The sequence below is a fragment of the Micropterus salmoides genome, unplaced genomic scaffold (genome assembly GCF_014851395.1).
Source record: "Micropterus salmoides isolate LMB-PRFRI ecotype aquatic unplaced genomic scaffold, ASM1485139v1 Ms_hic_scaffold_1, whole genome shotgun sequence".
Lineage (NCBI taxonomy): Eukaryota > Metazoa > Chordata > Actinopteri > Centrarchiformes > Centrarchidae > Micropterus > Micropterus salmoides.
The window spans coordinates 6,275,760-6,564,117 of record NW_024040040.1 but is presented as its reverse complement, the minus strand read 5'-3'; the positions used below and the strand labels follow the sequence as shown (position 1 = coordinate 6,564,117).

Sequence of the window (288,358 nt, the reverse complement as noted above, 5' to 3'; positions counted from 1 at the left end):
ATTGAAGAAAGCAAAGAAGACAGAGGTGAAAGACACGGGAGGTTAAACAGGGGAACAGCCTCAACTGACATTTAAACCCTGTGAGTCATTTCTACAAAAACAAAGAAGAACTTTTATTCAAGTTTTAATCAAATCAAACCGCATCACTTATCTTTCTGACTTCATGGGTTCAAGGGTCAACTCTTAGAGTGTGAATAACTCGTTAAAGCATCATAACCAATAAATAAATAATACAGACTATTTAGTGAAGTCTTTGCAGACTTATTTCCCACCAGGGAGAATGAGACACATCCAGGGTTTGATGCTCACATGTCGATTAGATCACTCACCTTGTAACATTTGATTGGTTTCTCTTCTTTTCTTTTTCTAAATTTGTCACCAAAAGCTGCAGGTTTCAACTCAATTCATTGCACTTTTTATATAGAGAGGGTTTAGACTATACTTATCTCCAGAGACCCAACATTTCAAGGCTTATGATTAAACAACTGGTGTTAATGATCATGAAACACACTCACTGACTGAAACAGATACAGCTGTGTTGGAGGAATACAACTGGGTGAAGAACAGTCAAGCTCAGCTAACAAGGTGAAGCAGCTGACGATAGTTTCCTGTCAGAAGTCATACACCACAGCAACAAGACACAAAGTAGTTATACTGCATCAGCAACGTCTCTCCCAGATAGACATTTCAAAGCAGAGGGTTTTCAAGATGTACAGTCCAAGATCTTTTGAAGAAGCACAAGGAAACGGGCAACGTTGAGGACCGTAGACGCAGCGGTCGGCAAAATAAACTTACTGCAGCAAATGAAAGAAACATCGTGCTTACTTTCCTTCACTATCGGAAGATGTCCAGCAACGCCATCAGCTCAGAGATGCAGAAAACAGTGGGACCCTGTTACACCCAACTACTGTCTGGAGGAGTCTGGTCAGAAGTGGCCTTCATTGAAGACTTGCAGCCAAAAAAACAGAACTCTTACTTTAAAACGAGGCCACACGACACAAATACCCATTAAAACACAGGAGCTGGGTTGCAGAAAATTTCCTTCAAAAACTATGTTCATGTGTACCTTGAATAAATTATGCTGTTTTGAAGGCAGAGGTCACTCCAAATTTTGATTTGAGTGAGATTTTAATCCTGTTTAGTCACTTTGTATTTTGTTATTCGATAAATTAAATCAGTAACATGTCCATTTTTGAAAGCATTCTTACTTTACAGAATTGTTTCAACAACTGGCTAAAACGTTCGGACCGTACCGTCTGTTTACAGAAACAGGGAAGAAAGTGAGCCTTTCTGTACATCGGCGTGGACTGTAACGTGGAACTGAGTGATTTTAACCCACATGATTTTAAGAACACGTGCTTTTTCTGTGCTGGGAAGAACAGGGAGAACAACCTGCTAAACAGCTCTGATGTCTGTGAAAGTCTCTGTCTACATTTCTCTGACTATCCCCAGCTCCATCTTCTCATCCAAATATGGTCACTTCTGGTTGCAGAAGAACAAGATCGCGACGGCCAAAATGTCAAACTCGAGGTTTCAAAATGGTAGTTCACAAGCAAATGGCGATGTCACGGTGGCTACGTCCACTTCTTTTATACAGTCAGTGATAACAAGTCATCCAACAAACTGGGGTTTAAATAATATGGAAACTTAAACGTTTACTTAACCAAACACCAGAGACAATTTTGCTGAATTTAGGATGTTAGAAGATGTTTGTTTATCCATCCTCTTTAACAATTTGTGTCAGTCTTTGAGAAATCCCCACTCAAAAAAACATTTAAATACTAAAAACATTTAGTTGAACAATGATAGCTTGGTCGTGTGGACTAGGTTACATTTGAAAAGGGCTTCTCAAAGTTTTTGTTTGCACTGTTGTAACTTAATACCAGTAATTTACTGAATTCTTTTGTGAAAAATCACTGAAGAAAGTGCAGTTACCTAATTACCGCTTAAGGCCACAACAAGCCAGTTTGGGGAGTCAAAACCTTTTTGAGAATATGTAGAATTTATGTCAGTCTTCACGGGCGTGAACGAGTATGACCTGCATTAAATAGGACAGAGAGGGACACACAGAAGGCACATCTACCCGAGAGAGCTTCATCACCGACCTCCGTCTTCAGAGCTTCATCTCCCTGCTGCCCCAACCCAACCTTCAGAAGGTAAGACCTGCTTTACGCTTTTACTCTCTCTGCCTGTACTTACAAGGTGACTTTAGATCTTTAAAATAATTCTCGTTCAATAAAGATGCATCATGGCAACTCAGGATGTAGGCAAGATAAAGGAAAGAGGACAAGTTAAATTAGAAAATACACTTTAATGTATCACATCTGGTATTTTCTTCTAACCCGTCACAACATACCTTTTTGATCAGTTCAGAATTTTAAGATCATTTCAATCACTTTAAACCCTCCACAGCTTATTTCTGATCTTTTTATTCCTTATTCTGCACCAGAAGTTTCACAGACAAACCGTCAGTGTCTGATCAACTAGGTTTGTTCCACATTTTCACACACTTTCTTTAAAAACCTACATACCTGTAAACTCATTATTATTACAGCGGTTTCAAGTTCTTCCAATTAATTTTGTTTCAGTTCTCTGAATTTGATGATTCAATCTCGTAAATATTTTATGGTGGAACTGAAGTTCCTCACAACATCAGTCACTTTTCCTCACTGCCTTTTAAGTTTGACTCACTCAGATTTAAGTGTGAACAAAATGTAAACATGTTGATTATAATAATTTGTTCACGTCAAATTAAATACCACAAGTGCTATTTCTACTGATAATAACGAGTTATGACTACTACTACAGCGTGGGCCTCTAAAAGAGTTCATATGCAGAATTTTGCAGTCGCGCTAAATCTCTGAATAACTTACAACTCAATCAGTGAGGGATCATTTAAGGGATTTTAGACACTGTAAATTGCTTTTTTTAAATAACCAAAGGCAGCAAGTAAGGATTAGTATTCATGATTTATTAATCAAATCATGAATACTATCCCTTATGCAGTATGTGTTTTTATGGTGTGTAATTTAAGGGTACTGACTTTACTAAGTGTCTTTCAGCTCTCACAGTTTACTGCTGAGGCTCAATCATGGTGAAGCCAGGCCCTCTTCTCCTCCTGCTGGCAGGTGAGCAGAGTGCTTTAGAAGATAACCCTTGTTATCAACATGTAGTCTTTATTGTACACATTTCTTTCCCAAAAGCAATTGTCTATCTTTCCCAAAAGCAATTGTCTATATTGTACAGCCATCCATTGCAAACTTTACCTAAGTTATACATTTTTTAAACTCAAATATTTTGAAATCAAAATAAATGAATAAGCGTACCTTTTAATGAACATAAAGTAAAGTTGGGGATATTTTGTTTCGTACACTGGAGAGATGTGTTCATGATTTATGACTATGAATAAAATAAAATGTTATTTTTTTGTATCTGTATTATTTTTCTCTCTTTTACACCCAGAATGCATTGCATTGATACATTTAGAGCTAGAGGTGTGAACAAAGTTGGTCTTCACAGATTGATGTAAGATGTCTCTCGTTTCTCTTTCCTTCAAATTCCCCCTGTAGTCGCTGCCAGCCAGGTCGACCTTCTGCATGCTCAAACTATTATTAATGGGGTTGGACAGGCGGACATCAGCTCGTGTCCCATCACTTTTTATGGACAGAAATTCTCAACAATTGATGTGAGTAAAATTAAGCCATGTTTGAGAAAAGGCTTGTCTTTCCCTCTGCTGTTACAGTCTGACTGCTGATACATCTAATACAGACTGTAGCGACAAACTATCCAATATTGTGACCCCCAGGTTTTATAGCTCATGTACAGTATTATTCAAGAGATTTACCCTGTAAATTTTTTTTTGCATGTTATGTGGCACTTACCATGTGGTAAATCCAAAAATTAATTCTTAAGTTATTATTTTTAATCGTTAAGTGTAACTTAAATCATTAGCAGTAGCAACAACTTGTCAGTTGTTCATTTCAACATACATAACAATAAATGAAAGATGAATACAGATGCTTGGGGTTTTATTTGCGAAAGCTCCTCTGGAACTCTGTCATGAACTCATAACAAATATCTAAGCTAACTCAAACAATGTGTCTGTCTTCACCTGTGATCAATATCAAATTACACAGTTTGTTTCTAAGAAATCATCAGGGAACTAGTACATAAGGAAATGAGACCACAGTAAAAGCAAACTCTTAAGAGCCTAAATCCAGTATTTAAAATTGCAATTATTATAAACATAGTTTTGTGTTCCAGAGCATATTTGGATTGTATCCTATAGTGGTAATAATCTCTGACCTATCAGATGTTAGAAAACCCAATCTTGCCTACAATATTTTTACTCTTAACTTCCATTTCTTCTGCTTATAAATATACTACTATGTTTCCTGGTTTAGGTAGCAGCGCTTGCTGGACTAAAAGGTTTTGATGTCAATATTGACTTAACTAATTTTATAATTCATGTACGGTGTCTCTCTTTGTGTTTGCAGGTGTCGTTCAAACATTCGTCAGCTGTAATTTGTTTCAAACCTAACTTGAATGATACCGCAAAAGAATGTGTTGTAATAGAAGATCGAGGGGATGCAGACCGAATGGTGGTGACAATTACTGCCGGATCTTTCTCTCATCCTAATCTGCCAACCATCACAACCACTTCAACCTGCAATATTGAAGTTGTGGTGGCTGATAAAACATCAACCATGCTTGTGAGTCATAATCAGTTACAGCCTTTCGTACAAAATTAGTATTTCTAAGACACCATGTGGAAATGGGAGCTAAAATATTTTGTATCTTGTCTATTCTTTCAGTTGAGTGCTGGTATCTACAATTTTGGCGCACAAACAGCTCTGGAAATAACAGCCTCATCTTCATATGCTCCAGCTACAGTTGTAAGTATATGTAAGATGGAAACATTCAGTTATCTTAAAAATGAGCCCAGAAGGCCGTTTAATAAGAATCCTCAGAGACTCGAGCTGCAGCAGGACAATTTTCCTCATCTAATAAAAGATGGTCTTCAAACAAATCTTAAACATTGTCTGATTGTTCTGATGTTTTGATGTGTTGGTTGTGTTTTTTTTTAACAACATTTGAAATGGATTAAAAAGTATTTTATGATGAACGTTGTTGGATTCTGGAAATGCCTCCAGAACAGCAGCACATTTGACCTTGTGGGTTATCAAACATTGCAGGGTAACAAAATGCTTGCATCTGTGACTTCAATCTAATTTAAATATAAGAGATGGACAAAACGAGGCATCCTGTGATTAGCAATTTAGAAAAATTTAGTTTGGAACAGGTGCTCATTGCTAATAAAGCAGTGATGTAATGCAGTGACATATGGATTTTGAATTAACAGTGACAACATTAAAGGTCAGCTTTCATTTTTAGGGAACTAATGTCCATATGAGAAAAACAGTGAGAGAATTGTGAACCAAAATATATTTTAAATTTATGCAATCTGGGGGTCTCTTTTTTGTTACTTTGTCAAAAGAGACTCTGCAGCTCTACAGGGATTTTTGGCAGCAGCAGGTTTAGATAAACTCTCCTTACAATACCCGCCCTGCACCAAACAGCTGACAGTCACAGTTATTAACTAACAGGTGCTGGTAAAGACCAAAACAGAGTAAAATGAGAGTAAATATTAGACTTGGACATGACCAGGGTAGATGTTTGTAAGCTCTTTCTGCCAAAAAGTTTGGTTAAGCATAATTATTTTTAATTAAAAAAAACAATTATACACACACACATGCATGAACCGGCTGCCTTCTGGTCATGTGTTCGCTGATTCATCTGAAGCTCACCTCAGCTCTGCTCTCACTGTCCTGAATTGTCCTAAAATTGGAGAAAGATATTCTTTATAAACAAAAAGTGGTTATTAAAGTCCTACCTGTTTACCTAGTATTAAAGTATTAACCTTGATTTTCTTCCTTTTCTAGAACGTGACTGCAGAGGTCGGTAGCAAAACTCTGCGTTCATGGTCGTTTTCTAAGTCTGAAGCCGTCCAGAGAGTTGCCGTCGACCTGAGCGGATGCAGACAATCAGGTTGGCAACGAAGGGAAAGAGGTTCTTCAGGGATCCTCAAAGCAAAATAGTTTTGTTTTAATTTTAATTTTGTACACTTGTTGGTAAAAGGTTAATATTAAACAATTTCATAAACCTCCTATCACCTCCCAGGGGCCCCTCTTCTAGCCGATTCAGAGATGGTGGTGGATCCAAAAAGCTGCTTGAAAGTAGTCTGTAGTGCATCTGCAGTGCTCACTCTTGGCAGTTCATGTGGACCCCCTGGACATTTGCCTGGGCGACAACATGTAAATATGTTTTAGCTTTTTATTTGGAATAAAGTTTGAGTAAATGTTTGACTGAAAACCACTTGTATTTAGACACAAGTCGCCTGTGAACGTGATACAAAGCAAAGACCATTTAAACAAAGACAATTAAATATTGTGGGTTTTTTATCGATAAATCACCTTTCACCCAGTGTCAGCTGGGATTGGCTCCTGTGCGCAGGATAAGCGGTTGATAATGGTAAAAGTTTATGTGAAGTTGTGTTGAGTTTTTCTTAAATCTAAAGTAACTGGGTGATTTTTAAGATTATTTTAATGGTTCTACAATACGGTTAGGTTTGTCATAATATAATGGCACTGCCCACTTCTATGCACCCAAACAGACTGTTATTATTATGGATTTAATTTACATTAAGAGATGCAGATAATCCTTTTGCACTATTGTCCGCACTGTGAATTATTAAAGTCATCAAAGGGGTGCTACATATCCTACATATACCATAATGCAACCCAATGGTGCCCCAGTTTAAACTCAGGGTGTCTGAAAATATTTATAATCGTAGACTTATTTCTCATCTAATTATATTTTAGACTTTTGAAGCTCCAGGATTAAGGATTAATTTTCCTCTAATTGACATCTTTTCCCTTTCCGTCTCCATCAGATGCTCACCCCCTCTCGTGTGCACTGTGACTGGCCACACTCTCATAGATTTCTTTGGCAGAGAGCTTTCTGTCCCTGATCGGTGTGTATACAGTCTGATGAAGTCTACAGGAGGCTCGGGTTTTGAACTATTGGCAAGTTTCCGGGAGCGACGCCGTGTAGATGTGCCGTTTTTGGACTACTTGATCCTATCACTGACAGAGCCAAGTGCAAAGATCTATCTGGAACAAGGTGGAAGAGTTTGGGTAAGCTGCCACAATCCATCTAAAAGCAAGTAACAGCATATTTATGGGGCTGTTTTAAAAAATCTCTTTTTGTCTGATCAATCCCTGATGATCATTACATGCCAAGAGTTTCTTTGTGTTGATATTTAAATGCACTTTCTTCCCCATTCTGATGCTCAGTTTGAACTTCAGCAAATTGTCTTGACTACTTCTACATGCCAAATGTACTGAGTTGCTGCCATGTGATTGGCTGATTAGCTATTTGTGTTAGCAAGCAATTAACCAGTTGTACCTAATTGTGTGGCCGGTGAGTGTATAATGCTACATGACAAATAAAGGCTTGACATAGACCCAGTGACTGGTGATCAGTATTGGCCGATACTGCTACCAGCAATGGTGTTCAGCCCAAAAAAACCTGATCAGAGATCCTCTGCTTCTAATCCTTTTTTTCTGAACCGCACTAATAAAATATTTAGGTTACAGCCATGAACCTTACAGTGTAGCGTTCAACAACTCAACAAGTGTTACTGTGAAAAAGCACACATGCAAAGCACTTGTTCAGATGTCTTGTTGATGTTTCAACCAGACTTTCCTTCACTTTGTCTCTCTGCTGTGATGTAGGTTAATGACCAAGTACTAACGCTCAATGCCACGGTTCAGACGGTTCACGGTGTGCAGCTCTCAAAGGACCAGACTGGAGTTACTGCCTATTTAACTTCCGCCAAGGCCACAATCATTTTTGATGGCGACTCTGCATATGTGACAGGTACAGGAAACTAAATCCTATCTGAACAAAAAGAGAGAGACAACATGTTTGTGTCCTTCCATGGGCTTACTGCTGTTTGTCTTTGTCTCCTGACATTGACCAGGACATATTGAGAACGTAGAGGGCTTGTGTGGCAGCAGCGCCGATCCAACCACGACCACCACCACGAGCGCAGAGAAGTCCTCTTCTCACAGTGCAGCCAAGTACAACTTAGTCACAACCAAATGAATGCACTGACTGATATTACCTGTATCTTATTGATGTCTGGTTCTCAAACTGAATGTTCTGTACTGTGTGTTCCCTCCCAGCTGTGACAGTATGTACAGCGAGCCAGCTGACAGTTCGATCAACTGCAACGCATCAACTGAATAGTAAGATCTGACCCATCAAAATACATCATTCTGGAAGACAAACACACATAATACTTTAGAAAACTGATCATTTACTCTCATTCTTTCTCTCTGCGTGGCTGAACAGCTGTAATCTCCTGAGCCAGGCACCCTTCACTGCTTGCCACAGCCACATTGCCCCGGGGCCCTTCATTAAAGCCTGCACAGAAACTTTGTGCAAATACCCATCGGTGGACGGCATCAACTGCCAGTTTTTGGAGGCGTACGCCACGTCCTGCGAGCTGAAAAGCAACGTCGTGCTCGGGGACTGGTGGTCAAAGGCCAGCTGCTGTAAGAACTCCGTTTCACTTCTATGTTTCACGCGATGAGATGGGACGAGACACGTTGAAGTTAAAATGTTATTTGCATGCCCTTCATCTAACTATTTGACAGTGAACCTCATGTCTGTGTGTCTGTCTGCAGCTGCAGCTCCTAACCCCTGTCGGGACCTGTACTGCAGTAATAATGAGTTCTGCGGTGAGACGTCCGGTGACACCAGCTGCGTCTGTCGGTCCATTTTTGCCTCCAAGTACAAAGCAACAAACAGTTTGGGTAAGTGCATCAAATGTGGCCTGAAAAAACATTGTTAAAGGTCTTAATGTTTCTTTAGAATGAGAGTTGGTCCTGACATCCTTTAGAACAAATCAGGAAGCAACTATTTAAATGTCTTTACTCCCTCCTGACCACCGCTACTGAATAGGGTTTCATTTTATTAAATTTTAAAGAAAACCACCAACCAGAGTTTATTGCTGCATTTATCCTATTATGAGAAGATAAACAGTTCTGTTATCAAGCTATCCAAGCAAGGTTAAAATCACAACATCAAAGACGTTTTGCCTTATCGAAGAGGCTTCTTCAGTTCTGACTCACTGGCACTGGTTATTTTAAGCCAAACCAGGACCTTTTCCTAACCAAGTAGTTTTGTTGCCTGAGCCTAACCAAATTCAGAAGTTTCACCAGTTTTAGATGAAGTTTATCCTGACGTCACATACTTTTTGTCGCTGACTTGACCACGGAGCCCTACATGTCAAAAAACAACACTAAAAAGGTACCAAGGGTGTTGAAAAGCGTCGCCAAAGGGTTCTTGTCCAAGTGTCCAGATGTGAAGAGGTGGGAGTGAGAATGTGTTGGTGAAGTCATGATGATCGATACGCTTGTTTCTTTAGTGCTCCAGCAGCCACAGGTCAAGACTCAGCAGTTTACTTACATCTGACATCAGACACAGTTCTGTGTCTGTCAGACGGTCTAAAGGGGGCACTATTATATCAACAGAGCAACAGCATAATGCACAGCAGAGAATGGGGAAGGTAGATTTTGTCAAAACAGAGTTTATTCTTATTAGATTGCGACTTTATTTCCGTAATATTACGGTGTTTGTTCTGGAAATTTCAGATAAATGTCCAGGAGTTTGTAACTGAATTAAAATGAATTCATTCATTATTGAGGTGAAAAAGTGCCACCTGAATTTTTTGTTTCCCTTTTTCTTAATAAATTGGTGCAGAAAAGATTCACCAGAACGTAGGAAGTTAACTGTATAAAGTTCAACTTTTTCAGGAGGAGGCCCCCCTAGACCTCTCAATTAATGTTATTATTGTTAATATTATTAATACTAGTACCTATGTATTTATATGCCCTAAAATATTTAACAAATCTAATGTAGCTTAATAAAAAGTGAAAAAAGAGGGAAATGAAAAGTGCAAAACACAAGGTTATGAGCAACGGCAATAATAATAATAACGACAAGAGTCACAACAGCCTAACAGGAACACTAACAAACCAAGTAGCATCAGTAATCTTGACACCACAGAGGTTAAAAAGCTGAGAGACACTTACCAGTAAGTCAAAACTGAAGAAGTCTCTTGCATTAGAGGCAAAACTTCGAGTATTTTCAACCAAGTGTAGTTGCCCCTGATTTCAAAATTCTTATACATATATATATAATAAAATCCCCCTCTCACCCCTTTGCAGGCTGGTATGTGTCATCCTCAAGCTTGGTCCTCTACCCGAGGCCTTGCAGTTTGATATATTATATGTACACATTATAGCTACTGTGGGATTTTAACTTAGTTTGTCTTCAGGTGATCCGACTGTCTGCACGCAGAACTCTGCCAGTCTCACTCTGGCAGGATGTCTGCTGCAGGAAAAAGGCATCGACTACACCGCCTTACACCTCAAGGACATGAGCTGCACAGGTCACATGGACAGCAAGACCCACATGGTGACTTTCAGCTTCGACGGCACCAACCCCTGCGGGGTGGATGTTGTGGTGGGTGCTCTAATTTCTTTGCTTTCTAAAAGTACTCCCAGTAGACTCACGGCAAAATAATGACATATTTTGGCATTTTCAGGACCTGGTATTCTTTCTATGACTATCTAGGATAATTTCAAAGCTGCATTACAGGATTTGTTTGACACTTGGAGGCAGCAAATCAAGATGAAAACACATCATCTGACTAATGATCACTTAATAAATGTTTTGTTGTGATTGTGTAGCAACCAGTCGCCTGTTTACACCTCCAGCAGAGAGCTGAACAAGTTTCATCCACCGTCTTTGCCTCTTTGTGATTGACGTAATGAGGGCATGTTCTGATAGAAAGATCCGTGTAAATTAAAAGCTGGTTAATAAAGACTTGATTTTACTTTTAGGTCAGGATTATTAATGAGAATACTTAAAAATAATTGACACCTCAATGACAAAAAGTATCGCCACCCATTTTGTTGAACTCATCAGTTTTCTGTTATCTGTGTTCCTGTCACACTCTAGACGAACGGCAGCCAAGTCATCTACAAGAACACCATCACGACGAGCAACACCTCCGTGGACACCGTCATCACACGCGACAGACAAGTGGTGATCGACTTCTCCTGCTTCTACACCCAGCCAGATCTGAAGAATGTGGCCTTCTTGATCAAGGACGGGTGTGTACCAGCTTCACCTGGTTGTTGTTGTGCTGACTGCCGCTTGTTGAAGCTGATCTGAAGTGTGTGTGTCTGTGCTCTCCAGCTCGGTGGTGCAGCAGATTGTATCTGGAGCTTGGAATTACACTCTGATGATGAACACCTACACCGACGCCGGCCTCACACAGCTTGTCGGGCCGACCACTAAGATCGGGTTGAACCAGAAGATCTGGGTGGCGCTGAAGACAGAGGGGCTGGACGACAACATGGTCGCAGTGGTGACCGACTCCTGCTGGGCGACCAGCGAGTCATCCCCTGATAGTGTGCCAAGATACGAGCTCATCACTAAGGGGTGAGAAAAAACTCTGAGGCTGTCAGTGGCTGTAAGAATCAGACTTTCCTGCCGATGAAACTGATGTCGTCTGTTTTCATGTTTCTGATCAGATGCAAAAACTCTGACAAGACCGTGAACATAAACGGAAACGGGGTGGGAACGTCCAACGCCTTCTCTTTCAACATGTTCAAGTTCGCCGGGAAAAGTAGTGAAATCTACCTGCACTGCAAACTGCAGCTGTGCGTCACACAGAGCAAATCCTGTGTCCCGGTAAGCAGAGCTGGAGGAAATCCTCCTTTACTTATGTAGAAGTAGTAATACAACACTGTCCAAATACTCTATTAAAAGTCCTGCATAAATACTTTATACAAGAAGCTAAATATTCCCTCCACAAATATCAGCATTAGTGTTGACCTTCACAGGCCGACACGGTCTGACGCCTAAAACCTAACCATCTTTTTTTCTTAACAGAACTGCAGTGGAGGTGGATACAGGAAGCGCAGATCCTTGATGCCTAAATATGCAAATGAAACCCCGGCTGTCATCACTATGGCCTGGAGTAATTAGGTAAAGACAGTCCTTTTTTATTAATTACAATGTTACTAATATATTTTATAGAGAAATGTTGGATGGAAAACATCATAGGCCTAGGCCTACTGTTTGATTTAGTTTTTGATCTAAAGATATCCAGTTTGTCCTCTGGGGGGCGCTAGAGTAAAATCCAAAAGGTTCACCCTCTCAGTAGCAGGAATGTGATCAGGACATTTGATGGCAGTCAGACAATAAGATTCTGATATTTTCTGTACATCAGATACCAAATATACATCACGACTAAACTTGATTTTGTCTTGTCCTCTTCACAGGTGATTCCTGATTTAAGCTGCGTCCCAACAAGGAGCCTGAAATCACCCTGGTCTTGAATTTGAGTTTTGAAAGATTTAACAGTGATGTTGTGACACACCTGAGATGCTCATTTAATCCAAAGATTCATGCAAATTACTGAGATTTTAAATGTACTTTTTGGTGAAATACTAGATGTGAAGTGATGTGTGCAGTGAAGAAAAACTAATTCAATATATAACAAATAATAAATAAATAATTTCTTCTTTATTGTAGTAGCTACATACTGAATACAAAAACAATTTCTGTGTTTTAGTGACATGAAGTTAAAACAAGTTTATAGCTGAAAGAAGCTTTGCAGCAAGATGGTTTTAAAGATCAAGTGGAAGGAAAATACTGATGTTAACATGAATGGAAATGGTTCGTAGATTGAAGTTTGTATAAATGAAGATTGTCCGTTAAAACTGTGACTGTAATCACATGCTGTTGTACCATTATTATGTCATTATTACTACATGAGAGCTCACAAAAAAATAAAAAATAAAGGGAGTGGTTTAAAACAAAAATTAGTTGCATTATTTATTCATCTCTTTTATTCTTTGCAGCAAAACCTTTTTGCTTGGCAGGTAGGCTTTATTTCTTGCCTTTCAACTTTTTTCATGAAAACAAGCTCATTTTTTAAAATATCATTTATCTTTACTTGTAAAACATTGAAACCGTCCACCACTGTTTACAGGTTAGACACGTTATCCAGATAAATTAACCAAACCCATCCTGCTGAATTGTCAGTGACTGCTGACTTGCCTTTGAATGCTTTATTTCTTTAAAATATGTAAATGCCTAAAAAGTCTCAATATCATATTGATACCCCTTACAGAAAAACCACATGATTTGCCCATGTTTTCCACATGTAACAAACATGTTACTACATATTTGTTACATGTGGAAAATGTTTCCACATGTTGTAATATGGAATAACATGTGGATCACACGTGGAAAACATGTTACCACAACATGTAACAAATACTGGCACATTTTCAAAGTTTCAGCATTACAATTTCAACAACTGATCTAATTTGAGTACTGACGACACAAGGGTATGACAATCTTTGATAAATGATAAATACATATGGAATCTGTTTAAAGGCAATACATACGCGCACCACAAAGGTGTGTATAGGCTTTTTCCATTCCATAGGTTTTTAAAAGTCTCTTATTTTGAGAGAATGTGCTAGTGAAGCCGGACTAGCAAAGTATGAAGAAATGACACCAGATGCAGAGTCTTTAAAGCAATGCAGTGTGTATTGAAAAAGAATTACTCACAGGATTGCAACATCACATATTATGGCACAAACTAATATTAGCTCAAGAAACAATCCTCTATTACACAATTCCATAAGAAGTTCAGTAGACTCCCATAATGGCATATGTGCCATAAAGTGATCAAATAGCATAATAAAACAATTAAAAGTAAACATTTTGCCACCCATATTCAGGAAACGTGTTAAATCAAATACTTCATTTAAACAAGATGGGCACATGGTCCTGAAGCAGTGGATCTGAAAATAATAATTACCAAATTGCATGGATCAACTTAGACATCACTCAACAACATGTGCACAAAGGTTCATAAAAGCTTGCCTATAGTAGTTGCAAAAAAGTGTAAATAATTTAAAATAGCAGTACAATATACATTGAAAGTCATGTTGGTTGGACTCTAGGCTAGGGAGACAAGAATTTTCAGTCTGTGGCACACGTTTCACAAACACAATGAAAAAACACCAAACTATTTGAATCACTAAAATGAATGTGTTACATTTGGCTTGTGCCATGTGGGGCACTTTGTAACCTGCTCTGTAATCTGAGTAACCCGCTCAGACTTTAATCTCGCTCTAAATTGTTAGGCATTAAGGGAAATTAAACAACGATTATCTTTTCTATATACTACACATTTTTCAGACAGTTGGCAGATGTCTAGAGCAATCAAATCACTAAATTCAAATGGTATTGACATCGCATGCTTGATCTGGCACCTAGATTCACCATAGCAGCCTTGAAGAAACAATCTAGGTTTTGTCACACACTTTCTGGCTAGACATAATGCATGTTCACAGCCAGCGTGACTCCTAACATTGGCAAAAGACACTATCTGGCAAACACTGCCATCAGATATCCTAACCAGAGTGTTATCCCTCTTAAGTTTTCAACCAGGAAACCAAGAAACATGCAAAATCACATGTCCATGTTGTCACATGTGATCACATGTGAAATTAATGTGGTTTTTCTGTAAGGGACTGCTTAAAACTATCATTATAAAACAAAACAAATAACATTCATTGAATGTTTAGACTATCATATTTAATAAATAATAATAATCCCATCACAAGGGATCCGTTTTAATCAGGTTAAATTTAATGAATGCAATATTGATCATAAAATCTTGCTACCTCTTTAAATCCCCACTCTATTAAAAAAAAATCCTCCTGACAGCCAATCATAAAGTCCCGAGGCCCAGGGACAGACTCATATCTGACAGCGTCACCGCACTGACCCCTTCTTCTCTCCAGGATGCTCCTCTTTCTCTGCCTGACCGTCTTCTTCTCTGCGAGCTTTTCCATGGAGATGAACCAGACCTCCAAGCTGCTGGCGGAGAGCGGAGAGCAGTGCTCGGCCTGTGACTTCCGGGAGCACAGCAAGCAGATGAGGCTCCACAGCATCAAGTCGCAGATCCTCAGCATCCTGCGGCTGGAACAGGCTCCCAACATCAGCCGGGATATGATCCGCCAGCTGCTCCCCAAAGCGCCTCCTCTGACGCAGCTCCTGGACCAGTACGACCCGCGGGTGGAGGAGGAGGACCACGCCACCACGGAGACCATCATCACCATGGCCACCAAGCGTAACAAAACCAAACCAAAAATGATTTACATGTTCTTTCTTCTTTTCTTGTTTTGCACCTTTCTGAACGCCGTGCGTAAAAGAAGAAGCGCATGATCCGTGCGTAAATCCTACATGCGTAAAATTTCTTACCAAGCCGCGCAGGGGGAAAAATGAGACGGTAGACCATCTAGACATGTATAATTATTTATATCCCGCTGAACAAAGAATGATAATTACTTTTCAAAGTGTAACGTTGGGCTTCTTTATTTTAGAAAGACGTTTGTAGGCTACTTAAAATCCAGCAAGTAGTTTTTGGAAATATATAAATATATTATTAAAATAGTTAAATCAAATATTTTCACTAGGGTTAAGTAATAACAAGTGCTGAATTTTCATGCCAGTAGCTGGAGAAGAATGATAGATATATATTATCCAGCGACCTTTAAAAAGTGTGTAAAATCTTTGTAAACCTAAATTTAAATCACAGAAGTTGTACCAAGTGAAGATATCTGTTGTGTAGTTGAGTGAAAAATAAATGTGTTTCTTTACAGCAAAGTTTTTACACGTAGCTACAATGTTGGTAATGTGAAACAATAAAGAAGAAGTCATATTATCCTGTTAATATTAAAACAGAACAGCTTTTCACGACAAAACATAGGTGTTTGACTAAGCACATGTGCCCAAAATGCATCAGAACACCCTGAAAGTATCTAAATATTAAAATGCAGAGTGTTTTACGAGAAAACTATACGTTAAAACCAGTAAAACAAGAGTCAAAGCAGTGATTGTTGCTACTCATGACAGTACTCAGTGCAAGATGTTTCTTTGAACTTCACTTACGCTGGTATAAACATAAATATACTCTCGTCTACATTTTGGAACAGTTAAATAACTATAGTCTGGGTTTTAATGTTAGTTTGAATCCAAAAATGTTCCTGAAGCTGCACACAAACACTTCTAACTGACATGGCAACCTGACATTTACATTTTGAGTTATTATCTCTGCAATGTTGATATTTTGGGTGGTAAAAAATGCTCATAGAATTATTTGGCCCTCTGCTTTCCATGTGTTCAGTTGTGTGCAGTTTGGGGACTGATGGTGGCGCTAGAGCAAAGGTCATGGGGTCACTAAGAACATTGGGATTCAATCTTCTGGCGCTAATGCTCCCCACAAATTTGAAGGAAATCAGGCCATCACTTTCAAGCTATAATGGAAATGAGGCTCAACAACACACACACACACACACACACACACACACACACTCCCAACTTGTCACATTTGGACGCTTAGTCACTTTTTAACGCCCTGGGTACCCCGTAGTTTTTTGACATTTTGTACTCCGCAGTCAAGTTATAGCAACAATAAACATGCAACGTTCGGGTAGACTTTCAAAATAAAACTTCCACTTGTTGTAAAACATTGTGAAACGTCGCAATTTGGTTAGGTTTAGGCACCAAAGGTACTTGGTTAGGTTTAGGAAAACATCATGGTTTGTTTTAAAATAGCGTTACTTACATCACTTAAGTAACCTTAGGTTAAGTTAACTTACGCAACTTACGTAAGGAATAAAAACAATGTTGACTTCTTGTTTCACACGGGAAACCTCTCCTGGGTGAAAGTCCGGTTTCCGGCCCACCGCCTCCTTATTTGGACTTTTCTGTTAAATATCTTAGCGTTCAAAAATAACACTACAGGGCTTCCACCAGCGCGTTAAACCATGATGTTGAGGGGGTTCCCAGGGCGTTACAAACTGACTCCAAATGGTCTTGACCACGTGACGACTTGGGAGTGAGAACGTGTTGTGATCAAAGGTAGATTTTGTCCCGATGGTATTGGTAGAGGAAAGGTCAGGGGGGTCACCAAAACAATTAGGGTTCATCCAATATTTACTGCACATTTCATGCTAATCTGTTCAGTAGTTATATTCATATTTTATTTTATTCATATGTTCATGTTTTGCTCTTGACTTGTGTTTGACAAACATAACAGTCCAAATCTGTTTGGATGAAACGAGATAATTTAACATTTTAATGATTTCTTGCAGTTAATCCGATCGCCCTGGACGAGTTGGCCTCCTGTTGTCTGTTCAGCCTCAGTCCGAAGATCCAGCCCAAAAACATCCTGCGCGCTCAGCTGTGGGTTCACCTGCGGCCGGCCGACATGGTCACCACCGTCTTCCTGCAGATTTCCCGCCTCAAACCAGGGAAGGAGGGGAACAGCACCCGAGTCAGAGTCCGCTCCCTGAAGATCGACGCCGAAGCCGGGACTGGTTCCTGGCAGAGCATTGACATCAAGTCTCTGCTGCAGGCCTGGTTGCATCAACCGGAGACCAACTACGGGATCGAGATCAACGCCTACGACTCCAATGGAAACGATTTGGCCGTCACCTCAACAGAGCCTGGAGAGGAAGGACTGGTGAGTGCAATCAAAATATTAACATCTCAACTTCAAAAGCACATTGACTCTGGACTGAACTGGCATACTCTACTCATTTATTGTACTTGGTTAACTCCAAATTATTTAAGACTGCAATTGGATTTTCACTCTCTTTCCAGCAACCATTCATCGAAGTGAAGATCCTCGACAGCACCAAGAGATCACGCCGTGACTCAGGCCTTAACTGCGACGAGGAGTCTGCAGAGACCCGCTGCTGCCGCTACCCTCTCACCGTCGACTTCGAGGAGTTCGGCTGGGACTGGATCATCGCGCCCAAACGCTACCGGGCCAACTACTGCTCGGGGGAGTGCGAGTTCATGCACCTGCAGCAGTACCCGCACGCACACCTGGTGAACAAGGCCAACCCGCGGGGGACTGCGGGGCCCTGCTGCACGCCCACTAAGATGTCACCCATCAACATGCTCTACTTCAACCGCAAGGAGCAGATCATCTACGGAAAGATCCCGTCCATGGTGGTCGACCACTGCGGCTGCTCCTGAGGAAACCCAGGCATCTGCGGGGCATAGGCTGGCATAGGCAACCGTTTGATAATTTGTTAAATATCTGAACCTAAAACAGAAGTTACTGAAAAGAAGCATAACATCCCATCTACGAAAGAGATGCAAGGAGTGTTTTCAAGGCCAGGACTCCGAAAGTTGTTAGTTTTGGTAATAAAGTATAAAAAAACAACAGAAATTACTCTAAACGACCAACTAAAGGCCAAAAAAGCACAAATAAGATCACAGAAATTCTTAAACAATCTAAATTTTTTAAATAATATTTAAGTCACAGTGAAGTTAAAGCATATCTGCTAGTTTATGGTACAAATTTCAGTAATCTGGAAAGGAAGGAAATTGAATATTATCAAACCTTAACATAAAATACTATCATATGACACACGACTAAGACTCAGTAACTTGTATGGATAGATAGATTGACTCCTGCTGCGTCTTGTCCTCCTGTCTTATGAAAACGTGTCCTGATTTCAGCCTTGACCAGAACAAACTCTGCTGGGCGTCTTCCACGTGCGACTTTATTTGGAAAAACATGAACCTTGTGACTCCGAGCTGACAGATCGCCCTTCCCTGTCCCGGAGCTTGTTTGCAAACTCCTCGCTGTGATCTGCTCTCGAGAGCATCGCAGTGGGAAAAACACTTTTTTTTTTAAAAGGACGTTGTTGCAGATTGTATTCTGTCAGTTGTGTGTTCTTTGTGGTGGATTGTGTGGGATATTGTAAAAAAGTCAATCTGCAGTGTTTTAACTCTGTGATGGCTGCCCCGTGTTCCCTCATAGCATCATGACTTCATGTAGTCAGTTGTTGGAGCCAGAAAATGCTAATGTGAGTGAATAGACGCAGCTGAGTTGACAACCAGCTACCAGCTTAAAGTGACCTTTCAATGAAGGCAAATCTATCCTTGCTGGTTTTTAACATTTTCCTTCTTTCTTTCCTTCAGAAGTGCTTTGTTGGGGGGTGTTGCGCTAAATTCTGGTGCAAGACATTAAATGTTAAAGCTACTAGAGGTGATAAATAAAAGTTTTCACAGCCACAGGAAAGCTTTTTATCCTCTTATGGACACAATAGTTGTCCTGCTTTTCCTGTTATAGTCAGAGCGAAGTAGCATCGGATGAACATTAGAAGGACTGCAGCTGATGGCTCTTCACATGGTCAAGATCCCTTGGCGTTGCCTTTCAATGCCCTGGGTACCCGTTTTGCATCGTTTCTGCACGTGTAGGGAAATGTGCGCAAGGTAGTTGTTAACGTTGTGAAACGTTGCAATTTAGTTCAGTTTAGACACCAAAACAACTTGGTCGTAACTAAAAAGAATCAGTGTTAACTTTTTGTTCTACACGGTAAACAAAACCCTGGCCCAACCTCCACCTTCTGGACTTTTCTGTTATTTATATACTAGCTAATTTTAGCGTTCAGCAATGACGCTGAAGGGGTCGCCAATAAGATCTTGACCATGCGTCCATAAGTTGCTTCAACCAACACTTTCTTTAGCCTTCAGCTGTGGTGTGTGGTGGTAAACCAGTCCTGCTGGTTTATAGATGGTACAACAGCTAAGATGCATTGCAGTTAGGAAGTAATAGTAAATTGGTTTGCGTGGCTCCATACCAACACTAGACCTCTGAACTCAGACTGCTCTATGCCCTAACCTTACTTCTATAGAGCAGAAACCTCCAGAGGATCAGAACCAGCCTTTCGAGGGAAGTTATGGAAGTTTTGGATCAGTCAGCCATTAACAGTGTGAGGGCAGGAACTCTCAGAGGGAGGTTTGGTCTTGATTTGAAGCCGAGTGCAGATGTTGACTGTTGCTGTGCTTCACGGGGGTTTCTGACCCAAAAGTCTTTGTTCTGCTGTTTGAGCAGAACGACCACGAGTGACACAGTTTAATGTTTGTGATTCTGCAGTAAACAAAATGTCCATCCAAGTTACTTGGTGCACATTGGTTTGCTTTCCTGCAGTTTAACCCTGTTTTTAACACCTCAACAACAGTGACAGTTTTCTTTTAGATAAACAAAGATTTGCATGGCAAGAAAGAATTATTCCACTTTGTGAGATTTTAATCTCAATAAAATAGTTTGGAGGGTAAAGTCCTTAAAGAAAGCCGTTGGATTTTAATGGATATTTGTTGTACATTGCATTTCTTGCAACTAAGACTGAAGCAGAATGTTTGCTAAGTTTCTTGCTGTTGAGTGCTATCTCTAGACAAACAAGAATGATTGTTAGAGATAGAAAAAAATGTTCACCTACAATGTACTGTATGTATATATGTATAACATCAGGCCGTGTTGCTGCATTTGTGGTCAGTTGAAGTTCTGAACGTGAAGCGACGAGACGGTGCATTGAGGGACACCCCGACAACGGAAAACGTTGCTGTTTTGTGTTTGCTGAGGAGCTTTGCACCGACGAGCTTCTGTGCATGATGATCAGAAAATCTAACCCTGAAGACAATCACTAAGAGACAGCTCTGAGATTTTTTCCGATGCATCTTTGTTTAGGTTCAGTTCTTGCTTTTACCTGCATTACCGTGTGACTACAATGTCACATTATCACGAATAAAGGTCGTCCCGTAGGTGTCACGTTGTTCACTGTGATCGCTAACATATTTCACGGATGTTTCAAGTTTCTGCTTGTTGATTTTCTCACAAAATATTGCGGAAATCGCCTAAAACAAGTGATTGTATGCGTTGAAAAATAGTCAACAGTACTTTAACGCCATGTGCTTATAAAGAGTTAGCAATTTTAAACACAAGGGTGGTCCTTTAAAGCTGATTTTTTTCTCCTTGGTGATCTGCTGTCAGTGCTGTGTGAAATCTGCTTCCCACAGGAGTTGTAGGGAGTCATCACTAAAAGTTTGTGGGTGATGAAATGCTTCACGTGTATGTAATTTCTTTCTGCCACAAGATGGCGCCAATGTTCAGTTTCCAAATTGATGTAGCAAGAACGCGACGTTTAAAATAGTGTAAAAATGTCAGATCATATTTAAAAACGTCAGAGTTAATGCCACCTTTGTGCTTTAGATATCTGTCAAAAGACGTTTTACTGGTGGTTTGTGCACAATCATAAATGCACTATAAATACTATAATACTACAAAGAGTACAATTACTCGAGAAATATGTGAGGAAAGGGTAAAAACAACGCAGCTGCGTATGACTGAATATTTTTTATACCTATCTGACTGACTACCAGTATTATATAATAAAATAATAAATAAATGTCCACTTGTGATTGAACATCACAAGCGTGAGAAGTCTTGCTTACTTACTTTTTGAAAAAATGATATTATATATTATATTTTATTTGGTATAATATCTCCACAGCCATGCATACATCATGAATTATGTTTTAGTTTCAGAGTTGTAGGTGTTAAGGATCACTTTCTCTTTCTCTGAAAACACGTGGTGTACTGGAAGCTCTTCTGCTTATTGTCTGTCCTCCCCTCGAAAACTCGACATTATTTAGCTTTAAATCATTTCAAACCTTTTTTTACATATAGTTTGACACGTTTACAGTCTAAGAAAAAAAAATGGTGTGTTTAGTATTAATCTTGAGCTCACACTACCAAATTTTAATAAAATACACACTGTTTATAAATGTTATTATGGGTAATCTGACTACGTGACAGAACAGCCGTTTTCAATCGTTGTGATTGGCTGTTATTATCAAAGAGGCGGGCTTATCTCCCGAATCCTAAGCGGTGATTGGCTGACTTTGTTTCCGTACTGTAAGAAACAGTGCACTAGCAGTACAAGGCTGACTTGCACACTGGTTGCACAATTTTGGAAATAAAAACACATTTGTCTCTGTAGTTGTACACGTGCACTCAAAATAAAAGGTAAGTTTATTACTTACTTATTCGCGCAGTAAACATATGTAGCCCAAGTCTGCAGTCTGTAGTCTGCTTATGTTTATTCCGTAACGTGTTTATTTAACAGAAGATAATGTTGTGCTTACCTCAGTAACATTAACGTTTGGCTTTGCTAACGTTGGACGAAACGCGCTAAAGGTCGGTTATAGTCGTTAGCTTCCACTTGTATGTTCGCTATACCGAGCTGCAGTTATTTCTATCAATATTCAACTTTTTATAAGGTCTTACGGACTCTCATCAACGCCCACAGCTTGAACTGCAGCTGGCAACCTGACCAAAACGACCTTATTTCATTTAATATGTTACACCAGGTGAATTATATGTACGCCGAATTCACCAGTGGAAAATAAACATTTAGGTAAAGTGTTTTTTGTTTGGTCTGTGACGCCTTTGTTTATGGCGTTATAGAAGAAATTCTTAAAAAGTCACATCTCTGAACGGAATTTGGTTCGCGAAAACCAGCGAGGCTAGGCGAGACCAGGTAAGGTTTCTGTTAGTTGTTAGCGCCTAACCTGTCCCAAACGTCGTAATTTCATTTAATATGTTACACCAGGTGAACTAAAAGTAGGCCGTATTCACTAGTGAAAAATAAAGAGTTAAATAAAGTTATAAGTGTTCAGTCTGTGACGCCGGTGTTTATGGCGTTTTAGAAGAAATCCCTAAAAAGTCACATTTTTGAATGGAATTTGGTGTGCGAAAATTAGCAAGGCTAAGCGAGTCTAGGTGACATTTCTGTTGTGGGATATCTTTAGACTGATGCTGGAGGCAGAGTGACACCAGTAGGGAAAATGAAACCTATGAGGACTTCTCCTCCCACATTCACCTTTTGCCAGTTTATAATGACGACAATAATAATAATAATGTTAAGTTTGAGTAAAATGAAATAAGGTTTTGATACAACAATAAATAACCTCAATTTGTTTCTCCTTTAGCTGAACGACCACTTTTTTTTTAATTAACCAGTTGCTTTTAATCTGTGTAAATATCTTATTAAATGAAAGAATGAGTCAACTCTACATCTTCCTTAAATATAATTTGTCTTCCCTTTTCTTGGATTTCCCATCAAAAGGGCACACAATGTTTAACACACAACTCTAAAGTCTCAGATGTTGGACTTTCCTAAAACTTTTTTAACTTATAAATTTATATCTAAACCTGAATTAACCCCCATCCTCGAGGATTAAAGACCTCTTGGGTTTTTAGTTTATAATGTAACTGTCTGAAACATTAAGTTAGTTATTAGCTGCCAACCTGTCCCAGATGTTGTCATTTCATATATTACACCAGGTGAATTACACGTAGGCCGAATTCACCAGTGTTAAATAAACATTTAAATAAATTGTCATGTGTTTAGTCTGAGACGCAAGACGCTTACAGAAGAAGTTCTTAAAAAAGTCAAATTTTTGAATGGAATTTGGTTTGTAGAAAGTAGCAAGGCCGAGTGAGTCCAGGTGAGATTTCTGTTGTGGGATATCTTTAGACTGATGCTGGAGAGAGAGTGACACTAGTGGGGAAAATGAAACCTATGAGCACTTCTCCTCCCACATTCACCTTTTGTCGGTTTATAATGAAAACAATAAAGTTTGAGTTATATGAAATAAGGTTTGATGCAACCTTCATTTTTTTTCTCATTTAGCTGAAGGAGCGTGTTTAATAAACCAGCTGCTTGTAATCTGTGTAAATGAAAGAATGAGTCAACTCCACATCTTCCCTAAATATAATTTGACTTCCCTTTTTTTGGACTTTCTTAAAACTTTCTTAAAACTTTTTTTTATCTAAACCTGAATTAACCCCCATCCTCACAGATTAAAGAGCTCTTGGGTTGAAAATGTTACTAAAGTATGTAAGAATAATCAGGAAAATGTACTGAAAGTATTAAAAGTAAATATCCCATGTGACTGTTATACTATTATATATTAGAGTTTTATTATTCCTGCATTAATGTAAAAGCAGGATTTTACTTTTGTAGGTGTTTTTTACACCTTCACAATGCTTTCCGTTGTCTAACCAACAGGACAAAGCTCAAGATTATTAAAAATAAATTTAAGTAATTCAAAGGAAAAGCAGCAAATCTTCACATTTGTGAAGGTGGAACCATGAAATGAGAAATATCTTAAACGATCAATGTTGTTGCCAGTTAATTTCAATGTAAATCAAATAATCACGTCAGCTGTAGTTACATAACATGCTGGCTAGTAGAATTTATAATGAAACATAATATCTGATAAACTCTTGTTTGTGTTTTAAAAAGCTTAATTTGTAAAGTAACTGAAGCTGACAGATAAATGTAGGGAAACAAAAATGACAATATCTCCCTCTGAGATGTTGTGGAGAAAATATTCAAGTAAAGTACAAGTACCTCAAACTTGTACAGTACTTGAGTAAATGTACTTAATCACTGTCCACCACTGCAAACGGGGTAAATCAGAGAAGGAAAACATAATGCAGTAGGAAGTTATGACACCAGAATTTCGAAATACAGTAATGTTTATAATTGTGTTAAACTGCAGCAACAGTAGTTCTGCAGTAGATGTTGTAATTTCAGTAAGGAGTTGAAGTTATTATGTCTTATAAATGATTTAAATTGTTTTGGAAAAGAGGGGTCACAGATATTTTGGCGTCAGCATATGTACTGTATGTCGGCTGATATGTAACATGCTGTAAAGAAATTCCAAAAGACCCGTGTTTCTTCACCATAGAGCCGTGAAACACTTCATGTTCAAGCGATCCTCGTTTAATGCTTTAGTTTTTACCTGAACAAACCTAAAAGTTTTTACCCTGAACCCTCATGAAGCTACTCTTGTTCACCAGAAGATGGCTCAGTGGTGCCAGCTCCAGATGCTGGACTGCAAGTACCTGGAGCAGGTGGACCAGCTGTACGACGACTCGTTCCCCATGGACATCCGACAGTACCTGAGCAGGTGGATCGAGAGCATTGACTGGTAAGAAGACAAGCAGCCGCCCTGCCAGGACACTCTTTATCTTTTTAAAAATAGATGTTTATTACACTTTCAAAAGTGCTTTATGGAAAGACCGCTCGAAGCAATTAAATAATCTGCAGATTAATCAATATTTCAAAGTACTTTTATGAAGAAAACAAAAGTTAAAATAAACATTGTCATTGAATGAAATGAGTATAAAAGTGTATTGTTCTGCAACTTTTTCATTATTGATTAATCTCCCTAATACTTTTTCTGATTAATTGAATCTATGCAAGCGATTAAATGTCAGAAAATGGTAAATAAAATACACATTACAATCTGTCAGATGTCTTTTTAAATGTCTTGTTTTGTCCAAACAACAGTTTAACATATTTAGGATATTTAATTTACTTTGATAGAAACCAGAAAAAAAGCAGCAAAGCCTTCCATTTAAAATTATTATCACAGCTTTTGGTGTTCTTGCTTGAAAAATGACGACAAGTGAATAAATAATTATCAGAATAGTTTTAATGTCAAATTTCAGGTCTTCACTGGGGATGTGCTTTTCATAACGTTTGTTTAGCAAGTATAGCAAACTAGTGATGAATCAGTATTTATTGAAATATATACTTGAAAGTAATTTAAATGGCTTCTGAAGTCGTATCAAAAACACAAAAAGTAATAATTAAATTAAGACCGTAACAGTGTCTGCTTTTAGAACCTGGATTTCATTGAGTGAAGTTATCTACGGCTGCAACTAACAATTATTTTCATTGTCGATCAGTTGTTGGTCAGAAAATGGTGAAAAATGTTGATCAGTGTTTCCCAAAGCTGAAGAAGACGTCCTAAAATGTCTTGTTTTGTCTAGCGTGTGATATATTGTTAGTAGAAGTTAAGTTATAGCGCTGAACAGTTAATCGGTTAGTTAAAAATGAATCTGACATTTTTGATAAACAATAGATCTATAATTGAATAAAAAAATCATTTGTTGTTGCAGCTTCTCCAACATGAGGATCTGCAAGTTTTCTGTGTTTTATATCACTGATAACATAATACTTTTTTTTGGATAATCAATAGTGATACTGTCTCTGCCTCCTCAGGGACACTGTGGCGGTTCAGGACTCTCTGGCCACCGTTCGGTTCCACGACCTCCTGGCTCAGCTGGACGACCAACACAGCCGCTTCGCCCTGGAGAACAACTTCCTGCTGCAGCACAACATCCGCAAGATCAAGAGGAACCTGCAGGTCGGACGCTCCGAAACCCAGCTGGACCAGAGACTTTTAGATAACTTTTGATAATTTATCATTTTGCTGATAGATTTTAAATGACGGGCGATTGTCTATCTCCAGGATCGGTTCCAGGAAGATCCGGTCCACATGGCCATGATCATCTCCAGGAACCTGAAGGAGGAGCAGAGGATCCTGGCCACTGCGAAAAGTGTAGAGGTAAAACCTGCAGCAGCTTTTTATCTTTTTAAAACATGTCTGATGTTTTCATTATTTTAAAAGGGAAATATTTTATTTTTTTATTATCACAGAAACAATGTTTCCTAACTGCAATGTACCATAAAACTTCACTGAACTCACCCTGCCTGTACTGCATATGGGACAAGCCTTTAATTCTTTTCCTTCTTTGCTTAAAATGAACTATAACTATTGAACTGGGGTGAATCTGACTGTGTGCAGCATGTCCATATTGTTTAAACCTTTTTATATTTGTATGTGCGATCTAAGCAGCTTAGAACCAGCTAAAGCGGGCGACTCTGCGGGCTTTAAGAAGTTTTATACATCTAAAGAACATCTATAAAAACCAGTGAAAGGGACTCGTGTCTAATTTGGGACTTTAATAAATAAAGTTTTATGGTATCTTGGATAGGAATTTAACTATTACAGAAGAATTACTCAATAACTTCATAAGGTGGGACGTGACAGACCCTGTCCTAAATTAAAATAACCGCAACAATAAAAACAGCAAAATATTATGATTGAATGGCTTCTCAAACTACACGATGGCGCTTTAAATTTCCCAGAATATGTATTAATGGGTACATATTTACATCAACATGCTACGTCCTTGTAAATCTTTATCCTGGGCTGATAATTTGGAAGAAATCTTCCCAAAAACACTACTACTGTTTCTACAGTAGCCCTAAAGGAGAAGAAGATGTAGTAGTAGTTGTCTGGTTTATTAGAAGAAAAGATCAGAAATTTGGACAAATGGAGATCAGTTTGTGCTGCAGTTTCAGGACCGCAAGTGTGCGCGCCTAAACTTAAGTTATTGATTATATGCACGTCGACCGGTTGACCCTACAACTGCGCACTGCGGCCTCATGGCCGACGTGCTAGTAGACAGGTTTAACCTCCTTCGTGTTGCTGTGCACTACCACCACCGCTCCACTAGAAGGCGCTGTCGCAAAAGAACTGCGGCCCCAGGATTGCGGGGGTCCTGAAACTGCAGCCTCGCGTGCTGCAGCTAGATAATATTCCAAATGGAGGCCCATACGTATGGTCACCGAAGCTTCTACGCGCTAGGAAAGGGAGGGTTGAGCGGTGAGTGAGCCGTTAGTCGCGATTTGCTACTCTCACCACTAGATGCCACTAAAACCTACACACCGAACCTGTAAATTGCTGCACTTTCTGTTACTGTAGCATATTAATGAATTATCTAGAGAGACTTAATCAGTGCACAACAGGGGCTCTTTTTTTATTTTTATCTTAGTTTTACCAGGCAAGTTAATTAAATTCTTATTTACAATCATGGCCTGCCAGGAGACAAAGCTTGTCTTGTTTCTGTACTGTGAGAAATCCTAAACTGACCATCAGGTTCCTGTACTGAGGCCCCTGGTGAGCAGAACATACAGACAAGGATGGATGTTTCCAATAATAAACGCATGTTAAATCGATGCCCATCGCAGCTAATTGCCCCAGAGTAAAACCTGTTCTTCCTACTAGAACATTAGAGCTAACCGTCCTGTCTGCAGCAGGAGGGCGAGGGGGTGGTGTCGGCCATGGTGGTGGAGAAACAGAAGCTGGACAACAAGGTGAAGGAGATGAAGGACAGAGTCCAGGTGAGACCATGAGGAGTAAGAACTCATCTGCTTTAACTGTCTGTACGGAAGCGTTTGTGATGTGAAGCTCAGATTTTAGTTTCCAGTTTTGATCTTCCTCAGTTGGCGGATCTGAACATCAAGAACCTCGAAGATCTGCAGGACGAGTACGTCTTTAAAATCAACACGCTGAAAAACAGAGGTGAGGAGAAGCGTCTTCTTCTGCAGTAATGGTAAAAAAAAAAAAAAAAGACGGTTTGTGAAGTTTATTTACGTCTCTGTAGAGAACGAGATGAACGGCATGACGCCGAAGGAGCTGGAGAAGGAGAAGATGACGGTCGGGAGGATGGGCTTTGAGCTGAAAGCCAAACGGCAGGTGAGCAGACGTGATGGTTCGATCGCCTGCGGTCGCTCTGCGCCTCGCCGCGTGTTGACGTGTCCGCTCTGTTTGTCAGGACGTGGTGACCCAGCTGACCGACCTCCTGAACGTCACTCAGGCGCTGCTGTCGGACCTGATCGCCGAGGAGCTGCCGGAGTGGAAGCAGCGGCAGCAGATCGCCTGCATCGGCGGGCCGCCCAACGCCTGCGTGGACCAGCTGCAGAACTGGTGAGGCCGCCTGCGTCCACAAACAAACAACGGAAAAATAAACACCTGGACCTCCTGTGTTCATGTCCAACTCTCCCCCCTCCTCATCCTCCCCTCTCTTCCTTCTACCTTCCTCATTCACCTCCTCTTCCTCCATCCTCCACCTCCCTCTACTCCTCTGTCCTCATCAATCTCATCTTCGTCCTCCTCCCACCTCTTCCTCCTTCCTTTTATTCTCCATCCTGTCCTCCTCGATCCTCTCTCCTCTTCATCTTTTTCATCCACCTCCCTCTTCATCCCTCCTCTCCCCTTCCTGTCTCTCTCTTCCTCTTTCTCCTCTCCCCTCCTCCTCATCCTCACCACCCTCCTCCTTTCTCACTTCTCATTCACCTCCTCCACCTCTTCCTCCTTCCTCTTCTTCCCAATCCTCTGCCCTCATCCCTTCTCTCTCCTCTTCATCTTCTTCATCCACCATCCTCTTCTCCCTCTTCCTGTCTCCTCATCTACCTCCTCTTCCTCTTCATCCTCCTCCTCTTCCTCCTGCAGGTTCACAGCAGTAGCAGAGAGTCTCCAGCAGGTCCGTCAGCACCTGAAGAAGCTGCAGGAGTTGGAGCAGAAGTTCACCTACGACAGCGACCCCATCACACAGAAAAAAACTATCCTGGAGGCCCGAGCTCTGGAGCTCCTCAAGAACCTCCTCACCAAGTAAGGAACACAAGTTACCGATCACCTTATTATTGATTATCAGCGAGGAATCTCATCCTCTTGGTTATTTTATCGATTGTAGTCTTGGACTTTAAATGCACCAGTAATGGACTGTGTGTGTGTGTGTGTGTGTGTGTGTGTGTGTGTAGCTCGCTGGTTGTAGAGAGGCAGCCCTGCATGCCCACCCACCCACAGAGACCCCTGGTGCTGAAAACAGGCGTCCAGTTCACTGTAAAACTCCGGTAAGAAAGTTACTAGTTTTATCTGATCTGTGGAGGAAATGAAGCTTCCTGCTGAATCACGGCTTCTGTTATTGATTACACGAGTGTTTTTTTTTTGTTTTTTTTCTGTGAGAATGACCCAAATAAGACGTCAAGAACCAAGTGCAAAAAAAATATAAACGCAGAAAACGTGTCACAAAAGTAAAGAAACGAAAGTGCGGAGACAAAATCATATAAGGTAGAAACAAGGCTGTAAGTCTTGTCATACTGTTTCTTTAAAAAAAACTGCTCTGCAGATCTTTATCAACTCCATCCTGTTTATCTTTTTTTCTTTTCATATTCAGGTTCCTGGTGAAGCTGCAGGAGTTTAACTACCAGCTCAAAGTCAAAGCTGTGTTTGATAAGTAAGTTTGCAGTCAGAAGTTCATTCGCCTGCTAGAAACTGTTCATTCCTGCATCTGTTTGAACACGTTGTTAAATAAATCTCTTAACTTCTTCTTTTCCTCAGAGATGTTACAGAGAAGAAAGGGTATGTCTCACAGCCATTTACGCACATTTGATTATATATTTATTCAAATACGTCTCTTTTAAAGTAAATCTACTGCAGATACTGACATAATAATAATAATAATAATAATAATAATGATGTTATTATGTCAGTATTTTCAACCCTATTTTGCCACGTATTTGTGTCTATGTGACTAGTTGGGACAAACATTTTTAAACTGGTCCAGTATTGAGCGAGCGTGCTGCAACGTAATCCTTCCGTCCTGTCAAAGTACGTCCACCAAAGTGCTTGTTTTGGCCGCTGACCGGCTCCGATAGTATTACAAAGCTGACAACATTATGGAAATTATACCTACAGAGAGAGAGAGACGTTTTTCCAAAGAGTAAGATCTTTTTTGTTTAACCAGAAACAGTGGCTGTTTTGCTCTCATCAAAGCCACCAGACTCCCTTGACAATAATGGTAATTTTGCCTCTCTGCTGCCTCGATCGGTTAGTGTGAGTAATTGTGTTACTTTGGTGTTTTTAACACATTAAAACACCAAATTCACACAACAACAGGAACAAACAAACAAAAAAGTCACACAATAAGACAAATAAACTACCTGATCGAGGCAGCAATAGACCAGCAACTCCCGTGTTCCGCGAGGCTGTTTTTATCAATGGAGTCTGGTGGTGGCGCATTCGCTTGATATTGGAACAATTTCAAAATATTGTTTTCCCAATTAGTCACATGCGAAACATAGGAAAAGAAAGTCCACATTGAAAAATACCCAAGTTACCCTTTAAGTAAACAGGAATTTGGTCAATTTCATGCTCTGGAAAATATTTTAATGTTGAATAACTTATTGTTAACCTTATAATTTAACTTATTGAAACTGTGTCTAATGTCAGATTTCGGAAGTTCAACGTTTTGGGAACAAACACCAAAGTTATGAACATGGAGGAGTCAAACGGCAGCCTGGCAGCCGAGTTCAGACATTTGGTAAGACGATTTTGTTTGAACATAAAAAACCACTATATTATTTATTGGAGGTTTCTTCTTCTATTCCTCAATAAAATAAGGCAATTTTGATGGTGTAAATGTTTTTTGATTATTTAGATTCAGATTAGAAAACTTTAAAGTGTTAAACGTAGAATCTTTAAAATGGTATTTGTTATAACGCATTGTGCATATGTATCATTTAGCTGAACTTTAGTGTAAAAGTTTCTCTAACTTTTTCTTCGCGCAGCAACTGAAAGAGCAGAAAGTTGCCGGCAACCGAACAAACGAGGTAAGAGCCTGATGATATTAACAGAAATACTTACATACGATATATTTATCCCGTTATCCAAAGTAACAAGAGGATAAAGTCTTGAAGTTGTTGTAGACACGCTGAGGCAGGGGTCTGGTCCGTCCGTGTGGAATATTAAACAGCGGCATGGCAGTGCTGTTTATTCAGATGTTTGCCGCTTCGGCCGGCAGTAGACGCCACAAGGGAAAGTCTAAGAGAACAATAGTGGAGAGTTTGGGCCTTCTGAAAAGTGGAAATGGTCATAAAAGGTTGGGAGTCACTGGTTTCATCTCTAACAGTGTGTTTGTATCTTATAAAGCTGTTGTGTGGGTTTTTTTGTTGTTTTTTTTTTATGTAAAATCTTCATCTGCAAAGTTATTAGTAACTAAAGCTGTCAGAAAAATGTAGGGGAGTAATGAGTACAATATAATATCATAGCAAAAAAAGTGGTATGAGTACCTCATAACTGTACTCAAGCTTTTGAGTCATTTCTTTGTTCCTCTGGTGAAAAGGCAAAAAATTCTTTAATGAATAAATGTTGAAGAATTATCCACTTAAATACAACTTCTTTTTTTTATTTTATGCAGGTTGACTCATTTATCTTTTTATTCATAATGACACGTTTTTAAATATTTAGTTCATGGTGAGTGATGGCTGCGATTTAACCATTTTCAGAAGAGCTACTAATTTTGCGCATACAAAACTCTTAGGCTGTATATAAACAAATAAAACATCTATATTACATTGCAGTAGTCTAAAGATGGGATTCAATCTGAGTATATTTGTGATTATGTGATCTGAACAGCATTACTGTTTCCCCCAGCTTGACTGCGACTCTGCAGAATAAAACATTAGAACCAATTACAATCGGATCAGGAATACTGTATTGATCCCCGGGAGGAAATCCTTTTGTTAACATCGCAAGAAACAGAAATAATAGTAGAAAATATAATGAAATGTACAAATAAAATCTAAATCTAAAGTAGTGTTTCACAGTATAGAGTAACCGTTAAAACAGATAATATTGCACAACATGTTAAACAACACAGGTACTTTATTTTTTAAGCATTAATCATTGATGGTTTACTTGTTTCCTAGAGAGTGTTGTGGTTGTTTTGTGTAGTTTCATTGTTTGTTTTGTAGTTTCTGTGTGAGCTGAGTGTGTGTTTGTTCAGGGTCCTCTGATCGTCACCGAGGAGCTCCACTCGCTCAGCTTCGAGTCCGAGCTGCAGCTCAACCAGTCGGGACTCAACATCAAACTGGAGGTGAGACCGGACGACTGCTGCAGGAGACCGAAATGAAAGAGTGGCTTGTTGACATGTATTTACTCATGATTGATTACTCTCTGTTGTTGTTGTTGTTGTTGTTGTTGTTGCGGATGCAGGCCATGTCTCTGCCTGTCGTCGTCATCTCTAACGTCTGTCAGCTGCCTAGCGGCTGGGCCTCCATCCTCTGGTACAACATGCTCACCACCGAGCCCAAGGTGAAGAGACACAAACACACACAGAAAAAGATGCACTGATTTAGAGCCTGACCAACATATCGACAGACACAATATGTCAATATGTCACAGGCTGCATTTCAAGGAAATTTAACATTATTCTTCTTAACTAAAATGAACTGACAGAACAATTTCTCATCTGGCCACCACATGTTATCACACACATTTTATTTACCGCACATAAGAATGAATGCAATTATAGTTTTAATTTTAGATCGTAGCTCCTGTGACCAGCTCGGGGAGTCCGTTTTCAAATGGTTAAAATAGAGAAACATAAAAACGGGAATATATTTTTTTATTCACAGAACTTTGATAAGAAAGAAATGAAGGTATCGTTGCCACAAATATTTGTTTGTGTTATGTTTTTATGAAATGTACATTCTCATAACTTGGTGTTGGGTTTAAAGGTCAGGTATGTTTGACCATCATGAGATTGTTGTTAATTTAAGTTTCCTCTCCTCGTCCTCAGAATCTGAAGTTCTTCCTCACCCCTCCGCCGGCAAAGTGGTCTCAGCTGTCCGAGGTTCTCAGCTGGCAGTTCTCCTCCGTCACCAAGCGAGGCCTGAACCAGGAGCAGCTCAACATGCTGGCTGACAAACTGCTCGGTACAACACAAAACCACACACGTCATGAGAACTCGCTCACGCATGAATTAAATGTAATGTAAAACCTGAATTTTTTTTTTTTCTGTAGGAGCCAAAGCCATGAGGAACCCAGAGGGACAAATCCCCTGGACCAAGTTCTGCAAGGTGAGCCGCAGTCAGACTCTGAGACAGGCTTGTCTGGTTTTTAATTAAAAATATAGTAGTTATTCTTCTACATGGGCTTATTTTGTTGTTATATAAAAGTAAAACGTACTGTCCTGTCCTTATGTCTTGTTTATGAAGTGCATATTGGATCTTTACTTCTCGATCTAAGGGGATTCTTTTGCCTAGCATTTGTCACCTTTTAATAAAAAGCGGCCGGCAAAAAGAGAAGTTTTCTGCCTTGATATAAAAGAAGAGAGTTTCAGCCAAGGGTGCAGCGGGTCAGTAAAACTCACGGTTCGGATTAAACCGTGGTTTTGAGTCACAGATCGGATCGTATTTCGTGAAAATTAGGGTTAAATCAACTTTAAAAGGTGCTACTTTGCCTCTGATGTCGCCGCCTCTCTAGCCGTGTTTCCATCGTACTGTCAAGTGAGTTTTAAGCAAACTTTTGAAATGTCACTAAAATGAGAATTAGGCACGTTTCCATCAACTGGTTAGGAGCGAATAAACCAGGCTACGCAAAACGTGGTTAAGTCAGAAGTTGACGTTACGCACGGCTCTAATAAACTAGAAACGGGACCAATCACATGGACCTGAGAAAAATGGAGAGAGGTCTTCAAGTATGTGTTTCACCTGGGCAAGTTGCTACCAGCCATGTCTCGTTATGGGAATATCAGGAAAGACGCCGACAGCAGAACATGCTGATCAGCCTCTGGGGACAGAAAGACCTGAGAGGTCTAGATGGTTCATAATGAAGCAGAAGATCAGAGATGTATTTTATCCGTAAAACCATTCAGTGCTTTATAAACCAGCAGCAGTACTTTAAAATCAGACGGACAGGAAGCCAGTGTAAAGACTCTGTGAGAACAGTCGTGGAGTCGAAACCTTTTATTTTGTCCTTCAGCAGAGTGCCAACGAGAAAGCGTTTCCCTTCTGGCTGTGGATTGAAGGAATCCTGGATGTGATTAAAAGACACCTGCTTTCCCTCTGGAACGACGGGTGAGTGCTGTTGTGATCGCGCCTCAACATCCACAGGGTCGAATTGTAAAACTTTCTGACGGTGTGTGTGTACGTATTATTTTTTTTTCTGTGCAGCTCCATCATGGGCTTCATCAGTAAGGAGAGGGAGAAGGCTCTGCTGAGTGACAAGTGTCCCGGGACCTTCCTGCTCAGGTTCAGTGAGAGCAGCAGAGAGGGAGCCATCACCTTCACCTGGGTCGAGCACGACGTCCACGGTGAGCAAAGGGCAGACGTGGAGGAAGGATCAGTTCTGTGTTTTTAAACTTGAGCCATATATTCACATATTTCGGTGTCAAAATGACTAGCGGGTAGAAACAGCTTTGGTATCCGTGCAGTCGTCGTCCTTTTTGCCACCGACAAGCTCAGACCGTTACACCAGGAGTCTGACAACATCTTGGGAAGGATTGTTGCAGGAAGACGAGGGTGGGAACGTGAGCCAGAGTTGGAGAGAGGAGTTTGTTGTGTTGGAATAACGAAAAAATAGTCTTGCTTGCGGCTCCTCTACACACAACAATCGTTTCCTGGAACAACTCACGTGATTTCAGAGCGAGAATTCAGTTTCTGATTAAAACAAAGGGTGTATCTGCCAAATATTAGACTGAAATGCGTGTGTGTTACGTCCCAGCTCACTAGGGGTAACGGACGTACGCTTAAACCAGTAGGAGTGGGAATCACCAGAGGCCCCATGATACGATATTATCACCATACGTATGTCACGATAAGATATTATTGCGATTTTTAAACATATTGCAATTTATTGCAATATTCTATCTTTTTCCCAACTTCAAATTGTGTCCCCAAAGGAAAATTCTTTTTCTAGTGGACTGAAAAAGCTATTTTATTAGTGCCAAAAAACAAACTTCTCATGTACAATTTATATAATAAAAGATCGATACTTGACGTTCGTGTGACAATACGATATTGCCTTGCAAAATATATATATAAAAATTTTTTTTTTCCCCCACCCCTATAAACCAGTAGTTTTTGGTATGGTGGAAGTTATTTATTCACAAGAGAATCGTTACAAGGTTTAAACAACAAAAGTTGGGCAAGTAGGTGCTGCAAAAACATAAACACAAGATAACAAAAAGAGATCCCTTCAAAACGGGGATTACTAATTAATGCAAAACCATTCTAATGGGGATTTAAAATTATTATTAAATTAAAGCATTAATAAAGAAAGTATCCTGACCAGGGAGAGCACAGCAGGCTCTCTCTAACAGGCAACATGAGGGGTTTTAAAACAGCAGGCCCCAAACACAGCTCGCGGATTGGTGGACGGCTTTAGCGCTGCTCCAATCAAGATCTTGGATGTAGGCGGGAGCAGACGTGTCTTCACAGACACCAGCCAATCCTGTGTTACCTGTGTAATAACCAAGAACCAGAGCTGCATAATGCTAAACTATTACCTGTTATTACTTTGGTATTACTTAATCTTTATTATTGAACTATTACTGAGCTGTAACGTAAAGTACTACCTCGTCTTTTTCTCCCGAGACGTCTCGTTTTGTCCGGCCAGCAATGCAAAACCCAAATATATGCGGTTTCCTTTTTTATTTGTGATAAAGAAAAGCATCAAATCCTCACGGTTGAAGCGGGAAGCAGCAAAGATTTTGCTTTTTAGCTTAAAAAATGATTAAAATCATTATTTAATTATCAAAAAAGTTGCTATAGAAGTGGTCAGAAGTCAGCACTTATCACAGGCTACGATTAGACTGCAGGTTAACAGATGTTTTTGGGAAACATGAGGTGGAAATCCACTCCGGCAGCCCCGTGATGGATGATAATTGAGTTTTTCTAATTGTTTCTAACTTCTCTCTTTATGAACCCAGACAAGCCGCTGTACCACTCTGTGGAGCCGTACACGAAGAAGGAGCTGTCCGCCGTCTCTCTGCCCGACATCATCCGCACCTACAAGGTGATGGCCGCCGAGAACATCCCCGAGAACCCGCTCCGCTTCCTCTACCCCGACATCCCCAAAGACAAGGCCTTCGGGAAGTACTACCCCAAACCCTCGGAGAGTAAGTCGCCAAACTCCAGTTGTAGCCCTAACAAAAGTGCGGTAATATTGAGGTACTTTACTTATGAAGTACTTCATTTTTCTGCTACTTTGTACTTCTACTCCAGGTTGTACGTCACTATTATTATTTATCTGACACTTGAAGCTGCTTACTGAAGATTTTTACATTCAAAACACATGATCAGTTTATAAAATATGATGCTTTATTCGGTGTGTAAAATCTGCTTGTTGAGTATTTTTTTATATTTTAATCAATCTAAAAATGTTCAGACTTTTTTCATGCACATTAACTCATTTGAAGAAACTGAAATTTTCGAAAACTTCATTCATTTCAAGAGCATTTTAAAACAAATTGATTTTAATTTAAAAACAAAAACATACCTACTGCAACGACAATGATGTACAATAAAACATAAAGCATTCATTCTTTTACTTTTGATGCTTGAAGTACATTTTCCTTACAATACTTCAGCTGACATATACTTTTACTTGTATATTTATTGCGTGGTATTACTACTTAGTAAGGTATCTGAACTGCCCAGCTCATTACAATTTAATTTACTGTCTTATTTAATTTACCGCAAACACATTTTAACGTGTGTTTCACTGACTTCCAGCGTCAGAGCCGATGGACGTGGAGAACCCAGAGACGACCGGCTACATGAAGACGGAGCTCATATCGGTGTCAGAAGTGTAAGCAGAGAAAGCGTCGGTCATCATAAGTGATGTGACATATTGACCAAAGTTAATGTTCTTCTGTCCTGCTGGTCCAGACCTCCGTCCAGACTGCAGGACAACATCCTGCCGATGTCTCCTGACGACTACAAGGCTTTGTCGCAGTACGTCAGTCCCAGAGACATCGATGCTGTGGTGAGTAATAAATACTTTAACTTCCTCCCCTAATTTAGACACAGCCAGCAAAGCATGAGTGGCTTTACCTCCGTTAAAATCTTCTCTAACTGAGCTTCCGTGTTTATGGTAACAAATATTTTATACAAGTTCCCAAATATAAATACCAGCGGCGTCGGGAGTTTTTCTTAGTACTTCAAACATTTAGGCTCCTAAAGAGACTGTTTTCTAAGTCAGAAAGACGGTTTACTGGTAGAAAATAGTGGTCGATATTTGTCACTGGCCAATGCTGATATTTAGAGAGCAGGATATATAATGCAGGGATCCAAACAAAGGAAAGTCGCGTATAATCCCATTATTCCTGCAGAGTATTCTCTACAGCAGGAGTCGGCAATATACAAAGATGAAGACATCCAGGGCGCCAGCGTTCATCATTTATTTTTAATTTATGCACTCATAGTAAGTCCGATTTTTAATTGAAGTTTGATTCTTAATAATAAGACAATAATTAGGACTTTCAAACGATTAAAAATTAATCTAATTAATTAAAAGTTGTGTAACTTGTTTGTAGTTTTGTAATTATTAATAGAGTGAATCGAAATGAATCACATGTATCGTTATTTGCCGTGATAATTAAAAATACTCTAATTCAAATAGATTTTGGTAGATGAGTGCATCAATGATAATAAACTCAAACTTATGTAGCTAAATATCTTTATTTCCCATGCGCTCATAACCTTTTTTCTTTTTTCACTGTTCATATGCATGTAACAATGCATAAATAAAAATAAATAAAAACAGTTTTTATTAAAAATACTAATAGCGTTTTTGTGGTATTGAAGACCTTCAAGAAACTTTAGGCACTGAACAAGAGCGGGTCAAGCCTGGTTAAAACTTCTAAAGTCACGGTATACTGTTAACTCCCAACATGTCATGTGTACAGTCAGTCAGAAGGCTAAAATAGTTACAAAAGCCTCTTTTACCAACATTTTTTTCATCATATTTTCTGTCTCTGTTGCACTTTTCATACAAAAACCGTATGTTCAAACGAATTTCAAAATTGAATGTTTTAGTTTGGGCCGGTCTTACAGACACACAGACCAAGATACATACAGACACAGACTCAAACAGAAGTACTCCTATACACCAGTCGCTGATGTTGCAGCTGCGCTTGTCTCCGTCTTTCCCGCGTTGGATCCCTGTTACCTAAAAAAGTTACCTAGAAAAAATGAGTTCCCGCATGTTTTCAGAGTTGTGGTATCTGCTTGGTGCCGAAGTACTGGTCCTCCTTGAACTGGTATATGTGCTTCTAATGATTCCTTTCAAATATAAACTTGGCTCATGAAGGCAGGTGTGGGGGATCATTACCAGAAGGTCTGTACCAAAGCAACATCCCAGCATTTATTCTTTTTTATTATAAGAATGTGTCCAAAACCCGTTTCCCCAGACCGTAGCCTTTCTCTCTGACTGTCGGGACTAATAAAATGACTCTTGCTGCAGAACATTTCTTTTTTCTTTCTCCTGTTTCTGCCCGTGATCTGACTGGTTCGGATTTTATTTCAAGAAAATTGTAAACGTAAAAGGTTTTATTTGAGGCGTCTGGTGTCTGTCTGTCCAGCTGTAACTGTCGCTGTGTGTCTGTCTCTGTGTTTTTCTTCCTCCTCCTCTTTTCAGACCAACGATCTGATTCCTGGATTTGAGGAGTTTGAAGTTCAGGTAGATGCAGCTTAAATCTGTTGCTCTACAACAAAGACTGGACCACATCTCTTCATCTGCTTCAATGCACTTGCAATTTTTTGTATAAAAACGCATAAACCCAGAGCTCCGCTAACGTCACAGCAACACCACCCTTTGAAGCACGTACAAAATTACATAACATTAATAAAAGCTGCAAAGATAAGTCGATTAAACAGTTTTGGAATCATTGTAGTAATTTTTCTAGTAAAATTGGCAAACATCTGCTGGTTAAATAAGCAAAAATGTAATGTTTTTTCTTTGATTAATAAGATGCATTCAAAACCCAATATTTAGTTTACAATCATAAAACTAAATATTGGGTTTTGAATGCATCCTATAGACCCTTTTATTGGCAAAATAATAAACAATCATTAGTTGCAGCCCTGATATTAATCAATAATATTCATCCTGCATTTAATTTGTTGCAGACTCTGTTAACTGGATTGTGACGCAGCTGCATGTGTTTGACGTAAAGTCACTTTTGATTACTAAACAATGTAGTTCGTCCTTTACTTGAAAGCTGAAGTTCTCAGCACAAGTCGCTTACCTTTTGTATGTTCTCCACCCCCCCCCCCCTTTAAAAAAAACAGACACTTATTGAACAAGAATAACTGAAAAAGGTTTTCTTCTTCTCTTCCCAGATGAACGAGTATGCGGACGAAAACTGAGGAGTTTCTTCACTTCATCCATGTATTCACACTGCTCTTTCTTTGTTTCTTTAGAGGTCATAGGATCTCGGTTGATCATGCAATATGCTCTTGGTCATGTTGTGGGCCTTGAAAGTCTCCTTTTAACTTTGGATACAGATCAGTAAAGTAAGCAGTCACCTTGCAGGAACAACGGAGAAAGCAAAGCACCGTTTGGACTGCGTGAACATTACAGGGGGAGGTGGGGAATCATTCATTGTATATTTAAAAAGACAAAAGCCTCCACAGTGTGGCGCCGTAGAGTTGAAGGGGAGGCTAAGATACTGTATTTCAGATGTCACACTCCTTCTCAAGAGTACTAACTCGCTGGAAACTGAACACACAAACACGTTAATATCACTCAGTGTGACATAAACTCACACAGGATGTCATTATCTCCGATGTCCATCGTGAATACACGTCAACAAATCTGCTCAGAAATCAGAGGAAAAATACACGTCAGAACCTGAGAATCATCAGGTTTTTAAGTTTTTCTTCAGTACCAAAGTAATCTAGTCGTAGTTTACTGTACATCCAAGTGTCCTCTGCAAACAGGAGCTGCTTATGGCTAATTCAGCAAACTTTTAATGGTGCCGGTTTGCGTCACTTAGGTAAGCAAAGTTTATTTCTTGAGCGCACTTAAACACAGAGTTGCACCAAAGAGCCCAGAGAAACAGCAGGTAATGTTTTCTGGGGTTGGCGCTCCACACACATGGTTAAAATCTCCCCACCTCCCCTGAAGAAGTAAATCCAGTCCGACTGGGGCTTAAATCACGTTTCAACATCATCTGTCACTTTGATGTACGTCTGTCTCTTTTAATAAAATGTGAACTTTAAACTCCCCAGTAACTGTAAAACAGTGCAGTTTGAAGAATGTGATTCTGTATGTTTGTTAAAAGTTTGTTTCTGGGAAATTGTAGACATCTTCCTGTAGCAATCTGCCTGAGCTTTTTATTTAAGTTAGTGTATCTGCGTTTTTCATAAAGGTGATGTAACAGTGGGACAGCTGAGGCAATCAAACAACTTAAAGAGTTTTGTTTATTTCTGAAGAAACTTTCTGATGCTTATAAATCATGTAGAAATAAAAGTCCTTTTACTGGAGATCATCCCATGAAAGTCGGCTGTTTTTTCTAGTATCAAAAACTATTCACCATAAATGTTGTACGGATATAAAGTTCAGCCATCAGAATAATAATTAAAGTATTATGAGTGTAAAATTGTGGGTTTGAGTCTGACTTTTGTGTGTTTTTGTTGTATGAAAAGATACAATCAGCTGCAGCTCATTAAGACAACAGCTGGTTCAAACCTCAGTCTGTTTTATTCCTTTAAAAAAAAAAAAACATCACAGGATGCAGAGAAACCATCAGGATGAAGTTGTGCTAAGATGGTGAACATGACACCACAGTCAGCATTTAAGCATCATCGCTGCGATCACGTTAGCATCATGACTTTAGCGGTTAGCTCACAAGTTGTGGGTTCAAGGCTCGAGCACTCTTTATGTTTTAACAACTAACATCCCGGTTGAAGTATTGGACAAATTACAACAGGGTTGTATAACAAGATGCAGTTTCTAGTTCCATTTATGCTACAAAGCAAACGATACATGCAGAAATAAAACTATTTTGCATGGTGCAGTGCTGAAGATGAATTTAGGAGATGGGTACCAACGACCTTCTGATTTCCAGTCAGGGTGCTTTCAGTTGCTCCTCTGTAAAACTTAACGAGACAAGACTCAATGAAGTCTCTGAAGACCAACAGCTCAGACAGACTGTAAGATTGAGGGTTCGATCCTCAGTTAGTCTTTATGTGGTCGAAACAACATGTTTGTGCAGGTGAAGCAGGTGCACGACTGACCAGAAGAAGTTTAGGGTTCAATTCTCACTCTTGTTAATATGAATGACTTTTGAAGTCGGATGTCCAAAGGCTGAAGTCAACGGTTCAGAAATGTTTCAGATTAAGTAGCTCAGTGAGAACTAGTTTGAAGTTTTGAGGTTGTGGGTTCGATCCTTGGATAACATTACTGATTTTGAGGGCCAACACCCAGATGAAAGAGTGAAAAGCTTAAATAATGATCCCAGTGGCTCAGCGTGTTAGAAGCCTTTTCAGGTATTTTGAGTCTCCAGGTTCGATTCTCACTCTCAGCGATGACTTTAGAAGTTGGCGCTCTAAAAGAAAGGGAAAAGCTCTAAGAAAGAAAAGGTATGTGTTTCAGATCAAGTAGCTCAGTGTGTTGAAAGACTGATCAGAAGTTCTGATGGTTGTTGGTTCAAGTCTTATATTACCTTATGAAAGACTACAAAGCTTAAATAACGTTAAGTTCAGTATCTCTGACCCAGTGCCTCAGGGTGTTCGATGCCTTAACAGGTGTTTTGCGATATGTGGGTTCAATCCTCTCGCATATCATGACTTTAAGAGTAAGATGTCCAAAAAGAAGAAGTGAAAAGCTCTAAGAAAGACAGACAGAGTGTCTCAGATCAAATAGCTCAGTGTGTTAGAAGTCTGGTCAGAAGCTCTGAGGTTCTGGGTTTGATCCTTGTAAGTGTCAGTGAATTTTGAAGGAAAACACCCAAAGTGAGAAGATAAAAGTTCCCGGAGAAAAGGTTAAAAGGCGAAGGGAATCAGTGGCGCGGTGGGGTTTGATGGCGACTGCAAGGCACCAACGGTGCAGCGGTGGTTTGAATCCTGCCCGTTGCTGGTACCTGGAGCTGATCCTGCGGGAGAGGGAGGGGGCCGTGTCCCCTCCCGGTGTTTCAGAGAGCTAGAAGCCGGGGGTTATGGAACAGAAAACAAAGGCTGCCTGAAATTTTACTTCATGTTGCTGATAGCAATATTTAGTGATTTAGACATTCATGTCCAGAGAGAAGAAACAAGCTCAAGACTGTAAACAATAAAACATTTAAATTAACAAACACTACTTGACTTTAATACCTTTTATTAAATGTTTGATCTGTGAATAAATATCTGAACTGCTGCGACACTCAGGAACTGAAGCAGCATACAAACACATGAAGAAGAAAAAGAACGACACCAAAACACGTTACATTCAGAATACTTCAGTCACAGCTGCAAACAGAGACCACTTCATATCACAGGCGGGTCGGGATCACTTCGTCCTCATGTTGCTTCTTAAAATATTGCAGTTTTTAGGTACAGTTTTGTGCTTCTTTTCAGTCACCTTCACATTAAAAAAGCGATCTCAAACAAACTGCATGAACTGATCCCAACCTGAGGGATACAAACCTCTCTCAGGGCACTGAATTTCAACTAAATTTGGATTGTGGATTGTTAATATCGCAGACATGTTGATTGCACTGGTTTCAGTTTGTCTGTACGGAAAACAACATCTGGAATAGATCTGCATAAACGAAACAAAGAACAATCCGCTGGCATTAGAAAAGCTCCTTCTGTTGTGGACTGGACCTTCCTGAGTGTTTACATACAAACCATCATCATTCATGTGATACAATACAGTCAACGCACTCCCCGCAAAAATCTTTAGATTGACAGCAATGAAAATGAACAGGGGTGTTACAGCATGACGTTGTGCACTCAAAATAAATATATTTTAGTTTCTTAAAGTGGCAGAAGTCGGATTTTTTGTGTAGTTATCCAAGGGAGGTTAAAATCAAGGGCAACTGGACTTGGTTAAAGAGACTCCCTTCCCCTGTTTAGTGATGGTTTCTCTATTCGGATGTAAAAGGCCTCTTTCACTAGGGTCACTATTTCCATGACAACAATATTTTGGACATGCAGGACAGATGGGTTGAAAGAGGACATTTACACCATAAAAGAGAAACCATCACTAAACAGGGGAGGAGGGTGTGAGACACCACTTATACATTTAGAAAGGCTGTGTCAAGCTTAATCAGTTGTTTTAATGTTACTATTGGACTTAATTTAGATGTTTTATTGGAGCTACATGGATGTTTAAACATCTACGGCTGTATCATTCAATCAAATAGAAATATTCTAAAAAAACAAACCATAAAAGTATAAAACAAACTTCTATTCTAATCTTTTGTTGGATGTTTACAGTAATTCACTGCTGGCAGTGTCATACATGATATCTTTCAACAGTCAGGAGACAACAAACAACCTGAACTTTGGCCTTTTGACTTGCTTACATTATTTCCTTATGTTATGACAAAAAAACAAAAAAACAAAAAAAATAATGCAGAGTGAAAAATAAAAGTCCAGTTTTTGGGGGGTAAAAAAAAAAAAAGGAAAAACTGTAGTTACATAGCAGCAAAACAAAAAGCTTTTAACTTATAAAGGCTGAATATTGAAGTTTAAATAAACAAGCATGTAAATAATAATTAAAATGTCAGATTTAAAATTGAAACATTGACCGTGTGTTTGTGAAACCTACCTCACACGCCTCGTGCTGATCAAACTACAAATATACACCTGTACGTATTTACACACACACACACACACACACACACACACACCATGTTGTGATGAAGATGCGAGACTCCAGATTACATTTGCTACCTTCTGTTACAGCTTTTCAGAATAAAAATAGTTGAAAGTAAATAACAGGGTCCATCGACTCACCAAATAAAGTCAAAATACAGAAGGAGAAATCAAATAAAAATATTTCCCCCCCAGTCACAGTACACACAGTATTACAATACAACAACGTCTAATAACACGAGCTTTTACACTGGAGGGATGGTGGGGGGCTGTTTAGTTTCATCTAAGGTTTTTTTTCCCCCTCCACGGTACGGTTTATTGTCTGGGTTGATTTAATGTTCTTAACTGTTTCTATGTGTGGATGTTTCTCCCCTCCGAGAATCCTGTCCAGCTTGATTTGAGTGATTTCTTACACAAAAACCGTTCCCTTCAGGCGTTTTCCTGTCAGAGCATCCCGTCCAGGTTCTTCTCTGCGCTCTGCTTGTCGGTGGTGGTGGGTTCCTGAGGGCTGTACTGGGTGTGGTAGTCGCGGAGGATGGTGACCACGTCGTGGTGGCCGAAGTGAACCGCTTCGTCCATGGGTGTGTTCCCCCACCTGCAGCAGAGGGAGCAGTCAGAAGAGTGCTGGCAGCCATGTTGGAGGTCCGCTACGTTAAACTATTCATATAAGTTAATAAAATTGGTATAACTGTAAGTAAAGATCATTTTTATCATAAATTAATCTGGCAAGTACTTTTTTTTTGTTTAAATTAACACCTTTAGTCTATAAAATGATGTTCCCGCTTCCTACAGAGGGAGGTGATGCTTTGTTTTGTCTGACCAGCAGCCAAAAACACAAAGATATTTAATTTACAATGATATAAAACAGAACAGCAACAAATATTAAACATCTAAGAGGCTGAAACCAAAGAATGTTTGACATTTTGTTTGATAAATGACTTTAACAAGTAACTGATTATTAAAATAATCAGAATTAGAATTACTTATGTCGCCAGCAACTAACTGACCTTTTGTTTTTAACAATATACTGAGGTCAGCTGTCTTCCTGCTTAAGCGTCACTCAGATAAGTTTGGTGGTGGCTGAATTTTACCTGTCTTTGGGAACTGGGTTGACTTTACAGGCCTCCAGCAGGAAGCGAACCACCTCAGCGTGTCCTGAAAAACACAGACACACACGCACGAACATCAGCTCCACACACTCACTGATCAACACTGACGACTTATCAATAAATTGACAATGACCTCCTCGGCGTTTTACCTTCAGCCGCGGCGACATGCAGGGCCGTCCTGGAGTCGTAGTCCCTCTGCTCCATGTCCATGGAGGACAACGCAAACCTAGACAAACAAGCGACAAACGTTGATTCAAGAAAATTAATATTAGAGCGACAACAAAAAAATGCTTCCTAAAAATCACACAGATGGAAGAAACTGAAGTCCTTTTTACTTTTGCCACTTTTTAAATCTAAATATTTTACTCTTGAAGAAAGAAAACCACACGGAGTAAAGAGTCGTGTTACCTCCTCAGCGCCGAGACGTCTCCAGTGTAAGCAGCAAACAGCAGATTGATCACTGACTTCACCTGAAACACGGAGAAGAAGACAGCTGACAGCAAACTGGAAGCCATAACAAATTCTCCTCTTATTTGACGTTCATTAGTCGCTCATGCAACAAGAGTCAAGTGCAAATCTGACATTTTAGGAATGAGGGAATAAAAATGTTCATTCATTCATTCAACGCTGGCGATTCAGTTATTTTCCACCAGATGGCGCTTACAATTAAAATCCTTCACACAAGGTCAAACAGCATCCAGCACACAGCGGGAGGATGTGACGCAGACGGTCTGAAAAATGTTTCACTGCCTGGCAATTTAGACTAAAAATAAACCTCAACAAGAGGAGAATAAGAGTGTAACCAGTCGCATGGTTAGAGGATGGGGGGAGTTTGAAGGAGGATGGATAGAAGCTGACGAAGGAGCGTTTTGCTGGGACTCACCCTCTGGTCTCCTCCCTCCCGGCGAGGATCCAGTTTCTTAGCAAAGTGTCTCAGGTTATCGTAGTTGTGAAAGTTACAGAGGGACACCAGGTCCTGAAAGGCAAGAAGAACCTGCTTATTTACACAAATACACTCTGTCCACGCGGGACAGACGAGCTTTAGAGGGCTGTAATGCTCAGTTTGTCGACATATTCACGGGAATGAAGCCTTTTTAACACCATTTCCACCAAACATCAGGTCTCGACCGCAGCTCAAGTAGATAAAAGTGTCTGTTTTTTTTGGCCTCAGCATCTGGACGTGAAAGTTGTGCCTGTGATGTAACACAGAGCATCTGTCCAGACACTCATGTGGGGTGAATAGTCTTCCATCAAAGTACTACCAGGCTTTTGTAGTGTACCTTTTTATGGTTTTTAGATAATATTCTGTAAATTCTTCAAATATAAACCCTAACGACTAGTTAAAATAAATTAAAACAGAACAGAACAAGCATTTGTCAGTAATTGTACAATGTAAATAGTCCAAAATAAAATTACAACTAAAACAATTAGTGAACTTATGCAACTATTTTGATTAAGATTAATTATCCACGTTGGTTTTAAATAGTAGAAATACCCAATGTTTTCTGGTTCCCAGTCTCAAATATAAATACTCGCTAGTCGTCTTGGACTTCTATGATGAGTGGAACATCTTTGGGCTTTAGACTAGAAGGTGATTTGGGAGTGGATTTTCCCACTCCAACAAAAATACTTAATACCGTCTCATCCCCGAGAAAATAAATGAAAGAAAATCAGAAAATAGGGTTTATTCATATTAAAACTGCCTTTTTCTACCTAAAAACTGATCTATGATTCCCGTCCTGCCTGTCCCGTACCAGTCCTGTGATGAACAGTGAAAACAACGTCCTGTCCCACAGGAAAATACTACTTCTGCTACAAAATAAGACCCCTGGAGACGCCACCTTGGGCTCTGGGGAACCAGTTGGAAGTTAAATTCTGCGGTTACCGTGCAGAACTGGATGCCTCTGACGCTGTTGCCCAGCTTGTCGAGCGGAGGAGACCAACACATGATGCCCATCACGTTTGGAACAACCAGCAGGATCCCGCCAGCGACACCGGATTTAGCCGGCAGCCCGACCTGAAACAGAAAGACGAGGACGTGTTATCAGAACTCCCACATGCTTATTGGTCAAGAGGAGCGTGGTAGGTGTTTGATGAAGGAGACACTGACGTGGAAAGCGAACTGTCCGGAGAAGTCGTACATGCCGCAGGAGTGCATCAGACTCAGCGTGTTTCGCACCGCCTCGGGGCTCAGCACTCGCTCTCCCGTGATCGGGCAGAAGCCGCCGTTGGCCAGCGTAGCCGCCATGACGCTGGCGCTCTCACAGGTCACCTCGATGGAGCACAACTGATGGAGAATACATAAATATTTTAAATGCTACAAGAGGCTGTTCTTGTTTAACACGCTACTGCGGCTTTAGCTTCTTCTTGCTACTTTTTAATAGTTATTTTACAGAAAAAGGTGTGTTTTGCATTTACCTGAAAATAGAAGTCGAGGATGGAGGTCATGTCTGTCCCCTCTGGAAAACACTGAAGGAAGAACAACATTGTCAACCTGTCTGAATCCTGTGGAATCACTGCTTTACAAGGCAAAATTACAGAGCAGAGCAGTTAGCGGCTACAGTTAGAAAACAAAAGGAATGTCAAATAGAGCCCACGGAAGCATATTAACTTCAAAAACTTGAAATAAATGTATGTAAAGTGAACAATTTTAAAGGTTTGTCTTGATTATTTTTACTTTATCAGTTTATAAAAGTGCAGTTGTCCAAAAATTACCATTAAGTGATTTATGCACCTTGTGAGTTTAGAGAAAAAAGAAATCTAACAAAGTCTGTTTCAGAGAAATAAAACCAGCTGCTGCACCGTGAGGAGGTTTCTCTCAGCTGTAGAAGACCTTTGACCTCACCTTCTTCTCCTTCAGGTAGTAGCCGATGGCAAAGTTTCTGTCTCCAGACTCTCGCTCCGACTGGAAACTGGGACACAGAGAGAGAGAGAGAGAGAGGGAGGAGGTTTGTTTGTCTTTAAACACCACGACTCAGCTCATGTTATATAAAACTCAAACTTTCCAACTGGAACAGTTTTCGTGACCTCAAATTCAACTCGGTGATGCAGGACTGTCCTTCACATCTCTGAGACTTCAGCTTTAAATATTCACTGCTTATACTAAAATCAATAAAACATCTGTGTTTTTGATCTGTAGTGTTCAGCATATTCCTGTAGCTGTACTCACGTGGCGTTGCTGAAGCCAACGTACTCGTTTCCTGCCAGTTTGTTCATGAAGTTCATGACCTGCAGAGCAGAGCAGCAGATTTCGAGTAAAGGATCCACCAATAAACCAAATTATACTTTACACATAATGCATCCCATTAAGGAAGCAACCATTTTCCAATTTTAATGGAATTTAAACCCATTTTCGAATTAATTGCCAACTTTTTAAAATAAATTAAAGCAAAAACACCCCAAATAAACAGTATATATGGTTTCTCAGATGTGAATATTTGCCGGTTTTCTTGACATGAAACTGAAGATCTTAAGGTTTTGGGCAGCTGGACAGTATTATTCACTTTATCTCACATTTTATAGACCAAATGAGAAACCGATTTATCAAGAAATAATTGGTAAATTCATCCATAATGAAAATAATTACTAATTGCAACTTGGCACAAAGTTACAAAACTTCACTTTGGAAACTTAATTTCCAAAAATAACACGTTAACATTAAGAGAGAGACACTCACAACAACACACTAATACTCACATAATCAAATTTTTCAGCGTTGCTTGCCCCTTGCTGAAACACAAACAGAACAATCAGAATATTAAAAACAGCTTCTCTGCATTTTAAATCGAACATCAAACTGACACCGACACTAAAAGTTACCCATGTCAAGACAGTAGCACTGTTATGTATGATCCATTTCTCTATGGTTTAAGTTTACATCACTACTGGTTTTAAAATTAAAAAGTTGAGCTCATCCGTTATGTGACCAATCAAACCAATCAATGAATTAAGATTAGAGGTGGGCGACTAGCTGGAGATGGAGGAGATGAAAGAAAACAGTTAATCCATTCAGGGTTTCTGGTTTTGTAAAAGAACAGAAAAAAAGAGAAATGTGTTTATTTTGAATTAAACTTGTTTTATCAAGGTAAAGTAACTACAGTTGAGTTAGGTGGAGGTGTAACTATCGATTGGCATACAGTGAGTCTACAGGTGTGTTTATTGTCTGAAGCCGTGGCTGGTGAGTTAGTTTACTTCCCTTTAAAGGTGCATTTACACTGCGAGCCACATGACAAACAAGTCACAGGACTTCTTAAAAAAGGGGCACTCCACCAAATTTCACACGCCAAAGTCAATCTACTCGTCATGTTGAGACTACTCAGCCTGGGGAAACATCTGTATGGGCGCTTCTCAAGTCTCTTAATTGCGTCCGTGCTTCCCTCACTTGCTTCTTTTCCTGTAACTAAGCCAGGAGAGAAGGAACGAGGAAAAGACGTTTTTAGAGACATGCGATGTCTGTTTCTGATGACGGCGGCAGCTGATGACAGCTGGATCAGCTGTCGGTCGGCTCTAACAGCTGGAGAGACTTTTGATGGAGTTTCTGCACACATGTGCACTGTGTTGGTACTAATAAAGTCTGACAGTTCTCAGTGCAGAGCAGCATGATTCCCTGTTACCTGCACATGAAAAACTATAGCTTATGGTAAGGTATGTCCTGCTCAGAGGCACAGGATCATTTCTACTGGCACAACACTCACATTATCTGCATTTATATTTATTGATTCTGATTGAATAACCCAGAATATCATCACGGTGTCTTGGGATTTATTGGCCTAAATGTTTCAGGGAAAATGAAACGATGTAACTTGTATCAAAGTTGACGCTCAGTTTTTGGCTTTCCGTTTATTTCCTATTTCCTGATATCCATTAACACTACTGCATAGGCCTACATTTTATTTGCAAGTCACATCCGTCTTCCCCGATCATCGCTGCGTTCAATACAGCGTTTTCTTTTTAGCGCAGCAGCTTTCATCAGCTGATTTTACTCGTGGAGCTTTGGTTGTTCAGACCTACAATGAACACAAGACAGTGAATCACAGAACAACTCAAATATAGTTTGCTGTTTGTTGCACTATAGAACATTTTTTAGAGCTTCGCACATATTAAGGATTAAAAGTCAAAATATTTCGATTTCTGTTGCTTCAACTTCGGCAATAATTTTTTGTGTCGTCTTGGGATTCCCACAAATATAGTGAAGTACCGCACTAAATCACTGGATTGTCTCTTTAAATCAATAATTAGGTTTGTGCTCGTTATCAAAAACTAAGAGTCTACAGCTGTGCTATGCCAGCTGCTGTGTGAGACGCTACTGAGGCGCTAACATGCTGATGGAAATGTCCTTAGAAACTTTGACCTGATGATGGCGCTAAAGTTAGGCCAATTCATCCTGAGGGGAACATAAATGGCTGAACCAAATATCATCCGGTAGCTGTTGAGATTGGAGCTGCATTTTGTTTTGTCAACTATTAATTTACTATTTTGATAATCGATTAATCGCTTTGAGTGCTTTTTTAAAGAAAAAAAACTTCCTAATTCTCTGATTCCAGCTTCTTAAATGTGAATATTTTCTGGTTTCTTTGCTCCTTTATGACAGTAAACTGAATATCTTTTGGGTTGTGGACAAAACAAGACATTTGAGGACGCTTTAGGAAACAGTGTTTGACATTTAGACCAATTTTCTGACATTTCATAGACAAACAATTGTTTAATTAAACAGATTAATTGACAATAAAAATCATTAAGAGGATCGACCGTCCAAGTATACAGACGTATGCAAATATTATCCCCTCTATTAAAGATAGGTGATAAGACTGAAATCAAAATTGTTATATTAGAATATTTTCTAGATAGATATGGCAGATTACAAATAAAATGATATATTTTTAATGCAACAAATAACAGCGTGCTCCTCCTGCTACAGATTTGATTGGACAAGGATCTTCAGATGTATTAGACTAAAACTCAATGTTTGAAATAATAAATTTAGAGATAAACATTATAGGACTTTGCTGCTAATTGTAGGAGTTAATTATGGCCACTCATCATGCCATGTAGCTTGCAGTGTAAACACACATGGGTTGGGTTGGGTTGGGTTTTATCACTACTGTGGCCGAGGGACAAAACTGATGTTCTGGCTTAAGTTGTCTGTACTGACTGCTAAAGACTGGATATAAACAAAAAACAAAGAGGTCCTTTTTTAAGTAAGAATGGAGCATGTGGTTGAGTTGTGCCAGAGCTGTTTATAATCCAGACGTATAAACAGTTTTGGAGAATGCAGGTGAATAAAACTATAAAAGCAACATTTAAAACATTCATTAAAAACAGCCATGTGAAGGCTAAAAGCTCGTCACAAATCCAGACAAAAGAGGGGAGAAAATAATTAAAAAGGAAAAATTACCAACGTCATTGACCTGTTGCAGTGGTCATAATATCCCAAAGATCCTACTGCTGTAAAATATGCAACAACACATAAAACCACACAACGAGCCTTGAAAAGGTACATTGCAAATGAGTGTATTTGAAGTGTAGATCTAGATTCAGAGAGAGGAGGGGGAGAGGGGGGCATGCACAGAACCTGGTTTTATTATTCGGGTCAATGGATATGATAAAATCCAACCTTCAGCTACAGACACGTCAACTGTGAAAACAACGGTTTCATTTCATACGGGAATGATCGACAGAAGATTCAAGAATTCTCTGCTACACTTTCATATTGCTGATAAAACTTCAAAATCCCTAAAGAAACATTTTCTAATCTTGAGTGTTCAAATGTATTTTCCATTCCCATTTGATGTGAACACAACAGAAGACACAGCCGGGGTCATGTAAAATAAAAGAAAAAACAACAGCAACACGATTCTGTGGTGTTTTTGTGCGTTTTAAGCCCTTTTAATTAAATCCTTTAGAGTTTCTTGCTACAAGCTAACATGTGCTGTTTGGTTTTACTCTTGAAATCCATCAGGCCAGTGAAGAATAGAGTAACTAGCTGACAGAGAAACAGCTTTATTGTGAGGTAACATTTCTATCCTGACAGTTTGTCTTGAGAATGTGGGTGACGACGTTTGTTTAGCGGCATTTTTGAAGCTCTTGTGCTACGCGTTTCTGGTACGTCATGTAGTTATGTTGAGTGTAGGGGAGACCGGGGGCAATTGTAACATTGTTTACATTTTCCTTAATAACTCACAGACTACTTGAGATACACTAGTCTTCTTTTGATACAAGAAACGAAAAAATATACGTGCACTAATTAATGATACAATTGGTATACTTTCACTTAGAAGAACAAGACTAAAATATTTAATTAAATGCAAGAAGTCAGAGTGCTGGGGGCAATTGTAACACAGCAAAATATGTCATATTAACCTCAAAGTCATTACTGCTAATGTTACTGAAGAGTTTTTTTATATGGTTCAAATTATTTTAGATGTCAGGCATCTTCTGCTAAATTCTCTATTCTAATTTCATAACATTGCTTTTCACGAGTGAACTAGTCATTCTCTTTGGTTTTGCTGGGTCTTCCACCCTACAGACAGGCTGACAATGAAAGGAACTTCACTTTTGCAGACTTAGGCGTATATAACATTCACACTTTCTGTTAAACAGACATAAATTGGCATTTAAAATGTTAATTGATGATTTTGTTTATACTAGAACAAATCAATTTCTTTTAATACACCCTTTTTGTGTAGTAAATGTTCACTTTCTAACAAAAGTATGTCAAAACAGACAAACAACATTGCTGCTTACATTGGGCCATGTGGCTTGGAACATAAAATCTTGTATGCCCGCTAGCCACAACTATATTAGCACAGTTTGTTAGTGTTAATCAATAACCTATGTTAGTTTAAATTTGCAGTCGTCTAAACTTTAGACACCAGAAGAGAAATACTGTACATCCAAAAAGCTACTTTCATTCCTCAAAATCAGTATTTAAGGTGAAATGATCCTGCTCCTTTTCCGCAGGCAGAGAGAGAATCCTATGGAGCGTGTGCAGATTAAGGGTCATCACTCTAGCTTGTTCCTTAAATTGTTACAACTGCCCCCGGTTTCCTGCGACACGCCCGCTGAAAGTATTTACACTTTGAGCAGCCACATGAAAAAGCTGCCCCTGTTCATCATCATCATTGGCAGCTCTAGTTTAAGATTTCTTCCCACTCTGAGCAACGTATGTATGTAAGATCACTACATGGAAACAATCAGGACTGGATGGGAATACAAGGCAACTTTGTTGTGTGTGTGAAGGGACACTACAGTATGGCCAATGCTTTAAATAATGCTTAAAAGAACCCAAACATTTCCAGAGACTGTTTCTATTTGACTTGTGAGCTCCCTGAAGAGAGGCAAGAAGTATCTGATGTTCTCCTCAATGAAAATAGCACTGCCTTTGGCATTCAGGTGACTGCAGCAGCTAGATTAATAGCACAAGGGAGGGTCACAAGTGTGACAGTGTAATTAAACCGCTCGTCATGATCCTCACTGGCCTATCGAGGTGGGACAGTTTCAGTTTCTTAATCTTAAATCAGCAGGTGGGGCTCTTGTGTCTGTCTGGAGGTCAGAGGAGGATATTTAATGAAACGTTCAGGAGGTTTCTCTGACTGAAGCTGGTAATGTGGTGGAGCTGACCTGGCCGCCCCCATCTCCGCCCACACTGTAAACTGTGTGTATGTGTGTGTGCGCAGGATATCTGATGCTGCTTTCAACCAAATCCCCTTTCAGCGTGATTATCTATAACCTTAATCTCCCTGTATACAGTAATCTGCCGCAAACAAGTTCTCCAGGCGATTATAATTTGTACAGTTAGAAATTCTGAATTCAGTTGTCAAAGGACATCTGTGAAGCATCTGCATTTTAAAATATAAAAAATGACAAATATGAGGCTTATAACTTAAATCACCTAGTTAAATTTATTCGTTTGTATTTGAGCTGATCAGATGTATGTACGTGCAATTTACCTTAATGAGGGAGGTACAGACGATAGCGCCAGCATTAACCATGGGGTTGTGTGGTTTATCTGTAGGAGAGAAAATAAAGGTTTGGATCAGCAACGTACACAAAATAAATGTTAACAAACTGGATAACCAGCAACCTGGAAAAATAAATTATATCAGTTTATTTTTTGAAAAAAGTCTATAGTACAAACTAAAAAAACGTCAAAACACATCTGAATAATCTGAGTGATCAACATGACGAGGTAACTACACAATATCATAACACACACTCACACCAACTAACATGCAGTAATACACCACTTCCCCTCTGTGTTTTAATCTTCTTATGCAACAAGCCAGGACATTGTTTTAAAAAAAAAAAAACTAACATCTAAAAATAAACAGCTGGAATATTTTGGTTGCCAGCGAGTCCTTTGCTTTGTTAGAAAACAACAGAGGAAACCGGAAACTTTCTCACACCAGAGTCTATCTACATTTTCCAGCACAAAACAGTATTTTTTCTGATGATTCATTTCTGGTGATTCTCCAGGATTTAAATGAGTTTTGCAAAACAGCGGCCTACATTTTGTTAGACTTAGATTAATGAAACATTTAGTTAAATTTACAGAAAGACTTTGTGTTTATGGTTAAATATTGAAAAGTCAGCATGTATAAACAGCAGATATGTTTGCTTTGCTATGTTAATGTGTTGTGATAAGCTAGTTTGAATGGAGGCTGCAGACAAAAAAAAACAACAACTATATTTATATAGATTTATGTTTACTGTTGTTGCGCAGCTCGTCACCAAAACAAAAACAAAACCTCGTTTGTGTCTCAGAAACAAAGCTATTTTTGACCAAATCTAGACAGAGTAGAGTTAGATGAGTTAGGGTTTGTTTAAATGGACCATCCATGAGTGTGATAATGTTAGTGGGGGTGAAACACTAAATGGCTGGAGCGCTCTTTTAAAGCCCGAAACGAAAACGGACTGGTGGTGTATTTTGTTCCCTTTAAATATCTGGGCTAACTAAGATCCCGCTGTCATCACTATAGCATGCGCAGTGCTTACAATCTCAATTAGACCTGACCCATCCTTGAAAACTTTTAGGCAAAGATTTATACTGATAAGAATTACTTTGGTGGTTTTTATTTATTTAAATGCCTTTTCAGGAATCTCCTACTATGGAACAGAAATGTAGACTTTGTGATAAATATCGTCATATCAGTTGACACCAAAAAAAGAGATCCCGTTCATAGTTTGCCATACATACACAATAAATCTCTAGTGCTCCTGCCTCCTCTCCTCAGTACATTTCAGACCTGTGGGAAACTGGATGTCTTTGGCTGAACAGACAGAGTCTTATTGTCTCTGCTGCTCAGCTCTGGCTGGTTTTATAGAGCCACATGCCAGCAGCTGGTTGCATTTCCAGGTTAAGTCTATTTTACACACTGGCCACTCTGTTTTTATTCTGCTGTGGTGCTGTAACCTCTCATTAACAATTTATTACAGTTCCATGGCAACAAGGCGGTGAGATGGCCCCTCTTACGGTGAGTGCAGGAGCCTGGAGTTCACAGCTGGCTGAACAAACACAGAGGGTGAGTGGATGGTATATTTCAGATATGGACTCATTGTTTCCTCACCCTCCTCGTTCAGGAAGAGCTTGTTGAATCGCAGACCGCTGGGCTCTTTGCCGATGAAGCGGTGCACGTACTCGGTGCCGTGGTCGTGAACGGCGATGGCGTACTTCAGCGGCTTAACGCAGGACTGCAGACAGAAAGGAACCTTGGTGTCGCCAACAGTGTGCCTGAGGAAGTGACGCGCAGATATTTGTTTACACACGTGCCTTTGCAGAAGGTTTACATTTTTCGTACGCAACTATACTCGCAACTCGCTGAACATGCAAAAAACAACAGCTTTAATAACAATTCAGTTGTACCTCTGTCCATCGACGGTGCACAGGGCGACGGCCCACAGGTCCGGGCTGAAGCGAGCCAGCTGAGGAATGTAGTCTGCCACCTACAGCATCAAATAACACACATTGTTCCAGTCAGAAATATCTCACGTTTATATGACAGACGATGCACAACTAGTTCCAAATACTGCCAGTGAATGTAAATTTAACACAAGCAGACTGTAGCAGCAGAGGTCTCTGTTTATCATTTTATCTTTGCAACAACCTGGCCAGCAGCCCTCACTCACCTGCCCTCCGGACATGTTTTTGGCGTTCTCATAGAGCTCGTCGATGTGTGCGGAGAAGGACTGGAAGTCTGGGATGACAAACTTCTTCCTGAAGGCCTGGGTGAGCAGGACAATGTTGCTCTGGACACATCTAAGACAGGAGAGAAGACAAGAGTTCAGGCCTCCAGTTAGTCTACAGCCACGACTCAGGGGAGCAGTCTCTGCTGGTGTTTGTGCTAACATGCTTATCAGATATCAGATGAATGTTTCCTGAAGAAACAAGCACAACATGAACCCTTAAACTTTGACCTGAAGACAGAAAAGCTGATGTAAGCCGGGCAAGTGTAAGACTTGTTAGCTGGAGCGTGTTTTCTGATCAATAGTGGGAAAAGTTAACTCATCCATTGTCTTCGGTCTTCCTGGTTATTATGAAGAGGGTCTTAACCACAATTCTTCATTTCTATGGACAGGTGATTAATAATTCACTTGTTTGATGGTTAAATGCCTGATAAATCTGATAGTTCAGTGTCATAAATATCTCTTTTCTAAATGACTCAGCTTGATGGGAGGATTTCTGCACCTTTGATTAACCAAACTGAGACCTGAATTCTCCTCAGTCTGGTCAGGGGTTTCCAGATGTTGTCCTGATCCTTTTTAATTGAGAGATTTAGGACTACAGAGAGTAAACACATGACTCTACGTAGTAAGGCGGTGAGGTGGAAGCTCTGGTAGCAGGGAGATTTGTGGCTCAGCTATCTCAATGCATCAAACCCTGTCTAATCCCTGTAGCATTGGATTCCTGCAGAGAAAACACACGCTGCACTCTACCACCTGCTCACGTGCTTCCCCCTGTGAGGTTGAGCTCTATAAATAAGCCCGGGGAGCGGAAGTGATGGATGCCAGCCAGGCGCGGCTGTGCCGGGGCCTGTTCGGTGAGGATTCAGCTCCCTGGTGAGCCGTCATATGTCCCGACACGCAACGCGCAGCTACCCAAGCTGTCACCCAATATCGTCTCAGCATCGTTTCTTCTAGGGAGGGGGGGGTTCCAGTTGTGGTTTTACAGCTACTTCTGGGGCTATTTGATTATTGTATAAATAAACAATGTGCTGCTTGTCTTAGTGTCATAAAAATGTACATTTCATTTAGTTATGGTGACTTTTTTTTTTTTTTTTTTACGTCTGTGTTTAAAATAACTAAAGTAACTCTGCTGATTTTACACATCAAAGTCTGTTGAAATGTCTTGAGGAGCTGATTGCACACGCTTTAAAGCCTTTAGTGTCTCCGGAGAGAGCTGTGTGAAGTCTGATAAATGTCCTCAAGTGACGTCACCTGAGTCAGCGTCCACTAACAGTATGAAAATGAAAACGACTCATCTTAGAATATCTTTAACAGATTTAATGGTTTAAAATAATTAGCAGGTTTTAAGACGGTGCAGTAAAGTCAGTCCTACCTCATGTGTCCTTCACAAACTAACATGTTTCTGTTAGATAACGTCTTGTTGTTATCTATAATTTAAAAAAAATAGGGCTTGAATAACTATAAATGTTTCCGTTTTGATGTTGACGCTGTTGTGTTTTCATATGTGAAAGAGCTTCTTGGTGTTTTATTAAAGTTAAGCTGGTGACATTTTACTGTTATTCAAGCCCTATTTTTTACTCCAGTTGCTGTGCTCTGGACGAAAACCTCAACAAGAAGCCGATGACGCGCAAACTGATGAGCTATTAATAATTAATGACATGCAGTGACCTTTTTTTGCTGCAAGGAGGTGCAGAGGACTCTGACCAGCATTAATAATTCTTATGATAGACTGACGAAAGACTCCTCTGTGGGAGTGGTGATGCCACGGTGGATAAGACACATCCCTTTGGTGTAGGAGATCTTGGTTTGATTCCCACTGCAACACATCCACCATTGGGGCCCTGACCAAGACACTTAACCCCTAGTTGTTCCAGAGGCGTGCAACCTCTGACATGTATAGCAATTTCAAGTCTTTTTGAACAAAAGTTAACTAATGAAGCTGTAATGTAATGATGTTGCTGATAATAAAAGGTGGGACAGCAAACAGGATATTCCATTATATAATATACCACATTTAAGATAAAACATTAAGAGAAGTTTTGATTTGAGTTTCCAAGAGTCTAATTTTAGCTTTACAAAAACTGTTTCTATCAATCGCAGTAAGTCAAAAATATGTATTGAATCTGCTGCAGATGTTAGAACAATCTTCTCTCTCCTCTGGCACATTTGCATTGTTCGTTATATTGAAAAAGACAAAATTCAGAAAGGTCTATTTCCAAAGCAATACAGAATGGTTTCTCTGAAAGACAGCTGGGTTGCAAATTAAGGGGAAAGTAAAATTTTAAGACTCCCAACAAGGAAAAGTTTCTGTTATCTGTCTATGGTGTTTGTTGTGCAACAAGCTAAATGGTGAATTAAAGCATCCAAACATATTTTGTTTAAAAAAAATGTACAAAGACATTATATTCAAGAGGTAAAGAGATGATGTAGGGTTCTAATAATCACCTGGGGTTTTATTTTTATTATTATCATTTGAATAGGTATTTAAATACAGATTATCATTTTGTAGATTTGTTATTTTGTAGCTGTATTATAGTGAATTATGGCATTTAGGGTATAAAGGGGTACGAGTAGATTTTAGGTTTTACTTCTTCCTACTCCTTTTGTACATTTTCTTTCCTTGTGTCTTTTACTTCAGTTAAGTTTTTGTTTGTTTTATGTTCAAAATAAAAACACCAATCAATCAATCAATCTATATTGTGAAAAAGAAAAACCTACTTTTTGAAGAGGTGTCGGTCTAGTGCGCCGTCAGAGGTCGTCTTCACGGTCACCTTCAGCATCTCCATACATTCTTTCAGCCGGGGGTCTCCTGTGCGAAGCCCTGTGGCTTTAAGAGCCTGTACAGAGAGAAGGGGACAGCAAATCAATAAAGCTACGAGCCGTAAACAGACTCCTGAAGAGTCAACAAATGCTGCTCAAGATTCAGCCAGGGAGAGATCTACAAGGAGGGATGCTGATTCACTGCCTACCTGCAGTTAAATCATCTACAACACTCACATTTGTCTATAAATCCTACAGTACAGGAAACTAATCATTTCAAACATAAATCCTCAGTGATCGTTCCTATTCTGAGGACTCACTGTGGTGAATTTGTGAGCGGGGATTTTTTCCTGGCCCTCTGCGATGGTGTAGAAGAGCAGGTCCTCCAGACTGGGCAGGATGCCCGCCTTTCTTCTCCTGCAGGAAAGAAAAAGAAAAACACGCAGGCAGAAAAGTGAGAAAGGTAACTCCACAGTGAGACCGGCTGTGGTGGGAACATGGAGGGGAACTGCAGCAGAGGGAGGAGAGAAAAGCTTTTTGACTGCAAGGAGAAGCAGTGAGTAATAACTGTGATACTGCACTGGAAAACACTTACACTGACCTTACAGCAGTAATATAACCTGTGGAAAAGACTTGTACCGTTTGTCCTTTCCATAAGCTAATATGCTGCCATAAGGCCACTGTAATGTTAACTGTTAATTGTCTGCTTTGCTAGAACACCAGCCAGAAATATGTTTAAAAAAGCCGACTAATATGTGAACTAACCGAACTACTCGCTACTTAGTTTTTAGACCCAGAATGACACCATGATTGTGAATTTTACATTTATTTATGCAGTTTTAGTTGGGGTAAATCCTTGGGACAGAAAGAAACTGACGCCGCCTTACAGTGAGGTGTCGGTGCAGTTCAGCAGAATAAAAGCACAATCTGTGATTTGTGATGACTGGGCCTTAACTGCAGCAGCTGTGATGTGGAAGCTCGCCAGAGCTCTTGGCAAATGTTGTTCAGTAGCTGGAAGCAGGCTGAGAAACGACCACCAGCCTCCCACTGAAGCAGTGAATAAGTTCACAGCGTCACCGGAGGCCTAATTATTTCTTCCAGAGCTGAAAGAGCGGGGAAAGCTGAACTACAAGCATCTCCACTCTCACTTGTCATGGCAGCCATTGACATTTGTTCTCTGCATAGCTTAGTTACAAGCACCACAACGTTCACAGGGAAGATTTTTAAACGTCTCAGCAGTGACACTCGACCCTGCACTTCTATAACGATATTTGTTTCATTTTGATTTGTGGTTAGCGGTATTTTCTAGCTAGCCATATCAGAACAAGCATAAAGGTTGGCTAATGCTGTTTTATTTTTTCAACATAGGTGTCACTCTGTCACTACAATAACTAAGTTCTGGTACAAATACAGAAGCTTTTTCACTATCTCAGTTTAGGGAATATAAATATGTTTTATCCCTTTTTACCATTTAACAAAGTATGCCAAAACTGCTGAAGTTTTCAGTATTAAATAAAAAATAAATAAATAATACCTTTGTTAACATGCGAAAGCCTCTTATTATGCACACTGGGCACTCTGCATGTGATTGTCATAATGTATTTAGGTTTCTATCAAGCAGCGAGCTGAACTGCTGCTTGCTAACTTTAATAATAAAACTCATATTTAAGCCATTCTTTTCCTACATTTCCTGCACCACTGAATGTGTTTATTATCCCCATTCTTTGTGCTGCTATAATCCTGTAACTTTTGTTCCCAATAACGATCACTGAATTGAATCCATTTTATTTTCAAAGTGTCTGATGAGTTTTATTGTCTCGGCCTGGCTGGTATTCTAAGCAGCGCTTCCACACCAATTCGTATCTGGGAGGAAAGTTAGTAGCGTGTCAGGAGGCAGACGGGACAACCGGCTCACAGCAGGCTCTCTGCTATGATTCATATCAACACCAAATTGGATTTGTGCAAAGCTCTGGGTGCCCAGGCGCACTCTGTCCTGCAATGCATTGTGGGACACTGGCCTGTATGCTAGGAGAGGATGTCTGAAGGTAAAGCTTAAGTTGGCAGGTGGCTCCTCGCAGCAGCAGCAGCCAGCCTGATATAAAGCTGACCCTTGGAGAGCAGAAATCTTACAGTTCGTCATCTCAGACTCAGCATTAACAGAGTTTCCTCTGGATTTATTCAGCGGCAGTGAGCTATCAGGAAACTGACATGACAACTGTAAAGAGCCGTATTAGCTATTTGACAAGGTTTTATACAAATTAGATTAATGTCAACAAAGCAACAGTAAATCTGGTCACTTTGTGATGCTTCAGTGCTAAATGATATGGGAGCATGCAGAACAGCAGTCAGCTGATTTTCCTTTCTCGTGTTCAAAGCAAGATATGCTTATTTGTATAATTTTCTAAATGTCAACAAATCCCACAAAAACACCATCTCTCAATAATGTCCTGTCTTGCACAGGACGGAACTTCCTGTCTGTGGCTCTCAGCTTGAAGCCCATTGGTTCCTGCTGTAGACATAAATCTTTAAAACACATCACAGTGTCAGTAATTTCCTAAAACAGCTTCTAGCGAACGTTATTTAAACAAAAAGGAAATGGAGAATTTGATGGGGACTATTTTCAGCGGCGGATGAATCCACATGTGGTGCAGGAGTGAGTGTTTGGGGCAGCAGGAACGTGAGTGTGGGCGTCAGAATAAACTACAGTGTCACCCAGTGCAACAGTGAGGCTCACTGATGAGTTTTAACTGATAATGGAGCTGTTAGTACAATCAGTTCATTGATAGTTTTGGTCTTTTTATGGGAACTGCTGACAGTAAGAAAAATATCTGAGTTTCTCCTTTAGTAAACAAGAACTTGGTTAAAACTAACTACTTTGGAGGAATCAACCATTTTTCTGGACCACGCTGCTGCAGAACAATACAGAGGAAAGCCTGGGACCAAGTCTTTGACCCGTCACTCATACATCATTATCTATACTGGCAGTTCCACTCACAGTCAGAAAAATGCAATTCCAGCCAAAGGTGCAACAACAACAGGAAACAAAATAAATTCTTGGCGGACCGAAACAGCCAATGTCTCGCCACCTTCACGCTGTTACTTTACTACTGAAACCATGTGGTGTTTTGGATGCCTTTTTAAGGATTAAATACTGTAAATCAGCTGTGCTAACTTTTATATCTTCTCATACATTTCTTAAACAAATATTCTGACTTCAAAGGTCATGACATGAGCTTTCTCCAAGTAACAATCTGAATTCCCAACTTTCCAACTCATGATTCTCGCTCTGGACAATGTTGTTGCATCCTTTCAGAAGCTGCCACTTTTTCATCGATTGTTGGTGTGATCTGAACTCATTAACGAAGGCCGATGATGCCTGCTGGTGAGGAGGGAATACACATCAGAGAGAGAGAGAGAGAGAATATGGAGGAAGGAGGGATGGAGGAGAGGTAGAAGGAAGGGGATTCAAGCGCAGCCACTGGGTGGGAAAGTGAGGTCATTTCAAGGTAAAAGCGGCTGTCGGCTTTCCGCAGAAAACCTCTACTTCTACTGGAAAACTAAAATAAAAAAACAAGCATACTTACAAATGCAAAGCAAGCAGATCAACAACAGGGAGAGAGGGAATAATATTGAATTAGTGACAGTGAAAATCACATTTATAGCACAGAATGAACACATCAGCAGCTCATCGCAACATGTAATACTGATAAGCAAACGCATACTGATTTTACTGTGACAAAAACATTTTATGTACACACAAGTTTAAAGGCTGGGTTTAAATATACACACAAATATGAATACTTGCATATTTCATTGCCGCAAGACAACCAGAAATGAATGAATGGAAAGCATTCAAACTGTAAATGTCTTGTAAATCAAATTATTTAAATCAATCAAAGAATCATAATATTTACCTGTCACACTGAATCAGAAATAATGGAGGGTTATCAAACAGTGTAACGCAACAATAAGCAACACTGGCACGTTACGTAGGCCTGTAAAATAAGTTATTATTATTATTATTTCGACTTGCTGCAATGACATTAAAATGAAAGATAATTAGTTAATGTCCAAACAGGAAACAAACTTAAATGCAGTGTCACTGGTAACTCATTTTAACCACCCAGTGTCTCAGACTTGTTATGGCAGAAAATTGTGTCCTCTTACATTTAATCTTTTATGTATGTTCTTTTACTGTTATTTTTATTATTATTATTATGTATTGTGTTTTATCCTTAACTCAATTACTTGCTCAGCCCCTCACCAGGAATATAATTTCCTCGACACCACTCACCCTAAATATTAGACTGTGTAATGTAATGCTTAGTTAATGAGGCCCGGGAGAGGCTGCACCTCTGGGAGTATCATCACCACCGGGTTAGAGGCGGCCACTAGAACATCTGGTCCAGAGTGGATCGTCTCATTAATCCACCTCAGCTGCTCTCATTAGCGCACTAGCTTCCCTCTCTGTATGGTTGTTAAAGGTCAACACGCCAAGTTCGTCCAGAAAGGTGAAAATAATTCGCTGTTGGATTGAGCTGCATGTGAAGGCTTTAATCTCCACCAGAGAGAAACTTGAGTTCATTTGTTTTTCTGCCTCCTGTCTCTAGTGCAGAACCACAGATTTATTCCTCCTCTGTGGCAGTAAACACAACACACAGGCCCACTGAACTGTGCTACGTTCACTGCCCTGCGGATATTTATAGCTGGCTGAGTTCTGCTCGAGGTTTCTACCTGTTAAAATCAAGATTTTCCTTGCCTTGTGTTTACTTAAGAAAAACGGTGGAAGTATAATCAGGAATATGTAAATTTCTGTTTACCAGCCATTCAAAGTTAATCAGCCCCCAGTTTAACAAAAGGTTTGCAGAGCTGCAGGATCAGAATATTTTCTTCCTGTATACTTCTCATGTGATCTACTTGAAAGCAGTTATGTCCACTGGACAAATCAATAGTTTTGATGTTATCTCCCTGTTGAAAACGCTGCGGCCGGAGCAGCACCCCAGTATAGCTGCTGGTCCTGAGGACAGTGACAGCTGAGCGGGTGTTGGTGTGGCATCAGTAGCACGTACCGACGTCTCCTGGCTGGTGTGACTTTGGGGTTTAAAACGTTAAAACTGCTGAAACAATCAGTCACTAAAAATGTAAAGCTATACAACAAACCTACTTTTGAAACAGATTATATTGCTAATCATTTTTATAGATGTCCCCTCGGCTTCATTTAACTGACACGCTGTTGTTGTTGTTTTTAGCTTTTTACCATTGCTTTTAATTAAATATTTACACAGTGAGAAATGAGTAGGTAGTTGAGTGAAAAGATAATGAGAGTGAGATTGAACAGAGTGAAGGAAGTGGTCTTAAATCTCGCGCCTGAGTGATTTGCAGGAACCTCTGTCCACCTGTAAACGTGCAGGTTGGTCCAGAGTGTAACTGGATCAAAGTGGCCTGCTGACAGACATGTCCTGGTTTCTCTGTAGTGTTCGAGGGTTTTTGGAGTTTCAGTGGACCCAAAGATTGCTATGGACCCGAGTACAGACTAGCTAGAGAGAGTAGATTCAGTGTACTTCTCTGTTTATTCTCTTTTCAGAATAATTGTAACTCAATTATTTGCTCAACCCCTCAGCCTGTTTTTATTTTCCATTTAACTCTTTTAACCCTGATTGCAAACTGCACTGTAACTTTTATTATATTTTAATGTGCATTTTTTCAATTTCCCTATGTTGCTTTTAAACTTTTTTATATTTCCCTGTTGCTTTTATGTTTTATGTAAAGCACTTTGAATTACCTTGTTGTTGAATTGTGCTATACAAATAAACTTGCCTTGCGTCTGGATAGAGCCGTCTGTACTATCTGCTGTATTTATTTGACCCGATCGATGGTGCTAGTTTCGCTGCCTCTGACAAATTGATGTGTGGTGGATGCAGACAGTAAAGCGGGAGTGTTGAGAGGCGGCGCTGCACAAATCAATCTGTGGAAGTGACTCATCTGATCCTGGAGGCCCTGACAACTGCTGGGCAGCGCGCCAACATCCAGGCTTTGGTACGAAAACTGTGGAAAAACGATGTGGGCGGGATAAGCTCCCCTGCGTTACAAACATTTTTAACCCCTCATTAGCTGGAGCACCACCTCAGGACCCTCACAACCATACTGGAGTCGAGGCGGAGGGCTGCGGGGCCCCTGGGACTCCAAAGCCCCCTTTCTTGGATATTAGATTTATCAGATTTATTCATGTTGTACAGGACTGGTTATTCTTATGTTTGGCCCCATAGCCTGGTGGGTGACCAGCGTTAGTGCTGTCACTAATGATTACAATCTTCTGTCCAATGGTAGTTTAGTCGATAAAAACAATATTCATGTACAATCTGTAACACTTTTCCCTGTGTGGGATCAGTAAAATGTATCTCATCATCAGGGGGGCAGAAAACAGTTATTTTCATTATCGATTCATTTGTCAGTTAAATGTCAGAAAATCACAATTTCCCAGTGACCAAAGTGACGTCATTAAATTACTTTCTTCGTCAAATCAACAGATCCAAATCCTCAATTAGAGGACTAATAACCATTCACTTAAACTATTATTTGATTTTCAAAATACTTTTTGAAGAGAGGATACAGCCTGGTATCACAGCTGCTTTGAATATTAAAAGGAATCTACTGTATGCAGCCTTAATATAAATTTAAAAATAGTCCATAAAATCCAAAGATATTCAATTTACTGATATAAAACAGAGAAAAGCGGCAAATCCTCACATTTAAGTCTCTATAATTGGATGATAATTGCCATATGTGCTTTTCAAACCTACCAGCTACCCAGCCTCCACAGTGCTTCACCGTGCATGGAGCTAAATCTAAATGCAGCCTGTTGATGATTTCTCAAACACTAATCTTGACTGTGGATGTTAAGTGGAAACTGAAATTAGCCTCCAGGGGAAACAAGATGTTGCCGACGACCAGCCAGATGAGCGTAGTGACTGCCTGAACATGGCCGACAGCTTAAGCAAATTGTCCGTGAATGGAAACAAATGGGACAACGTCGGCCTACAGGGGCAATGAGGCATTTTATTACCATGAAGCTACCCGAATGGAGGATACAGAGTGGTGTGGTGGCTGGTGTCGCAGCTGCTCTGAATGTTTAAGGCAAGAAAAAATCTTAACCACAGACACTAACATCTTCATTTCAGCTTATTTCTTGAAATAAATACCTGTTAGTATTTTTATTCTATCTCTCGATTCTCTGTGCTTCAACAGCTAAAGGTAATATTAAAATATCACCAAACACTGCTTATTAAATGTCAGAAATCTGGCTTCATCCGTGAGCAAAGTCCAACAGAGTCGGATTTGTTGAATATCTGGGTTGAGGAAGATGAAGCACGTCTTCAGTGACAAGCAGAGGGAAAGAGGAAGCACTGTATCACGATCCAGCCAGATTTACATCTAATTAAAATGACAGACACATCAGACTGGATGCTGCCAGCATACAAATGCAACCATAGACCAGCCAGGGCCAATGAAACTATCTGTAGTACCTGTCAGTGAGGTCTTGAGATTCTTACAACCGAAACTGTTTTTGGTTTCAGCTTCTCAAATCTAAGAATTTGCTGCTTGTAATCTGAAATCATAGTAAACAGGATATTTGGGTTTTTTTTGGTAAAATAAGCAACCTCACCATATTTGAGAGGCCATATTTGGCTCTGACAAACTATAAAAGGGCATTATTTGTTATTTTCTGACATTTTATTGAAAAGAAAATAGTCTGCAGATTAATTGATTATTTAAATAATAGAAAATATCAGCCTCAACTATTGTATCAATAATAAATAATAAAAACCAACTAGTACAGGATCATGTTATCAGTTTGTTTTTGCAGAATATTTCTACAGCTGTATTGATTGACTACTTGTTTTAGTCATAGTCAAATTCCTAAATAATACTGTGTATGTTTTGTAAAGCATGTAATCACAAATGTGTTTTGTGATTGCTAGCTAGAAATTTGGGTTCTAGTAACATCAAATCCCAGGGTTTTGAAGTCAGCCTCTTCAGAATCAAAGAGCAACCAACATTTAACAATCACAGCACGAGAAATCTGTCACAGAAAATTAATATTTTCTACACTCTAGGAGGCAAACCAGCTATACTGCGATTGTTTGAGTGGTGCACGTCCTTCTGGGAAATGTATAAGGTTACTAATACTTCAAGTATAAAACATGATGCAGCACTTTCCTGTTACAGGCAGCATGCTGTGCAAAGATTCACCACACCACAAAAAATCATCATGGATCACTATCTTAATCGATGTCAGTGGGTTTTAAGTGGAATCAGGGAGGCCTTATCAAGCTGTGGTGGTGATGTTGTTTTGGGACATTGAATGCTTTTAACATGCATCTGATCTATTATCAAGAGGACTCCTCTTCCTCACTTTGCTGTCAGCACTACCCCCTGTTGAAAAAGCACCTCTGTCAGGCTAATTACGACCTCACCTGCTAAACTAACACTGCAAATAATCACAGATAAAGACAATTGGACAATTAAATGTCCATAATGGTCTCTAACTCATTCTACTTCTTTGCAAGGTCATCCTCAGACGTGTGTTTGAGTTTTTATAGCTGACTATTACCTGATTGTATATTGGATACTTGAATAACTAAATAATGGATTTACATTAAAATACAACTTACAGGTCCCAGCCTTACAAATGCAGTTTCTTTGTGTCATTATGAATGGAAATTTGTAGGTTTGTGGGGGCGGTTTATAAGACTTGGTGAATAAAAAGGGGCCTCTGGATGTGCAATTTGTCACGTTATGCCTTTAATAACTACTGATCAATACATTCCTGGGTTCAGTGATGACTGACCTTCATTAGACATTGAGTTGAAGCTTGGACTGTCTGCATGATGAGTTAAACATGCAGATTTTATTTGTTGTGGTTACGTTGTGGTAGAGCTAATGCCTCAGTGAGTTTAACATGCAGGGCTGTAAATGAAAGGTTCTGACTGCTGGTGGTCACGACATCTAGCTGGCTGCACGCTAGCAATGATTTCAGCTTCTTTTGCATGTAAGTTTGATCAGATCTCATCCAGTTACCGTTACTCGGCTTAGCCCCGGTTGCTAACTGCCCGGTACGCATGGAGCTGACCCCAGCGGGTGGGCGTAGTGTCACTGGAACCTTCTGGCTGTCCTTCCCCTCCACTACAGCCCTAACAAGCCTAGTTAGCTGCTTAAAAATCACCCTATAGCCTTGGCTACCCATTAGCTGCCTACCTAATTCGTCAACATCAGAGCTAGCTTACCCCTTTGGGCGGTGCGCTTGTACGACTCTTAATTCTGAACTACGTTGTAATGATATGCTAGTTAAAATAGACTTGTAAATAGGCTTCCTGTAAATGAAAGATGCACAAAACAAACCGAGACAGGTTTTATAATGAGCCGTTCTTTTATTCGGCATTTATTCTCTAAGGAAATATACACTTATTTCATTAAAAAGAAACTTCAAGGAGTCTTCCATCACGGATTATCGCTACGTTAAATTGCGATTTTTTTTCTATGAAGTTCGGCCTACTCTGGAGCTAGCATCTGCTCACATAACCCGGGTTAACGTTACTCACTTCTCTGCTGAAGAGTCCTTGGCGGCTTCACTGTGGCTATCCCCCTTGGAGCAAAAGCCTCTCACGCCGTGCCTTCTCCACCCGGCAAACGCCCTCCATCTGCCCGGTGACCTCCCATCCAAACTGACGGTGCTGAAGCAGGCGGGGGTCGCAGGTGCCGCTTTAACGCCAACTCTAACGTTACCTGCCAACGGACGCTTGAGCTGGGTCTGAAATAACTCCTTCAGCGCTACCGTTGACCGAAAATGTAACATTTCAATCCCGGTCGAGAAGAGGATCTGGATGGTGTAACTACTTTAAGGACGAGTGAAGAAATCTGGAGAATTGAAGGGTTCAATTCCCAAAGAGCGAGTCGGTTTTCTCGGTCGAGTAACGGTTTACCCGGTGACTCAACGGCAGGCAATGTTCCTCAGTGCAATACAACCGGATACAACCTATCCTTCACGCCGCAAGAGCTTTGATTGGAGTACGATAACGCTTATCAACACCTGATTGGCCGAGAGGGCTGTCAATCATAAGAACTGTCTCACCCACACCGGTCGTGGTTTTTCATCATTTATCGCTTTCGACCGTCGGTGAATGTTTTATGGCTGAATATATACTTACTTTTATACTGTTTTAAGTACAGTTTCCCTCTTTATAACAGTTTATGCAAGACACACAAAAAACAAAAGCAACCATATATAAAGTTTAGAGAGGAAACGTCATAGCAGCAAAACTACAATGATCAGAAAATGCAGTAAAATACAAAGATAACCACGTGTCCTCTTGTTTAGGTGTTACGGCAGTAAAATCCCACTTTAAAATTCCCTAAAAGTTGAATTGTATGCTTTTACTTTACCTTTACCTGACTTTGTTTTATTTGTTCAGTTTAATTTAGCAGGGACAGTGCACATAAATGAAACATTGGAGTAAATGCGCAAAAAGTTTTTGAGCTATTTTTCATCTGTAGTCCCTGGACAGTTGTTCCATAAAACCTTAAGAAACCTTTTTTTTTTTTTTTTTAAACTAAATGAATTCAACAATCATTTAAAATTAAGTCGTACATTTTGAAAGAGTGCAACAAAATTAGATAAAAGACTATATTATTCCAGACATTATTCCAGAAATAGGTTAGGTTAACTTTATTGTTCCAGAGGGGAAATTCTGCTTGGGCACAGTGCAATGTTGCTTCATAAACATCAACAAGAACCTGAGAAGCATTGACATGTTGTACTTCACAAGAGGAAAATTTAAACACAGAAGAAAATTTGTTGACAACATAGTTCCAAGGATTAAAGTGCAAGTGCTAAAGTGCTAGTGTGGTTGTTTTGCCCCATTGAACTTTGAACTTTGTGCAAAATGCATATGCTTAGGTGCTAGTATGTTTATTGCACGTTGCCCTATTGCACCAAGATCACAAGTAAAGTGCTGCAGTGCTCACATATTTATTGCACACAGCACTAAATACTTCTTCCTGCACTTCAAGTACTTTAAAAAAAATATGCAACATGTAACCTAAAGTTCATAATAAGAGTACTTCATGCACACTGTGCGTTAAGTTCCTAAATTACTATTATAGCCAACATGTGTGCTTCTCAGTAAGGTAAAACTTTAGCTCAGTGTGAGACAAGTCAAATGGGCAGATTTCAGGGTATTTCTACTTTATATATTTATTTTTCCTACTGTGTATCTATTTTTCTTCTTATTCCAACTATAAGTAAGTAATCATGTAGGCTAGGGTACAGGCACAATCCTACAGTTAGTTTAGATGGATATTTATGGTTTGATGTCTTGTCTTGGTCTGACACCATGTGAATTATTCTGGTATTGCAACATAAAGCGGTTTCCTCAGCAGATTGTGGTCTCTGTCTTTAACAAAAACAGCTACAGCACCATCTCCTGGTTGGAAATTAGATTAGATTAGTGACACAGGCAACAGCAACATCCTGATAAACCAATAACTGATTACAAAAAGAATCCTAGCCCTGTAAAAAGTTATAAGTCAGTACGTTTAGATATAATGTTGGTCTTTTTGTTGTATTACATGTGTGCAGCTTTATTTATCTCTTTAGATATATTTCTGTGTGCACAGTGTGCAGAAAACTTAACATAATGAGTCTAGATTTAATTTTTTATTATATGCTACTTTTAAATTGACACATTTTGCATACACGTTTTCAAATAAATGCCATGACTTGTGTCTTAGTCTGGTTAAATTCCTGTATTAGACCTGAGTCAGACAGCGTTTTAATGTTAGTTTTGACCTCTTTTGCAGCCTGGGTGGGTGGAGTTTGACACTTAGCATAAAATAATGACCTATAAAAGAGATTACTCACTGGAAAGTTGCTTCAGTTTACTTTTCTGTGGCTCCCAACTTTTATCTTACTTTATCTGAGTTTCGGCCCACTTGCAGCTCCAAATAGGATAAAACAAATAAATTCATGCTGACTAATAATGCCTCACATGGAATGTGAAACATTCATGAATTTGGACTAATGCACTGGAAGTAACCAGAACGCTGTGGCTCATATTTCTATGTAATCGGCTGTAGAATTAAAGGGGAATTCCAACAAATACTTTTACAGTAATCCACACAATGAGTCCTGGGCTTCAAACGCAACCTAACCTAGCTTATCAGAAGGGTTGTTGTAGTATGTGAACAAAGCATGTGGTAAAGAATTAGTTCTCCCATTTTGGTGTGGAAGATCTTGACTAGTCTGCTACAGAGCCCTGACGTCAACCCCATCCAACACCTTTGGGATGAACCTCTTAATGCGATGTGGTGTTTCTTTAGGTTTTTGTTCAGTTGGTTTTGTATGCAAACACACTATGCGGTCTAAAGTATGTTTTAAGCTAAAGCTCTTACTTCATGCAGTGATATTTAGACCACTTTGTCTTTGTACGGTCCATAAAGAAACTGTTTTACCACTTTGGTGTGGAAGAACTTGACCTCAACCCCATGCAAGCCAGACCTGCATCCTCAAACATCAGTATTGGACCACACTAACACTGTTGAGGCTGAATGGGAGCCGATTTCTCTTTAGCAATGTGGGAAACGTAAGTAAATTTTTTGATTCAGACCTCAAGTTTGCTAAATATATCAGCAATGTTGGTAATGTTTTAATCATCTAAAATATATATCCAAGATTGCATCTATCCTAGATAACCATTATCGTCTTATTAGTTGCTTCTTAAAACACATTTCTTTCTGGCTTCTGTCTGGTGATTCTAATCATGTATCTTTGTTTAGTGTAAGGGACTTTGTAACAGTGGTTCTGAATGTGGGTATAATTTTGTTTTCGGTTTCCACATACCATGGCCATGTCATGTATCTGACAGCATAACAAGCTTGATAACAAGTAAATTAGCAGGAGCCTTGTTTATGTAAGCATAACATTTCTCCGCAATTGGGAGCTTCTAAAAATAAGACAATCTGTCAGATTCAATCTGCAATTAAAAAAATGAGTGAGTACTGTACTTTGGGCTTCAGTGCATGCATTATGTGCATTATTGTTAATGGGTTTCTGGTGCGGTCATGTCTACGTCCATGAAAACCTGTGAAAGTCTGGAGCCAGGTACACCCTGGACAGGTCGCCAGTCCAAGGACAATTTAGGGTCACCCATTAACCTAGTCCGCATGTCTTTGGATGGTGGGAGGCAGCCGGAGCACCCGGAGAGAACCCACGCAGACACGGGGGAGAACATCCAAACTCCACACTGAAAGGCCGGGGCAACCGGGGTTTGAACCCACGACCTTCTTGCTTTTCATAGCTTGTTTTACTTTATTGTATTTGTGCTAGATTGATTTTTTTGGTACATTCATAACATGTCAAATAAAATCATGTGAAATAATTAACTTACAATCTTTTCAGCCAAAGCTGTGATTATATTGATATTTACTTGACCCCTGAAGGCCAGCAAAGTTCATACCATGGAAGAAAATAGAAATACTTTTGCACGCTGATTTTCAGTTTCAAATGGATGGTGATGTCCATATCCATCTTATCCTTGTTCAATTTAAATAAGGCTTTTCTTTTTAGTTATGTTCTCCCTTGACTTGCAATGCTTTTTATCTCCTGTCTTGAGGAAAACTGGAGTGAAAACCGCCACGGCAGCTTTCAAAGTTACATTTTGCTCAGAAATCCCCCACGAGCAGCTGCATTATCACTGCATGCAGCAATAAACCCGAAAACAAAGGAAGGAAGGAAGGAAGGAAGGGAGACAAACAAGGCGATCCCTAACGAAGCTGCAGGGAGGAGAGGCGATAATTCACCAACACCCACACCTTCTCAAAAGCAGTCAGCTTCCTGCTCCTTTCAAAATGAGGGTGATGGGTGCGCTCGGCAGATCCCTCCCACGCTGCTTAGCGGCTGGCTTCCGCCCACCGCCTGTGGAGCCGCCTACCTCCAGCCGTTGCCAAGGCAACACATCATCATCAGTGACTTGCACTGGAGGAGGAGGTGGAGGAGGAGGATAGCGAGGGGAGGGGTGAGCAGGGCTGCCACTGTGAACAGCAACCAGCATGGGTGTTCATGAGCCGAGCTAGTCTCCAGAGAAAATCTGTCTACGTATGTGTGTGTGTGTGTGTGTGTGTGTGTGTGTGAGAAGTGGGTGAGCGAGGGAGGGTGGGAGAGGATGATGGGAGGCATGTGAAAAAGACCTGCGTCAGAGTGAGTCATCAGCCGGTTTCACAATGTGTTGATGTGACGCTGATGCAAATGGCCTGGCCAGGGATTCATCTCAGTACAACAACAACAACAAAGAAAGAAATAAAGAAAGAAAGACAGAAAGAAAGAAGGTAACAAACTGAAGACAGAGAGGCTCCTTTACAGGAAGCTGAACTGTCCTTTGAGTGTTTCAGGCCAGTACTGCCTGGGTCTCTTCTTACCGGTCTTTGCTTGGGAAGGATTACCAAGCACTTTTGCTCTTTATGCAGCCTGCTTTGCATTCACACACACACACACACACACTGATGCTGGGAAACGCCGAGGGTTTCCCTGCCTTGCTCAAAGACACTTTCAAAGTAATTGCTGGAGGGTGAGTGTTCCCAAACAGCTCAGATTTTCCAGCAAGAAACTCCCCCGGCTCCTCCCTGTAGTGGGAAGCTAATATATAATCTACCAAAACATTGTTATCACTACATTATAGTGTCACAACGACCATAACCTATTATCACCACATTTTGTCACTGAACTTGATGTTCAGACTTGAGCTGCTAAAGCTCTGTCTGGTGTGTGTGCTAGCACGGCAAGGAGTGTACAACGAGCAGCTGTAAATAACAATATTTGTCTGAAAGCTCATTTGGGACCTTGAGAACAGTAGTTTGACAAGAAATAAAACATTTTAATCCTGAGTCAGATTTGTTCTTTCTTTTTTTTAAATACAAATCATCATTATTAGTACATCTATAATGAATTACATTAACTGTGTGGCCCTTTCCTTCACATCTCCTGCGAAAACTGACTAGCCAAGTTGGGATAATTGTGGCTAAACGTCAGCCGTGTTGTGACACTTTTGTGTGGATTTAAATTCACTTGAAATTAGCTCCAGTTATGAGTCAGTGTCAGCAGTATTAGCAGAATTGGACCAGAGTACAAATTTATTATGAGGCCGGCTACCACACTTGCTGTTAGTTGATTAGTGACTTGGCTTTTTTCATCTACATGTGCCTTAAAATTGTGACTTTGGCTGCTGAACTTCCTAAACAAAATTCCAGTGGACTGAAGAATGATGACCCAGACCCCTGCGGTGGTTAACGTCACAGAAGGCTTACTTAGAAAAATAGCAATACCAAATCTCACTCCAAACTAAACTGAAAAGTTGGCAGCCCTGGTTATATTAAATAATAATACAATAATCTAAGTTAATGTTAAATTGATTACTTTTTCGCGCCCTTACATGTTGAACCACCAAATCATTGCTCCATTCAGTAAATGATGCCTGAACAAGATGTTTTAGAGCAGGAATGTCAAAGATAAATTTGAAGTAATTTTGATCTCTATCGCTGATTCACCAGCGAGTACCAACAAGTTTATTTTTACACTGTAAAATGTCCTACTCAGTACATTTCTCTAGTAATCAAATATAACGTCATGTTTTATGTTAAAAATGTTTACTGGGAAATAGATGTTCTAAAAACACTCATTACCATACATAAGTATCAAAACCAAGGTTTAGACTGGATTTAGACGACATTGATCACAGAACGCACTTCACAATAGAGTTCAAAAAAATAAAGTTTAATGTTTATGTGCTGTATAACAAATAAAATATATTAGTGTTTAAAAAACAGGTGCATAACTAGGTGAAGCCTAATCTATCACTTTACCATAAACAGTGAGGAGAACAGTGATCAGTGAGACGGCAGGTCAGACATGCGCTATTCTCTGAAACATCGTACGACAGTCACACTAACTAGGCCAGTGTTTGAGCCAATCAGGCTGGAAACAAAAGATGTTTTGTCCCCGAGCCACGATGGCTTTATCTCCCAGAATTCACTAGCAAGCTAGATTTTTTACAACAGATCATGACTCCAAATTCCCACTAGTTTTTTTGCCATAGTGGCTGCGATTTCATGAAAAGAACACAATGTCTTTAAATACAAATACAGTGCCCTGAGCACTAAAAGTGAGACAACACAAACATTTCCCAAGTTGTAGGTGAATTCCCACCCTGAAGTTCGTGACAGACATACAGTTACTGAGCACATAACAAATGACATATCCATATAGTATGCAAATAGACTTATTACTTACATAAATATTGCATTGGTCTGTCATTACGCTGAGTGAGACTAAACTATCTGCAGGAAGTAAGGGGGAAAGGAGAGTTAGACCAAATTGTCTGGACATTATTATCCAAACAGACGTATTTACACAGTGTGGCGAATACATAAAAACACAGTGAACACTTATTTGTTATGTATTTACCTCTAAACAGCAAAAAACACATCTTTGAAATATGCACTGATGGCCATCACAGGTGGATTAAACACTGTTAAGAGCTAAGGCTAATCAACATTATCATCAGGTAAAGCATGTTTTTATACACCATACACTTTCACACTGTTGTATTTTTTCCTCAGTGACACTTGAGTTTTCTTCTTTTGTTTTTGCTCTACATACATAAACACTGTATAGACACCAAAAATCTACAGCAAAGTTACACTTGACAAAGGAGAACCCTGGTTGAGAGATTAGGCTAGCACTATTTGTTATCACGGTACTATTTACAGACCCCAGGCTGCTGCTCCGCGATGAACAGCAATAAACAGGAATTTTGCTTTTTGCCACGGTTGTTGAAAAACCACATGCCTGCAATCTTATATATACAAACATATATATATATAAATATATATATATATATAATATTTTATTCTTTAAGGAATACAGAGGCTTTATTCCTAAAATACTCCCTGTTTGCAGATGTGTGGTTTCGGATCAACAGCAGTGTTTTGCTAAATTACAAAGTGAAATGAGCTCAATTAGCTCGGCCTCCGGCATGCCAGCCCAGCCATCCTGCCAAGACGAATGACAGTGGTCCCCTGCTGTTATTCCACAACAGCTCCCATACATGCTCTTCTTAAATTACCTCCCATAAATATACACAAGACAAGAGCAAGGACGGAAGGATTAATTCAATCCTCTTCTGTTTTCCCATTTGAAGTAAACTACAAAAAAAATGAACCTGCTACAGGGGCTGAATCCTAACTCTATCTCCCTACAGTACTTTTACACCTTTGTTTTGAGTTACAGTACAAATGCAGACACCTAAGTTAGATTTGGGAGAACGATAGAGGCTCAGAAGATGTGGGGAAGCAGCCAGGGAAAAGACAATAAGCCACCAGCCAAATGCTGCTAAATTTTTGGCTGTTGTTGCTAAGTTTTCTTATAATAGTCAAGAATTCCAGTTGCCTTGTAAACACAACATGGATTTTGAATTTTTAGATACCAAATATCTCAAAATTAGGTAACACGTGTGTGTGTGTGTGTGTGTTGTCTGTAGCTGCTCTTAACTAATTGCTTTGTTGGGTTAATAAAGTTGTTGAACTCTATGTCTGCCATTATTATGTGTTAATGACTTTGATCTTGTTTCCACTCATTTATTTACTCATATATGCTTGTATTTATAGTTTATCAAAAGTTACATCTATAATGTGTTGATGCCTGGCAACATAAAGCATCAATAAGCACTTTGTGTCGACATATTATAAGACATTACAATTACATTTTAAATCATTACGAAAGCCTCAGTAATATTAGTATTAGGGTAATACTGATTTGTTGACCTTGCCTACAAGAGCTGCCCGTCCCAAAAAAATGGGGTTACACAGTGTTTCCATCCCGAACATAATTCACTTGGATTGCTTTCAAGCTAAAAGTAATGTTTGCCACGGTCATCTTAGTAATCATGCTAACAAATATTAAATTAGTACTATGTACAGCTGAGGCTGATGGGAATGCCATTAGTTTGGCAGGTATTTGGTCATAAACCAAAGTATTTGACAAATAAGTTTAAACTTTGTCAACTATTCTATAGTTTTGGAGATATTTCACCGCAAACCAAATATAATCACCAAAGTCATTAGGTTACATCATCTCGGAAACCACAAAGTATGCACCACTGTGTGTGCCATAAAATATAATCATATAAAGTGTGACTTGCAGGTGGTGCTCAATCAAAAGCCAGAGGATGACCAAAGTCTTTCGGATTTATCCTCCAAAGGGCATGAATGTCTGTACCAAAATTCATGCCAATCCATCCAATATTTATATAAATATTATTAGGTAGTGGCACTGTCATCCCTAGAGCAACACAGCTAAAAATCTGAAGGAGAAGCACTGGATACCTGAAATATAGTTAAGTTTCAAGGTACATGTGAGTGAAGGAGGCCTTAAAACACTGGCTATATGGTCGTCCTACAAACATGTTCCAACAGTTTGGAGTTGTGTTTTTATCTTATTTCATCTTTCTCTCTGTGAAGCACTTTGTACCTTGATTTGATAAGTGCTCTATAGGTAAAGTTTATTGTTATTATTATCTCTGAATCCACATTTGAGTTAAGACTCAGCCCCGGCATCATAGCCTGCAACCTGGCTGTCCAAAGAAAGCAACAAAAACACCACCCAGGCAGAGGTAAAGAGTGTACAAATGTCTGCAACAGAGCACTCTTAAATATTACATGGAAATCTAACGTGTACAATGAACCAAGAGACAAAGACCTGTAGAGCACTGACGCGCTTCTAGACATGCTCTGTAGGTGCTTTGGCAAATACCTTTTAAAAAAAACAAACCAAAAAGACAAAATCAAAGAAAAATAAATGCTATTCATGAGGCAACATTGGTTGTTAAGGCTCTACTGTGGCTGTGCTTGCTTAGTATCTATTGATGGGTAATAACTGCATACTGTCAAGTGTGAGTAGAATGAACTGAGGGCGGGTACAAGGGGTGGAGAGGCAGGAGGCACTATGTGGAGTCTTCCGGCTCTGACTTGATGGCCTTCTTCTCTGTGTTGCTGGACGCTCGCTGCGATGTCCCGTTTTCTGAAGATGAGGTCAAAGATAAAGAACGGTATCATCAGCAAAGAGGTTTATAATGCATCGTAAAGCCTTGTAGAAAGCAGTAACTGTACAACAAATTTAATGAGGATAATTCTCAGATGTAACGTAGCTTAAGTCTTAGGCCAAAGTGTCCTTGAGCAAGACATTCAACTCCCTACTTGCCCACTGTAAAACCTGGATAACAATTGCAGCTGGACTTCTACCATGACTAACCTGTTGCTGGTGTTTTGGTCTCGTCTGTGTTGTTGTTGCTGTTGTTGTTGTTGTGGTTGTGATGGCGCTTCAGTTCATTGGCTAGCTGCTTGCCCAATGGGAGGTCACCTTCCTGCATGTTCTGACTAACCACCCGCAAGTTGATTGGTCGTTCATCTGGAGGACAGACAGAAACAGAACTTCATAACTCGCCTCAGGCTCAGTGTAGTAATTTCTTTGTAAATGTTAAATGAAACATTCACTGATTCATCAGTCTGAAGTGAATCTAGTTGGATAAAAGCAAACATAAGCCCAGATGTTGTTCAAACACTGGCTTTGCTTTACATGTTCAATATTCCCGGTGGTAACAAAGCCTGTGTTTGTATGAGTTAAGCTGCCGATCCCTTGTGTTTGCCTTTTATTCCCTTAGAGAGCAAGGAAGTCAGAAAGAAAGAGAGGGAGGGGGTGTTTCTGTATTTTCTGCACCACTAGACTGCTGTATGCTTAACAGTGACATACATTCTTTATTTTACAGATGATTGAATCTGCATGCACACTGGTATCCCAGGTTTATGTTTGTGATTTATGTTGCTGTGGTTCAAACATTATGTAGGTTTCTGATCCTCAAATTCACAGCCGCTTTCTGCCTTTTCAGTATCAGCTGGGTTACTACCTCAGCGGTTGAGGATGAAGCCACTTTGGTTTCTGGCTTTTCACCAATAACGTTAGATGAGAGTGACAATAAGGGTTTATCCAGCACATTACGGACTTTTACTTTACTTTTACTTTCATTTCAGTATGTAGATTACATTGTCTATCATATTTTTAGTTTTCCAAACTAACTACTATGCAACTCGAGTTGATGGCGCACATGCATACACGGCAGATTTCACAAACCTGGATAAGATGTTTATATGCCACAGTATATGCCTGGATGCTTCAGCAGGGATATTTACAGTACATTTATCAGAATTGGGTTTCTGAAAACAGGACATGATGCTTTAATGTTCACATTTTCTCCTCACCATGATTTTAGGGCTTGGACTATTAGTATACTAAAATGACTGTTAAAATATCTCACAGCTCAAGTAGCATTTTAAATAGCATGATTTAAGTAACCATTAATCTAAAAGCCTAAATATTTTCAGTTCACTATCACATCTGACATAAAAAGCCCTACACATTTTGAAGCTGGAACAAGTGTATGTTTTCACTTGATAATTGACTATCAACAACCAATCATTTTTTAATTCTTGAATAATTAACTCAAATTTTGCAGCTCTACACAGTTGCCTCAGCAAGACCTGTTGAAATTTGTATTGAGTGTACATGTACTGTATGTGTAACTTGCGCTTGCAAAATCTTTGCACTCGCATCATTTGTTACTGTAATAGAACTACACTTATGTCAACAACCAGTAAAGAAGCCAAGATGTTAACAAATAAAAAGTGACAGACATACTCTGTTCTTCCATTTCTCCCGTTGAACAAAAGTTACTGCAATGTTACATGGGCGTTGTAAGCAAAAAAAATCCTCATTGCTTATATTTTATTTTAAAGCTGCTAAGTTCAATGTTTTGCTCTAAACTGCATTTCGTTGTATTTTGTGTACAATGACAATATAGTCTTTATCATGAATCCTCAAATCTGGTGTGCATTAAACACTTGACTTCCTGCATTCTGGTGAATTTTTGTGCACCAATTTCTGTCTGTGTTTCTCCTGTAGATCAACATTCTCATGTAATATCATCCCTGCTGAGCCAAAACACAAAAACAATAATTTTGTCCAGTCCATATTTGAATCAGATTTAGCACTGGTACCACAACTAGCTTCTCTAATTGACCAGGATTCAAACAGCTGTTAACACTGGTTGATTAATGGTAACATGCTGTAGCTAGCTTAGCAAAAACGTCAGATAACTCTGTTATCAGTGTCATAAACAACACAGTGTAAGTGTAACTGTAATTCAGTGCAGCAACAAAGACTGCATGATGCCTTTAAAAGCATCAGGTGAACAAATGATGAAAATTCACTTAAAAATCTTTTTTAGTGACAGTATGTGAGCACAAAGACACACCTGAGCAGGTATGCTAAAATGCTTTATTTACCTGGCAGTGTCGCGGCAGTGCAGCAGGCACAAGCAGTGAAAACAACGAATGGAGTTTAACTTATATGGACTCTAAATGAGCCGAGTGGAACGGATTTGAAGAAGCAGCAGCGTCTTTGGTCTGAAACAGTAATACAATGATACCGACACCCCTGTACTGTTAGCTTTTAGACACAACAACGGTGCATGGGGGGAATTCACTTAGGCCAGACTGAGTTCTTCTGTAGGCTATGACTTAAATGCTCCCCAGCTGCTCATGTAAATGTGTAATAAAATGATACCATGTCTAATTCCTCTCTCCATGAAACAGAATTCTATAAATAGAATGTAATTTAATTACACTAATTACTGTTACTGCACTGTGGATTGGTTCAATCAGAGTGTGATTTTGCTCTGTAGTTTGGCTTGCATTCAAGCATACATATGTAAGCAGTAGATAAGGATCCTATTTAGAGTGGCTATTTAAAGTGGCTAGCATTAGGGACATTATAACATTTAGTTTTCACTGACAACAACATTCTATGGGGACTGATATTGTTTTGAAATAGGCTACTAGAGATAGGCAATATTAATGGCGTTCACAACTAAAATGTCCCCTTTCCTTTACCTCGAGTAAATGTAGTTCAGCAAGTAACAGTCACTAACAATAACCAGAAGGATTATTTTAAGCTAATAAATACAAATTATACTTTATTTCTATAGTATTTATCGCTATTCTTGCTCCTCTTTGTTGAGTTGCCTACATGTCTGCACTGTAAAAAAAAAAAAAATCTAAATCTAATAATTATTTTTGTAATTATTATTTGGGGGGGCTTAGGACCAAGTTAGGGTGGCTTTAGCCCCCCATAAATAGGCATAACAATGTCTATGCAGAGAGGAAAGAAAAGGAAACTGTGGTGTAGGAGAGAGGTTAAGACAAGCAGTCGAAGAGAAGGAGAAGAAATGACAAATGACAGAGAGGGGAAAAAAGAAAAGGGACAGGAGGAAGAAAAGGAAGGAAAGCAGAGAATAAGAGGGGGAGGAGAGAGAGAGGTAGACATACAGAGAGAGAGAGAGAGAGACGCCCCCCTCCAGGCAACTGGCTGGAGGTAAACAGGCGTGGGCGTGATAATTACAGGTGCATTGTGGGATTTGTGGGAACAGCGATATAATGAGCTGTCGGGAGTGGGTGAGGGAGGAAAGGGATGAAAATGAGATGAGGCCCTGAGGAGAAGTAAGATCCTGAATAATGATGCGCCTTTTTGTCTCTCTTCTTCCTCCCTCTGTGTTTGAGAAGTCGGAGATGAAAAAATAGAAAAGAAGTGACAGCTGCCACGGCGGGGTGTGGAAAATCAGCACCTATAGGTGTTGTTTCCATCCACACAGCCACGTGCACATCCTGTAGCATTACAGGCTCCAGTTCAGTCAGTTTGTTTCCTATTGAGCAAAAAATTTGGCTGAAGACTGCAAACCCAAGTTGGGTGTTTTCTCCTGATTGGCCAATAGGGGCGACAGTGAGCCAATTACAACCCGGTAAACCAGCATTTGGCAAACAAAAAAGAACCTAAATACAAACTAAACCAAGCTAAGCAAAGATAAGATTTATGCTTTATTGGAAGAGTTTTCAGCTATTTTTTAACATTTTTGTGTTGCAGTTTTTCTTCCAGAGTTGCATCAGATAGACGGGAACAGTGATAAAAACCAATAATAACCTAAAACGGACATGGTTTCAGTCACATTCTCTTCTTCTTTCGTTCTAGTTTGGTAAATGTTTCTCAGGTAAACTCCGCACCTTGTCCTAAACAGTGTTAGATGGTCCTCACAGTCCTGGATGTTTTTCGGAAGGAATTTAACATTTTCAGTCACTTATGCATTCAAAGGGAAAAAGTAAAAAAAAACCAACAAACGGATGGAATTTAATTTTCTTTACAACTTATAAGAAAAATAATTTTACTTTACTGAAAGATGGCACAGGACTTTATTCTTGCTGACTCCAGTGTTCAACAGCAGCAAGCTCAGCGCTGCCACTTATGGTGGCCTGACTTCCCTTCAAATGATTGTAAATGTACTATTAATTTATTACTCGTTTTGTCTGTTACAAGTCAGAAAGGTCCCCAAAGCCCAAGGTGACACCCTCGAATTGCTTGTCTTGTCAGGATAACAGTACAATATATTATAAAATTTAATTTACATTATGTAAAACTGAGAAAAGCAGCAAATCCTCACATTTTAAGGACCTAGAACCAGAGGCGGATGTGCTGCTACGCTGTATGGCTGATGTGTGGCAATCCGAGCAATGTGGGTTTGTTTTTGTGTGACGACGTTTGAAACAAAATTGCCCCTCCCACGCTGACATTTTGACTTCCATCAGAACATCCAGAAACAGGCTGCACTGAAGTCGCAAACTTTATTTTTGATTGTAAAATGTCTGTTTTTTTCAACTGGCATTTGAACTCCTCTCCACCGTCCGCTCATGCCCTACCTTGGTTGTCTCTGCTGGCGTCGGCGGCGGAGGCTCCGTTGGTGTTCTGGGCGTCGTTGAGGTACTTTAACGCGGCAGGGGGGATCCTCCAGTCCAGAGCCTGGAGTCGCTCCTGGACAGCGGCGTCCTGCAGGATCTCCATCTGCCGGGCCAGCAGACGCTCCAGCTGCATCTAATGGACACAAACAACTGATAAGTTTTTCTGTTTTAAAGACCAAATAGAAGTTATCTCTATATTGATGATACATGTGATTCCAGTGAATATACACCGCTGAACTGATTAATGAAGAATTACCATAGATGTATTGGCTGAACAGGTACAAATGTACTTGATTACTATGTAAAGATGTAGTGTGGTGATGTGGTGCTTTTGTTTTCTCCTGGCATTTTCCTATGAGCTGTAGGTGAAACTCACTCAAAGATGATGATTAGCTATGCGATAAGCTGTTTGCATTCACGTGATTACAATGAGGTTCGAAAATTCAGAGTGAGGCAGTGAGTGAAAGGCAGAGTGGACGAGGTGAAGGAAAGTCCGTATTCTGCGTGTTATTGTTTACTGACTGTGTCGCCAGCTGGGAGGCATAAAAAAGATCCAGTACTTATGAAAACAGCTAAAGGAAGGATTCTTTAAATTTTGGTCATCAAAGCATCCTAGTTCGGCTACAGACCTCTGAGTCAACGACCACATACCTGATTCTTTCAGCAACTCACAGAGTGACAGCAATGAGGTGAAAAGAAAATTTAGTCTGATTATCAGGCCAAAAGCAGGCACAGTAAATGTTTTACTACGTCCTGCTTATTAAGCCAGAAAGGGAAGTTTGGGCGTTTATTTCAGCATATTTCTTTCACAGGTGGTCTTCTAGCAAAGCATAGGAAAATGAATACAGTAATGTGGTCGCCCATCTTGAGATTGTCCGTCTGTGTACGTTGATAAATTCATATTATTCCACGTTTGTGACAACTGACACTGCTTCCTGGTGGACACAATCCTTACAAGAGGGAAAGAAACACACAAACAAAATGTGTCCGAAAGACACCTGCTCACATTCGCTTCCATGCAGCCTGGAGAAGCATAATCCCAGTTTCAGGCAGTCGCTGAGCATTAACATGAGGAGGACGAATGAAGTAAAGGCTGACAGCAGTTGACACCTTAGTTTCATAGAAACAGCAGCGATATTTTGTTATTGTCAGTCTGCACGTCACTGTCAGCTCAGATTATTACGGGGACGTGCTTTACATCCTCACACAGCGGTTCAGAGGGCCTGCAGTGTGAATGCAGCCATGAAATCTCTTCCTCTTCTTCTTCTGAATGCGATTTCTGAAAAATCACATCAACATGACAACTGTGCAGCCGCAGCCGCACAAACGCACACCAGATAAACCAGCGTGTACACACACACACACACACACACAAGTGTGCTTGAGACGACACACATGTTGACGTGGAGGAGCATGTGTTTTCCACAAACACACACACACACACACTTCACATGAACATGTTTCCTGCGTAATGAGTTATCATAAAGCCCTCCTCCTACACTCAGGCGCTAATTAGGAACAAGCCACAGCAGCAGAGGCTTTGGAAACCAATAAAGAACATTACTGAGATCAAACTGGATCCTGCTGCAGCAAACAGCTGCTGACATGGAAATCTGTCGCCGAATCTGTTGGCGAGGATCCTTCCCACCCGACAGCTGAAGTACATTTGTTTGAGCATTAGAGAGATGCTCTGATTTTCATATTAATAAGAGTGTTTGAAAGCTCTGGACAAAGCTAGTAAGTGGCCCTTTATTAAATATGTCCACCACTAACAGTATAACATTGCCTTTTTTTTTTACCACAAGAAAGTTAAGTTTTCAGCAGAATATCTTAAAAACGTTACACATTTCAATGGAATTTGGTGGAAAGTTAGTTAAGCTAGTTGGTTTATTTGCACTGCAGGAAACAGCATTTAGAATTTTTTTTATATTTTCTTAAGAACTTTTATTATTGTAAAGAAAGAAATCCAATGAAAGAAACCAACAACTTCCAGACTTCCTGTTGTGGCTCTCAGCTGTAAGCCCATTGGTTCCTACTGAAAATCTTTATAAACGCCTCACCACCATATTGTTTAATTTTTCCAACAGCTTCTACCATGGATTTTATTGTATTTGCCCGCCTACCTGCAGATTCCGTCCGACGGTTTCTTCTCCTTTCGACTTGGCGCAGGCCAGCTGCTCCCTCAGCATCTCCTGCCTCATGTGGATCGCCTGCAGCGCCTCCTGGATGTCGAAGAAGTTCTCCTGAAAGAGTCAAGAAGACAGAAAAATATAAATTCCTCAGCATTGTATACCATTTTAAGGGGAATTTTATGTCTTTTGCCCTATTTAAAAAGGGAGTAGCAGATTATGGGTCAGATTATATTGGCATTTAGAGACATGTCCTCCTTTCAGTCTCTGAATTAAATGACATGAGGAGGAGTTTACTTCCTACAATTACACAAAATTTACATATTTTTTAAAGCTTGTTCTGATAAATGACACACCAAAAAATTCCAGTGTAAAGAAAGGCATTTAAATATAACGTAACACTGAAAGAAAAGAAAAGGATAAAACTATAATCCGGTGTTTGGTTTTATTATTATTATTTGATATATTATAATAAATGTTATAATTAATGTTGACTACAGATATTATGTGATTCTAAATGTCTTTTTCTTGTTTTTGAAAACACTTTTTTAATTTTTTTTATATTTTTTCCTTAGCTTGATGCAAAATTTTTCTTTTTTATTATTAAGGTGCCTTATTTAAATCTATTTTTACTCTATTATTACTTTTATATATTAATTTATGCATATATTTATGTGCCTATATGATAATTTAAATAATCTGAATCATTCTCCTTTTGTATCTGTTTGATGGTAATACTCTCAATGCTATTATTTTGCATTTTCTTTGAAAATAAAACTAAGTAGAATTTTTGGGAGTTTTTCTGTTTCTGCAGAACGACGGCCTGAAACTAAATTTGGCAGGAATTCCCCCCTTCGGGAGCTCAGAGCTAGTTTTTATGAGCAGGTGTCTGTTCATCTGCAGCTCTTATTGTTGGTTGAAATCCCTGCAGAGTTCGCAGCCACCACATGTTTTCGATCACCGGCTTACGAAGTCAGAGGAGCCATTCAGAGCTCAAAGAAAACTCTCAGCCAAGTGTGTCAGGAGACGAACACTGAGAGATGTCTTTGTACTCGGTTCAAGGCTGTAGCTGCAGTGTCCACACTGTTTCTGATGACTGCACACAGAGTAGCACCAGCTGCCAAGCTTGTGTCTTTATATTTCAAATATGAAATTTAACAAATGAGTGAGCTTCAGCAACCAAAATTAAAGAGTCACATGTCACAAAACTTGTAAGTAATTGTCCATCAAAAGTAAAATAAACTCATATTTAGTGACGATAATCTTTCCCATTTACTGTTTTAAACGCTCATTATTATTATCTGGAGGCTCTTTCACATGGGAAGTATTGTGTTTTTACTTTTCGGGTTTATATAGATTTTTGCTTGGTCTAAAAAATGTACCTTAAAAAAGTTTCCAAAATGTCGAAGTGTTGCAATTAATTTTAATAAGGGTTGTTTCCAAGTTCACTGAAAAGTATTTGCAAACTGGAGGCTTCAAGTTTCCACTTCACACTTAGTAAGTAAGTCGCATACTGGACCACGATTGGCTCAAGGCTACAAACTCATCAGTCAAACTAAGATTTAAGATTAAACGCAATTAAACCTTTTCCTTTTAGCAATTCAAACTCTGCAGAGACAGCATTCAGCAAAGTGAAGCTCAAACATACAAGTCAAGGCATTTCTTTGAACAATGATCAAAATAGCTGCAAATTAATTTTCTGTTGTGTTAGTGCAGAAACACAACTTGGCACAAACAACGCAAAACATGATGTTAGCCAGAACTGAGAAAGAAATTCTGATGCATAACCAGTAACACTCCCACTGCGCAGCTTTAATCTAAACACAGTTTCACTGCTGACCTTACCTCTGTTTTAATCCTTTTAGGGGACGGCTCGTCTCGGTCTCCACAGCGAGACCTGCAGAGAAGCATCAGGAAATACAGTTCAGGACATCAGAACTCAACCTCTAAAGGATAAGCAGGTGTAGCTAACAGATGGATGGATTCGTTGTGGCAGGGGAGCCATGAGGCAGCAGACTCAGTTTGAGCTCTTACTTGCTGGTGCGGTAGGTGTATTTGTAGGTGACCTCTCTGGAAATCTGGCGGGCGAGTCCGAACAGCTCATCTCGGCGTGTCAGCAGAGCCATGTCCCTCATACAAAGCTGAGCCGCCGCCTCGTTCACCGTCAGCTACACGTCACACACAGTGAGTCAGTTTAGTTTGGGAGAAAAACACAGAAACATACATCTCAGGGATCCCTGAGGACAAAGTAATCTATCGAGCAAGTAATTGAAAGCAGTGCAGTGATTTTTATTTTGTGGACAACCTCATGCAGCGTCAGGTGTTTGCCATCTCTCCTCTTGGAGTCAAAGCGTCCATAGATGGCGCTGTATTTCCGAATCTCCTCTTCCCTCCGCGGGTCATCGTCACTCATTTCAAAGATGTGTCCGATCATCTTTGCCAGTTTCTTGTTGTTCTTCAGCTGCTCTTTGACCTCAGCCAGGTCTGTTTTAGGAAGTCCCGGTGCCATCCTGTCCACACACTCCAGGACTGACTGGACAGCCGCAGCGTCCAGAGCCTCCAGTGCGTCTCTCGGCGAGGACGGGGAGCCGAGGTCTGACGGCGACAGACTGTGCTCGCTGTCGTTGCTGTGGCCTGACCAGAATCGAGCCTCGCTGCTGCCCTGCAGGGGCGACCCCGCTGACACCTTGTCTCGTGCCACATCTAGCTTCCCTGGGTCGGAGCAGGCGGCGGCGACGGCTTTGGGCATCTTGACGCTGGCGGTGTTGGCTCGGTCCTGCGCGCTGAGCAGCGTGGGCGAGCCCTCGGGCAGCTTGTAGACGGGGATGCTGCAGACGGGAAGCGAAGTGAGCGGCTGGTTGAAGATGGCCGGGTTGGTGACCCAGTCGCGCAGCGCCTTCTGCAGGCGGCGCACGTGCAGCGGCTTGCTGGCCATGCCGACGAGGGCCATGATCTCCAGGAACTCCTCCTCCCCGGCCTCGCACAGCTGCTGCACGTCGTCGCCGCCCTGCTGGATGAAGGCCTCGTAGTAGTAGAGCAGGTTCGCTCGCTGCAGGATCCGGTAGAGCTGCAGCTCACCCAGGGTTCTCGGCAACACCGCCGCCATACCTGAGGGAGGACGCACAAAAGGTTAACAAGACGTTAGGGTCACAGAAAATGTCCACCTACCAGCACTTCTAAAGATTACTAATTAACTTGTCTTATTTTGTTTGTTCAATCAGAAAAGTACAATTGACAAGTTGCAGTTTTATGGGAGGTTATGAGCCGGACTAGATGGATTTTGCCAGGCTACCTGTTTCCCCCTGTTCCCAGTCTCTATGCTAAGCTAAGCTAACCGACTGCAGCTTCATATTTAACAGACAGACATAAGAGTGTTGATCTTCTCATCTAACTCTGTGGCCAGAAAGCAAACAAGCATATTTCCAAAACTGTTCCTTTAAAGCTGAATAACTCGTCCGGTCCTTCAAAACATTTCCAATGTGGAAGTGTCAGATAAGTCATTTGCTGACTGCAGGACCTGAAATCCCCCTGCTGAGCACCAAATGGCGAGAAAAACCAAGTTGCCCTTTAAGGATAAGTCAGACAGACCATCCACGATGATCTACGATGCTCTTGTCGAGGAAGCAGCATCTGAGCTCAGTTCTTTCTGCCCGGATGGTTAATCAGCTGCCAGCAAATCAAAAAGACTAAACAAAGTTCTTGACCTTGACAAATAAAAGTCTTAACTCAAGTCTGTCGCTTAAGTTTCTCAGCAAACTCCTGCCTCTGAAAGAGACAGACATTTCAGTGTAAAGCTAAAAAACAAAATCTAGTAAATTCACCTGGAGTTCTTCCTCTCTGTCTCTATTGGATGTTTCATGTTACATCTGATTCTGCACCAGAATTGCCAAAATAAACTGACATGGAGACACGTTACTATGAAAACATACGCGGCTTATATTTGGACTGTAAACATTATTCTTGGCAGGTGTATGATTACAGTTTATCAGGCCTCAGCAGGTGTGGGAAAAGGTTAAATATTCCATCAAGAATGCCACGAGTGCCTTTCATTTTTGGAATGAATGGCACAGGTAGGATTCGAAAGATATCCGCTTTAAACCTGTTTAGTAATCTACATCTTTTCAGGTGTCTGAAGTTGAAAGTGTTCGCGTTTCATGTGCGGGATAAAGACACAAAACGAGGCTCTGTAGGTGCATGGGCTAAACTACAAAGCTGCCTTTCACAAGGCTAATTCTGTATTTCTTATACTAGTAACGAGCAGAGATATCTCTTGCAGTAGCTTAATGCTTGAATGCACATACAAGTAAAATGCTGAAAACATGGCATATCTGCTGTTACTATTTTAGCTCTAAGTGTGTATCTGCAGGCAGATTCCACATTTGCAGAACCCTGTGAATAAACATTTTCTGGATGTTTTGGCTGTTTCCTGTCCTGTCAGCTCCTATTTATGTTCGAAAGAGATGCCGTCCTTCAATCTTAACCCTTATAAAGCAAAGACACACTCAGATCTGCGACGAATACGTGTCACTTGCCACCCAAAAAAATTGAAAAGGCTCAAGTGGAGGTCTGAAAGAGGCTGGGTTTTTTACTCTTCCTATGTGCATGTGAGGCCCTGCGGAGGCCGAGCTAACAGAGGAGTGGCAGTCAGCAGGCCCGGGTTGCTGGGAGGACCACATGCCTCTCTCCACCCCTGCAGGATGTGTAGGTGGTGGGCTTGCCTCACCCAGAATAGGCCCGGAGAGCCTCAGCCCAGGGAGCCAGGCAGGCCTCAATATGACAGACAAAACGCTGCCTGAGAAAAGACTAAACTGTCACCTAAATGTAAAATTTTATTTCAACTAGAAGCACAAACACAAATTCTGTCAGTACTACTGCTGTTGCTAATGGAGCTTTTGCTCAATCCATATCTCTACAAATCAGACGAGCAACTAAAGGGTGCAACAGGTTATCGTGACGTGTCATTTAGTAAAGCTCTCAGTCCACATGGAGTTAATGACGACACTCACACTTCCAAACTAGCTTCTGTAACTCCGTGCAATCTCTCATCTGTCTTTCTAAAAGAAAAAAAAAAAAAAGAAATTTGTACCCGGTTTAATATCTACTGCAGCACTTTTTATAAGAGTTTAAACAACTTCATTTGTTAGCATTCAAAAAACGCTCCCCAAATAGGGTTTTCCAGCCGTTTTTACGTCTTTGTAAGTTACACACAAACTTCCACTGTCTTTCTAAAAGTCATCTTTCCAACTTTGTTAACTCTGCTCCCTTATAAAGAACCTCTACGCCGTTTGGCTCCCTCCACAAATGGTGTTTGTTGAATGCCGCTAAAAGTAGGAATACAGAAATACGATACTACATCAGGAAATAAATGAGCAGCTGAATAATAACAGTGTCACTTAGCAAACCTGAAGACACATCTGGAATAGAGTAGAGATGGCATCCTACTTAACTTTTTCTCTTTTTTTTAGCTATTGCTGTGATGAATCCACGTCGATTTGCTTCTTTGTGCTACAAACTGTTCAGTGTGGTTCTGCAGAAATCACTCAAATAAACCAAACATGCACTCAAAAACGGAAAATTATGCTTTTTCTGAAATCGGAGCCTTAAAAAAGAGTTTTTGGAGGATATGTGTGGGGCTAAAGGTATTTGAAACACTAAAGCCGCAACATCGCATATTTGTTCTCTTAAAATCAGATCCAAATCACAAAGATGAATTTTTTCCATCTACAGTGCACCACCACGACCTGACTACATCAACACAAGCGTGGCATTTTAATACACAACACACCAGAGTGAGGGCTGTAAAAGAAATTCGAGACACAGCAGCATCACTGTGGGAAAATAATGTCATGCAAGGGAGGAAGTTCATCATGTGTATCATGATGCGACAACCTGTCTCAAGCAAAAACAAGTGGAAAACATGACCACTCAACTTATCTCAACATAAAGGTCATTTATTAAAGCTGCTGAAAACATATTTTGAACTCAAATTATGTGACAAAAGTTGAAATAGGACATGATAAGAAAACAAATCGATAAGCAGATTCAGGTTTGGTAAATCAGTTTCTAAACACAACTCACAACAGTTAATATCATGTGAAAAGAGACCACGTAACCTAATGTGAATGAAGGGCTTTGGTTTATTTGTGACTCAAAAATTCCCAATTTAAGTCACAGAAAAAGTAAAACAATATTCCACACATGTAGTAATGCTTCTCATAACTTATCTTGGGAACTTACGCTTATTTTTATCCAACATGTAAACAGCCATCATTCAGTTTGTAGCTGCAATAAACTCCGTTGTGCCGCCCTAACTTCTCCATTTATAACACAGTCTAGACAACTTTTATTCTGCTTTCACTGCAAAAAAAAAAAGACACAGTTGATTTGGGGTTTCCAAACACCCCAAATTAGTCACATCACTTTAAAATTTAAAGTGTCTATACGCGATGTGACTAATTTGAGAGAAATCAATAGACGAATGTCCACCGACAGCTTTGACTCAGACCAATGACAAGAGAGATTTAAGATCAAATTCTGATAATGTGATTGCGGCTACAAACCAACCAATCAGAGTACGACGTGAAAAGATGCAGAATACAGACGACGAGAGGAAAATTGACACCGGACTTTAATGGATGCTACATACAGCGGCAGGAGAAGTATTCAGATCCTTTACTAAAGTGCTAATACCACCCTGTGAAAATACACACAAGTATTATCGGCAACTTTACTTTAAAGTATCAAAAGTACAACTCATATTGCTTAAAAAACGACCCCCTGGGTGTGTTTTACTGTTATATATTGGATTATTTTTACTAATGCTTTCATATGTGATAGCATTTTACTGCTGTATTTAGATGAGCTGAAGTACTACTACATACTGTTTGGTAGTTTAATATGTTTTGTGTATGAAACATATGCAACGTAGTTTACAAATCACTGTGGTGGAGTACAACGCCTCTTTGCCTCTGAGGTGTAGTTTTAATCCTTTTAAGGGACGGATTCAAAGTATTAAGTAACATAAAGTGTAAATACTCGAGTAAAGTGCAAGTACTCTCAATTAAAGTCCCAATTAGACGCCTGACAAATAAACGTAGGTCTCAATTAGAAGCCTGGTCTGGTTTTCATAGAAGTTTGTGGATGTTTAAAACCTCTTAAACCCACCGGGGCGCCCTCTTGAGCTGGTTCCTAGCTGCTTGGACCGTGCATACTAATATATATGTTGAAACTTTTGGACATGCTACACATCGTTAGATCGGAAACAAAGATCACGTATTATAATAAGGCTTTTATACCAGTTCTGAACAACCTCAGTGAATCTTCCCTAGAGGACTTTCATGGTGTCGCACATGAAAAGTTACAAACGAAGGGAAGGTAGCGTGAAGATTAAATAAAAGAAGAAAGCTCCTGCCCACTCTCACACCTCCACACGCTGAACTGCCCAATTGCCGCGTAAAGAGGGTGTGATTGTGCGTCTCCAAAGGTGTGAGAGGAGGAGGCTGTTTGTTTGTAACTGACGCCTTGAGATTTACCAGCCGTTTATCGCTTGAGCTAACACGCCTTAAAATTTATATTGCACAGTCTGACGCAGATTTCGAGCAAGATTTTGTTAGACGTGTTTCACAACCTGCAAGATCCCTGTTATTGAGTGTGTGAGCAATGATTTGGATAGTAGATTTATCGATTGGGAAATTTTTTAAGGCAAAAATGCAGAATATTCTCCTATTCTAAATTCTTAAAAATAAAGAATGGATGCATTTCTTTGACACTTTCTTCAAGTTTTGGTCTGTTTGTCAGATTAAACAATGAATATGTGACATTTGGGCTCTTGGAGAGTAAAACATGCATTTTTTTCATATTTTCTGGGAATTCATAGACAAAATAAATAAATTACATGTTAGCTGCAGCCCTGAATACAATAATAAAACCAACAGAGGATGTTTTCTGCCTCTGGTTTTTCACAATAAAGCTGCAGTGTGAATGCAGACTCCTGTGTGTGCAGCAGGTAAATTGTCCATCAGCTGCTGAGACAAACCTCTGTCTGGAGAATAAAATAATCCTGGCAGCTTTTTAAAAGCACCACGTTGTGTTTAGCACAAATAGAAACTCGATTAATTTACTTCACTGAGAAAATAGCTTCAGCAAAGCTTATTGTCAGTGTGTTAGTTCAACAGCCGTCTGCACAAACACCCTCAGACTCTCTAACAGCCTGCCATCTTACTCCAGTTTTAGCACAGCAGATGTGTGTGTGTGTGTGTGTGTGTGTGTGTGTGTGTGTGTGTGTGTGTGTGTGTGTGTGTGTGTGTGTGTGTGTGTGCGCGTGTGTGAGAGAGAGATGGGTGGCTGTGAATGGCAGGCTCTAATTGTAAAGTCCTGCTTTACAAAAGCGAGTTTAGCGAGTTCGCCTTTTCACCTGGAGAAGTGAGGCGTGTGCTGGCACAATGGCACACACACACGCAAGCGCACACACACACACAGGCTGATGTGTAGTTTTCCAGGTGAAGTGCCACGCAGCAGAACAGGGATTACCTCTGCTTTAACTTCACTGTGAATCAGCAGGAATTTGCCAATGTCTCAATGTAGAACAATTGTGTGGTAATCATCACTATGAACTGGAAACTATGTGGTCATACAGTGTGAGTGTGTGTGTGTGTGTCCTATTGTTATAAATGGCTCTACAGCAGCTGAAAACAGCACACATGAGCCAATCCCACTATATTAAATGATAATTCCTGTGACACCCCTTCAGTAAGTTGTCTAAGGTGACTTTACAATGACACTGCCCGCTATCACCGCGCTTGAGCTCCTAAATATGCACATAATGAACATTTATTATGCACAGAAGTGGATATAGTTGCACTTGTACTATTCACATGCAGTCTTACAGTCTGTGTATGGTGCACAGAAGTGAGTTCATAATCAGATTTTGGCGGTTTGAGCTATTTTTAACTCGCTATAACTTCCCTTAAAGGGTTTTTCATTTCTTATCGTATTTCTACAGCTGTCCAATAGATATGTGGTGTATGTGGTGCCAAGCTCTTCGATTTGATGTAGTAGGCCTGTTATCTTTCTATTATATTCCTATAATAACAACTGGAGGTTTTGTTGCGCTTCCCGCTTGCTATCTTTGCAAAAAATACGTTAAAGATAAAAGCAACAGCAGCAGGTAACATGCTAAAGTAAATCCATCCAATTGTGCCTACCTGGTGAGTTTCTGGCCCCGTTTGGTCCGCCCTGGTCCAGTTCTTCCTCTCCTCGTTTCCCCTTCGTCTTCACTGATTATCAGCACAAAGCCTGGGTGCTAATTTGTGCAACAACAACAACAACAACAACAACAAAAAGAAAGCCCGTAAAGAATGGATCCACCAGGACAGCGGGGCGCGTAAAATTTAAAATAAAATAAAATTATTTCCAGGACAAAAAGAAGCCAAAGAGCGTCTGCTTGTCTTTGCGTGCTCAAACCGAGCGATCCTCCTTCTCCTCTCTCTTCCTCTCTTTCTGGAAACTTTTTCTTTCTCCTGCAGTTGAGAGAAGAAAAAAAAAAGCGCAGAATATCAGTGAAGAGCCGCTGACCTTCGTGCGTCTTTCTGTGCGTCTTTTTCCTCCAAGTGTGTGTTATGTATGTATGTGTGTGAGTGAGTGAGTGTGAGTGTTTGAGTCCTCTCCCAGCGTCTCTCCACTCCCCTGCACTAGTCACAATACCGTCAAGCACTCACACCGACACTTCCGGCTGGCGTGACAAAATAAAAGCCCGATTACAAAAGTGAAAATTAAATGTATAATGTTAAGTGATGCCAAATGGTTTAGTTTGATGTTGTGACACGAACTTTAAGAGGAAAAAGACTGCAGAGATAATATAATTTATTTGATCGACACACTGTAGATATTTAATTTTTTTATTATATTACATGTTATAAATGTGACATCTGAATCTGCAAAGCCACCAGTAGCTGTCAGATAAATGCAGTGGAATACAAGTATACAGTTGCATTAAATGTAAAGTATATTACAAGGACCTAAATATACTAAGGAGTTGTACTGCAGTAAAAGTACTTGCCACCACTGAACAATATAGTTACTATATATGTGAAGCATTTTATGATCTGTGTTCAAAACTGCAGTTTGTTATTATTAGTAACATACATAACTGTACCCTGAACAGTATAATAAAATCCCAGATAACGTAATTTTAACTGTGTTGTTTGTAACATAGTTTTTGTTTTTTTAATCAGTCAGCCAATAAGTTGCTTTATTTGTCCACAGTGGTGGAAGAAGTACTCTTTACTAAAGTAAAAGTAGCAAAACCACAGTACAGAACTACTCTGTTTTCTGCAAGTCCTGCATTCAAACTCTTACTTAAAAGTAAAAGTGCAAAATGATTAGCATCAAAATACAATTCCCAGTACAACAGTACATTATGCAGATGATAAATGTTTACTTTTCGCTTTACTTTGACAACGATGGTGATTCAGACTTGACCTCGGGTGGCCCTAATGACCATGAGGTGGACACCAGGAGCACTAAGGAACCAACAGTATCCATCATCTTGACACAGACCCTACAAAGATCAACCAAGTCCAGTTGCTCTTGATTTTAACCTTCCTTGGATAACTATAACCGGGATGTGTGGGAACCTTCACAGGCGCTTTTATTTTGTCAGCTCTTCCTGTCTGGTCGTGCTCTAACTTGCGCGCAGCGTCATGCGGGCAGCAGAGTACAAAAAGTGGGATATTCCGCGCGGTTGCCACAGAGCCTCTCTCTCCTCTCTCTCTCCTCTCTCTCTCTCTCTCTCTTCGCCCACGCTGCTCCCTGCGTGACGCAAATCCGCGCGTGGGCGGACACACGGGGCGTGGGAGGCTTTCTGCACGGAATACCAAACACAGGCAGGTTCAACGCCCACAGGGAGACAGAGAGACACTGCAGTTTGCGCACTTCGTGTTCTCAAACTAAACTATTACTGTGGATTATTTTCATTAGTTCATCCTGAAGTGTAAATATTGTCAGAACCAATAGTCAATAGACATCAGAATCGATCACTGTGCAGTTGAGCCATCCTGTTCAAAGCTGTTGTTCGTAATGGGACAATGCAAACTGCTTGAAAATGTGTGTACAATTACTACAAATTCATGTAAAATGACAGCTTGAGGATGTATTTCCTCCATGTGCAATGTATGTACAATGTTTTAAGGTGACATATGTGCATGTATATTCTAACATATATACACTGTGTATCTGTAAAATGTCAATATGAGTAGATCTTTTGTCTATAAATTGTTTCTGTTCATAAAGTGCGTCTATAGGCCTATGTATATATATAAATTGTGTTTCTGTTAATAAATTGCTATATGTAGTATACATATTCTACACAGTGTGTACATGTATGTGTGTTTGTATATATATAAATTGCATTTATGTTTACATATTGTGTTCATGTGTACTATATATTCTATATTAGCAAATATTTTCTTTCTTTTAATCTTGTAAAATTACAGCATGAGAATATATGTTTATGTATGTGTCCCTCTAAAATGTTAAAACATTTTCTCTCTATAAACTGTTTTATGTACCATTTATAATAATAATATTATGTATCATAATATTATCAGTATTGATATAACTACTTCAGTTCCTATTACAACCAGAGAATAGTACTAGAACTAATACTAATACATACTATGTGTTACTTGCTCTATAAGTATATTATATATGTACAATGTGTACACATGTACATTTTCTTAATATAAAATGTGTGCATGAGCATGTTTTTACAAATCTAGGCTCCTGTTCGCCTGTAAAGTATTAGTAGAATGTTTTCTATCTATAAATCTTTTATAGATGTATGTATTTGTACATATATACTGCATGCCTGTAAAATTACAATATTCTATGTATAAATTGAGTCTATATGTGGGACTACACAGTTTATAAGTATTGTATATGTAGACTGTTTTTGCATCGTGTAAAACTTGTTGGTGGACATAATTTTTTATAAAAGGATGTGTAGACGAATAGCATATATTTATATTTATATTTTTAAGTGCCGTGAATTTTTAGAATATAAATGTGTTTGTATTTATATTTTCAAAATGTGCACCTTTGTTTATATAAAATTTTAGTATTTTGTCTAAATGACGGTGTTAGAACCTGAAAGTTTGTCATTGACCTTTGAGGTCACTGCAGCTCACAGTCTTCTTCAGTGATTGGTCGAGGAAGAAGACCATGAGATGGGGTTGAAAGCTACTTATACACATTACACTGGGTGTTAGACGCAGAGGAGGTCACGCCGATGGCTTTACATCTGCCGGTACTTTTTGCTGCTCTGTGGGTGAAAACAAAACAACATGCAAACTGTTTGAAAAGAAGTGGAAATACTCCAGCTGTGGTTTAGACTCGTGTTCAGGCTCCTTGTTTTAGTTAGATATGAATAGACTTTTTTTTTAAAAGTAAAGGTGACATGGCATATCCAAACATTTAGATTTTGCTGTCATCTCTGTCACGTCATTAACATAAAGCAGTACGTCATAGCTGACTGATATCTATACACGTGGTCAGGTGGTGAGTGTGTGAAGCTGAGTGACACACGAGTGCGTCAATGAAAAGGCCTGTATGCAAAACAGTCAACTCAGATTTCAGACTTTTACAATGAGCAGTGATGTGACGGGGTATGCAAATGGTTTCCAACGCAGGGAAGTGGGTAGCAGGAAGCCCTCTGTACTGTGTGTGTGTTTGTAACTGGTTTGTTTCTGGTTGATCTGCTAAAAGTGTTTCCCAAATCTGAATTTCAGAGCAGAGAGCTGATCTCTCTCTGGAAATAACTACAGTCACACGTTTATGACCAAGTGTTTATACTTATGTACACTTCTGCGGAATACTACATATTCACACAGTGGATGATACACTTTAACTTCTGCTACTACTGCTAGTAGTAGCCATAATATTATCAGTATTAATATAACTACTTCAGTTCCTATTACAACCAGAGAATAGTACTAGAACTAATACTATTACTGCTGCTGCTGCTACTACTATTACCATTAATAATACTAGGCATACTACTTCTGCTGTTGCTACTACATTACTACTACTGCTAGTACCCATGATACTATTTCTACTTCTGTTACTATTATGACAAGATAATAATACTAGAACTAATACTACTACTGCTGCTACTATTGAATTACCCCGGCTAATTTCCACAAGTACAATCACTACTACGGTTCCTTATATTGCTATTATGATTACTACCAGTACTAGTGCTCTCAGTAGTATTTTTTCCGGCCCTGTCTACTTATACTATTACTGCTGCTACTACTACTACACTAGTATCACCACTACTACTGTAAGCAGTATACGTAATACTACCAGCATTTATACAACTATTACCGTTACTGTCACTGGTGCTACTACTATTGTCAGTACTGTTCCTAGTGCCGCTACTACTACTACTACTAGAACGAATACTACTATTACTACTAATATGATTACTACCACTGCTACCACTACTGATACAAGGCCTACTATCGGTGCTGTTTCTACTACACTAGTAGTAGTACACATAATAATATTAACTTTAATTGTTACTATTACTCTTCCAGATAGTAATACAAGAACTTCTACTACCACAAATACCCTTACTACTGTTATAAGTAGCCATAATGCCATAATACTACTAGTTCTAATATAACTTCTACAGTTCCTAATACTGCTACTACTAGTAATTTTAGTAGTATTTGTTCTGGTCCTACTACTTACTACTACAGCTGCTACTACTACTATACAACGACTATTACCACCACTACTGTAAGCAGTACCCATAATACTACTAGTGTAAATACAAATACTGTTACTGTCACTGGTGCTACTACTATTGTCAGTACTGTTCCTAGTGCCGCTACTACTACTACTACTAGAACGAATACTACTATTACTACTAATATGATTACTACCACTGCTACCACTACTGATACAAGGCCTACTATCGGTGCTGTTTCTACTACACTAGTAGTAGTACACACAATACTATTAACTTTAATTGTTACTATTACTCTTCCAGATAGTAATACAAGAACTTCTACTACCACAAATACCCTTACTACTGTTATAAGTAGCCATAATGCCATAATACTACTAGTTCTAATATAACTTCTACAGTTCCTAATACTGCTACTACTAGTAATTTTAGTAGTATTTGTTCTGGTCCTACTACTTACTACTACAGCTGCTACTACTACTATACAACGACTATTACCACCACTACTGTAAGCAGTACCCATAATACTACTAGTGTAAATACAAATACTGTTACTGTTATTGGTGCTACTACTATTGTAAGCACTGTTCCTAGTGCCGCTACTACTACTACTACTGGAACGAATACTAATATTACTTCTAATATGATACTACCACTGCTACCACTACTGATACTATGCCTACTACTACTACTGTTTCTACTACACTACTACTACTACTACTAATAGTAGTACTAGTACACATAATACTATTAATGTTAATAAAATTGTTACTATTACTCTTCCAGATAATAATACAAGAACTTCTACAGCTACTATTACCACTACTACTGTAAGCAGTACCCATAATACTACTAGTGTAAATACAAATACTGTTACTGTTATTGGTGCTACTACTATTGTAAGCACTGTTCCTAGTGCCGCTACTACTACTACTACTGGAACGAATACTAATATTACTTCTAATATGATACTACCACTGCTACCACTACTGATACTATGCCTACTACTACTGTTTCTACTACACTACTACTAATAGTAGTACTAGTACACATAATACTATTAATGTTAATAATAAAAAATAATAATTGTTACTATTACTCTTCCAGATAATAATACAAGAACTTCTACAGCTTCTATTACCACTACTACTGTAAGCAGTACCCATAATACATATACTACTGTTGCATTGTCAATACATTACATTTATCTGACACTTTTATCCAAAGCAACTTACAATTGCTATACATGTCAGAGGTCACACGCCACTGGAGCAACTAGTGTCTTGCTCAGGGACACAATGGTGGATCACAGTGGGGGATTGAACCCGGGTCTCTCACACCAAAGGTCTTATCCATTGCACCATTACCACCAATACTGTTCCTAATACCGCTACTACTACTAACAGAATTAAAACTCACTACTGCGTGAAACATTTATTTAGGTGTGAAGATGAAGCAAACAGGGAGCTCGTGAACTCTCGTGAACCCTCAGCGCTCATCAGCGGTTATCAAATCTCCACACGATCGCTTTGACGCTGCCTGATTCCCAATCAACGAGCTATTTTGGGGAATTAGGCCAGCCACCACCAGAGTAACACCCTAGGGACCAAACCAGAACAACTTTTGTCAAGCACCGCCCCCCCCACCCCCTCCTCCCCAGCCTACCTCCTAAAACCCTGCCACCCCACCACCATTACACGCTGAACACACTAGCTCATCACTGCAGCTCCTGTAATGTGTCTTCAAAAGCCCGAATGATGGGAAAACTAGTATTTGTACAGTGTTTGTGTGTTTGAGTGTGTGTCGGTGTGTGGGGGTGGATGGGGTGGGACTGCTTGCTTTTCAGATCCTCTAATTAATTTCAGAAGGAAACTAAAACAAATATCAAAGCAAAACTGCAGATTATGCTGGAATGTACAATCCTACAGGAATATTGACGCTGAAAACAAAAGGAAATATATCACCTCAAACATTTTCTCAAATAAGGTGAAATTTGGTGCTGTAAGAACCCCACACACTACTGGAATATCACTGTGTTAATATATGTAGTCCCTTCATGCTACACACACAGAATTTAACATATAATTAAATTGTGTATTCAAATATGTTAACATACAACATAAAATAAAACAATATATACAGATATTTACACCCAGAACATTGTGCAGTACATTTTTTTAAATTTGCATCTGGGGAGAATGTAAACAGCAGCAACCAGATGATAATATGAAAGTTTAATCTTCACAATAAACAGTTTCTTGACAGAATCTTGACTGTGTTCGAGTACCAAGCATCATTGATGTAAAACCTCCTCTCGTCTTGCGCTGACCGCTCGGAACACGGACCACCCGTCGAGTGCTTGATGGACCAGGTCTTTGTAAAGATGTGGGCACAACGGTCTCTGATTTCTGTTGCTTGGCCAACATGAGTCCCACTTTGCGCAGACTGGACCTTTATGAGCAAGTATCCCAGCTCTCGTTCCTCTGAGTGATCACCACACCCGCCACGGTACCTGGTCCGGTTGATTGTACAGCGTGGATGGAGGTCCACTGCTCTTTAATCCAAAAACCCTGTCTTCATTTTACAAGCGCTGCCACGGGGTCACATAAATCCTTTCATACCAACTAAATGGACTTTAAAGGAATTATACATTTTGGGAAATACACTTTTTCATTTTTTCTCTTTTAGCTTTAGAGGAGCCAGTAGGCAGATGTTTTGCACTGAGCCAAGCTAGCTGTCATTGTGCTATGCTAACTGCTGATACCAAAAGGTAAAATCACCTCAAATATTTTCTCAAATAAGCTGAAATTTGTGTTTTTAGTAATAAGAACCACACATGCTACAAGAATATCCCCATGTTAATATATAAAAAGACTATATACCAAAAAATGTTATTATGGTTGCCTATAAATAACATAAATCCCTTAATGGCAACTACAAAGACTTTAAAGGAATTCAACATTTTGGGAAATACACTTTTTTTCTACCACTAGTTACACTACCACCATTTAGCTTAGCTTAGCACAAATACTGGAAACAATGGGAAACAGCTAGGCTTGCTAGCTTGAGAATGCTCCTGGTCAAGAAATAGTCTGGCATATAAAACCACAACTTGTCGTTCTAACACTTTGGGTTTACTTTACATTAAACAAATATACAGATATAACATGTTAATTTGTAAGTTTTAGAGGGGCCAGTGGGCAGATTTTCAGACAAAGCCAAGCTAGCTGTCTTTGTGCTAAGCTAAGCAGCTTCATATTTTTATGTAGGCAACAGACATTTTATTATTTATATAAAAAGTGAGGCTACCGTAACTTAGCTTGAAAAATAGCGACATAGGGCACTGAGTGTGATGAATTTACAGTTCGAAAGTCCACAAATGAACTAGATTGGAGAAACTATAGCTGGAGCAGAGTGTTTCTCGGCAGCCGGGCCTCACTTATTACGGCACAACTTTACCAACTTTATTCACTGATTTTGGTGACACTGAATAATATTTTATGGAGAAAATATCTTTTGGTTTCCCCTCTGATGTCCTCCGGCTACTCTGCCTCAACTTTCGGTGTTTTATGGAGCTTACTGATGGACAGATAGCTTTACATGTCGTTAGCAGTTGTTGCTTCTGCGGCTGCTGCAAGCCAGTTAGCTCAGTTAACCATGCAGCTAGCTGTCCGCCGGTGCTCTGGGCAGAGTCAGCTAACAAAGGCAGCTGCAGTTAGCAGTGGTTATCTGTCCATCAGGAAACTCTGTGAATCATTAAAAATTGAGGCAGAACAGCCGGGGGACAAAACAGAAAATATTTATATAGCACCTAGACCTGCTTTCTTATCAAAAAGATGTGGAAATCTCTCTTTCTACAATACAGGACCTTTAATATATAACTTTATATGCATTTATATGCAAGAGAATTAGTTGTTTTAAAACTTAATTGACAGAAGTATAAAGTCAAATGTGTATGAATATAAATTTAAACCTTCATCAATCTCAAAACCAGCATTAAGATTCATATTATCTACTTCTAAATGTGACCTAACTCTTTTCTTTGCGACGCCAGTTTCTCTGTTTTGAGGTGGACTTTCTCACAAACAAAAGAGTCTAGGTGTAACTGCTGTAGTGTATTTATGGATATGTTTGTTTGAAAATCCCGTTTGATTCATCATTTGAATTCACTGTCAAGCTAAAATTCCCTCTTTAACTTCAAGCCAACACAGATGAGAAGTCCTAAAAGATCATACGGTTAAAAGCTCCAGGAAAAAAAGAAAAGCTAATAAGGGAAGCCTGAATTATTCCAAGGTCAAAAATCCACTTTCATGCAAACATTATTGATGTGTTTTCCAAACGCACACATGGCGCAGGTAGGCAGGTAGGATTCCTGAACGCCCACCTTCAGCCTCTAAATCCACGTCTGGCTGCTTTCTGTGTGTGTGTGTGTGTGTTATTATGCAGATATGACCTTCTTATGGCGTTCCCACAGATCAGCCGAGCAGACGGGGATCAAATCAAATTCTGAAAGAAGCATAGAGGAGAAAGAATATCAGCTCCACATCTCTCTCTCTTTTGACCTCCCTCCTCACCCACTTCACTCCTCCCTCCCCTCCTTTTCCCTCACCTACACACACACATACCACACTCAATATCTAACAACAAGAACCAAACAAGAACAAATTAAAAAGAGAGCGCCGGCAGGAAATAGGATGTCCACCCACACTGTGAGGTAGGTCGACACCCAGGCTGCCTGTTCCCACAAGTCCCAGTTTCCCAGTTTACCAAATTTTTACACAACTGCCTGTTTCTTAAAGCTCCAGCTGCTCCTTTTCTGCATGGAGAGTTTAATCACATGATTGTTTCGACAGAAGACAAACGGCAATTTGACTCTCCCTGAAAGTAATAGCTCAACATTATGTGAAACGCACTTATTTGATTTATGAGTGTTGTATGATAAGATCAGTACCACTCTCATTTGTCTCCATATAAGGCTACAGCCTGGCTCTCGCCATGCAGGCCAAGAAATAATCTGCCACGAAACTGCAACTTGTTGTTTTTACACTTCGATGCTTGTGCAATAAAACAAAAGAGGTATTTGTTATTTAGTGAGCTTTAAAGGTGCAGGTAGGCGGTAGGATTTAGTTACGTTTAGGTAGAGCCACACTAGCTGTTTCCCCATCTTTAAGCTAAGCTAAGCTAACGACTGTTGGCTGTAGCTAGATGGCAAACAGTCTGTACCTGTACAGCGCCTTTCTAGTCTTTCCAACCACTCAAAGCGCTTTTACACTACATCATATTCACCCGTTCAGAGGCAAAGGTGTCAACTGCCATCAGAAACAGAAATTAAACACCCACTCATTCTCACTCCTAACTCACCACATGTGGACGCTTGGTCAACACCCCTCGGCGTTGCTTTGTAACACCTTGGTTACCCCTTTAGTGTTGATGTTTTCTCCACGGTCAAGTTAGCAGCAGAAAATATGCAACATAGACTTTCAAAATAAAAATACTCATTTAGTTGACAGTTTTATCCAAAGAGGTTGCACTCCTCTGGAGCAACTAGGGGTTAAGTGTCTTGCTCAGGGTGGTGGAATTCAAACCCTGGTCTCTGACATGTTATCCACTGCGCCATTGCCACCTCAATGGTAACAAAAGTACTTGGCTAGGTTTAGGAAAAGATCATGTTGCAGGTTAAAATAACTATGTTATGTATGTCTGTTAACTTACGTAAGTTAAGTTACGTTACTTGCCTAACTCACGCCACCTACGTAACTTCAATAAAATCGTTCAATGTTGGCTTTTGTTTCATCTTACGCCTACCTTTATCGTTCAAAGGTGACGCTACATGGCTTCCAGTGTGTTACAAACTGACGCCAACGGGTCTTAACCACACCCTAATATGTGACAACTTAAGGCCCATTTATACTCCTGCGTAGGGTACTCGTGCGTAGCCTACGGCAAAGCTACGCACGTAGCCATGCATTTATACTTGTGCGTAGGGGTGTTTGTCATTCTGCAATTATACCCCCAAAAGCTATTTGGCAGTAGCGCCACAGCGTCCACTGTGTTGACTTTTGCCGGGCGAGCAGGCTAACTTCCAGTTTACCCCTCCGCTAACGGGAATGGGGGTAAAATTTTATACGTGCGGCTGGTATAGCCTTTTCAAATGTTATCGACCAAGTGGATCACATTCTGATGGGTTGTGACGGTCAAATATATTGATCCACCGTGTTACAGCCGCAGTTTTGGCCGATAGTAAATGTTACTTCAAAGCATGGGTACTTCCTGTCGGCTTGGAGGCATTGCGAGGCCACCCAGCCGACCAATCACAGTGCTTACGGTCCGCGTCGCCTCGCCGTACAGTTACATTTTTGAGGAGGTGCACGTCAGGCTATGCCGTAGATGACGGCTACGCCATCAATTTGGCGCAGAAGTATAAATTGCACTTAAGTAGTGAGAACGGGTTGAAAATACTCATTCATGCACAGATGGAAGAGTCATCAGGAGCAATTTGGGATTCAGTACGTGGCCCAAAGATACTTTGACATCTAGACTAGAGGAGCCAGTCGAAGGTTGCTGGTTATGTAGGCCATGATAGTAGCTCTGGCTGGGCGGACAAAACGCTGCACCTCACAACTCACAGGTAACGTGTAATAGCACTTTGTATCAACGTAAACAAGGCTCAACAACAAGATGGGCGATATTAAATGCATTAAATGAGGTGTGTTGCGATTCAACGGTATTGACGATAACCGTGTTATTCAAATTCTGTTATATTAATATGGTAATATGTAGAATAATAATGCAAATAATGCAGAAGCTCTTAAATCATTTCCATTTCTTGCCATGCTAATGCTTCATAACGCTGCCTGCCACTCGCCATGGAACGGAAAACACAAGAAGAAAAAGACATGGTAAATAGCTAGCAAGCTAGTACCACACAGTGGCAACTACTGGCTTTTTTAAAACAGTCTATGCTACTGACACACAAATGGCATCATGTCGGAGCTGAAAAACATGGCAGAAAAGTTAGTTTGCCAGGCGGGGAGTTTTTGGAGTCATGGTCTTGTTAGACACGCCAGTATGCAGGAAGTGTCATTAACGGTAACCATGAAAGGGCGCAATATCATAAACCTTGAACCGTCTCATTCTGCAGATTATACTACAGTTGAGAGAGTAAGTTGCAGTTAGTTTGCTCGCCGTGACATGAGAAACATTTAGGCTACTGTAAGGTCTTAGCTAGTTGTGTTGTTAAGCTGTTAAAGCTAAGTTAACATGACGCCAAGCACTCAGGTTAGCTAGATAATATCGTTATCGTGAATTCTTTTGGCCATGATAATCATGTAGTGAAAATCTGATATAGTGACATGAATTTAGTTTCCTAATGCTGAAATATATCCGCCCAAACTCTGAAAGACTATACTTCCTGAAAGGATGTCGGATCAACCAATCAGCACAACACCTTTCTCTGCACGAGTACGCAAAGACTTTTATCTCCGCAGAAGCGCGATTCCAGCTTTAGTCAGACCAGGTTTTGAAAACCCCCCAAATGAAAATCTGCTCATCCTTCAATTTAGTCCTAAAAACATTAGAAAACCGCAGAGAGCAAGAGTTACGAGGTTTTCATATGACGGCAGCAATCTGCTTTCATGTCGTCCTGTCAATCATTCCCAAAGAGTAGGCGTCACTTTTGTGTGTGTGTGTGTGTGTGTGTGTGTGTGTGTGTGTGTGTGTGTGTCCTCCCCTCCCCACCGAAACCTCCAAACAGTGGATGTATCTCATTTGGCAAGGAGCCTCTTCATATTTCACTTTTCAGGAGACGCCTGTTCGTTTAATTTCTGCATCAGCTTGCCTCTCTCTCTCTCTCTCTCTCTTCTTCTTCTCCTTTTCTTTATCCCAGCAACTTTTTTTTTTCTCTCCCTCCCTGCCTCCTTCTTCTGCTTCTTCTTCTTCTTCTTCTTCTCCCCCCCGGAGTAGAAACACATTTCAATGACACGCCCACGCCTGGGCCTGTCAGCCCCTCGCCCTGTCAGAACGCCCACGCTGCTCTGCTCCCCTTCTCCCTCCCCTCTTGTCTCCTCCCTCCCTCCCCTCTCCTCTCCTCCCCTTCCCACCAACCCACATCCTCAACACTTTGCGCTCTAAAAAAGCAGCTCTTTTCATCCAAGTTCCTCTTTTGCAAGGAAAGAGAGAAAAAAAAGAGAAGAAGAAGAAGAAGAGGAGGAACAACAGAGCAGCATGATTCAGTCTCCAGGCGGTGGTAGTGCCTGTCATGGAGTGTCCCTTTTCATTTGGAGGGAATATGGGTTACAGGATGACTGCGATGCCAAAAACAGGAGATAAAAAAATTAGAAAAAAGCAAAAGGAGTTTGGTGCCTGTTATTCTCGTCTCCACCCAGTGTTGTGTTGTCGTTTTCGGGTGGCAGACACATTTTAGACGGGCGTGGATGTGACTTCACTGCAAAGGTGGGGGGGGGAGAAAAAAATAAGTGAAATCAAGGAATCAGCAGAGCAGGATTTTCTTTCTATTAAAGCATATTTTTTGAGTTTTACGATGCCACACGAGGCCACAGCTTTGTGTGTGTTGAGAGAATTTGTGTGTGTGTGTGTGTGTGAATACGCAGGGCTAAAGCCGGTGTGTTTGCACAGGCTCCCTGGTTAGTCTTACTTTGTGTCTGTTGAGAAAGTGTGGGATGGTATGAGCGGCTTATGTCTGACTGAACACGTGTGTGCCTGCGTGGGCGGGGAGTGTGTATAGGGGCGATGTGTGTGTGTGTGTGTCTGTGTGTGTTTGTGTGTGTGTGTCTTTGCACACAGATTACAGTCGTGTGGGCGTTTTGGGCAAGGATGTGTGTGGGCGTAGTGAGCGTAGGCGGAGGTTATGTGACATACAGATAGAGACTGCAGTGTTCCTGCAGTGTGTTTATGTGTGTGAAACTTTACTGCAGTGTGGACGGCAGAAACAGCTATAGGGGCCGTGCAGCCTGCAAATGTGCAGCGTGGAAATCTGCTGCCTTCACACTCGTCTACTACTACTTTAAGTCAAAACCACCTCCGTGATGATGCAGTCTGAAAATCTGTCACTGGAAAGGACACATCACTTAAGTGTTGTTGTGATCACAAGAAAGTTTTTTTGTGATCCTGACAACTTACCTATCAGCGCCGTAAAGAAAGTACTTTAATCTTTAGAGTAGAAATTCTCTGTTCCAAGTAAAAGTCCTGCATTCAAATTATTACTTTTACCTGGGCCTTACGTTCACATATTTTGTGAAAAAGTTTTGTAATTCATGCAGAAGGATTCAGCTGCACCGTATTTCTTCGGGGGAATTGCGCCCGTCAAAATGATTTCCACAAAAAGTGCTTTTTTTTTGTGCCACTGAATAACCTTCTCGCTCCAAATGCGTCACATATGGACACGTGGTGATGACCCGTTGGCATCAGTTTGTAACGCACTGGGAGAACGCTAAAAGCAGGTGTTGGATATTTAAGACAAAAGTCAGAGTAAGGAGTTGGTTGAGGTGGACGGGAGGCCCAGAAACCAGACTTTCACCCAGGAGGCCGGTGTTCGTTTTCAGAGTGAAAGAAAATATCAATCAATCAATATGAACTTTATTTATAGAGTACACTTTTAAAAAAACGTGGTTGACCAAGGTGCTTTACAAGGTAAAAGTACAACAAAGAAGAAGAAAGTTAAGTGACATACGTTACTTACTTCATGGCAAACCATGATCTTTTCCCAAACCTAACCAAACTGTGACATTTCACAACGTTTAACACTAGTTTTATTTAGAAAGTCTAACCAGACACGTCGCCAAGGGGTCTTGACAAAGCGTCCATATGTGAGGAGTCAGGAGTGAGAATGTGTTGCTGACAACATCATGGAAAGGATCCCTGTGTGATTATGGCCTGAACGTAGGATAAGACTCAAAGACTCGAGCTGTGGTTGGAAACATAAACCCAAAACTATTGTTTCATCTTTGCTAAAAACTGTGAGGTGTTGGCATTTATCTGTCCAGTCCAGCATGGATGTATATCCATTTATTTTTGAATAAGGACAGAAGAAATCCACAGAATTGTGATTCAGCCTTTTTAAAAAGACAGATAAAACACTCTACTTCCTTAGAAGGAATCGTCTTTTATTCTTATCAACAACGTTCAGCCGATCAGAAATAATGTAATATTCCATGGCCATGAGCTTTAATACCTTATCGCATTAAAATATGCATTGAAAGAGGCTCATTTACCAAATGTGATTTGACTAAATGAGTGAACTTGTTGCCAACATGCAAATATGTACCTTTAATATTAACATAGCTTGATAAAATATGTTAAATGTCGTGTTTAGGGCTAGCCTCTGAACACAATCACAGTCTGACGCATGTTGACAATGAATCATCCTCCTCTTAAGTGGGCTCAGTTTGTGGCCTTGTGGTTAAAAAGACTGTACTGTAGAACTGAAAGGTTAAATTTCTACAAAAGCCTGTGAAACAACAATCACGCTTTTATGTTGATGTGTCTTTGAAGACGAGTCTGAATCACACCGGTTTAATCAGTGTTTCTGAATAAAAATATCACCTCATGGCCTGTAGCATTAAACACATATTGGTTGTTTACCTGATACCAACTGTGAGAGTTGAAACCACATTTTTCACTTTCTTCTGGTCTCAGCGGTTAATGTTTTTACTTTTAAAGACGAGCAAGAAGAGGAATGACGGAGGTTCCCTGTTCCCGGTCCTAATTGAACTGGAACGCCCACTTATTACTTACTCGGAAAGCCGGGAGAACCTCACCAACCCCGACCTCAAAATCCAAGATGGCTGCTCCGAGCATCAACAGTAGTGAAAGTCTCGTTAAATCAGTCGTACACACAGTTCGGTCCGACTTATACCTGTGGACATGTTGCTACGGGTGTTTGTGCAAAATACGTCATGCATTGTAATTAACTTCTTATTTCTAACAACAATCTTGTGGTTTTTTTTCCCCCCGACTCAAATCTCCGACTTCTGAGGTGAATGGAACACAGCACAAGATTCACAGATTTGCATCCGTGCACTGGCATAAAAGTTCGAGATTGGATTGGCCCGACTGAAACAGTGCAACCGTTCACAATTTAGGATGAACTCTAGATGTGTCGTTCCAAAAATCTTTTGCATTGTTTGATTTATTTAGAAACAATCGGCTTTATTATTTAGAAAGGTGACCAATTATTTGCTATCAAGTGTTTCATCTCATCTCATCGTCAGTTGTCACAAAAATTGTCAGAAAAATTAAGTAGAGTTTAAAAAGAAACTGCAGAACAGAGAAGCTTACAGAGTTGCAGCACTAGAGAAATTAAAGATTTACAATTAAATCAAACTCTCTGTACCATATATTTTTTTATTGCATAGCTTATGCTTATTGTTTTGCATCGTGTCGTACCGCGTTGAAAGTTGCTTCATATGTATCTTAAACGTATCGGATCTTTGGCATAGCATCGAGTTGCATATCTCATCGGCCTCATTGATAGACACGCACACTTATAGAGCTTATAGAGTTTGCTTTAATTAGTGGATACTGATACGTTTTTGTTTTTTTTTTGCCGTATCTGCCTGATCTAAGCCCAAAATGTGTGTATTTCTTGTGTGGAAATGTGTGGCATCAGAAATGTTTCATTTATAAACAAGCAAAGACTCACAACTCTTTAATATTCCTACAACTGAACGCAGCACACATGTCGGGCTTTTTGCCTTTACAGAATGACAAACAGAGAATGTGCAAAGTCTGCATCCTAATGTGCATCATGTTAACTTTACAAATGGAAATAGTGTGATAAAAGCTTTTCAGTGCGCCATTTATCACTAGAGAACTGATACTGAGCTTTATCTGATGGTCAACACAGCCCATCAGCAACAATAAAGTTTTAATATTGTGGAAGAATCAAGATATTTAACAATCACGATGCAAGTTTGGTGCAAAAAGGTGCTTAGAGAACTCTTTGTCACAGTATAAATGATTTGCATTCAAGGTTTCACAAATTAACAAAAGGTCACTTCAAACACAAATGCAGATCATTTGCTGCATAACGAAAGTAGTGGGTTTAGAAAAAAATGGGCCAGGCGTCACTTTTGTGGTGGAGTTTTTACTGGTGTTAAAATGTATTGCACCTTTAAAGCTTCAGTGGGAAGCCCTGTACCTCCCTGTTGACAGGCCGTGGGCTGACGTGCAGGGGATTTGCCCATTTTGGCCATGTACAGGCCTCAGCGACCCTCACCGCCCACAGCAACTTCACCCTGAGTGTGCTGCTGACGTCTGACATGTCTGCTATCTCCAGGCGGAGGCTGACGCTCCCTCAGCCACGACCACACACTGCAGTCAGAGAGAAACCAACCGGCCTTCGATGTGGTGTGCATGACAAAAACACCTCCACTCTGAGCTGATCTGAAGGTGTGATTAGTTTGTTAAGTGTATTAATTTGGGGCTGCTGCAGAAAGGTCACGACCAATCAGATCGCCTTCGAACCTCGCAGAATGCTGAGATGTGACAAAAGATGAATATTAAAAGGGGGAAAAAAAAATTCCCTTGCAAGAAGAGATAGGAGAAGAGAAGAAACACTGGTAGAAATGATGAAACAATGCGTGCTACAAGGGTGTGAGCAAAGTTGAGGCAGGCTTTGAAGTGAAGCCACACATTTTGCATGATTATTGCTGTTAAGTTTTTGATCTTGAGCCAGCAGGCACGAAAAACAACAGCAGCTTGGGATTAGTCTCCCCCCCACTCACACGCCTACCTTGCCAGCATAAGTCCCTGACTCAATTAGAAAAAAACCTCTGCAACTTAGGGCTCCTCACGCACAAGTACCCACATCGCCCTGCCCACGTCCCTGCAGCACATCACAACCGGCATCACTTTTAATCGCAGAGCACAATGAATGCACAGGGATTTGCCTTGGTGACATTAATGCAGAGACGTGCTGACAACTAATGTACACACTGATAAGACAGTGCCGAGACAACAGCGCCGAAACACACAGAGGAAATAAAGATGTATCTGCCTTTAATTAAATATCAGATATCATCCAAGGAGGTTACCGCCTGCGTAGATTTTCACAAAAACTGACCGGCAAATCAGAAATGTGACAATTGATTTGTCTTGGCACGAATGACTTGCTCATTTAACTGGTCGGTATTGTTTCACTGTCTCACGATCCTCTAAATGTTCTTTCAGAGGCTTTTTAGAACAGATGACACAGAACAGATTTATGCAGCCATGCAGCCCCTTCTCCTAAAAATGATGTTTAACTATCATTTAACTGTCAACCCTATTGCCAGACAAGGACGTTGACGTTGGACAATTCCGCAAAACCCTGGATTGCATTTGATGCCAAATCTTTTTTGTAAAGTCCTCATTTCTGTAATATCTGCACATGGCAGCTAAGATATGGTTATGTTAGGGAACGATCTTGGTTACGGCAAATAAAACACACTAAAGGTTAAAGTTAGGCAGCAAGAACAGTTGGTAAAGGTCTGTGCAGGAGGTGACTTCCAGTCTCCTGCATGAAAGTCAGATGTGCTTCACACCCACATTGCTGCCACAATCACTGGGGAAGTTTGTTCCAGTTCATGAGGTGACACGTTCTGCACATTCGTTTTAAATAGATGGTCAGGCTTGATGGTGGACATACAAAATACTGGAGGTGGTGTTTTGTGTCCTGCTTCTTGGTTCTAGTTAGGTTAAAAGCTGGGGTTTGCTTTGAATAAACTACTTTGTATTGTCACAATATGTCAATCGAGGAAACAAGGAATAAGGTCAGACAGTCAGATACAGTTCAAAGGTCACGAGAAGTACACTGGTTTACAACAAAGGAGTGGCAGGCAAGGGTCAAACCAGGCAAGCAGTCCAAAACAGTAAACAAATCAAAAACAGGAATCAAAAACCAAAACAGTCCAACAAGCAAGCAGATTATCCAAAAACAGAGGAAACACTCGACGAGGGTCGGGACGAAGACGAACTGACAACACACAAGGGGGAAACACATAACAAGACACAGGCGAAACTCGTCAGGGTGGGGCAGACAATCAACCAGGCGGGAAAACACATAAAGACAGGAAGTGATGTTAAAAGAGACACTATCAAAATAAAACAGGAAATAACAAAACTGAAACCCAAAGCCATGACATGTACAACATGTCATCGGAACATGGCTAAAGACAAAAGCGTTTCTACCCGTTTTAAATGGCCACAGTTGTAGATGGGGTGCCACACCAGCCTGTTCTCATTCCCACGGTGTCAAACGTCCTTCAGATGCACATGGCATCCTTTGGCATCCTTTCAGTTCATAGGGGCGGCTGTTAAATTGGTTGTCTGTTTTGCTGATATGACTTTGCAGATACATTCAATAAGTTGATAAGAAACCAAATCTGGGAGGCATGACATTTCTTTAATAATGTGTTTAGTAGTATGTAAACATGTTTACTGCAAAGCATGAGCTCACTTATTCTGAAATTATCATTATTAGCCTTTAAAAAAACATCTGACAAACTCCCGTGTGTATAAAGTTAAGTGTCCTAAATAAGAAACAAATGTGCTCACCTCACCTCCACCAACGTCAGTGGAAATCAAACCCAGGCTTTGTTTTTTACCTGCGGAAACAAACAAGGAATCAAACTGTTAACGCTGTAGGTTCCAATTCCTCTTATCTTCTCCTCTTCCTTCCTGCTAAAACCTCTGAAAAGATCTGTGGTTTTCGCTCAACGACATACACCTTCAGCAGAACAAATTTGTGTTTCACCTCAGAGAGATTTTCCCCTGGAGGTGACACTCATAATTTCCTACAGATTCTGTGGGACACTGCTTCCTGGTCATGTCAGCGGTCCAGGAAGTGAAGCGGAGCTGGAAGTTTCTACAGGTAAAGAAAGAAAAGTGAGTGATAAGTAAGTAAGTGAGTAAAATTTTAATGTCCTGACTGTGGGCGTGAATTTAATCTGCACTCTGCTCTGGACAACAGCAACGGATAAATGACTAAATGTAAATGTGCTGAGTGTTTGATGTGGGTGATCCAGGAACTTAAGCTCACTGTAATGTTGTTATTAGAAGTCGGCCGTGGACGAGGCAGACGCTTAAATCACAAATTTAAAAGCCTTTTTGTTGTTAAATTGTAAGGTTTGTGATCCAGATACTGAAGCTCATTTTGCATAAAAGCCTCAGCTAAATGTCTGCAACTGCAAGTCAAAACATTTTTCTGTAGTTCATAGTTTATATAGTTCAGATGATCACAAATTTGTAATATTTCATACAACATTGTTGAAACATCAATACATTTACAACTTCTAAAACACGTTGTTCTTCTGCCTCCTTACAAATCTGATTGTTAATTTGCTGATATGGTATTTTTAAACCTGCACTAACCACCTGACCAATACAAGTTCAATAATCTCTCTCTTTTTTGCTCTGGTTTGGTCCCCACCTATTTTCACCATTTGGGGACGAAGTACTTTTACTTCAGTAAAAGTAACAATACCACAGTGTAGAAATACTGTAAGTGTAAAAGTATTGGCATCAACATATACTTAAAACACTAATGATGCAGAATGTCACATTGAGAATAATAAATATTTAATTATGATTGTGGATGCATTAATGTGTTCATCACTTTAATGTTGCAGCTGGTAAACATGGGGCTAACTTTAAATGACTTTATTTCTGAATTCCCTCCCTGTGGATCAGTAACGTTTTATTGATATAATAATGTAAAAATAAATGTGTTCATCATTAATCTGAACCAGGAATGTAACTAAAGCTGTCAGAGAAGTCTAGTGGAGTAGAGGCACGGCGCCTTGGTTAAATTCAGGGTGTAAATATCTTTTACAGTATAATAACGACGACTTTCAGAGTTTAATTGCAATCTTTTTATTGCTCGTCCCACATAAATGACTCAGTTGTAAATGTTTATACGCCGTAATAAGTATGTGGTGTAATTGTTATATTTACCGCTTCAATGTAAATACATATTTTATACTTATTTCAAATCTTTAAAAAGGTACAAACCTTATTTTTTTTATCACATAAAGTCACAAATTTATAATCAGACAGTTTGAGCCTTGAGTTTTCTCCAACGCTTACAAACAACCTGTAACGAAAAACATGAAAAACTTCCTTTCTTTGACTGAAAGCTTCTATAACAGCTACTAAAGTAATAAAAAAAATTTCTTTGAATCTCAACTTTTAGGCCAAGATGGTCGGGACAGTTTTGAACGTAACAATTTTAAACTCCATCGGTTGATAAAGATCAAGACTTTTCTTCTTCTGCAGTGGTTTAATGGCAATTAATGGCCAATTAGTGCCACCAACTGTTTATCAGCCAAATTCTAATATTTGCACAACAGTAGTGGAGTACTATAGTCGTACTTAATTCCCATTTTGTTTAGCTAGATATTCTGTTAAAATGTGCACTATGTTTGGATTTTAACGACATAACTAAGAGGTTGTTCTTGTCCCATTTCTATATTAAAAGCCATGAGTTTGATAGCTTTGATAAATTTCGGTGACAGAAATTATTTCTTTTCTTCTATACTCTCCTGAAATCACGCCCTCTCGTCCAATCATATAGCCTTTCTTTGTCACACTGACACACCATTGGTTGTGCGTGACCCCGCCTTCAACAGGAAGTAAATCACAATAAGAAAGCTCCGCTCTCTCCTACACTGACTTTAAAGTTCACTCGAGTGTCAGCTGAAAGCTTTCAGATGTAAAGTGCAACTCTCCCGCTGTGCTGGCCCTGCAGGATGCGGGGGCCGGAGGAGGGCCCCGGGCGGGGCCGGACCGGGCCGGCCTGCTGGGCTGCTAGCTGCCCACATAGAGGCCTGGCTGGGTGGGCGTCATCTATGGAGCGATTGATCCCAGCCAGGACAAAAAGTCTCCCTGTTGTCCTGCTCGAACAGCAGCAGCAGAAAAAAAAAGTGCTCAGAGTCACTGCAGCAAATACTGCTGTACTACTACTACTACTACTACTACTACACTAATACTACAGCACTGTTTAAAGGTATTACTGCTGCTTCTTTACCTGTTGGCGCAGGATATGATGATGAGTGATTTCAGGAACGCTGCTCATGTTATACTACTACTACTACTACTACTACTACTACTACACTAATACTACAACACTGTTTAAAGGTATTACTGCTGCTTCTTTACCTGTTGGCGCAGGATATGATGATGAGTGATTTCAGGAACGCTGCTCATGTTATACTACTACTACTATGACAGTACTTCTAATAACTGAAACCTTACAAGCTACATTTATGAATTAAAACTATAATTAAAGAGACTAAAAATAATTTCTACTTCTATAATAAGTAACACCACTAATACTAATACTGTCACTAAAAGTACCACTATTACTCATTTCTGATTATTATCTCTGCTACAGTTATTAGTGCAACTACTACTGATATTATCCATCCATCTGCTTCTACTGCAGTTGTACTACAAATACAAATACAGTACCACCAGAGCTTGAATCGGAACAAGCCAAATGCAAAAATGGAAGACTTTTAACTGTGTACATTTACACAAGTACTGTACTGAAGTACACTTTTGATGTACTTGTACTGGAGTATTTACATTTTATGCTACTACATACTTCTACTTCACTGCATTTCAGTGAGAAATACTCCACTAAAGTTATTTAAGAGCTTTAGTTACTTAGCGGTTTACACACAAAACATATAATCAGTTTATAAAATGAGATCCATTGTTACAGATTAAACTACTAAAGTATACTCAGTAGTGCAAATTACCTCCACCTTAAGCAACATTACACTACACTACTTACACACAAATACATCAATAACAATGATACAACAGTTTAACACTATTACGCATTATAGGTGTTTTTGATACTTAAAGTACATTTTGTTGATGATAACTCTCCTGTGCAGGACTTTTACTTGTAATGGAGTATTTTGGCAAGGTGATATTACTACTTTTACTTGAGTATGGGGTCTGAAAAAACTCCTTATCCTCTTAAAGTCTTAAAAATCCCTCATATCCTAAATGAGCGTTATTAACTTTGATAACTTTGCACAATGTTTAGTACAAATACATCTCTTATAGCTGCCAGTTTAATTTAATTTTGTCTGCGTGACGAGCCCAACACATGACCCTATGACCCAAAACTTAAAAAACTAACCAGGAGGGCAAATTCTTCCTGTGACTGTGGAACAATCGTGGATGATGGAAAAATGATCTGTAGATAAATTAATCTACTAACATTAACAGTTTCCAAGGGGTTTCCATTAATTAGCGCCATTGCGTGGGACAGCTGTGGAAAATGTGAAGTAAAAAACAACGAGGCGCAGAAGGTAAACTTTGTGTAAAGTGCTGCATGGTGTGACTCTGGTATCGCGCCAGCCTTGCAGCTTTGAAGTCCATGCAGCCGTGCTGGGGAGGTGGCTGCTGCTGTGGGCTCGGTGTGGAGGTGTCTGCCTGGAGAGGGGGAAAGGTCACAGTTACAGCGCACACGGCTTTTACACTTTATAACACGCATCTCAGGGCTGAGCTGTTTATCAGCTGCTGAGGAGGAAAAAAGTACCTGCAGTTTTTGGTGGTATAGGTTTGACACTGACGTTTTCGCATTGGGGGAACTTTTGGGCCTGAAACCTGTGAGACAAACAGTTTTTACTGCAAAGATGCCAGTTAGGAACACATGTTTGTTTTTGTTTTAGATATGTAGTAACATCACCAGAAATCAGAAACAATGCTTTCATCTGTGTTATTTTTTTTACTCTCCTGGTTCTGTGTCTGAAGGTGTTTTCTGAACCTGCTGAAGGGATTTACTCCTGGCATCCACCGATTCAGGACCACAGTGAATTTGACAAAACCGCAATTGGGTTGGCGATGGAACAGAGGATAAGACACACGCCTTAGGTGTGAAAGACCCGGTTTCTACTCCCGACTGTAACACATCCCCCATTGTGTCCCTGAGCACGACGCTTAACCCCTAGTCGATCCAGAGGTGTGCGACCTCTGACATATACAGCAATTGTAAGTCACTTTGGATAAAAGTGTCAGCTAAATTAGTTAATGTAATGTCAAAAATAAAGAAGAAAGAAAGAGATAAACATGAAGGCCACTACTACTAATACTACCACTACCAGGCCTGCTCATAGAAATGACTGGGCCCCTGAAAAAGTCCAGTAAATGGGCCCTGTGCAAATCTGCTTAACTCATGTCAACGCACGCTGTGCTCTCCTTCTCCTGCGTAAACACACACATACATTATCAGGCGAGGGGGGTTTCATAATAAAACTGGCTATATTTTACTAAATCAACATTATTTTTATTTATTTTTTATTTTAATAATAAGAATAAGAAGTTTTATGCTAAATGCTAATCTCAGCATGCTAACAAGCGTACAATGACAATGCTAATGATTTTTCCTATCTAAGATTAGCATGTTAGCGTGCTAATATGTGCGAGGCTGATGGGAATGTCTTTGGTTTTTGTTTCATAAATCAATGTAGTGGACTAATTAGAAATGTTTATTTCTATCTATAATATATATTTCATAGTACATCTATAAAACTGTTTTAGCTCAGTGTGTGTGATTAATTAACAAATAATTCACCAGATTACCACCAACATATCAGCAGACCGACTTACCAATTACAGATATTGTTACAGTATTGAACTGAAAGCTTTTAAATAAGAAATCAAAGCAACTCGCCTGAAAATGTGGCATAAAAAGCAAGACCCTTCAAATACAGTAAGTATATAAGGATGTACGTTTATACTTACTGAGCTGCTTTTAAATTGAACAGCGGCAGAGGAAGTTTTTTCTTACCGTCATTCAAGGGTTGCCGCTTCCTCGATCCTCTGTGAGGCTCCTCCGTGAAAACCAGCAGCTATAAAATTAAATTCTTTTTTTATTTCAGAAATTCAAAGTAGCACTTGTGCTCCCCGTCTGCACTTTTTAGGCATCACAGCATGGAGCCATTTTCATGGAGCCAAACTGATGTTAAAAAGTCCTTAAAATGCTCCAAAGATCATCTTAAGGAAAACAGGTAGTAAGTAACAAAAATAGGGCATTTTTCTTTAAATATTTATCAAACAAAAATCAACATTAGTCGCTGACACAGAAAAATAACCTCAGTCTCTGTCATTATTGGTTGCTTCTGATTCTGCATATTAACAAAACAATCTCAAGTCAAGGTCCACTTACTCACTTGTTCTGAAGCTTTCGACCATACCTCATGGTCCTCGTCAGCAACATTTGCTCATTTGCCACGATGGAACTGTAGATGCTTGAACTTACGAAGCACCTCCAGGACTTCTAGTGCTTCTAGTGACTTAAAAGTTACATCTTCTGATGAAGTACATGTGACACGGTTGAAATCTCCAGAACGAAAAAGCAAGTGGACCATTTAGGTTGAAAGTAGCAAAATCAAGAATGAACGTTGAGCTCGATTCTGGAAATGTTTGGCTGCGACAAATGATCTTTTTCTTAATTAGTCAATTAATTTAATAAAAACTTCTGTCTGTCATGTGCTAAAAGGTCAGATGCTACGCAGATACCTCCATGATGCCAAGAAGGGAGGAAAATTCAAACAGTGTGTTGTTTTATGGACAGTTTGCACACACATTTACTGAAAGACTGAGCAGGAGAAAGAGGATGATTATTTTCCTCATAGTTTGGAGGTCTTTTGTTTGGATTTTGCATATGAGACCTTTAACCTAAACAATTAACTCATTATAACAGATTGCGGCTTTACAATGTTTTTTAAAAATGTTTTTTCACCAATGCAATGTACCGAATACCAGCAGCCGTACATAAAATACACGTTCCTGCTTGATTCTCTTTCACGGCCCGTCCTCTCCGTCTGAAAGCAGCATCTGTCAGAGGCAGCAGATGTCGGTGCATCTGGGAAAATTAGATTTTGCTGTAATTAGTGCTGTTAGTGACACTTCACTCTGTAGTGCTGTTATCTACTGCTTTCTCATCTCATAGTAATTATCATTATAATCCATCATTAACCACATCATAGACCTACACTAGTGCTCGCAGCTCTCATTGATTTTTAATGATTAATAATGCATGTCCATTATAAGCATACTGCTGGTGCTCCCTAATCTACCTCGCGTGGGTGTATGTATGTATGTATGTGTGTGTATATATATATATATATATTATGGTACATGATTCAAGCACTGTACTGATTAGTGTTATGACAGGGATGGTTTTGTTTATTGATTTAACGTAACCCTCAGCCATCATATTTCAACTTTTCTCTGATATTTTCCTGATATAAAATGAAAAGCAGCTCCAGTGTCTGCAGTCACTAATCTGTGGTGTAGAAAAACACCACCAGCCTGCAGCTAAACACTAGTAACCTCCCATCCTGCTGAGACTTTTTAGCTCTTTTCCCAAAATCATATTTGGCTGGTGAGACAGTGAAACGCTTTGGCAAAATTTGGAAGGCAGCAACCATTGTGGCCGGTGGATGAAAATGTTAATTTCCTCTCTTGATAATGAGGCATGTCGCTTCCAAATGTGATTATACAAACAGAATGGTGTGTAACACGCTTGTAATGTGCTTAGGATGTTTTAAAATACATTACCATGCCTGCACACTGTGAGATGTGAAAGACCCCAAAGGAAACCTTTAAGGTTTTTTAGATTAAAACTACAGGGGGACCCGGGATGGTTCCCTGAGGAACCCCGGGATTAAGGCATTATAGTTAAATAAGGGTAATTTGATGCCTTTGTGATTTGTTTGTCTGGCGAGGAAGGACATTATTAGCTGTTTGGTTATTAGAAGAAGGAATCACAGGCCTTTACGAGCTACATATAAACACAAGTCTTTAAATATTTTGACTGATGATGAATAAAACTGTCCTTAATAACTGGAAAACGACAACATAGGTCGTTAGTTGAAGGGCTTAAAACTACCGAATATTACCTTACGAGTGGCCTCTTATGGCTGTGTGACGAAGTGCATGTGAAAGAACACCAGGTGTACGATATAAATAACCACAATGATCCTGTTTTGGAGGTGGGTAGGGTGGAGGGTTAGATAATTAGGCGAGCTTCACCCAGGAGACTAGAGTTCGGTTCCTGTGTGAAACAAAAAGCCATCATCAGTGTTTGTTTTTTAGTATTATTAGTGTTAGCAATTATTTTGTTGGGGTTTTTGTGTTTTGTAGTGTTTATTTTTAGCATTTTAGGTAGTGTTTCTTGTAGCCCTAGCTAATTATGTTACTGTTAAAGGCACCGACAGTCCCCGAAGCCCCTTACCCTACACCTAACAATCACAGGGGTCTGTGCCCGGTTAACCCTACAGCTTTACACTTTGGCCTTGCAGATGGGGAACAGATCGTTTTGGAGAAAACGCTCATATATGTCGTTTTGGGAGTCATTAAAACCGCTCATGGTAGTTTTGTAGACATCAACTATCAACCTGTTCTGTAGTTTTTAACTCCCTTCTGCTACGTAGCCGACAATGTACAGTAATACAAAAGCAATCATAAAAACGGTGGGCAGAAATAACCTATTGTCAGTGGTGCAGTGCTGAGGATGAATTTGGGTTCAACAGTCTCTAACAGTTTTCTGACAGAACTCCACCTTCTTCTAAGGTGCTTGGAGAAGGGAAAACAGTCTAAGGGGATTTTAAATGAATGGAAATTAAAAATAAAGATTCACATTTAATCTTTTTTGTAGGCATAGAAGTGATCAAGCCTATTCATGGGAGGTCATGTCAATTTCAGAGTATTATGAGTTCATAATAAGGTCAACGTGCAGTAAAAGATGAGGTACGCAGACAGGTAACATTGCAGCTTCCTCACTTTCCTGTGTAAACAGAGGCGAGGCTGCATGAGCACAGCCAGCGGGGTGATGCCAGACCGACCGTGACAGCTGTCTGCTCTTATATATCTTAACTCTGCTGCACCCGGTTCACACTGCAGCGCTCATTCTGCTCTGCACACAGATACTGTTAATGTTACTGTAAAAACAAAAAGGATGAATCCCAGATCAAAAGAGGCTTTGCAGGCCAATTTATTTACAATAAACTGCTTCCTTCATGGACTTAAACTTCACAATGATTTATTACTGAAGGAAGTCAAAAACCCTACCAGCTACAAACATAATGTTGCCTTTGAAAGCTTTTTGTGGTGTGTCTATTGATCTGGTTCATCTCTAAGGCACCGCAAATACATATTTACGTGATCAATTCATCCAGCAGTTCTTTAAATTTATACTGTAAAATGTCACAACAATGTCTGGTTCCCAGAGACCAACTGGACATCTTTAAATGTGTGTTTTGCCCAAACAACAGTTTAATACTGAATATATTTAACCTAAAATCTAAACTGAATCATACAAAAGCAAGTAATTAATGTAATTACACTCCCAAAAGCTTGACAAAATCAGCTCACCTGTGCAAACTGCTAGCAAGCTAGCAAGAATCAAAGCAGGCCGTCCTTTTCCATACAGCAAATAAGTTCATATTAGCCTCTGACTACAAATAAAACGTTTAATATTCCTACAAATGAAAAGGATGAAAGGAGTTGTTTTGCATGGCAATTATTTACACGTGTACAGCAACAAAAGTGTTGCATTGTTTACTAAAAGTAGTGCACAGCACCTCCGTGTCCTCAGCTAATGTTTCTGGTAATTTATGGCTTTCGGTGTTTTTAGAGGGAGTTGACGTTGTACAAATTACACGTGGCGGGTTTTCTAAGGCTCATTGTGTCAGTTATTATTCATTGATTTCTTTATATTGTTTTAGGCCGTGCCAACTTCATAGAAAATGTATGTGGTGTATAAGGTGCTACTTCACACACAAAATGCCATTCATTTAAGAGTGTGGTTCCTATTTAAACTGATCACGAGACAAGATGATTCATTGATCTGGGTGGCTCAGCACCTTATGGGGAAACCCGTAAAGTGATGCATTCAGACACAACAGGTAGTTTCTTGTGTTGACGATACTGTAAAGCATTGAAATAAAAAGCACCGCACGTGGTAACCCTGCAGGATGTTTTTAGTGTCATGCTTAAAATCGGCATGTGTTTATAAAAATAGAAACACATTTTTCAATCCAAAAAGAGAGTAAGAGGCATGAAGCCATGTGATGTTTAGTCTGCAGCCTGCTGCCAATAACATGACTCGCTGTGGTCTTTAGTCTGACTCAGGCTTGACTCAGGTGGTCCTGATCGCAGCGCTGCAGGAGATGTAACCGGTCGTATGTTTTTTTTTTCCTGAAACCAGGTTCATGTTTAACCCACGACCCCGCTCTGTTGTCTGCTCAGTTCACAGGTTAGTCATTTAGCGTGGTGGTCTCCAGCAGTTCGCCTCGCAGGGCAAAGACTCTGCAGGTTTCTGTTACCAGCACACACGGAAGCTGCTCTACAAGACAGCCCCAGACAGACAAAACAAAACAAGGTGGTAGTCTGTGGCTTAGGTTTTGTTTCTGAAGAGTTTAAGAGGTATTGATGACGTGATGAGAAGTTTATATTCTACAGTCACACAGGTATTACTCATGGTGTGTTTTTACAGACTCAGTCTGATGTCTTTTGTACTTGATATCTGAATGTTTTACACCCAAAAAAATATTTTAATAAAGGGACTTTTTTGCCTAAATAACTATTGGGATCTTGGGAATGTAAAAATAAATAAATCTTGTTTTTTTTTTCTCAAACTTCTGCTTTTTTCTTGTGGGAAATTTTAATCTCTTCAGAGAAATTTGTCAAAAATAGCTAGAAAGAAAAGCTGCACAATTAAATATATATATGTGGACGATTTTACAAACTTTCTTTGGTGGCTGGTGACATTTTTGTCTTATTTTGCCAAATTTTGGTTCTGGTTGTGCTGGGATAAATTTGAACTCGCAGCCTCAGCATTTCTAAAATCCTGGTTACAGTGATCGTCAATTTTGTCTGTATTTAAGCAGAAAGGCTCTATAGGACCCCCAAAATGCTACATTTACTAGGCTAGAGAGAACAAGATGAACTAATTTCTGCTCTTATACTAACAAAAATCAGCTCGATCACAATTCATAAAGACATAAAGGCTGTGCAACCAAGAAAACAAAACTTTATTCTCCTAATTGAGGCTCTGGCTGCATCACAAGCTGGGGGATTTCTCTGGACCCTGATATGAGGACTCTGTCAGCAGATGCAACGCCTTGCATGAACCACAAAAGCAGGGAGGAACATTAGCGGTGTAACACAAAATGTGAACTGCTAGGGGATTACAAAGCTTGCTTGAGCTTGTTTGTGTTTGTTTTCCCACTGCAGCTGAAGAAACATGACTCACAAATGTTTAAAATGACAGTTCTAAAAGGTTGAATTTAACCTTTTAGTGATTTTGAACGACCCACAACAGTGTTATCTTTCTGTGGTAACATGGTACAAGTTTTCTAGAAAACTCCTGTGATGTTAATTATGACCCTTTGGTTGCCTGCCCAAAGAGTCCACCTCGCCTTGCTGTGCTTCCCAAGGTGCTTTTGGAGTAACGTGAACACCGAGTCCGGCTCAGAAAGGTTCCCTGGAGAACACGTCATCACCTGGACTCAACAGATCCTGCCAAGTCGCCTCCTCAGGCCGTCTGGCTCGCCTCTCCATCACGGCACGCTGAGGAAAAAGAAGCTAAAAATAGCTGCTTCAGGTTGTATCTGGGCAGCGGTTGGTTGAGAGATTGTTTAACAGTGATAATAATTAGGGGCTCAGATAACAAAACTGGCTCTGGGTGAAGCTATATTGGCGTTTTCAGGATGTGATTGTGACATTTATGAGCCACAAAAGAAAAAAAAAAGGAAGTTTAGACAATTAAACAAGAGGCTGAGATGGTGGAACATGACACATTAAGGAGCAACGGCCTTAATAGGTAAGTGCAAACAGTGATCTTAAAGCACAGAAATCAGTGGTATTAAAGATAAAACTCACAACTAATGAGTCTACAATCAGCCAGATAACTGACTGTCACTGTCCTGCCAGTGTCCACGAGCATGGCACTAACATGATTAACATGTACACTACTCCTTGCTCCAGTAATTGGGAGCGTCTGTAGGTCAGCGCTGCAATTTCCGAGACGTGTCGAGACAATAAAAAGCCCCGTCTCGTCCTCGACCCCTTTTGTGTCATTTAAGTTGAAATGTGTAGCGTTGTTCGGCGGTTTCGTGGTCATGACACCCTCGAAGAAAACAACACTATTATACAGCTCATTATTAAAAGGCAAGACAAAACAGCCACGGTGCATCAGCAGCACAAGGGACTGGTGAAATTTCTATACGGATATCAGACAGGCTGAGCGTGCCAAGAGGCTTTTTGATTTTATTATTATTATTATGTTGTTTTATTTATTTATTTTTTTTACAACAGCACATAGTCTAGTTTTTAAGGAAGCCTATTACTGTCCTCCCACACACACCCATCAGTAGCAGGCGCACCACAACCTCAATAACCCTCCACACACAAACAGAGACAGCTTCAGTCCATCCAAGACTCCACAGATCCGCCAACACGCTCAGAGCGCTACTGCCATCAAGTGGCTGAGTTTACACACAACGTCTGCCTGGAGAGCATCCTGCAGAACACTCTGCTGTACTAACTGTAAGTACAATTTAACAGGTACTTAAGTATATCCATCTTTTGCTACTTCTACTCACAACATCACGAGCAAAATATAATAATAATAATTTTTACTCCACGGCATTTAGCTGATGTTACTTTACTAAGTGGTGTAAGTTGTATTTACTTAAATTAGTGATACCACAGTGTAGAAGTACTCCATTACAGTACAAGTCTTGCATTTAAAATGTATTATCAGTAAAATGTACATAAAAGTATGAAAGCACTCAACGCACTCCATCAGTGTTAATATATACAGTAAATACTGTACGTACACATATATATTTATAAGTATCATTAATTATAATTAATTGTAAAAGTATTTGTTCTGCAGACAAATGGCCCCTTTAACTTTTATTATTAATTATGACTTAATAAATAAAAGGAAATTTTAACATTCACAATCTCCCGACAATCCGGTGAAAGCTGTCGAGGAAGATCATGTTAAATGACTGAAAGCTCCTGAACAGCCACTAAATTGAACTCATGGAGAAACTGTTTCGCCTGTACCATTTTTTCAGATTAGATCTCCTCATTCTTGAGCTTGGAAATTAGAATTTTGCTAAAAAATACTAACCTTGACTCAAGGGCTCCTTACTCATTTTTTCCCCCCCTGGAGCTTTCAACTCTCTTACTGCCTTAATCACTGAGCAAACTCTCCATCCCACTGGAAAGACTGTCAGATTTGGTCAACAGCCATTAATAAAAAAAATAGTAAGTGGCCCTTTTTTTATTTTTATTTTTTTACTGTTGGTCAAACAACAAACAATTTGAAGAGTGTTTTTTTTTTGTAGCCGTTCTGGAGCTTCAATCGAATCGCACAATCTTCATGTATCAAATCCATCTGCTGAAGAATATCATGTGAAAGCTCTGGAACACATAGAAACAGATTTTGTGGAACAACTCTTAAAGTCACTCAAGGCCCACTTACTAGCTTCTGGAGCTTTCAACCACATCACTAACTCACTCACTGCCTTACTCTGTAGAAAGAAAAGTGTAATTTGACTGTTGAATTTGACCTTAAACACAATAATAAATGTGTTATTAAATAATATTTCAGTGATGGAAATAATTCAGGCCTAGTTTTAGCAGGAAGTAGATCACATTTACCAGGTGAAAGCTCAAACTGGTCCTCACGAGGATAGTTAAACAAACAAAGAGTCGTTAAGGTCGATCTGGGGTTTAATTTTAGATCTTTTTAATGATACCGTGTTAAAAGGGCTGAGATTGTCCTTCATGACATACAACAGAACAGGCTGGAAAACATTACATTTTTCTTCACACTTTTTCCAAATCATCCTTTAATTCAATAATTAAACTTCCTGTGAAACAGAATTTCATTCATCTAATTCTGTTTCTGAGGGTTTTTTCCACGCAGACGACACAGAAACACTAAATACTTTGGGAATTGTTTGGCATGAAAGTAAATATAATGTGTGTCGGCTTTTGGCAGCTTCAATACAAAAATATTGGAATCGAGCTTTGAAAAAACCCTCATGTGTTGAAGAAGGCAGATATTACTGTAGGAGTGTAGGGCACTAAAGGGCTCCTTGCTCGACATCTCATAGTAATAAGTTAGAACAATAACATTATGTTTAAATGAGGCACTTCTTTAGGAGTTACAAAATTGGATTTTTGTTTTGAAAGAAGTGACGAAATCTGAAACAAGAAGGTTCCCGACGTGTGAACCTGCACTGGAAACGAGATTAAGTGATTCAATTATTTACAAGTATTAGACCGGTTCCCAACCTCACGGAGCAGCGAAAGAAGCTCAATAACAATTAAATACGTTTATAAATCTTAATTACTGAAATGCCATCCATTCAGGAAGACTGTTGGATGTGGTCAGTTAGTAAGTGGCCTTTGAGTTACCATTGTAGCCGTTCTGGAGCTTCACACAATCTCATTTCCATCAGCTGAGGAAGATCAAGTGACATGACTGAAAGCTCCAGAACAGCTACTAAAAGATTTTGTGAAATTGTGTAAATTGGCATTATGGAGAAACTGTTTTGTGGAACAATTTTTAAGGTTGAATCCTTTCAATCTCTTAGTCACTCAAGGTCCACTTACTAGTTCCTTCCAGAGCTTTTAACCACGTATCCCTCTGAGTTACTTTACTTACTTTATTAATAGCAGTTGAAGTTGGTCAAGAAATTGCAAAGTTGTCTGAAGTTTTGCAGCAGTTTGACAAAAAACAACTCAACAACAAAAAACTTAACTCAAGGCCTGCTTACAAATTTATTCCCTGTAGCTTTCAACTGCATGTCATTGTCTGCCTCAGCGGGTGGAGCTCACTCACTGGCTCCCTTACTGCCTTAATCACTGAGCAAACTCCATACTATTAGAAAGACTTTCAGATATGGTCGTAAACAGTCATAAAAAAAAAAAAGTAAGTGGCCCTTAAGTTAGTATTTGTGTGGGGTTTTTTTCTGTTCTGGAGCTTCGATCGAATCCCACAATCGTCTTGAATCAGATCCATCTGCTGAGGAAGATCATGTGACATGACTGAAAGCTCCAGAACGGCTAGTAACCGGATCCTCTGGTGAGATTGTGTGGTCGAGAGCAGCAACAATTTTAAAGGTTTCAAATCTCTTCAGTTTGACAAAAGCATCTGAACTCAAGGTCCACTTACTAGCTCCTTATGGAGCTTTCAACCGTTGAGTACCTAAACTCTCTGCCTTACTCATTTTAAATTTAATACTTTTGTAGGTCAAGGAAGTGACAGTTTTGGATCCGTCTGGATCTGATATCGTAACAGGTCCCTGTCGGGTTTAACAAGCTAAATTTAAGACATTTTAATACAAAGAAAATCCAATTTAATATTAAAAATTTATGATCATACGGCCAAAGTATGACGCAAAACCAATATATTTCTCAGAGGTATGTAACAATAATTCCTAATAGCAACGTAAAATTGATGGATACCTTAACCAATCAAAAATAAACAATTAATTTGAGTTGAAACCAACAGTATGTGCGTCCCGCTGCTGCTGCAGTGTTTAAACAGCCTCCTGCAGCCCCATCACAACAACCACACTTTTGATTTAGAGGTGTGCAACGTCTCCCGACAGCCTGTAATCACATACAGAAACATTTTATATCCAACATCACTGCCTACAGCAGGCAAGAGACAGGATTTAAGACGTCTGCAACAGCCATTCATTCTGTAATTAACTCTTTAGTTTTCATCGTTAGTGGCGATTTAATTTAATCTCATTGATATCCGCCTCACTTCACTGTTCGCTCTCTCGGTTATTGTGGAACCAAACCATTTTGTCAGATTTCTTCACTTTTTAAGCAAATGAAATAAATAAAACTCATCAAGAGGCACATCATCTTTGTTTTTTACATTTGAAGGGTTTTTTCCTTCACACTCAGGCAGTGAAAGGTATTAAATATAGCGCACAGCACTCCGAGGTGAGCTGGATTCGTCCACCTCTGACGGGCAAACGCCAACAAACGCACCTCCAGGTTCATCCAAACATTTAACCTGAAACTCCTCGTTCAAAAAAACAATCAATTAAAACAAGTTGTGAGTCTTAAAAACATCTTCAAGTTAGCCTTTCCAACTTGTTATAAGATATTTTTAATAATAGTTAATTTTTTAACAATAATTGTACATAAATAATAGTTTTGTCATGATACCGACAGATTTCTAGGAAGACTCAGGTTTTAGGCTGAATTCAAGACAAACAGACTTGTTTAGATTGATATTTTTGTAGGTCAGTGTGTGTTTAAATTAAATAGTTTCTAAATGAACCGTCACTTTGGGTTTCCTGATGTGAAAGGGTTTTCTGCAGCCTCTCCTCTGTCTGAGCATGGGTGCGTTTGGTCTTTGTCCTTGTTAGAGTCAAAGGGTGCCGGGTGGGTGGCGTTTATTTGTGCGGGTGTTTCTGTGCCGTCATCACTCGAGTTTCTGTGCGATGTCGCCACCGCCCTGTACTCGGCCGACGCCTGCTCATTAGGTACCTGGCAACGAGAGGAACAAACAGTGATCGCGACTGACAGGCAGCCAGTTCTGCAGTTGCATCACACATCTATACTTTAATTGATCTACACTCTATACATCTCTCTTGAGGGGAAATTGTTGTGTTATAGTTGCTCATTAGAGTTGGTAAGAAGAAAATAGAAAACACACATATGAGTGTGGAAATATGTACAGCATTCTATGTACGTGTACAGAAATATATTCATCTGGCACCAGGATCATTTGATCTTTTATTTAATTAAATATCCACAAACAGGCAAAAGAGCTGGCTGAAAAAGCTTGCATGAGTTGCTACTAGCCAATCGAACCATTAATACAATGATGTTAATGCTAACGTGTTATCTTTTTTTAATCTAAGCTGCTAACTGGCTGCACAAAGACAAACTGTCTGGCTGTGACTTAGATTCTTTCTTCATCAGAGGCACTGATCCGTCGGCATTTTGACCTTCTTCTTTCATATATCAGGAACAAATATACATGAAAAGGACGCCAGACGTACTGAAGCTGTCGTCTTTCGCAAACTAACGAGGCGTCAGATTTGACTTAAACGTCATTTATAGCTGATTCTATCGCCTGCCTGTGTCTGATCTGCTCGTTCAGTAATAAATTAAAAGTTTTAATCGGTGTATTTAAGTTTCATCCTGTGATGCCTCGACACCGCAGTAGATCAATAATCCGTGTTGGAGCAACAATCACATGTCCAGCGTTTTTCTTTTTTTTAAACTGTTGCAGGATTATTTCTACACCTTTGACAGTTGAGATGCTGCTATAAATTATACTTTATATATAATTATTATAATATAATATTATAATATTTATGATACTCACGCTGTATTTTATATCTATGCTATATTGCTGTACTCTGTGTCCTGCTTGCTTTGTAATTTTGAGTTGAATTGCTCTTGTATAGTTTGTTTCTACTTGTTTTTATTGTTCTGGACTGCTGCTGCAACACCTGAATTATTATACACCTGAACCGTGACGAGGATCCTCGACTAGACAACCTTTAATAATGTGTTGTATTTTATAACCTGACTGTAGTGTAACAAGTGAAACATAGTGGAGTGCAAGTATAAAGTAGAAGAAAATACCCAAAAGTACCTCAAAGTTGTACTGAAGTACAGTAAATGCACTTTCCACCACTGTAAACGAGTCTTTGTCTTTGTGCATCCAGCTAGCAGCTAACAAGCTGTTTCACAGAGCTGTCCAACATGGCTGCCAGAGAGAGGGGTCGGCGGGCGGGGGTGTGACATCACCCGGAGTATTTCAGGCATGCATGCACTTCACACATGGCGTCAAGAAACGGGTGTGGGAGGCTCACAAAACACACAGACACAAGTGCGCATGCATGTACACGCCCACATACTACACACAAGCAGAACACACAGGTATGGATGAGTCACTGTTATCACCAAACGCAACACACACACACGCACGGAGAGGAAACCCCGGACACACACCCCCCCACCCCCACCGCAAGACGGTAGTTTTCCATCGACCTTTGCACGCAGACACGTCTCACCTTTCTTCTGTGTGTGCGTGCACGCGTGGGCAGCAGTTAGTGGAGGAAGCGACAGAAAGTTCAGGTTAGGGAAACATTTCCAACACAGTCGTTCAACTCTCAGACACAACAGGCGGAAAAGAGTTTGTTGTTGTTATTATTATATGACACCAGCATGTTTTTATTCCAGCTGGTACACATGAATACACCTTAAAAAGTCCAAATATAAACCGTTCAAATGATCCAGTGGTGGATAACTAAGTACATTTACTCAAGTGCTGTACTTTAGTACAAATGAAATGTACTTCAACTCCAAAACATGTCAGAGGGAATTTGCAGTTTTAACTTCACTTCATTTATCTGACAGATTTAGTTACTTGTTTTGAATTGTGATTTTGTTCACCTGCAGTGGTTGAGTCTCCGGCGGCGGTCCAGCAGCCTTCAACATCGTCATCATCTCTTTGATCTGGACGATGGAGAAGGCGATGGTGACCCAGGGGGCGCCAGAGAGCACCCAGGCCGGCCTGTTCAAGTCCTCCTGCTCCTCCTGGTGTTTGGTCTTCTTGATGGGCAACGGAGGAGCGTTGCGGGCCGGGGCGGGGCTACCGGCGTCGTTCTGGCCCTGCACCAGGTCGATGGTGGCGATGGGAACCGGGCTGAAGGGGACCGGGATGTTTTCAGCCAGCATTTTGTCCTCTGAGGGAGGATGAGCCAAGAGCAAACGTTACAAAACAAAGCTGTTGTTACTGTCGTCTGTTTCAGGTTTAGAGGCAGGTTTCAAAAGGTCAGGTAGTATTTTCACATAACATAATGACACAGGAAAGTAAAAACCTGTTGTGATCACAAAATACAAACATGTTCAAGCAGGGGACAGACCAGCTGAAACCTACACAGACCGGACAAACAAAAGGATTGTTTCCACCAACAGTCACACTTATTTTTGTTAGTTTTGTGAGCCAGAAAAGAAAACAGAGACAACACAAAGTGTGATAGGTAGACGTTATGAGAACACAAACGGACATTCACCCAGAGAATAAATTAATTACTCTGAAATCTGCAAGGAAAGAAAAAGAAATGGCAAAATGCAAACTCTGGATGAGATGTGACGGGAGAACTGTGGACTTCAGTAGAGCTGCAGGTCTGCACTAAAACCTCTTCAAGAGGATTGAAGTTCATGGCTTTCACTCTATGTTTTGGACAGTTTTTAGTTCAATTTCTTCCATTTCAATGCTCCTTATCTCCGTCGTTATTATCGCACACGTTTAAAATAATCATAAGAGAGACAAACCATTGGGAATCCTTAGTTGTATCTCCAAATGACTCCGTCCTGCTTGGATTCAGTCCTCACTTAAATCATATTTTTACGTGCCGCACCTTGTAAATTAAATTCTGTTTTATTACTTCCTGAGTTTTATTTTTGTAGTTTATGCAGTTACTGAATGAAAAAAAGGCTAATTTACGCTAGTTAACGTTTGGCTGTGGACTATGTTAAAAAATACAGATATATTTTTAGTAGCAAAACTTAAATGAATCCAATATCTGACGGGTCCAGACACAGTTCATCTAGATTATCGAAACCACTTTCTTTGTTGGTCAAATTGATAGTGAGCACACTTGAACTGAAAGTTAAAGCTCTTTTCATTTTACTGTTATGTTGGACTAACCTGGGGCTTTGTTTCCAATACAACTTTGAATTAGCTTTTATTTGACTGCGTTATATATCTTATAAAGCCCCAATTCTAATGACATAACATCTTGTAAGTCTTCATTTACGGTTTGCTGTCGTAAGGGCCGAGTTTGTTTCACAATACTGTATCAGCTCTGGTGCGCAGGAGAAAAGGCAAAGCTTTGGACAGAAGAAGTTTTTCCCACCTTTCCCTTCAGCCTCTCCAGTCAGAAACTGGATGAAGGCGAAGATGAGGAGGATGACGAGGGAGGCCATGCCGATTCCTCTGAACGTCGCTGCAGCACCTGTAAGTTTTTGTAAGAACACCAATTTATCACCTACAGTTTTCTGCCCCCAGGCGGCCAAAAATAGACAATGCGGCTGATTTAAACATTTTCCAGTCCCAGCTCCCACCGGTCGTACCAAAGTAGTTGACAAACACTCCTCCCACCATGGCTCCACAGCCGCGGCCCAGGCCGAGGTGAAGGCCCTGCAGGATGCCCTGCGCAGACGTCCTCAGGGCCGGCGGGACGGCCGCGCTCAGGAAGGAGATACAGGCTGCCCAAACTGAGGCGTGGGTCACACCTGGAGGACACACAAGGGACAGACATTGGTGACAGCTGGAGGACAAAGGCATCTGGAGCTGCTCTTAGAAAAAGGCAGATAACAGCGTTAACATAAATAAGCTAAAGTAGGCCGAGTACAGAGACAACACATGTGAGTAAGATGCATTTATTGTTTGTTTAATCGCTTCAATTTGTTGATGTTAACAAATATAATAGAGACAGAGTTTATCTATAACTTAAAACCTGAAATAAACAAACATAGTCCAACAACAGATACAGTAAAAGGCATTTAATGTTCATTTAACTCAAGTCAGATAAGCTTAAAGAATATTTAGAAAGCAGCATTTAAGCTACAGTACATCCTAATAACCAAGACTGATGCTGAGCTCTGGTTGAATCTTTGTAAACTGGTTATTTACAGATCTGGGAGGCAGCAAATCTGCAGCTGTAATAAATAAAATAAAGCTGTTAGCAGAAGCTTATACACACACCGCTGTGGCCTGGAAACAGTTCTAAATGTAAAAACAAATGCATACGTTGTTCATCAGCAACTACTGACAAACAAAGCGAAGTTAAATTCGACGGTGTTTTTATTTGCCCAGGAGAAAGATTTCACGCCTTTGAGAGAGCAGCTGAGTGTCTGAGCCTCCACATTTGTCTTTGGGTGTTTTGGCTGCAATTTCAGTGGGAAAAATCACAGTTTATTTATCAGGGTTACTGAAAGTGAGATCACAACACACCACAAAGTAAATATGATTCAACAGTGGGCCCATTATTATCACCACAGCACTGCTTTGTTTAAATCTCCTTTACAGCACATTACTTTGGCTTTAATGTTTATATTTGTTGTTCTTGTTGCATTTTCCTTATAATAAATACCTCATAACTATTTTTACATTACGGTGATTTATGCCTTTTCTTTGTTTCACGTCTACCTGTGAAGCACTTGAACTGTACGTATTTGTATTTCTTTTTGTAAAAGAAAAAAAGATGGTTAACTTAATTCCACCAACTTTTCTGGGAGAAATCAAACAAGATTTTGAGATTGTTTGAACAGAGATGTTACAGTAAAGGCTCTTCTTTTGTGTCATTGCAGTAATTCAATGCAATTATGTATTTTGTGTGTCTCCACATCAATCAGAAATATAAAAAGAAATGCATATATTCACCTTAAAGTGACTGAAGAGAGAAATATATATACATTATAATAACTTTAAAACATTAATGACTTGTTTACCCACAGTTAGTGTCCTTAAAGTAACTCAACATTTTACCACCGTGGCATTAAATTGCCTTAATTTGCTTCTGTTTGACTGTTATACTTTGATGATTTTATTAGAGCTGCAGATATATCAGCAACTGTGTCTCCATTACATAGTTTGTCCTCCGGAGGGCACTCAAATGTCCCGTTCAGTACGTGTCTTGGTCACCAGACTATAATAAGTGATCCTTATCTACAGTTCCAAATATTGATTTTAGCATGTGCCATAAAAATCCAACGACTGAATTAATGAACGACTGCTCTGCTGTGGTGAAACGTCCCCCAGACATGAAAATTACACCGGCACTAACGCTTATTTTTCTCGCAGTTCAGCTTCCTGTCTGAAGTCTTAATGTCACATGACCTCCCTTGATGTCACCACACCTTCTCAAAGGGCCGATCGCAGCTTATCAAGCATTATGTGCGCTCGAGGTGAACAACAGTAGAAATGTAATCTCTTGTTGGAGCGGCTCTTCCTGAAGTTTTCTGTTGCGGGGTGATGTTATCAGCTCCCACGGGCTGTTCTCTTGGACAAAGTTGAATGCACTCGGCTTTAAACTCTTTTTAATTGTTGATTTCACGGTCAAAACAGGCAGTGAACTCAAAGCTGAAGCATTTAACAACTTTGTACTTGTTTACTCTGTGAGGCGTCAGTGTTTCCTCAGGGCGGACATCTCAAACAAACCGCACAGTTCCCTCTTGATCTCTTCTTTCTTGCGTCAGGTCACATCTTCTGTGGTTTAAATTACTTCTTGCATTGTTTAAAAGAAACAGCCATGTGATTAAGAGGGTAGTGGTATTAATAATGTTGATCACTTGTGACCTAAAGCTTTTTCTTCTGCTGCGTTCTTCTGTAAAAACATCAAACTACAGAATCAAAGTTTTCAGCCTCATTGTTTTCACATTAGTTGGATTTCTTTCTACTTTAAATGCTGGGATATTTTAATGTATGCAGGTAATGTATTTGTCTATATACTCTCTACTGCATTTGTATATTTATATGTGTAACTACATGCTGCTTCATCTTGGCCAGGTCGCAGTTGCAAACGAGAATCTGTTCCCAATCAGTCTGACTGGTTAAATTAAATAAAATAAATTAATGCATGAAACGTTTCCTCATAAAAAACAGAAACATTTTGTTTTACAGTTTCCTGTGATTTCACATAAAGTGAAATTTTTTACTCCTATTGATATTCTTTTCTCTCATGTCTACTTTTGGGATAATCACACTACTTAAGTTTTGTAACTACAGTTCCTATAATGCTTTGGGGGATGTAAACAGGAAGTGCAATGTTGGCATGGATCCAGCAACTTATGCTGTTGGCTACAACTGCATCAGACTGACGTTCAATAAACGCACATCGCAATGAATTATCCTAGCTACAATAGTTACATAAAATGAAAATAATCATAAAAAGTCCTAAAAAAAAACAAGCAATTATCACTCGACAATTCCAAATATCAAATATCACTGGAGTAGTTTGATCCTGAAGAAAAGTTCTGGGGTTATAAGGAGCCTCTTATTCACCAAGAATGAATGATATCGGGAAGCGTAGTGTGTTCAGATTTGAGTTATGGCTCAGAGAAGGAAGCAGTGTTTTAACTGCACCGTTTGACTCAATTAACACGCGTCCTGTAAATGTACAAAGCGCATGTGAGTATTTTCTAAGCTTCGCCCGCATGTCAGCTCATCAGCCTCCCACTGACCAGCAGACCCTGCTTCACCGCATTTACTGACCCAGGCTGTCGGGAGGAAACAGCCTGTCTGATAAGCTTCCTGTTAGACAAACACAGCCGGGATCCTGTCCCTAAGCGACCCTGCAGACAGACAAGTGAGTGCACGTTACCTTGAAGGACCTCCATGGGCAGGACGGTCCAGGCGTTCTCCAGGTAGGAGATGTAAAGGTAGCGAGCTGTGTTGCAGGCCAGGCCGATGTAAAGCACCCTGAGAGGGAGAAGATGCAGGGTGTAAATATATAACTAGTAGACTCATATTGCATTGATTGATTGGTCTTCAGGTGACAGCATAACAGTGAAAAATCCCCAAGGTGACCTGTGGGTGAGATTACAATCATATACGACAAAGCACAGCATCAGATCCGGAGACAGAGCTGCTTTACTTTTGCTTTAAAAATTCTCAAATCGTTAAATTGTTTATCAAAATAAGAGCAGCTTGTTTATTGGACCACGTTTTTGTTAAGAAAATGTCTTAAAATTCCAATTTACTACTACAATAAAACTATTATGAGCACACGTTGGGAAATTTTACTCGGAAAATTACTTTTCTGATTGATCAATACTCAATCTTGCTTAATTGACCGGTTGTATGAGCTTTAAACTGTCTGCGCTCTTTTCTGTCCAAGATAATAAGACGTTAGTTCAGCTCTCTCTCCTTCTACCCATAAAGCTTTGCAGCTACAGTTGGTTTTGTTTTTCTTTTTACAGGTAGCTTAGTTATTAAGAGTTTTGGTGACCTTTTGGTACTTGTTTAAATATTATTTGCTCACCGTTTAGAGTAGAAAACATCAAAAGTTAATCACAGGTTTGCAAGGTAATGTTGTAAAAATGCTTATTTTGATTGACGAGCAGTAAAAAATTACATTAGTTACATTACTTGCCGTTTCGTTGTTCACTCTATAGCATGGTGTTTGTCATGGTGTTGGATTTCTCACAATCACATACCTCCCACCTTTAGTTAAAGCTGGAAACAAACCTAGTTTTATTTTATATATTATTAGTCAGCTCCAGAAGATACTAGCTAAACCTAAAGCAGCCTAATACAACACGTCTGCGTTAAGGTTATCCCATTTATAACTTCTGTGTTTAAAGCATTAACACTGTCTGACGCCACGTCTGTGGCTCTCAGCTCCGAGCCCATCGGTTCCTACTGAAGACGTAAATCTCAAAAAACAAGCTCAACAATATATTGTTGCTTTAAAAAGCAAAAGGTCTGTAAGATCCTAAAACAGCAGCTCGCTGTGTAGCTTTTAACAAACAAACGAGAGGAAACTGTGCACGTGTCGAGGGACTATTTTTAGAGGTGGATGAAGTGTGAAATTGCTAAAAGCTGTGAAGCGGCAGCAGATGATCTTTCCACTGCTAACATTTTGACATCGACAGGGTCAACACAGACACTCTGCAGCCGGCTCAGGCCAGTACAGCAGGAACTGTGTTTGCAGCAGAGCGTCAACTTCCTCACGACGCCGAGGACGCCGAACAAAATGAAGAAAATACACAACCTGCAGATGTCTGACTGTGCGTGTGCGATAGCTGCTACTGTTTGTTGTTACTTTCATTTTGTCTTCTTTGTACTGATCACAGTTTCTAAATTCACATAGCAGAATATATTGTACAGGTCATTATCTGGAAATTCAATTAAAAAGCATTTCATAGATAAAATAATAAGGTAGGATTTTCTGCTTTTAGCTAAGACATCAAATTTAATACTTCAAAAATCAATATCTTTGATTGGATTTTGTTATAGTAAAAGGAATAGCTTCTTTAGTACATGTTATAGTAGAAGCTCTTTGCGTTCCTTCATGCCAAGTAAGATATTATACCAATACTTAAAATAATTAAGTATAATTTAATGTTTATTGATTCAGGTCCCAGAAAGTTACCCTAATGAATGAGAACATGAAGCTCCAGCCAGTTAGCTTAGCTTAGCATAAAGAGTGGAAACAGGAGGAAACTGCTAGCCTTGCTCTGTCCAGAAGGTACCAAAATCTACCTACCAGCTCCTTTAAAGCTCATCATTTAACATGTTACATCTTGTTTGTTTGAATCTATACTCAAGGGAAATAAATGGGAAATTTGTGGTTTTACCGGAGGCATTTCTTTCTAATGTCGTACAAGGATGAGAAAAAAAGAAAAGAAAACACAATCTGAAATGAGCAAAATTGGGATTTAAACCAGGAACTGTGTGAGAAAATAATTAAAAATGATGAACTTGGGTCCCTACAAGTGGCCCCAGAATAAATGTGAGATATAAACCAGACAAACACATCGATTATTTTCAACTTTTTAGGCCTCTAACTCAGCAGCTTCTTTAAAACACTCCAACACAGGCTTTCAGTTAGTGAGGCTCATAGATATCACGGACAACAGCAGCAGGGCAGGTGTATTTGGTTAGTAATTAATTACAATCCTTTTAAAAACACTCTTTTTCCCGTTGACTTTGCCTCATGTTGACTCAGGAGTTGTTTCAGAGTCAACAGCAGAGACGTTGTGCGCTTCCTGTGCAGGTACAGAGCTGCAGCTCGGAGGCCTGGCAGCTGAAATCTAACACCACGATCTCAAATGTCGTCACCCCGCCCGCCCCCGCCAGGCCGAGCATCAATGACAGCATTGTGTCGAACAGTGCGGGACAGATTTAACGTCTCAGTGTGAAGCACTTCAAGCAAAAAGATGCTTCAAGTAATGAATGATCAGGCTGTCCTGGAGGCAAAGACATGAAGGCTCGACTGAACATTCATTTCTTAATGCTAAAATCATCTCTGAGCATTTTTAGTTCTGATTTTCACTTTATCTTAGTGTTTCTTTATAAATATATTTTTTGCACTTGCAAACAAAATTATTATATTTTGCAAAGTTAGTTTTAACTATTGTGTTTATGGCTCCGTTTGTTAGTGAGCAGGATATTTCAAACACCTTTAAACAGTGAAATTAGTTGAAAAGATGTATTTTTCATCATTCATTAAGTTTTCATGAACTGCAGCCACAGACTGTATAAAAGAGGCGGACGCAGTCGCCGTGCCGTCACCCATTGGTTTGTGATCTGCCGCGGGTACAAGCCCCGCCCTTAAGCATCCCATTTGTGCATATTCCTCTAAGTGGGACCATAATTTACTAAATGAACATCACGCTGTGTTGAAGAAGAGTCCTTAAACTCATTAGGAAAGTGTTTACTGAGGGAATAAAATCTGCTGAGAAGTAGAAACATTTTCTCACAGACTTCTATACTATCAAACTTCTTTTTGCCCCCTGCTGGCCGTTAGAAAGAATGCAGGTTTAAGTTACTTCTGCATTGGCTTCGCTTTTCAGAGCCGGAGGTTCCCGCTTGACTGCAGCACACAAAGTCGGCGTGAAACGGAAAGCGGCACGCCATTTGCTTCCACAGATTTATGAGTTTCCTGTAAAGAAAAAAAAAACACAAAGCTAGGGAGGAGCTTGCCGTTTACAGTAGCCAATAGCGCTGAATGAGCGTTACGCGAGTCAGTGCCAACTTGAAGCTCCCAATGAGAGAAGGGCGCTGGTTGGCCCCGTGCCTGACCTGAAAACCTCCTCCTCCCGGTGGAAAACACTTCCCCGGTGCTCCGAGCTCGCAGTCGAGGCAGAGTCTGCGAAAATGACCACTAGCTGCGCAGCTAACTAGGTAACAGCAGCTAGTGGTTACTTTATCGACACGTAAATCATCGAGAGTTGAGGCAGAGGTGACGTGTAGCACAAGACAAATCGTATAAAAACACTTACTGACTTTAAATTGGTATATTTTTTGACATGCATATTTACCTGACGTGTCCGACCAGCTCGATCAACTTGTGGCTGGTGAAGTAGGCGCCGAGCTCTGAGACGTGGCTCAGGATGGAGCAGACGCCGAACAGCGTGGTGGTCCCCTTCAGGTCCTCCAAGTGCCAGTACAGGAAGGTGAAGACGAAGCCGTAGCCGAAGCCCATGAACCAGGCGACGAACAGGACGGAGCTGTAGCGCACGCTGCAGAGGAGCTTTTAGGAGATCGGCGTAGCTGAAGTCCTGAGCAGGGTCAGGGCCGATAGTGGTCTGGCCCGAGGACTCGGGCGACGCTCTCGGACCCTCTGCCTCCGCCACCACCCCCTCTGGAAGCTCAAGCTGGTAGTTGCCACCTTTTTCAAAGTAAAACTGAGTGGCAACGATGAACGCCACGCCCATCAGCACACCAAACACAATGAAGGCGATTTGGTAGTTGTGGAGGCGGTACTCGGGCACGGTGCAGCCCACGCCATCGATCGTGACGGTGATGTGTGTGTGGTCGATCCAGATGCCCACCAGCAGCATGGCCAGACCCCAGCCCAGCGAGCCCCACATCCTCTGCAGGCCGTAGCGGTCGCGAGCTTTGCCGAGGTACTGCAGGGTGACGGTGTCCACGATGGTGATGGCGGGAGCGCTGAAGAACTCGCCCACAATGATGACGAGCAGGATGAGCAGGAAGATGGACTCCACCTGGTCCTTGTTGAAGATGATCTGGTTCTTCTTGGCTGCTGTCGGAGCAGTGGAGGCGGTGGTTGTGGTTGTGGTCGTGGTCGTGGTATGGAGGGTGGTGTTTGGCGTTTGCTGGGTGGTGTTACCCGGACTGAAGGGAGCTGAAGTGGTGTTGGCGTCTAGGCTTCGCTCTTGCCTGTGGAGCACGGTGACATAGTCCAGGAGTTCAGGAAGCCCGGGGAGGTCTAGAAAGCTCCGGCGACGTCTGGTGTGGTTGCTCAGCTGCGTGAAGTTAACGGGTGGTAGAGTAGTCATCACCGGCGCCACCGTCGTTAACGGAGTACTGCCTTTTTCAATACACTTCATCTCAGCTGGTTTGACAAAGCCGATGCCGCAGTTGAACACCAACCAGCACAGGACAGAAAACAGCAGGACGGCCTTCCCTTTCTTGAAGCGGTCCGCCACCACGCCCCAGAAGGGGGCGCTGCAGAACTCGATGAAGTAGCGGATGCCGACGAGCAGCCCGCTTCGACTGGCTGACATGCCGAGCTGCTTGTAGTAAACGGCGAGCAGAGGGTGCAGCGAGCCGTAGGCGGAGTAGAAGAAGAAGTAGAAGACTTTTGAGATGAGGAGGCGGCTGTTGACGCGGAGGCACATCCTCTCGCAGCAGTCTATAGATTCTGGCGTCGAGTCCGGCGGCTGCTCGGAAAGCGAGTCCGAGGAGGGCTCTGGTGCCTCGGAGACTCCCGCCTGCCCCTCCACTGACAGGCTGTTGAACGGCTCGGCCAACACGTACCTCCTCTTCTGCTCCTCCTCGTCCTCTGACAGGATGGCAACCTTGTCGTCAGCTGCCATATCTGGAAGATAAGGAAATGAGGGTGAGAGCGGCTGCAGGGCGTGACGGCACCAATGTTCAATAACCAAATGACGGTTTTCTTCAGCTGGCAGCTTGGTCTGCTCTGCCAAACACAATTATTTTTGGCAGGAAACCAAACATGAGAATTAAATCTGTTTTTAAAACTCTGTGTTTGTCTCTGTAAAAACCTCCACAGATTTCAGTTTCTCTCTCAAACATTAATACTTCTCACATAAATAGAGTTCTGTTTAAAGAAACATTTGATGAGCTTTAAATCCTGCAGACGCGGCCGTTAAATTGCTTTATTAGGTAGTAAAATTAATCAGAAGTGTGATGAAGACACACGACAGCATTTAAATCAGGCAAGTGTTTTAACATCTTATCGATTCAATAATTGTTCCATTTAGTATTTGATCTCAACACTTTGTGAAAACTTTATTTTATTTATGCAAAGGGAAGTGAAATGTTATAGAATAAAATCTACCTGTTAATCTAGGCCATGTTTAACCAAGTTTATTGATTTGTGATCTAGACCTGGTCTGATGTGACTCCGGTCTGACACCCATGAGGGTACACAGCAGAGAAAAGGGCAGGAGGTTCATTTTAAATACTAGGCTATGAGTTTTTTCTCTTAATAGTAAGGGTTTCGACATGTCACAGATATGTGGGAAAGCCATTCAGAAAGGCAAAGCTCTTCATCTGCCGGTCAATTTTCACTCCTTCCCTCTCTCCTCCAGCTGGTTCATGCGGCTCAGGAAAGGGAGGACTGGGAAACCCTGCAGGAGCTGCTGCCCCTGTGACCCGACCCCGAATAATCGACTGAAGACGCATGGGTTTTGAATGAGAAAGTTCTGAACTTGAGCAGAAAACCTGCTGCAACGCAGGAGCTATTAAAGTCCAGGACTTTATAACTGAATTAATTTATCACTGAGGTGCCACATGCACATTCTTGAAGAGGTTACTTCCCCAAACGAACACACAAAAGAGGAGGGAAGAAAACTAATTAAGCCTACATGTGTGTTGACTCAGCAGGGATCCGGTTGCACCAGAAAACTTGATCAACAGGAGAAATTACCTACTAATCAAAAAGCAAAAAAGAGAGTCTAACTTTTATAGCTTGAATCGTCACCTGTAGTCTGAATTTTGTGTTTTTTCCTTTCACATAAAGACGTTTTCAACAGAAACCGGAGCAGAAAAAATCTCCAGTTTGCAGGCAATAAAGTGTTAAACGCTCAAAATGTTCTTTAATATGAGTATGAAGCCTGCAATTTCCTTGTGACTCTCACTGCAACAAAACCACCTCACAGTCAGTTAAACATCAATGAAAGGACATCTGGAGCGACCGCTGGAGGTCCTCGGACCCGGGGTTTGAACACAGTCTGTCTGTCAGTGACAGTCACTGACGCTCCTATGCGGAAGTAAGTGGTCTCTTGAACAAAGCATCTGTTTGGTTCAGATGTAAAACAAACCAAATCCAACACGTTTACAAGGAGGAAATGAAGCACATTGTCGTAAAAAATAGCGTTGAAAAATGAAATATAAACAAAGCAAACACGCAGGAAACGAGTCTTTATTGTGGCTTCTGTCACGGAGCCGCTTCTAACCTAATTTTAAACAAACTCACCGTGAAATGAACATTAAATTTAAAGACAAATGAAGGTCTTACCTGCTCAGGTCACCGCTCCCATTAAACTATGACTGCGCAGTTTCTGTTGTATTTCTCTCCACTCGGCCCGGCATTTCTTTTTTTTTACACAAAACCCGCCATGATTACTTCTTTTAATATAACAGATACTGCTTAAATTTAGAGAGACGTGTTCATGTTTTTGTTTCAGTGTTTCTCCGGCGCTGCTCTCTTTGTATTGAGAACAACAGCAGCTCGTCCACCTGCCCCGAGCGACACATAACCGTCAAGCCGCCACGTTGGATGTTACGGCTTCCGGTCACTGATTTCAAAGTAAAAGTCGTTGTTTTTGAAAATATTGTTATTATCGGAGGGATGTTTATTTTCTTGAAAACTCGATTTTAACCCACAAACAATGGGATAATTTGTCAAGTTCCTCCACAATACAATATAATGAAGTTAGTTAATAAATACTATATGACATATACACTCTGTGGATGTTATATATATATATATGTGTGTCGTATTTCCTATACATATCAGTAGTATCATTTCTGTACAAAGAGTAATAAACAATTTTCATATTTAATTGTTACTTTAAATTATCTTTTAAGCAAAAAATCCCAGCGTCTCAAATGTAATATTTTTAAGATTTTCATTATTTAGGTCGATTTAAAAAAAAGAACAGAAATCTAATTATGTCTATTGGTGGTCTGGAGAACTATTTTCACCATTTTCAGGTCTTTTAAAGACCAAATGATGAATCATAAAATAACAATAATAATAATAATAATCTTTATTTGTAGAGCACTTTTCAAAAACAAGTTACAAAGTGCTTTAACAAGTGTAAAGACAATAATACCCCAAAAACAATAATACAAAAACAATACAAGATAAAAGCATGAAAACATTGAAAAGACTAAAAATACAGATAAATATAAAATAAGTAAAATATAATAAAATAAAAGGGATAAAATAAAGTCAAATAAGATCGGGAAAGGCTCTCCTATAAAAGCATGTTTTAAGAAGGGACTTAAAAGAGTTCACTGACTCAGCCGACCTGATTTCCTCGGGCAGGCTGTTCCAGAGCCTCGGGCCCTGACAGCAAACGCTCTGTCCCTTTAGTTTTCAGTCGAGACTCTGGAACAGACAGCAGACCTCTGCCCGAGGATCTCAAGGTACGTGCTGGTGCGTATGGGACTAAAAGGTCAGAAATATAACAAGGCGAGAGGCCATGAAGAGCTTTAAAAGTGATCAATAGAATTTTAAAGTCAATCTAAAACATACTGGGAGCCAGTGTAATGAAGCTAAAATAGGAGTAATGTGGTCATATTTCTTGTTCTGGTTAAAAGCCTGGCAGATGAGTTCTGGACAGTCTGGAGTCGATCAATAGATTTTTGGGTTAAACAGCTGAAAAGGCTGTTGCAATAATCCAGGAGTGATGAGATGAAGGCGTGTAAAATGGTCTCGGTGTCCTTAAAAGTTAACATAGATCGAATTTTTGCTATATTTCTAAATTAAATGAATTATGAATTAAATAATCTCATGAATAAATAATAATAAAATAGACACAGCCCCACATTCAATACTTATTGGCACAATTTCACAAGTATTTTTATTGTTGGTAGCTGTTTATGTGCACGGACGTCAATGTTAAGCTTTTATTTTGTTCATATCCGGTCGTCTTCAGCGCTAAATACCAAAAGACGCACATTGACGCAGAAGAGCGACTCCGCCTGAAGGTCTCTGGTGTCTCAATTAAAGGGGAAACTTTAAAGAAAAAAACAAAAACAAATAAACGTTCACATGATAAACATAATTAATTAATTAGTTTGAAAGTGGCACGGCACAGACTGTAGGACTTTCTATGGGAACAACAGAGTATAAAATTAAAACAATAAATCACAATAAACTCACCACTGAGCAGCACAGATGTCACAACTGTAATAATAACCGGTATAAAATCACCATTACTGTTACTTAAACATCACCGTTTATAGCAATATACAGCTTATTCACTTGAAGACGTTATTTAAACCTCTTAAAATCTTGATTTGTCTCCTTTAACTTTAATCGTTGTACATTTAGGGAACCGTGGCTCTTTATTTTATAAAGAAGAGGCTAAAGTTACATATTAGAAGTGGGTTCTTACTCATCTTGTCAGAGGAAGTATATTTTTTTTATCTCTTTTGATATGAAATTAGAGAGGCAACGTATTCAAAGAAGCATTCAAAGAATACACATCAACCTTGATCAAAACACTTTCCTGTGATTGTGGTTTGTGGAAACCTTAAACATGAGTGTAGTTTCAGCTGGGTGGAGTTTGCAAAAGGAAGCACAACGGATGTTCTTGTAAAGTTAAACCAGCAGGAAAAAACAAACCCCACCTATCTGCTGCTGCAAGAACATCAAATGTCATAAAAATGATGTTTAATGCAGTACATCTGCTCCACCTGCAGGGGGCAGCGTACACTTATATTTTACACTGAAACGGCTGGTGTTTTTTTATTGGAAACATGAAAATGTGGGCAAAATTTGGTCTTAAATGAGACATGAGACAAAGTAAAATGACACAACATCCCATTTAATGTTTGCAGTCACATCAGGAGCATTAACACACGTCCATTCACAGAAAAAAGTTATATTCACCATTCAAACATATGACATGGGAAACTTTTACTAATATCTGAGTTCAGGTTTAAGTGTTTATTTTAAAAGCTCGTTGAGGCGTTTTGGTGTGAAGCAGACGGGAAATCCTTGGCAACATGAACTGCAGAATCTGAAACCTCTTCCCAGGTGTTCATGTGGGATTTAAGCAACGATGTTGAGGCAACAGCTGTAATCTAATCTTCGCTTCCTGAGCCAGGAAATAAATAAAGACCGTGAAGAGACGACAGAATGAAACTGATCAATTTCAGACAGAGGCAGAAGAAAGAAAGATTTGTTTCAGTAGTCCGACTCGTCTGAAAAATCTCCCTGCTGCGTCCAGTGCTTCCCGATCTTCCTCTTCTTCCTCTGCCTCTCGCCCATCAGCACTGTGGCCAGCACGGTTATCACCACAGTGACGGTGATGATGAGCACTGTGACCGTCTCGGCGAGGCACAGCTCCGTGTCCACGTCCATCAGCCGGTAGTCCTCGAGGACCGGTGGCGCCTTGCAGGTCAGGTTGTAGTAGTCGTCCAGGAAGAGCCTCTGGATGCTCCGCAGCTTCAGGAAAACTCTCTGCAGATCGCAGTCGCAGTTCCAGGGGTTCCCCTCCAGCAGGATGTGGGTGCTGTAGTCGTTGATGTCGAGGAACGTCTTGAAGTAGATGGTGGACAGCTGGTTGTTGGCCAGGTTGAGGAACGTCATGCTGGCGAGGGGCTTGAAGACGCCCGTCTCTGTCTCGTTGATCTGGTTTCCTGCCAGGTTGAGGACCTCCAGAGAGCGCAGCATGGAGAAGATCCCGCTCCTCAGAGACGTCAGCTGGTTGTCCTCCAGGTGGAGCTGCCGCAGTTTGCTCATCGGGGAGAACGACCTCACCTGGACGGTGTGGATGTTGTTGCCGGTCAGGTTTAACCTCTGGAGGCTGTCCAGGTGCAGGAAGCTCCGGCTGTCCAGGCTCGTAAGGCGGTTGTGGGCGAGCTGCAGCTCCTGCAGGAAGGCCAGGCCGATGGAGAAGCCTTCAGTCAGGGTGGAGATCCGGTTCCAGCTCAGGTCCAGTTTGTGCAGGAACTCCAGCTGAGAGAAGCCGCCGTCCTCCACCACGCTGATGTTGTTGTTCTGCAGCAGCAGGACTCGCAGCTTGCGGTTTTTGCTGAAGGAGCGTTCAGGGATGACAGAGATGCGGTTGTCGGACAGGTCGAGGAGCTCAGTGGCGGGCGGGACTCTGTCGGGCAGCTGGGTGAAAAGCGCCTTGGAGCAGATGGTGAACTTCAGACTCCTTTGACATTCGCAGGCCAGCTCACACCCGCTGCTGTTCAACCTGGAGGACGCCTCAGTGACCACCAGGAGGAGGAACAGGAACTCCTTCATGGCTCCACAGCTATCTGAAAACAGCCGCAGAGAGGAGTTTACTATTTAGTGACCAAACAAAATGTCTGTAAAAAGTTTCAGGCTCGCAGTTGTCGCACCAAAACATGGTTTACATTTGGGATTACCTTGTAATTAGGAAGCGCCTTCATCGTCTTAAGCGTAAAAAAACAAAAGTACTACCTCAGCGGTTTGTTGTAACTCTTTAACCACAAACAACCACATTTTTAGTTTGTTGACCATTTTGAGATTTTCATTTCGTACAGAAATGAGTGGAAACCAATGGCTGGGAAAATAAACACATTGCAGTAAACAGTGTTGGGAAAGTTACTCAGAAATTATAATAATAAATAAAATCTTACTATTACTGAGTATTAAAAGTAATTAGTTACGTTACACACAACACGTTCAGCAGCTCATTTCAGAATTGAATCCACTTTACTGGAACAATAATTAACGTTAGGAGTCAGAAAGCCTCATTCTCCATTCTTTGTTTTTGGCGTTCTGGTAATGCAGTAACTTGTCTCGTTACTTGGATTAATAACTGTAATATCATTACTGTTTTGGAAATAGGAATCCCTTACACTGCTAGTTACTGGAGAAAGTAATACTATGACAGTATTGTGTTACTGAGTGATACTGAGTGACAAATTACTGCCCAACACTGGCAGTAAATAAGAGAAAACGCTCTACGAAGCATAAAAGTACAATGTTGTAACCTTTAAAACTTGTATTTTCTCCACTGCAGATGTCAAAAAAATTGGTTTTGATAAGATACAAGAACCATTTCTAGATTCAAGAATGATCAGAAAAGTCTAGGAAACATTAAGCTCCTCCAGAAGATAAAGAAATGTTCTTATTTAGACACTCTTAGCCGGAGAAAAGGTATTTCAGCTTGTTATAGTCTGGCAGTCTGCTGAGAGTAATGGTGTTAAAAGCAAACAGGTTGCAGCATCACGGAGTCTCCGTCAGAGTGGAGGTAATCAAAACTTCCTTCACAAAAGCTGTGAATCAGTAGACAACACAGAGAGAACTGTTAAAAGGTGAGGATAAAAAGGTCTGATATGTCCCTGCTCTGCCTCTGTTGTTATAATGTTTAAGGGTTTTGTCTTACCAGCGGTTGCTCCCGTGTTTGCGTCTGTTTTACCTGCTGTCGGTCGTCAGCGTGCAGCCCGGCAGCAGGTGCAAACTGGACATGGTGGAGGGAGGGAGGGTTCGTCACGGCGAGGAGAAGCAGACAAAGACAGAGAGATGGAAAGAGACACAGAGTGCAGAGGAGAGCGTGTCAATTATTCACCACGCAGCCACGAGCGCTGTGGTCGGGGGGGGGGGGGGGGGGGGGGGGGAGCTTTAAGAGACTGAAGCCAAACTGGGCCACAGAGCTGAGAATTAAAAGGTCTGGCGGGATTTGATTGATCGCAGACGGAGGGGTGTTTATCTCCATGTCGTTCCTGAGTTTATTTAGAGATTTATTTGTTCAGTCACAACAGAAAAAAACTGATACTGTTAGTTAGTGACTCCCCTTGAAATTTGCACCAAGTAAAACACACTCTGTCAATAATATTTAATGTTTTGTTCTCTTCATATCAATAAAATCAAAGTGTTCTGTCGTGACTTTATTGTGTTTTTATACAAAACAGTATAATATATTTATGTCATACTACATGTTTTCCTCCCTGATTTACCATTACTGACTGACTTTAATGTATTTATTAGATAGTGATTGTGTGTTTATGCAGTTTCCTTATGTTAATAGTTTGATATTGTTGTTGTTTTTGTATCTGTTGGTCTTTTTATTATTGTTATATTTTATTAGTATTTACAGTATTATTTGTTGTATTTCCAGTTTAATCAAACTGTTTATTATTTCACCCCTTATGGATACCCTGTGAGTTTGAGCCTGAATACTTTTTCTCCTTGCTCTGTCTGAGCTGTAACCAAAAAAATCTGACCTGTTAATAAAAGTCAGAATTAGAAAGGACAGGTAACATCCGCAGCCTGTCTGGCCAGAAACTGATCACAGAACGCTCCGAATGCAAAATATCCAAATACGCCATTTGTTCTGTTGATCTTTCATAGCATCCCTTAAATTTCTTGATCCAAACTGTCATGTAGTTTGATCTCACAAAGAAAACGCTGCAGCATTTTCAATTTTTACACCTGTAGCTCAGTGGGATGACTTAAGATGAGGTCAAAGTTCAGGGGCTGCTCTTTGGTGTCTTGAGGTTCAACATCAACAGCTCAATAAATGTGAAGGTATCACATATAAAAAAGGAGAAAGGGATTCATTAGGCCAAAAAGAAAACAGTAAGTGGAACATGATGTTCTTCAACGCTGTAAATCTCTACTTACAGATATCAGACGCGAGCTGCAGCCCAGATGTGAGTGTTTACTCTCATCTGTAGGATGAAGCGTGGACGTATAGCTGATGAGCGGACCTGTTGGTCACAGAGAGAAAGATTACACTAATACTGTCCAAATCCCCGGCAGAGATAAACCACTCTCCGCCGCCGCCATCATCCATCCACCTCCATCCATCGAGGAATCAGAGAGTGTGGTTTGTACGGCAGCTCTTCAACCCAATATCTGTTTCTTCAGTCCAGGAGAACACATCTGTTCATGTTTCCCCTCCAAAACTAGGACATGCACAAAAAAAAATCTATCTTGCAGTATAATTACCAAACTATATTTAAAGTATCAAAAATAAAAGTACTAAACGCAGAGTAGCGTGTAAGTTACTAATTTTTAATCTATAAAATGCATCATAGTTATCAATTATGATGTCTTATGTCTCCACTTGTAGTGGAGTGAAAGGTATTTCCCTCGGAAATTAGTGTAGTAAGTTAAAGTTAAACCACAAAATGAAAAGTATGTGTAACTCAAATCTGTACTTCGGTGTAATATTTAAGATAAGCTTTACCTTTAGGAAGGGGGAAATTTCTGTTTGAGTGAATTGAAAGATGTGAGGAGTCTGTTTAAACAAGTCACTAAACTACAGTAAAGAGTCCAGAGTAAAGAGAGGCTGCACGTCCAGCTGATCAAACCAACTGCACCTGAAGCAGCTGCAGCTGCAGCCTGAGGCTCCATCAGTAAAGTGTTTAACTGATGTGATGGAACAGCGATTGATCAGTGACAAGTGATGTGAACAGCAAATAAAAATGTACAGTGTTAAATGATACCAGAAGATGAAACCATCGGAAAGTCAAGCTTGTGGTGATAAACTTGCAACAGTGACGAACATGCCTGAGATGCAGCTGAAGGTGAGCGGCTGTTAAAATCTGCCTGGACTTTTATTTATACAGTTTATGGTGCAGCCACATAAGGGGTAAAAAGCGTGCTCTCATCTTTCTTTCGGTGAGTTGCTTGCATGTTTGGCTGCAAGCAAAACCAAACAAATAGTCCTTTTTTGCTGCGGTGTGGTTATAAAAAGTATCAGTTGAAGTACTGGTTTCACTGGTGATGTTTTAATTCTACTAGATACCTTTACTTGCAACTTATTACTGTAGGGAATTCGTAGCGTGTAACTTTTTTTAGGGAATGTGCAAATTGTAAAATATATTTGTACAGAATGTGCAATAATAAAAAACAATATCTATCAGTTTTCTTATTGTGGGGAATCCTGTAACATATAATATTTATTTATTATGAAGTAACCAAAGTGTTAAATGTTATTGTACTGTGACAATATGTGTAGGTAACTGCTAAATGTTATTGTACTGTTACGTGTTGTGCGACCGTATATATTAAAAGCTGTTTAATGTCATTCATGTGTTCATGTGATTGTATGGCACAGATGGCACTCTGTGGTCTCTTGAAGACAAATTTCTCCCAAGAGAGACAATAAATGCTAATCCTGTCCTATTTATTATTATTACAGTGTTTTCTCGACCATAGAATAAATGCATCTGCCAACACAGCTTAACTTGAACATGGTGTGTTGTTGAACGTCTGTGTTTAATAACCTCACCTTCAACAAAGACCTTGCTGACATCATAAAAAATGTATACGCGTTCATGAAATAAAACATTAACCTTCAGGGGAAAAGACTCTCATTAACTGATTAACTGATTACCACCGCCACTAAAAACACTTTTTCCCCCTGTTATGGCTCAGTTTAGTAGTTAAACCCACTTCACTTTACTGTAACTTTAAAGTTGCATTAGACTTTAAAAAATACAAAATACATAAATATAGAAACTATTTACAAATACTGTATGCATATAGTAGCAGGAGACAACAAGGTTTTTACCTCATTTGGTTTTAAAGATTAAAATTACTTTTTCTACAATATTGTGTTGGTGACAATTTAGTACTTAAAGCAAAAGTTTGACATTTTTGGAAACAACTTTTTTGCTTTCTTGAAAATATTGATATCACTCTCACGTCTAACGGCAGACGGTTAGCTTAGCTTAGCACAAAGACTGGAAACAGGGGGAAACAGCTAGCCTAGCTCAGCCCAAAGCTAACAAGAATCCACCTACCAGCAGGTTTTAAACTCAATATTTCATGTACTTTGTCAGTGTATTTTGTATTTCGTGTCCCTCTTTGTTGCTTAAATGAATAAAAAAGGATAGTAGTTGAAATTAATTCCTTCAAATATCTGCTTCTCTCTTCACAAAGGCACTATTTGTTTACATTGTGTGCATTTCTTAACAGCTGTGTCAGTTTTTTGGAGAGACTGGAGGTGCAGACTCTTCAGTCGTTGCCTCCTGACAGTGTCAGCGATGGCACAGGTATCGGTTATCTGCAGGGATCCGGTTTCACGGCAGCCTTTGACTGGACCTGGTTAATTGTTCTGCACAGTAACAGCAGCTGGAAAGTACTTCGGTTGCCTGCCTCTTGTATACTTAATTTGATTATTGCAAATGTTCCTGCCATTGACATTATACCCTGCTATACGCTGACAGGTTTCACTTTATTTCTGTTCATTAAATTACATTTGATATTTTCATTAATATATTAATTTATTATACTACCTCTACTAATATTACTACTACTGACACTGCTAACATTACTGAAATGACTTCTTTACTTCTTGTACTACTCCTACTACCGCTTGTACTTCTTGCTACTGCTACCTTGTACTTCTTCTATTAATAGTGTTTCTAGTACAACTACAGTACTTCTATAGTAACTCCTACACTTCAGCCGCTACTGGCTGCTAATAGAGGTAAATAGTTAAAACGTAAATGATATTCACTCTTTTCTAACCAATACTTCATATCATAATGTGTTTATTTTAGTAGTAGTGTCAGCGGTATCTGTCAAAATATCCTGCTACCACTACTTCTACTATTGGTATTGTTGCTGCCACAACTATTATTACTACTACTGTTACTACTATTACTGCTACTTTTTTACTCTTCTGCTTCCACTACTACCACCTGCTGTTACCTCCACTTCTTCTAGTACTTCTAGTAGTACAACTACAATACTACTGCTACGGATATACAGTGGTACCACTTTTCTACTACCACCAGTGTTTCTATTACTACCACCTGGTACTACTTTATAACAATTAATACTGTTACTAATCTGCATCTACTAGTACTTGTACATCTACTGCTAATACTATTACAACTATTTGTAAGTCAACAGTTTTACTTTACAACTTCTGTACTACCATTACTGTTTCTACCACTATTATTAGTGCTGATACTATTGCTACAATTACTACTACTACCTATCTAATACTACTGCCTGTATGGCTACTACTATTAATTATTACTACCTCTATTACTTCTAGTACTAGTTGTACAGCTGCTGTCACTACCTCTACCACTGTTCATTTGTTCTTCTAATTATCTATAAAAATAGTGCTCATCTACCAAGCTGTGGTTTCTGGGTGTGAAATAGAAATACTGCACATATGTTTACACAGTATATGCAGTACACAGATACTGACAGTATCATGCAGAGGGTGTTTTATGACCCCAGAGGATTACAGTGAGACGGTGAAGCACATGAAAGCTGCTTCAGTCTCTGTGAAGACGCTAATCCCTGAGGACGAGGATTATCTTCATGTTCTGCTGCTGGAAGTCCAACTTCATCTTACTTCATGAGGACATTTGGTATTTGTATTTACTTCAAACACATCTAGTGAGCACAAGATCATCATTATACTACATTACATTAATTAATTTGGCAGACAGACACATCTATACAAAGTAAGTGCAGAGAAGTACAATAAAATGCACAACAGGCCTAAATTAATATTTTCCTCTGCAAAGTTTTCTATATTTTATAAATAAATTCATTTTATTTTATATAATTTGGGAGAAATGGAGGTGAAATTGCAGGTTTTAAACAACACATATTTTTGATTGATTTTTAAGTTAAAACAAATGATAATATTAAAAACTGATAACACACAGACACAAAATAATAAATCAGTGTCAGAAAACAGATTACAGTGATGATCAGCAGCAGTGGAAGAAGAACTCAAATCTGTCCCTGAATAGAAGCAGAAATACTACTCTGTACTCTGTAACAATACTCATATACTCTAATAAGTATTAATGGCAAAATGCACTTAAAAGTATTCAAGTAAAAGTAACTTCAGAGAGTTATATTATTTCGTATACATCCTATTATTGGACTGTTTAACATGTAAGCAGCATTTTGATGTTTTATCCACTGAATCTGACCTGTGTTGTGTGAAATTTTCAAGTTAAGCTCTTCTTTGATTGAACCAGTTTCCTGTTTGATAAACGATCAATTAATGCCACATATATGAGTTTGCCCCACCCTACCTTAGCAGGTGACTTTGTTGTGACGTCATCGCTCTGACCTGTGTGCTGTTTTCACAGCAGCCAGCAGGGGGCGACACCGGTCTGTCTGAAATCAAGAGGTTTCACAGCAGGAGAAAAAATGTTATTGATCCCTCTCAGCAGCAGCAGTTGTAACAGTGACAGGAATAGTAGTAGTAGTAATAACAGTAATGGCAGTACATGTACAGACACAGACTATAACAGAGCAGAAGGAACAGTAGTTGTGGTAGTGAAAGCATGTACTAGTACTAGTAAGTAGTGGAAACAGCAGTATTTTTTATGTAGTTAGTGGTTTATGTAGCTGGTACAGTGCACTACTTCCACCTTGCTTTTTAGGTACGTATCTTCCAGTGTTTAATTTTTATACTTGGTGAGCAAATCCCTGTATTAAATATATAAATACAGTGTACATCCTGTATATTTCTTTTTAACTCATCATTGTCTCTTGAAAGTAGATATTCTTGTCTCAGTGGTTACAAATTTACCCTATTTTAATGCCCACAACACAAGTATTCATTAATAGAAAAGATGCTAGTAGCAGTGCATGTAATAGAAGCATATGTGGTAGTAGTAATAGTTTTGCAGTAGTATGAGTACTAGCACACCATTAGCACTAACATTAGTACTAGTAGAAGTAGTAGCAAAAGTAGCAGTACTTTAGTAATACTCATGTTAGGATTGGTTGTGAATCTCAGGCAGACACAGCCAGATCGGTTCTCAGATATTTATTGAGCTAGACAGAGATGTATCACTTAAAAGGGGGAGCGTCCAAACAAAAGGCAGCCCTCACAAATAAGGTGTCCAAAAACTTCAAACAAAGGATGAGCTGGTGTGAAAACCAACAGTCGTGACCATCAGGCAGGGTAGCAACAGGTGCGCAGAGAAAGGTAACCGACTACTAGTACATGACAAAGACAGAACTGAAATGACAACTATTCATACACAAACGAGCAGGGCGGGTGTACAAACACGTAATACAGATCAGGCCAGACAGGGTGAAAAGAAAGGACACAAATCTGGGCGCAAGACTAGACATGAACAGCAGATGAAGCCCAACCCCAACACAAGACTAGAAACAGACAGAAACCAGGACCCAAAACACAGAACAGACAGAGCAGAAGGACCATAAAAGTAAAACAGGAGAGACGGGAGAAGTACAGACAGGACCAGACCAGGATCGTGATAGTGCCCCCCTCGTAGGGACGTCCCTAGATGTCCAATCAACCCTAAAGAAAAACAACTACCCACAGAACAAGACTCTCAGGCGGAGAGACCGGGGGGGTGCACAAAGTGAGAGGTCAGGGGCAGAAAACAGGGCAGAGGGCCTGAGGGCAGAACAGGCACCGACAGTTCAGGAGAACAGGCCAAGCAGGTATGGCGGCTGGCCAGGAGGCTGACGGCGGAGACCAGATTGTGACAACAAATTGTGGAAACGAAGGTCTTTGTCTGTGATTGTGGGAGGTTTAGCGTTATAACGGGCAGTAAATTAAAAAGTAAATTATAAATATTATGTGATATTTTTTTTTTAAATACTCATAAATTTGTACACAGAGTTTGGTTTGTGGTAGGTCAACTGAGTTCTTCTGGAGGAGTTTGCACCCATTAAATCCTGGCTACGGCCCTGCTAATCCAGGTCCCGCCCATCAGCTGTCAATCATCCCACTCTGTCACTCACACCTCTGACAAATAAAGTAAATTCAAATGTATTTACAGAACCACTTTTTGACAAAATCAGGGTTGACATCAAGCTGCTTTGCAGAGCAGAACAGTGAAGTCAGTGTGTACAAACTTATACAGGATGTGTGAAAGTGTGCGTCCAGCTGTGTGTGTCTGTGTGAGAGACAGACGGCGGTGTTAATGAATGCGACAGTAGCGGTGCAGGGCGGCGGCTCGTTCGCGCCCCTCCTCAGATCCAACATGGCAGCTCTGGCTCGGTGACAGGAAGAGCCTCGGAGAGGTCGCAGAGGTCACAAAAACAAGGAGAGGGTCGGCTGGAGCAGATTGTCCCTGCCGCAGTCAAGTCCTCCATAAGGTCTTCAGATCTGACAGACAGGACGACCAGGAAGGTGTTAACCTTTTCATATACAGTCTATGGTGTTAACGTGATATTTAATTACAGCAGCTGTTAACAACCAGACCGTGAGCTCGACCTCAGCCGCTGAAAAATATGTTTATGTTAACTTTTATAAATCTGAACAAAAATCTACTGGGTGACTTATTATGACATTTATGCTTTCACACAGTTTATTGTTTTTGAACTATTTGTACTGATCCAGTAGTATCCTGGACTGTATAATGTGTGTAAATCTTTTAAACCTGATGCTTTTACAGATTGTTTTACTTTCCTGCCTTTGTGAAACTCTTGGTAGGATTTTAAAAAGTGCTACATAAATAAATATTATTATTATTAATATTATCTTTATATTAATGTGGATATTTTTTCCTCACCTGTCTCTGATCATGTGAAGAGTGACGTTGTAAATTATTTACAAATGAGCTAATAAATAAAAGTTGATCTGGATTTTCAGTATGTGACATAATATTTGTTATAAATTTTGAATTCTTTAAAAATTTGCCTTGAAATACTTTTATACACAGTATTCTAATACATTATGTTAAACTTTTATACATTTTTAAATAGGACAGACTTTTATCAACATGCCTTTTAAAGCATTATATAACTAATATTCATATTCTTTATTGTAAATTAAGGTTTATATATGTATCAATACGTTGAAATCCCTTAAAATTTATTTATAAATGTGACCTAACTAATATAAATTTCTCATAAAATGCATTTGTAAATATATTAGACTTTATAAATCTGTAGCCCTTTTGTAGATTTGTGATAAACTTAATAGACAATTAAATTAAAGTTATTATATATTATTATAAATATGTTGATCTTTCATTAATTTGTCATAAAATGTTGACCTTTTGATGCACTGACTGGATTTTAAATACAGTTTATTTTATTACACAAACAGTCAAAACACCTTGACAATGAAATGTTAGCCTGATAAAATCTAAAATAAAACAACTGTTTTAATGGTATTTAAGGTCATTTGATCTGCAGACAAGTTCTTCCTCCTGTTTATTTTGTGTTTTTTTCCCCAGTGTGCTGTCAGGTAAACAGGTGCGAGCAGGTTCACTGGACTATCACAACACACTACAGAGGCCTTTCAAAGTGTGTTGGCAGGAGTTTCCTCTCTCACGTCTTGGCACGAAGTCTCTGTGTTTGTAAAGACACGTTTCTGCTTCTAGCAAGCTGCAAGCTTCAGATGCGGAGAGAGAGAGATCTTACAATAATATTCTCAACGCTGCACCAGCGCTGAAAGTTTGTGTATTTACAAGCAGAAACATCCAGAACAAAAGACTCCTGACCGAGTGTGAACTAATTCCTTTGAATAAACATCATCACTGCTGTCATCATCATAATCAGCATCATCCTCACCAGTGTGAGCGCCAGCGCTGTCATCCCGAGTGTCATCGTCTCCATCATCACTGTCTACATTGTCTTTATATCTATTTTAATCAATGTCAATTAGATTTATGTTGCTGTAGTGACAACAATATCTGAAAAAATCAAATCATTATTTACATGAGTAGGAGAAGAAGTACATGAGCAATGTGCTAGTATTACAGTAATATATGCAGAAGCACTGCTGCTACTGCTAAAAGTATCATTACTCTAACAATTAAGATGGCAATAAAATTATTAATTAATCTTGAATTACTACTATTACTACTACTGGAAACTGCAACTACTGCAACTACTAAAGTATTATAATTATAGTGGAACTTCTACTTCTAGTGCCACTACTAGAATAAGCAGTAAAGTTGCTACTTCTAATACTACTACTACTGCAAAGGCTTCCACTACTAACTGCAACGGATTGTTTAAATACTGCTACAGCTACCAGTACTACTACAATACAGCTACTACTACTAATAAAAATAATAATACATGTAATTTATAGGCGCCTCTCTGAACACTCAAGGTCACCTCACAAAACATAATAAAACAGTACAGCAATAAATACTACTGATACCACAACTACTGCTGCAATTAACAAAAACTACTTCAAGTACTACTGCAAGAACACCAACTATTACAAACTCCTGCAACTACTTCTACTACAACTACTACTACAATTATTACTATTAATGTATACTGGACATATATTTTCTTGTACAACTACTGCCACGGCCAATGAAGTTGTTACTACAAATACAAATACTGCAAAGACATCAGCTACAATAAGTTTTACTGCTGCTACATTGCTACGGCGGCAACTTGAATCTACTGTAACTCACAGGTACAAATACTATTACTACCAGTACTACTGCTGCCCTGTGACCTTGCACACTGTGGTGGATGTGAACACTGCCTTCTGTACAGGCTTCCACAATACTTCCTGTTTGACCTCTGACCTTTGTGTGTGTGTGTGTGTGTGTGTGTGTGTGTGTGTGTGTGTGTTAACCAGACAAGACCACAGTCGGTAAAGAAAACACCTCCCGGACAAAGAAGAGGGAAAACTGTGTGAGAGAGGTTGAAGTAGAACAAACACACATTGCCTTGTGGTACTATCGTTGTGGGGACCTGTCACTGACATAATGTATTCTCTAGCATCTTACATAAACCTGAACCATCACAACTACAAGTCTAACCTTAACCCTTACCCTACCCTTAACCTTTTACCTAATTCTAACCTAAACCCTAAAACCAAGTCTTGCCCCTCAAACAGCCCCTTAAACTTGTGGAGTCCATCATGTTGGTCCCCACTAGTATAGTGGAACGTAGTGAATATAGTAAAACAAGTGCACAGACACACACACAGTCTCCAGTGGTCTGTGGTTGTCAGTGTGGATCCATCAGGTTAACAGGAGGGAGGCTGTGACCTCCAAACCAACACTACTCTATTCACTTCATCTGATCTTACTCTGCTGTCCTCTCCTCCTCTTCATCACCCTCCTCCTCTCCTCTGTATTGTCTCTTCTCCTCCAATCTTTGGTCACCACATTTAGTTTTTCCTCTCTCAGACGTTTTCTCCTCGACCTCCCATATTTCTGTCTCTCATCCCGTCCTCTTCGTCTCCTTGAACCGGTTGTTTTTCCAGTATCTAGGTCGAGGTCGGGGCTCTCTAGCCCAGACACACACACACACACACAGTAATTTTGGCAGCTCAGTGTGTGATCGCCCCTTGAGATGTCAGAGCTTTTAGGTCAGGCAGATCTGTGAGCTTCAGCAGCTTCTTGGAAAACTGGGGGGAAAAAAACAAAAAACAGCAGCAGGACGCTGAAACTACTCTGAATTATTAATCATCATCATATCAAAGTTAACACAACAAACAAGGCTAAAAAAAATTTGCCAAATGAACACAAACCGCATTAAAGGATTATGTTTCATCAGCGTGTTCACCTGTAGCTCCTATGAAGGGTTTAGCTAAAGGTGAAGATCTTTTTGTTTTCCTTATAATCTCCCTACGTTCATGATTTGGAGCCATAAAGCTTTGGGCTGAAGATGTCAATGACTGCTTTTTATTATTCTGTATATTGTATATTTTTGATTCGTAGAGTTTTGAATTGAGAATACCTTGGTATAAGAATTTAAATGTATAGATTTCTAGATCGTCCCTGGTGACACTAATGATTTGTGGAAGTGCTGATCTGAAAATTCTCGTTTAATTTGGCAAGATTGTCTTAAAACCTATAGGAAGGTCGCTGATGAAGGTATGTGCTCAGTCCTGGTACTCCTGGAACTTAGCGCTGCTTTTGACACCATTGATCACAACATCATGTTAGACAGACTGAGGCACTGGGTGGGGATCTCTGGTACTGCCCTAGAATGGTTTTCATCCTACCTGTCAAATAGGAAGTTTTACGTGTCTGTAAACAACTATGTCTCCTCGTTCTGTCCAGTTAAATATGGTGTGCCTCAGGGGTCGGTCTTAGGACCCATTTTGTTTTCCTTGTATCTGCTTCCCCTTGGACATATTATCCATAAACATGGCATTTCTTTTCATATTTATGCTGATGACACACAAATATACTTGCCCGTCAGATCCACAGACCCTGGAATGCTGAGTTCACTTAACAACTGCCTTTGTGAAGTTAAAAAATGGATGTCCAATAATTTCCTCCAGCTGAACTCAGACAAAACAGAAATCCTGGTCATCGGGTCCCAGCAGATGGCAAATCAAATACTGCCATCTGCTGGTTCCCTAGTAAATCACATTAAGCCTGTGGCAAAGAACCTTGGTGTTTGGTTTGATAGTAATTTAAATTTCGAGCAGCACACCACAAAGCTTGTTCAATCATGTTTTTATCAACTTAGAAATATGAGCTAAAATTAGATCAATGTTAACTTTTAAGGACACCGAGACCATTTTACACGCCTTCATCTCATCACGCCTGGATTATTGCAACAGCCTTTTCACCTGTTTAACCCAAAAATCTATTGATCGACTCCAGACTGTCCAGAACTCAGCTGCCAGGCTTTTAACCAGAACAAAGAAATATGACCACATTACTCCTATTTTAGCTTCATTACACTGGCTCCCAGTATGTTTTAGAATTGACTTTAAAATTCTATTAATCACTTTTAAAGCTCTTCATGGCCTCTCGCCTTGTTATATTTCTGACCTTTTAGTCCCATACGCACCAGCACGTACCTTGAGATCCTCGGGCAGAGGTCTGTTGTCTGTTCCAGAGTCTCGACTGAAAACTAAAGGGGACAGAGCGTTTGCTGTCAGGGCCCCGAGGCTCTGGAACAGCCTGCCCGAGGAAATCAGGTCGGCTGAGTCAGTGAACTCTTTTAAGTCCCTTCTTAAAACATACTTTTATAGGAGAGCCTTTCCCGATCTTATTTGACTTTATTTTATCCCTTTTATTTTATTCTATTTGACTTATTTTATCTTAAACGTGTATTTTAGTCTTTTCAATGTTTTCATGCTTTTATCTTGTATTGTTTTTGTATTATTGTCTCTTGGGTATTATTGTCTTTACACTTGTTAAAGCACTTTGTAACTTGTTTTTGAAAAGTGCTCTACAAATAAAGATTATTATAAAAAACAACACCAAGAGGTCCCGACCAAGCCTCCATTTGTGACGAGTTGGGAGTCGCATCTCAACTTTGCTTTGAGTCCAAAGAAACTTTAATATTCGGTCTCATCTTGAAATTTAAGACACAAGTTCAATACTTTTCGCAAATCAAAACAGACCTAATATTAAAAGCAGTTTGGTTCTTTTAATCTTAGAAAAAGTGTTGGAGTTTGAGAAAGTGGAGACAAACGTGGGAGAGAAAACAATGGTTAATATGTGCATGAGTTGTCATTCTGTTGAATGGTTGAACTCCAAAGTTGAATATTGTTGTTTAACTATAAGCTGAAACTAAAACGATGTAAGTAAAGTTTTCTGTTCCTTCAGAGGGGAGCTGTTGTGTGTTTCAGCTTCTTGCATCAATATTTGCCGACCTCTCCATCTGCCTCATCTGCTGGGGTCGACAAAACAAACGCGCTGATCCAACCTGTTTTGGCATATTGACATTGAGGACGCTGTGACGGCCGCCATGTCACCAACAACACACAAACCGGTGGGTAGAGTGTCGGTTTGGAGGCGGGGTTAAAGGTCAAACCGTGCGGATGAAGGTGCTCAGTGAAGCGTCACACGGAGAGACAACACAGAGGAAAGTTTCCACAACAGAAAGTACCCTTCAATCTGTTTGTTTACATTCAGTGTAAACAAACAACATGCTCTCCTTTTTGTTATCATGAATAGATATATATTTATTTTTATATCTTGTGTTTTTTTGTCACATTTATGGGGTAATCATTAGCTTAAATCATTCCAGTTACAGTTTGGTTGCTTAATCTTTTATATTATTATTGATCATTGATCTTGTTTTTGAATATCTGATGAAACCAAATACATGTTCTACTGTGTTTTTAGTATTTAAAAAACATTTTAGCCATGCAATACTTCACTTTGCTGGTTAAACTAATCCATCCATCCATCTGAAACTCTTGGCTAATGTGTTTCTGTGTGGATGCCAGTGTCGGATTTTTGTTATTATTTAGACTTGACCAAAGATGGTTTATTACAAAAAGCAACACTGTTTTATTAACTTGATTTCTGACATGAAATTAAATGATTCTTTTTATGAAAACGATCCAGTTGATTATGTCGCATCAGGGACAACAAGAGAATTTGGTAAAAAGCTGAATAATAATTACATTATTAAGAATTACAACATTTATGGGCTGTTTTGGAGCTAATTACTTTGAACATATTAATTAGGATGTTGATAATTAAGCCTGATATTTTTGTTTAAGTTTGGTGGGTGTTGCAGAGAGCTGTCAATCCACACAGAAACTCCGTGGCGGCTTGACCTGAGCGCCACGCTGAGGTTGAAGCCTGCAGGCTGAATACTGACACTCAGTAAAGGTCAGGACATTCAATGGGCACACACGTGTCCTCTGGAGGTTTTGTGACCTTTCAGCTCGTCGATGTCGACCACCTGCAATTACTGAACAAGGTTTTTAAGAAAGAGGCTGAAAACTGGGGTCATACTGTGCTGCTGTCCAACTGGACTCAGTCTGATCTGATGGATGTGATGCAGTTTGATTGATTATCTATTGAAGAACTGCCCTGGTTAGTCTTTAGAAAGCACTAAAACGGTTCTCCTGCTGGCAATAGTGGTTTACATATTACTAGCTGGAAATATTATTGAAATTCAAGACTCATTGGCGTCACTTTTTTACTGGTAAAGGTAGGCGTAAGATATTTAACAGAAAACTGAAAAAATAGAGATGGCTGGGGCAGACGGTTGAGCCAGAAACCGGGCTTTCAACAAGGGGTGGGAATCACCAGAGGCCCCACGATACAATATTATCACGATATTTATGTTGCGATTCGATTTTATTGAGATTTTAAATATATTGAGATATATTGCAATTTATTACCTTTTTCCAATTAGGTCCCTAAAGTCAAACTTTGTCAACATCTGTTTATCTAAAAAGATACATTTCTCTGTTTGTTCATATCACTTTTTAGTGATATGTTTAAGTTTTCTAGTGGACTAAAAAAGCAATAGATTTTATTTTTCTAGTACCAAAAAGTTAAAACTCCCATCTGCAATTTATATAATAGAATATCGATACTTGGCGTCTGTGTATCGATACAGTATTGCCATGGCAAATATCACGATGCTATGCTGTATCGATTTTTTCCCCCACCCCTACTTTCAACCAGGAGGCCGGTGTTCATTTCCATGTCAACACTGAATGTTTTTATTTAAGTTACTAAGTTATGTAAGTTGCTTACATTATGTAAATAACATGACTTAACTGACTTAAGTTAAGTTATGTAAGTTGCTTAAGTTATGTAAATAACATGACTTAACTGACTTAAGTTAAGTTATGTAAGTTGCTTAAGTTATGTAAATAACATGACTTAACTGACTTAAGTTAAGTTATGTAAGTTGCTTAAGTTATGTAAATAACATGACTTAACTGACTTAAGTTAAGTTATGTAAGTTTTAACCCAAACTATGATGTTTTCTTAAACCTAATCAAGTACTTTTGGTGCCTAAAAGTAAACAAATTGAGACTTTTCACAACGTTAACATAGTGCCATTTCAAAATAGCGATGGTTTGCAAAGTTAACTTTTATTTTGAAAGTCTAACTTGATGTTGCATATTTATTGTTGCTAACTTGACTGCAGAGCTCTAAACATCACAAGAAAACTATTAGATTTCTACAACCAAATATGGATTTACACTGAGATCAGGTGGATTCCTGAAAGCGAGACATTCATATAAAACATTAATACATTTTTTGATGTTATAAAATGTTTGTAACACTAAATTGTAGTTGTAAGCAGATATAAGTGTTTATTAATGTATTTGTCAACAAACATCTTAAAACGAAATAGACAGAGATAATGTACATATGTATGTGTGACTTTGTCTTAAATCAAAGCTGTGTCTGTGTTTGAGCAGCCTGCAGGGAGTCAAAGCTCAGATTTGGGTTACAGTGATGGGAGGTGGAGGTTGTGTGTGGGGGGGTGTTTCCTGCTTCCTAAAAGCCCCCCTGCCTGTTAACACTGGCCATTAGCTCTCTGTTTAAACCTTTTTGACAGCTTACACTGCGCTCTGCTCGGCCGTCTAGACGTTTCTGTGTCACTCACTGGCGATAGGCTGAACGTGAGCACAACAAGTTTTTTACTTTTATCCTTTGCTAAACTTCAAATTTGTCTGATTTCCTTGTTTCGACTTTATTCATGTTTTATTGTCTGTAAAACTGTTCTTGTGATTGTAAAGCGCTACCACAAATAAAGTCCATGTTCATTAATCATTGTTGCTGTTGTTTTCTATCGCTGAGAAGGATTTGTTTTACCTTTTATGCAGGAAGCAGAGCAAAGGAAGTGCAGGGGTATCTGTTTGTTGGGGTAGAGGTAATGCACAGTGACAGCCCGACGGGTGGAGACGGGGTGTGTGCACAGAGAGCGAGAGATGAGTGTTTCCTACTGCAGCTCTGCATGTGGACAAATACAAGGACTTTTTTTTTTTTTTATAGGAACAGATCTGGACAGAAAAATCAATCTGTGAGAAATCGATCAGAACGTCAGTTGTTTAAAGTGAGTTCCCAGGCAGAAAAGGGGTTATGCTCTTCTATAAATCAGATATAAAATGAACAGATTATTGTGATTTAAATATATCAGAATCTTCTTCTTGTTAGGATGTCCCTTTAAATCAGACAGATTCAATTATTTTACAAGAAAAACTTGACCTGAGTACAGCTGTTTGTTACGTTATGTCCATTGCTGGGCTGGTGAAAAGCATTCTGGGAAATGCAGGCAAATAAGACAAAGTCAGCATTTCAGAAAACGCCAAAATACCTGCTGGATTATACCTAACATCTGATTTATGACTTAAAATTTTAATTTTAAACTTTAATAATACATTTAAAAAAGTCTTGCTTCAATCTGCTGCGTAAAAAACATAATTTAAACCCAGAAAAAACCCAGTTTTAAGTGTCATATCGAGAGTCTGAAAGCAGGTCAGGAGCTCCATGTTTTCCATCAGGGATAAGGTCTGAGTGGTTATAGATGGTCGTTAAATATTTCATATCTTTTCTACGCAGCAGGAGCGACGCACAGGGAGACCTGAAGGAGGTGTTAAATACTGAACACAGAGGACGCTTTAACTCGGTCAATAGTGTGGATTCAAATATGATACAGTATAAACTGAAATTAAAACATGCTGACAAACATTCGACCTCCACGATGAAAGTGACAGAAAACAAATCTTGTCTGGATAACACATTAAATAACCTGTGTTTACTTTACACTGACTTTCTCCAACCTTAACCGAGTAGTTTCAGTTACGGAAAGATAATGACAAACAACATATTTCTTCAGCAATTCAAATAGGAAATCAAACAAAATGGGGATTTAGTCTGATTTTGAGACAAAAACATTCATATTTGGTTGGATTATTTTTTCCACTGAGGAGATTTTACCAAAAATTATGTTGTGTTATTGCTTAATTCTGACATTTCTATGTTGACTGTACTTTAAAATATTACTGTTCTGCTGTTGCTGTATCTATTTAACTTCCCAATAAAACACGTTGCGTGTAGGTGTGAAGAAATGTACTGCAGTGTAAAAATAAAAATGCCTCGCCAATGGTATTGAGAGGGGGACTAAAACTTTAGCTCAATCACTGAATCTCGGACTCCAACTGAAACCAAATGTAACTTATCTTTTTGTCATTTTAAAATAAATACCGGATTAATTTACTAATATTTAACCTTTACCTTAAAGGAGGTAAAGCCCAGTAGAGACTTGATCAAGACGGCAGAATAAAAAGGATGCAGACAAAACATTACATTAACATTGTCACAGCAGAATACAAACCAATAGGTGTCAGTACAGTCCAAGAAGTGTGCTGCATCAGCTCGTCTTTAAAACCACTTCACACTGCAAACATAACAGGAAGAGAGCAGAACATGGTGGAAGTGATTTAGTCAAACATCCTTTAAGATCTAAATGTTCAGTCTGTTTTGGCTTTGAGTACAGTTTCACTGTATGAATAAATACAAAGGAGACACTTCGAGTCGTCTTCCTTGTGGTTTTGTTGGATCAGGTCGTGAATTATCTCATTGACTAAGTCAACAACAACGCCTTTGCTCTTGGCTGCTTCTTTGTCGGCCTCCGTGAGGTTTGAGCTCTCCCGGCGGGCCTGCAGCAGTGGGCTGTGTGGCGCGGCGGCCCGCAGGAAGCTAAAGTGGGACACACAACATCTTGCTTGGATGATTGATCACGTCACAAGCGGGCAAAGTTAACCGGCTGAAGACTGCGGGAGAAGAAAAACTCTCATAAATGATTCGGGGCGGGCCATTAAAGATGTAGACCGAGCACCAGACAGCGTTCTGCACTCGGGAGATGAAGCCTTTATCTGCAGCTTTGTGGCCTTTTCTTTAAATATCTTTATTTTTAATTAGAAGATTCACTTTTGATTAAATTTGAATATTAAAGTGGGTTTTTAGGTCTTCCTCAGGATAAAGTGTGTGGTTTAAACACCTTCACAGTTTTATAATTTTCTGAATGAATTTTGATCCCCAGCTGAAAGGGATGAATTTGAGGTAGATATCAAGAACTGGAAAAAACTAAATGGATGCTCTTTTTCTCTCAGCCCACAAGCACAAGGGATTTTTGACACGTTGATGGTTTTTTTATTGCATTGAGATTGAAATGTGTTTTTTAATGGGAGACATCTGATGCTTTATCTCTGCTGACGGCCAGTAACAGCCGTTTTAGTCTCTGGTATCAGTGTGTGTTTGTTTGCTTTTGGCCGGGGCGCAACTTCACACATCTGCTGGTGCAAAAAGCGTAAAAACGGAGGTGTGGAAATGGACATTACTGGTGTTTGTGTTGTGTGTGGCGGTTCAGTGACAGCAGCTAAAAGCATCCTCAGGTTGCTGGTGGCGTGCATCACTTCAGTTTTTAAAATCTCTGAGGTCCCCTGATGCAGCTCAGGGTGGATTTTACCTTTTTGGTTATTCTTCTGGACATGTTTATTTATTTTTTCATTCTTGTTGCTGTTTGATTATCGCTGTAATAATGTTTCTATTTGTGACTTGATCTAAATATTTGTTTTGCTCATTTTGTCTCTTTTTAATCACTAGCTTTGAGAAGTGATATGTAAATACACATAATTATTGACATTATTTATACATTATACATCTGTTATTGACAATTCTTTAAAAAACCACGGATATCTGTATTAGATATTTCAATATATATTGATATTAATATCTGTCTCTGAAATCCAGTGTCAGGCGAGCTGTAATTATCCATTACTTTTATCAAAAAATATGTTTTGTCAATTTGGTCCAAGGTTACAACAATTTTATGTGTGTATTAGTCAAATTACTATGATATCAATTTTAGGGGAACGAGCCACATTGACTTATCAGCTGTTGTTGACCTCTTCCTCCTTTATGGAGTTAAACACATATTAGCTGCATCAATTGTTGCCACTTCATAACCCCTAAAGATTGTTTTTATTATTTTCTTACCTAACCTCAGATTTCAAACCCAGAAGTCTGGCTGGCTACTCTGTACACTTCCTGAAACTGGGAGAACAGGTGATGGTTGAGGCGGGGAACTACAGTGGACAGGTGAGGAATATCAGGCTCTGAAAAGACAGGAGACGTTCGTACAGTCAGACAGTGTTAACCAGTCTCAAAGAAAAGAGGAGGCGATTCAGTGTGATTGCACAAAATCCTTTATTTCCGGGATCCAAGAGCACATTTCAACACATGGCTCAAAGACAAACTGCATTTAAAAAAAAAAAAATTTTAGTTTTACGTACAGCTACAACCTCCAGTGATAAAAGTAGCAAAATAAAGTCTGTGTGCCTTTTTAAAAAAAACAAACCACAAAAAATCAGCTTACAGAGAGTTTGGTTCCAAAGTTGAGGCTGACTCCAACTCTGACGAAATGGCTGATAAAACACATTGGAAATATAAAACCTTTTAGTGTTACCTGGTGGACAATGTGGCCTTTAAGATGCTAAAAGATCAGGAAGAGAGTTTAAATTTGTATGTAAAACTGAGCTGGCCTAGGTTTCCGTTATGGCACCGTTTCGTTTTAAGCTAAAGTGACAAACTATCCTCAAACATGACATAAAGATAAAACACGCGACTCTCAGGAACAATATTCATACAACATGGAGTCATAAAATGCTTTTTTTTCTACAAGACTACTTTCAGTGCTGGAGAAAGAGTTTGTAAGAGTAGTGATTTTAAAGTCGTGCTTGCAACCACATCGTTAATAAAACACAGTTATATACTTTCTTTCTCTTAAGCGCCTTAGTAAATGATTGTCATTTCGTAAATGTTTTTTCTTTCATACAACATTTGATCTCACAACTGGTTTAAATAATCAGTAATAATAGAAAGATCAGACGCAAATCTGTAAATGCATTTCGTCGCTGTGACTAACGCTACCGATATTCACTTTAAAGCACCTTTTTGTAGTGGAATGAAAAGCTTCATGTTTTTAAATGCCTTTTGCAGTTTACACAAGACATTCAACTATGGAGCGACTGCAGACACACGTGTGTTCACGTGTTCCTCATTTGGTTTTTGAGTCAGTGATAAATGCTAAATGCTGTCCAGTCTGTTGTCTGTCTGTCTTTTAAAGTAAAAAAGAGTGATTCTGCATTCATGTCATATCAGAAAAAATGAGGAAAAACAAACTACAGCACATATATACTTATTATATATAACCTTTTATAAACGCAAACCTATAATTTAGATTTTTATTATATTTCCACTTCAGACATCAACATTAGATTTTCTGTGACACACTAAGTCAAAAAGCCATTTGAAATCAAAGCTCTTGATTTTTGTTTTCATCTCTGTTGCATGTCATACCATTAAAAACAAACCACCACACATGTTTTTTTAACAATATCCTTAAAAATTATTTCCAGTAAGACGCTGCTGCGTCTGTTATTTACAGGTGATCTGACATGACTGAATGCAGCATTAGCTTTCATTTTCTGAGTCCAGGTTATAATTCAAGAGGAAATCAGGTATCGTTATAATGTTCAGCCTTCACAAGCTAAGAGGAAGTCTGGTTAGCAGCCGTATTGAAGTCTGAGTGTGTACAGTATCGTCTCTCACAGTGTAGGACAAGTAGGATACTTTCAAACTCTACATGTACTGGCTTTAATAGAAGTAGAAATGCTTCATTTGCAAAGCCCTGTAAGGAAAGTATGGCACCTCCTCTCCATTGTAATTGAGAAGAAAACGTTGCCATTAAGAAAGGATGAATTTTAACTCTCGCTTGGCTGGGCTAACATGATTTGGTTTGAGTCTCCAACTAATACTATTGATCAAGGAGCAGTTTGGAAGTTCACACTTTCTCTACGTTAGATTATTTTCCACACAAACTTTGAAATTAATCTTCTGCTCTCTACATTTCATGGAATCACCACTTTGCGATCACAGGAAAACAAAACTTGAAGAACACTTAACGTGCACTTCCTAGTCAGCCTTCAGTTGTAATCTATTATTTACAATTAGGTCCTTAATGGATTACTGCGTGCAAGTAAGAGCACTCAGTGTTTCCCACACAGCACGATTGCAAGATAAAGCAAGCGTGAGTCTGACTGGCCAAAGGCCGCCGAGACAAGGCATTAAAGGGAGATTTTCACGCTATCTCCAGTCCAGGAAACAAAAATGCTTTGTTGGGTTTGATTTCAGTGGACAAATCAGATCCTTCCTGATTGTGTCTGTAATATACATGTAAGTGCACAACACTTGTAAACCTTGAACAGGCTAAGATGCAGCATTAGGATGAACGGCAGCAATAAATAAAAACATTTGTTCTTCTTTTCTGAGTTTAACCTTTAACCGATTGTTTCAATCTCCTCTCAACATCGTTAACGATAAGAATTAAATGCTGTATTGTTGACATGTAAAGCACAACGAACGAAACGACATCTACTGAGCCTACAGCTCATCTACATCTAGGTGACAAACGAACACTGACTTTTAAATAATCTGTTGGTGTGTCTTCTAAGAAACGTTCCCCCTGACAAACCATTCACAGATTACCAACAGTCAGGCTGAGTGATTTGTACAGCGATGAAAAGCAGCTTGCTGTTACACTCACGTCACATTTCTCTTAAGTTCGAGAGTGTTATTTCCACACGCACGGCTTTGAATGTTCTTAGTTAAAATACTTTAGATTATAGAGCAAATAATTTCCTTTATTTTATAACTGTAGACCATTTTTCAAAGCATCAGTTTTTAAGGTAGTATAGAAATTTTACGTCACTCCCCTTCCGTCCAACGGGACCTTATTACATAAAAATATGTACAGAACTCAACGGCAAGAGATAACAATTTTATTTTATTTGAATTGTGCCCTGAATTACACACATGATGTTTGTCAATTTAAAAGATAAGCGTGTATGTCAAGAAAGTCACAGTAAAGTAGAATTTAGCTTTGTGTGAAACCGATCAATGAACTACATCTCTCGTCTCACACAATAGACGTCACCAACATGTTAGCGCTGTAATGCTAAGCTAATGTTTGTAACTTAGCTATTTCAACTGATGTGTTTAATCCAGCTTGTCCTTTTATGACATCATCTACACATGGAAGCTCTTTGACGTTAGCTTCATCCATTCAGAGAAACAGTTATGATGTCACACGCGCAGCTTTTGGGTTTGTGGTCTTTTCAATGTCTTATACTTTCTTTACTTTCAAAGTTTTGACTTAAATTGACAAACATCACGTGTGTAATTCAGGGCACAATTCAAACGGGATAAAAACATTTGTTGGGGAGGGACTTCGGCTCTCTATTCCATATATTTCTGGAACCCATTGGTTTAGAAATAGAAATAAAAGTTCAAAATCAAATCAATCAGTCAAAATAAGTTAAATATTTTGTAGTGATCCAGCAAAAAAGGAACTTTTAGTCGCCAGTTATTTCAGTATCAGCGCGGGACAATACAGATAAAGAACAGACTCTTTGACCTCACCTTGGTGCCAGTTCACTAAAGTCACCAGCCTTTGCTGAGTGTCTTCTTCTTCTTCTTCTCTTCTTTTCAGGACTTTAACGGTGTATATACAGATCAGAAAATGATGAGTTTTGGACAAATCTTATCCAAACATGAAAATGAAACTTGAGTGAGAGCACGACAACATAGGAATATATTATGATACGAAGTATGACAGGTAAAAAAAACTTTTTTTTTTTGTTTTCTTGATTTGTCTTTCCTTTTCATGCTTATCTTTAGGTTACTTGTGCAACCACGGTTCTCTAAGTAGCACAGGCGTGATGTCTGACCTGATAGAAAGTCCCCATAATAATATAAAAAAAATATGTGTTCATGTTGAATAGAGAAGTTTATCATCTTTCTTTTTTCCTTCTGTACCTTCTCTTCTCTCCCAGCCTCCTTTGATACTCGGCCATCATCCTTTCAGAGGAAAAATCCAGATTTCTGGGGGTCTTGCAGGGCGGAAAGTCCGTCTGTGCAGGAGACAGGGATGTCGCCCGCTGCCACTCCATTCCCATTGGGCATCAGACACGTCCTGATGTACGCTGTGTTGGTAGCACTGAAGAGGCATCCGTTCTCCAGCTGAAAAGCAAAGTAGTCACATTTTAAGGACTACACTGGTGTGATCTTATTTATTTAAGGACAGGCCGGGGGATCAACCCGCTCCACCTCCTGAGTCACAGGCGCCCCTGTCTGTGCAGTCTCTCATGCACATATGTTGTTTCAAAAGGTCTGCGGGTGATATTTAAGATTAGCCTAGCATGCTCTTACCTTACCCTGGATAGCATTAGTCATTCAAAGTGTTTATGTGTAATTAGTCATGTTTACAGTGTCTTTCTCTTCTTGCACAGTCACTGACTCAAAGACCTCTCGGGTTCTGCCTCAGTCTTGTATCTTGCTAGCGAAGCTTTTAGTATCTTTGACTGCTACATGCCAAATCCAGTACAATAATAGCTGGACAGAAGTCTGTTTGCATGTTTAAAATCTACTTTCTTTGTGTGTTTTTATGTAACTTTTTATTGGTATGTAAATATATCTGGTTTTATTTTTGTGCATTACCACATCTCAGATCTATTATATATTATTTTTATATTTATGTAAATATAAATCCTCTCCCCCGTAATATGTTTGTGCAACACAAATCCTGAGTAATGTAAATAACTATAATTAATAATTTTTCTTTTACACATAATTCTGTAATTTCTTTGATAACTTGCATCTGTTTTTATTCCATATTAATATACTTTTAAATATATTTATGTCAACTGTATGTTTATGTCTAGCACTTAATCGCTATAGCAAATTCCTTGTATGTGTAAAATACTAGCAATGAAGTTATTTCTGATTCTGATTTAATTACACTGTTTTAACACTTTGTTTGGTGTGTGAATTGTTTTTGTACCCTGGTCATGAAACACAGACACAAAATGTTCAGCTTTTTAAAAAGTTACATAGTTTATAGACACAAACGATTGAATATTAACGTTGCTACTCATGATAAACACATCTGACAGATGAGTATTCATTCAAATAAATACACTTTCATCATTATATGTAATTGTCTCTTTACGATCAGCCTTGGGACATACTTCCCTCGTGCTGCACTGCACTTTTATGCAGATGACAGTATATTTTCTTTCACATAAGGACAGTAAATTAAATTACAGTCTTGCTTTTATCTGAGCTGAAGATAGTCTGGGTGCCTCGTCTGCCTCCCCCTCCACCCTGCTTTCACAGCATTAGGTAATGATGACAGTGAAATTGTAGGTCAGCACCGCTCATGCTTGACTGACCAGCCTGCCAGTATTTTTCTTTCAGCGACAGTCACTGACCCTGAAGAATAACAGTGGAGGCTGAATGGGGCGGTGATGAATGGATGCCCGTCGGGGTCGGGCCATCTCTGGGGCCAAGTCCCATCCCGACCTTATTCTATTCATTATTGTACTCTTTCTTACTACTGCCTCTTTGCCTTTCTTTCCTCTTGCCGGCCCATACTCTCATATTTGTTTTTCACTCCTCACGCTTGACAAAACAGAACGCTGTTGAACAATAACACTGGAAAATAGACTGATGCGAGTCCGATGATGATGACGACAGGTGCAGAAAAAATAAGGACCGTCTGATTTCTTTAATTGGACTAATCATATTCTTGACTTCTTGAAAGTCACATATGTCATAAATATGCTACATGGATGGCTTCCTATAGTTTTTAGTTGACAACTTATTAATTTTTCTTTCAAATGTAAACAATTTTTGTACTTTAACTTCAGTGCCACACCTGACAAGTACGGTTCATTAAATAATGATACAGTAACAGATATCACACAATCGACTAGGGCGCTACTATAGTGAAACAAATCCTAACAAAGCAAAGGTGAGATATAAACTAAAGCAGACTTGTATAACTTTAAACTACATGAGTTTAAACTGGTTATGAAATAGTCTCACTTTAATACTGATGCCTCTATATGACCTACATAACAAGACCATCAGCGAGAAGACTGGCTGTTTCTATGTAGGTTTTAGATTTAGATACATTTTTTGCAGTAAGTAGTTGGACAGTTAAAAGGAAGCAGGAAAAAGTGCCGTCTTTCTTGCAGTCACTTGCAGACCAAATGCAGGTTAAGATCTTTTCAATGCGAGGCTATAAAAAACACTACCGCTTTCGTCCAGAGGTTCTGCCAGAATCAGCACAAAAAAAAAAGTTGCTTTTAACTTTATTGTGTTGGGTTTTTATCTTGCTTGTTAAACCGACAGGATGACTGGTCCTAACAATGCAGACTTGTTTTTCTTGGGCAGGAGAGTGAACCAGAGGTGCTCCTGAGATGTTTCTGGTTGAAATCCTGTTCAAGCTTTTAAATTTGGCCGTGTTGATTGGCGAGGTCTCCTTACCTCGTTTTGTTTTACGATGGGAATTTCTCTAGACCTCCAGCTACGTGCCTCTTTGTCCTCTGATTAGCGTTGTTAGGATGACATTCCCCAGCCCTCGCTGCTCTGTCATTACTGGAAAAAGGTTTGCTGGACATAAAAAAGATGAATTCCTGCTTCCCCTAACATTAAACAGTCTAATTAACCACCCCAAATAATGTTATTAGGATCTGAGTTTATGCTGAGTTCCAACCGTGCATCAAGATTCCCACAATTACTTTTTTACAATGGCTTATATAGCAGATGCTAATAAAATGTTCCTTTTAAAGTATCATCACATTTTAGTAGGGCAGCAATTTTCACTAATGATTTGTCTATAAATTTTCTTCTCCACAAAATAATTTAAATAATTTTGACAAAAAAATCTGATCAATTGCTTATCAAAATAGGACAATGCAATCTTTTCATGTTTTGTCGACATTTTAAACGAACTGAATCTTCAATTAAACCTTTATCATGTCTGTTGTATTGAAGTTCTGTCTCTGGTACCTGTTGAAAAAGGTTTGGCTGAACAACAGTCCAAATTAAACAAAGTAAGTGTTTTTAAAGTAGAAGTAAAGGTTATTTTATGGCTGTTTTATTCTGTACTGCCCAGAGTAAAAACACACAGTAATTTACCTTAACAGTAAGCACTGCAAAAACATCCAGCACAAATAAAACAAACATTACTTATATAGGCTGTGATATAATCTAGTGGACTCTATTCTCAAACTGCACCGCTCTGACCCATCTCTCCCTTGTCTTATTTACAGGGCACGTCTTGTCACATCATCACAGTTTACACTGAGCTTGGCCCTGGGCCGCTGTGTGCTGACTCGGAATAAAATCCATTTCTATGACAGAGAAAGAGAACAGTGCAGGGTTGAAGTGGATTCTGCAGCCCCTCGGTTTGTTGATGCTCGCTGATATTTGAGGGCAACACAGACTTCAGGCCTCGTCGATGGGCTTGAATCAAGAGTCTGGCTCCCAGACCAAACAGTTTTGAGGAGAGCTGGCAGCTTTGGTCGTTTTGAGAAGGAAAAAGAGACAGAACAGAGCTGACACAAGACAGAAGGTCTTTGTGGGATTCACTATCAGGATGACTGCTGAGGGAAGGGAAATCATCACTCAGCTTCTTGTTGACATGCAGCATGAGCCATGTCATATAAATAGGAAATTACCGTCCAACCCTTGTGTAGGGTTTAGTTAAATCTGCTGCAGGATAATGAAGCCTGCACAAATCACTGTCGCCCTGGATGTAACTGTATGACATCAAGATTTAACAAATACATGCTCTGATGAAAGAAGGATGAGCACCGAATCTCAGTAAGTCACTTAAAGCCCCTGAATATTTTACTCAACCAGCTTTGTACTCAGCGCTCTTTTCACTGGTTTCATGTCACGTACTTTTAAGTGTAACTCAAATTTGCCAATATTTGAATCTACAACAATTGTTATTATCTTTGCTTGTGTTGTCTGACCTGATCAAACCCCCCCGACACAGACCTGATGTTTAAATTACTTTTGGAATTCAATACTTAATAAATACTTTCAGTTTTCAGTGCTTTAATGTTTTTAGTAATAATAACAATTAAACGCAAATAGGAACACAGATACTGTCCTAACACACAGTGTTTGGTCTGACTGATGTTGAAAAACCCTCCCTGGAAAGCATCTGTACTTTCTTTATTCCATAACTTTATGAATTAAACTTCAGTCTAGATAGAATTAAAATGACTTAAAATACATATTCTTCTTCACCAATCACCTCACCTTGAGTTTGTAGTTGCAGGGCTCAACGTTAAACTGTTTTGCAACTGGCCCCACAGGTCCAGTGGGTTTGAAACTTACTGGCCCCAAGACAATTTTTACTGTCCCTCCTTCCAAAAGCGTTTAATCGTTTATTAAATACATCCTGGATATAAAAAAACTAAACAAAAATGTAATCACTGTTAAAATTATAAAAAATACAAATGTTAACAAAACAATTTACTTTTAAAACAAAACATAGTAACAGACTCAAACATGACGTGCTCTCCTGCTGACAGCCATTTATGAAAAATGTACACAGAGCAGCGGACACGAGTCGCCTCTATCCTGATGAACAGGTTGCCATGGTAGCAACCTGTCAATTACAAGGTAGTCCCGTCCAAAAGCATACGCTGCATTATCGTCTATTTTCCCCTAAATAGGACCATAATATACTAAATGAACATCATGCTGTGTTGGAGACTTGAAACTAGCGACTGAGACTATAAACTCATTTAAAAGTGTTTACTGAGGTAATAAATCAGCTGAGAAGTAGCAACATTTTACCATTATTTCTAATGGGACTCGCCCCCTGCTGGCCGTTAGACAGAAAGCAGCTCTAAGTTCCGTCTGCATGGTTTCACTTTCGACCCAGAGTTTGCCGCATGATTGAGATTAGAGAAATAACATTTGACAACCTCTCGTCACGTAACTACAACTCTGGATGGGACATCGGTGCGCACCAAGAGCTGCAAAACAACCGCAGGATGGTGAGTTTAATTTTCTTTTTTTTTTTAAATACTAATATTTTTGCACTGGACCGAGCCAGTGAGCTGCTAGTTCAACTGTCCTGACGTTACGTTTTACTGGCCCCGGGCCATCGGGCCGCCGTTATTGTCGAGCCATGAGTTGTAATGATTATTATGATTATCAGCTTAAGTAAACAATCAATTCCTGTTTCATCATGTAACCTCCATCTCCCTGGTTTCTTACCTTGCTGCGAGTGGAGTCCTGCGTGGTGGTGCTGAACATGCCATAGGCCTCTATCGACGGCAGGCTGTGCTGTTGCTGGGACAAACCCAGTAACTGCTCTAATTCCAGTGTAGAGCTGTGGCTGGGACAAGATGGTGGAACCTGAGTCTGCTGCAACATCTGCTGCTGCTGCTGGTTCTTCTGGTGACCCTGCAGCTGGTAGGGCTGCGTGGTGGCCACCAACCTCTGGTAGTGACAAGCGTCCGGTGTGGTCACGCCATTCACTACTGTGCCACCTGCATGAGGCGTGTTGGTGATATTGTAACCTGTGTGGCTGACGTCCACGTTTGGTGGAAAGGCTGCGTGTCCGTTTGGAATGTAAGATTCGTTCGTTGTCACTCCGGGCTGACTCTGGAAGCCAGGCAGCAAAGCGCTCTGGATGTTTATTTGCTCATGGGAATGAAGCTGGACCGTGTGCTGGTCCTGCTGAAGCTGCCACTGTTGACTCGATTCAAGAAGTGAGTTAAGGTGTTTATGTTCACCGTTCTGCTGTGTGGCTTTGAGCACAGGATGTGGGTGGTGATGGGTGTGGTTGTTGGGGTGATGGGGGTTCTGTGTCGTAACCACCCAATGACTGTTAGGAATCCCAGTTAATGTCTTGGTGTCCGCTGTTTCAGGCTGGGACTGAATCTGCCCTGTTTGAGCTTTCACCAGCTCACCTGCACTGATGTGCTGCTGCATCTGTTGCGACAGCTGGATGATGGGAAGAGCTGGAGGGACAGCGGGTGTGAGGCATGCCTGCGACTGCTGGGCGACACTTTGGGTTGAGTTTGGTGGATTAGTTGAAGATCCGAGTCCAACTCTCTCTCCTTGTTCCTCCCCCTCTGTGCCAGTTTCCAGCGAGTCGTGGATGTAGGAGAGGATTTCGTTGTTGGTGAGAATGTCGCTCAGTGTTGGGATGTGGTTGGGGTCCAGCTCCACCTGGATCATCCTCTCATCCAGCAGCAGGAGCTCCAGGTCTTCAGCGTTCAAGCCCAAGTTCTCCAGGGCGCTAAAGAGCTCGCTATTGGTGCAGGTTTCATCTTCGTCCAGCGACAGAGAATCCAAAGTGGACAGCAGTGGGTCATAACTGGATGTTCTGCTATTACATCTCCCCGTCTCACTGTTAGATATGATCTGCCAGCTGTCGCCATTTAACAAGCCACCAAAACCACTGCTGTCACCTTGCTGCTCGCTGAAAAGGCCACTGTGGTAGGACATCTTTGGCTCCGTGTCCGGCTGGCAGACGTACACAGACTCATCCTGGCTCATCACCGCTCCCAGCAGAGAATTTGGGTGCAGGTCATCTGAAGAGCTCTTGTCCAGTTTGCCCTTCTTGGACTTGCTGCCTTTGGCTTTGCCCTGGAAGGAATCAGGGAAGCCGTGCAGCGGATAACCGGTCTGGTAGAGCATCGCCTCTCCGGTGGCGAAGGTGAAGGGAAGGTGCATTGATCGCTTCCTCAGGTGTTCCCCTCCTTCCTCATCCCTGTGGAAATACGTGTTACAGAGATGAAATTAACAAACAAATGAGCTCAAAAATCAAGCATGAATCGTCGTCTACTCACACCAACGGCCTCTGGGTGGCGATGATGTAGTCCGGCTTTCCGTTCTTGTAGACGAGCCTGGCGTTAGCCTGGACCCACTTCCACCTGTTTTCCTTGGTGAGCAGCCTGAAGACGGTGAGGCCGCTCTCGCCCGTCTTCATCACTGGAATCACATCAGACAAGACATCGGAGGCTCCGTGTCACTGCTGTTTACGCTCTGTACGCCCCGCAGAGTGCACACACTCACGCTGCATTTGCTCAGCCTGGCGTGCTGCTGTGATGGAGGCTACATGCAGTGGTTCACTTTGGTTACATGAACAAGCTGTATGCAGCCGAACACACAAACACAGACCATGACATGCTTCTACGCTCAGTGTTTGTCTGTAGCTGTGTGTAATTGTGGTGCAGGTCATGTTTCTGTGCAGTCTAGTCTCTAAACAAGTCTCAGGTGCTTCTTCATGGAAAGAGTTGCACAGTTGGGGAACAACATACTGGCAATTTGTTACCTCAAGTTAATATGTGTTGATGATATCTGTTTTAGTGTCCAAAGATGGGCTACATGGTTTATCACAGACTTTAAAATTTGATCAATTCTACAATGATTCACAATCTGGATCTAGATCAAAATGGACCAGCCAGAAATCACACAGCATGATTGGTGTTATTAGTTATTGTAGAATTAGTATTTTTTCATGTCAAACTGTGGTCTATTTGAGAGGCTGTACTACCTTTTTAAGAAGAAAGATTAAAACTCTTAATACCTGCAGTTTGTTATGTAAGAAAAAGATGCACAGATCTGATAAATCTGAATCATGTTTTCCATGTAGCTCCCCGAAACTGTCTTGGGATCTGTAATTTCACGGGCATCGCTGCGTATTTTTAGCAGTAAAAGCCACGAGCTGCTGACCTTTAGAATGAACTGCAATATTTATGCCTGTGGACAAACTCTTATTTTTGTCCTGAAGGCGAAGTAAACAGTGTAGCTGGGAGATTCTGTGACCTACAATAAAACGTTTTAGCAGAACCAAAACAGACAAATGATGAGCAGCGGGTTTTCTGATCTGTGCTGTGATTTAGTTTTACTTTCCTCATAATCTAAATGTCTGTATCCCCCAACAGGGCCAATCATCTCTACTGACCCCACATAAACCCCAGCTTGACTTGAATTAAATACTGTATAGGTTTTATTCTTATTATTGAATATATGAGAGAATCTGCACAAGTAATTAGGGCTGCGCGATTAATCTAATAGCAATCGCGATGTTGTCAAGTGCGATTACATAACCGCAAAAAGTGTGCGATTTAAGCAGAAAAGGTGTGCTGTGTGTGTGAAACTCTCCTCTCAGTTCGCACTGCAGTCTGCTCATTATCTCGCCCAACCGGGCTCTCGCATGTGCCCCTAAAACAGATAAGCATGAACCACAAAAAGTAATTTATGGGCAGCGAGCGAGTAACATTAAAGACAACAACCTTCCATAACCCCCCTCCCCGCCTATCGTTCAAAACATATCCAGACTCGCCACTGGAGCACCGAGAGACATGCCGGCGGGCTGGTCGCGCTACGACAGTTACAGTAACGTTACGTCTTGTCGCCAGCTAAAGCGGTAAGACAGAAGAAAACAGGGATCAAATAAAGAAGGTTTGGTTTCGGATTAGAAACAGTTTGACGTGCTATAGCAAATCGTTAAATGTTGAACAATATGATTATTGACAAGTTAATAAGAGAATTAAAGGATTAAATAAATAAGAACAACCCACAGAAATGAAATAGCTGTAACTGGATTTAATATTCAACTGGTGGGAAAACAGTATTCTATAATATGAAATATAATATAGTAATATATATTAACTTCGTACTCTTTATTTAATGTTATAATGTTAAACTAATACACTAATTTACATTAGTTCCTCCTCCAGGTTGTGGACAGAGCCTCTGCAGTGGCCAGGGGTAGATTTAGATCCAGGATGTCAGTGTGCCAATATTTGCTCCTTTTATCTGCCTCCTCCTGAGAGCAACATGCACCCCTTGTTCTGCTTTACAAAAGTTATTGTTATAAATATTGTTTTTTGTTTAACTTTGTTCGAGTTGAGAAAAACACATTTCAAAATGTCAGTATTTTGTGCATTTTCCTTAACAGTCAAGTAGACTCAGTACCGTTTGTTCAATTTTAATTGAATCGCAAATCACAATATTGTCCACAATTATCGCAATATGACTTTTTCTCCAAACAGTGCAGCCCTACATGTAATGTATATTAAATATATTTAAAATGGCATCATGTGTCATTATTATGTGGATTCAGTTTGTGTATATATGTGGAAACCTGTCTTTCCATCTGTGCGTGCATTACAGTGTGCGACATGTATCTCTGTGTTGTGTGTTTCTAAATGCATATGCATGTATTTCCATTTCTTTATGCATGACTACATGCATACACAGTGTGTCTTTGTGTGTGTGAGAGCGCGTCTGGTAGCAGTGTGTTGAGGGCGCCATGATTACGACTAACTGGGTCATCCGGTACATGAGATAAGTAGGACATTTGGCTCTCGCTCTGAGATTTTCACACAGACAGTGTTTGTTTGTTTGTTTGTTTGCTGCATGTGTTACAAATGCTATGCTGAGCCAGACGTGGGACGGGGGTCAATACACTTTCACTCTCATGCAAAAATCACATTTTTTAAAATTTATATTTGTGATAGAAAGACAATAAATCAGATAAATATAATTAACATCACTCTCAGTTCCCTGTTTCCTAAAATAGACTTATAGACGTTAAGATGTTTGGTGAGTTGACCTTTTTCATCTGAGCATGTGATTTGGACGTGGCCAGCAGTAATTCAAAAAGTGTAAGTTGGATTTCAAAGTTTTGATAAGGGAATATGATTACTAGCCTACCACAACAAAATGCTCTACACACCCTAAATAGCAAACAGCTGCACATAAACAAAAATATTTACAAAATATATACATCAAGAAAAGAAAAAACATCTAAGGCAGCACATTCTGGTGATTTGCACCAGCTTCTCTAACGATGAAGTCAACTGCGATGTACACCGTACAGACCGTGAACAGCTGTGACTTACTTCGGACATGATTTTCGGCGCAGTGCAGCATGTCGGCAGCGTGAATGAACTGGTAACCCGAACCTCGAACTCTCAGCTCTGCCTCGGTGTAGCCCAGAACAATTTTACCCCTACAAATCCATAAGATTTCAAACTTAACCACACACAGGCTGTGTTAAATAAACAAATATACATTTTGAATAAAACCCCAACATGAGTGTGATAGTGTGAGTACGTACTTTGCGTCACAGGCCATGGGTGTGAAGTCAAGCTTGTGTTTGGTCCTGAAAATCATGTTCCTCGTCCTGATTTCAAGGATGGCTGGAGGCTGGAGGGGTGTGGCGATGGCGAACAGGGCGAGCTGAGGCGGCGTGCTCCCCTCGCTGTCGTACTGATGACGGCTCTGCCCGTGGAGGAACTTGAGTCGACCCTGGATATTCAACGCCTGAGAGAAGAACGCAGGCAGATCTCATATCAATAAATTACATCCATCGTTCCTCTCTGAGTGTGCTGTTTCTTTTCTCCCTGTCGAGCACCATCAGTCTTATTTATCCTGCTGAGTAGTGTAGAGAGCAACACCACTTCAGTACACTGTAAACACACTAGTTCCACTGGTGTCTCTTACCGACTGACTGTCACACGACTCACTGTCCACTATTTAAAAACAGTACTGAAGTGACAGGGACTGTGTTTACAGGTTAGTTTAGAAGAAAGCGGGACTCTTTGTAGACAAATCCCAGGTCTCATACTGTTAAAAAAATGTTGTTTACAGTAATATCTGCCTCAAGTTGTGTGAACATTCCTTTTGCTGCCCAGTATTCATGTTAAATTTTTTTTTTTGACCGATCATTAGGCCCTGCTGTGGGGATCAGGCTGTGCCGCCATAAGTCAACTCGGCCCCACGACAGGTGACACCATTGTCTTGCCCTGAGCTAACGCACCGTTAAGCTGCCTTTAACTCCTACTCTCACCCAAACAAAGAGCAGATACTCTTAGATTGTATCTGCTCAGGTTAAACCCCCGTAGCCGGCCTATTAGCATGATAGGTGGTATCATGTTAATGCGGCGGCCCAGTCAGTAGTCCAGTAGACGAAGATGAAACTTACATACTATCATCTGGTTGCTGCTGTTTACATTCACCCCATGCAAATTCATAAATGCACTGTGGAATGTTGGGGTCTAAGTTAAACTTCTGTATATCTGTATATAAATTTTATTTTATATGTTACCATATTTTAATATAGATACACTTAATTATATGTTGCGTGTGCAGCACGAAGGAACAACAAATTTGTTTCGATATGCAGCCTTGTGCTTTATAATGACAAATAAACTACCTTGTTCCTTGTACCTTGTATTTATCTAGCTCCACTGTTTACCAACATTACAAATCGCCTTTAAAACAGTTTAAACCCCAAACAATTTGGAGAACGTACTGACTTTGCTTTCCTTTAGAGAATTTAGAAGTTTTCTGTGGTCGTATGGAGCTGGCAGCTAGCTGCACGCTGATCATTTGTTTTCACTCGGTTTCATTACTCTGCCCTTCTTATCTAAATGTGTCTAACAGTGGAAATCCTTTTAAGAATTTAACAGAAACCGTGAGGTAACCTGCACAGAGAACATTTACTTACAGAGACAGAGTGAACTGAAACTGACCTGAAAGTCAGTTTTTGGATCAACAACCAAACAGCAGCCAACAGGGAGGTTTTACAACCCAACATGAAAACACTTTCTCCTGTCTGCTGTCCTTCTCTGTGGCATCTCGTGTGAGGACCCCCGTCTCCTCTGTTAGCTCTGGTTAATTGACCTTGATGGGTTTAAGGGCCTGCAGCCGTGATGTCAGAAATCTAGCCCTGAATAGCAGGAGGGATTATGAAAAACAAAGCCATTGCAAGCAGTAGACAGAAGCAGAAACCTGGCTTACTGCTCACGCAAACGCACTGGGAGGGATGAAAGGTTCGAACCCTTTCATGAGCCCTGCTGGAGTGTCCTTAAGAAAAAAGGTGAATCCCTAACAGATCCAGAACTTCAGCAAAAAATAAGCAACCTTAGCCATAGTAGTAACTTACTAACAAAGAGGTCCCTGCCCTCAACCACATTAATATACGATAATAATTTAGCACAGAATAAAATCCAAAAAATGTTTTCAGTAAAGGATTATTTTATCTCAAAAGCCCTGGAAACCTATTTTCTCTATTAGCTAGCTACAAACATGTGATGTCACATACCACCGTGAACCAATCAGGATTCAGCAATAACTGATGACAGCCTGTGGATTGTTTGATCAATCAAATCTGATCAATCCACACCAATACAGTCCCGTTGAAGCAGATTAGCTGATGTTTTGAGTATTTGACTCTCAATACATGATACATTTTAACCTCTGATGTTATAGAAGAATACTTTTTAAGCTACATTTTCACTTTAGTGAAGTTTCAAGTTTCCACTCTTTGATTTTCACATCAGAACAAGATGAACTGAAACAACATGTCTGCAATACATGTTTACATTTATAGCTGACGTTTTTATCCAAAGCGACTTACAATTGCTATACATGTCAGAGGTCGCACGCCTCTGGAGTAACTAGGGGTTAAGTGTCACGCCATTTTGGTGATATGGGGGTGCTCAACAACTATTTTTAAAACTGTTTAAAACTGTGTTTTTCTCCTTCAGCAGCTGACTGTCTTAGTGGAAGTAGCAGTGGCCGGACTGGAGCTACCAACCCTGACTAAGCAAGTTTCCCCTTCTGCTCTCGTCTCCTCTCGGTGGTGGGAGGATTAAGGCCATTTTCCCCACGGCCCCGAGGCACTCTTAAGATGGATTACAGGAGTACATGGTGGCTCTTTATCCCTGAGGGACTTTGAGGTGGCACGCTACACAGCCAGCAGCACCAACAGGCCTCAAAACACTACGAGCCTCAGATGTGGATTATTTTACCGATTTATTTGAGTGGTCCACTAATAATGTCTCCATACTGCAAAAACAGGTTCATCTTAGCTTCTGTGGTTTAATGTGATTAAAGTACATCTGAAATTATTCTGTTTATCTATTGTGTGTGTGTGTGTGTGTGTGTGTGTGTGTGTTGATCTGTGTGGTGAGCTGCAGGGATAAATAAAGTTGTATTGAATATAAATTTGAGTCTCACCAGGAAGCCGGAAGAATTGTCCAACAAACAGCGGAAGCGGCAGACGAAGCCTCGCTCCAGGAAGGAGGAGTTTTCAGGTGGAAGCTGGTCGGGGTTGTAGCTCACCAGGCGGGAGGAGGTCGACGACACAGACTCCCCGTCTAAGGACATTAAATATCATGTTATTATTATTTTATTATGCTTTATATAAAACCTATGGGTGTGAAATCTCAGCTGACTAAAACAAACTGTACATCACATGACAACTCGACCTGTTTGTGTGTTTCGTGTGAACTGTTGACCCCTACCTAATGTAAAATGACCGGTGTGTGTGTGCTGTATGTACAGTAGGTGTGCTTAAGCTGCCATGTTGTGTTTCTGCGTGTGTACATTTAGACCAAATCTCAGGAGGCTTTAGTTAAAGGTCACCTCTTCTCGCCTCTGCTCTGACCTCAGCTTAGATTCAGAAGGGCACCAAGAACAGACCAGCAAGCTTTTAATCTGTACACAGAACAGTATATTGGATCTGGTATTTCATTACATTTCTGGATGATTATTATGTCTTTATCATACTCGCCCTGACTTGCTGTAGTGTGATGTTGGTGTTGATCATGTGACAGTTATGAGTTTGGCCATGTCCGATGTTATATTAAATTGCATGTTGTTTTATTTCTTCTGCTTTCCTCTTGTAAAAAAAAAAATGGTAGCATAGTGTGTATCTTCAGTTGACAGACCTGTTGAGGGATCCGTCGGGGGTCCGAGACCAGCAGGAGGGTTGAGGGCCCAGTGCAGGTTGCTCCTGAACTCCTGCTGGTCTTCAGTGTGGATCAGCTCAAACACACTGTGGTGCATCACGTCGGTCTGACAGGAAAACACGGTTTAATTTAGAATCATTCTTTTTTTATATTTTTAGTTTTAGTACGATGAATCGAGATGAACAAAAGTTACACTGAATAAATAATTTAACCTTTTTAGGCTGAATATGAGACTGCGGGAGTTGAGGTGGATGTTTTGTTGAAGCAGTTACTGTCAGCAGGTACCCTAAGGGGTGCGTTTGATTCCGTTTGCCTTGAAGTGGAGCCAAAAGAAATCAAGTGTCGCTGAACATTTGATTAAAATAGCTGAAACAAAGCCAAAGAACCGCTGTGACCCTGATTTCTGTCGTTCAGACCCAGCATGACCTGGCTCAGGACCAGAGTGGAACCAAAGGTTGCCAAAAAGCAACTCTGACAGGCAGAAGTGTTACGTGAAATACTTTTCAAACAGCTACATGAGAAGGAACGATATTTTTCTCATTAACTGTATTTGGGGTTTATGTAGCCTGGCTATTAACTCTTGAAGCGATGGTGGTGCTACACTAGCGTGGCTAGGCTAACAGTAGCTTAGCACAACAATCTAACAACCACTTCTCATGTTCAACACAGATTACTTCTCTCTGTCTTATTGGCATGAAACTTTCCTAGTTGATTACTTATATTAAGACAATAATTTCTATTGTTTGTATTACAGGTTTTCTGAAAGGTTATATTTAAATATACAAATGTGGCAGTATCTAATGAAATATGCGGTAATTTGCATTTATTAAAAAAAAAAAATCTTCTTTTATTACTTATTACTAAAGAAAATACTGTCAACAGGCAAAAAAAAAAATTTTGGGAATGTTTTTGGGAATAAAATGTTCTACAAATCAGTCTATGAAGTACACATGAACAAACCGCTCTGCAAATACCTTCAAATTATAGTCATGAATTAAACTGGAAAGTTTGGTGTCTGTAAGAGCTACTGAAGTGGAGAATTCAGGCTGAGGAAAAACTAATTTTCAGAAAACACCTTAACATATTTGAATGTACCTTCTTCCTCTTCTTTTCCTATTTGTTCCTCAATTGTGTCTCATTTTATGGGTTTTTACGACAGCTGCTGGCACCCAATGTCTGCGTGGTGTTGTTTCCAAACACTCCACGCGAGCACAGACAGCGGATTCACCACAGATTTGGGTTTGTTTGGTAAATGAATGGTGACACGCCTCAGGTGGACGAGGAAATGAGGGGTGAGAGGTGATGTTTACACCCTGACCAGGCAGGGACATGATGCGTATGAAAGGGGGTCAAGATGTGTGTTTGTGCACAGTATATAGATGTGTGTGTGTGTGTGTGTCTGCGTGTATGTGTATGTAAGTGTCAGGCAGACTTTGGGTAATTTGATTATCACATTCTCTGAAATGAGATGAGACTGGAGGCAGACACGGTTTGTTGTGAAGCCAATTGGATTAAACCTCTCGCTCCATATGTGCGTTTGTTTCAGTCCTCAGGATTATGCACTCCACTTCCCTGCCACTCAGTAGTCCCTCCTATGCAAAAGATAATTCTTCATAATTCATTACATTTTCAGCCTTACTACTATGGTGGCGAGGCTACAGTATATATCTCTTTACATTACATATACATTACATAGACTTGAGAATTGTATTTGAAATTTACAGGAGGTTTTACCTGATGGAAGCCGAGATAATCCTGGATGGTGTGAGAGCAGAAGAAGACTATTCCCTCAGCTGTGACCACCAGGATGAAGCCGTTCAGGGCCTGCAGAGAGAAAATGTTAAATCTTTATGATTGTGTTTGTAATGGAGGGGTCTGAGCCCTCACTTTGCTAAAATGGTCAGGAAAGCAAGAGTTGTTGGAAGTTGAACAGAAGTTTGTGAAGTTGGTGTTGGATTAAATGAAACACATACTGAAGATTTTATGTCCATATCTTGGTCGAGGGTGAAACATCTGGGGAAAAAAGCTCATGAAGAGTCCAAAGTGGTTCCTCCTCTGGAGAACAGGAAGGTGCTCACTATCCAGTAAATTTCACAGTTGTCAGTCATTTCCTACAAATGAGGTGTTTAACCTGATGGTGGTGCTAAACTCATGGTCAGGAGGTTTTTCAAAAATCATCCTCTGGGAACCACAGACATCCACAGCACATATCATGGCAATCTGGCCAGAAGATGTCAAGCGTGTTTGCTGTTGGACTAACTGACGAATCAAGCTGATAATCAGGATATAAAATGATGTGTGTGCATGTTAACAAGCCAAACATATTATATTATATTGCATATTTACCACAGATGCACTAAAGGTAGTTTTCCCAGCTGAAGCCCAAAATGTCAGCTATCAACAAAACATTTCACAAGACAAACGCCACATCCGGCTCCTGTTTTGATGGTCTGTGAAACCTCTGAATCCTCATCCACATGTCCCATTAGCTCAGAATAAATTATCGGGCTAGATTACCAAGCTAGTGTCCGATTCAAGCGAGAGCAAAGGCTTTAAATTAAGGAAGAAGGAGAAGAAATGGGACTAAAAATACAATAAGAGAGGATAGAAGACAGAAGACTTCTCCCCCGGGCAGAAGGAGGGAGAGACGGTGAGGAGAGGCAAGAGCCGAGTGGACGTCAGTTCAAAGATAAGTTATGGAGAGGAGGAGGACTGGATGACTAACACCTCCATCATCACTCCTCCTCTCCCTCCTCAAGCCTCAGGGCTCGGGGAGGAGGTGATGACACTGCGTCCCGGCACCGCAAAGAGTCACGACGGCATCCAGCCAGCATCCGCCTACACCTCACTGACGAGGATGATGATGACCTTCGTAGGAATGCAGTCTTCATCTGAACAGACACATAATTTAATAACAAATTTATCATTTTACTCATCTGGTAAAACTCACCTTTTGAAAGCGCTTTCAAAATCTATAACATGATGTCAAAAATTACCATCCGGGTCTCTTAGCTGTTGAATAATTGACATTTTGGGGGAGGAGGCTCGATAGCAGCAACGCCAGACTACAACGAGGCCAAAGTTTTCTTTTAATAAAACCTTAATTTATGTTCTGTGGTGTGCTATTAACATTTGTACTATGGCCAGGGTTGATGCTGCCCTATCATAGGGCTGCAAATAACAATTATTTTCTTTGTCGATTAATCTGTTGATTATTTTTTTATTTGCATTTAATATTTGCAGCCTTGGTTTCTTAGTTAGTTAGTTTATTAGTTAGTTTTTGTCTCATTGACATGACAGCCGTAGCAGATTTTCATAGTGGGCTTTGGTGCTGATGTTTATCAATTCTATATGCAAACAAATAATCAAAACAAGTTCAATTCAAACAATTCTCACAAGCCGTTATTTTAGTACACTGGTGCTCAACCAGTAGAAAATGACAGTGAGTGATCTAAACAACATATAATGCTTTACTTTCTTAGCACTATCAAGTGTCGAGTCTATTTTATTAAATACTATATATTTGGTCACTGCATACTGAATCGACAGTCATGAATAAATTAATTACTATCCGGGCATGGAAATATTAAATCTAATTTAGGTCCAAGATTTAAGCTTTAAAGCCAAGCAATCCAACATACATGCAACCACGCCCAGCACACACACACACACACACACACACACACACACACACACACACACACATGCACTACACAAAGTGGAGTGCATACAAGTGTATAAATATTTACTGTAGCGTCGTCTATCTGCAGAAAACACATCTTTGTCTCTCTCTCTCTCTCTCATGTGCGGTCAGCCTCTCACTCTCCCGAGTCAGAGGATGTGTTGTTTTGTTGTCTCTGTCAGTGTGTTCCCGTGACGACCCAATGACAGCAAACACTGCCAGGAAACACTAAGGGACAAGTCTCTCTGTTCCTGTCTCAGTTCATACCATAGAAGAAACAATTACCAAAAATTGTGACTCGGATGCTCGTGTGTTTCCTGTTGTTTTGCAGAGCAAGAAAAATAAATGTTGCTTGACTCTCCTCGTTATTCAAGCTCCTGCACACAAACAGCAACAACTCACTGATCTATAAGCGGACCTTCAATAATAGATGTGTTCACCAGCTCTGTATAATTCATAGGCCGGCGTCTGTACTGGAGCAGAGCAGCTGAAGACAGGAAGCTGCCGTCCTCCACATCCACACGTCCTTGATTCTAGCAGTGACCCATTTACTCCTCTGGGATCAATAATACATTTCTATAATTCTTAACCTGTCCACCAGATGTCTCCATCTGCCCTGCAATCACCTTGTTCCCATCTCCCGCCCTGACCCTCATTTCCTCATCAGCCCAGCAGCACATATACCAGCCCAGATCGTCGTAGTTTATTTGTTGCCATGTTTCTTTTCTTTCAACCCACCTGTGTCTGCCTGTAAGCTCATTTGTATCTTTAACCAGTCATGTATGTTGTTCCTCAAATGCAAGTCGCTTTGGATAAAAACATCTGCCAAATGAGTAAATATAAATGTATTGCAATGTAACATTAAATCATTGAATTAGGGTCCTCCTCCTGCTGCCTAACTCACCCGCATGACACATCCTGCAGTTATGGAGCAACATTATCGTTCATGTAGAGTTGTCTTTGTGTCCTCCTGGTGAATTTAGGTCTAATATTCTCTCTATTTTACCTCATTTTTTGGTCTCCACCAGCCACAGAGGGAAATGCCTGGCTCTTTAGCTGCTAACTGTCTCTGTCTGCTGTTTGCTGCTGAGCAGGTAGTGTACGGTGGTGTTTTAGATCCAAAATCGATGCAGTGAGAGCACTGAGTGAACTATTACAGCACAGTTGCAGCTAAACAGATAAGAGCTGAAACTCCCTATAAAGCTCCATAAAGCAGAGATGCCGATGATTCTCTGTAAGTTCATCACTGCGAGCCACCCCTTTCATATTGACAGCCTAAGTCCATCCAACAAAAGACGACTAATTATTTGATCCCATCCATCTGGATTCTGTCCTGAATTGAAAAGATCATTTTGCAAGTCTAGTGGCAGTTTTGTCATTTTTTTCTATGTAAAGTTCTCAGGGTAATGTGTTACTTTAGTCACAAATGTAGTGTGATGCATTACTGTATATATATGAACATGTGGAAATAAGCTTTAGTTATTAACGACGTATGGAACTTGATAAACATACTTATGAAGATAGATAGAAGTGCTGCAGGTTTTAACCATGTAAGAAAGAACAAGAACTAGAAAAACAACTGATCACAGTGGTAAACTCCAACTCGTCTTGCTCTCCAAAACCAGACATTTCTCTGCTGTAAATCCAAGAAAACTAGCCATTTCTCCTCTCGTCCTGCTGTGCAGAGCAGCCTCTCCTCCATCACAAGGTTTCAACTGACCTACAGCAGCCTGTTGTTATGGTTGTTGTGTGCAGACTCAGTCAGACACAGTCAGACATTAGGTGACAGCTACCTGCCTGTACCTTCATCAAACATGTCCGAGACGTACGGAGGAAGGATAGTGAACAAACCACTCAACACAAACAATTTCCAGATGTTAATAAAGTCTACATACATCTGCCTCATTCATTAACTCTCAACTTTCCCCACGTCCATAGGCTTGTGCTATTTCCTCTACAAGATATCATAATAACAGCATAAAAACTTCCACAGCACCAGGCATGATTGAAGTCACGACAGAAAACGAACAGAGTTTGACAGCAACATACGGCCTGTTGCTCACCAACCTGCAGCAGCAGCTCCCCCTCAGGTATGTGACCATCCACAGATCCTGACGTCTTGCTGTCATGACAGTGATCGCTGCTCTTCTTCATGCCATTGGACAGCGGGTTCTTCAACGCCACTGCACAAAGAGAAACAGAGACGACACGCATGTTGGTTGGTAAATAACAGATTATTCTACTACAGAATAGCAATAGACTGATTAATCGGTTAGCCAATTAATTGGGCTGATATCTGGCATTTTGAGATAAGACATAAGAGACTTTAAGCAAGAAGACGGCTTTTCAATGTGATCAAAATTCACAGTTATTGTGACTAAAACATTTTCTGTATGTCCCACACTCCTCTATGACCTTTGACCCCTAAGACAAAAACATGGAGGTCAGCAGCATGCCTTTGACCTTGGGGATAAAGACTGTTTGAGTGGGTTGAGTCTGAAGGAAACAAAGAGCTTTTCTGAAGCAGCAGAGGGGACGTTAATGGAAGAGGACATCTCTGAGCGCCGCAGACAATACAGAGGCCAAAGGTTCGAGACGGATTCTTCTGATCGCAACCCAAATTCCACACCAGGATCAATATCTCGTGTCTCTTTATTATTATTAATGGAGTCTTTGTGTCGACAAGCCTCGGAGGTAATGGTATGGGGCAGAAACCAACCACAAAGCTTGACATGGATCCAGCTCCAAGTCAGACTATAGTTAAGATTTTTCAACAAGAACGATTAATTATAATGAATAAAACACTTTTAAACAGGGGTGAAGTTAGTTTAACATTCGTCGTCAACAGCTCTGTGTCATAGCCTGGATTTCTCGTCTTCATTTAGGCAGACGTTTCACCGTTTTGATCACCTCAAAATCACGTCAAGATGACGGGGGGAGAGACAGAGAGAGGCGGGGCGAGCCGGGGTGTTTACCTGAGGTGTAGGTGTGTGTGAGTGTGTCAGAGTGTGGGGAGGAGAGAATTTCAAGGCAGGTGCAAAACACACTTAAATACAATAATAAGAATGTTTGTGGTCATTAAAACCTGCTTTTGAAGTACATGGGATTTATAGTTTTATTTTTGTTTTTTTTGACATCCCTAAGCATACTTCAATACCTTTTCTTCTATGATATTCAAATTTAGATATAGCCTACAACTGTATATTTCATGTATACTGCCTGCTTATTAGTATGTTTTAGGATGGATGTGCTACTGCAGCATTTATTTTACCAACCTGAGAGGGTTTAATAATTAACCACACAGCTTGTATGGGTATGGTAGTAATGACCTGACAAAGGTGCAGATTGCAAATGTTACTTTTTGATTAATGATTTGACTGAAGTGATTTCTTACTTGAAAAGTTTGGCTATTTGGTATCAATCGCTGGAGTTTCAAGCGACCCTTAAGTCTCTGCAAGTCTGATGTTCAAAGAGCATAAAAATAAAAATAAACTAATGGCTTCCTAAAAGTGAGAAAAGTCTTACAGTATTGGGAAATGGTCAGATGTAATGTAAATAATGCACTAAAACTGGTATTGTTTAGTAGTTGTAGTTAGTGACTAACTCATATATAAATAAATCCTCAAAAAACTGAGTCTGTTGGTGACAGAGCTCCTTGAAGTGGAAGCTCACAAGGGCGAGAGAGAGAGCAGGAAAAGCATGCCAACTATGAATAATTAAGAGCTAGAAGGGGTGGAGGGGGTATTTTGAACCCTGACGTCACCAACAGGAGCCGCCAGCAAGAAAAAACACCCTGAGGCGACCGGGAGGAGGAGGGGAGGGGACATCTGTTGGCACAACGAAGGAAGACGAGGACACAACAGCCAATAAAAACATCACAACAAACGCTCTTCAGATCTCTGACTTGCTTTAAAAAAGGCAGTTACATTAACATGAAGGAGTCTCCACACGTCAGACTGAGTGAGTCCACATTTGGAGGGCTAGATCGAGCGAGGAATGTATTTGGAGGGTATTACAGCTCGGCAAGGTGGTTGAAATGGTCATGATTTTAATAACAAATGCTCTTTATCATGTGCAAATGTATGAAACATCAACAATCAAACAGAGACCAGCAGCACAATTTCACATTTAATAAGCTTGATCCAGTAACTATTTGTTTGAAAAAACAAATTTTACTGTCAATCAACTAATCATTTCAGGACTAGATACGCTGCTGGTGAAAGAAGAAACACGATAATACTGAATTATTGCCCAGCCCTCCACAGTGTAAAAACATCTTCTCATCTCATAAACTATATGGATTAACAATAATATTCTAGCTACATCTGACACTCATAAAGTCTAAAACACATCTCAACAGTTGCCAAAGTCTCAACTAACCGCAACAACTCGTAAGTCAACACATTAAAGTGTCTTCTGCGGTGCGGCGGGACGATGACACGAACAGTGACCCATCTAATCCAGCATCTCTTCCCCTGGCACCATCTCAGAGTTCACAAGGTTTGTGACCAGAATACATTTTTCAAAGGGTCAAGCCAGAGGAGGGGCCGTGTTGACTAATGATAACAACAGGGAGGACTATCTAATCTAACTATCTAATGATCTGTGTGTTTCTGTGTACTGGGTTTGTTTTAAATTTTCATTAAGGACCTTGAACACTTTATTTTATTATTTCATTTATCTTTGGGAAAAGTATCTCTATTTGTGTAGTTTAAATTTAAATGTTTTTAGGTAATCTGATCTAAAACAGGGGTTTACTGAGCCTTCCCTCAGACAAAGCTAGGAAAAAGGCACCCCTTAGTTAACCTGCTTAATTCCTGTCCATCAGACTTCACCAAACAACAGGCATTTATTAGTTTCTGACTAAAGGAAGTACTCACATTGTCTTTGCAGTGGACACATGTGATCACACAATGATTTTCTCTATTAATAAAATGTATGTTTCAGGTTAAGTGGGAGTGAAACTGTTTCCTCTTGACAATAGAGTAACAATTGAACCATAGGGTTACTCAGTTTTACCAAGCGTCCTGAATGCAGCATCAACACGTTTTCTTCTCCTGCACAAGTAATCACAGTGTGTCCCTGCCATGTAACTGGGAAGCTAATGCTAAGGTAGCTAGATGTCAGACTGATATTAAGAAACAGCAGCAGAAGGAGTGGAGGTGTTTGTCTGTCTGTGTGTGTAACCTAGTTCTTCGATATACTAACCAACATGGGGACTGACTAAAACCATGTCAACCTCGGCTCCCTGCATAGAAAAGACACAGGTTAAATACATGATGGACTTCAGCTGTAACAAAAAGAAATTAAAAACAGGTTGCAGGAGTCAAAAGTTGAACAGTGGGCATCTGTCTCCCCCCCTTCAAACCGTCTGTAAGGGGTCCGTGAGTGGATTATCCTGCTGTGTTTTTATTCCCCCGAGGCTTTCATCTCCTCCTCCCACCTCCTCTCTGCTGCCGTCTCTTCAGACCTACATTACTGTGTGGCTGACACTTTGGGACAAGGGTCGTCTCGTGGCCACGAGCGAGAGGAGCTGACCTACAATACGTTGAGGCTGTACGAAGACGTTATGATGGGAGGGGGGTCATCTATGGTTCATGCACTTGGATGGAGAAGTGGGTCTGCTGGCCTGTTTCTGCAGGGTCAGCATGTGACACCAAGGTCTGATGTGTTTTTGACCAGAGAGCCTGTTTTGACAGGCTGCTGTTCAGATGTTTAAAGGACGAAAATGGCTGTTAATTACTGTGACCTCAAGATGTTCAGTGGGAGTAATATGCCACTAAGATAAGAAGCCAAATTAACCCTAATAAATTTGTGAGTACACAGTTAGCTTAGGTTTTGGTCCAGCATATGATACGAGGTTGATGGTTCTGATCATTAACAATATTTTTTCATCAAATGCTAAATTTATAATAAATCAAACAATAAATCAAGTTTTTACAAGCAGAGAAATAGAAGGTGTAATAATAAAGCCAAGGTTTCTCTCAGTAGACAATTCAATAGAGCACACATCTGCTTTTTCATGAAAGTACGCTTGGGAAATGCAGTGCACACTTGTAGTTCCCAAAAGTCCAAATACATGGGCAGCTTCACGCATTCAAAATATCACAAACACTAAGGGAAATTCAAAAGAAACAGAAAACGGGAGATCAGCAGATCCTATTGAACAATAAAACTCCCTCATTAACGGATAAACGCTGGCAGCAAAACACAATTTAAAGATCTTCAGATAAAAAAATGCATTGTTAGTAGTTTTTTATTATTAAAAAGGAGAAACTGTTGCCAGAACAAGAGACAAAGCAAACAATCTCCTGCTATAGCTACACGTTCTGTCAGAGCAGAGTTTCCATCAGCGTACTGTAAGACTGACAGTCCTTCAACAGGCATAGGTTGACCCTCTCGTTGTGCCTAGGCATCGGGGAAATTATTATAGTATATTAAACTATATTTAGGATGTTTTTAAACTACAGTTATAGCTCGTTTGGAAACAAATACAATAAATGGAAAATTCTAAGGGATCTTATCGCAGTGCCCAGTACAGCGTGCCGGCAAGATGTTCACATGGACTCCTTATGGTGCACCAGTAAGTAATGTCACGCTTTTTCAACCTTGTTCTAAATATAAATCATTGATGAATATGAAAAATCAAATGTGAACTTATAAACAATGAGCTTGCTTTGTTTTCATATTCTAGGGCTGTGACCTCTGATGCATTTGAACCGGTGATGAATAATGAACATGAGAACAACAGGTCATTTTAAACGCCTTTATGGACTTCTGAAACCCGGAGGTGGACACCACACAAATTATGGCGCTTTACTGTATCTGCCCAAGCATTTTTAAAATGTACATTTCTTTTAAGGTGTTGATATCAAGTGCTGATCAAAGATTGTTTTAATGTTACTTTATGAGATTGACAAGCAGGTCAGTTAAGGTCCAGGATGAGATGTCAGAGGTCCTGGCTGTCAGCCTTGAGGTGGATGAGTCCACCAACGTTTTTCTGTCCAATCAGCTGGATATACACATCAGGTACTTTCATCTTACACTACATATTGTCAATCTGACTTTGTGTTGCATATGAAATATTTTAAATATATATATATATATATAAAGAGAGAGAGAGAGAGAGAGAGAGAGAGAGTTGTTTGTGATATTGATGAACCACACCGTCATGTAACTGGCCGACAGTGACATTTGCAGGTACATGCTGTTTTAGGTGCAGCCGCTGAGCAGCTAATTAGCTATCTAGATCTAGCCTGTGAACGGACGTCAGCACTTTTTTGTTTGGTGGCTCGTTCAACAAGCTGAGCTGTGGGACGAGATGTGTAAGATAAGGAGGAGACTTCAGCAGCAGAGCTACTGTGGGTTGTTGTTCAGAGTATGTGGCGCCCATCATTAAACCAAACAATATAAAATATAAATGTCTCCCTTTGGACAGGCGACTTGCAGAGCAGATAGCTATGCTGTACAATGAAAACCCTTTGGGAGATGTAATTGATCGGATTTAGCTGATATCACAATCATTTTCAGCTTTAAGATGCTTATATTCACATTTTTGTATTGCTAAATATTGTAGCACAGCATTTTATTGCACACATTGTAAGAAAAAACATCGAGCATAAAGTTAAAGCTGTTTTAAACTATGATTGGTGCTGGAAGTTGCACTGGAAGCAGTTTGTGCTGCTGATCAATGCCTCAAAACGCTAATTTTACAGTAGATTAAAGTGGCAATGCAGGATTCAGATATTCCACACGATCAGTTTTAAGAAGATTTCTGGAGGCTGTTTTTCGACAGACTTATAATCTGCCTTTTAAACATCTGCTGTGCCAGTAAGCCTGCTTACTCCTCGACAAAGCCAATCCTCTGCATTTTACCACTTCCTGAACAGCCCAGACACAAAGGCCACGACCTCTGGACCCCCCACCCTCACCCAAACCACCACCCACCCCCATCACATTGCACGTTGGCTGAATTATTAACAGCAACACAAACTGTACTCAACTCTAAGAGGCTGTGTGGTCCATATATAACATCAACAAAATATGGATGTAAGATGAATCACTGAGGGGAAAAATGTGTTTCAGTTCAATGGCTGGAAATGTCGTGGTTGGATATACGAACAAAGAATAAATATTTCGTGTGGAGAATAAATAGTTATGTGATGAGTTAAAAGTTCATACAATACAGGGTTTAATTTACCCCCTAACAAATTGTACATTTAACTCAAAGTTTTGTGATATATTTTCAGCTATTTGTAGAGTTGTTTTGTTCTGTTGCTTTGGTACCAAGTATGTAGTCATCGCCTTTAGTAAAAAAAACTCAACAGATCAGCAAAAAGACCTTTTTCACAACTGTGTAGTTCAACAAAAACATGTAGAAAGACCAGAGGAGCTGCATAACTTTGAATAAGATTTTCTCTATAGTTAGAATACCTTCTACTAACACTGTGCTCATTGTTCCTAGCTGATCGTCGCTGTAACATTTGCTTAATAAACATGTATTGTTGTTTAATTTTCCTGATATGATCAGATTTAAAACTTTAGTCTGAGGCGTGAGATTTTTATGTGACTTCAGTGTGATTCAAACCCACAACCTTACTGTTGGTATCTTAGTGCCCTAACAATCAGATGAACCACTGCACTGATTACAGTTTGTACAATACAACACTGTAAAATACACTACATAAACACATCCATAATAACTGTTAACGTATTTGTTACATTTGATTAGACATGTTGCAATACTGTAAAATAGAGCAAGAGTTTTTCAATGATTGTAGAAGATGTCTTCATTGATCACAGCATGATTACATATAGGATAGATATTATGGAAATGACAGATTCTGTAAATATTAAGAATAGCCTGTATTTTACATTGCACACTACTTTCAGCACTTGTAAGGAGATTTTAAACACGTATCTTCCATGTTTGTTTTTGGCTTCATTGGTAGTTAAAACAGCTAAACTGAAAAGATATCATTATGCTGTGTCATAACCAACTCATGATATTTCAGGAGAAACTTGTACTTTGAATCAATGGTCGTGTGGTGAGAGATGTTTACAATCCAAATAAATGCACAACTGCAAGTTTTGAATGAAAGACTTGGCGTCTGTGTGATGAGTTTGTAGTTTTGTACTAACCACATACTTGTGATAATAGACCCAAAGCGGGCAACAAAACTGTACATTTGATGAAAATAAGAGGTAATCGACCCACTGATTCCATATTTAACAGGAAGGTTTTACATTCCTCTTTACCTTCATCTTGAGTTGGTGGTTTCACACCTGATTCCTTTCGCTTCCTGCACTCTGCTGTGGTGGATGTAAATGTCCAGAAACTCTCTCTGACCTTCTTTCTTTTTACTTGAAACCCTGTACGACCCCTGCATGTTTTTCTGCCTTTGTGTCCGCAGGTACTGTTGTGAGGTGTGAAAAGCTATTTTAGCATTTCAGCAGACGGGGAAGGAAAAGGGCGAACATGCTGCTTCCATAAACATGTTGTTACATTTTTCACATGTCAACCACCACGAGTTTACATCTTCTGCAGGTGTAGGCAGCTCTGTGTAGTATTTATTTCATTTTAATATTGCGTTTCCTACCGGAGAAGAAGCTCTTGGTACGCAGGAAGCTGACGCTGAGCCTTAGGATGGACAGTTTGTCCAGGCTGGAGACGACGTCTTCAGGGAAGGGCAGCAGGCTGGCGAGCCGGTCCAGCTCCGAGTTCAGACGGTCACGGTGGCGTTTGGATGGGTTGGACTTGGCACCTTCAGTTGGGACAGTCGGTTTGACTCTGGTATGTTAGAGAAGTAGCGCGATTTGTAAGACTTATTGACACATATCCAAATTCTCACATATATAACAAGCTGTAAGCAGCTTGTTCAGAAAGTCTCTTTAATCTCTTATCAAAATAGTTGATTAGCTTGCAGTTGGTTGACTTATCGATTAATCCTTGCAGCCTAGAATGAATAACCCTGACTGGAAATAGTATTTATCAGCTTGCTTTGAATAATCATAATGAATTTTAAACTATTTTGCACAAATACAATTAAATGTGTCTGTACATACAGTATATTGCACATTTATTCCACAAATGATGACCTGGGAGTTATATTCTTCCCACTAAATTGAATTATCTGTGACCTTTTATGTAACATTTATCTTGTAATATTTACATTATTGTCAGTCAGGCTGTAGTGTTAATATTATTAAGCTTAAATGTTACAGACTTGCATGACTGTTGGGAGGTCAAACTTTGTATAACTGATTATCCACAGTGAAAGAAGTCTTGAATGACCAGAATCAGTGTCAATAATTACTGAAAAACACTTAATTAGTAGTTAATAAAAAATATTAATCCACAATCTTCCATAACTTACCCCTTCTGAGCCGGTTTTCTTCTTTTCCGTGCAGCATACATGTTGTTATTGTAGATTTATTCACAGTGAAGCTGGAGGAAATCCATAGACTTTAACAGGCAGACAGTAGAGTCCAGTAGAAACAGTCCACAGCACTCCTCTCAGGTATCAGAAGCGTGTGTTTCGTCTGCTTCCATTAACGGACAGGCAGGTGGCTAACGTTACCGTTAAACGTGACATATCTTAACCGCCACTCGACCGTTAACGTCAGCTAAGGTCTGGTTGAGACTTGTAGTTCTTGTAACGTTAATTTAAAAAGCTTAAAGGAGATAAAACAGTTAAGAAAGAAAGATAATGTCACTATATTCACTCATTAGGAACAGACTCACTTAAGCTCCCCGCTGAAGTATTTAACGTTTTACGAAGAACGTTTTCACGGGAGTTAACGTCACTGTGGCAGTTTGGGTCTGTCGCTCCGGTTCTGCCGTCCATGGCGTCAATAAAAAATAAAATAAAAACTCACGTTTAAACTCACATCCTGAGTAGAGACAAAACACATTAAAATGAAAACCGGTAGCCGTTAAAAACCCCCGGTGCTCCCGTCCTCTCCTCTCCTCTCTCCTCCCGGATCTCTCTGCTGCTCCTCTCCTCGGTCTCTCCGACAACCAGCGGCAGCGCGCGCTTCCCGGGCACTGATTTGACGTCGGGAGCGCGCAACGAAGTTGTGACGTTAAATTTAAATTAATAATTAATAATTTTTTTAATAAATTACTTGTAATACATCAATAGTGCCGTTTTATTATTTTACAAACTCCTATATGTGGTGTAAATATATGTAATACACTTTCTACACTACTACATTTCATCAACAGCTTCTTGTAAATATATTTTTCAAGCAAAACATAAAGTCAGCTTATAAAATACAGTATGTTTAATTTATTTAGATGAGAATAACCCATACTATATAAAGTAGTTAGAATTGGGATAACAATAACAAATAACAAACAGCTAGATATTTAACAAAAGTAAATATCTAGCAAAATATCTTTACATTGTGGTTTTATACTTTTACTAAAGGTTGTGAATGCTTCATATCAGAGGAGATATTATTACTTTGTTACAGCCTCATCTAGTGGACATTTGAGGCCATCACATACAGAACCAACTACATTAAAAATTTTGAATAAATGCAAGTAAAACGTAATGCTAGTTTTCCCAATTTTTGAAAAGTCATTTTAAATTTATAACTCAAATAAAACATGGCTTTATAACATAATTATTATCTGCAATTACAATAGACTCAAGCTCATCAAACCACTATTTTTTACTTTAACTACTAGAGTAAGAAAATACCTACAAAGACATGAACACTAACTAACTAAACATATAAAGTTCCTGTAATTTTTAAATGTTCCAACATGTTATTGTTAAAATATCACAATAGAAAAGACTTCTATCTGTGTGATCAGATCACCTTTAATATGGTCTGCATGAAAAGATTGACTCAAACACTCTTGCGCTGATTAAGGCAAAATATTGAAGGCAAATCCACAAATATAATAAGTTGAAAAGTTACAAAAAACATAACAGTAGGTTACATATGTTTATGCTGTGCAGAAAATGTACAAAAAATTATAGGCGTGAGTCAGGTTAAGGCAATTAAAATACACAATATATGACAATACATATTTTGAAAAAAAAAAAGACAAATATATATTTATATACAGGTACACAAAGATACTGCAATTTGGAAACCTTGGCTTCCTGGGGTTTTTAAAAATAAAAGTATAATAAGTACAGATGCTTTTTTTGTTTTTAATCTAGAAGCAAACAACGAGATATATTTATATTCCTATATTATATTTCTATGAAAGCGCTTCAGATTTTGGAGAGAAGGTGCGTCTCAAATAAATCACATACCTGCAATAAAAGCGCTTCATTGTTGTACTGAGTCTTATAAATTCAGCCTGTGTTGATGCGTCTGGGGTGATTTTTGGTTTAATTTACGATTTTTTGGTGAATCTTCTGTGAGGACACATTTTATTAGGTCGCCAACAAATGATCAAAAACGTCCTACAAGCTTTTTGCAGATGTGTTGAAACTTACAGTTCACAATTTGGGGATGCTTTATTATAATTCATTATTTTTTTATATATACTTTGGCTCAATTTTCACAGTCACATGCTTACTTCACTACAATAAACACTCCTTTCCCTTTGTTAACTATTATAAAAATATAATGTTTGGTCAATACAGAACAGAAAAACTCCCATAACAAATCTCATCTGGTCTTGAATGAATGTAAATTTACTTTAATATTGAAGGTACAGTAATATAGTACATTTGGTAAATAAACTATAAGCTTTTAAAGATAATTCTTGCCTAAATATTTCTACTACTTGCTTCGTTTAACATGCAACATTTCTTTGAGAGTTTTGTAGGTTGAAACTGTTGTGAAAATGGAGCCAAAGCAATCGTAACTCAAGCTGCCTCCTTTAATTCTACTGCAGTTAGTGGTTTACTACATTACCCAGAATGCATTTCAACAACTCTAAGAGAAGGGGGCAAGTGCTTGTTGCTAATGCAGCGTTCACGTCATATGGCTTGTCCAAAATCTATTACTACATACAAACAAACATGACAAAATTAAGTACACTCAAACTAAAAAGAATGCACAATTTTCCCACAATGCAATGCACGTAGGAAACGGAAGGGGTTTCAAAATAAATTGTGGCTGGTGGTGAAAAAGCTACGGACAACAACAACCAAAAATATTAATAATAAGTGTATTTGTGAAGTTTATCTTGCAGTTTGATGGACGTCTGATGTCACTTCCTGTTGGTATAAGTATGTATACAGTACTAACTGCTATAACAGTGTACTGTACTCTGACTTGTTTCTGAGTTGTAGTGTTCATGTCAACCTCCAAGTCATAATTAAGACATTATATACTGTATATTGGTATATATACACAGTATATATACACGGTATATATATATATATATACACACACACACACACACACAGTGCACAAATACAGTGTGTATATACAGTATATATTTGTGTACGGTATATATGTACACACACATAATGTTGCATTCACAGTACATGAGATGGATGGTAAACATGGTACTGCTACTGTTCTTTTCAATTAATAGTGAAAAAATGCCTATGACCCATTAAAATGTCTTTAAATATTATCAAATATTCAATTAACAACGACCTGACAAAGAAAAACATCAAAGTTTTGGCATTGTGTCACTATTTTGGCTTAAAAATGAATTAAAATGATTAATTATCCAAATAGATGCTGATTAAAAAAGGGTTGTATGAATGTAAAATGTGTCAGGTGAGAGTTAATTGACTGATGAAAGGCGGCCGTGTTTGTTTGTCTTTGAAACGCCAAGCTGGACATTTAAAAGTTATCAGTAAAAGAATCAATGTTTCCCGGTCGTACTTTGTGCGACTAAGTGCGATGTTGGAGCGCTATTTACAAGTTGGAAACTGTCAGTTACGGCAACTCCCATATGACATGAACGCAGCATAATTCTAGTTTGTGAATAACAAAATATTTTCACACTTCCTGAAACCACAACTACAATCATTCTGGTCAGTTTCCTGCTGTTTTAGGTGCAGAAATAATTTTCTGTGTCTCCATTTGTGACGGGAAACCCTTTTTCCAGCAGTAAATCTGTATTCTGTCTTGTCCCTTTGGTATCCTCAAGAACAAAGCGTCACAGTTGGTTTCTTCTTTTTTTTTTTTTTCTTTTTTTTTGGTATTTAATCCAAATATTCAAGTTTGTTGTCACTAGTCGTGTCTTTTGCAGCTTCTAAAATAAGCTGAAAACTACTTACTCTAGGAGAATTTTTATTAAAAAGTACATAAGTGCTGATAACGAGTGACGTAAGACTTCCTCGGACAGATTTCCTGGCTCAGTACTGGATGAAGCGACGCACATTTCTTATAATTTGAGGTGTTTATTTTCAATCTAAGTGCTGAATGTTGTTGTTTTTAACAGACAATCTCAAAGAGGTCAATTAAAAGGCACTTGAATTTTTTTTCCTCCCTCATTTAAAATATACAATAGCTGCCTTTAACCGTTTTACTTCTGTGTTTCGCTGCCGGACGATCCCAGTCCGAGCGAGAACGTCGATAAATTAACCACAAAGACAGAAACAGGAAAGAGGAAGAGGACGGACATTTTGTTGTGGAACATATGAATAAAGGGGTCCCACTCTAACAATTAGTGTCTTACGGAGAAACTGATCAGCATCCTGGTCTTAAATGTTCAGATATAGTTTCATCCAGTCCTGGTTTAAAAGAAAATCTTAAGGCAGTGAGTAATCTGCTTTGCTTTTGCTCTCAGTCATGAAAAAATATTGCTAATTTAAGCCATAATAATGAGTTTATGATCCGATATCTAAAAAAATCTGGAGCATCCGGTCTGTTAAAAGTACTAAAGTCATCTAAATGTGTGCAAATATTGTAATGAAACACACTAATAAAGCTGTTACTGTCCTGTCAGATGAAGGATTTGTTATTCATTTTCTCTTCGCTATGCTTTGGCAAGTCCCAACACTTTAAAGGAATAGTGCAAATAATCTGAATAGTTGGCTTGGTGAAGTTAAGGCATGTTTAACTTTGGTTTCGGTCATCAACTTTTTTTTGCTAATATTCTCGGTGGAAATGTTTTTAAAATGTCAACAGACTGTCCCTTTAAAGTTTTCAAAACAGCTCTGTCAGTTTAAGGCACCGTCTGTATTTTCTCTCCACTACAACAGGAAAACAACAACATAGAAATATTAAAGAAAAGAAAACTTAAAGAAGAAAAAAACTGGCTCAATGACAAAAAAATATCTGTCTGAATGCTTTTAAAATATATAAAAAAAGCACTAACAAAGCAGCTGTTTCCACTGAATGATCTTGTGTTTGAATCATCTGTTAGGATGATGCTGTGACGCTGTGCGTTTTTTTAATATATATATTTATATATATATATATATACCCTGTCTGCAAAGCAAATCTCCCTCTCTGGGACAGTAAAGAGTTGAAATGAACTTGCATTTGTCAAAAGACAAGAACAGCAAAAAGAAAAAACAAAAGTAGATATATTTTATCCTTCTCAGCGCTTAAAATAGAAGATTTAAAATCCCAGACTTTAAGGGAGGAGGGTGGCGTGTTTGTGCGTCAAAGGCGGCAGAGGATTAACAGGATGTTGTCTCAAGTGTTCTTTCTTTTACCTTTCGTTCAGGTCCGGGACGGTCTCGTCCGCCGTGTACGACACAGCTGTGGACGCTGAAAGCTGAAGCGGCTTTTATTAGAGGTGAGGAGGTTAACCAGGCGTGCGTTTACCAAACCACCCACTCCGTCCTCATCCCTTCAAGTGTTTTCTCTTCTAAAACAACCTGTTTAAAATCTTATCCTATACACAAATCCTGGTTGCAAGAAGAATGGTAAAAAAACAAGCAGCCAGCTAACGTATAACACTGTAATGTGCGTAAGCTGGATGTTAAAAATATGATCGTTCACTTGCGACGTTATCTAAAAAACACTGTGAACACTTTTCTGTTCTGTGCTGTTAAAAATCCACAACCCCTCTTCTCCCTGAAATCTATTTCACTCTCTCTCTCTTTCTCTAACGAGAAAGCGGTCCTGCAAGTGTAATTGCAGTGGCTGAAGAAGAAGAAGAAGAAGTAACTTCAGTATTTTCCAACCTGGACCCTATTTTCTCATGTTTTTGTGTCTATGTGACTAATTGGGACACATGTTTTTAAGCTGGCCCAGTATTAAGCGAGCGCACTGCAGTCGGCGGCAGTGAAACAGGGCTGTAAAGTAATCCTTGCGGGGAATTGCTTGTTTTTTGCCACTGACAGGCTGACATTGTTATTGCAAGTGTCTCATAACATTTTGGTAAGTGTCCCTCCAGAGACGGACCTTTTTTTAAAGAGTAAAACAGCTGTTATGCCGCTCTCATCAAAGCAACCAGACTCCACTGATAAAAAACATAAACGAACAAACAAAGTAACGAACGAAGCAGCGGCAGACCAGCCACTCCTGTGTTCAGTGAGCTAAAATATTTATCAATGGAGTCTGGTGGCTTTGACGAGAGCAATATAGCGACAAAAAGGATCCTACTCTGACTGAACCTGTACTTTGACGTGGGCCTGTAAGGATTACGTTGCAGCCACTTTTTAATAGGGGTGGGAATCACCAGAGGCCCCACGTTTCAATATTATCACGATACTTATGTCGCAATACGCTATTATTGCCATTTTAAACATATTACAATTTATTGCAATTGCTTTTTCCCAACTTCAAATTGTGTCCACAAAGGGAAAATTCTTTTTCTAGTGGACTGAAAACGCTATTTTATTAGAGCCGAAAAACAAACTTCTCATGTACAATTTATATAATAAACGATCGATAGTTGACGTCCGTGTTACGGTACGATATTGCCTTGCAAAATATCGCGATACTATGCTGTATCTTACTTATCTTGCTTGACACTGGACCAATTTCCAAAAATGATGTCCCACTTCATCACACAGACACAAAACCAAAGGATAATAAGGTCCAGGTTGAAAAATATCTGAGTTACTTTGTTGGAAGTGTTTTCATACAGAATGAGTTGTTTTTACTAGAGAAAAGATTTAAAGGATGAGGACTAAGGGAGTCGGTTAACTACCAAACCTCCGATAAACAGCAGCACACAGCCGCTAAACTGAACCTTACCGCAGGGAGCATCGGGGACCGCCTCTCACGTAGTGGATGAGATCGCTTTGAGTCCCATACATCTAAACATTCCCACCTATAAACAGATGACAAATAATTCGGACATTCTGGAGACCTTCTGCTCACGCTAATGTGTGATGCTATAGAGGAGGGCAGTACGTTGGCTTGTTTGTGTTTTCTCAAACTTGATTTTGGTCATCTGTTATCCTTTTGTTGTTTTGGTAAAATCCAACCAGCTCCAAAGAGGGATTCAAACCAAACTCCTTCTCTTCCTCGAACAAAGAGCAAGCCATCCAGTACAAAACACTCAAAGCTTTCATCCGAATTAGAAAATTAGTTTTGTCTCCTCGTTCTTCTCGAGCACATTTCTGTTTCAGTCTCCTCCTGTCTGTCTGAGTTGGGATCCTCTGCCGTCCAGAAGTCAAAGCAGCAGATTTCTATTTGTTCTCTGAGTAGTAAGCGTTCCCATTGGTCAGCGAGGAGAAGTGGAAACCTCCGTTCCCGAGGACTGGACGGCTGTTGATCTGTGAACGAGAAAAGGCCGGTGACAGTTTAGGTCTAACTTTACAAAGGTTTATTTCTTTTACCCGTCATGCACATAAAGTCACAAAGACCCGAGAGCAATTTAGCTTCTCCAATCGACTTGAATTTGAGAGGAAACCAGGAAAATGTGTGAAAAAATCGAACTAAAAGATGAAATGTGAGGGCGATAACTTGTGCTCTACGCTGTAAATCATTACAGCCCCAATTAGTTATTTCCACATCTTCTTTTTAACTCAAAGATCACTGATAATAGGGATGGGTATCGCTATCGAGTAGAACCGGAACGTCTCCAGTCAAACCTGTGCTTCAATCGATACTTTTTGTAACCGGATCGCGGCAAAAAATGTCTATTTGTACAGTTTTGCTTGCAGCGAAACACGCAAGCAACATGCGTGATTTTAACAGCCCCTCACCTTTGGCTGCATGTTCGTCACTGTGCCAAGTTTATCACCACATTTAACACTTCTCTGTACATTTTTATTTGCTGTTCACATCACTTGTCACTGATCGAATTAAACACTTTGCTGGCGCAGCAGCAGCGATCAGCTGATTTTACTGATGGAGCCTCCGGGCTGCAGCTGCGGCTGCTTCGGGTGCAGTTGGTTTGATCGGTTGGACGTGCAGCCTCTCTTTCCTCTGGAGTTTAGTGACTTGTTATAACAGACTGCTTTCGCGTTTTATACTTGTGACTGTCGTCTTTTCAGAGGAAAAATCACTCGAGGAGATCTTTCAATTCAGTTTACTGATCAAAGTAAACAAAATAATAGCTTGTCCATAAAAACAATCAACTGCTGTGGCTTCAACAGGTGACATTTTATGAAAGGTATCGAATAAAGTACTCTATTGGTATCACTTTAAGGGTACAGGTTTTGGTAATGGTATCGCAAAATTTTAATCCCCAGCCCTAACTGATAAGCTTTGGATTTTGAACTCAAGAGTTTTTTCGAAAGTTAAACTTGCATCAATTCATTGTGTTGACAATTTGAGGCTTTTATCAGATATGTATGTGTTGATTGGAACTTTTCAGTTGAAAAAAAAGGCGAGTGTGCGGGGTTGGGAGCAAGAGAAATAAAATAGTTGCTGCGTGTTTTGTTTGAGAGAAACTGTCTTCTTTAAACCATGGCAAAGCTGAAACATGGACATAATGAACTAATCATACACTGCAGATTAGTCATGTATGCAAATTACAACTAGAAACGACTAGTGCCACCGGTGGAGGGGGTACATATATATATATATATTTATATTATTGAGATCAAAAATATTTACACGATTACTCAGAAACATCATGCATTTATTGAACTTTTAATTGATTTAGTACAAGGATAAACAATATATCATTTGTGAATCAATGCGAAGAGGAAAAGCCGTTAGCAAATTCCTGTGGTGTAAATTGACATAGGCTTGAGCTAATAATGGTGACTAGCAAGTCAAATCTTGGCGTGCAGCCTGGCTGAGGGGGAGTTTGCTGTAAAGGAAAGGGTGTGCTGGATTTATAACACAAGACAAGACGAGTGTCATTGCGGCACAATTATCGTTTTAACTCGATTAACTTGTTTTTATAATCGTTTGAAGCCCAAGTGAAATTAAAATTCAATTAATTGCAAAGCCCTTTTTGAACTTGAAACTGTGAGCTAGAATAATGCGGACATGTAAGCGGGTTAAACTAGTTAAGGTAAGTTTTTCTTGCATTTATAAAGTAAAACAAGTTGAAACAAGTTCTAAAAAGTTCAATCAACTAAAAAAAAACAACACTGAGGTTTTTTTTGGATGAGCTTCCACCAAATCAACCAGTTGGTCGCTTTCAAATTTTAAATAACCTTTCTAGATATTTGTTGAATTTAAAACACGTACCAGCCAATTTTCATCTTCAAACTTAACACTAACACAAACATTTGATAAGCATATGCTAAAATAACTTGTTAAAGAAATCGTGACCAACAGCGGAAAATACAGATATATTTTTATAAAAAAACAAACTTGTCTTGTTTTCTACTATATTTTTGACTATTTCCGGAAAGCTACACATTATATGTATTTCACTAACCACTTTTACTAACCATAGAGAAATAAACTGAAACCAGTAGGTAAAGAAGGTGTTGTTTGTTACCTGCGCCTGTTCACCGAAGTTTAGGTACTGCTGCTGTTGCACCATCAAACCGTCTGGGTCGAGACCAGCGGCCATTTGGCAGGACAGCGCTGCTTCACCGGGATTCGGGATCGCCGTCATTCCCGGCACAGATCCAGCTCTGGGAAGACCCTGATAGAAACAGGACGTCTTCGTGGGAATCTGGTTGCTGACGGGGTTCGGTCTCTGGCAGGCGGGGTGCACTCCATTTACAGCGACCGAAGGGGGGGTATTTCTGAACATGCAACTGGTCGGAGGCAGCTCCATGTTCTGCTGAACAGGGAATTGTACATTTAAAGTCTCTGGAGTCCTGACCACTGGCCTGATGTTCTGGGCCGGAACAGGATTCCTTTGAAACCCTGGCATTTGTGTGAGGCAGGCGCCCATCGGCTGTTGCTGCTGCTCCAGCGGCCAGGACTGCCTCTGATTCTCGCTGTTTTGTGTTTGAAGTGTGAAGTGGCCCTGCAGGCAGCTGGACGAGGAAGGATCTGCGGTGAACCCCGGCTCGTTTGAAATATTTTGGGTGTATGTTTCCATAAAGTTCTTAACTTGGCTTGAGTTGGGGCCCGAGGCGTTCCACTGGTTGCCCTGATGGTTGAATACGGGATTTGCTGTTTGGTCCTGGAGGCAGACCGGTAGGTTGGGCGTGTTCATCTGCAGGTGGTTCTGCATCGGTTGAGCCATTTGGTTAGAGTGAATCTGATTGGTTGAAGTTTGCCTGCAGGAGAATGCTCCGAGATTGTTGTCCTTGGCAGAGACTTGTAAGGTTCTCAGCTGGTTCTGTGTTTGAGCGCAGGAGTCCACCAAGGCGGGGTTGAAGGTAGCTGGAGCACCAATGTTGCCTGTGGTGCTCAGTTGAAGACCAACGGACGTCTGGTGAAGGGCTGGACCGTTTAAACCAGAAGGACTTAACTGGGGAAGATCCATGTGGGTTAGTTTCATGATCCCCGGGCCCGGAGCCGGGTGTCCGGCTATCATCTGCCCTATGTTTGGTATCAACTGGTTATGGGGCTCCAGAGGCCAGCCGAAGTTCTGCTCCTCACACTGGTCAGGATTCGGGTTGTGGAGGTCCAACGTAGAGAGACAGGGTGGTATGTCATCCAGCTGATCCGGCAACTTGAGCCCGCCCTCCCTCCGGAGCTGATCCTCTACGTAAGACAGGATGTCATTGTTGAGAATGTCGTTCAGGTCTTCGCTCATCTCGCAGCTGTTGGTGCTCATCTTCAGCAGGGTACTCTCCCAGCTCTTGAGCTCGTCGGGCTCCACGTCCAGGGCGTCGGCGAGGTTGTCGTCCCCGAGGATCTGCTGCAGGGTGTCCATCATGTCCTGAACTGTGGCCTCGGACTTTACCAGGCCTCCCACAACGGGTTTGGGTGTGGGGTCCAGCCAGACATCTCCAGGAACGCTGACTGTAGCGTGGCTGTCCTTGAAGGCGACGTCGTTGAGGGTGCTGAGGTTGTTGTTGTGTTCGCAGTAGACAGACTGGTCCTGGTTCATCATGATGCCCAGTATGGAGTTGGGGCTGACGGAGCAGCTGTCCATCTTTCTCTGCTTGGGGGCGGAGCACGGGTCGGGAACGTCGATGGTCGGAGCTACATCGTACAGCAACGCCTCTCCGGTGGCAAAGTTGAAAGGCAACTGCAGCCGACGGAGGCGCAGTTGTTCTTCCCCTTCTTCATTTCTGTAAGAAAAGAAACAAATAAAGTTATAAAGCAGATATAAGTGTTTATTAATCTATGTTTCTGTAACTCAGCCAAGTGGAGGCTTCTAAATAAACAGATATTGATAATAATAATAGAAGTTATACTTGTTGACAAATACTGTGCATTATTAACCCTTAAAAGTATCTTAACATCTGCTTCCAACCTTTTAAAAATGTCTAAATCGTGTTTTTAAATGCAAATTAGGGAGTTGAATGTTACTATTTCAATTAAAATAATAATAATAATAACCTGACCATAATTTATTATTTTTGGATAAATCAAAATAATAATAATAATCAATCAAAACAAATAATTGATTATTTAATCACCGACCAACAAAGCGACTAATTTCTTTATTCCATAGCACTTTACATAAAAGTGAATGATGAAAAAATAATAATAATCCGGATATTTACAAGAAATAAAAATAATAGATTATTTTATTGACTAATAGTTGGTGGCACATGTTTTGCTATTAAACCCACGCTGTTAACTTACGTCAGAGCTCTCTGCCGCGCAATGATGAAGTCCGGTCTCCCTCCTTTAAAGACCAGCCGGGCGTTGGCCTGGACCCAGACCCACGTCCCGGTTTTGGTCAGCAGCCTGAAGACGGTGAAACCACTTTCTCCTGTTTTTATCACTGGAGACACAAACAGAGGCATAAATATTTATGTATTATCCATTTATGTTTTAAGCTTCATGTGAAGACAGCAGCAGGTTCAACAAGAGAGAGAGAGAGAGGAAGAAATGTGTTCCGCCTTCACTGAAATAGTTTTATTTTATATAACCTGTGTATCTCAATCTTCATCTCTTATGCACAGAGAAAATAAAATCAGTTGAATAATTTCTTTTTAAAGTGTGACCGGAGCTAGATCGACCTCTTATTTAGGTCAAAGATGTCAAACATTATGACAGATGGCCAATAGGACGTCTTTAAACTGCTCGTTTGCACCCTAAAGATTAAATTTTTAATACGAAACAGAGACAAGTATCAAATTGTTACATTAATGTGCAAGTATTTGGGCTGTTCACTACATAAATTACTTAAAATTAAAATAAAGAGGTTAGAAAACGCCTTCTTTTTCATAATAACATGACCATCAGTTTCTCTCCATGTGCTGAATGCAGAATTCACTCTCTAACACCTCTGGTGGACAAACTATGCAGCAATAATACAATAATATATTGATGAAGGATTTTTTTATTTTATCTGCAATTAGCTCATATCGGCTGATAATATTGGCTCGCTGACTTATCAGTCGGGAACTACTGATGTCAGAATTATTGAAAATGTCTAAATGAAGTCACCCATGTCTAAATAACAAGTAATCCATCACTTGAACAGCTTGATGCTTTTTATTCCGTGGCTGAAAAGGGCCGTCTGACTTACTTCTGATGTGGTTGTCGGCGCAGTACATCATGTCTGCAGCGTGGATGAAGTTGTAGCCCGAACCTTTCATGCAGAGCTCGATTTCGTTGTAACCCAGAACCACCTTCCCCCTGTAGAGGAGGGAAAAAAGTTAAGAAAAACAGATTAAACATCTCAACGAATGTTCAAGACGCCACTTGGTGACGACCTGTTCCCAGATGTCTTCCGCTGTACTCTTGTAGATATTTGTAAGATTTAGGTTCATTTTTGTTTTTGAAAAAGAAATTATCTAAATGTTTAGCAAGATTTTAAAGCATTACTTTATGATTTGTACTTTCAATAACTCTTATTTGCCCGTTTCTCGTCTTGCTTTGTATGCGTTGTTTTTGTATGCTGGTTCATCTGTCTCAGGTCTGAAAAATAGATCTTAATGAGACTTAAATAAAATTTGTGAGTGTTTAATTTGTATTTTTTTCTCTCTAGAGAAGCCAGATAGTTCCAGAAATGTAGAGAAAATACTTTTGATTTGAAGTCTGTTTACAGCTCGTCCACCATTGATGCCAAAACCAGCTTGTTTACAGTCGACAAGGTTTGTTTCATTACATTAGCAGAGGATACAAACTGCCTTTGTGTGCGTGTACCTGGTGTCGATGCCCATGGGAGTGAAGTCCAGTTTGTGTTTGGTCTGGAAGATGAGCGTCTTGGTGCGGATCTCCAGGATGGATGGCGGCTGCATCGGCGTGGCGATGGAGAACAGAGCGGGCTGCGGCGGAACCAACGTCCCGTCTTCAGACAGCCGGTTCTGGCCGTGGACGAACTTCAGGCGGCCGTGGAAGTTCAGAGCCTGGAGACAAACAATCTTTGACGTCACTCTGTGAGCATTTCAGGTCCCAAAAAGTTAGTCTGATATATTGCTGTAGTCTATCTTCATGAGCATAAGCAGAATAAAAGGATTTAAAAGTATTTTCCTTTTATTTTAGTCCAGAAGATGAACCTATTAGAACAAATAAAAGATGCTTTTGTTGTATCAATATAAGATGGATTGTAAATGGCAGCTGATCAGGCTGATTGAGACGTGACCCGTGTTTCAAACCTCACATCCTCTGAAGACGTCTAATCAAGGAGTTTCACTCTGTTTCTCTGTGATATATTTAGCGGACTAGAATCTGCTCTCGATGTCTTGTTTTCAACGCTGCGTGAAAGAGGGGAATCCGGGGAAAATGTTAAACTTGTGAAAGTTGCCTGAATCTCACATTTTTAGGCTGTAAGTGGAAATAAGTCCAGTTTTAAAAGTTAAATTCACACACTGTGAAACATGTTTTAAAGTCCTCAGTACATATAGGACAGTATTAAAGGACCTTTAAACATTTAAGGATTTGGAAACACTTGACAATAAAGATCAAATGTCATCATGCCTCATCGCAACCACACTGTGAAAACAATAATAACTAAAAGTCCTGCATTCAAGACGCTAACTTTGGTATTTTCCCTTTTGTTTTTGTGACTGATCAAGACAACGTTTTTGAAATTGTCTTGTCAAAGTACATCCACAAAAGTGCTTGTATTTGCTGCTGACAGGCTCAGATTGTTGTTAGATGTTATTTTAAGTGTCTGACAACGTTATAGAAAGGATCCCTGCAGAGATAGGCCTTTTCATCAAAGAGTAAGATCCTTTTTGTTTAACCAGAAACAGTTGCTATATCGCCACCAGACTCCATTGATAAAAATCATAATTTTACCTGGCAGAACACGGGAGTAGCTGGTCCACCGCAGCCTCAGTCTGTTAGTTTCTTTGTGTTATTACACGTCACACAATAACACAAACTAACGAATTGAGGCAGCAGTAGACCAGAGAAGTAAAATTACGTGTATTGTTAATGGAGTCTGGTGGATTTTAAGAGAGAGATGTAGCAACTGTTTCAGGTTAAACATCTTACTCTTTGAATAAACGTCTCTCTCTCGCTCTCTCTGCAGGGATCCTTTTCATAATGTTTTCAGACACTTGTAAGAAGAATGTGAGCCTATGAAAAACAAGCACTTTAGTGGACAAACTTTGACGGGGCACAATTGCCAGCAATTGCAAGGATTTTGTTGCATCCCTGTTTCGCTGCTGCCGACTGCAGCGCGTTCGCTCAATACTGGACCAGTTTGAAAAACTGACGACAGGTTTAAAAATACCTAAGTTAAAGTACAAACAGTAAAAAGTACTAAGTATCAAAGTGAAAGTACTCTTTTCATTTCACTGCTGCATTAATGTGGATGTTGCATTTTCCTGCTGTAGATTTTTAAAGCTGAGCTCATTTTGACTCTTCTATATCCTGTCGGGTATTTTAATCTGCAGCAATGCATCGTGGTCTAAAAGAGCATCATCTGCTTGTAGCGCTGCTGTCCAGTGAGAAAAAGCCTGTTTTCAGCTTTGTGCCGATCAGCTGATCAAAGGTGGGGTAAATAGTTTCCTCAGCTTAAGAAGGAGGAGGATTTTCGAAACCCTGGAACTTCTTTTTTTACTGTTGAGTAATTCATCTTTCAAAACCCAGACAATCAGAGCTGCTGTGTTTTTGTATTTGTGTGTGTTTTACCAGGAAGCCAGAGGAGTTGTCGAGCAGGCAGCGGAAACGGCAGCAGAAGTTTCTCTCCAGGAAGGAGGAGTTCTCTGGAGGGATGGCCTGGGGGTCGTAGGTCACCACGTTGCTGCTGATCTCTGCAGAGCTCTGCTCACCTGCAGCGATTAAATGAAATATTTACCATATTATTCCATCTAATGTTGATTATTTGTGCTGCTGTCACTCTTCCTCTACAAATCTACTTGTGTTTGAATGTATTTATCTTTATTGTTAGTTTATATTTAGACTCGGTCCTTTGATATGATGTTCTTCTTCCTGTCTGCGTCAACTTGTTTTATTTCTCGTTCATAGTGTTTAATATTTCTCATACTTATAGTGTCAACATTTTTTATTCTATATTGGCATCTCCCTATACTTTTACTGTGACAATAAAAATATCTATCTACATCTAAATGTAGAACCCCGCACACTTTTTATTATGCTTTTTTATTTTTTCCTTGGGAAAGTATACAACAGGTACATCTGGGAGGAGAAAGGGTTTATTTTGTGGTTTGTGTGTCTTTAATAAACATTTAAACGATGTACTTCTATGTATCTTTATGTTCTGCTTGAAACGATAAAAACAAATAACTGCACTAGCATTTAGCTACAGAGTTATTCACACTGTATTTTAAAGGATAAGTTGCTGCTTCAGTGTTTCTCTGCAGGTCACTGGCTCTGTGTTTGCAGGTTTACTCGCTCAGGTGTAATGCATTGTGTGTGTGTGTGTGTGTGTGTGTATATAATGACTTACTGGGACTCTCTGCGCTGCCATCTTGGTGGATGGTATTTGGGTTGAGAGCGAAGTGAAGCTGCCGTCTGAACAGAGCTCGGTCGTCTGTGTGGATCAACTCAAACACACTCTGATGGACAACGTCCGACTGAAAACACAGAAACAAATTTCCCTTTGTTGTATGAATGAAGTTGCAATTTACTGCAAACTGGCAGGATAATTATTAGTTATTAATTATTCGTAACAAAATATAATTTACAGGGTAAAAAACCCAGACTGTCGACTATATTTCCATCTCTCAAAGTCCAAACTTTAGACCATAATTGTATAAAATTAAAATTCATAAATCACTGACAAAAATATTTAATATATAGCTCTGAATAAATACTAATTAAATAATCCTTCTTGTCTTTTTTCCAGGCCTTTAAAGCAAAGTTATCAAATGTTTTTTGCTCATTGGAACACCAGAAGATTTCAGGCTTATTAACTGTCTTTAATCATCAAATCATGTACAGCCTTAACCTTTTCTTCATCTACATCATTTCACAAGCTTTTTCTGAGGTTTTAAGTGAGTTTTAAGTCAATTTATAAAATACTAATGATAATAATTCCTTCTTATCTTATGTGTTTTTATGTACGTAATACATTCTTTTCTAACATGTTGTTGTCTTATAAGTCTAATCGTATGAAAAGTGCTGTATAAATAAACTTAAGTAATAACTTGACTTGATCTATGCTAATCTAAACTTCTCAGCAAACAATAATAAATACTGTCTGTCTCAGAATGTGAGAGGATAGAAATACACTGGAACAGTTTATTAATATTTATGAATGTCCTCTCCAAGCATCTCTATTTAAAGAGAGGTTTCCAGGCCGCTGATTCATCCTGTCCCATAAGCCGTTTGGCTGATCTCCAGGCCAGCATGGGTATATTAGCGTGGAGGATTTGGCTCCAGCGCACGTCTTGGCAGCAGAAACATAAATGTTGATGCTCAGGGTCATGTAGGACTTCCCACAGCAGAGATTTACTCTACGCTTCAAAAAAAAATAAAAATAAACACACGTTCATATTCATTGCGGAGTCATCGTGGACGTCCCTCCAGCTGACCTTTGATTCAGTTTAAGTTGCTGATGTAGGACGGGACATACGTACGACAGGATGCAGTAGCACTTGTAGTAGCCTGAGTAGTAGCCTGCAGCACTGGAAGTACTAACAGTACTAGTAATCATAATCATAGTTGAGCAGCAGCAGTAGTACTACATGTTTTAGTAGCAGTATAGGTATTAATGAAAGTAAAAAGAGTTGGAGTAGCTGCTGTATAAATATTAATGGTAGTAGTGATCGTAACACAAGTTGTGCAGAAGCAGTACAAGTATTACAGTTTTTAACAACTGCTTACACGCAAAATCTTTTAAATTTCTCACTCAAAGACCAAAACCTCATCTCAAATCTGCAACACCAAGAGCTATATCTCAGTTTTCAATTGCATAAAACACTTTTTTTAACACTACACACAATTCTCTACCTAACCCTAACAGGAAGTGAGCTGCTTTCCTTTGCAGTAGACCTGTAAATAGGTCAAAGGTCAGATTACCTGTTTTGAACAATAGATGCCAACAGTGGACAGAGAGCAAGGGGAGGAGGAGGGAGGCGTCGAGGACAAGTTCGAGGATGAAGAGTTGGAAGAGGAGGAGGACGAGTTCAGGGCCACACTTATTGATCATGTGATCAATGATCACAGTGAGAGAAGCCAAATTTGAGTCGCTTTACATTGGCATCCATAATTTGAACCTTCAGAAATTAGAACAGCTTGCAAGAATCTAATGGTTATTTCAGCAGTACGGTGTTGTAAAATAAGCATTACAGTATTTTTAGCAATAAAAGAAAAAATGATACTTTTGGTTTATACATGTTTCTGGTTTCCTTTTCTTGTATGCTGCTGTATACGACACTGCGCTACTGCTACACCTGTAACGTTTAGCCAAATAAATATTTGCTGTTTCAACATTGCACTGGTGTTTACAGAGCACTTTTCAGCACGTCTTGGCAGATTACTTTCACTCTGGAACATTGTATGGAAATGTACACATGAGCCTGCAAAAAAGAGCTTTATATTTAGAACAACAGCGTGTAAAATGGTTTGTCAAAGAACTTGTAGCGGCAGCAGCATTAGTGCAAGTATTACTACTATTGCTGTAGCAGTAGTAGTACAGGTTTAAATAGTGCTAATGATAGTAAAAAGAGTTGTAGCTGCAGCAGAAGTAGTAGTACGATAATTGCTACTATTGCTAATGTTGCAGGAGTACTAGTACAAGTAGTAATAGTTTTATTGATAGTAAAAAAATACTAATAAGTAGTAGTAGCATGAGCTGCTGCAATCCTGGTCTGATCCCAACAGTTGTTCTAAGTATCTGGGTCCGGGCTCGGGTTTGTGTGACGGGCCCTCAGTCGTGGTTTGGGCGTTTTGTTGGCTCCTCGAGTGTTTGTACTGGCAAGCTGCGTTCAGCACCGATGATGCAAGTTTAAACACACGCACGGTGTGAACAATGCTCTCAGACCGTGGCGTGGATGAACGCCTCTGACTTCACGCTGGAAACACAGAGACTGTGCAGAAAGAGCTGGAGGTGCTGAGAGAACCACACCTCTGGGCTTCTTTCTGTTACTCAACCGTCGACAAACAAACCCCACACAAAACGGTCCTTTGTCAGCAGTGCTGAAAAACGACTTCAAACTGCTCAGCGGGCTTTGTTGAGTTCAAAGCAACCCTGAAGTCAGGATCTGTGAGCACCAAATAAAAGTCAGCTGCACATTTCCGCTCCTTAAAATATTAAATAAAGAAAATAAGTCAAATCTGTATCATTGAAATCTCTTCTCTTTATAAGCAGTTTTATCCAGAATGTGTGAGTTTCCTCTTTTATCGACTCTATAGCTGCACGTCTCTATAAATAAAGTTTATAACAAAAGCAATAGTCAAAGCGGCTGGTGAATTTTGGGCTTTACCAGCCACCGTGGCCTACAGAACAAAACGTTTCCTGCCCTGATTAGCATCCTGACTTCAGACTGTGTCGTGGAAAAGCAGTGATGTATATGTTACCCCACCACCCCCCGACTGCAGACATCTTGTTTACAAGTCAAGAGTTCAGAGCCGACAAGGCAATTCAGTTCTCATGCACACACACATTAACTCACACACACACACACGTGCCTCACCATTAATTAGCCAGCTGTTCAACTGAATTACTTTAAGTCTATTTTAAAGGACCGTTACATGTTTATCTACAAATTCTGTAAACTTTACAGCTTCTCTCTCCATACATGTCTGTTTAAATGTCCCGCCATCATCCCTGCCTTTCAGTGGAACCCGAGCTCAGTTGCTTCTTTTAAAGCTTTGAAAGCTTTTGCTTAACTGATGTTATTTACAAATACTAAAGCTAATTAAGACATGCTGGTCCAAGGTGTTTATTGTAGAAATGTCTTTTTGAATCAACTTCCGCTTCATTTACTTCCACTTCTGCAGAATACCTTGAAGTTGTAAACTCCTTTTTTGATCCCTGATAATTTTATGTCTCTGAAATGTACGTTGTTTCTCAGGTTTGCTGACCTAAACTTTGTCTTTACCTCCTTTGTTTATTCTGCAACAATAGGAGAAAATGAAGCCTTGAAAGATGATGCAAAAACAATTTTTAATGTGTAAACACGTTGGAACAGCCTATCGGTTGATCCTAAGGTGAAATAATAAAACTCCTTTCATTTTATATCTTAAAATGTCTGTTTTTATGACATTAACATTGTTTTTTGCTTCTTACCTTGTACCAAGGTTTTTCAGTGGATTTTTAACTACTTATATTTACATACAAACTAGAAAAATGCTCTAAACCTTTTCGCTGGTAATGTCAAGTTTTTCCTCTTTTTATCCATCTTAGGAATAGGAATATTTACATAACCCTTTGCTAGGTTTGTTTATTGTTTTTCTTCCGGGTGACCCGTTTGAGCCGCTTTCAGACGTGATGAGTGAAAGTGTGTCTATGTATTTACTTGTAAGTGTCTCTGTATCTATTTGTAACCGCGCTGCTGCCACTTGCCAGGACACTCTTGTAAAGGAGATTTTTAATCTCAAAGAGTTTTTTATCCCGGTTAAATAGAGGTTTGAATGAATGAAAAAAAAAGAGAAGAAACACTTGGGTCATACATGAACTGAAACCAGCTGCTTCGTCAAAGGTAGGAAATGGGTGCAAAGCGTACACCAAAATGTTCTTTTAAAGGCTGTTTAAAGAGGAACATCAGAGTTCAGGAGGTCAGTGAATTGAAAACAGGTTGTCTTGCAGTAAAGTCTTATTTCCGTACATAGGCTCCTCCTCACAGCGGCTCATTTTATCATTTCTGGGGCAGATCATTGCTTCTCTGAAGAAGAAAAAACACCCAGCTCTACATTTATATACTTTATTGTTCTTCACCCAGAGTTGTCCCTAAAGAAAATCTTTCCGTTTCACGCCATGTATCAACAACAAGGTCCATAAGCAAGAGCACTAATACACCACTGTAAAAATTCTGGATTTAAAATGTATTAAGACTATTAAAGTAAAAGTGCTCCCCGTGTCCCCTGTGACTGTTATACTAGAACCAAAGTGACTCCTTCACAACGCTTGCGGCGTCCAGCCAACAGTCCAGAACTCAACGTTATTAACATTATATTCAAATTGTTAAAAGCAAAAGCAGCAAATCTTCACATTTGAGAAGCTGGTGTTTGTTATAAGTTACTTACACGATTATTAAAATAGTTGCAGATTAATCTGAATAATGGTGTGCATATATCTTAGATTGTAAAGTAACTCATAACTGAAGCAGTATGATAATTGTAATGCAGAACAAAGCGCAATTTTTCCCTCTGAGATGTTGAAATACGTGACGCCCTCCCTGATAAATATCGTCACTTTTGCTCCAGCAACAATGAAACAAAGTTTCCTAGAAGAAATCAATAAATTGAAACTGTGTATGTGAGTAAACTGATTAACGTTCCTGAGGAGCTCAGACTGAACAAACCTTCTTTTAAACTGCTTCTTAAAATGTATTTTTATCAATTAGGCCTCTCAATATGTTCACATTTTAAGTCTCAGAACTTTATGTTGTGACTGAGTAAATATGTATAAATATGTATAAATGTATTTTATATTGTCTTTATTTCACAGGGGCCGTATTACAGAAACTATCCTAACTGCTTGGTAACCGTGGTAATAAGGGTTAGATTTACTGACTGATTTAGGAAAAAGGCCATCACAGATTAACAGTTCCTCAGTCACTTTCCTAACTTTAGATAGGAAAAGTGTTTTACAGAAGCTTCCTAACTTTGTAAAATCTTAAACAAACTCTCCTAACTTTAGGAGAACTGTTGAGCTGTCCTAACTTTTACTTTTCCACCAGCTGGAGTTTGCTAACTCGTTTAATCCACATGGCTGCTCTTTTACTCCTTTTACAAAATCAACAAACTGTCAACAGGCAGTTAATAATAACAATTTTTTTTGTATCTTTGATGGCGTTAATGACTTCCTAATGCCTTGTTTTGACAGGGAACTTCATTATGTTTCAACTATTATTAATCATCAGTCCCTCATGTTTCACCTGGTGGAAGCCAAGGAAGTCCTGGATGGTGGGGGACGTGTAGAAGATGTAGCCTTCAGCCGTCACCACCAACACAAAGCCGTTCAGCGCCTGGAGACCAAAGAAAAACCTCCATCATACCCAGTAATATTTTAGTAATAATACATCTAATAACACTTCTTCAGTTACCTGAAGCAGCAGGTCTCCCTCAGAGAAGCTGACTCCGTCGATGGAGGTCACCTGGGAGGTGGCGGCGGCGGCGGCTGAGGAGGTGGGGGTTGTGGAGGACGGAGTCAGCGTGTTCTGGATGTTTCCCCCAAACATCAGGCTCCGCTCGCTGCTCCAGCTGGAGCCGTTCAGGCCTTTCTTCATGGTGGCTGGAGGTGAAGAAGATTTTTAATTAAGTTTTTAATACGCAGAAAAAGTTCAAATGAGTAAAGAGCGAAACTTCCTGAAACTGCATTTTTAACCCCAAACTGATATTTCATTTGTTTTGTTTTGTTTTGTTGTTATTCCATTTCAACACACACATTTCTGAGAAGAACACAGAAGAAGAAACCACAGAGAGGAACTGAAACTAATTTAAGAAACAACTTTCTCCACCCTGTGTACAAATCTCTGCACAGAGTTGTACAACATTTCTAGAAACAAATAAAAAACAAAACCCGTTCTGTGCTGATGCAACGCCAACTGTGGCGGCCATTTCGGATGTCACAGCTCAGCTACAAACAGCTGATTGTGTTTACGAAAACACGCAACTCTTTCTCAAAACTATCCGCTAAAATGAGCAGCATAAAGTGAGAAAAACAGAAAGAGGAACATCTCATCTCTTTCCAATCTGGGTGGAGCTGCCTGATGTTTCCTGTCGTCTTACAACATCGTCGCTCAACTCTTCCTCCTCTTCCTCTTCTCGCACTTATCGAGCAGCTTTTATCAAACAGAGAGCAGCAGAAAAACAACCTAAAAGTATCCTCTCAGAGAGGAAGCAGGTGGATTCTGAGAGGAAACCAGTTACAAAATGATGATGGATGAGCTGACGGAGGAGGAAAAGATTCATGAAGCGAAATTAGTGGCATAAAACCCGCAACAAGGCCCTGCAGATGCTTCTTTTTGTTGTATATAACATCGTCCTCTTGATTTACTGACCAAACTTAGACCATAAAACATATTTTAAAGCCTCATGTGGCGAGGCACGACTAGCTGCTACAGACCGCGATAGGTGGAGGAACAGTATTGATGCCTTATGCCCCAAAGGGAGCATAAAAAGAATAAGTAAAGTAAGTTAGAGAGATTTCTAAACTGGAATTACCATCGACCAGTCAAGTGACAGTTTACATTCATGTCAAGTGACAGTTTACATTCATGTCTGTCCAGTAATGTTATCAACTAACACAGACCTAAATGCCTCTGACCGTAATTGGATAGACCTACAACCAATCAGAGCAACGAAACGTGCGACGTAGAGCTGGAAAATAATGAAGGCTAGTTCCCAAACTTTTTAAAAAACACCTTAACAGCACACTAAAATGTGAAGCAATGCGGTAACACAACCTACTTCTACTGTTCTACTTGATCAGCGCTGCCTAGTTTGACAGTATGATCGAAGAAACGTGCGACTTTTTAGATCTGGACGGTTTTTATACCAATCCAAGCACCGGGTTTGAAATTCAATGCCTGGGTCTGACACACACAGTGCATGGAGGCTGGCTCAGCCCTGTCCCTGTTAAAAAAACAAAAATAATACTCCAGGCCAAACGAGGATAACAGGCAGAGCCACAAATTATACCCACTGGCCTCCGAGTTTTCCCTGCTGACCGAACGCAGCGGGGAGGCGGCCGTTTTGGAAGACAAGAATCATGTGAAGTGATCGGCGACGGCTTCAGACGCTGACGGGGAATCAATCTGGGCCGAGCTGTTTTTTTTCTAATAGCGCTTTTGTACGCAGAGGAGTTTTTGTTCCTAAATGAGATGGCCACAACATGCAGCGTCTTGTCCAACAGAGCCAACATGAAAAGCATTTCATGTGTAATTTAGAGATACTGGATAATAACCCTCTGATTATAAGTTATAACTCCCCGAAAAAGTTATATAGAGCATTTCTTTTTAGAAATGTTCCTGTTTCTTTGCAGTGATTATATGTGACAAGCTCAAGTTTTGCTCTGAAATTAGATCTTTAAAAATGTCTGACAGCACAAAACTGTGGAAACTGTTCATGGAAAATTCGTCCTTTATGTCTTTAGGTGACTAAATACGCACAGAAACCTTTATAATTTAACTTAAAATGAACTTAAAGAGAGGTTTGTTTCATAAAATGGATGTGTTTAATTCAACCCTCTTCATATGTTATATTTTAGAGTAACATTACTTTATTTTTATGTCATGTAGGAAAAAAGCTGATGAGGGACTTTTACCTGCAGACGATAAACTACTTTCTAAACTATATTCCAATTAATAATAATTACAGTGATTTAAATAAACTGTCAAGTCAAGTCAAGTCGTATTACTTACATGTTCCGCTGTATTTGTGTGCATCGATAGTGAAACTGTATATGCTTTGAACTGTTCTGAGAAGTATTTCGAGTGATTTTCACTAAAGATTTGCGGATTCCGTGTCATATTTCTTGTATTTTGGGTTCCTGGAAGTTTTAAACTTTGTTAAAAAGACAAAATGATCAGTCGGACTTACAGCTGCGTTTGTGCTGAACACAAAGATACCGTGCTTGTGGGGTAAGGACAGATTAAAAGACAGAAAAAAAAGGCATATAATGTCTGCAAAAAAGAATTGGCCAGAGTATATTATAATATTTAGGGTTTTTCAGTTGACTAGTTCAGACATTTCTACAGTGAAAGTGGTCAGCTGGGGAGCTTTTTAAATTTCTAATCCTTCATGTCTTTGACAAAATGACTGCTGACGTGAAAACAGTTGAGGGGAAGTGTTGAGAGAGGAGGGGAGACGAGACTTATATTTAAAGTATGATGTTTGAGTAAGGAACCCATTATTTTGAAACCATAATGACTCTGAAAGCCTTAAAGACTCGATTCTAATCTGACGTGATCGCCAGCGGCGTCTTGGGACTCAAATGTTTTTCTACTTACTAACGCAATGAAATGAGATTTTTTGTTAAGTTCTGATTACCAAACAAACCCTGCCTTTTATGATTGCAGTAACACCAAATCAAGCACACCCTCTCAACCTGATGTGAACTCAGAGCTCCGCAAAATGACTAAAGAGCCGTGGCAGTACTAGGGGCATGCTGATGGTTTTATCCATAACTCAGCCTAAAGCCCCCAAACTTTCAGTTTACAATAACATATGACGATGAAAAGCAGCAAATGCTCACATTTAAGAAGCTGGAACCACTTAATATTTGACTTTTTTTTTTCCTGAAAAATGGATTTAAATGATTCATTTATTAACAAAATAGTTGCCACTTATTGTTGAGTCTATTGATAAACTGATGTCAGATCACAAATTGTTAAAAAGTTCCTCCTCCACTGAAGAGGTTCAAATTTTAAGGAATTGTTTGACATTTCTGGAAATTCGCTTGTTCTCTTTTCTTTCCAAGATAGGAAGATCACTATCACTCTCATATTCCAGAAGCCGGTTGGCTTAGCTTAGCATAAAGACAAGACACAAGTGGAAACAGCTAGCCTGGCTCTGTCTGAAGGTATCTGGCTAAACAAATGAGATATAACTTTAGCATTGGTGGTGCTGGTTACTGGATTTTGTTACCCTTGGACAGAACCAAGCTAGATGTTTCCCTCTGTTTCCAGTCTTTATGCTAAGCTAAGCTAATCTGCTGATGGCAGTAGCTTCATATTTACTGTAAAGATACTACTGGTATCACTATTCTGATATAAAAAGCTTATTTCCCCCTGAAAAACTATCAAACTATTGCTTTAACTTCTGTGAAGGCATCCTGGTTAGTGTCTTAAAAAGACTTTTTACATAGACGTAGACAAGTTCGGTTAGAGCCATAAAAGTACCGACAGAGTCAGATAATTAGAGATTTGCCATAAGAGCCTGGTACAAAGACAAGATCATGCCAGGGGACGACCAAACCAGATGGGTTGGTTAAACCATCTGAGGCACAAAGGACGGACTAACGCTGGGCACAAACTTCTTAAACCTCCTCCCAGTTCATCTGCGCGAGTTTCCTGTGCAAGACCAGGTGGCTTTACATTTGAGAAGCTAAAAGGTTTGTATCAAAGAACACATTCTCGAACTGTGGCAGGAAATTCAAATACTGTGGGTACTTGGGGCGAGATCACCAACCAAACTATTTGGCGCCCAAATAGAAACACACCGCGAGTGGCTTGTTTGATCAGAGCCATGAAAATATGAAGAGAACACTTAATTTGGATTATAGAAACAGCTGGTAAAAATACCCAAAAAGAGCCAAGATAGTTTGGACAAAGGCTGGAGAAAGAACCAAGAGGAGCGATAAATCAGCTCGTTAAAGAGAGGAAAGATGAAAAATATATTTTTATGACACTCGAGTTGCCCTCTTGTGCTGACTCACAACACCGACTTTTGTTTTTACACCGCCTGTTTTATTTAGTTTGATTAATGGTGCTGCCAACCACTCGCATTCCCAAAGCAGTGTTTCACTTGTTTCACATATTTTGGAGGTTTGGCCACCCTGCAAGCTCAGGCTCGGCAAGCTCTATTACTGATGCAGTACCAGTAAATAAATTAACATAAAAGGGAATGAAAAAGAGATTAAATGACACACAAAAGACTATTTAGTTCATAACACCGGGAATGCAGAAATGCAAAGTAAATGCAGCCAAACGCTCACTGTGAACATCTGACTGCAGAGATCTCACCTTCTAATTAAAGTGACGTTAAAGATAAATGAGCGCAAATCAAAGCATAAAAATAAAAATAGCGTACTGCACTCATTTATAATTTTATTTATGCATTTATCTATATGTAATGCAGCACAGCTTCCTGCATTCTCACTATTAATCTTACATACCCAAGAACTACAGCTAAAATAATAGCCTGTTAATGATTAATTCTGGTGCAGTAATGTGCGCTCTTGTTGTGCACCTACTCTTTGTCTGTTATATCTCTAGTTTTGCATTAATTCAGGATTATATGCCAGAAACAATACGCAGATAAACCACAATGACTATGCATGTTATTACATAACATAATGTTTGGTTGGTAATTGATTATAAATCATCTCAGGTACAAATAATAAAAAGGAAGCCGGGGCGAGAGAGTGTTCTTCTTATCTCATTTAAATGCACATCACTTGTTGCCGACGCGCTCTAAAAGTTGTGTGTAAACAACAAGCTGATGCTCCAGCTTTGATTGAGCTATAAAAAACCTGGCCATAAATAACGTCCGGTTACCTGTCGACTACCTTCCCTTCCCTTCCACGGCCAAACCTTCCCCGCGCTCACACTGAACCTCTGGTAATTTCCCATCCTGTGTTGTGAAATGTGTCAACATGCGAGCTTAAATAACAGCTTCATGTTAAAACAGACTTCTTCTCATTTTTGATCCCATGCTCGCTCTCCTCTCCGGGAGTTTTCCCCGTGTGCCGTGCCAAATGTTTTACTGCTCCCACGGCATGCCTTGCACGCCGTTTACGGCCTGATTTACGGCAAAGCGCCAATCGATTTCATGTCCTCTGACATTTCATGAATTTAAATGCTGCATTGTCTTTTGTCTTGCAGGCCTCACAGCAACCTGAGTAGGTGCCAACAAGCACTGCTTCTTTTAGTGTCACTTGAAAGATTAACGCAGCACATGCACTCCCTGCAACGCCCTGCTTCACATCACCAGCGATATTCCCACCTGGGAGCTTGCTCCAGCAGCCACGGCCTCTTGCTTGCAACCACTGGGAGCGTCCCAGTACGAACCACAGATATTCACTTTTGGGCATTCGGCAGCTTTACTAGAGCAGTTTTTACCAGGTTAAGAGGCAAGTGAACAGCAGCTGCTGGCAAGGTGATGATTTCAATGCTTAGGCTTGTCTAATGCAGGGTCAGCAACTGCAAAGAAAAGCAGAAAATTCTCACATTTGAGAAGCTGGAACCAGCAAATGTTTGACATTTTTGCTCATAAAGTTATCCAAATAATTGCAGGTGATTTTGATCTACTAATCAGTTAATCGACTAATTATTGTAGCTCTATTTAAAACAAAATTTGTACTTTTGTGCTTACTTGTGTCTTATAGCACGCTGACTATGTTTGGGTTTTGCTTGGACAAAAGAGTAAGGGAGGGGCGAGCGGTGACTGATGGTGCATTTAAGAGGTGTCGGAATAATCAGAATCTCTTTTTCCTCCTTAAATCTTTTTTGCAAAAAGAGAAATAAAATGTACATGGGACATAAATAAGTATACAGAACTTTGATTTGTGCAAAATCCCGTGTTGCATACAGAATTTGTTCGACCTGTAATCTGTAATATGGTTATAACAGTTTGTTTGCTGTCCATGTAGCGTGAACTACACGTCTGCGTGTTGTTTATACGCTCTGATAATGTTAATCCAACACATCTTTATAGTAGCGTCCATGTTGATTGGTCATCTTACATCATTCACAACATCAAATGTTCTTTTTGAATGCAGAGGCAGGCTTCTACAAAATGTTGCATTGTGGGTTGTGTGTAGCCTTAATGTTGCAAGGCTAGCAATTGTCTTCAAGTTTGTTTACAGCGGGTGTTTTAGAGTTAGCTGTGTTTGACATGCAGGAGCTTCCGAAGGCTCGTGTAACTTGTTTTGCTGCCACAGAGGAAATAAATTCATGAAAGAGAAAGGATGACGTACTTTCCCAAAAACAGCTGAAAAATCCAGGTTGTCTTATATTGGCAAGGTATTTTGGTACCTTTACCAAAAGTCCACCTGGGAATTTCACTCATTGGTTCCTCATCCCAAGGCGTGCTGAGCAGTGAAATCACCTGGCCTAGAGATGCTTTTAGAAATAAAAACATCTCTTGGCACGAGGTTTGACATCTTTTCTGTAACCTGACCGCACACAAACGTTCCCTCACACTGTAGGAACGGCAGGCGTTGCTTACGAAGGATCATCTTTCACTTAAGATAAAAAAGGTGATGCATGAGAGACTGGAGCTCTAAATTTAGACCGAGAAAAGTGAGATTTACGGTAATAAAACGCTCTGCTGTCCAAACAGAAACAGGACAGGATGGGACTTGTGTTCTTTGTTGACTAAATGAGACACATTTGCAAATTTTAAAATGCTGAATAATGATTTAAAAGTGCAAATATGAAACTGTTGTCCATAATTATAACACAAACAACATGTGGTGTGTTTGTGGGTTGTTAACAAATATTGAGTAAAGATGTATGTTACTCGAAACTAGACATAAGAATTTTAAGAGTGCACGTCTTCGGTTTCACTGTTGCCTTAGTGTGGTTTTGGTGTAAGCATGTGTGACTCTGTGTGTATGTACGGGGGAGGAGGTTATGTCTGGGCATGCTCAGAGTTAGGGCCTTCAACACACTCATACACACACACACACTCTTAGCCGGAGGCGTTTTGGTTTAGTGGTTCAGCGTCTCAGTGCAGCAAGAATGAGCTATTTTAGTACCAAGAAGAACAGTTTGAGACAGAAGTGTGATTAAGATGGGAAAACAAGAAACAAGCGAGGTATAAAAAGTATAAAAGTGCTGAGCAGAGAGAGTGATAAAAGAACAAGTGTGCTAGTTAGTAATAAATACAAAAAGCTTACAAAAATATAACAATATGAACAAATAAATAAATAAAAGTCTCACAAGAAAAAATTTAACCTGAGAGGACCATGGTAGGTACCTTGGGGAACTCCCAGCTCTGTTTCTGACGTGGTAAAACCCCACTTCATTCACCGCTTTACCACCAACGCAGATGTTAAAAAAGGAACAGCTGACTCCTACCAAACCGCAAGAACCCTCGTAAACGACAGCACAATGCTACCATAAACCTCCTCCACTTCGTCTCCTGCTATGGCTTTATAATAAAGAGGGGGCCTGGGGCAGCTTCATTTGGGTTCTGTACACCGATCTAAAAAGGTCCTGCATAGTGTCAACAAAGCTTGGTACTATGCGGTACTACTCTTCCAATCGGCATATGGTTATCCGGTTACACAGATGGTTTCACAATAACTTTATGGGGCTTAAAGTGCTCTACAACAGTAGTTCTCAAAGTGGAGTCCGGTGTCAGAGGCCCAGCGACACTGGGACAAAATCGGATCAAATGGGGGGTCTGTGGTCTACTTTGTGTCAGATTAGGGGTACTTGAGGTGAAAAAGTTTGAGAACCACTGCTCTACAGCACTACTAGTTCTGCATAGGTCTTAAATGTTGTTATAAATGTAGTAAGGTGCATGTTCTATAAAATGTAAAAAAAAAAAAAAAGTATTTAAGCCCACAGTCTTCAAATATCTGACCAACAGTCCGAAACCCAAACATATTAATTTTACAATCACGTACAATCAAGTAAAGCAACAAATCCTCACGATTGAGAAGCTGTACCTAGGGAATGTTTCATAATTGAATCTATTATCAAAAATGTTGCAGATGAATTATCTGCCATGTAATTCTTCAAGTGATCAACTAATCATTTCAGCTCTAGGAACAATACAGTTCCCTTTTAGAAAAGTTAGCAATAATCAACCAAGTTCAAAACTTCGTATACTTTATTTATATAAAAATTCACGAGCTCCATCTCCTCAAATGTGCATACTTGCTGCTTTTGTTCTTCTTCTATGATAGGAAACTGACAATATTTGGAGTTTTGCTTGAACAAAAAGACTAATTTCATCAGACCCAACAGTTAAAAACTATTCAACTCAGAAAACACACGACAGATTATCCATTAATGAAAATAATTGTAAGTTTTCGGTGCTAAAAGTCTTCCTATGGATCCTTCATGTTGACTAAAGAAGGAAGAGACTTCTTTCTGGGTGTGGACCCTCTACCACGAAAACCCACCCTGTGCACTTGCTGACCCCATTATCGAACCCACAGTACATGAATTCATTTCAGGCTGTCGCAACCCCATTTCTCTCTTTCTATCATATTTTTATGAACACCCCCACCCCCCACATGCCTCCATCTCCCAACACCCGCTCCGAAACACTCTGCGGTTTCTGTCGACTTTGAAACCCAAGAGCTGAATGGAGGCATTGTTCTTCATCCCTTTGGACTGCAGGATGGAGGAGGGAGGGAGAGAGGGAGGGGGTGACAGGAGGAGATCAGCATCACCAACACTCATGCTCTCTCTCTCTCTCTCTCTCTCTCTCTCCCTTTCACTCTCAGTCCTCCCCCCCTCGCTCTCTCTGATCCTCTCGGTGCAGGTCTGGTCATGAACGGCAAGGACTTGTGCGCAAGTACAGAATAGGCCTTGTCTGGTGTGGAAATCGAGAATGGTTTCACATTCAGAGTTCTGTTTGAGCTTCTCCAAGCTCTAAATCTGTGTATTTAACATGTGTCATCTGTTGTCTACTGTGTGTAGTTCCCTGTTCTGCTCCTGTCCCCCTTTGATGGGAGAAATCTTGTTGCACACACGTGTAATCTGCACCACAACGCCATTATCTGTCCATTATGGGGGGTTATAACAAGCTGTCACACTAATATCCTTACTACTTAATTAGAAATATACACGCATCTCTTTATAATCAGAGAAAGAACACTAGAATTACTTTTTCTCTATTGACTATATTTATAAATGTCTACGAATTCAACATGAAAAACTATCAGTGCTTGCAAATCATTTGCAAAAGAAACAAAGTGCTACTATTATAATTTTATTTGTTATCCCTATCTGGGGGTTGAACTCACATTTTTATTAGCGATTATACTATTAATATAAGGGAGGCTCGCTCATGATCTGATTGCTGTACCTCAGTAGGACCTTGTGAGCAAAATGAGCTATCATACTCGGCTGTAACCCATCGTTACATTTCGTTATAGACGTCCAAGTAGTGTCTGTGCATTAAAAGTTTTCCACTTAAATGGGGGAAAGGATGTAAAGACTTCACTGCCTGTGTATTTATTGGTTAACATTGTTAACTAGTAGTAGATTCGAGGGTTTGACCCATTTTACAATAGAATAACTCTTGTTTTAAGTTAATAAAGGTTATGTCCACATGTTTGATATCAAGGACATGTGATCATATTGTGCAGTGTGCTTCCAACGATCATACGGTAAGAAAACTACAATTTTATCTAAAAGAAATACACATTAAACTCAAGGTTGAGTTTATGATCATGTCCTTGCTGTAAATGAATTAAATAAAGAACAAGACATTGGCAACTTCTTTTAAAAAGGTTTGTTAAACTTTATAAATGCTCTACATAATTCAACATCCTCATATATGGTCTATCATAAATCTTGAGTGCAGTTGTTTAGATCAAATATTTATTCTTTTCAAACTGCCCTCTTATCCAAAAAAAAAGAAAACGTGCAATACGTCCATATTTGAAGATAATACAAGGCTTTGACGGGCAAGTAGTTTGGCCTGTACTGTTTTTTCCCCTTTAATCCAAGACAAATTCCTCTTCCAGGACACAATAAAACTAATCTTGAACTTTGAAAACTCCTGAAAATACTGTGTGTTGCACTCTTTACTCGTAAAAGTTGGTAATACAAATGTTTTAAATGCCTTCTGCCACCAGTCGCTCATCTCGACCTGCTGCCATCCATCAATAAGGCGTCCGCAAAGCTTTTGAGAGCTGATGTGACACTAATGACATTTTGTTTGCGAACCTCTTCTCTTCCTGCTCTCCTCCACACTTGTCGTTACTGCCACTTCCTGCTCTGCGGCTCGAAGTCTCACTTTAATGACCACAACTATTTCACTGATGGCAACGCCTAAAATGGAAATGGTAAACAACCCCAACATCAACCCTAACGACAATTACAAGCGAGCAGGCATGAAAATACACACAGTTAATGTAACATATGAAGAGGAAAAGTGTCAAACTGCAGGTTTGAGCTTCATATTTATTTATCCTTTCTGACTTCAGGCTGTCTTTTAACTTCCAGTGCAGTGGGTTCGCTGCAGACCTGAAGCTGACGGATGATTCCTGCTGTCGTTTCCAGGAAATGTGAAAATGTACGACTTCACACACACACACTCACACTGCAGGTAAACACAGGTTCACACACAGGCTGTATTCATGTGCAGAAAGTTCATGCTCTAAAAACACACACACACGCTGCTCCAGCCCTGAACCTGCTCTTTCTATGACAGCGCTGACCTCTGACCCCTGGCTTGCTACGATAAGCCTGAGACTGGTGGAGACGTCTCAGTGTTTACATTCCTCTGTCTGAACGGAGGGTCACTCTCGGGTGCCAACGCTGATACTACACATGATCCAACACACACACACACACACACGCTAATCATACCAATCACTCATCAAATGAAGGCCAACTTCAGGAGTTAATCTCCAGCTCGCTACAGATCCACGGGGCTCTACAGTGCGAGTATTTCACTGTTTTCTCATTGCAGGAAATGTTGAACTTGTTATGCATGAACGGTGATTACTGACGAGTTAGCGCCAAGCATTCACAAATGAGAAATTAACGAATATGTAGAGCATTTTTCTTTAATGAATGGAAAATTAAACTGCTGTAGCTGGAATTCATGATGTACTAGTGGTAATCTTGACAGTAAACCATAATATGACATTATTTATCAGCTGTAGGTTGAACATGATCACATTATATTTACTGCATTTAGCCGACATGCTGCATCGTCGTTAGCTCGCCTGCTGCTTTCAGTAACTATCTTTACTATCTGTGAATCTTTCACCGCAGGCTCAGCAATGTGAGCACAGCTAAATGTATTGGATGATAAGGAAACGGGTGGTCAGCTGGACTGGATAATATAACGAGATTGTGTCACACTTTGTGACAGTTAGACTGCAGTAAGTAACTTTACTGTAGTGTTAGTGTTAGGCTCTTCCTCTGGGTTGTTGTTACAGCGACCGAGAGGTGGAGAAGCTGTGTACTAGTATTGGTAAAACCACAATAAATCTAAATTGAATGTTACGAAGGAAACAGCGGCAGGTCAGAGCTAATGTAGCGTTAGCTGGCTGCATCATTATAGGCTAGTAAATAAATCGCTCCACATTTGCTTTTCACCGTTACATAATTTCTTACAGGCTAAATCAACAATTTGACATAATACATGTGGTACACAGGATAGTAACATGGGTCACGTTAGTTGGTGAAGTAATGTGGAAAGCGATACGACTTTGCACTGGATGACGCTAGCAACTGCTTGGCGTTAGCCGGCGAGCTAATGAGACTTTCACTGTGTTTCTCCAGCTTTTCTAATGTTCACTGTGTTTTTATTTGTTTTATTTCATCTGAACCTGTTTGGTCTGATGGGCTTTGTTTTGTATTTGCTGGTTGTTTTATGGTGTTAGTGGGCTGCATGTCGTTAGCTGCCGTGTTGTCGCTGTACTCAGAGAGAGGCTGGGGAGCGTGCACAGGGCTGAATCTGACCCGGTGTCCTCTCATTAAAAGCAGAATAGTGGCTGATGGAAGCAACGGAGAAAACAGGCGTGTGCTTAATTTCACAAGTGAGTTTTGAGCCCACTGACAATAAGGCAATGAAAATTAGATTTATTAATAATTAATTTCATTGAAAAACTTTCATATTGCCCCTTTAATTGGGCTACTTCACTTAAAACTTTAAATGTTTCTGACATGGATTTATTTCAATATTGAGTAATATGTAGTGCAATGAACTCTGATGCAAATGTACATTGTGTACAAATGTACAAATGTACAACTGAAACGATTTACAGACTGTTCAAACGGACAAAGATTGTCTGTAATAACACTTTCAGCTGTTTCATCACTGTTAAATAAATAGAAAATATGAAACGACCAAATAATAGATGAAACATGGTGTAACATTATGTTACCATGACAGCAGCGGGTCTGAAATTGCTTTTGGAGGCGCTGAAGAAATATTTCGAAAATCAATTTTAACAGACTCCCCGTTCTCGTGCTGATAATGTGCCATGCTACTGTAGTACACAATGGATAAAGAGAAGAGGAGTGATGGGTTGAAAACAAGTTTCGAAGAAGAGTTTAGACTCAGAAACCCCCAAAAAGGCAGAAGGGCACGATGTTGATCCACGGCCAGAGCGGCAAATTAACTCAGGAAGGAAAGAAAAAGAAAGAAAACGTCTGATGTTCGCTTCAACACAACTGATGGAAATACGGCTAATTTGCTTTAGCTGCACACCACACACACACACACACACACACACACACACACACACACACACACACTTTGCCTTGCGTGCGAACTTTCAATCCCCGGCATCCTGAGTTGAGAAAGGAGAGGAAGGAGGCCGGCGGAGGAAAAGACGGGGAGAGAGGGGTGTATAGTATGATTATTGTGTGCACACACACACTTACACACACAATGGCAATGGCTGCCAAAACGTCTCCTTTACTGGCTTTTGGATGGTTTGCATGATTACATGTTCTCCTATTTGGATCTGTTAACTGTTATTATACAGCAGATACTGATGGGGGGGGGGGGGGGGGAGGAGCCAGAGGGGGAGAAAAGTGAAGTGGGTGGGGAGAAAATGGAAAGAGAGGTAGGAGGTGAAAGCTGACGGTAAGTGAAAGTGGGCTGGATGTGGAAACAGAAAAGAGGTGAAGGGAAGTGAGAGGTGGATGTTTTGGTAAAGGGGGGAGGAAAGAAATGGGAGTAAGAGGACGGGAGGGGGTTAGGGAGGTGAGGAGAGAGACCGGAGGAGAAGGAGGTGGGTTATGGTGGAGGCAAAGGGAGGAGGACAGAGGTGGAACAGAGGGGTAAGAAGAGGTAGGATGCTGGAGACTGAGATTTTGTAAGAGGGGAAGGGAAAAAATGGGAGGATGAGGAGTGAGGAGAGACAGGAGGAGGCGGTGGAAGGTGGAGAGCGGGAGGAGAAGGAGGTGAGAGGAAGTGGACGAGGACAGAGAAAGAAAAATGGAGGAGATTTTGTAAAAGGGTGATGAAAGATATAGGAGCAAGATGAGTGAGGAGAGACTGAAGGAGGAGGAGGCATGAGGTGTGACGGAAGAAAAATAGGGAGCAAGGGAGGGAGGAGGAGGTGAGGAGAGAGTGAAGGAGGATGCGTAAAGTGGAGGGTAGGGAGAAGAGGAGAAGATAGACATGGTGAAGAAAAGAGGAAAGAAATAGGAGGGGGGGGGGGGGGGGGGGGGAGAGGGGGGGGAGGAAGGGGGGGGGCAACAGTCAGTAATCTGTAATGGGGTTTGAAACATAATGTAGCTCCGGTGCTGTTATCGCTGTCGTGCCGTGGACCCATTGAGGACAGGAAACCACACACACACACACACACACACACACACACACACACACACACACACACACACACACACACACACACGCACACACACACACAGCTCCCTTGACTTTTAAACTACTGAGTAATCAAGCTGGAAGAGGGAATAAAGGTCAATGTCAGTCTGCACCAAACCTGGTTGAAAAAAGTTAAAATAAATTATAAATATAATATATAAATTTCAAAAACAGAAATATCAGGTTTTATCTGCTCCTCCGTCGATGCCTCCCTTAAAACCTCCACCCAAACCCAAACTCCAGTTTCAGTCCACGACTGCAGATCTGGAGAGAAAAATACAACCTCCCAAAACTGCCAGAAATAATAATGAGCATCTGCCCACAATTAGCAGGAGGGCTAATTTCAGCCTCTCACTTAACCTCAATTCATTTGTTTCTCACTGCAGTAATTTGTCTCGATGCAAAAACATGGCGACAGCTTCAAGTGTTACCGGAGGAGGATCAGTAATAGATATCATTGCCAGCGGCAGCTGTAATTTAAATCCAGTAAAGCTTTATTAGCCCGACTCAGTGTGCCAGTGATCTGATTTGTTTCACTTTGATCGTGTGAATAAATAAATAAACCTAATTATAAATGTTGAGACGTCAGTGATCAATAGTTTCATCAGTTTGAGGTTGATTTTTATCTGTTAAACTTTCATTTCTGTAACATGTCTGCCAGATTCTACGTTAAACCAGTCAGTAAACCAGTCAGTAAGCCACGCACTCGCTCAGAAAAAAACAACAGTCTCTCAAAAAGTAAGTGAAGAAGGCAGACAGGAAGTCAACCAGTCAGTAAACCAGTCAATCAACGAGTTAGTGATCCAGCCAGTCCAACAGTCAGTAAGCCAGTTAGTCAGTAATCCAGTCAGTAAACCAGTAACTTAATCAGGCAGTAAACTGGCCAGTAATCCAGTTACTCAATCAGTAAACCAGCAAGTCAACCAGGCAGTAAACCAGCCAGTAATCCAGTTACTCAGTCAGTAAAACAGTCAGTCAAACAGTCAGTGAACCCCGTTACTAAGTCAGTGATGCAGCCAGCCAACCAGCCGGTCTGGTCTTAGCCCTGTGCGCTGACTGACAGGCTCTCTCGGAGCAGGCAGGCTCGGCAGGCAGCCAGTGGAGTTGCGTGTAAAGAGTTTATTTAGACAAGAGAGCGAGGAGGAGGAGGAGCGAGGGGGGGGGGGGGGGGGGTGCTGCTGTTCAAAGATGTTTTGGTCGGGCCTGAGGGATATCATTTCTGCTGCAGAGGGGGAAGAGGTCTCCCTTCAGGCAGAACTCAAGAACCCGAATGAAAGGTCAGAACTGACCAGATGGGACAACACGAGAACTTCCACACATACATACAGTACAAATATACATCTGTGCGTACTGTATACAGTTAGTCACACACTGATATAATGAGGGAAAACAAATACACACATACAAGTGAAAAAAATGCACCCAAATTACATGACATACTCACGCCTGTGTGTGTGTGCGTGTACACGGAAACACTATCAGTTTGATCAGAGGAGTTGGCCTGATCTAATGTGTTTTCTGCTGTGTGTGTCTGATCTTGTCAGAGCGATAAGATTTTCTCTCCTTTCATCTCTCGCTCAACCTTTTCACTGCATAAAATGTACAAATGAAAGGTGTTGTATGTTTGAACCAGGCTGCACAGTTAGAGACATCATGTTTGCTGGCGTTACTCCACATGTAGCCCTGCTACTTCCTCCACAACAATACACTCACAGACTTTAAGAGGCAGTAAGTACACCAGTCAGCAAACCAGTCACCACACCAGTTACTAAGACAGCAAACCAGCGAGGAATCCAGCCAGTCAATCAAGCAGCAAACCAGTCACCACACCAGTTACTAAGACAGCAAACCAGTCACTACACCAGTTACTGAGACAGCAAACCAGTCAGTACACCAGTTACTAAGACAGCAAACCAGCGAGGAATCCAGCCAGTCAATCAAGCAGCAAACCAGTCACCACACCAGTTACTAAGACAGCAAACCAGTCACTACACCAGTTACTAAGTCAGCAAACCAGTCAGTACACCAGTTACTAAGACAGCAAACCAGCGAGGAATCCAGCCAGTCAATCAAGCAGCAAACCAGTCACCACACCAGTTACTAAGACAGCAAACCAGTCAGTACACCAGTTACTAAGTCAGCAAACCAGTCAGTACACCAGTTACTAAGTCAGCAAACCAGTCAGTACACCAGTTACTAAGTCAGCAAACCAGCGAGGAATCCAGCCAGTCAATCAAGCAGCAAACCAGTCAGTACACCAGTTACTAAGTCAGCAAACCAGTCAGTACACCAGTTACTAAGTCAGCAAACCAGTCAGTACACCAGTTACTAAGTCAGCAAACCAGTCAGTACACCAGTTACTAAGTCAGCAAACCACTCAGTACACCAGTTACTAAGTCAGTAAACCAGTCAGTACACCAGTTACTAAGTCAGCAAACCAGTCAGTACACCAGTTACTAAGTCAGCAAATCAGCGAGGAATCCAGCCAGTCAATCAAGCAGCAAACCAGTCAGTACACCAGTTACTAAGACAGCAAACCAGCGAGGAATCCAGCCAGTCAATCAAGCAGCAAACCAGTCAGTACACCAGTTACTAAGACAGCAAATCAGCGAGGAATCCAGCCAGTCAATCGAGCAGCAAACCAGTCAGTACACCAGTTACTAAGTCAGCAAATCAGCGAGGAATCCAGCCAGTCAATCGAGCAGCAAACCAGTCAGTACACCAGTTACTAAGACAGCAAACCAGCAAGGAATCCAGCCAGTCAATCAAGCAGCAAACCAGTCAGTACACCAGTTACTAAGACAGCAAACCAGCGAGGAATCCAGCCAGTCAATCAAGCAGCAAACCAGTCAGTACACCAGTTACTAAGTCAGCAAACAAGCAAGGAATCCAGCCAGTCAATCAAGCAGCAAACCAGTCAGTACACCAGTTACTAAGTCAGCAAACCAGTCAGTACACCAGTTACTAAGACAGCAAACCAGTCAGTACACCAGTTACTAAGTCAGCAAACCAGTCAGTACACCAGTTACTAAGTCAGCAAACCAGTCACTACACCAGTTACTAAGACAGCAAACCAGCAAGGAATCCAGCCAGTCAATCAAGCAGCAAACCAGTCAGTACACCAGTTACCAAGTCAGCAAACCAGCGAGGAATCCAGCCAGTCAATCAAGCAGCAAACCAGTCAGTACACCAGTTACCAAGTCAGCAAACCAGCGAGGAATCCAGCCAGTCAATCAAGCAGCAAACCAGTCAGTACACCAGTTACTAAGACAGCAAACCAGCGAGGAATCCAGCCAGTCAATCAAGCAGCAAACCAGTCAGTACACCAGTTACTAAGTCAGCAAACAAGCAAGGAATCCAGCCAGTCAATCAAGCAGCAAACCAGTCAGTACACCAGTTACTAAGTCAGCAAACCAGTCAGTACACCAGTTACTAAGACAGCAAACCAGTCAGTACACCAGTTACTAAGTCAGCAAACCAGTCAGTACACCAGTTACTAAGTCAGCAAACCACTCAGTACACCAGTTACTAAGTCAGTAAACCAGTCAGTACACCAGTTACTAAGTCAGCAAACCAGTCAGTACACCAGTTACTAAGTCAGCAAATCAGCGAGGAATCCAGCCAGTCAATCAAGCAGCAAACCAGTCAGTACACCAGTTACTAAGACAGCAAACCAGCGAGGAATCCAGCCAGTCAATCAAGCAGCAAACCAGTCAGTACACCAGTTACTAAGACAGCAAACCAGCAAGGAATCCAGCCAGTCAATCAAGCAGCAAACCAGTCAGTACACCAGTTACTAAGACAGCAAACCAGCGAGGAATCCAGCCAGTCAATCAAGCAGCAAACCAGTCAGTACACCAGTTACTAAGTCAGCAAACAAGCAAGGAATCCAGCCAGTCAATCAAGCAGCAAACCAGTCAGTACACCAGTTACTAAGTCAGCAAACCAGTCAGTACACCAGTTACTAAGTCAGCAAACCAGTCAGTACACCAGTTACTAAGACAGCAAACCAGTCAGTACACCAGTTACTAAGTCAGCAAACCAGTCAGTACACCAGTTACTAAGTCAGCAAACCAGTCACTACACCAGTTACTAAGACAGCAAACCAGCAAGGAATCCAGCCAGTCAATCAAGCAGCAAACCAGTCAGTACACCAGTTACCAAGTCAGCAAACCAGCAAGGAATCCAGCCAGTCAATCAAGCAGCAAACCAGTCAGTACACCAGTTACCAAGTCAGCAAACCAGCGAGGAATCCAGCCAGTCAATCAAGCAGCAAACCAGTCAGTACACCAGTTACTAAGTCAGCAAACCAGTCAGTACACCAGTTACTAAGTCAGTAAACCAGTCAGTACACCAGTTACTAAGTCAGCAAACCAGTCAGTACACCAGTTACTAAGTCAGCAAACCAGCGAGGAATCCAGCCAGTCAATCAAGCAGCAAACCAGTCAGTACACCAGTTACTAAGTCAGCAAACCAGTCAGTACACCAGTTACTAAGTCAGCAAACCAGTCAGTACACCAGTTACTAAGTCAGCAAACCAGTCAGTACACCAGTTACTAAGTCAGCAAACCAGTCAGTACACCAGTTACTAAGTCAGCAAACCAGTCAGTACACCAGTTACTAAGTCAGTAAACCAGTCAGTACACCAGTTACTAAGTCAGCAAACCAGTCAGTACACCAGTTACTAAGTCAGCAAACCAGTCAGTACACCAGTTACTAAGTCAGCAAACCAGTCAGTACACCAGTTACTAAGTCAGCAAACCAGTCAGTACACCAGTTACTAAGACAGCAAACCAGTCAGTACACCAGTTACTAAGACAGCAAACCAGTCAGTACACCAGTTACTAAGTCAGCAAACCAGTCAGTACACCAGTTACTAAGTCAGCAAACCAGTCAGTACACCAGTTACTAAGTCAGCAAACCAGCGAGGAATCCAGCCAGTCAATCAAGCAGCAAACCAGTCAGTACACCAGTTACTAAGACAGCAAACCAGTCAGTACACCAGTTACTAAGTCAGCAAACCAGTCAGTACACCAGTTACCAAGTCAGCAAACCAGTCAGTACACCAGTTACTAAGTCAGTAAACCAGTCAGTACACCAGTTACTAAGTCAGCAAACCACTCAGTACACCAGTTACTAAGTCAGTAAACCAGTCAGTACACCAGTTACTAAGTCAGCAAACCAGTCAGTACACCAGTTACTAAGTCAGCAAACCAGTCAGTACACCAGTTACTAAGTCAGCAAACCAGTCAGTACGCCAGTTACTAAGACAGCAAACCAGCAAGGAATCCAGCCAGTCAATCAAGCAGCAAACCAGTCAGGAATGTCATTATGAAGACAGTAACGAGCAGCCCTTTCAGGTTAATGTTTCATTAGAAGGCTTTATCTCTGTCTGCTCTGGAAGAACAGATCCAGAAAAGTCGACCAGGTGTTGATCATCAGAGGCCAGTCGAGGTCGACGCAGCGCGATTTATTTACATATCAGGCTGAACTAAACAGCAACACACCCAGGTGTCATTTCAAGGATGTTTTCCCGGCATACGAGAGGCTTGCTCTGAGCTGTGCGTCACTTTTAAAAACGAGTGAATCAGAGGAAAACCCAGCCGACCTCAGCAGCTTCCTCTTCAACGCTCGGCGGTGGGCGGTGAAACCCCGAGAAGCTTCCGTCAAATGACATCAACAGCGCCACGAGTCAGCCTTCCCCTCACCTGTGACATTCAGGAATCGTTAAGGTGGACTGAGAAAGAGCTTTCTTCTGCTTCTTACTTTTTTATTATTAGCACGCAGCTTGTCTGTTGCATCAGGCTTGATCAGGCTTTCTTCACCAGATGTCATTGCAAAAAATCGCTTTTTTGTTACTTAAATGAAATAAATTCAGCTATTTCAGCATAAAGAACATAAAAATCTCCATGTAGATTATTCGATTGATCTTCTGTTTCCCAGTCTTCAATTATTAATTAGGCAGAGTGGGAATTTAGCTGCAGATTTGTCACATTTACATCTTGTTTTGTGCTAAATTTGGTTTGTATGATTGTTAATTACTTGTATTTAGCCAAAATACATCAACAGACATGAAAAAGTACGATTTTTAGATGGCGATTTTCTTATTTTTCTTTTCTTATTTTAACTTTCGGCTTGTTTTTTGCTCCCTAAAAATGCTATTTTAAAACCCTATGATTTAACATGACTTAAATGTATTTCAATGGGAGAACTGATATAAGTGTGGAAGTAAATGCTGTTTACTTTAACATTCTCAAGACAATCTCATGCTCATTTTCCTCTCAGTGCCTGGATCAGGATTTCAAGGTAACAAAAGAAACAATAAATTGCCATGTAAACAGAACCAGGTTTGGTTGATGCTGCAGCCTGCGCCTTTAAAACCCTCAAACGAGTTCCTTTTTTTAGGTGATGCCACGTGTTGTGGGTGCCTCAAGGCGGAAGTGGTAGCTCTTGGCTGCCACTGTGGTGAAACACAGACACACTCTGTCAATGATAGTGATGGTTCATTATTTCTATCGATGGTGGGTGGTTTGATAGAGAGATGTAGGTTAACAGCGTGCTGAACATCAACAGCGGCGGATGGCGAGAAAACCTTTTTAAAAAATACACGATGCACAGAGTCTACTAAAGGAGATAAGCAGGTCTTTAAGGCCAGGCAGCGTATTTAAAGTATATTTCTTTGTCACAAATCATCATGAATCGAGTCCGAAACACAGAGGACACCGAAACGTCATCACTTCCTCTTATCATGCTGGAGGCAGAAAACTGTAAACATTTTGAAGGGTTTCATTCCTGAAATGATTTGTATTTTGGAGACATTTTGCAGCAGGAAAGACAAAAAAAACACAATAAAGGACCCATTCAAAATCTGAGCCAGTGTGATTTAAGTGAATATTGCACTTTAAAAGCAATTTGCCCGAAGCACAAACAGAGTTGACAACATAAGAAGCCTTTAACAGAGCAGACCTTACAGACGTTTTCCAGACGCCGAACATTAAAGTGAAAAACTTCAGCTGGAGTTATCAGACAGCAAACAGCAGACTGATTAAAGATCGGTGTTGTGTTTCTGCAGTTCGCTGCCTGCAGCCTCCCGCACAATCAAATCCAGACTGCACACCTGCACAGCTGCAAATTAACATGGAAATCTGATACAAAGAGACATTATTTGTCTTTTATTAAATATTTGATAAAAAAAAACCTGAAACAAGACACTTAATAATGTTTTCTAAAAAACACTTTGACAGCTGGTAACTCAAAATCGAGTTAACCTAAGTTTTTAACCTCAGAGAGCTTAGGTGTTGAAACACTGAATACAGATCAGGTTTAAAGATATGGAGTATCTGTTGTCAGACGCTTCAGACTGCACTTGGTGTCGGTCTTCATCAATCCCACTAAAACACAGATTTTCCATCCATTCTTTTCTAGATATTTCCATTTGCAACATGCAAAGCGCGATTTTGCAACAGCAAAATAACATTTCCTTTCCTCTCCCCCAAACAACACACCACACACAGTTGCAACCCACGCATGAGCATGTGAGGGGCTAATTTAACTACCATTTGCAAGCGACGAACAATGGTGGGAAAAAGGCACGATTCTTACTTGTAAACAGGGCTGGAAATTAACACCCGGCAAGCGCCAAATGCGGGTAGATTTTCTGTTCGGATGTTGTTGGAAGGCACACCAACCACCACATTAGCAGGTAAATGTATTCGGCATGATACCGCCATGAAATATCTATTTGACGGGAACTAACAGCAGCCCCGCGTTCCTGCTTGTTGTCTATTACACTTAAATCGGTCAAACATTTTCATCCCACAAAAGCGGTGGCGCCAGGACTCAGGGGTCAGATTTTTTTCATCTACGAGTCCCCTTGGCAGGTGAGTTACTTGGTTGTAAATTCTCACACGTGCGTTTGTTGTTGTTCTCCACCTTGTTAGTCCAATAACGTTACAGAGATTCCACAGCTGATCCCGGTCCTGGGGGCACCAAGCAAAAGTATTTGTTTTCCGATTACTCGATTAAAAAATCTGCACTGCTAAAATAATAGATGGCCTTGGTAACACGTTTCTCCAAATAAATGACAGCAGCTCTACTCTATCACTGCCTCCCCCTTAAACACCAGCCACACTCTGAAATCTACAGCAGAACACATGATTGTTCTTTGTTTTATTATCTGCATTATATATCTTTCAAAAATCCTTAAAATCTGCAATCCTTATTCAAGCCAAGTAATATAACTTTGTTTTTACAGAGAGGTCTGCGAGTGTTTCAGGTGGAGGTGTAATGCAGAAAACTGTATCTGTCCTGTATCTACCGCAGAGAGCACATGTGAGGACACTCAGTGCAACTCGGGTGAATGCAGTCAAACAGGCTGGGTGGGTTTGTTCCAGCACGTCTGCAGGAATGTTACTCAAAGTCAGAGTATTTACTGCTACTATAAGTACTACTAATGCAGTTGATGCAACCGTACAGCAGCAAATACCTCATGAAGAAAAGCTGCAAGAAAAATCTAACCCTTATTGTGCTAAAAGTACTTTTAATACTCTTACCTGTGGCAGGCAGGCGTAGAGGAAGGAGGAGGGTCATCAGACATGAAAGAAAAGAAAAGCATAGTCAGAGGAAAGCTCTTGAAAATGATCACACTTGAGGGTTTGTTTTTTTTCCTCGAGTCTCACATCCAGTACGTGCACACACGACACCGAGTTGGTCGGAGAAATCAGGTTACACAGGTAATCGGATGAGGTGTTTACGTGCACTGCAGTGACCCGGGGCCCGTACTCGCAGATCGTAAACGCTCCTGTGTGGATCTCAAGCCTCGAGTTTGTTTTGATCCGTGAAACATGAGAGGAAATGATCCACAACTCTGTATCAGCATTGTTCCTTTTTTTTCTGTCAGGGCTAGTTGATGTTTAAACTCCATCTGTTTTGGGGCTGCACTGTTGCATGTTAGACACATTTCACCAAATTTCAGCCAGACATATTTGGGTGTCTTTGAAAACTCTGGGATCTGTATTACAACTTAAAATCAAGTTTTCAACAATGTTTGGCTGCACAGCAAGAGTTTGTGATGACTGACAGTATGGCTGCTAGTCAATCTCTAAATTAGCAATATTGAAGAGACACTGCTTTAATATTTGACCATATTTGATATCAACATACTTATTAAACAATTGTTTTTTAGTATTTGCTCTTAAAATGTTAAAGCCAACTAAAAGAAAAGGACATTTTCCAGTTCTTTGTGGCTCAGAAAAATAGCCACAATCTTCAAATCGTGTCACGATATGAAACCTCTGCAGAAAGCATGTCAAAATCTGAACTCTCTGAACCTAGAATTGAATTCCTAAACACCATCTGAAGAGCTAAGACACCTTTTTTTTTTGCCAAACTAACTGCTGACATCAAAGTAAAACTTTTATACCCCGAAGCTCTAAGGTATCATCACTCCAAACAGCATCACTCAGACGTTTTCCTTAATTATTATTGAGCAACAGGCATCGGGCATTGATTTTCTTTTCCTAAATAGATTTATCGTGTTTAGGACTGAAACTCTTCCAATGTAAACTCTGGGTCGGTCTCGCCACAGAACCCTCTGAACCTAAACAGTCAAAAGAGGGACCGGAGGCGAGCTGCTCGTCCCCTGACGGGGTGACAGAGACTCTGGATGGCATCAACACAGAATCAGGCTTAGGAAATCATAAGTCGAGCGTGACTTTATGCCTGTACTGTCAGTAAACACTGGCGGTTGAAATGAAAAGAGGTCTACATTTTGGCCAGGGACGGCATGGGAAGCGTGTTTTCCATCAGCAAGTCACAGATCGGCGAGGCTTTCCCCGAAATCAGCGTCGCCGTCTTTACGTCACGCTGACCGCAATGGAAAAGCAGAAATCTGTGAGACGTCACTGTGGCGTCCTCCGGGATTTCATTTGTGCTGTTGTTTTATTAAAGCTGTCATATCTATCAAATATGAACTGGACAGATAAATGTGTTCAGTGTGTCTGCAATTAGTTTTTTTTATCATTACAAGAGCTATAACTAACAAATATTTATATTATCAGTTAATTTCTCATGATTTCGGGGGATTTTTCTCTATAAATTGTAATAAATATTGACAAATGGTTATTGCGACTTCTCAGAACCCAAGGCGACGTCTTTAAGTATCTTAATTTGTCCAACCAACAGTGTGAAACCCAAAGATATTCAATGTACAATCCTATAAATCTGAGACAAGCATAAAATCCTCAAAGTAGAGATGCTGGCGTTGGGATGTTTTAGCCATTTTGTGTGATTAATGTCTTGAACTAAGTTATATTTATAGATATTCAGTTTACTGTCATAGAGGAGCAAAATAAACCAGAAAATATTCACATTTAAAGAGCTGGAATCAAAGAAGTTTTTGTTAGTTTCTTTAATACGTGACAACTAATCGATGAATAGATGAATTGTTGCAGCTCTGATAAAAACTAAGTAGGGAGTTAATGAATGTGAATATTGTAGATGGCTGTAGTAACCAGAAATCTGGTTTTATAAGGATTCTAACATTTACCGATGAAAATAAAACGTCCCACCACACTGTCTCTCTCCTCGCTTTGCTCCTCCTCCCTGCGGTTCGTCTCTCAGCTGTTTCTGCTGCTTTCATTCATGTGAATTCACCCTCTGGCCGTGTTTTCCTTTCAGCTTCACCGGCACTGCTTCTCCCCTCAGTCTCCTCGCTTTAACCTTCTGCGTCTCTGAAACATTTGAGCCTGTTTACTTCGCAAACACTCGATTTTCATTTAATAATTCTCACGAGAGCTGCGCAGCTATGAGTCAAGTCATTTAAATAATCTGTCTCAGTCATGTTTCTCCTCACACTATATGCAATCGGGTGTCATATTATTTATACAAAATGCCAAATTTTATGATTTTGTCTGTGATAGAATGAATCTCGTTTTTGCAGCAGATTTTCCACAATAATAACTTTTAACGCTGAAATCAAAGATATTATTTGAGTTAAAACCAATTATCTTTATTGGAAAAGTATCAACAAGCTTGAATATAAACAAGTAAGAGCAAACATCTATCTGTTTAGGTTACTTTCTGGGCGTTATCTCTCAGCACAAGAGCCAAACATCTAATACGAGACACCGGATCTGTTGGTCTGAGCCGGGAATCTCTCGCCTTCGCATTTCCAGCATCACGCGGGAGGGCGACAGGTTTTATTTGGCTCCTAAATATACACTAAGCCACACAAGGCTAAAAATATTTCGGCGGAGGACTGCCGCGCACATGGACGCTGCTCCCTCAGCTGCTCCGTCAGCTGCTGCTACATGAAGCCCAATAGGAAACACATGATAAGCTACCTTTTAAACAGTTGGAGGAAGGTTTACGTGTGTGATTCGCCTGCAGCATGTGTGCATGTAATATAATTGCACCGTACAGGGTTTAATGCAGCTAAGGTGAAGTCACTTTGTAATTCGTTAATGAATTCAGGCTTTTCCTCCTCAGCTGCAACACAACAAAATATCTACATAGATCAGATAGGGATCAACGTTTGAGTCTAAAAATTATGTTTTTCTTCTACTTTAAGCCTGCTGATGTGTCCCAGAGCAAGTCACCACATCCCTACCAGCTCCAGACCCTGACCTCTGACCTCTGTGTGAGAGAGGGGAAAGAGAGAAGATATATTTCCCTGCAAGAAACAAAAGAGTTTTATTTGTCCTCCCACACATCTCATCGAGATTTGCCAGTAAAATAGAGGAGAAGAAAGCCGCATTAGAATCGACACGGTGATTCCTGAATGAAAACAAATTGGTTTCACGCATGGACGGAAAAGAGGTTTGGTTCCAGGTGCAGAATACTGTAAGGTAAATATAAAGAAGGAACTCACAGTTCTTCTTTTTTAATCCACCAGGCTGCAGACATCCTGCATCTTTTGTTAAAATGTGGAAAAATCTCATTATATAAGAGGATTATAAGACGTTTTGTGGTTGTAACTTTAGGATAATGTGCGTCTGATAGGGCTGTAGTTTCTATTAAATCATCTTAACTTAATATATCCTCTGCAAAATTGTGTTTTAAATTCATTTCCATGTGTTATACCTTCAAAATAACCTACAACCCCAAATTAACTGCATGTGTTTTACAGAGTCAGTGTTTATATTTTAACATGTGCTTTGTTTCCTTGAGGACATTAAAGGGTTAAAGCAGCCCTCTACGGTGTGTAGAGTGATTACACAACCGGGGCCATTGTTTTGGTGTTTGGGCCCGCCGGCGAGGAAGGCCAGTTTGCCGACATGTCTGAACCAGCTGGAAGGAGGCGCCGGCTCCTCTTTCATCTGCAGGAGCTTAAGTATGTAAACAAGAGGAGCAGAGCTGCAGAGAACCAGCGGAGGAAGACCGGCGTTTAAAACCGGGACGGTGGCCCGCAAATATGCACTGAGGACACGAGACATGAGCTCACTTCTCTGGTGTCCCATCCAGATGGACGCCACTCAGTTATCCAATAGGGTTGTAGTATTCATAAAGAGATCTATCTGGAGGATAAGGGCACTAAACTGCACTTTCTGCACCAAAATCCTTAAATGAAATCATGAGACTCAGATGGCGACTTCTGAGGTTTATTCATGGTTATTTTTTTTATTATTTTCGCTGTGTTGGACGATAAAAGTCTTATTTTTATTAACCTCAAGATACTTTTGTAAGTCAAATTGAAAATTAATTAGTCCAACTAATCAGAAAATCTGAGCTCCGTCAGTGTGGATTTAGTATCAGATATAAATCTGTTTCCCAGCTGGTCATCTTTTTCATGTTAAGAAAACTGTGATAATCCACATGTTTATGTTACGTGTTGATTTTAAGTGTCACGGTGAATCCCGCAGCGACATGCCAACACCTACAGCTGGGATTATCTACTATAAACCATCGCACACAACACACCTCTACAGCTGCATCATTAATACCTGTGGTGTGTGTGTCCTCTGCGAGAGAGGTTTTAATTTCCTGACTAAGTATTTGGATTGAAACACTCAAGTCACTTGGCTCAAGTCTCACCGAGCAATGAAACTCGGCAGCAGCAGCGGTCGGTGCCAAAGTCAAGACCGCCTGTCGACTCATAAAGCAGCTGGTGTTTCCACAAAGCTGCTTTTGGTCACAACTCAATAATCCTGAGAAAGAGCGACAGAGAGGCCGAAATGAGCAGTGATGGAAATTTATAAGTGGCATTTCTGACTTCATCTAAAATCTTGAAACTTGTGAGGAGCATCTGTGGTTGTTACGGAAAAAGAGGAAAGTTGTGAACGCCGTAAGCCAGATTTTCACCCCAAACTGGCCTTTACAAACCAATTTTAGAATCGGGAATTGAAGATGGCAACCGGTCCGATTTCCCAACATGTCTGCTGTCCGTTATAAAGATCTCTTATAAACTGTAGTGAGATTGTTTTATTATTTCTGACTGAGACTGCTGTGAGCTCGCCATAGCCAGTCAATTAATATGTATAGTCAGCTGTTTTCTTTTCCAGAGTGTCAAATAGCTACGCTTTGTCACGTCCGTCGGCCTCTGGAACCGATGCACACGGCACTTCATAGGTCAGTGCACTGGAGGGAAACCCTTTAGCGACATTGTTCGATGCTAAAAGTGCTACTTTAAATAACAGAAAAGTCTGAGCATGTAGGTGGATGGGTGGGACAAAAACAAACTTTCATCCAGGAGCCCTGTGTTAAGTCCCATAAGTTACGTTATTTTAATCCAACCAATAATCTTTTCCGAAACTAACCAAGTAGTTTTGCTACCGTTCGTTAAAAAGCAACGCAAAGGGGTCTTAACCAAGCGTCCATATGTGACGCCCTGGAATGACAAGGGGTTGGTGCAGTGCGAGCATAAAGATTAAAACATGCAGTGTGAGTTAACACAAAATACAAAATAAACAAAAACCCACAGTGTCTGTCCAGCTTCAGGACTACTGAGTATCTCTAACTTCTCTCAGAAGTCTCTCATAAAATGCTTAAAGTTAGGCCTGACTCGCACATTATTTTTACTTTAGGATGTTTTGTGAATATGGCCTTTTTCTGGCTTCGTCTTAAGAGGAAGGATCTGACCTGCACATTGCACCTAATATCGACCGGAAAGAAAGGAAGATACAGACGTTGGCGAGATGTAATGAGCTCATAAACAAAACACTGAGGAATTTACCATCACGCAGAGGAACTGACACAAAGCTAAACTACTGACTAAAGCTGAAACCATTCATCGATTAAGTCGATTGACAGAACAAAAACAGGACATTTGCTGAGCAAGACAGTGAAAAGATGCTAATAATTCCTCAAGGCTTCTCCAAAGTGAGCATGTGCTGCTTTTCTCTGTTTTACATTAATTGGAAACTGAATATTTTTAGATTTTAGACAAAACACTTAAAAACGTCTCCTAAGATGGATTTTTAACAGAAGCATCATCAGCCACAAGTGAGTACTGATGGTCTTTTAGGGACTGTCACACTGGTTTTTGAAACTTTCCAGTGAGCTTGGCCACAGCCAGACTAATATAAACCAATGACACTGCAGCTGAAAAATGTCCACTGACATCAGGACAACTTCAAGCGCTGAATGTCACCGTTTAAGTTAATGAGAAACTGCGAAAACATTTAGTCATGGATGTGACTGAAAAAGCTCTGAAAGTAAAACACGAGAAGTGAAAACAGATTAAGTTCAAAGTAAAACTACCGAGCTGAAGTACGAGTACTGCAGGCTGCGTGTTGTGAAACTCTGCATGATGTCAAAATGCCTCTGTGGCGATTTCACACGACAGCTTTTTTATTTTCTTTCTTTTTCGGCGTTTATTAAGATAAAAGCGACACTGACTCCTCTCGCCATCTTCCTTCACACCTTTCTGCTCTGGGGTACAGTTATTTTCCCTCTCTCACACTTTTTGTTTTCATCTTTCCTGGCGTCCGATCACAGTCGGGGAGTTTTCTGACGCAAAAAACATGACAAAACAAAAAGAAAGAAGGTTTTCAGATGGTGACGCAGGCTTGGCCCAACAGGCCTTTTTACTTTAAACCATCTTGCCTTCCCTTGTGGCGCATATCCCTATCAATTACACAACTTTGATTTCAGAGATTATAAATATTCCCAAGCACGACCGCGGAGACAGCTGGGAAAGACTGAGGTGGGAGGAAGGGGATTTAGGGCAATCTGCTCCGACAGGCTTTTTCTTTTTTTCATGCTTTGGCTTCAAGTGTCTCAGAAGAAAAGAAAATGAATGATTGTAGATGTAGGGCTAATGTAAACTGCCGATTACATTAGTCTGGATCAACACCAGTATAATCTGTGTTGTCAGATTAAACTTCCAAAGTCGTGGAACATGAAAATATTCTGTTATTAACATAAATTAGCCTGTGTTGAAAACTTAATTAGAAAAAAAAAAGCCACGCAGGCGATGTGAGATGATTGAGTGGGAAATAAAGAGCTCGTTGATGCTGTTTATTGCATCATGGACTGTGTTGAAATCTATCAGGAAAGAGCTTAAAAGGTACATACGTAAGCAAAACTGGGTGAACTTTACCACTCGTTCTCCAATCCAGCTCCAGACCCCAGTGTTATTTTTCCAATAATGTCCAGAAAAGTGTGTCACAGGAAAGCTGACATGATATTTTAGTTACCAAATCAAGGCAGAGCACAAGAACTGTGACTGGTCAGCTCGGCAGCATCGCGATATCCTCCGACGCCTCTCCGGCTTGTCTCTCTGAGGGCTTCAGACTGACTTCTTTCAACTGGTTGCAGCGCCACAAATTCTCACAGCACCGTTAGTGTGTATGAATCTGCAGTTCTGACATTTAACTCGGGGGCAAAGCACTGCGATAGGGAGTGTGTTTAGCTCAGCTCCATGTGAGGGGGGTCAAATTGAGAAAGCTCAGTTGACATGAAGTGGAGGGTGTTTATAAAATTATCTGATCTGATTGATACGATCTACCTTCACACGTTATTCACACAAAAAAATAAAATAACGTGAGAATAAGTCAAAACATTGTACCTAACTGCGTTCCTGGAAGGTTTCATTTCATCCACATTATTAGTTTATCTTTGTTTTTCTCAACTGTTTGTGTCCAGATTTCAATCTGTCAAACCGTTATATATGAAAATGAGCTGGGACATAAGCTGATACTGAAGATATCATATCGAGTCAAACTGCAAGTCGAGTTCCTGTTGCACCAAATTAGTTCTGTTTATCACGTGTTATTCTCAGATACTTGTGCCGGACGCTGGATTATTAAAACATTAAAGTGAACTTGAACACGACTGAAGATGTTGTGTCAAACAAAACAGAAAAAGATTCATAAATGCCAGAAAGTCATAAAACATCACGAGACAATAAATCAGAAATGTCATTTCTTTAGTTGCTTTAATTAAATATGACAAAGCAAAACAGCAAGTGAAGATCCAACAACGTTCATAGACTCATAGATGTCAAAAATAAACAAAGCTTTTGTGCACGACAGAGAAATGAATATCTGATCAGTTTGCTTTTGTTTATCTCATCTATAATGGAACATAAGCTGTTCCTGAACGTATCACATTGTGTTGAGCAGCAGATCAAGTTCCCGCTGCAGCAAACCGTCTTTTTTGTGGGAGTTTGGCAGCTTCTTGTTTCCTTAATGACCCACACATACTTGCCTCGCTGCCTATGTAAACTCTCATTCATAAGGAGAGAGGCGGGGCGGAGACGCTGCCAGTAATTTTCCACCATAAAGATTTAACCAAACTCACTTCCCTGTCATTAAAACGACAGCGCCGCTGCAGCTCCAGACGTGCAGCGAGCGCAAGGGGAGTCCCAAACTCAACAGCAGCACTCCCAACATCAATATCACACATTTATTACTCCTGTTTGTTCCATACTTGCTCCTGACCTGGCTGATTAATGCCTCATATGTGTTAATAAATGTATTCTAATTATAAACCCAGGTTTTGTTTTCACCCAGACAGAAGGGCTGACTGAAGTACGGAGAAAGGGATGAGACTGGTGGACGGACCAATCAGCGCAGCACAGTTTTGAGCTCATGGGGTTAAAGTATTAAACAGTACAGATCAGCAGCCATTGGTTTATACACATAATGTGCGGCTGTGAAGAGACGTGACATTATTTGAGCACAAAGGAACCAAAACACAGAGCAGATAAACAGGTGGCGACCTCCAACAGCTGCCGAGGAAGATTCAAGACAATGAGGAGTTCAAATGTTTTCTTTGGCACTTATATCGTGCGGTGTATATACTAAGGTTCAGATACCATGCGCAGCAGGAGATGATATTTATATAGCACAGTCATAGAAGCTGTTTTTGTGGTATTTGAAGGAAGCAGCAGTGGTGATAAAGACAACCTTGCAAGAGCAGAACTTGTTTAACTTTAACCACCCAGATAATGGAGTAAAGGCACTTAGAGCTGCAGTGATTAGTTAATAGGCTGTTTTTTTTCTTCATAAAAGTTGCTAAATGTTCATTTATAACATAGTGTTGACGGAACGCAAAAGGGTGACCCTGGAAGTGCGGCGCCAGTCTGCGGTAGGGCTGAAGGATTAATCGTATTCAAATCGAAACTGCGATTTGAAAGAACGTGATTAGCTAATTGATAAGATGGTGATTCAAATGTAGGTTAATTATCCGGCGCATCTGATGCGGTTTAAACAGTCTTGCAGTTACAAATTCATTCTGTTGTCGTCCTTGTGTGACAGATTTACGATCGGGAGTCTGCAAAGGGTGTTTTATTTGCCATTACATGCCATTCTGTGTCTGACTTCCTGCCTGGTTCATAATCAAATCGGATTGTAAAATATCTGGCAAAAAATCATAATTTGATTTTTTCCCCAAATTGTTCAGCCCTAGTCTGCAGCGTGCATATAGCAGAGACAGGTTGGTTCCCTTTTATTTGGCACATTCATGCTACTGAATGAATCATTAATCATTAATAGCAATGTGTAACTAATGATTTTCACTCGCACGCTCCACGAGCACGACAACACTCAACGCTTGGCTAGCTTCCTCTCCTCATTCTTAAGAGAACATCGACCTAGAAAGTGACGGCCAAAGCGAGCGAGCAAGGCACGGCAAGTTCATTTGTATAACACATCAGCAACAAGGCAACTCAAGATATTAGAGAGGAGAAAACCAACTTTCTGATTTAATAAAAAGGCAGCGGTAAAAAGTACTTAGAGCTGACGGTTTCTGGGAGTTTGTTACAGATAAAGTAAGTTGTTAGTTTGGTCACAGTGTGTCCGTTAATAAAGTCTGTCTGTTGTTTCCTAAACTGCAGGAAAGTGAAGGCGGTTAGCGCTGGCTAACATCTCCCTGTGCTTCGGACTCCGGTCTGAAAGCTGAGCAGGACTGGACGGGGCGGAGTCACGTGACTACACATGCGGCAGTGTATTTCTAAGGGAAAAGTACATGAACACACACAGTGAGGAAAATATTCATAGGGCTAAAAAAAAAAAAAAAAACGTCCGTTAGAGGTTCTGAAATTCGGTGTCGATGCCTTTCCGATTAAATGTTCTGGTTGATCTCCACTATAAAACCCAGCAGGAAAAACACGTCACTGACAGCAGAAAATGTTCCTTATTATTTCCCTTATTTTCAAAGATCTAAGGTTTCTGTCTTCCCCTCTATTTTAATGTTAATATTTTTGTTCTCAGTAATGTGTGCATTCTGTGTTTAATTTCATAAGCTTAATTTGCATTATTACACTTAGAGAAAAGAACCTGTCAATTTTGGCTCTGATGTAAAAGCTATTAAAGATGATGCATGGTCGAATACTGAGAAACACAGCAATCAAACAACATTTAAATAGCTTCAAGATGGCATACCGAAATAAAAGAAATACATCAATATTTCCTAACATGGCTTTTTGTCTAAGACAGTGATTTGTGGTCCAGATTTATCCTGTCAGATCAAAAGACCCTGTAATTTTAATTAAAAACGTCCTCAGAGGTAGTTTGACATCAACAACATGTGTACTGGCTGAAAGGTTTCCCCCCAGGGCAACGAAAAAGCAGAAGAAACAAATCAAGATTGATAACAAGCTCCCCTGTTACTGCAGGATCTGCCATTACGTGAATTATCGTCATGGTTGGAAGGCGTCTCTGACCAATCAAACCGCTTGGCAGGAGCTTCTCGTTATATAAAAGGGACATCCATCAACGGCTCGCAGATTATCTAATGACAGGAGATGCTAACTTTGACCGACAGATTTGGGTCGATAAAAGGGAAGTGAAGTCAGGAAGCAGCTTGTTCCTCTGAGGAAAATGAGATCATGACGGCTCGGTAACTGTATCCTGACTCTGGAAACGTCCGCACTCTTTTAAAACAGGGTTCTGGATAGTAAAAGAAGACCGCGGTTTAGCTTTGAACTAACAAAGCCATAATGAATCCTTTTCTCCTAGAACAGTGGCACAAAAAATCTGAAAATCCCCTGAAACCTGCTGATATCCATGAGACTTCTCAGCAGCGATGCGGTATTAACATGCGGTCAGTGAGAATCTGTAAATCTGTAAACTCAAGTGTGTGGACTCCTGCGTGCTTCCACACGACATAAGTGGCGAAAAGAAAATCACGATATGTGTTTTAGTCTTAGCTGTAGAGCTGCTTTCCTCGTTCTTCTCTGCTGCTGTCAAACTATAACTGCAAAAGAAAGGAAAATGAAACGCAATAATATATTTAAATCACCAAATAATGGCAGTTTGACGTGTGGAAATCCAACAGCTGGCCGAGTCTCTCTCAACAACCAGAGGCTCATTTCATTAATTAGTTGCTGCTTTCAGGCTGAAGCTGCGGTGAAGAATGAAATCAGCTGCAGTTGTGTTTGATTAGAGAGTAATCCCGCAGGCTCTCTTGGCTTCAAGAGGGCAAGCTGATCCTAAATGTTCAGTTTTGTTTTTCACATTTTCTTAATGGCGTTCTGGCAACTTCTGATCGAATCTGGACTCAAACTAAGATATATCCTTTGTGTTCCTGTCTGCGGAGCAGCAGAAAGTCAAATAGAAACTGCAGACTTAGAGCACATCGTGTTCTGGGCTTTTATTAAAATCACAATGCCCGTGTTTTTGGCTAAACCTTGCGCCGTTTAGCCCCAACTGTGGCTAGATCAGAGGTTAGCAGACACCTTTCTCCACCATGACTTCGCCCCAGGCGCTTCCTCCCACCCTGACTTCCTCTGACAAACACTACTTCCTGTAAGACACAGAGGAGAGATTAGTCAACGTGTTTTACAGGTTTCTCCCCGAACAACTGAGAAGCACGTGGAGCTGCATGTCTGGCAAGAGCAGAGATCGATGTGAACCTATCTGCTGCTTTTCATTAAACTTTGGGCTGTTTTTTTAAAAGCTGCGCTATACATGTGACTGTTTCACTTTTCCTGCTGTTTTATTTTCTTCTTCTCACTTTATCTTTGTAATTCTGCCATTTTATTATTTATTTTGATGCTTTAGCCTCAGTGCGTTCTGTGACGAACTGATGTGTTATGAAATGTGCTGCAAAAATGAAGTTCTGTTGTCTTACAGCTGACAGAAAGCTTCTGCTGGGTTTCGGTTTGTGGAGGCTTTTGGTGATCTGTGGTTTGGGGTTGTTACTTTCTATGAAAACTGAAAACTGTCTCTTTTGCACCCTTTTCGCCCAGCTTAAGTTGCATTTAACACCTAACACCACATTTTAAAGCAGGTTCAAAGAGATTCAACAGCAAAATGTCTCACTTCAAGTGTGTAAACTGTCACATAACAAGCCGTGAACAGCAGGGGAGAAGAGAGTAAACTTGTTTTCATTCATTAATTAGCTCCTCCTGTGTGACTGTAGATGTGCTGATAGTTGACTGACAGCTGTTGTGTTGTGACAATGTGCGCTTGTCTTGTACCCGTCAGTTTCCTTCCAGGTACAAACTCATTTTTCATCACTGTGCGTTTGTTGTTCGACGTTTTGTGAGGACAGCTGAGCGTGACTGCAATGCAAATCACCAGTTTGCATAGGAGAGATAAACATCTCGACGAGGGCCAGCACAAGTATCTCACCTTGAGCGAACAACAGAAACAAAAGTGTGTCGACAAACTAAAACATAACCAGATTTTAGTGCTACTCCTCCGACAAAATCTGCCCTGCAGCATCTAATCACTGAAAAAGGGCACCTGTTAGTCACTGAGGGCGAGCGGACAGATGAAAGAGACGAGCGTTGTTTCATTGTTAGCCAGCTTTTATTATTGTTTTCTGTATGTGGAATAGAGCTCGCCACAGAAAAATCACGGCACAAAAACAATGTACGCCTACAGGTAACAGATGATAACTGATAGGTGTGATTAAAAGAGTCGGACATGTGTGATTGATTAGCGATGCCTGGCGTGTTGTCGCTGTAGCATGACTTCCTACAAAGTCTGGAAGACCAAGAAGGAGATTAAGGTGACTAAACAAATAAAAAATCAGAGAAGAAGAAGAACAGCGGCGGAGTCTGTCTCTGGTCTTCCCCAGATGCCTGGGCAGGTTTCAACACGACCGCCCGTCTGCTTTGTTTTGACTGCGATCCTCCATGCAGAAGGTCTGCAGGTCCGATGTTATCACACTGGACACACTGGAGACGTCCCAGGACTACAACCCTTCAACCTTTCTGCTCTCTGATTGGCTAATCTGTCACATGTCCCATTCTGAACAGTTCCCTCCCTCTTTCTCTGTTGTATCATCTTCTAGTATTTTCTTTTCTACTTTTATTCTGTGCCGACAGACAGGTTTGTTGCAGTGTTTTATAGGTGACTCTGGACTTTGTATCTGCTGCCAATACAAATATTGATGCTCAGACTCCACTGACACAAACCAGTTCTCTCTCTCTCTCTCTCTCTCTCTCTCTCTTTCTTAATCCTCTTCCTCTTCACTTAAAACCGGACACGCTGGATAAAAGAACTGTGAAAACAAATCTTCTGCCTCAAGCTTCTCACACTTCTGGAGGGAAGTTAATGGTTCGAGAAAACTTTTTAATCAAAAACCTGGGAGTCTTCCAGCAATTATTTTCATTAACAATTTAAAAGTCTAAAACATGTCTGCAAATAGTGACAAACGCCTATCACTAAGATGCAAAACATATAAAACAGAGAAAAGCTGTATATTTTTTAGATTTGTGAAATTGGAAAGAGGCGTTTTTCCCTTTATAAATGATTATTTATCATATTGTTTTAGCATTAAAATAAAATGTCCCAAGAGTATTTATCTCAAAATTACCCATTTTTGATGAGTTGTTTTCATTAAATAACGGTATAAGATAAGATAATCGTGCGGCTAAACACATGATACTGATGCAACATTCAGTCTTTCCTGTAATGGCCGTTACAAAATCTCGTTATGTTTACCAGCAGGGAAATTCCTTATCTGACCGCTGACCTGATTCTAATGCATCTCTAAAAGTCCCTAATATTCCACGAGACAAAAAAACACTTGACTGACCAAAATCCCAGCCTTGATTTAGCTCAACAGCAGCGCTTCAGTTAGCCTCGTTTTGCCTCAGGACACAAGCAGTTCCCACCAAAACGCAGCTACGCCAGGCATCTGTTCCCTCGCAGCAGTTTACCGGCCTCGGGAGTCCTGCCAAGCAGGGAATCTGCAGCAGGACTTACTTCTGTTTTGGGGCCCCCCCTTATTGTGTTTGTTTTTGTTTCACATGTCTTTATATATTGTCGCTGTGTGCGAAACCTCAGCAAGAACAACCACAACACGGAACATCAACACGGTTTGTGTCTGTTGAAGCCTCGTATCAGCCTGTCAGTCAAGCATCGGGGGGGGAAAAAACAGAAGAGGGAAGAAGCCGACACTCAGAGTTGCCGCACGTTAGGCCTAAAAAGCTATTTTACTTGCAGTTTGGCTGCTGTAAGAGACCATCACACTAATCTTATTTAATTTTTTCATGCCTATGTGAACCCGGGCCTCATTTCTTCATGTGGGAATTTGTCAGATAATTATTTAAATTTTTTTTAAAAAGCAGGTTAAAATCTGATCTAAAAAGTGTTTTAGGGTAAAGTTAAGGGTTTAAAGGTAAAAAAATGATGTGCATGAAGCTTTTTAGCGTGCATGCTGTGCGCTCGTACTTCACATGCTGAATTAGTCAACAACAAGTCAGATAATTGATTGCTTATGTCATAAAAATACCAAACTAATGTGAAGTTTTGCAGATTATCTGTTATATAGTGTTATACAATGACTTTTGGGAGGTTGACTAGACAAAATAAGTGATCGACTTGGGCTCTGGGAACATGTGATGGCCATTTGGGTCAGAGGTAAAGCTGGGGGTCAGGGGAGGTCAACGGGTTCAGAGAAAGAGGAAGACTTGACGACTTCTTGCAGATTTAATCAGCTGGGAATACTGACTGAGGCATGAAACTGTCCAGTAGAAACACATCTGGGAAACGCATGGAGAAGGAGGGGGAAGGGTGTGTGTGTGTGTTGAGAGGGAGAAAATACTGAATGTGTAACAAAGGGGAAAAAAGTGTGTATACATGGATGTATGTATGTCAGTGCGTGTGTGTCTGTGTGTGTTTCCTGAGGCCCAGCAGAGGAGGGAAGTTCAGCTGAGCTATTATAAGACCACAAATTACGGCTCTCCACAGCCAGAAATCTCCTCTGCTGGGGCCTCATCAGCTGCACAATGAAGACTTCGCTCCAAAACACCAAAACTCTCTGGAAAAATGTCGCAACTTAAATTTATCAAGAAACACAGAGGAGATCCATTACAAGCAACTATTTTGTGGTAAAATATCTCAATGATGAACAAAGAAAGGATCGCGCAGGCAGTGGCATTTTACTCGTTACTCGTGATATACGCTGTCCTTCACTTTCTCACCTGTCATTACCACCGCCTCTCAGGTGTGCTAAAACTTTCTGTATCCGTTGTCAGCCATGTAAACAACTCCTCCCACACAAAGGACACAGCAGAAAGGACAAACTTCAGAAAAGAAAGCAGTACTGTCTTCCGTTCAGAAAACAAGACTTAGACTCCTGCATTGTGTGCTTTAACTTTGAAACTATTGTTTATTATTGAAAGATACAGATATATAGAAATATACGGTGTAATATAGGAATTATCAACAGCATATTGTTTTGCCACAGATGAACATGACCCCATGATCCTTTTTGCACCTCGTGGACATTTGTGGACATTTAGTGTGTCTTTGTGGTTGTGACACCTCTTTATGTGGCAGTTTTGCATCTTTCTGTGGTCATTTTGTGGTTGTTTTATTGTCCCACTGTGGCCTTGTTGAACTCGTTTTGTGTCTTGTGGACGTTTGTGGACATTTAGTGTGTCTTTGTGGCTGTTTTTTGTCTCATTGTGGATATTTTTTATGTGTCTTTGTGGTAGATTTTTGTCCCATTGTGGCCTTGTCAAACTCGTTTTGTGTCTTGTGGACGTTTGTGGACATTTAGTGTGTCTTTGTGGTTGTTTGTTGTCTCATTGTGGCTATTTTTTGAGTGTCTTTGTGGTTGTATTTTGTCTCAATGTGGCCTTTTTGAACTTGTTTTGCATCTTGTGGATGTTTTTGTGTGTCTCTGTAGTCATTTTGTGTCTCTTTGTGGTCTTTTGAAAGACTTTTCAACAAGAAATGTTAACAGTCACTTCAAACAGAGGCTCTGGACCACGGACCTTGTCACCCCTTGGGCCCTTGGGCCCCTGGGGACTGTGCGGTATAGGCCCTTTCAGTAATCCATCCATGGGTTTGTCTTTATATACAGTATATGAACAATAACAGAACATATTAAGTGTATGACTGCATTTACATTTCTATTTCTAAGTTTAACTTTATTTAGTCAAACGGATAAGAAAGAAACAAAAAAAGACAAGACAGGCAGACGCACTGCAGATAAAAACAGCTGTGTCTGAAGATGATGAAGGTCTGGTTCAGAAAATGTGTTCAACAATGCCGGTGTTGTGAGCTTCAGCCATGGGATCAAACCCCCGGGCGTTTCCCATCGGCCCGTCCGCCTGGTCCTGCAGCTCGGCCCAGGGGGAGAGACAGGGACGAGAGGACGGACACAGAGCGTTCCTTTCTCAGCCACATCCTGCTGGAACGACGCGACGGCCTGGCTTTCCCATGAGCCTTTATACTCCTGGGTCATCTTTGTTCACGGGTGAGGCATGCTGGGAAATTCACCGTCAGACAGACTGTGACTCGGTAACGCCGCAATCACAATGAGGGATTCACCACGGCCACAGACACGCTGTCTGTTTGTGAAACTATGAATGTCTTTATGTCTGTTTCAGGAGACTCCCTTTCCGACTCCAGTCTGATGACAAAACATCCCTTAATGCAGCGTACATAGAAGAGAGATGGTGAAACTGTTTTGTACCAACCAAAAAGGAAGATGACATTCTCATCCTTAACTCAGCCTACTGTACAAAGCTCTTAGAGACAGTAATTAGTGCAACAACAAATCGACCTGAATTACTGAAGAAAATCAGAAATGTTGGAAGCCAGGCTAGCCGTTTGTTAAGACTGTGCAGCTAATGTATTACTAGGTCTTTAGTCTTGACACATTTAACCGATGATGCTTTGTTCTGCTGTTTTTATAACTCTTAATGAACTGTTTATGTGCTAAAAACATTTTATCACTAGGTGCAAATATGTTTTAGTGCTACAATCAACAACTACGTCTGGGATTTTGTATGTCGGTACTTTTAAGTGGGTGTGATTTGAAAGTTTGGCCACTTTGGCAGGTATCCATCCATCCATTTAGAGGTCCTATTGTACTCTCGTAGTTTGGTGATGTATGCGTTTCTCATGAACATGGATAAAAAGGTAGGCCTGTGTGTTAATGACAGCGGGGGAAGCATGTCTTTGTTGGCAAACACCAGGCTTTCCCAGCCTTGGAGGTCTTGTGGTTCATCCGAATTCCACATGAAGAATAATCTAATTGAGAAACTTCTGCTGCCATCAGCGTCTTGACGGCACAGTGGCCACACACAGCAGCACAGTGCAGTGTTACCAGCCTGTGGACGGCTTCACCGAGCAGCTAACAAAGGATGCGTTCATGTCAGTGCTCTGGGAAATGAAGACACAGAGCTTTCTATCTCAGCTGCTACCCATTAGGCTACATATACTTTTTAGTCTAGTGTTAAGACTTAAAGCTATGAATCAACATCTATGTGGCAATCTAAATTTTGGGTTTGCCAAAATGTTGTACTTCTGCAATGAAAATATGCAAGTGTTGGAAATATATACAGTCTAGGCTCAAGGGCCAAGAATATCAAAGTCACTTCCCGCCTTGCCGCTTGTCAGTTAAAGTGGAGAATTATCAAACAAAATGCAGACAATTGAGAGAAGAATAAAAGTATGTTCGCTATCGATCGATCGATCACTGGTTTCCAAACTGGGATAAGAGGCCCAATAGCAAAATGAGTGATGTTCTTTTTTACTCTCCCAGAAAACACCGGTACACAAATCTAAACTGTTCATACCAACTCAAACATTTCAACTTATGCGAAGTACGACCTGCGTAGGAATTTGGGGAACCACAACAAATAGCTTGAAACTATTTATTCATTTTTAGAAAAATAATCTGCAACAATTTTGATAATCGAGTAATTGTTTTAGAAATTATTTAACAAGTGAAAAAGGCGACTTCAGCCTCTGAAATGTGAGAATTTACAGCTTTCCTCTCTTTTCTATTATTGTAAATTAAGTATCTTTTGAGTTTGGGAATGTTGGCTCAGACGAAACAAGCAAGTTTAAGATGTCACTTTAGATTTTGGGATAAACTGTAATGGCTATTCCACCAATTTAAAAAAGACAGGTATGGAAATCAAATTTTTTTTTCCTGAAACACAAATTCACACAAAAACCACGTCAACAATCAAAACCTTTTAAATGTCTCATCAATGTCCATTCATCCATCGCTCACCAATTAACCTAGTCCGCATGTCTTTGGACGCCGCCTGGAGAGAACCCGTGCAGACAACATGCAAACTCCACACAACAACAAAGGTTTGAAGCCACGACCTTCTTGCTGTGAGGCGACCACCGTCATGTGAATGTATTTTTTTGCATAAATGCTGCATAATTATATTCATCCTTAATTTAAGCCATTAGGTCACCCTACGTGGCAGTGACAGAAAACACTATGGAAGGACTTGGAAGCTCAGATATAAATTGAAGCACCGATAAACAGATAAACCAGATCCATATTAAACCAAAATACAGTTTTGTAATGCCTTTTGTCCAAAATTCAGTCTTTCCACTAGCAGTTACATTCATTCAGTCAGAGGAATCAGCCAACTCATTTCTTATGTTAAACACACTCAATTTAACATAAAAACCTAGACTTGAGCAGCTGTGTTGCATCAGTATCAGTATTACCTTTTAAAAATCACCTTGTAAAACTTAATTTTATAGACTTGCTTTTACATATCTTTTATTTTATAGTTTTCACTAGTATTTTTACCCTCTGTCCTTGTCCTTTTATCTTGTGGTGCCCCCTCCGCTTTTAATCATCTCCTGACTTTGATGTCTACCTTTAATTTGACTGTTTAAGTACTTTATAAACTTTTATGTTTAATCTTTAATCTAAAGGATTTATAATCACAATTAGAGAGAGAAGCAAAGAAAGAAAGAGACATACACTCTGGAGAGTCTAAAGCTAACACATTCACATCTATGAGTAATGCACCTTGTGATGTCTATTTCAACGGGAAAACATCACGTTATGAAAGACAAATGTTCTTTAGACAGACAGACAGACAGACAGACAGACAGACAGACAGACAGATAGATAGATAGATAGATAGATAGATAGATAGACAGACAGATAGATAGACAGATAGATAGACAGATAGATAGATGACCTAATTAGGATGAGGAGGATCTGATTTCCCAGTACTTTTATGCAACAGTAATTTGAAACAAGAAAAAAAGAAAACAGATCACCTTGCTTGTCCATAATAACAATAAAAATAATAATAGGCTAACAATAAACTACAATGGCTTCAACTGGTGGCATTTTATGCAAGGTATCGAATGAAGTACTCTATTGGTATCGGTATCACTTTAAGGGTACTGCTTTTGGAACTGGTATCGTAAAATTTTAAACGATACACAGCCCTAGTAATTAGTGCCAAAGTGATTGTAAAAAAACTGTATTACTCAGCTGGAACTTATACCAGCCTGACATATATCCTGTCACACACATTGACAAAGACATTCACACTTACAAACCACCTTGCAATGTCTATTTCAACAGGAAATACATCACACTATGACAGGAAAAGTGTCAAGAAAGATAGAAAACTTTCAAACAGCAGCAGACTATACTCTATAAAATGACATCAAGGGCAAGACACACAGCAGAGAAATGCTAATGAAATTGGCAAAACTATAAAAGATAATAAAGAGTCATAAAAAGGTACCAGGAAATTAAGGGACACCTGGTTTCAGTAAAGCAGACAGAGCCCACATTGCTCTTTGGATTCATCTAAAAGGTGGACAAACAGACTCGTCATTACATAATGAAAAAGTAAAAACCTCAAAAACAACAGTAATGAGGACTTTTTAATACTTTTTCTTTTTTTAAAGCCTCAAATGTGGGTAATCACATGCACCACAATGCACTTCAAATGAAGGCTGGTGCATGCATAACCTTTTGAAGCAGGAAGATAAATTAGGAGGATCTCTCAGTGAGTGTGTGTGTGTGTGTGTGTGTCTCGGAGAGTTTCATGAATGCATAAAGCCCAGAGTTGTCCTGCTGCAGGTCTGCCGTGCGAACAGGCCTTCCCGCTGTAACAACAAGCTGGACTCCTGCAGCGTTTGTTTGAGGTGGAGGAGCTGTGAACTTCAGACGTAGGAGCCGTTGAGGAAAAGGCCAAACAGTTGGAGGGGAAAGGGGCCCCGGGGTGCTGCAGGGGCCGCCACAGGAAATGGGTGGGGTTCGGTGAAAGGAAGGGTGACGGATCAGTGGCCAAGAAATGGGGTGAGGGAAGAAGTTTATGTATGTGTGTGTTCTCGATAGCTATTATGAAAACATAAATCTCTGCCCACCTCATTTAGTATATTAGTTTATTCAGTATGTACAGTGCAGTATTTCTACTCTGTGTATGTCTCCAGGTTAGTCAGATTCAAGATAATTCAAGTTTATCTTATTCCTGCCTCACTCTAGCCTGGTTCTAGACCTCTGATTCGCTGTCCACATCTCCAATTTTTCAGTGATCCTTCTCTTGTGCTGAGGTCTGTTTGAAAAACAACCGACTTATCAGAGCTTCTTATAGGCGGGATTAAAAAACGGAGGACGTCGTCTTCCTGTGCCAGCGCCAGAAAAAATTTTAACTTCAGCAGTGCTTGTACTGCATACCAATGTCGACATGTTCGTGAGTTAATAAATCTGAAACTCTCTCTCCCCTCTGGTTTTCTTTTAAAATTAAAAGCGCTGAGGGAAGCTGCTGGAACGCACACTGACAGCGTAGCTGGAAAGTAACCAGACTCCTGGCGCTGCCTCCAAACGCATTTGTTCGACTGACACTAAGTGACCAACACTGCCAAATAATGTATGACTACAAAGCAACAGGTCCTGGTATCTGTCTCCTTTGGCACCATGTCGAGGCCGTTGGAAAAGGAAGACTGAAACTCTCCTTTGTTTTGATGAGAAAAGTAAAGAACGCACGGTTTCTACAGATACACAATTTAAAAGAGGCAATAAGTTTTTACCGCTCGGAGCACAAATAGACTGTAACATGTCTGCAGGAGGTTGATAGGCTTGTTAGTCAATCCAAATGACTCATCGATTACTCGCCAGCGGCTCATTTTGCAGCCTAAACTCTCTTTCAGAATAAAAACTCCCATTGATTCCAGCAATTAAGTCCTCATTCTCCAGCCAATAAAGTGAACGCTACTGTAGTTTTATTATTTTATTATTCAGGATTGGTGATACATGACCTCCTCACTAGATGTGTCTGTTGGATCTGTGCTCTGATGATCTTGTGTTGGGAGATAAAATAATAGAAAGGTAAGGGTTAAATTACTTTTTAAAGGTGCTACTTTGGTTCTGACGCAGCCGCCTCCCTGTCTGTCGCTCAGTGTCCCGCCCACAGCACTATCTAATCTCGTACCAGTCTATCAACGCTGAAGGCTGCTGTGCCTCAGACAGGCAAAGAGACTAGAACTTATTATAATGAATAAATGAACACTGATATTCATATAGTTTTCCCTGCACCAATACCACTATGTAGAAATACTCCATTACAAGAATAAGTCCTGAATCCAAAAGTAAAGCACATCAGTGTGAGCATCAAAACACACAACCAAAAGTACTCACTATGCAGAAAGGCCCTTTTCAGAACAATAAATCTCATATGATATCATAATTATGGATGGATTAATCTGTAAGCATCACTAATGCTGTAGCTGGTAAAGGTGGAGCTCATTTTATCTACTTTATATACTGTGATTATCTTAATCTATGAAAATACCTCATAATTTATTAGTTGATTGTGGCTGGATATTACCTGTATTTTCTATTCATCTAAATCTGTAAAAAGTAACTAGTAACTAAAAGTTATCAAAAGTACAATATTTCCCTCTGATATGCGGTGGAGTAGAAGTATAAAGCAGCATAAAATGGAAATACTAAAGTGAAGTACCTCAATTTTGTATTGCACAGTTAGATAAATTTCCCCACTGTTATTTACTTACATGCACACATACATTACACTCATGTGTGCATTAGCATTTTAGCACACAGTGCAGTATACATTACACTCATGTGTGCATTAGTATTTTAGCACACAGAGCAGTATACATTACACTCATGTGTGCATTAGCATTTTAACACACAGAGCAGTATACATTACACTCATGTGTGCATTAGTATTTTAGCACACAGTGCAGTATACATTACACTCATGTGTGCATTAGCATTTTAACACACAGTGCAGTATACATTACACTCATGTGTGCATTAGTATTTTAGCACACAGTGCAGTATACATTACACTCATGTGTGCATTAGCATTTTAGCACACAGTGCAGTATACATTACACTCATGTGTGCATTAGCATTTTAGCACACAGAGCAGTATACATTACACTCATGTGTGCATTAGCATTTTAGCACACAGAGCAGTATACATTACACTCATGTGTGCATTAGCATTTTAACACACAGTGCAGTATACATTACATACATGTGTGCATTAGCATTTTAGCACACAGTGTAGTATACATTACATACATGTGTGCATTAGCATTTTAGCACACAGTGCAGTATACATTACATACATGTGTGCATTAGCATTTTAGCACACAGTGCAGTATACATTACATACATGTGTGCATTAGCATTTTAGCACACAGTGCAGTATACATTACACTCATGTGTGCATTAGCATTTTAACACACAGTGCAGTATACATTACATACATGTGTGCATTAGCATTTTAGCACACAGTGCAGTATACATTACATACATGTGTGCATTAGCATTTTAGCACACAGAGCAGTATACATTACTACATGTGTGCATTAGCATTTTAGCAGTATACATTACATATGTGTGCATTAGTATTTTAGCACACAGTGCAGTATACATTACACATGTGTGCATTAGCATTTTAGCAGTATACATTACATCATGTGTGCATTAGCATTTTAGCACACAGAGCAGTATACATTTCAGTGCATTAGCATTTAGCACACAGTGCAGTATACATTACACTCATGTGTGCATTAGCATTTTAGCACACAGTGCAGTATACATTACATACATGTGTGCATTAGCATTTTAGCATACAGAGCAGTATACATTATATACATATGTGCATTAGTATTTTAGCACACAGTGCAGTATACATTACACTCATGTGTGCATTAGCATTTTAGCACAGTGCAGTATACATTACACTCATGTGTGCATTAGCATTTTAGCACAGTACAGTATACATTACACACATGTGTGCATTAGCATTTTAGCACACAGTACAGTATACATTACATACATGTGTGCATTAGCATTTAAGCACACAGTGCAGTATACATTACACACATGTGTGCATTAGCATTTTAGCACACAGTGCAGTATACATTACATACATGTGTGCATTAGCATTTTAGCACACAGTGCAGTATACATTACACTCATGTGTGCATTAGTATTTTAGCACACAGTGCAGTATACATTACACTCGTGTGCATTAGCATTTTAGCACACAGTGCAGTATACATTACACTCATGTGTGCATTAGCATTTTAGCACACAGTGCAGTATACATTACACACATGTGTGCATTAGTATTTTAGCACACAGTGCAGTATACATTACATACATGTGTGCATTAGCATTTTAGCATACAGTGCAGTATACATTACACTCATGTGTGCATTAGTATTTTAGCACACAGTGCAGTATACATTACACTCGTGTGCATTAGCATTTTAGCACACAGTGCAGTATACATTACACTCGTGTGCATTAGCATTTTAGCACACAGAGCAGTATACATTACACTCGTGTGCATTAGCATTTTAGCACACAGTGCAGTATACATTACACTCGTGTGCATTAGCATTTTAGCACACAGAGCAGTATACATTACACTCGTGTGCATTAGCATTTTAGCACACAGTGCAGTATACATTACACACATGTGTGCATTAGCATTTTAGCACACAGTGCAGTATACATTACACTCATGTGTGCATTAGTATTTTAGCACGCAGTGCAGTATACATTACACTCATGTGTGCATTAGTATTTTAGCACGCAGTGCAGTATACATTACATACATGTGTGCATTAGCATTTTAGCACACAGTGCAGTATACATTACACTCATGTGTGCATTAGTATTTTAGCACACAGTGCAGTATACATTACACTCATGTGTGCATTAGTATTTTAGCACACAGTGCAGTATACATTACATACATGTGTGCATTAGCATTTTAGCACGCAGTGGAGTATACATTACACTCATGTGTGCATTAGCATTTTAGCACGCAGTGCAGTATACATTACACTCATGTGTGCATTAGTATTTTAGCACGCAGTGCAGTATACATTACACTCGTGTGCATTAGCATTTTAGCACACAGTGCAGTATACATTACATACATGTGTGCATTAGTATTTTAGCACACAGTGCAGTATACATTACATACATGTGTGCATTAGCATTTTAGCACACAGTGCAGTATACATTACATACATGTGTGCATTAGTATTTTAGCACACAGTGCAGTATACATTACATACATGTGTGCATTAGCATTTTAGCACACAGAGCAGTATACATTACACACATGTGTGCATTAGCATTTTAGCACGCAGTGCAGTATACATTACACTCATGTGTGCATTAGCATTTTAGCACACAGTGCAGTATACATTACACTCATGTGTGCATTAGTATTTTAGCACACAGTGCAGTATACATTACACTCATGTGTGCATTAGCATTTTAACACACAGTGCAGTATACATTATACTCATGTGTGCATTAGCATTGTAGCACACAGTGCAGTATACATTACACTCATGTGTGCATTAGCATTTTAGCAAACAGTGCAGTATACATTACACTCATGTGTGCATTAGCATTGTAGCACACAGTGCAGTATACATTACACTCATGTGTGCATTAGCATTGTAGCACACAGTGCAGTATACATTACACTCATGTGTGCATTAGCATTTTAGCACACAGTGCAGTATACATTATATACATGTGTGCATTAGTATTTTAGCACACAGTGCAGTATACATTACATACATGTGTGCATTAGTATTTTAGCACACAGTGCAGTATACATTACACTCATGTGTGCATTAGCATTTTAGCACACAGTGCAGTATACATTACATACATGTGTGCATTAGTATTTTAGCACACAGTGCAGTATACATTACATACATGTGTGCATTAGTATTTTAGCACACAGTGCAGTATACATTACATACATGTGTGCATTAGTATTTTAGCACACAGTGCAGTATACATTACACTCATGTGTGCATTAGCATTTTAACACACAGTGCATAGCAGGTGTGCACTAATATGCCTCAAGGGTCGTCTCCAAAGATATGGTGAGCCCCAAGAGCTGAGTTTCACAGTCCTGCACTGATATAGCCTCTCAGCTGGGGGTGGCCTCACACACCCACCTCCCTTTACCGTAAATAGGAACCTTGTTTTTCAGGCGGTCTGGATCTAATCTCTGCTATTTTCAAAAGAGGCAGCAGAACAATATGAGGAAGCTCTCTGGAAACTGGGATAACCTCAGTGAGCAAGTTTCCCTGCACCATGCTGACAGAAATAGGACAGAATTCACTTTTTTAAAATACTGTACTGATCCCCCAGTGGAGAGATTTGTCTTTTTTAAAGGTTAGAGTTTTTGCTCTTAAAAAACTAATCCTTCCACAACTATCATTATTTCTTTTTCTAGTACTTCTAAGTAATTGTAGAGATTTACAGTAGGCTGGGAATGCAAAGCTTTTTCTGGTTATTCAAATGTTCCCAAATGTTACTTGAAAGTATTTATTTTACACCCTCCCACATTAAAAACTGTATTTATCTTATTCAGCCATTTCCCGAAAAATACTGTGTTTTTTGTATTGCCTCTGGTGCTGTCTTATCTGACCTCAGATACCTGTCCTTTCTAACTTCTGGTTGCTTTTTCTGCTCAAAACACTGGAAAGCCGCTTCATGAAAATGTGTGCATGAGTTTGAATGTTTAAAATTTGATTGAAGTCAGACATTTGCACTTTAACTGTTTTCATCAAACGATTTACCTCCAGTATCAGCCACAAACGGGCAAATGTGAAACTGAGGCTAGAGCAGTATCTCTCAGCTAAACGCCCACCATGCGCAGGATGTTTTGACACTGTTATGTTTGTATCCTTGTCTCTTCGTCTTGTTTAGGGCACTCAGTAGAACTAAACTGGGTTAAAATAGGCTCAGAATAAACAGTTTTCACAGACCTGCAGTGTTTTTAATTGGTTGAATGTAGTTTAGTTTCCATAAACTGGTTTTCTAGTATACATAAGAACTACTAATGGAAACTGTACAGAACTACATGACTAATAACTAAAAATCTAACTTTCAACTCTCTTGTGTGGTGATTTTTTCCTCAAACATTCATACCATATTGCTGCTGACTGAGACTTTGACTCAGACAAATACAGTTGTCCTGACATTGTGATATGCCACACGGATTAAAGCGGCTATAATATATCTTTTTTTACAATAACAATGCATTAAATGTGAAAAAAAATGTGACGGACCAGCAGCTCTCCTCGGCTTTACGGGGCTTTAATGTACTTGGAAATAAATCTGAATCTGGTTCATGTTGCTCTATAACAGCTGGACTTGTAAATAAAGCAACTGTTTGCTAAAAAGTTTGCCACATCAACGTAAATATATATATAAATATTTTACCATTTTCAGACATGCACCTCTGTTATGGCTGTTTAACATGACGGCCTCATGTGTGCACAAGCACCCAAATCACTTAAGTCACGACGGCCATCTTACAGGATTGGACGACAAGAGGAAAAATTGTTTGACCACAGTCAGAGTCAGACCTGCTGCCTCCCTCCTAAAAAGACTTTCGACTTTATGAAGTGGCAGAGCTCTCTGTCCAAAAAATTACACATTTAGACATCAACATTTAGAAGCAGAAGAAGAGAAGGGTTGAGTGTGCTCACGATGGTCATGAATGAAGGCATTGATTAGTTGTAATGCATCGCCACAGTTTCGACACTCACCGTGGAAGTAGCTCTTCACTTTCAGGTACCCGACGCTGAGGCGGAGCACCGACAGCTTGTCCAGCCGAGCCCTGACGTCCTCCGTGAAGGGCAGCAGGCTGGTGAGCTTGTCCAGCTCGCCGTTGAGCCGGTCGCGGTGGCGTTTGGATGGGTTGGACTTGACGCCATCAGGAGGAGGTGGTTTGGGGCTGCGGATCCCGAAAAAAGACAACATTAAAACCCAGTAACAAGAAAGGGTCCATGCCTTCATGACTAAGGAGAGTATTTTAGGGAATATAGGACATTAGGAGGTGATTTTAATGGACAATAGAAAACTTTTTCCAAATCTCAACCCACTTTCTGAATACTTCCTTTTCCCTTGCGAGTCGCAGCTTGAGTTTGGGATTCAGAAAGGTCATGATGAGTATTACAAACAAGCTTCAGGCTAAATGTGTTCAGTACACTGACGTGTGTGTGCATCAGTGCAACAGCAGCTGGGATAAATTGAGATGAAACACTGATAACACACAGATGTGACACTGAAGATTGCAACATACACACACACACACACAACAGGAGAGGCGCAAATGGAAAATATAATGTTGTCTTCTTTATGCACACACTGGTGCTGACTAACGATTATTTCAATTAGTGATCATTCATTACTGCGATGGACTCCCTAACCGTCAGCTGGGATTGGCTCCAGCCCCCCGCGACCCTGTACGCAGGATAAGTAGTTGACGATGGATGGATGGATGGATCATTCGTTAAGTCTATAAAATGTCATCTTTCACATATGAGAAGGAAATGGTGAATATTTGCTTGAAAAATTAGTTGCCGATTAATTTTATGTTTAAGTTTCTGAGCTCTGCATCTCAAAAATGGTGTATATCATTAATGAATAAAGGTATTACCCTGTGTTTCTGATCACTAAGTACGCTTTCATCCATCTATCTGAATGCACTTTTCAATATGCGCAAAAAAACTGAGTAGAGGTATTAGAAATAAAAATAAAAAACTGTTTTAATTTTTGCCACATTTGGCATTAGACGGTAAATAAAACTGCCAGGTGATCAGGGTTTTATGTTCAAGTACTCGACCCAGCTTTAATGCAGTTCTAAGTCTGAGTATCCTATGGTACAAAAGTATTGATGTATACAAAGTGAGTTTATGTTGAGGCAGACACCTTGATACTCTTTCAAACTAAGTATGTCATTATAATAATTATATTCTCTTAATCTTAAGAGTCTTAGCTTGTTTTTTTTTCATGTGATCACATTAATCAATTCAGTCCACACAGACCGAGTTGTTTCCCTCGCCGCTGCTGAATGCTGGGGATTAAAATGTTTACCGAGTGGAAAATAACGGACCACCTCGACTCTCCAGAGGCACAGCAGCGAGCTACCTGCTCTATCTGCCGTTGCGATGGGAACCGGGTCAGCAGGCTGATGTCACCTGTTCCAGGGCTTGTTTATCACCCGTCTGGTTTTTTATCTCTGTTCTCGTCAACAAGCCGTAAAAACACATCAAGAAATGATCCAGTCCACGACGGATCTGAGGATTTATGAACTGCTGAAGTGCTTTGTGCACTCAGTTTACAAATATACTGAGCGAGAGGAAATGAAGAGTTTCCCTTTAACGGGATTCGAAAGAGGTCACATTTATTTACACAAAACATGAAACTGAAAGGTTAAGGAGCAGATATTCTTGTACCTGCAATATACTACTGAATTTAGATAGTCTGAATTAACTTGAATGAACTGAATGAACCACTGACTCGTACTGCAGGACAGAAAAACATTTAATTTTATATTATTTATTCATTTAGCCATAAGTTAAATCTTCAGTTGTTCCAGTGCTTCATCAGTCCGGCGAGTTTAAAGTGTCTCATGATGGACCAAATGTCGTTTTAGAGGCCTTTTTTTAACTAAACTGAACTAAATAAATGATTCTTTTTTTACATGATTGTCTACTTAAGAAACTTAATTTGGCTCTGCAAACACATTAGCTGGGTCCATCCTCTAAAATGTGAGGTTTTTGTGCTTGTCTATGTTGTACTGTATATAGTGAAGTCATTATGTTAGGGGTTTGAACTGTTAGTCAAATAAAACAAGCAATTTGAAGACGGGCATTTGTTGTCTAACATTTTATAGACAAAATAAATGCCAATTGTTATATAATAAGATGAAGCTAATTGTTTGTTGCAGCCCAAGCTGACAAGTTATTCACACATTCATTGTTCAAACAGTATGTGACAACGTTTGAACGCTTCATCAAAAGTGTGTCCTGTTTGCGGTGAACTAAATGTGCATTTATACGCTAACTGCAAAAACAACTTGCACTGCTGCAGCCTAAGTCTTATATTATTAGTTCTAGCGCTGATTCTCACCCTGGCTTGATAAGAGAGAACGTTTTGTTGTTTTAACGTGTGTAAAGACAGAAATAAATCCAGATCGCTGAGGCTGTTTGGCTGCAGGTCAGCGGCGTCGGGCCAGATGAAGGCCGGCGGTAAACCCGGCGGCTTCTCGTCTGTAACTCAAACCAGACCCATCGCTGTACAGAGCGAAGCTGTGTGGAGCGCCTCAAACCAGCCCTGGAGATGCCTCTCGTTTTGGGTCACTAAATATAATAATAATAATAATAATCTTTATTTATAGTGTTTTTTTAAACCAGGGCCCTAAAATAGTTCAAAGACACACTTGTATTTACCCAGAATAGGTTGAAGGAGCTCTGAGGTGATTTCCACATTCGTACGGTTAAACACAGTCTGATATCTGATCAACACTAGAGAGAGAGAGGGGCTTTTTTTGAGTCAGTCCGTTATGCATTTTTTACATTTTTACTTGCATGCGGCATGATTTCCAAACCTCTCAGGCCCATTCACTCCCATTTATTTCCAAATCAGCACAGGGAACAACAAGAGACGTGCTGAACGTCAGCAGACAACGGATATCAGAATAGAAATAAGCTCTGATTCTTATCAGTGTCACACAGCTCAGACACGTCTGTCGTCTTAACTTCTGCTTTCCACTTTAAAAGATATTCAAGTTTCAACATCACTGTGTGACTGATTTCTGTTCCCACCGTTTACAATAGAAGTTTTTGAACCAATATCTAACACAATGTGGTTTTCGTCTCGTTAGTCACAGCCCAGACGAGGTAAAAGTCCAAAGCAAGCCTCTTCCACCAGCTTTCGTCTGCTAAATGACAGTCAGTGTGAAAGTTTTCTTCATCTTAGTTCTCTTTCAGAGTAAATATCCTGAAACAAACATTACAAATATAACAGAAAGCGCTAACTGATAGTCTAACAAAACGATCCCAACCCACTTAGTAGCTTCTTCCTGGACATTTCAGCTGTATCGCACCGTCTTCATCAGTAGGTAGATGTTAACTTTCATAACTAATAATCATAATCATAGCTGAGCTTGAACTGTCTCCATGATTGCTGATGAAAACAGCTGAGAGCTCCACAAAAAGCTTGTAAGTAGACCTTGATTTGATACTGTTGTCAAGCTGCTGTTTCAACAGTCAAGAATAAACGTTTATGCTTACATTTCTTATATTTAGACAGCGTTTGTTACAGAGAATTCAAACTGAAAGGCATCTAAGAGGAAGAAAAACATCACACTGACTGCCTTGCTCAAGGGCAAAGGAGGTCATTTTAATCAGACACATTTATACCAACAATGAAGCTGAAAAGATTAGCTAACTAGTTAAACTGAAAAGAAAATAAATGGGATCCAATTTGGAAAGATGTCAATCAAGTTTGATTAACATCGAGTCCTCTCAGATGTGAAGATTATCTACTTAACTTTGTCTCACGTGGTCGTAAATTCAATATTAACTGTTGCTAAGACCAAAAAAAAGCTATTTAAAGATGTCACCTTTGGCTCTGGGAGCTTGTGACGGACATATTTTAGTATATTCTGACATTTTTCAATATAAAAAAATCAATTAAATGAAATAAAAGGCCTCTGCAGAGTCCTAACAAACAATATATAAACTTTTGAATTTAAGCAGATCAAGTTTCAGCGTCCTGCCCAGGAACACTTTAGCAGAGCATCTGGTTGTTGTGGGATTTGAACCTGTGGCCTCCCAGTTACAAGTGGGTCTCACGCAGAGCAGCTGTATCTCTGCTGGTTAGCAAGTTAAATCAAGTTCAGATGTTCCTGCTAATGATTCTGCTGGGGATTTCAGGTCAGGTGAGGCCAAACGTGTGTGTGTGTTTGTGCACCTGCATAACTGCAATCTTTCTAGGCTATCACCCTTTAACCTCTTGATGCCTTTGAGGGTCAAAATGTGCAGCCTGAAGTTGCAGAAAACACAGACCAGCAGCAACAAGAAATAAACCAACAAGGAACTTCAACTTCAATGTGAAAAAAGTTGGCTCTAAGACAGAGAAGCTCTCTCTCTCTCAACAGCAGCAAGAAATAAACTAATCTTTGTGCTACAAAGTTATAGGAGCTTCTCTTCTAGCTAACATCTTGCAAGCAAATGTCTCTGCTCTGATCGCCGGCCATTCATCGTTCTTGCGCAGTTTTGCGTGCATGCCGTGCAGCCGACAACTGCATGCACGTTGCGGCTCCTTGTGGGTCTGTTTCAAGTAGCCGGCTGTTTAAAAACGATAAAATATTCTTTGTGTGGTTCATCAACAGTGATAAATTATCCGAAAGTCCTACGAGGTGCGGACAACTCGGCACAACACCAGTCAAGATGGGGCTCCCTCTCAACAGTAAGTGTTCCTTTTCTGCCACAACACGAATACACGCTACGCCTACATGTGCGCGCTGACGCCCCAGGGTTAGGGTTACAATTTTGGATTTATTCACCCACTTTAAAAACATTTATTGAAAGCTTTTTTCTTTTTCCATGTTTATTTAAAGCACTGTATGTTGATATTTATATCATAATAGGCAGTATATTAACTTATTGGGAGAAAACTAGTAGTTCTATGTAAAATCAGATGTTGACCACCCCTATATCAGCAAAATGGCGTGCTCCTTGTTTTGCTGAAAAGCTTCGACTGTGAGATTGACAATCAAATCGGGCTCCGCCCCTCGAACCATCGAATCTTCAACAAATCAACTATTCGGGTCCAGCCCTAATTAATAGCCTGGTCAATAGCGATCCTTATTAGCTAGGCTTAGGGCTGGACGATACGGGCAAAAATTTTATCACGATAAAGATTTTCATATATTTCGATATCGATAATTATCACGTTAAGTATCAAATCGTTATTTTTTTTTAGTTTAAAGGCTGATTTTTGCTCCTGAGTGGAAGTTGAGTAAATTTGATGGTTAAATGTGGTTTAAACTCTAAATTATGGTCAACACTAGAGGCTAAACAGTGGATCACCTCACAAATCTGAGCTAGAACATAATTATGATAAAATCTTTGTCAACAAATATGCACGAGTCAAATTAAGTAAAAGCTTTTTTCGGCCTGTTTTCCGCCACAAAATAAACATCTTAATAAAAAAAAAAAAAGTCCTAATTTGTGTATAATTCAAGTGAATAAAGTCAAACATTTATTGAACATTAATTTTAAAAAATTGCGATAATTATTGTTAATGTTTTATTGTCCAGCCCTAGCTAGGCTCCTTAAATGCTAGTTAATACCTTTTTATAAGCTGGCTCTCTGACATTGACAGCATTGTGTTGGACAGATTTGTGCGGAGTTCATGAGAGAGAGAAATGAACGTATGGGAAACACCGAACGTCCTAAATCTTAACACAAGCACCACAGCTGCTGCAAGAAACACATCTCACCACGTCAGAACATCTCTTTTCTGCATTATGTAATTATTAATGAGGTGTGTCTAAACAAAATCACAGTCATGGATCTCAATTACTTTAACGTGTGCATGCCAGTAGCCTACAGTAAAATATGTCAGATGAAATATAAGTGCTTATCTGCTCTTCAAAAGGACTGAAATGCAACTGAAAATAACATTAAGATACAGAACAACTTGTGTAAGAGTAGCCTACTATAAAATATGTTATATTTAGGTGAAATATAACAACTAGTCCCCTAAAAAAACTCAACAGGAATGCGAGGGTGTAATGACTGGAAAAAGATGCTTCAATCTGCAAATGTGTGATTTCAAAAACGCCCCTAAAAATAGTATTAAGAGGCGGAACAACTCACATCTGAACTAACTATCAGTAGTCTGCTATGAAATATGTTAAATTTAGATTAAATGTGGTAAAGAAAATGTACCCAGTAGGAATTTGGACAAAGACTGAAGTTATTACCTAGAAATGTATGATTTTTTTTCTCTATAAAAAGCACCAAAATGCCTCTAAAAATACCAAAAGGAGGCAGAACAACTCAAGCCTGAACTGTAGGAGTGACCTACTGTGAAATAAACCAATTTTAGACAGTCTGGCAAAGAAATGTGAACAATAACTGGCAGGACAGTCAAAAATGCCACTAAAAGTAACATTAAGGCCTGAACTGTACTGTGAAATCACTTTTAAGACTAAAAATACAGACAATAAATGTATGATTTCCCACTTTAAATCACCTTTTTTGTAATGTTGTTGACCTTTTTCAGCTGTTAAAAGCGTAAGGTCTCCGAGGTCAAGGCTGTGGGCTGACTGCCTGAGCTGTAACTGTAACATTAAATGTGTAAAATGTGCATATGGGGCTGGCGAAGCCCCCCGTTTCCCCTCCCTCCCTGTAAATAAGACATCTGCTTTCAATAATACTCCAGAACACGACATATCTGAAATCAAGGCGAGATGGCTATCGCTGCATTCCTGACGGCACAACTCCCTGCAAGAACAATGAGCGGCCAGTGTTGTTGCTTCTCGCTTTATCTACCAAATCTGTCCTGGAAGGGGCGTGTATATGAGTGTGTATACGAGTGTGTATCTGAGTGTGTTTATTTGTGTGTGTGTGAGAGAGAGTGTGGGGTTTTGTTGGACTTAAAGAAACACTCCCCTGCATTCACACAAAGGCACTTTGTCTCCGACAGGGCAACGACACCTTTGCAGAACAAAAGAAACTAAATATGATGTTGGTGCATGTTCCCTGTTGGAGTTATGATACGGGGAGAAAAAAAATCGAACAAAATGCACGAGGAGAGTCAGAAGTCAGTGATACCAGAGCCGATAATTCAGGAGCCGAGAGTTTAAATTTCACCATTTTAATGTCTAAAAAGGGTTCAGGGCTGACATCAGCAACGTATGCTTACCTCCTGTTTCATTTTACTCTGTTTAAATGTGTCACTTTAAGCTGCTCTGTGCTTTTTCAAATAAACAATTTCACATTTTACCTCACATTTGGCTTCGCAAACAGCACCACATGAATTATAAGCACACTGTGGTTTTAAAATTAATCACAGTTGAGTTAAGAGGGCGTTTGTGCTGAAACAAACTCAAGGAAAGTGTGTTTAACTTCAGTTAACTGCAGTTTAATTTATTCATTTTATTCACTTGATTTGTTTCTTAACAGCAGTATTGATCAAATCTATACCAGTATAACTCGATTAACTGAGAGGTCGATTAACAGAAAATTTCTCTCTAAAATGTTTCTTTAATCTGATGCTATGATGCTTTTCTTGTCAAATCGTCCAGGAAGTGAAAGCTAGGAGACTGGTGTCCATCACATGTCAGTCATAAGCGTCTGATGTGATTTGAGCAGCATGACCTTTGTCCAAATCACATCCAAAACAAAACTAAACAAAAACATGTAACCAGCAGTAACATCTGACCATTTTATTCCGCATGGGTTTGATCAAGACATTTTTTGGCTGTCAAACAGAAATCAAATGGCACTTGAACGCATCTGCAGGCAAACGGTGAAGATAAACAATCACAAGTGCACGCATGTTCCACATTTTACTGTCATAACAGAATACCACTGTTTTTAGGTTTATTTTCATAAAGTCCATCAACTTCTCTGGCATCTTTGACATCTAACCATCAGAACAAGAGACAGGGGACATATTTACCTAATGTTTATTCCATTAAGTTGGGTGTTTTTGTCTTGTTAAATGTCTGTTAAATGCTCTAAATGTAAATGTATTTGTTCCTCAGTCTCCTCCTTCAGCCAAGGGCTGCAACTAACAATTATTTTCATTATCGAATTATCTGTCGATTATTTTCTTGCTTACTGCATTAGCTGTTAGGTCCAGAAAATTGATTGATTGATAAATGTCAATCAGTGTTTCCCAAAGTCCGAGGTGACGTCCTCAAATGTCTTGTTTTGTCCACAATCCAAAAATATTCAGTTTACAGTCGTAGACGAGCAAAGAAACCAGAAAATATTTACATGAATCAGAGAATTTGGATGTTTTTTCTTTAAAAAAGGACTCAAAATGATGAATCGATTAGCAAAATACTTGACGATTCATTTTATAGTTAATCAACTAATCAATAATCGCCCAACTGTTTCAGCTCTACCCGTTAAAATATAAAAACACACACAACCTTGCAAGTCTAAGACTTAACTTTCATGTTTTATGTATTCCAACATTGATTTAAAACACCTACATTTGGAGTGATTGCCATTACTTAATAATCAATATTAGTGCTCTCTCTTTTTCCCCAAATTTAAAATCTCTATACACGCTGCTTTCTATTGTTTAATTGTGACAAGACTGCTTTTTAAACAACTAATGGATCAATGTGGAGCACTACATTTTATAATATCATTGATAAAGACCAAATCTGAGTCCTTTCCTTGTGAGGTTAGTTTGAGAGGCTGGGTCTGTTTTTATTTCACTCAGCCTCATACCTAAACCACAGAGATTCGACTGTTTCGACTGTGCTGACAGGGTTTGTAGGGTTTCCACCACATATTCTGTCACTGCTCTGTGATGTCACAGAATATATAATATAAGCAAAGACACCTTAGGTTTTTACTTTACGTTAGATAAATATTTAAGCAAGTGTTGTCCCCCCCCTATTTTTGCCGTAAATATCCCCCTGTAAATATTGCATTTGGCGATCGCTTTGTTGACTTTGGTTAAGTGTATATCCACTTTTTGGGGCATTTAAGTTATCCGCCATGTTACTGAGGTTGCCCATGTTTGTATACGTCACCGTTTTTTGTCTTTTCCTTGTAGTGTCAGAAAAACAATCTAAGAGAGATTGAGGACGACAGATTGGATTTGTTGATCTATGCGATCTGGGTATTTCTCTGGATCACTGCCTAATTAGGATTAGGGATGTAGTAGTATAGATTACATGTGCTTTATTTATTTGTATTATTTATCTAGGCAATATGTTAGTACTTCAAATACATGTCTACTATTGGTGTCTGGGCCCCTATATACAAGCTTCAGATAGCTTTTTCAGGGTGTCCCGTTTTACAAATCTGGATTATTTCTTAAGATTGTACTTGTATTTTAATGTTTTGTGAATAAAACACTTAAGTCTAAACGAATCCCTAACCTCAACACCTTTGAGATGAACTTCTCACACCAGCATCAGCGCTGGACATCACTCACGTCCACATACTTTTGGCCATTTAGCGTTATCTGTCTATCAAGTTTTTAGTTTTTGTTTAGCGACTGTATTTAATAATGTACAAGTCTTTCCTTCACACACAAACATTACTATACATTTATATGTTCTAGTTGTACAATGCAGTGCCAACATGAAGGTGAAGCGCCTCAGGGTAGACAGACTCTCGCTCTCTCTCTCTCTCTCTCTCTCTCTCTCGCTCTCTCACACTCATAACTCACTCTCCCGACACCATTTCCCTAAAAAAAAGAAAAGCAAGATAAACTCCCAGAGAAACTTTTCCTGAAAAACTAAAGCGAGAGAACATGGCAGACTTATGTAACCGTTCGCGTGACACAGAACTATGTTAATTTGTGTTGAGGGAGGGAGGAAAGAAACAACCCCCCCCTCAAAAAAAACACACAGAGACAGAAGGAAAGACAGGAAAAAAGTATGTTGTGGCAGGAGGAGGAGGAGGAGGAGAACGAGGCTCAGATTACGCCATCCTCCCTCCCTCCTCCCTCGTGGAAACATCGCGTGAGAGCGCTCCCGCTCCACGTCCTGATTATGATTAATGCAGGTAGTACCACACACACACATTGAAACCGCGGTTCTGGCAGGGTTCTGCCGTGGTTCTCTGCTCGGGCCTGTGGTTCTGTATGGAGCAGTTAACACTCCGTCTGGCTTGTTAAAGTTAAAAATCACAAACTGGTAAAATCACTGTGAGGAGCTCTGTTGTTCTAAAAGGGTTCTTTACAGCACCAAGGAGGGTCTAGAACAAGTCATCTTAGCATGGTGCTTTAGAGAACCTTTCTAAAGGGTTTCCTATGAAGGGTCTTGGAAAATCCATTGTGCCTCAGAGAACCTCTGTAAAGTATTTATAGCACCATGAAGGATCTAGGAAAAACCATGGTGCCTTAGAGAACCTCTCCATGAAAGGTCTAGCAAAAATCCTAATGCCTTAGAGAACCCCTCTAATTGGTTTATAACGCCTAGCAAAAACCATGGTGCCTTAGAGAACCTCTCCATGAAAGGTCTAGCAAAAATCCTAATGCCTTAGAGAACCCCTCTAATTGGTTTATAACGCCTAGCAAAAACCATGGTGCCTTAGAGAACCTCTCCATGAAAGGTCTAGCAAAAATCCTAATGCTGTAGAGAACCCCTCTAATTGGTTTATAACGCCTAGCAAAAAACATGGTGCCTTAGAGAACCTCTCCATGAAAGGTCTAGCAAAAATCCTAATGCCTTAGAGAACCCTTCTAATTGGTTTATAACACCTAGCAAAAACCATGGTGCCTTAGAGAACCTCTCCATGAAAGGTCTAGCAAAAATCCTAATGCCTTAGAGAACCCTTCTAATTGGTTTATAACACCTAGCAAAAACCATGGTGCCTTAGAGAACCTCTCCATGAAAGGTCTAGCAAAATTCCTAATGCCGTAGAGAACCCCTCTAATTGGTTTATAACACCTAGCAAAAAACATGGTGCCTTAGAGAACCTCTCCATGGAAGGACTAGCAAAAATCCTAATGCCTTAGAGAACCCTTCTAATTGGTTTATAACACCTAGCAAAAACCATGGTGCCTTAGAGAACCTCTCCATGAAAGGACTAGCAAAAATCCTAATGCCTTAGAGAACCCTTCTAATTGGTTTATAACACCTAGCAAAAAACATGGTGCCTTAGAGAACCTCTCCATGAAAGGACTAGCAAAAATCCTAATGCCTTAGAGAACCCTTCTAATTGGTTTATAACACCTAGCAAAAATCCTAATGCCGTAGAGAACCCCTTTAATTGGTTTATAACGCCAAGCAAAAACCATGGTGCCTTAGAGAACCTCTCCATGAAAGGTCTAGCAAAAATCCTAATGCCTTAGAGAACCCTTCTAATTGGTTTATAACACCTAGCAAAAAACATGGTGCCTTAGAGAACCTCTCCATGAAAGGACTAGCAAAAATCCTAATGCCTTAGAGAACCCCTCTAATTGGTTTATAACACCTAGCAAAAATCATGGTGCCTTAGAGAACCTCTCCATGAAAGGTCTAGCAAAAATCCTAATGCCTTAGAGAACCCTTCTAATTGGTTTATAACACCTAGCAAAAAACATGGTGCCTTAGAGAACCTCTCCATGAAAGGACTAGCAAAAACCCTAATGCCTTAGAGAACCCCTCTAATTGGTTTATAACACCTAGCAAAAAACATGGTGCCTTAGAGAACCTCTTTATGAAAGGTCTAGCAAAAATCCTAATGCCGTAGAGAACCCCTCTAATTGGTTTATAACGCCAAGCAAAAACCATGGTGCCTCAGAGAACCTCTCCATGAAAGGACTAGCAAAAATCCTAATGCCTTAGAGACCCCTTCTAATTGGTTTATAACACCTAGCAAAAAACATGGTGCCTTAGAGAACCTCTCCATGAAAGGACTAGCAAAAATCCTAATGCCTTAGAGAACCCTTCTAATTGGTTTATAACACCTAGCAAAAAACATGGTGCCTTAGAGAACCTCTCCATGAAAGGACTAGCAAAAATCCTAATGCCTTAGAGAACCCTTCTAATTGGTTTATAGCAGCATGATGGATCTAAGTGTAACTGAAACCACAAAAATACAATGCTATGGAAAACTTTTGTAAATAGTTCTTTGCAGCAGTATCAAAGGTCAATGGAAGAACACTTATGCATTAAAGAGCACCATTAAGGTTCTAAGATGAACAATTTGAGAATGGTGCTTAACCTTTTGACCTTTATTAAGGTTTCCTTGCATTTGCATAAATAGGTCCAGTTTTAACCTGAAGGTCCACTGTAGAAAGATATAGACATCTCACAACGATTAGTGGTGTTGTTATGGAGGTGTTAGGTGGAACCTAATGTCTTATTTGCTCTAAAATTGACCTCTAGAGGTGAAGGAGTTCTAGAAGGTCTTGAGAAACTGAGAAACACAGCACAGAAGTACAAACACCCCAAAAGTCCTGTGAGAAATCAGTGTATAGACACAGTGGTAAAGAAAACATTAATAAACGGTTCCTTACAGAACCATTAAAAGTCCATATATTCGGCTCGGTTAAAAAAAAATAGGCCTATAGGCTATAAAGCATGGGCTAGTCCCACACGGCTTTCTCCTAGATCAAAAGGCATTTTTCTAGTGTACATTTGGGTGATACACTATGCAGCAGCGGTTGTCAAATTGTGGTCTAGGGCCCTCCAGGGGCTCTCGAATAGAAACCCAGCAGAACACAGATGCATTATTTAAACAGATGCAGTATAAATATACATTTGCTTCAGTCAAAAGTAGAATCATAAGAAAGTGATATAATAATTGGACTGATGTGGGGTTTCACTCTCTCCACTCCAAAACTCCCCACCTACAGAGCACTCTCAAACAAAAACTACATAAATAATACATTAAACTCAGAAAGGCCTTCTTTGGAGGAAAAAGAGGAATAAGTAAAATATGTTTCAACAGTTTTAGAGAATTTAGACCATTTGCACATTTGTGCAAATCAGTCTAGGAAGCCCAGCTGCACGAATGGTATAATTAGATTTAAATAATACTGAAGCAAGTTTTCTTTATTTTTCCATGCTGGATAGGCCTGCAGTGTTGTTGGACTTCAGCACTTCACATTACCTCGGTCTGGCTGGCCAACATTGCATAACCACAGCAAAGAAAATAGACTTTATGGCTTCAACTAAGGACAATGTGGCTACTATTGCACACACAGAGTAACCTCCTGCAAGTGTTATTACCACGTAACACAGGCAGTTATGCATACTGACTTAATATTAGTATGGATGTTTTGCACAGCTGTAACCACCTAAAGAAGAACCATCTCTATAATGTGCAAAGTATTAGCTGTGTGAATGCATTAAAAACGATTATAAGGCATCAAAAAGTCGTTATGCATGATGTTTTTAAGGACATAATACATCTTATATGCCATGTGGCATGGTCGTTATACATTCAGTGCTGCACCACAAGCACAGTTTTGTAACTGTAGTATTACAAAAGCACTACAGTAAAAGTAGGCAACAACAAAGAGTAGTGTCACCACACACTCATAGTGCCTTCAGGATATTCAATGAATATTACAGACGTGCCAACGAGATCATGAAGTACAGTAAAAACATTGTTTGTTAAACACACTTCGAGATACTTTATGCATATTACCGGGACATTACAGGGATTTATGTGTGTTTGTGGTTGTTGACTTACATTTTCTGAACCGGCTTCTTCCGTTTCTTCACCGCATAGAGAGCCGAGTTCCCCAGCATGGTGAATACAAACAAAACTTGGCAAAGAAAGCGGCTTTATCCCGATTAGTTTCTGTAACAACGTTAACGGATCCAAACGGCTCCACAAGACTCACATCACTCGATTAACGACAAAATAATGTAACGAAAAGCAGCTCGGTAAGAAGAAAATCCCCCTGAACGTCCGTCCTCGGCTGCTTTCACGTTCCCCGTCTCGCTCGCAACTGAGCTGGAGAGAAAAACGGCTATTTAACGTCTTTAGCTACTCCAAACGGCCGCCAGACGTTAACAAACTACCACATCTGTTCATAATCCCGACGTTCAAGTAGTTCCACACCGGATTATCATGACTTTTCGACGTTAAAAAGAGCCCGAGAAGTCCTCGGAGGAGTTTTATGTAAGTCCTCTGCCTGTGCGTCACCCCCGTTGTGATTTGACAGGGCTGCTGGTGCCGCCGCCGCGCGCGCTCCCGCGGTGGTTTGAGTGTGTACATGTGAAGAAGCGTGTAACGCGAGAGCAGAAATATTTAAGGTGGTCCGAATGTGGGCCAACTGTAACCGACACCGCAGACGAGGAATGACTGGGAAACTGCATTCCATCCGGGAACACCTTAAGGAGGACTTTTTCAATGTCATCCGGTTAGACTACAATATTGAAATAATTTTGTTTACAAAAGAAATGTACTAATAACAATAACAGTAGATTCAATGTAGCGATTAAGAATGTATTTTATATTTACAACACATTCAAATAAACAAATAAATACATTAACTACAGTGTTTATGATTACATTTTCAAATATTAAAATACATTAAAAAATAAATAAATAAATACACTTACTATAGTATGCGTGATTACATTTACAAATATAACAATGCATATAAATAAATAAATACACTTACTATAGTATGCATGATTACATTTACAAATATTCAAATACATAAAAATAAATAAATATAATTACTATAGTATGCATGATTACATTTACAAATATTCCAATACATAAAAATAAATAAATATAATTACTATAGTATGCATGATTACATTTACAAACATAACAATGCATATAAATAAATAAATATATACATTATAGTGTTTATGATTTCATTTACATTTACAAATATTACAATACATACAAAAAAAATAAATGAATAAATAAATACACTTACTATAGTATGCATGATTACATTTACAAATATAACAATACATAAAAATAAATAAATATAATTACTATAGTATGCATGATTACATTTACAAACATAACAATGCATATAAATAAATAAATATATATATTATAGTTTTATGATTTCATTTACATTTACAAATATTACAATACATACAAATAAATAAATACACTTACTATAGTATGCATGATTACATTTACAAATATAACAATGCATATAAATAAATAAAAAAATACATAACCAAAGTGTTTGTGATCACATTTACATGTACAAATATTAAAAGTCATTCACATAAATACATGAACTCGAGTGTACATTGACTATAACATTGATTAATCTATTTACATTTTCACATTTACAATAAATTTAAATACATAAATACATGTACCATGGCATTACTAAAGCTATTTACATTCACATGTTTACAATCAAAGCAAATAAATGAATACATACATACATTTACTATAATATGAATAATACCATTTACATTTAAAAATAAATAATACATTTAAATAAATCAATACATGTGCAATAAACTTACTAAATATATCTACATTTACACCCTTTCAATTAATTAAAATAAATAAATACATATATTACAGTGTTGTTGACTCCATGTATCTTTACAAATATTACAATCAACTCAGATAAATGGGAAGGAAATGGTTAAGTTCCCTTGCAACATCCAAATTCAGGCAGCATTTCAAGACTGAATATTTCATAACATGTCAATTATTATGAGAGAAGTGCATCAAGAAGTGCATCATCCTTTTGCCTGAAGGATACCACTGGTTTGTTCCTCAAGGACCCAGTCGCCCCCTATCCTTTGGGAACCAGTGAACTTTTTCATGTGTCTTTTAAGGTCAGGTGTGAAAGCTAGAGTTGTGACTTGTTGTTAATCACAGTTAATTACAGATGAAAGAGTTTTAATGGATATATTTATCTTGTGTGGTATATTTGTAGCCACTTGTCCAGCATGACAACTGGTTGCACCTTGTTTCGGTGGCTTGATTATCTGCAGATTTGCAGCCCTAAAGTACAATGTCAACCAAGGTGGGTACTTTTATATTAACTGAACAAAATTAACAAAAATAAATGCAACACCTCACAGGTGTGGCATATCAAGATGCTGATCAGACAGCATGGGTATTGCACAGGTGTGCCTTAGGCTGGCCACAATAAAAGGCCACTGGAAAATGTGCAGTTCCATCACACAGCACAACGCCACAGATGTTGCAAGTTTTGAGGGAGCGAACAATTGGCATGCTGACTGCAGGAATGTCCACCAGAGCTGTTGCCCGTGAATTGAATGTTCATTTCTCTACCATAAGCAGTCACAACCGCAGACCACGTGTAACCATACCAGCCCAGGACCTCCACATCCAGCATCTTGACCTCCAAGATCGTCTGAGACCAGCCTCCCGGACAGCTGCTGCAACAATCGGTTTGCATAACCAAAGAATTTCTGCACAAACTGTCAGGAACATCTCAGGGAAGCTCATCTGCATGCTCCTCATCCTTATCGGGGTCTTGACCTGACTACAATTTCTCAAGCCGTTGAAGAGGAGTGGACCAACGTTCCACAGGCCACAATCAACAACCTGATGAACTCTATGCGAAGGAGATGCGTTGCACTGTGTGAGGCAAATGGTTGTTAAACCAGATACTGGCTGGTTTCCGGACCTCCCCGGTCCCCCCAATGCAGTGAAACTGCACATTTTCCAGTGGCTTGTTATTGTGGCCAGCCCAAGACACACCTGTGCAATATCTGATCAGCATCTTGATATGTCACACCTGTGAGGTGGATGGATTATCTCGGCAAAGGAGAAGTGCTCACTAACACAGATTTTGACAGATTTGTGAACAATATTTGAGAGAAACAGGCCTTTTGTGTACACAGAGAAAGTCTTAGATCTTTGAGTTCAGCTCATGATGAATGGGGGCAAAAACAAAAGTGTTGCGTTTATAATTTTGTTCAGTGTAGATCTAGTTATTAAGTTCTGTGTTATTTTAGTCTATTTTATTTATGGTCTCTTGGTTTCTGGCCTCGTAATAAAGCTGCCACTTATCTGCTGTTTGCCCTGAACTTGTACATGAACTTGGGGACAACAGGGTTCAGAGAGAGCATGCGGGGTAAGTAAGAGCAAACTTTTTGCCACAGGCCTCCGAACTTCTTAATTCATATACAGCCATGTATGTTGATAGTGATGAGCGATGAGCCAACAGAAAGTTGTCTTCTTCTTATATTTACAGCACCTGACTGTGACTGAGCAGGCTTATGTACCATTTTTTGTGTCCCCTGTTGCGCACTAAAATGCTATGCTGCCATTTTCAGATTTGTGCACTCCTGTGATTAGTTTCTATCATCCAATGAGCATCTTAGCAGAAAGGTATTTTAACAACGTTACCTGTCAAGGCCCAGTCTATGGGGACCTTGAAAAGGTTGCTATGTATTGGGCTCCATCTTAATAAATCAATCAAAATGATGGGTTCCACACCAAAGTCTTCTCTCTTTTTTAATTAAATTATTTTTCCCTTTATGTCCTCCGAAG

The 288,358-nt window shown here is 40.0% G+C and overlaps 9 protein-coding genes and 1 long non-coding RNA gene across 20 annotated transcripts; 4 read left to right on the top strand and 6 right to left on the bottom strand.

Moving 5' to 3' along the window:
• The first annotated feature begins 844 nt into the window (after positions 1-844).
• Positions 845-12,935, top strand: LOC119915642 (alpha-tectorin-like). The gene is made up of 17 exons (XM_038735268.1): positions 845-924; positions 1,453-1,570; positions 2,052-2,156; positions 4,497-4,712; positions 5,943-6,048; positions 7,000-7,196; positions 7,797-7,941; positions 8,045-8,144; positions 8,250-8,312; positions 8,419-8,621; positions 8,760-8,882; positions 10,409-10,596; positions 11,095-11,249; positions 11,335-11,580; positions 11,673-11,832; positions 12,034-12,129; positions 12,426-12,935. Exons 1-16 carry the CDS (start codon positions 845-847, stop codon positions 12,127-12,129), a joined length of 2,301 nt encoding a protein of 766 aa, XP_038591196.1. The 3' UTR covers positions 12,426-12,935.
• A 2,028-nt stretch (positions 12,936-14,963) lies between these two features.
• mstna (myostatin a) lies at positions 14,964-21,090 on the top strand. Its single transcript, XM_038715576.1, has 3 exons — positions 14,964-15,298; positions 17,325-17,695; positions 17,836-21,090. Exons 1-3 carry the CDS (start codon positions 14,971-14,973, stop codon positions 18,214-18,216), a joined length of 1,080 nt encoding a protein of 359 aa, XP_038571504.1. The 5' UTR covers positions 14,964-14,970; the 3' UTR covers positions 18,217-21,090.
• Positions 21,091-21,925: 835 nt separating this feature from the next.
• stat1a (signal transducer and activator of transcription 1a) lies at positions 21,926-41,128 on the top strand. 6 transcript variants are annotated; one of them, XM_038715565.1, is made up of 25 exons: positions 21,926-22,057; positions 24,902-25,032; positions 26,112-26,256; positions 26,362-26,457; positions 27,996-28,079; positions 28,182-28,260; positions 28,343-28,434; positions 28,514-28,665; positions 29,191-29,349; positions 29,499-29,591; positions 29,915-29,974; positions 30,079-30,099; positions 30,970-31,060; positions 31,308-31,349; positions 32,525-32,614; positions 32,734-32,832; positions 33,320-33,455; positions 33,544-33,599; positions 34,507-34,598; positions 34,695-34,834; positions 36,452-36,640; positions 37,257-37,332; positions 37,413-37,509; positions 39,163-39,204; positions 39,867-41,128. In XM_038715565.1, the coding sequence occupies exons 2-25, from the start codon at positions 24,905-24,907 to the stop codon at positions 39,891-39,893; spliced, it is 2,286 nt and encodes a 761-aa protein (XP_038571493.1). In that variant the 5' UTR covers positions 21,926-22,057; positions 24,902-24,904; the 3' UTR covers positions 39,894-41,128. The 6 variants fall into 6 exon arrangements, with proteins under 6 accessions (XP_038571493.1, XP_038571474.1, XP_038571449.1 ...); XM_038715546.1 differs by having other exon boundaries at positions 21,927-22,057; positions 34,504-34,598; XM_038715521.1 differs by having other exon boundaries at positions 21,927-22,057; positions 27,993-28,079; positions 34,504-34,598.
• A 1,698-nt stretch (positions 41,129-42,826) lies between these two features.
• glsa (glutaminase a) lies at positions 42,827-69,397 on the bottom strand. 2 transcript variants are annotated; one of them, XM_038715500.1, is made up of 18 exons: positions 68,977-69,230; positions 59,698-59,794; positions 59,336-59,454; positions 56,561-56,690; positions 56,298-56,377; positions 56,002-56,165; positions 54,385-54,443; positions 49,133-49,165; positions 48,606-48,664; positions 48,282-48,348; positions 47,855-47,905; positions 47,547-47,723; positions 47,322-47,453; positions 46,320-46,412; positions 45,845-45,906; positions 45,586-45,662; positions 45,419-45,482; positions 42,827-44,922 (listed from the first exon to the last, which is right to left on the bottom strand). In XM_038715500.1, exons 1-18 carry the CDS (start codon positions 69,228-69,230, stop codon positions 44,772-44,774), a joined length of 1,869 nt encoding a protein of 622 aa, XP_038571428.1. In that variant the 3' UTR covers positions 42,827-44,771. The 2 variants fall into 2 exon arrangements, with proteins under 2 accessions (XP_038571428.1, XP_038571436.1); XM_038715508.1 differs by having other exon boundaries at positions 44,772-44,922; positions 59,698-59,788; positions 68,977-69,397.
• Positions 69,398-75,176: 5,779 nt separating this feature from the next.
• Positions 75,177-95,107, bottom strand: LOC119900484 (NGFI-A-binding protein 1-like). The gene is made up of 8 exons (XM_038715489.1): positions 94,650-95,107; positions 87,752-88,554; positions 87,481-87,614; positions 87,292-87,343; positions 85,441-85,560; positions 83,279-83,450; positions 78,732-78,887; positions 75,177-78,500 (listed from the first exon to the last, which is right to left on the bottom strand). Exons 2-8 carry the CDS (start codon positions 88,550-88,552, stop codon positions 78,424-78,426), a joined length of 1,512 nt encoding a protein of 503 aa, XP_038571417.1. The 5' UTR covers positions 88,553-88,554; positions 94,650-95,107; the 3' UTR covers positions 75,177-78,423.
• A 31,854-nt stretch (positions 95,108-126,961) lies between these two features.
• On the bottom strand, positions 126,962-143,718 carry mfsd6a (major facilitator superfamily domain containing 6a). The gene is given in 8 exon segments (XM_038715476.1): positions 126,962-129,754; positions 131,678-131,970; positions 133,147-133,245; positions 133,364-133,525; positions 136,615-136,712; positions 140,279-140,493; positions 140,495-141,801; positions 143,467-143,718. Coding segments are annotated over 7 exon segments (2,379 nt in total). The 5' UTR covers positions 141,800-141,801; positions 143,467-143,718; the 3' UTR covers positions 126,962-129,547.
• Positions 143,719-145,987: 2,269 nt separating this feature from the next.
• On the bottom strand, positions 145,988-154,597 carry LOC119900471 (insulin-like growth factor-binding protein complex acid labile subunit). Its single transcript, XM_038715465.1, has 4 exons — positions 154,188-154,597; positions 149,788-149,873; positions 148,550-148,624; positions 145,988-147,452 (listed from the first exon to the last, which is right to left on the bottom strand). Exon 4 carries the CDS (start codon positions 147,436-147,438, stop codon positions 146,371-146,373), a length of 1,068 nt encoding a protein of 355 aa, XP_038571393.1. The 5' UTR covers positions 147,439-147,452; positions 148,550-148,624; positions 149,788-149,873; positions 154,188-154,597; the 3' UTR covers positions 145,988-146,370.
• A 284-nt stretch (positions 154,598-154,881) lies between these two features.
• LOC119900453 (aryl hydrocarbon receptor-like) lies at positions 154,882-200,106 on the bottom strand. 5 transcript variants are annotated; one of them, XR_005444058.1, is made up of 14 exons: positions 199,502-200,106; positions 198,725-198,915; positions 191,193-191,308; positions 187,178-187,267; positions 185,423-185,549; positions 184,710-184,849; positions 181,804-182,009; positions 181,586-181,695; positions 178,523-178,664; positions 176,940-178,443; positions 171,669-171,872; positions 167,790-167,908; positions 166,126-166,188; positions 154,882-156,247 (listed from the first exon to the last, which is right to left on the bottom strand). XR_005444058.1 is itself a non-coding variant. In XM_038715445.1 (12 exons), the coding sequence occupies exons 1-11, from the start codon at positions 199,540-199,542 to the stop codon at positions 171,714-171,716; spliced, it is 2,826 nt and encodes a 941-aa protein (XP_038571373.1). In that variant the 5' UTR covers positions 199,543-200,106; the 3' UTR covers positions 167,734-167,908; positions 171,669-171,713. The 5 variants fall into 5 exon arrangements, 2 of the variants coding, with proteins under 2 accessions (XP_038571373.1, XP_038571351.1); XR_005444057.1 differs by lacking the exon at positions 154,882-156,247 and adding an exon at positions 158,634-159,469; XR_005444059.1 differs by lacking the exon at positions 154,882-156,247 and having other exon boundaries at positions 165,185-166,188.
• LOC119900467 lies at positions 170,722-172,665 on the top strand. The gene is made up of 2 exons (XR_005444063.1): positions 170,722-171,468; positions 171,686-172,665. It is a non-coding gene; the product is annotated as an uncharacterized LOC119900467 (long non-coding RNA).
• An 828-nt stretch (positions 200,107-200,934) lies between the features above and the next one.
• ahr2 (aryl hydrocarbon receptor 2) lies at positions 200,935-285,066 on the bottom strand. The gene is made up of 11 exons (XM_038715410.1): positions 284,585-285,066; positions 270,953-271,140; positions 221,078-221,265; positions 220,910-220,999; positions 215,314-215,440; positions 214,536-214,675; positions 212,598-212,800; positions 211,978-212,087; positions 211,086-211,227; positions 208,867-210,565; positions 200,935-206,737 (listed from the first exon to the last, which is right to left on the bottom strand). The coding sequence occupies exons 1-11, from the start codon at positions 284,641-284,643 to the stop codon at positions 206,651-206,653; spliced, it is 3,033 nt and encodes a 1,010-aa protein (XP_038571338.1). The 5' UTR covers positions 284,644-285,066; the 3' UTR covers positions 200,935-206,650.
• Between the last annotated feature and the right edge of the window lie 3,292 nt (positions 285,067-288,358).

Excerpts from the sequence above, each read along its gene's own strand:
- mstna (XM_038715576.1), top strand. The coding sequence starts at position 14,971 with ATGCTCCTCTTTCTCTGCCTGACCGTCTTCTTCTCTGCGAGCTTTTCC. Across the intron at positions 15,299-17,324 it reads CATCACCATGGCCACCAAGC|TTAATCCGATCGCCCTGGAC; the intron begins GTAACAAAACCA and ends GATTTCTTGCAG. Across the intron at positions 17,696-17,835 it reads AGCCTGGAGAGGAAGGACTG|CAACCATTCATCGAAGTGAA; the intron begins GTGAGTGCAATC and ends CTCTCTTTCCAG.
- LOC119900484 (XM_038715489.1), bottom strand. The coding sequence starts at position 88,552 with ATGGCGGCGGTGTTGCCGAGAACCCTGGGTGAGCTGCAGCTCTACCGG. Across the intron at positions 87,344-87,480 it reads TACACCTACCGCACCAGCAA|GTCTCGCTGTGGAGACCGAG; the intron begins GTAAGAGCTCAA and ends GCTTCTCTGCAG. Across the intron at positions 78,888-83,278 it reads CGCCAGCAGAGACAACCAAG|ATGAACGACCAATCAACTTG; the intron begins GTAGGGCATGAG and ends TCTGTCCTCCAG.
- LOC119900471 (XM_038715465.1), bottom strand. The coding sequence starts at position 147,438 with ATGAAGGAGTTCCTGTTCCTCCTCCTGGTGGTCACTGAGGCGTCCTCC.
- LOC119900453 (XM_038715445.1), bottom strand. The coding sequence starts at position 199,542 with ATGTATGCTGCACGGAAAAGAAGAAAACCGGCTCAGAAGGG. Across the intron at positions 184,850-185,422 it reads CCCGACGGATCCCTCAACAG|ACGGGGAGTCTGTGTCGTCG; the intron begins GTCTGTCAACTG and ends TAATGTCCTTAG. Across the intron at positions 182,010-184,709 it reads ACAATTCTTCCGGCTTCCTG|GCGTTGAATATCCAGGGTCG; the intron begins GTGAGACTCAAA and ends TTCTTCTCTCAG.
- stat1a (XM_038715521.1), top strand. The coding sequence starts at position 24,905 with ATGGCTCAGTGGTGCCAGCTCCAGATGCTGGACTGCAAGTACCTGGAG. Across the intron at positions 26,257-26,361 it reads AGATCAAGAGGAACCTGCAG|GATCGGTTCCAGGAAGATCC; the intron begins GTCGGACGCTCC and ends GTCTATCTCCAG. Across the intron at positions 34,599-34,694 it reads CTTTCCCTCTGGAACGACGG|CTCCATCATGGGCTTCATCA; the intron begins GTGAGTGCTGTT and ends TTTTCTGTGCAG.
- glsa (XM_038715500.1), bottom strand. The coding sequence starts at position 69,230 with ATGTTACATTTTCGGTCAACGGTAGCGCTGAAGGAGTTATTTCAGACC. Across the intron at positions 56,378-56,560 it reads AAAACATGTCCGGAGGGCAG|GTGGCAGACTACATTCCTCA; the intron begins GTGAGTGAGGGC and ends TTGATGCTGTAG. Across the intron at positions 47,906-48,281 it reads ACTACCTGAAGGAGAAGAAG|TGTTTTCCAGAGGGGACAGA; the intron begins GTGAGGTCAAAG and ends TTCTTCCTTCAG.
- LOC119915642 (XM_038735268.1), top strand. The coding sequence starts at position 845 with ATGTCCAGCAACGCCATCAGCTCAGAGATGCAGAAAACAGTGGGACCC. Across the intron at positions 4,713-5,942 it reads ATAAAACATCAACCATGCTT|AACGTGACTGCAGAGGTCGG; the intron begins GTGAGTCATAAT and ends TTCCTTTTCTAG. Across the intron at positions 11,581-11,672 it reads TACGAGCTCATCACTAAGGG|ATGCAAAAACTCTGACAAGA; the intron begins GTGAGAAAAAAC and ends GTTTCTGATCAG.
- ahr2 (XM_038715410.1), bottom strand. The coding sequence starts at position 284,643 with ATGCTGGGGAACTCGGCTCTCTATGCGGTGAAGAAACGGAAGAAGCCG. Across the intron at positions 221,266-270,952 it reads AGTGAAGAGCTACTTCCACG|CCACCATGAAGAAAGGCCTG; the intron begins GTGAGTGTCGAA and ends CTTCACCTCCAG. Across the intron at positions 212,088-212,597 it reads CCCATGGGCATCGACACCAG|GGGGAAGGTGGTTCTGGGTT; the intron begins GTACACGCACAC and ends CCTCCTCTACAG.